This window comes from Xenopus laevis, chromosome 6L (assembly GCF_017654675.1).
Source record: "Xenopus laevis strain J_2021 chromosome 6L, Xenopus_laevis_v10.1, whole genome shotgun sequence".
NCBI classification, from domain to species: Eukaryota; Metazoa; Chordata; class Amphibia; order Anura; family Pipidae; genus Xenopus; species Xenopus laevis.
The window spans coordinates 127,563,750-127,852,107 of record NC_054381.1 but is presented as its reverse complement, the minus strand read 5'-3'; the positions used below and the strand labels follow the sequence as shown (position 1 = coordinate 127,852,107).

At 39.1% G+C, this 288,358-nt stretch overlaps 7 protein-coding genes and 3 long non-coding RNA genes across 18 annotated transcripts; 9 read left to right on the top strand and 1 right to left on the bottom strand.

Annotated features, from left to right (window-relative positions):
- The first annotated feature begins 20,819 nt into the window (after positions 1 to 20,819).
- LOC121394734 (traf2 and NCK-interacting protein kinase-like) lies at positions 20,820 to 26,505 on the top strand. Of its 2 annotated transcripts, XM_041566479.1 has the most exons (11): positions 20,820 to 21,172; positions 21,292 to 21,357; positions 21,646 to 21,702; positions 22,551 to 22,673; positions 22,920 to 23,030; positions 23,155 to 23,245; positions 23,634 to 23,749; positions 24,105 to 24,159; positions 25,074 to 25,152; positions 25,720 to 25,871; positions 26,220 to 26,505. In XM_041566479.1, the coding sequence occupies exons 5-11, from the start codon at positions 22,926 to 22,928 to the stop codon at positions 26,231 to 26,233; spliced, it is 612 nt and encodes a 203-aa protein (XP_041422413.1). In that variant the 5' UTR covers positions 20,820 to 21,172; positions 21,292 to 21,357; positions 21,646 to 21,702; positions 22,551 to 22,673; positions 22,920 to 22,925; the 3' UTR covers positions 26,234 to 26,505. The 2 variants fall into 2 exon arrangements, with proteins under 2 accessions (XP_041422413.1, XP_041422414.1); XM_041566480.1 differs by lacking the exons at positions 20,820 to 21,172; positions 21,292 to 21,357; positions 21,646 to 21,702 and having other exon boundaries at positions 22,401 to 22,673.
- A 28,623-nt stretch (positions 26,506 to 55,128) lies between these two features.
- On the top strand, positions 55,129 to 58,581 carry LOC121394735 (serine/threonine-protein kinase mig-15-like). The gene is made up of 8 exons (XM_041566481.1): positions 55,129 to 55,240; positions 55,360 to 55,425; positions 55,715 to 55,771; positions 56,620 to 56,742; positions 56,987 to 57,097; positions 57,222 to 57,312; positions 57,701 to 57,816; positions 58,172 to 58,581. Exons 5-8 carry the CDS (start codon positions 56,993 to 56,995, stop codon positions 58,232 to 58,234), a joined length of 375 nt encoding a protein of 124 aa, XP_041422415.1. The 5' UTR covers positions 55,129 to 55,240; positions 55,360 to 55,425; positions 55,715 to 55,771; positions 56,620 to 56,742; positions 56,987 to 56,992; the 3' UTR covers positions 58,235 to 58,581.
- A 21,656-nt stretch (positions 58,582 to 80,237) lies between these two features.
- On the top strand, positions 80,238 to 85,953 carry LOC121394732 (traf2 and NCK-interacting protein kinase-like). Of its 2 annotated transcripts, XM_041566475.1 has the most exons (11): positions 80,238 to 80,583; positions 80,703 to 80,768; positions 81,058 to 81,114; positions 81,964 to 82,086; positions 82,335 to 82,445; positions 82,570 to 82,660; positions 83,049 to 83,164; positions 83,520 to 83,574; positions 84,522 to 84,600; positions 85,167 to 85,318; positions 85,675 to 85,953. In XM_041566475.1, exons 5-11 carry the CDS (start codon positions 82,341 to 82,343, stop codon positions 85,686 to 85,688), a joined length of 612 nt encoding a protein of 203 aa, XP_041422409.1. In that variant the 5' UTR covers positions 80,238 to 80,583; positions 80,703 to 80,768; positions 81,058 to 81,114; positions 81,964 to 82,086; positions 82,335 to 82,340; the 3' UTR covers positions 85,689 to 85,953. The 2 variants fall into 2 exon arrangements, with proteins under 2 accessions (XP_041422409.1, XP_041422408.1); XM_041566474.1 differs by lacking the exon at positions 85,675 to 85,953 and having other exon boundaries at positions 85,167 to 85,551.
- A 13,934-nt stretch (positions 85,954 to 99,887) lies between these two features.
- Positions 99,888 to 124,678, top strand: LOC108719286 (brefeldin A-inhibited guanine nucleotide-exchange protein 1). Of its 4 annotated transcripts, XM_041566473.1 has the most exons (6): positions 99,888 to 100,329; positions 112,577 to 112,756; positions 115,275 to 115,542; positions 116,850 to 116,957; positions 122,057 to 122,159; positions 124,519 to 124,678. In XM_041566473.1, the coding sequence occupies exons 2-5, from the start codon at positions 112,718 to 112,720 to the stop codon at positions 122,086 to 122,088; spliced, it is 447 nt and encodes a 148-aa protein (XP_041422407.1). In that variant the 5' UTR covers positions 99,888 to 100,329; positions 112,577 to 112,717; the 3' UTR covers positions 122,089 to 122,159; positions 124,519 to 124,678. The 4 variants fall into 4 exon arrangements, with proteins under 4 accessions (XP_041422407.1, XP_041422405.1, XP_041422406.1 ...); XM_041566471.1 differs by lacking the exon at positions 99,888 to 100,329 and having other exon boundaries at positions 112,296 to 112,756; XM_041566472.1 differs by lacking the exons at positions 99,888 to 100,329; positions 122,057 to 122,159; positions 124,519 to 124,678 and having other exon boundaries at positions 112,296 to 112,756; positions 116,850 to 117,844.
- A 613-nt stretch (positions 124,679 to 125,291) lies between these two features.
- Positions 125,292 to 127,526, top strand: LOC121394737. The gene is made up of 3 exons (XR_005961982.1): positions 125,292 to 125,422; positions 126,470 to 126,569; positions 126,711 to 127,526. It is a non-coding gene; the product is annotated as an uncharacterized LOC121394737 (long non-coding RNA).
- LOC121394738 lies at positions 125,418 to 250,355 on the bottom strand. 2 transcript variants are annotated; one of them, XR_005961984.1, is made up of 4 exons: positions 250,259 to 250,355; positions 131,747 to 131,850; positions 127,607 to 128,033; positions 125,418 to 125,865 (listed from the first exon to the last, which is right to left on the bottom strand). It is a non-coding gene; the product is annotated as an uncharacterized LOC121394738 (long non-coding RNA). The 2 variants fall into 2 exon arrangements; XR_005961983.1 differs by lacking the exon at positions 250,259 to 250,355 and having other exon boundaries at positions 131,747 to 132,714.
- LOC121394733 (traf2 and NCK-interacting protein kinase-like) lies at positions 177,310 to 182,847 on the top strand. 3 transcript variants are annotated; one of them, XM_041566476.1, is made up of 11 exons: positions 177,310 to 177,468; positions 177,588 to 177,653; positions 177,928 to 177,984; positions 178,833 to 178,955; positions 179,196 to 179,306; positions 179,431 to 179,521; positions 179,910 to 180,025; positions 180,381 to 180,435; positions 181,401 to 181,479; positions 182,054 to 182,205; positions 182,555 to 182,847. In XM_041566476.1, the coding sequence occupies exons 5-11, from the start codon at positions 179,202 to 179,204 to the stop codon at positions 182,566 to 182,568; spliced, it is 612 nt and encodes a 203-aa protein (XP_041422410.1). In that variant the 5' UTR covers positions 177,310 to 177,468; positions 177,588 to 177,653; positions 177,928 to 177,984; positions 178,833 to 178,955; positions 179,196 to 179,201; the 3' UTR covers positions 182,569 to 182,847. The 3 variants fall into 3 exon arrangements, with proteins under 3 accessions (XP_041422410.1, XP_041422411.1, XP_041422412.1); XM_041566477.1 differs by lacking the exon at positions 177,310 to 177,468 and having other exon boundaries at positions 177,536 to 177,653; XM_041566478.1 differs by lacking the exons at positions 177,310 to 177,468; positions 177,588 to 177,653; positions 177,928 to 177,984 and having other exon boundaries at positions 178,639 to 178,955.
- Positions 202,673 to 203,502, top strand: LOC121394739. The gene is made up of 3 exons (XR_005961985.1): positions 202,673 to 202,991; positions 203,098 to 203,163; positions 203,453 to 203,502. It is a non-coding gene; the product is annotated as an uncharacterized LOC121394739 (long non-coding RNA).
- LOC121394736 (serine/threonine-protein kinase mig-15-like) lies at positions 203,937 to 205,608 on the top strand. Its single transcript, XM_041566482.1, has 4 exons — positions 203,937 to 204,504; positions 204,759 to 204,869; positions 204,982 to 205,072; positions 205,461 to 205,608. Exons 2-4 carry the CDS (start codon positions 204,765 to 204,767, stop codon positions 205,580 to 205,582), a joined length of 318 nt encoding a protein of 105 aa, XP_041422416.1. The 5' UTR covers positions 203,937 to 204,504; positions 204,759 to 204,764; the 3' UTR covers positions 205,583 to 205,608.
- Positions 218,788 to 284,772, top strand: cpa6.L (carboxypeptidase A6 L homeolog). The gene is made up of 11 exons (NM_001086742.1): positions 218,788 to 219,089; positions 250,111 to 250,186; positions 262,253 to 262,377; positions 264,533 to 264,647; positions 265,722 to 265,823; positions 268,341 to 268,445; positions 270,034 to 270,144; positions 273,773 to 273,863; positions 280,091 to 280,293; positions 283,279 to 283,363; positions 284,430 to 284,772. Exons 1-11 carry the CDS (start codon positions 218,986 to 218,988, stop codon positions 284,615 to 284,617), a joined length of 1,305 nt encoding a protein of 434 aa, NP_001080211.1. The 5' UTR covers positions 218,788 to 218,985; the 3' UTR covers positions 284,618 to 284,772.
- Positions 284,773 to 288,358: the final 3,586 nt, after the last annotated feature.

The window sequence follows — 288,358 nt, the reverse complement described above, 5'->3', positions numbered from 1 at the left end:
GAACCCAAAAGGCTTAAAACCTGCTGATTATAAGCAAACGCACATCTACACTTCAAGTTTAGGACAGAATCTGTACTACAAGATTCCAGAACAACTTCCAGCAGTCTTTTCCTGGCACAGAGCTAATATTGCAGTAACAGACCTTCGAGGTCCTCTAGTGGAAGCATTGGAATTGAAGGGGGGCGGGTGTTGGTCCCACCATTAGGTAGTGGCATGGTTCCAGTTACAAAGTCCATTAGACTACAACAGCTTAGCTATATAATAAAACTGGAGGTTGCGGTATCCTTAGTACATGGTTCCAAGTTTTAAGAATTTTTTAGCGGTGCCAAAATAAGATTCCAGTGTGAATGAGCCCCACTCATTTTACTAATGCCACCCATTATTTTATACAAACCTTTTTTATTTGAATGTTATCCAACATAACAAAACAAAGTAACATTAGAGGGAGAATATTAATATATGTATGTTATCTTGATGTAATAACACAATATCCATTTGTCCTTCACATTAAGAATGATTAATATGACCCTGCCTGATATCAGACGTGTGCGCTGTTGTAGAACATTTCTACTGTAACGCACGGCTGGATTGTGACGTTCTGCCAAGAAGAATGCCATGTGACTGCCAGCAGATTACATTTCTCCTTTTTATATTTTTCTATCTTTCACTCTATAAAGTACAGCATTTTCATATCAGCACCTTCTTTTCTTTCTCATAAAGGCAAGTGTTAACCCCCAAGACACCACACTTAACCCTTTCCCTGCCAGCCGTTTTGTCCTAGATGCGAACATCTACTGCCAAGCAGTTTTTAGATATTTTGCACTCTTTCACTTTAAGGGCCTTTCCTGGGGTGTCTTTTAGTTAACCCAGGAAAACAATATATTGTTTTTTTCAGGACAACCTGAACTTTCACAATATGTAAGAATTTTGGTGTAATTCTACTTCTGTAAAAAAATATTGGATTCTAAGTGTCAAATAAAATGATAAAAATCATGTTTCACGAAGAACAATCACATATATCAGAAACATCATTCATTTTATGTACGAGAACATGGCCGATTTAGAAAGGTCTAGGTCTCCTGAACGCGGCAATACCAAATATATATAGTTTTATGGAGATTTCTCACTTTTATAGCTCAAAATCTACAAGCAGTACACAACCAAATTTCCAAAGCAACGCTCCCCAAACGGCATACTTTTGATTTCAAGGCCAAACATTCCGCTAACAGTAGGTTTACCCTAGAAAACTACCCATTACTAGAAAGAACAGATTCTGGTGAATCAAAAATGGGTAGAAATATCTTTGTACTCTAAACTACCAAGTTGCAATTGTTTCCTAAAGTTATAATGTTTTATAGAAATTGGTGAATTTTTTGAAAAATGACCTCAAAGCTTCCACTCTACAGCAACATATCTCCCACACATCATTAGGTATCAATGTAAAACACCCCAAATATAAAATTCTGGGTCCACTGAACAGTTTGATGCCCAATATGAATAGATGTACCCAAGCATGTGGCATAGGGGGCCCCAAAAGGAAGACCCCCCGTTTGTTCTGTCATTTCAGATACTGCGAAATCAATACATTTACATAGTTTTGGGGGGCGGCAAAGGTAGAAAAAAGTATGTTCACCCAAGAAAACCATATATTTTTGGAAAGTACACATTCCCCTGAATCCAAATTGGGTATGCATGTCTTTCTACACCAAAGTACCAAGCGGCAAACCATTCCTAAATTTGGTGATTTTGGTGACATTTCCAAAAATCACTTAAAAATGTCTACCCTGCAGCATCGTATTTCCCACATACTTTTAGGTATCAAGAGAAATCACCCCAAATATGAAAGCCTAGGGTCCTCTGAACAGTTTGATGCCCAATATATATAGGTGTACCCAAGCACGTGGCATATAGGGGCCCCAAAAGGAAGACCCCCCTATGGTCTGTCATTTCCGGTACTGCAAAATCAACACATTTACATCGTTTTGAGGGGGGCAAATGTAGAAAAAAGTAAGTTCACCCCAGAAAACCATATATTTTCGGAAAGTACACATTGCCACGAATCTAAATTGGCTATGCATGTCTTTGTACTCCAAAGTACCAAGCCGCAAATCATTCCTAAATCTGGTGATTTTGGTGACATTTCCAAAAATCACTTAAAAATGTCTACCCTGCAGCATCGTATTTCCCACATACTTTTAGGTATCAAGAGAAATCACCCCAAATATGAAAGCCTAGGGTCCTCTGAACAGTTTGATGCCCAATATATATAGGTGTACCCAAGCACGTGGCATATAGGGCCCCAAAAGGAAGACCCCCATATGGTCTGTCATTTCAGGTACTGCAAAATCAACACATTTACATAGTTTTGGGGGGCGGCAAAGATAGAAAAAGTACGTTCACCCCAGAAAACCATATATTTTTGGAAAGTACACTTTCCCTGAATCCAAATTGGGTATGCATGTCTTTCTACGCCAAAGTACCAAGCCACAAACTATTCCTAAATTTGGTGATTTTGGTGACATTTCCAAAAATCACCTCAAAATATCTACCCTGCAGCATCGTATTACCCACATACTTTTAGGTATCAAGAAAAATCACCCCAAATATGAAAGCCTGGGGTCCTGTGAACAGTTTGATGCCCAATACGTATAGGTGTACCCAAGCACGTGGCATACAGGGGCCCCAAAAGGAAGACCCGCATATAGTCTGTCATTTCAGGTACTGCAAAATCAACACATTTACATAGTTTTGGGGGGGGGGCAAAAGTAGAAAACAGTAAGTTCACCCCAGAAAACCATATATTTTTGGAAAGTACACATTCCCACGAATCCAAATTGGGTATGCATGTCTTTCTACGCCAAAGTACCAAGCCGCAAACCATTCCTAAATTTGGTGATTTTGGTGACATTTCCAAAAATCACCTCAAAATATCTAACCTGCAGCATCGTATTACCCACATACTTTTAGGTATCAAGAGAAATCACCCCAAATATGAAAGCCTAGGGTCCTCTGAACAGTTTGATGCCCAATATGTATAGGTGTACCCAAGCACGTGGCATACAGGGGCCCCAAAAGGAAGACCCCCATATAGTCTGTCATTTCAGGTACTGCAAAATCAACACATTTACATCGTTTTGGGGGGGCAAAGGTAGAAAAAAGTAAGTTCACCCCAGAAAACCATATATTTTCGGAAAGTACACATTCCCACGAATCTAAATTGGGTATGCATGTCTTTCTACTACAAAGTACCAAGCCGCAAATCATTCCTAAATTTGGTGATTTTGGGGACATTTCCAAAAATGACTTCAAAATTTCTACCCTGCAGCATCGTATTACCCACATACTTTTAGGTATCAAGACAAATCACCCCAAATATGAAAGCCTGGGGTCCTCTGAATAGTTTGATGCCCAATATGTATAGGTGTACCCAAGCACGTGGCGTATAGGGGCCCCAAAACGAAGACCCCCATATGGTCTGTCATTTCAGGTACTGCAAAATCAACACATTTACATTGTTTTGAGGGGGGCAAATGTAGAAAAAAGTAAGTTCACCCCAGAAAACCATATATTTTCGGAAAGTACACATTCCCACGGATCTAAATTGGGTATGCATGTCTTTGTACTCCAAAGTACCAAGCCGCAAACCATTCCTAAATTTGGTGATTTTGTGGACATTTCCAAAAATGACTTCAAAATATCTACCCTGCAGCATCGTATTACCCACATACTTTTAGGTATCAAGAAAAATCACCCCAAATATGAAAGCCTAGGGTCCTCTGAACAGTTTGATACCCAATATGTATAGGTGTACCCAAGCACGTGGCATATAGGGGCCCCAAAAGGAAGACCCCCATATGGTCTGTCATTTCAGGTACTGCAAAATCTACACATTTACATTGTTTTTGGGGGGGCAAAGGTAGAAAAAAGTAAGTTTAACCCAGAAAACCATATATTTTCGGAAAGAACACATTCCCACGGATCTAAATTGGGTATGCATGTCTTTGTACTCCAAAGTACCAAGCCGCAAACCATTCCTAAATTTGGTGATTTTGGGGACATTTCCAAAAATGACTTCAAAATATCTACCCTGCAGCATCGTATTACCCACATACTTTTAGGTATCAAGAAAAATCACCCCAAATATGAAAGCCTAGGGTCCTCTGAACAGTTTGATGCCCAATATGTATACGTGTACCCAAGCACGTGGCATATAGGGGCCCCAAAAGGAAGACCCCCATATGGTCTGTCATTTCAGGTACTGCAAAATCAACACATATACATAGTTTTGGGGGAGCAAAGGTAGAAAAAAGTACATTCACCCCAGAAAACCATATATTTTCGGAAAGTACACATTCCCGCGAATCCAAATTGGGTATGAATGTCCTTGTACTCCAAAGTACCAAGCCGCAAGCCTTTCCTAAATTTGGCGATAAAAGCAACAGTTTTTACATTTTTGAAAATTGCCTAAAAATATTGCAATTGGCCGCATTTATCTCACCCAATTTCTTACATACAATTCTAAAACACCATAAATACTGATGCCAAGGGTCAACTGAACCGTTTGATGCCCAATATGCATTGATATACCAAGGCAGCTGGCATGTGCGGACCCCAAATGAAAATAGTGCATATGATTTTTCTCCGCTGCCGATTCGCCTTCTGTGAACATAGACCCTTGACTTCATATTATGTGCCTCAAGACCCTCCTAACAGCAAAGACCCCCCCAAAACCATATATTTTTGGAAAGTACACATTCTGACGAATCCAAAAAAGATAAAGACGTCTTTCTACACCAAACTGCAAAGGTTTTCTAAACGCAGAGGTTTTTACATTTCTGAAAATCGCCTAAAATTGTTGCAGTTTGCCGCATTTATCGCACACAATGTTTTACGTATAAAGAAAAATCACCCTAAATATGGACGTCAGAGGTCTACTAAATAGTTTGATGCCCAATATGCATAGATTTACCAGAGTATGTGGCGTGTACGGACCCCAAATGAAAAACATGCCTATGAATTTTCACGCTAGCCAACTAAGCTGCAGAAAAGAGAGCCCCAACTGTGCGTTATGTGCCATAAGACCCCAAAACTGTAAAAAGACCCCCAGAAACCCATATAATTTTGGAAAACATATATTCTAGCGAATCAAACTAAGTAAAATAAATCTTTCTATACCAAAGCACCAAACAGCAAAACTATACTAAATATACATAAGGAACAATAATGCATGGATAAAATTGCAATAAAACCACAAAAATAGCGTAAATCAATGAAATAACAAAATAATTGATCCGACAGCGTAATTAGTGGCCGAAATCAATTATCCAATAGTCACGCTGTCAAAATAACATGCTTTTAGGCAAAACAAACAGTACAATGAATAAGTAAAAAAAAAAAAAAACACCTGTTTGTGAGTTTTTTTGTATACATATTTGTGCACTAATAAAAGTTGTCTGAGTGTGCAAATACATGTAATTAAGTGTAAATAAGTGTACAAAATCGACCAAGTGTGCTAAAATAAAATAAATAAAAAATACAAACTTTTACTAAAATGTTTATGTAAGTGTATAAATGTACTGTAGGTATGTGTAAGTGCAGGTAAGTGTGTAAAAAAACATGCACTTACCGTTTTTGTAGCAGGAGGATCGCTGGAACCGAAGGAGGACTCCTGGCAGCGTGTCTGCAGAGTTACTGCGCAGCAGGAAGTGAGTGGGCGGGTGGTGCGACGAGGAGGAGGTAAGCAAGCAGCAGCAGCGCTTACATTGCGCTTCTGCTACTTTGAAGTCGGATCTGCGACAATCGCGTCGCAGATCCGACTTGACAGCCCCCCAGCCACGTTGCCCAGGGGGCTGTCTACCCTCCTGACTCTCTGCAGAGGCGGCAAAAGCCGCCGATGCAGAGAGAAGGGCTCAGCTGCAATAGAACGTACGAGGTACGTTCTTGGCAGCCTGAGCCCTGAACCGCCAGCATTTTTTTAAAAAAAAATCGTTAGTATACAACGTAAAATAAACACCAAGACAAATTAAACTTTTAAATTACAAAGTCTTTATTAAGAAATAACTTACCAAAACTCCACTTCCGCTCCTCTTTAAAAAAGGCGACAGGGCGACCATCCATCCTGCACTGCTCGATTTCTCCTCCCTGGCCTGAGGGGATCGGCAGTGAATCAGGCAAGCACCCTGACGCACTGAATGGTTCAACTTAGAGTTTGCTTTATTCCATTTACAGTGTACCTGTTTGCCAGCCATGGAATCCGCTTGTTATATTCAGTCCCACCCTCACCAATGCAACACACTGGGCGCAGATCTTTAACGGCCAACTCGCCAGCACGGAACAGCTCACCCAAGCCTGATCCTCAGCGCTCTCATAGCACGTGCGTCGGGGATCAGTAAAGAGAGTGGAATTTGTTAGGTTGCTGAGCTGTTAAATGTATCGATCTGTGTTCTGTATGGCATTACCCCATCCTAAGGAGAGTAAAATAATTCAGGGACATAAATCATTTATAGAGTAAGCTTTAGTTTTCTCCTGGATGGACTCAAGTTCCCAAGATCCTCTGCAAAAGTTATGCGCCGCGATTTTGCTGGTATTTGAAAATCTTAGGGGCCGGGTCTGGGCAGGCGGGGCCCACAGAATCCGGGGCCCACCGGGTTTTTTCCCTGTGTCCCGCTGGCCCAGTCCGACCCTGCTCCTATTCATATTCCAGTCTCTTGTTCAAATCAATAGATGGTTTCTAGGGTAATTTGGAACCGGCAACAAGATTGCTGAAATTGCAAAGTGGAGAGCTGCTGAATAAAAAGCTAAATAACCCAAAAAACACTTATAATCACTAAACCACAAATATCCAATACATTTCAAAGTGGAGAGCTGCTAAATAAAAAGCTAAATAATGCAAATAACCACAAATAAATAAAAAATCAATTGCAAATTGTCTCAGAATATCACTCTCTACATCTGTTTTGAAGGTGAACAACCCATTTAATAAGAAAAACTTAATAATAAGATTAATGCGCAAAGTGCAATTTTCGGATACAAATAATTTTTAAACCCTAATTCCGGCGTAATTGCAGGTGCTCTCCAAGCTGCATCAGCTGCAATTTCATTCAATGCATAAAAAATACTTGATTGCAAGTGTCTGTCTTTATGAATTGGGTGCAATTTATAGTCGACATTGTAGCACAACTGTATTTACACTTCTTAAATTACCCTTCTTGTCTGATGGTTTTTCAGGTGAAAACTCAGTTGATGTCTATAGGGAAATCTGGAATACAATCAGGGGATTTTTTTAATCAAATTGAAACAAAATTAGTTATTCCTTGTATTTGAATCTATATATAATGTTAAATATACAGAGAATAATTTCTAGAAAAGTAGAATATATATTTTATCTGCACGGTTTTGTGAGTAGCTGGTTGTAACAAGGAATAAAGCAAGTTTTCACTTTCTTGCACCTACTATCAGATATATACTAATTTACATTAATTGAGCCCCTGTTCATTTATAGGGGTTTTTATTGTACATTTTGCTTTTAATTTTACTTTTCATTTAAACTACATGTTACGGCTTTGCCTCTATAGTATAAAGTTAATGAAGTGTATTTATCTCAGTGCATATAAAATCACACACCGCTTTATGGAACAAAGAAGGGCTGTTTGCTTTACAGCAGCTGAAATCTATTATCTAATGCTCTTCAGGTGAATAATTCAGCAGCGCAGACAGCTAAGCCACCGGCCTATCAAGGGCTGCTAAGGGCTGAATATTTTTAGCTAAAGGTGGCCATACACGGATAGATCCGCTCGTTTGGCGATGTCGCCAAACGAGCGGATCTCCCTCCGATATGCCCACCTTGAGGTGGGCAATATCGGGCTGATCCGATCGTGGGCCCTAGGGCCCAACGATCGGATCCTAGCGTTCGCCAAACGGGCGGTCGGATCGCGGGACCGCATCAACGAACAGATGCGGCCGCGATCCGACGGGATTTTTAATCCCATCCGATCGAGATCTGGCCGACTTTCGGCCAGATCTCGATCAGGGAAGCCCGTCGGGGGCCCCCATACACGGGCCAATAAGCTGCCGACTCGGTCTGTCGGCAGCTTTTATCGGCCCGTGTATGGCCACCTTTAGTGTTAGTTTCATCTCAGAGGTAACGTCCTTAGGGGTCCCGGCTTACATTTATGCTGTAAATGTTTAAGAAAATTAGTTCTTACTGGGACATGAAAAAAATGAAATCAAAATAACTATAGTCCAGTAAACAATGGCCGCAACTGTCAGTACCTTAGAATTGCATGAGCATCCTCTGTGCCAGCTAGCCTATATCAGTGCCTGAAATCAGACTACAAGGCTTGTTTCTCAAATCTAATCTAGAATCAATTCCTGCTGATAGTAGTATAGTATAGATATTAAGCAGAATTTTGATGCAGTTGTAAATGTTTGTTTGTCCTCCATCATATTGTGCATGGCTCTCCAAATGTGGGCAACATACAGCCCACCAACTTATTTTTATGGTCTATAGTTCACCACATACTTCTTTTTAGGAGATCCCTATTTTAATACAAATTCTTCAATCATGTTGCGGACATGGAAGAAGTTGCACAGCAGACAGAGTATCTAAATCAGCCTTATCCACAAGGCTTTATATTAATCCCATTGTTACAAATTCACTCTGACTCTTCTGTTCTCTCTTTCCTTTGAATAAAAAGCTGTTGTATGTGACAGCTCTTCATTCACTCAGTGGAGGAGCAGAGGGCAATAGACCAAGGGTCGTTCCTGTGCTGTATCAGCATTTATAGCTTAGCCACTCTGTGACCCCAATAGCAGCAGTTATGGAACAGCACCAAAGGGCTGCACATGCTGTCCCATGCTAATCACAGGCCACAGAATGAAGGGCTATGGCACATGAAACCAAATAAAAATACCTGCTGTTCCATTGCCCTTAAAGGGCTATTGCATCATGAATGTCTTGGTTTTTTTAATAGTGTTTCTCTAAAGGAAAATTAACATATAAAAATAATTATTTTCTCTCTCCTGTTTTTCCTAGACTAATGGTTTGAATTTTGCCTAAGGAGTCATTAGGGGTCATTTACAATACAGAATGCGGTGTGTAATGTGCATAAAAAAGCAGCAATTGGCTAATTTGTTTGCACATTGCCCACTGCACATCACACATGTGCCACAGAGGGGCCTAGGGCATCACCAGATCTGAATACACTGTTGGGTATAGCCATCGTTTTACTTTACAATAGCTAGGGTTGCCACCCGGCCGGTATTTTACCGGCCTAGTTGGTAAAACACCTGTCAGGGCTGGGGCCAGTATTACAAATTTACCAACAATGTAGCTGCTGGTAATTTGTAATACCCTTAACAAAAGGCCTTGCCCTCCGGTGGAAACTTACCTTTTCTTCCTCATCTTGCCCTTGCACAATGTGGCCCCACCCCTTTTGTGGCACGGCTCCACCCCTATTTGATGCACGGCACGCCCCTTTAGTTCCCACCCCCCGCTGGCCGGTAATTTTTATTTACAAAGGTGACAACCCTAACAATAGCCCTCATATTATAATCCACTAACAATAAATAGCAAGTGGAAAGGCCTAGCTATCCAAGCGGTGTGTCAGATGTCACTGGGGCATGATCTACTAGAGAATACAGTCAAAATACAATGGGTTCTATACCCTTCAAATTCCACTTCAAGTAACCTAATACCTTGCTTCCATCCACAGCAATCAATCTGTAAATCCAATGTATAGGCAGGGCCACCAATAGAAATCCCCGCCCACACTAGCGCCAAAGCCACACCCCAGATCCCACCCACTCCACCCAAGCCCCACTCCATCCCGCCCAAAGAACACACAGACATCAGCGCTAAAAAAGTAACCCCCCCACACACAAGTTATAAAAAGCTATTGATGGTCAGGGCCCACTTATAAGTTAAAAAAAAAAAAACATTGGTGTCAGGGCCTCCCTTACAAGTTAAAAAAAATTGGGGCACCAAAAATGTTTTTTAAAAAAAAAACATTGGTGCCAGGGCCACCCTTACAAGTTAAAAGAAATTGGTGCCCCAAAAAATATTTTTTAAAAAAAACTTTGGAGCCAGGGCCCCCCTTACAAGTTAAAAAAAAATTGGGACCCCCAATTTAAAAAAAAAAAAAAAAAACATTGGTGGCAGGGGCCTATAGAATATTAAAATAATACATTGGTGGCCAGGGGATTAAAAAAAAACACATTGGTGTTCAGTAGAATTGAACTCGTGGCTTCAGGACTTCAACTTCGCCTCCTTTCGCGACTTTGGGTCTTTTCGCAGCTTCAGGACTTCAATTTCGGCTGTTTTCGTGAATTCGGGTCTTTTCGCCACTTCGGGACTTCGGCTGTTTTCGTGGCTTCGGGTCCTTCGGCTGTTCTCGGCACTTCCGGATTTCGGCTGTTCGGGATGGCCGCAGGCTTCGGCACTCTCAAGGGGGGCCCAGCTCTTTTCAAAACTGCAGCACTGCCGGGCCCCCTTTCATGCCCGGGACACTTGTCCCCCCCTGTCCCCCCCTGATGGCGGCCCTGTGTATAGGTCTGGGTACAAATAAGCGCAGAAGTAGATTGTCGCCGCTCTTTATCAAGTGTAAAGTAACCCAACAGTGTACGTCCTATAAATACAATAAGCCACTCCCACCATTCATTTGATTGGTCAAGACAGCCACTGCTATGAAGATTTGCGGCCTGACTGGCTCAAATATCGCAAGTCTGTGAGTGTCCCATGTGACCAAGTCCAAAGCCACACTCCATTGATCGTTTAGACCTAATGGTTCCAATGCATTAAGTGTTTTTTATCCACAAAGCTTCCATTTGTAGGAGTATTTTCTTTTTGTCACTGCATTTTCTTTGCTGGCATTAAACCAGTGTAGATTAAACATTCACTCACTCCAATATGCCCCATACGGCAGCAGCACTGGCAGACATAGCACCCGCCTATCAGTGCAAACACAGGGCAGATCTCACTGCAAAGACCTGACTCTATGTAGTTTTGTGCTGACATTAACAGATAGATGCTATGCCTGTCAGTGCTGCTGCATGATATGACAGATAAGCAGAAATCTGTAGGTATTTTCTCTGCCATAAGAGAATAATTCATGTGTGCCATTACCTTTAAGCCCTGGCAGGCAGATAACTGTACTACAAAAGAAAAAGGGTTAAATCAACACGTTACACCTTTCTCCCTGGTATTAAAGTTCATCTTATTCCTTTCAATCTCTAGAGTTTCCATTATGCTGCCGTGGATGTATTTTGCACATATGCAGCTTTTTTTTCCTCTATAACACTGTATAGAAGTACAAAAGTACAGGGCAAGTCTTTTCATTGTCACAAGCACTCATCTTTAATGTGTCCAGTTAAAACAGTCAATCCTTAAATGCTGAAACACATAAATATGTGACTTAGTAAATTGTCACGAGCAGAACATTTTTAAAAAAAAAAATGTTCTGGCCTAGTTGTAAATCCCTATGAAGCACTGCCATCTTGTGGATTGTAGCCATTCTATCATGCAAATACTCTCAGTAGAAGAGGGAAATAGATGTTAAAGTAAGAACATTTAGCTCTGGGATTCTAAAAGACATAAACATTAAAAACATTTCTGCTGGTGTTAAAATGATCATACCAAGCTATCCATGGGCAATGTCTATGTAAAAACTCTCCTTAAAGGAGTGGTTCACATTCTTCTGAAACTTTCCAGCTTTCACATGAGGGTCACTGACCCCATCTAAAAAATAAATGCTCTGTATGGCTACAAATGTATTGTTATTGCTACTTTTTATTGACTTTATATAGAGAAAATAGTAAAACCTCCTCTCTTCACCACTTAACCAATTAATAATCTATGCCAGGTGACAAAGTACTATGTGCAATCATTAAAATTTGATTAAAGTAATCTGTGATCACAGGTGTAATTGATTAGTCAGTAATTATTATCATAAAAAATACTTGCAAAATTAATTGATTAAAGTGCTTGTGCTAAATTAAATTAGTGTTAAACTTAAAATTGCTATGTGCCAATTAATTCACAAAATGTAATTGTAATTCATTGATAAATACAATGATCTAGATCTTGAATTATATACTGTTACAATTAATTCCAATTAAAGTACAAGTGCTAATGCCAATTGCAATCTCAGATTGCCAGTGATAGAATAAGTTAATAAAATTTGGTTAGATTTTTTCTAGGCAATGGGACCCCACACGGGGAGAAGGTAGAACACTGGGGACTGTTAGACGCTACCTTTCTAACTTGGAGGAGAACTAAACTTCACTATAAAACCACAAATCCACCAGTGTCATGTAGTAAAACGAGATTCAGAGAATTAAATGCAGTAAGGTAAGGCTAGGTAAACTGATGTCCACAAATAGTTTTTAAAATCAAGATTAGGAATCAATTCCGTTTTCCAAGAGCTAATGTTCTGCCAACGCGTTTTGCCTGAGCTTTATCAAGGCAAAAAAATTTAATGTGATTTTTAGGAATATGGAAATGAGAGTTCATCCTTTCATAAACATGTTAATAAAAATCAAATGCTAGTTCTAGTGCCTTAATTTTCCTACATTCCACCGCAGGACAAAACACAGCCTAGTCTTTCCTATGGGCCTGTACTAACAAAGGTGCATCCAAGCCCCAAATACAAGTGGAATGGAACACAATGCAATGCATCCACTTTATATTGGCAGTCTTTCCATCAAGTATTGGGTATATTTTTATACATATGCTCCTTGTTCTCTAAGGAGGGAAATAGTGTTCAATACCACAGTGAAATAAGGCCCAGATTTGTGGCAAGGTTACAAAGGCTCGGGCCTAGGGCGGTAAATATTCCAGGGGCGGCATACCATCCAGCCACATTCTGAGGAGCTCCAGTGACCCACCACATGTGCGCACGCCTGCGTGGTGGTGGGGTATCGGGTGCACGTAAAAGAGGGCGGGCGCTAGGACCTGGCAGCCTAGGAGCGCCGAAAAAGGAAATCTGGGCCTGAGTGAAATACCACCTTGAAGATACTGATAAAAGACACTTTTAGGAAGATGCATCTGCTGTTGAAGATCACAGAAGGACTGTAGTACCCCCTTTATACAGACATTGAAATGGTACATGTCTATAAGAAACCCATCGAAAAAGCTTTAAATGCAAATTTAATCGCTCAAACATTGAAACGGGGTCACAGGAGATTTGACGGGGTACTACAGGCGCTTTTAGTTGCTATGCTATCAATACATGGGATGCTATAGGTGGGACATGGTTTACATTCACATGCTTAAATGGGTGCTAGAGATCCCATTATTTGGGGGATTGTCACAGGCTAGAGATAACCTTGTTCAATTTATACCCAACATTTACCTACAGTATATCAAGTGTGTGACAAGATTTAACTTGTGCCAAAGCAGCGGCATTGTAATAGTTAATTATGACTGGGAAGTTTATTCCCCTTAAAGGGGTGGTCCACCTTCAAACAACTAGTTGGTTTCAGATAGATCACCAGAAATAACGACTTTTTCCAATGAGTTTCTATTTTTAATATTGAAGTGTAAATTGTCATTTCTCTCCTTCTGAAGCAGCTCTGGGAGGGGGGGTCGCCGATCCTGTAAACTGTTCTAAATGGATACATTTAGTTGATACATTTCTTATCTTTGTCCCTGCTGAGCAGAATCTCTGGGTTTCATTACAGGCAGCTGTTAGACTTGATACAATTGTTGCTAATACTCCAGAGATGCTGCTGAGAAATGGATCAACTCAATGTTGCAAAATTGTAACAGTTCAGAGTCTGCACCTGAATTACTGAGCTGCCAGACTCAAACACCACAGACACAAACATTCAACTTTACACTTAGATTTTGGAAAAAACGTAAAAGATAAATAATGGAAAGTATATGAAAAAAGTCTATTTCTGGGGAACAATCTAAAAAGATAAATAATGGAAAGTATAGGAAAAAAGTCTTTATTTCTGGGGAACAATCTAAAAACAACTGAATTGAAAAAAGTGTTTGGAAGGTGAACAACCCCTTTAATATGTGTAAATAACATAAGTACCTAAATGTTCTATGAGTGCTGCTTTACCATATTTTAAATCCTTCTGGATTCCTAGTTCAATCTCTAGTAAATCTGTCTGATAATAAAGGGCACATTCCCATTAATGATGTATTATACATACAGTAATGTCATTCCCTGTACTGATACCCATAATAATGAATGAATCCCCTCTGATGATATAGTATAGAGCACATACAGTAATGGTGCAATTATCAGTATTGATATATTTCAAATGCTGTACAAATATCTGGGCCATTCTCTATACCTGTGTGCTACTTATGTATTATACCTCCATACTTTATACCAGTATATTATACATTCATATATTTACACTGCCTACATAAAAATAAAAGGGTCAAAAAATAAACAAACAGCATTTTAACCATAATCCTCTGAAATAATTGTAGAACTATGTGCAGTTTTTATGCTCATGTTGTATCCTCTGATCAGCAGCTAGTCATGTGACATATCATTGTGATGTCATAATGGACATTATCACAGCTGTTCATAACCAGCCCAGACTGTCTCATTCTTGATCAGGAGACTGAGGTGAGTGGAGCTCATGACACGCTGGGGAAATTTTTAAAATAACAATATTAATAATACAAATATAAAGGTAGCTGCTGGATAGGCCTTATTAGTGTCTGCTAGTGGGGTAAATGCAGGGGGGGGGGGTTGCTTGGCCCAACAAACAACAATGGTGGCATTGCCTGTACTAATAGCCTATATATAATATTAGCACATTCCTTATTTTCATTTAACATTCATATAGCAATGCAATAGTTATGATAATATCATAGCGCCGCCAACAAACAACATATCTCAATACAGTCTTTCTATTAATTTATAACTGTCCTTAAAAGAGCAGATTATCTGCTAAACCTGAATTTGCTGACCATAGTTTGCAGGTGTGATGTCATAATGGGACACATGATACATTGTGATGTCACAGTGCACACAGAGTTAATGTTTGAAAACAAGCTCTAACTGCCTCATTCTGTATCAGGCAACTGAGGTGAGTGGAGCTCCTCATCATACACTGGGGAAAATGTTAGAAAAATTTATATTTATATTCATATAGCTACTGAGTAAGGCTTAGTAGCTGTTAGTGGGGTAATTGCAAACCATTTGAGTTTGAAGGGGATGAAGTGCTTGGCCCTACAGACAATAATGGTCGCATTCCCTTTACTAATGGTATACATATGTACATATATTATACATTCCCTATTTTCATCTACGTATAGCAATATAGCTGCATATAGTTGTTGTGTAGGCCTATGTATCTGCTAGTGGAGTAATTATGGGGATCTGAAAAGATATTAGTGTGCTTCAAAGTGCTGATAGTTTTTTCTAGTCATTAATTGTCACTCTAATGTTACTTTAATGTTACTGGCCATTCATTTTCAGTTCTTTTTTAAAAAATTAATCAACCAAGTGTGTAACCAATGATATTTCTCTCTCCACAGAAAGAATTTTCTACTTACAAATCACCAAAAAGAATTTTTAACAAACAAATCAACAGAAAGAATCTTTAACAAACAAATCAACAGAAAGAATTTTTGACAAACAAATCGACAGAAAGAATTTTTGACATATAAATCAACAGAAAGACTTGTCGACAAACAAAAACCATCATGTTTCGACGCATATGCAGTATTTTCAAATGTTTTAAGAAAGTAAGGGTTTTTTTATACTCATATCCTAGATTTTTAGTTTGTATGGAAAAACTGTGTAAACTGTTAATGACAAACTAAAATGCATGTGATGAAAATTAAAATTTCATCAAATATACCTTTGAAAACGAAAGTGCTATAAATGTTATTTTTCTGTTAACTCAGGGGTCCCCAACCGCGGGGCCAGTCCTGAACTGGACCGCTGAATAATTAACCCACACCCAAAGTGGATGCCGGCGCGCCGAATAGGACACTGGCGCACCCAAATTGGACGCCGACCCCTCACAACCCCTCTGACCACTCCCTGACCCCTCCATACTTGGAAAAAAACACTGGCTCTTTTTTTAGTCCCCGGGCCAAAAAAGGTTGGGGACCCCTGTGTTAACGGATTCAAATTTGAGTTCACTGGCATAACTATAGAGGAAGCAGACCCCGCAGTCTTGGCCCAAGGAACAGGGGGGCCCGGACCATGGGGTCCTCTTTCTCTATAGCTGTTTAAGGCCAAAGAAACCCCCAGCCGCTCTCCTACTTCCAACCAGGGAGCAGGGGAAGCAGATGGATGGGGGACATCAGTGGTGGCAGGAAATGTCAGCCAGGGGTTGGTGAGTGGGTGGGGGGGTATTTCTGGGTAGGTATAGCTCTGCGCTGGTCCCTCCAAAGATTTATTTGCAGGGGGGCCCGGAGCAAGAAAGTTACATCATTCTTTGATCGATTTAGTGAATTTGTTTCCCCATGTTGAAGCTATAACAGCTCCATGGTGGGATGTAGCTTTACTTTATGATAATTTTGCATATCTAATCGAAAAATAATATTACAAATAGCGATGCACTGAATCCAGGATTCGGTTGGGGATTCGGCCTTTTTCAGATTCAGCAGAGTCTTTCTGCCGGGCCAAATCGAATCCAAATTTGCATATACAGATTAGGGGCGGGGAAGGAAAATGCATCACTTTTTGTTACAAAACAAGGAAGTAGAATTTTTTTTCCATTTCCAATCCCTAATTATATATAGATGCAAGTGCAAATTAGGATTCAGATTCGGACCGGTATTTGGCCAAATCTTTCACAAACGATTCGGGGATTCGGCCGAATCCAAAATAGTGGATTTGGTGCATCTCTAATTACAAATTTCATTTATCGTTGGTTTTGGCTAGATCTAAACCAAATCCTTTCATTACTCACTGTAAGAAACAGCTTATAATAGCCTTATATTTTGTACACTTTCTGCATATCTAATATTAAATCATACCTTGTTTTCTGTATTGTTTTAAAGGAAAATGGTCTTAGAGGTTGGGAACTGCTATGTTTCCTAATTCTAACTTCTAATGGACCTATTCATTTAGTTACACCTTGATCATTGCCTCTAATATTCAAACCTATTTTCTTTTGCCAGGTTAAAAAAGTTAAAGAAGAGAAAAATGAAGTCATTTTGGTAAGTAGAGAAACTTGTCATACATAAACGTTTTGTTAAAGATGGATGATAATGTAACAATGTCGTAAAATATAATAAAACTTAAAACACTCCAAACCTTCTAGCAGATATAACTCTTCTTGAACTATGATGCATAGCCTAGCATATGTTACTCCCAAGGGGCCACATTTGTTCAGTTTGTTAATTAGATTTTGTTAAATTACAAGTCAGACTTATCTGTGGATCAGTAGCCTTAGACACCAACTCTACACAAATGTATCTAACATTTCAGTTGATTTACAGATTGGCCATTGCCACTTACATACCAACATTGACCTGATTGCTAAGAACCCATTTCATTGCTAATGTCTAATTATCCTTTTCTTTTCCAGCAAGGGGCAGTCCAGTAACCCCTTGCATTTTTATGAGAAAATAGATGCCAACCCTGCATTCATTTATACTCAAAACTATATCTCATAGTATAATGTGTCTTTTATTTATCTTGATCAATAATCTCTTACCCTCCTTTTTTTATTTAAAAAACAGGAACTACCGAAGATATACACAGAAATGCCCTGTTTGGTAAGCAAATAATAGTTTATTAGTTATATTTAAATAATATTAAATTAAATAAAGCAACATTACATATCTAATCTGCCAGGTAAATATTTTAAAGAGGCTAACACAATTAAAACAAAACAAACCCATAATATCATGGGAAGTATATTTTCGTATTTTCCAACAAATAATTGATTTCATTTTTTTTTCCTTTCAACTAGGAACCAGTAGAAACCAATGTTAATAATATCAGTGAGGTAAGTAGGAAAACATAAAACTTTGAAAATACTTTGTCACATTGCCATATGCAATACTTATTAGAATAGCAACAAATGGATTAATTGTATGTTTTTATTCTTAAACAGAAACAACCTGAGGAAATCATTGCCCATGACATTTGCCAGGAGACAAATATTGGCCATAACAGCTGCCAAGAAGAACCTGATGAAAACAATGGTCATGAAATCTGCCAGGAAGAACCTGAAGACAATATTAGCCATCACAGCTATCAGGTAAGTAGTTTTAAATGAATTTAAAAAAAAACACAACAACATGCCTCTTCCCCAACAATACATGGCTTTTTGCTTAATATATTTTAAAGCCTTCTTTATAAAGCCTTCATTCTTTGTAGAGCTCAATTAGTTATCTTACATTTGCTTAACAGAATCAATCATGTGATCTATGTGATCAATAAACTTCTATCTCTTTTCCAGGAGCAACCTGAGGAGCCTGGCACAGAGATCAGCCAGGGTAATGCCTCAGAGGAGGAAGAAAATCTAGAAGATGAAAATCTAGAAGAAGAAAGTCTAGAAGATGAAAATCTAGAAGAAGAAAGTCTAGAAGATGAAAATCTAGAAGTAGAAAGTTTAGAAGAGGAAGAAGAAAGCAGTAATGATAACCCATTTCCATTTCTTGAGGTATGGCTTTTTGCTAAATATATTTTAAAGCCTTTTTTGTAGAGCTCAATTAATTATCTCACATTTACTTAACAGAATCAATCATGTGATCAATAATCTTCTATCTCTTTTCCAGGAGCAACCTGAGGAGCCTGGCACAGAGATCAGCCAGGGTAATGCCTCAGAGGAAGAAGAAATTCTAGAAGAACAAGAGGAAGAAGAAGAAAACAATAGTGATGACATGCTTATATCTAGTGGGGAAGAAGAAAGCATTAGTGATGATCTGTTTCCATCACTTGAGGTATGATTGAGGGAAGCCATCAATGCTTATCACTACAACACCATGCTGCACACATATGATAACACATTACCAACTTTATTTTACAATACTGTGTCACATTGTCATATGTAATAGATATTAGTATAGCAACAAATGGATTAATTGTATGTTTTTATTCTTAAACAGAAACAACTTGAGGAAATCATTGCCCATGACAATTGCCAGGAAAATCCTGAGACAAATATTGGCCATTTCCAGGAGCAACCTGAGGAGCCTGGCACAGAGATCAGCCAGGGTAATGCCTCAGAGGAAGAAGAAAAGCTAGAAGAACAAGCAGAAAAAGAAAACAATAGTGATGACATGGTTATATGTAGTGATGAAGAAGAAAGCATTATTGATTATCTGTTTCCATCACTTGAGGTATGATTTTCTATCAAGGACATTAAGAAATGTTGTGCATTGAACTTATGGATTTATTGGGACATGTTTAGAATAAAGTTAATTTAGTATGGCTTTGTTTAGGCCCACTAATGTCTGGGAACCTAAAAACCAAACTGCAGTTTAAATCACCAGTCCAGCTCATGCTAAAACACTTTAAGAACTATATATTTTTGGAGTATCCACATAAACTGCAGTGCCCAGAGGGAAGCCATCAATGCTTATCACTACAACATCATGCTGCACACATTACATGGGACATTGTAGGGATGAGCAAATTTGTGAAGCCCTAGACTTTTATGCATTTTGGCAAATTTTCACTGACGGAATGGGTCAGTATAGCAACAAATGGATTAATTGTATGTTTTTATTCTTAAACAGAAACAACCTGAGGAAATCATTGCCCATGACAATTGCCAGGAAAATCCTGAGACAAATATTGGCCATTTCCAGGAGCAACCTGAGGAGCCTGGCACAGAGATCAGCCAGGGTAATGCCTCAGAGGAAGAACATAATCTACAAGAACAAGAGGAAGAAGAAAACAATAGTGATGACATGGTTATATATAGTGGGGAAGAAGAAAGCATTTGTGATGATCTGTTTCCATCACTTGAGGTATGATTTACTATCAAGGACACTAAGACATTTTGTGCATTGAATGGATTGATTTATTGGGACATGTTTAGCGTAATGTTTATTTAGTATGGCTTTGTTTAGGCCCACTAATGTCTGGGAACCTAAAAACCAAACTGCAGTTTAAATCACCAGTCCAGGTTATGCTAAACACTTTGGGGTAAATTTATCAAAGAGTGAAGTTCCGCAGCTCTCAATTCATTGCTATGGGATTTTGAAAGGCGTATTTATCAATGGGTGAAGTGAAAGTTCACCCTTTGATAAATACGCCTATAAAAATCCCATAGAAATGAATGGTGAGTGGCGGAACTTCACTATTAACTTCACTCTTTGATAAATTACCCCTTTAAGAACTATATGTTTTTGGAGTATCCACATAAACTGCAGTGCCCAGAGGGAAGCCATCAATGCTTATCACTACAACACCATGCTGCACACATTACATGACGAAACCCACAAACGGATCATTTTTTTCTTTGCAGCTCTGGAATACATTGTCCAAAGTTTAAAGGTGTTATTTACTAAACTCGATTTTTTTTTTCTGCCTGAGTTTTTTTGGGCAAAAATGTTAATGTTTAGAGGAGAAAAAAATGCTCACGATTTCAAACCTGTCACTGTTGTGTATAGGTCAATGGGAGATGTCCTTTTAGAATTTGAAGGTATCGTGGTCTGCATTGGATTTTGTCTGGTAAACCAAAAAAATTGGGGTTTTCAGGCAATAACCTGAAAAAATTAAGCAATTCAGGATTCAAATCCAAATAATTTGGGGTTTTCCCCGTTTTCGCAATTTTTCCCCCGACCTGACTATTTCAAGTTATTTTATTGATAAATAAGATAAAATTGTGGATGGGAGTTTAGTCAAGCTTAGTTTAATACAAATATGAGAAATTAGAGTTTTAGTAAATAACCCCCTAAAAGTCTCACACACATTAGTTCTATTAGGACAAACCATAACCCATATACATAAGAATAATAATCTTTGTAATAGTTATGTCCACCATTAACAACACTGTTTGGGCACAAGGCCTCTTTGCTATACTAAATATAAATCAAAAAACTGCTTAACAAGGAACACAGTGAGGAATCTTATGGGGATGCCTCTCAACCTGAACAAACTAAATGAGCAACAAACTAAAAAGAAAAGCTTGCAATATTTATTCTTTTTGTCTATTTACTGAGTTGATCTAAAATAATGTTTTCCTTTACCAGGTCTGCAATGAACATGGATTTGACAAACTATGCCCGGTATGCAAAAACATTTTTTACATTATTATCCCTGTTTTCAGCCTTCTCCCTCCATTCTCCCCCCACCACCTGGCATTATATTGTCTTATTTTCAAATTTTGCATTTTACTTTTTTTTAGGACCCAACTGGCTGGATAGACCTCGAACAATGTGTTGGATCAGGAGGATTTGGAGTAATCCATAAGGTCAGATATGAGATTTTAAGATTGTAACGGCAGGAATGACCTACCTTTTGTGGCCCTTAACATCTCAATGTAATTCTATATATTGAATGTATTTATCTATCTAGTATATAAATATTCATACATATGTCATGTATCACTAAATTGCCACATATGCCACATTTTAAGCAGGATTCATATTTCCTTTTGGAGTTTGTTTTTTGTTTCTGAGACTGCAAAGACCCATGTCGTTATACTCAGGTACTTTATCAAATTCAAGTCAAAATTCACCACAAATCTGTTTTTTTTCAGGCATGGCATTTTAAGGAAAAGAAAGAAGTGGCCATAAAAGTGATAAAAGACCTTAGGGTAATGTATATTTTTTACTATTTAATTTATTATAATGAGAATATTGCAGAAAGTGTTGTGTTACACATACAAATCAACTGCCAGTAAAAAGAGACTTTATAAACCATGATTAGCAAGTCGCCCCCTTATATAATGGATAGTCATAATGCAAAATGGAATTTGTAATGATTAGAAATGGACTTCTTTAAATGCCCCAAGCTCTGCTCAGCCCGGTGAAATATTCACTGGAGGTTTAATTATTTAATAAATGCAAAACTAACTATATCATCCGCTTGTAATATTTGCAGCTTATAAAAGGCAAATGTGTGACTTATATTCATTAATCTCTTTGTAACAATACTATAAAGTAACCACCCCTAACAGAAGGGGATTTAAATCACACCAAATCATAACAAAAAAATCATAACTCAGTTCAACACATTGCAAGTAAACACATGGAGCGGCATAGAAGAGAAAGAGGGGAAGTTAGATTCTATGATTGAGAGTGGACGCCATTACAGCACATCACAGAGAGACTTGAGAGAACTGATAACCTTTACTAGCTTTACGCATTCAGAAGCTTCTGATGAAGTGACTCCAGTCACGAAATGCGTAAAGCTAGTTCCCCTGCCCGCTTACACTTTTGTATTCTTAACATGGATTAATAAAGTTAACTGGCTCTATCCAAGTTTGGTTTCCTGGAGTTCTGATCCGGTGAGGTCATCCCTACTATCAAGTTTGTTTGGGAAGTTAGTATCTGTGGTGTTGGCACTGTGGTACACTGATGGCAAACTAATGAATTCTATGTTTTACAACAAGGATTAAATAGTTATCAAGACTAATTTAATGATCATTATTTCTGTATCTAGGATAATGAAGAGATCCTTGCTGAACTGTACGTACTTGAACGCGTTTCTGGCCACGACAACTTCCCTGCCTTTTATGGAGCCTTTTATCTACGGCCCAGCATTTCAAATGAAGAGGCGCTATGGGTAAGGATATACTTCTTAAATAAAAGCACACAATGGTCTTGCATTGCACATGCCAAGAAGGAGAAAATCTCAATCAAAGTTAATAAATATAACACTGATTATTTCAGACCCGTTACTGCTACTGATTACAAGGAATGTTACACAGACACACAGACAGACAGATAGATTTTAGGCAACATATATATATATATATACACTATAATATTTATATACACTATAAATAAAAACATTTTATTTCTATTCTAGATTGCTATGACAATGTGTGCTGGTGGCTCCGTAGACGCCTTAATTAGGAGCACGCCCAATAGATCCTTGGATGAGACCTGGATTTCATACATATGCAAGAAAGTTTTACAGGTAAAACAGATATTAATCCCTTCGTTGCTTTTCATAATCTCTGCTCACCGACTTTGCATCCTATTAATTCTAGAATATAAAAATATATACATGTTCATCATGTTTGCTTTATTCATCTTTCTAGGGCCTGGATTACTTACAGGAACTGAACGTGATACATCATGATCTCAAGGGCGCCAATATAATGTTAACTTCTACGGCCCGTGTGAAGATAAGTAAGTGACGTTTATTATCTATAGGAAGAATGGGTGCCACAAAAGCAAAGGGTACATTTATTGCTCATCTCAATGCCTAGCTTTTCTTAGGTATCATAAAACTTTAAAGGGGATCTCTACCCAAAAATTGCACCTTTGCATAATGCAAAAATATCATTGTAAGCATCGTTCCAATATACAGTCATTAAGAATCTTCAGTGTTTTATTTGTCTCTGTCTTTACACTCTCTTTGCACCTGGTTCAAATCAATAGTCAGCACCAGACAAAAGAAAATACTGCTTCAAAAATATATTTCCATTTGTAATAACTGTAGCACCTTTCTGTATTGTCATAGATGTTATTACTGCGTTGTACAAAGTAAATTCATGCTTGTTTCTTTCAATTTCAGTTGATTTTGGCCTTGCCACAATAGGGCCCATCAGTACAAGTAATGCAGGAACCCGCTGTTGGATGGCACCTGAAGTCCATGCATGTTTTACAGGAAGTGTACATTATAACTACAAGGTATAATTAATAAAATAGTTGTGATTTAGTTCAGTTTTTATTAAAGTGATTAAACAAAATGCACTCTTAAGGCAGGAATAACAAATCCATGCCAAATGTAATTTGTAGAGCTTTTTTCTCCCAGTAGAGACTCTTGAAAATGTAAAATCATAAACGTTTATAGTTGAAGTCGGCTACTGGAAATGTTTCATAGTAATACAACGTAGCTTGGCTCTAAAGTATTAGTCATTTAGCATCCCATATTGACCCTGAGACAGGATGAGAAGGGATAGTCAGTAGAAGTATCTTTATCTTCTGTAACAATGATTATAATTTGTTTGCTAAATGGGTGTTGCTTTTTGTTTTTATTTTCTAGGTGGATGTGTGGTCTTTAGGAATCACAGCCATAGAAATGGCAGAATACAATCCTCGTAAGTAATCTTAAATAACATTTTGCGTGCATTTATGTTCATTTATGGAGGAGTGTTTTTAGGAAGGTCAGGGGGTATCACCTATTCTATAACAATGAAACATGTAAATCGGCCATGAATCAGAGAATCTTTTCTGTGCTTTTATTATAATGGTGTCTTCTGTTATTTGCATTAGTTACTTTTCTTTTTAGTGATACACTGGAAAGCAAGATATAACTTCTTGTTTCAGAGACAGGAGCAATCAGATAAAAGATATAGACTGTCTTTCCTGTATCCCCTTAGGCTAATGGCAAATAATGTGTTTTCTCTGCTGCTGAGAAAATAGAGATACAGCAATATACTGCCCTATATGTCCAATATCTGTCTGTCACTGTGCACACGCTACAATAATTCCAACCAGACTGCATTTATTTATTTATTTGTTATGTATGAGGGTAAGGCCACACTGGGAATTTTGGGGAGATTTGGTTGCCTAGCGGCTAATCGCCTCGTCTTTGCGGTGACCAATCTTCCCAAACGCCTTCCCTCACTCTGCGCCGGCTAAAATAAAAAACCTGCTGGCGCTAATCACATGCGCCGATTCGTTTTTCGAAGTCGCCCGAAGTTTCCACCCTTCGGACGACTTCGGAAAATGAACCGCCGCGTGCGGTTAGCGCCGGTGGTTTTTTATTTTAGCCGGCGCAGAATGAGGGAAGGCGTTTGGGGAGATTGGTCGCTGCAAAGAAGAGGCGATTAGTTGCCAGGCGACCAAATCTCCCCAAAATGACCAGTGTGGCCTTACCCTTAAAGAAGGAAATTATTATCTCAAAAAGTTAAAATAAATCATCGATTGGTTCTGATGCTGCAAAATATGTTGGCCCCTTTTAAATTTGTAAGAATAACAATAATAATATTGTGTTCTCTTACACTTACAGCACACATTAAACTCCGTGGTGCTGAGCTTTCCGAAAGGATTATGAATGGTCCAGCTCCAGCTCTAAAAGAGGATATATGGTGAGTCATTTTTTTTACAGAAATAGGACTTAAGGTGGCCATAGACGTTACAATTACAATCTTTCCTGGAAAAGATCTTTTTGATTGATAAGCCAACCCATATCCAAGTCTTCTGCCAATATCGGTTGGCTCGTTTCCCACCATACACGCACCGAATATGGTACCAGAATTTTTTTTGTACAATATTATTGGTGCGTCTATGGCCAACTTAAGCAGTGAGGGTGGGGGAATGGGGAAAGAGACACTGAAGCATAAGGCCGGGGAAGGTGTTAAAGTGGGAAAGAGATAAGTTCAATGAGCTCAAATGTAAGTGTCACTACTGTATCCACTCTATCCATTGCTGTGATGATGGGCTGTGTTCAAGTTATTAGTATTCTTTAAGAGACATCACCCTTTTTATAAATTCAAGAGCTTACACTTTGTTGGCCCAAATTATTCAATGAAAAGAAACATCTCCCATTTTAATTCCCTATCACCCAACAGACTTCAGTGTCCTTTTTGAATAATTCTGGCTCTGTGTTTTATTACATCATCAGTAACACTTCTGCCTTGTTTCTTTCCCCCCAGGAGTAATAAATTCCACAGATTTATTAATAAATGCCTTCAGAAGGATCCAGCCAAAAGACCATTCGCAAAGGAACTCCTACTAAACCGATTCATCACATATAATCGAGATGAAGACGAGGTGCAATATAGCATAGCAGAGCATATACAGAAAGGTAATGCAAATGACTCATATTCTCTACAATCAAAAAGCAATTACTGGGAAAACTTTAATGCCTATGTGGTTATTCAAGGCTTAAGGTATTTAAGGATTCCTATTTTGATCACTATCCAAAAAATTAGGGATTTTAGGGAATTTTCATTTTCAGGTGTAATTAGTTTTTTTAATTACTAATGGTTTTAGCTCCAACCAGTTCTGCTTTAAATTGTGAAAGTTTCTATCAATTACTAACTTAGCTAGCCAGTTAAGGAATCACATTATGACCATTTTTACAGTGCCCTATCATGTGCATAGATATAAAACACAGATCTTCTTGTCTAACATTAAAAACATTTTCTCCTAGGAGCAAAGAAATAAGACATTCAAGTTAAAGATTCTCTTGCAACACCTCATTAAGAAGACTTTGTCAAGACTTAGGAAGGAAATGGAAGAACAATATATAAATCCCAAAATGGATTCTACCCTTGCAAGATCTGAAATGTGGCTCCTTCATTATGTTCCCAAAAGGGAAAGGAGGGAAAGGGTTGGGAACACAATGTAGGAGCCACAGTCCATCTACTTTGGATACTTTACCAAATGTTTATTTTTATATAATCTATTTAAATGTATATTTATTTTTATATATTAATAAAAATAATAAAAAATAAGATGTTTGACGTTTGAATAATTAATATATAGTGTAAGAAAATGGGCTGTTGAAGAGTTGCATTAATTGTAAAGGAGAGGTAAATGTTTTAGAAAATATCAACTGGGAAAAAATCAATTAGGAGAATATTATTGTGGATATAAACAACTGCTAGTACTTGTTTCATAATCTTCGGGGAAATGTTGTACTTTCAACAGCTTATGATGATAGTTATGGATTTTGTACCCCTTCTAAAAATTATATAGTAAATTAACTTTTTATCAATTGGCGCAATAAGTGCAACAATTTTTGTGCAAGCACATATCATGGTTGTGCTTGGAAATAAGCCCTAATATTTTATAATTGATGGGGTAAGAATGATAGCTCTTTGGGTGTAACTCACTGAGCCAAAAAATTCTAACATTAATGCATACACATGTAACACTAGTAGTAAATTAAGTGTCACGATTCTCTAACTATGAGCTTTACCCCAATACTTTGCTCTGGATGAGACCTCAATTCTCAGGAGTTAAGACCTCACAACAGTGTGGAGTCAGGGTGTAGTACAACTGTAAATAGGTGCAGTGCATAATAATTGGGCACCAGTGGTTTTTGCAACTTAACCAGAGAACATATTTATTGAACAGGATAGTCCACAAAGAAGTGTAAATAACCAAGCAGGAACATAGAGCAACAGTTGATAAGCATATACTCGCAACACCAATGGTCAGTATTAGTCCCTGCAGGGAAGAGAACATACACAGTAGCAATGAAGGTACACCTAGCCTTCAGACTTTTCTCTAAGTGGAACCCAGGGGAATCACTACATCCCTAAGTCTGTACACTTAGTTAGTGTTGGACTAGGGGGCAAGGGGCCCCCCACCACGCCTCTGGTCCCCCACCCCAGGTGTAAAGCACCCTCTGGCTCCCCTCCTTGAGCCGCAACCTGCCCCCTCGCGTATACCGTCTTTTTAGTATAGCCATGCTGAGAATCAAGGAAGACAGAAGCCGCTTCTGGCTTCCTCCAAGGATCGAGTCTGGACCAGCAAGGCCCACGAGAGCTGGAGCCCACTGGAGTTTTTTCTTGGTGTCCTGCCGGCCCAGTCCGGCACTGCACTCAGTACTTACACTGGGCAATTGGTACCCGGGATCTTAATCCCACTTAGACTCCTCGTCTGAGCCTCAGGCTGCTCAGCTAAATAGCCAAACTATCTGTCACTCCTAGAGTGACCTCTTAAGGTGAGTAGCCTATCCTTACTAGATCTGACCTTTCTAGGTTCCACTTCTCCTTTCCTGCCTGCTCAGGCAAGGGATTAACAAAATAGACCCTGATAAGGAGGCTGCCATGTTTGTGCTGCAGTGGTCCATTAGCATTAGAAACTCTAACTGACAGATTGAGAAGGGACAGTAAGGTTGTCAGACCTATCAGCAAAAAAACAAGCAACATGACTTTTATTTTAATTAATATTGTGAAGTGTAGTTTTTTATTGTTAGTATAATTTTTAAGAATCAGTCAGACAAATAAATGTTATGAAAGTACCCAATGAATGAATGAAAGAAACACATGTTGATGGCACTGGTATACAGGCAAAAATGTAGATGACAAAAAGGTAGATACAACACTTTTATGTGCAAAGTGGCAGCTCCTCTTAATACAATGACTGAAACCATACAGGATGGCATTATTTATCATGGAAAAATACAAATAAGATTTTATGGGGCATAATTACTTGTATATACCGGGTCTCACTTCCCACACTGGGAGGCAGCCAGCAGCATTTCAGGGGCTGAGATGCCACCACCCCCTGACCTAGCAGAGCCGAATGTCTGTGTTAAAAATCTGAAATTTGGCTCTTAAATTTACCAGAGGTGGCTTTTTGCAGCCCCTGGTATTTGGCCATTCCATGCAGCCTGAGGCAAGCTTCTCACCTTGCCTCATTGCAGGAGCGGCCCTGGAGGCAGCAAGCAAAAAACAAGTAACAAAAAACATAAACTTAATTTATGTTTTCTCATAACAGACTTAGTTGCTACACTTGAAGCTCTAAAGACCAAACTGCAGTACTGCGCAAAACATGTAAACTAGTCCCTGATCAAGAGATACCAATAGTCTCTCTGTACAAGAGGTCGCATGTGCAATGAGCCCTTACAAACATAGAGAAGTTGTTTCGGATGAAAAGAGGATAGCCCGTGTTGGCTCAATGAGTAGCACTGTTGCCTTGCAGCAATGGGGTCCTAAATTCCAACCAGGGCAATATGTGCAAGATGTCTATATGTTCTCCCAGTCCTCATGTCTCCATGGGTTTCCTCCCCATACAGGTTAATTGACTCCTGATAAACTTGTCCCTATTGTGTGTGAATGTGATAGGGGCCTTAGATTGTTGGGGCAGGGACTGACGTGAAGGGTGTACATTTGTCACCCATGTTTACACCTGACACATTTCTTTGAATGCTACTGACAATAAAGTAAGTTGCTGATGGACAAACATATGCTGCATTTCAATTTCCAAAGTAGCCCAAACTTTCCTTGCAAGTTTATTTGACTGAAACAGACACGGTACAGTCATCGGACACACTTATGTTCCTACAGTTGTGAAAAACACCAAGGGCTCTAACTTACTAATATGTCTTATAAGATCCTACCATTAGCTAGTCCTCATTCAGCGGGTTCTGATTTCCATGGCTTTCACTTAGGTCTGGTTTTACCCCAGGGTTCTATGTTCACTGTAGCCTGCCCTATACCAGGCTTGAACATATCTACCCCCTACAGTAATGAGAGCAACGAGACCCTGCCCTGTATTTAATGAGGCAGATGGACAAGGCAGGTATTAGGTGTAAGATTTCAATGAGCCGGAGCACATTGGGCCTCACTCTTTACAATACAATGTACACAGCCTAAGTACATTTTGATGAGAGCACTATTGTAATGCTGTGGACAGTGAGAGTAACTAAAAACCCATGTTTTTACCATCCCTCAATTGAGGTCAATTATCTGTAACAGTGAAACATTTGCTTTTAGGTTATCCAAAAATCAGAAAAAGATTGCTGAAGTGGATTCTTGATCCAATTTACATTATCCACATTTCCAAAGCCCTGGTTGAAGCTTTTTTTGTCCTATACAATATTTAAGCCAATGAGAACAGATGTGTCTGGAAAGGACATTTGCTCTCCACCCAAGCAATTGCATTTAGACATTTACACATTGTTTAGCTGTAAAGTCAACTCCGGCAAGAGACAGGTCACCGTGTACAGTTTTTCCTGTAGAATAAATTTTAGGTGGCAGTAAATTTTAAAAGGACCAACAAAATGGTTCTTAAGTGAAACAAGTGCACTAAAAAGAGTAATTTACAACAGTTGATCCAGGATCCTATGAACTGTAATCAGTAAAAGTCGGAGAGGCATAGCACAGTAACCCCTGAGCTACAGAAAACATAAATGAAGATATTTAAATGGAAATATTATGGTCCAAAAAGCAGGATTCTTAATTTGTCGTAAACTTTAAGGCAAAACATCAAGTAAATTTCTGTGCCATATTGGTGGCTGACAATGTAGACTCCCAAGCCTCCAATATAATGATTGGATACCAACTTCTACTCCAAGTTCATCTTCTCCATCTTGATCCTCAATCATATCATTTGCAAGTTGCAAGACTTAGGGGGAGACAAGGGTTCAATGAGTAGGTTATTTTGACTCTCTGAGCTACAAAATGAACTTCTAGAAATACATGCTACAGAATTTGGAACAAATTGGTGGAATGGTTTTCGGGAAGAAATTCATTTAAGTGAGAAACCGTAGGATTTATAGACTTTGTACAATCCGGTCTGGATGGAGGTCTTATTACAAGTGCCTTTAGAGTAGAGACTATGAATTTTTGCCAAAACAGACAAAAGTCTGTTGACCGCCGAACGTATTAAAAAATCTGGCATGACAATGGAAAAGCTAAAGCCTCCATGGGACTTGATAACAATATTTAGGTTATTACCAGAACTTCGACTATACCATTACAAGATGTTCACACTAAGTTACCAAGGGACATAACTTTCTACATCGTTATTGTGTCAGCTAGACTAATCAGATGTAAGGGCACAAGTAATAGTCAGTGCTATGTCTTCTTCTTGGGTAGTAAGGGGAGGAGGGTTCCTTTGAGGTGGTAGTAGAGCTGCAACATGGTCCTGAACAGACACATTCATCTTTCTCTCTCTATAAACAATGTTAATAATACTCTGTCCAATACTCTGTCCCTTAGTATATTCCCAAACTAAGAAAAGACATAACCACACTGACTCAACACGATCTTGTGGTTTAAGGCCGGCAGCACTTAGCATTTATCTGGGTGCAGGAAACTGTTGGCATCCCAGGCCGCACAAAATAGAGGAAGGAAAAAGGGTGACGTTCTGCACGCCAGATTATTGGTAAAAAGCTGAAATCTTTATTAATCCATATTAAGAACACGCTGCTTGGTTAGATTGACACTTTTCGCCCTTAATCATAAGCACAAAAAAGCAACGGTAAGAACATCAGTTTAAATCGTTACACCTCACAGTGACCTCCAATGGCAGAATTAGGTATTACATTACAAAATGTATCTACCTGCTCTAAAAGGAAATGTGATTGGATACAAAATCACTGTACAACCATATTATCAATAAAACAATGAAACATGATTAGTTACACACACATTAAAAATTCTCGGGAATCAAATGCAAAAAAAGTAATTCACATGAAAAGAGAATTTGTTATCATACTTACCGATAAATCTCTTTCTCGTATAGGCAGCACAGGGCACTCGTGGGTTAATACACCATTCCCTTTAGGAGGCAGGATGGAACTAAACTTTTGATCCCTCTGGGGGATCCTCCTCTTCCTTGTATTAACCCCGCCTACTTCAGTTTCGACTAGCACAGCTTATAAGTAGTATAGAACAGAGAAAAATTAGGGAGGGAAACTCCCTGTGCTGCCTATACGGGACTCCGAGAAAGAGATTTATCGGTAAGTATGATAACAAATTCTCTTTTCTCGGTCGTCCCTAGGCAGCACAGGGCACTCGTGGGTGAGTCCCAAAGCTAAGTGAAAAGGGGGGGAAAGATAAGTAAGAAAGAGGAGACTGAAAAAATTAAGGTGGAAGGCACTAACATGTGCGAAAGACCTTTACTTGTTAACTACAGTTTGTAGAACTTTTCTGCCAAAACTTGCATCCGCAGAAGCATAAACGTTGAACTTATAGAACTTCCTAAATGTGTGTAAAGACGACCAGGTAGCCGCTTTACAAATCTGATCCATGGAAGCTTGATTATAAAGAGCCCATGAAGCACTCATGCCCCTTGTTGAATGGGCTCCAACTTTTAAAGGCGTGGGTAGACCTTTGAGCTTGTAAATGTACAGAATTAAGTCTTTAATCCATCTAGCAATGGACATCTTGGAAGCCGTATTCCCTCTACCTTGTGGACCATAGAGAACAAAAAGAGCGTCTGTCTTCCTGACGCTTTCCGTCCTATGCAAATAGAATTTGAGCGCCCGAACCACATCTAGCGTGTGTAAGCGTCTTTCAAGCTCAGATGTTGGTTTTGGACAGAAGTAGGGAAGGACAATTTCCTGGTTGAGGTGGAATTCGGAAGACACCTTGGGTCGGAAAGATGGGATAGTTCGCAGTACTACTTTGTCCTCGTGGAAAATGCAGAAAGGTGGTTTACAGCTAAGAGCACCAATCTCCGAAACTCGTCTCGCCGACGAGATAGCCACCAAAATGGCAACCTTCCAAGTAAGAAACTTCATATCTACAGAAGCAAGTGGTTCGAAAGGGCGACCCTGCAGTACTTGGAGTATGAAATTCAAGTTCCATGGTGGTAAAGGATCTTTATATGGAGGCCTGATATGAGTGGCGGCTTGGATAAAAGTCCTGACATCAGGAAACGATGCTAGCTGAAGTTGAAAGAGCACCGATAATGCTGAGATCTGGACCTTAAGCGAATTGACTCCCAATCCTCTATCCATGCCATCCTGAAGGAATTCCAGGATTAGAGGAACCGTGCACGTCTGATAATCAGAGCGTTTCTGTCTACACCAGTCAATGTAGCATGACCATATGCGGTGATAGGTAGAGCTTGTTGTTGGTTTGCGTGCCCTCAACAGGGTGGTGGTGACCTTGTCTGAGAACCCCTTACCCTTCCATATGGAGCTTTCAATAGCCATGCCGTCAGGGATAATCTGTCCAACGATGGGTGCCAACAGGGGCCCTGTTGCAGCAAGTCTGGCCGTTGAGGAAGTGGCCACGGTGGAGCAATCTAAAGTCTCTTTAGATCTGAAAACCAAGCCCTCCTGGGCCAAAACGGTGCGATCACTATTGCTGTTGTTCGAAACAGACACAGACGACGGAGAACAGGGTGGATCATTGGTATGGGTGGAAAAATGTAGACCAGTTGAAAGTCCCAATCTGACGTCATTGCATCCACTGACCAAGCATTTGGGTCGTGATACCTGGAACAATAATCCGGAACTTGGTGATTGAATTTGCTGGCCATCAGGTCCACCTGTGGGATCCCCCACTTGACCGTAAGTTGCTGAAACACTTCCGTGTGCAGTGCCCATTCTCCCGGATCGAGAGTGGTCCGGCTTAAGAAGTCTGCTTCCCAATTCAACTGGCCTGGAATGTACACGGCCGCTAGTCTGCACGAATTGTCTTCCGCCCATTGTAGGATGCGGGACACTTCCTTCCATGCTGCACTGCTGTGAGTGCCTCCCTGGTGGTTTATATACGCCACCGTTGTAGCGTTGTCTGACCTGACTTTTACTGGGTATCCCCTCAGAAGATCCGACCAGTGTCTTAACGCCAGGTAAACCGCCCGTAGTTCCAGTACGTTTATGTGGAGTAAGGTTTCCTTCTGTGACCACCGACCTTGTACAGACCTGTGGTCGAATACGCCGCCCCAGCCTGTGAGACTGGCGTCTGTGGTGATGATTGCCCAGTTGGCAATGGAACATAGTTTTCCTTTCTTGATGTTTTCTATTTGAATCCACCACTGAAGAGAAATTTTGGTTGCCTCTGATAGAAAAATTGAATAGTCCAAATTGTTGTAATCTCCTCTCCATTTTTGGAGAAAATCCAGCTGGAGGTTTCTCATGTGGGCTTGAGCAAAAGGTACGACCTCTATGGCTGAGGTCATAAGTCCTAGTAGCCGCATGCAGTCCCTGGCCGAGATTGACCGTTGGGATATTGCCTGATTTGCCGCAGCTTGAAGTTTGAGTTGCTTTTGAGTCGTCACAAAAACCTTGCGCTGCCGAGAGTCGAACTGGACTCCCAAAAAGATGATGGACTGAGTTGGAATTAAAGTACTTTTTGAAAAGTGGATCTTCCAGCCGTGAGATTCTAAAACTTCTTTGCAGAGGTTTGTGTGGGCTAAGGCCGTTGTGTATGTAGGTGCCCGAATTAGCAGGTCGTCTAGGTATGGCAGCACCACAATATCTAGTTGTCTTAAGTGTGCCACCAGAGCTGCCATAAGTTTCGTGAATACTCTGGGTGCCGTTGCGAGGCCGAAAGGAAGAGCTTGAAACTGGTAGTGGATACCCTGAACTGCAAAGCGTAGAAACTGTTGAGAGTCCACGTGAATTGGGACGTGTAGATAAGCGTCCTTTAGATCTATGGTCGTGAAAAAATCTCCTTGTTCCACATTTGCGATCACGGATCTCAGAGATTCCATTTTGAATGAAGGTACATAGAGAAACTTGTTGAGAAATTTTAGATCTAGTACAGGACGTTGTGAACCATCTTTTTTGGGTATCAGAAACAGATTTGAATAAAACCCTAGCCCCCGTTGATCTGTGGGAACGGTTATTATCGACTTGGCTTTGAGCATAGTTTGGATTGCCAGTATTAAAGCTCTCTTTTTGTTTGGTAGGGATGGCAGAGTTGAACGAATGAATCGTTGGGGGGGTGACCTGTGAAATTGTAGCCCGTAGCCCCTTGAAACTATGTTGAGAACCCAGGTGTCTGAAGTTGTGGTTAGCCAGGTTTCCCTGAACTTTAAGAGGCGCCCCCCTATCGCCTCCGTAAGATCGGGGGAGGCTGCCCCTTCATGCGTCTCGTGTCTTGTCTGTTGCACCCGTGGTATTGCGCCTCTGAAAGTTCCAGGAGGGTTTCTTGGAGGGACGAAAATTACCCTTGGGTTGGTTAGAGTAGGTTTGTTGTCTGGAATGCTGCGGGGAAGGTCTCCCAAAATTCGTTGACCGAAATGGCCTTCTTGACTGTGTGTTTGGAGGTTTAGATTTTTTGTCTTGTGGTAAAAAGTTGCTTTTTCCTCCCGTGATCTTATTAATCAAAGTATCTAGTTCCGGCCCGAAGAGTGAAGCCCCTGAAAATGGCAGAGTAACTAAATTTTTCTTGGAGGCTGGATCCGCACTCCAAGATTTGAGCCAAAGTGCTCTTCTAGCACCTACTGAAAATGCAGAGGCCCTGGCTTGTAATTGAAGGGTGTCCATAGAGGCATCGCATAAAAAGTGTGCCGCATTAAGCACCTTTGAGAGATGACTATGCATGTCAAATGAATCCTCAGAACAGCCTGATAACGCTTCTTCTAGCCACAGGGTCATAGTTCGCGCAACACATGCTGCTGCGATTGACGGTTTAAATGCCGCTGTAGATGAGGCAAAACAGCTTTTTAAAAGATTTTCCGCCTTCCTGTCCATGGGATCTCTGAACGCTGTTCCGTCTTCTAAAGGTATAGTGGTACGTTTAGCCAATCTAGCTATCGGGGCGTCAACCTTGGGTATTGTTTCCCATTTATCTCTATGAGCTTGGCTGAAAGGATACAGTATATCCATTCTCTTATCTTTGACTGCCCTGCGGTCTGGAGCTTTCCATTCCTTATTAATGACCTCCTGCACTGTCTCATGTACAGGGAAAAATCTTTGTTTCCTTATAGTGGGGCTAAACAGTTTATCCAGCTTGTTGGATTCTTTGTGTTCCTCTTGAATGCCTAGAGTATGGAACATGTCTGCTAACAGTGAGTGAATAGCTTCCGATTGTGATTTGTGGGAGCTTTCTAGTTGTGGATTAGTGTGCTCCTCATCTTCCCAGTCTGAATCGTCCTCAGGAATTACCCCTTCTTCCTCTGAGGAATGCAAATCCACCTCTGCTTGAGGTGGGTTTTGAGCCACTACTTGTGGAGTTTGAGATATCTGGTTAGCTGCTATCTTTTCAATAGCAGATGACATAGTCAACAATGATGCCTGAAATGGCTGAAACCAATCTGGAATTTGTGAAACAGAAGGTGCTGCTGAATCAGCTCTCACTTCTGTGGGCTTGCGTTTTTTCTGGTATTGTTGTACTTCTTTATCCTTATGTCTCTTTTTCACAGATACTGAGGCTGTATCTGAGCCTGACTGAGTGTCTATCTTATCTTGTGTAGATAAGTTTGCTTTATTAAGGTCAGACGCCATGTTAGGCTATGCAGTGCCAATGAAAGAGAGAGAGAAAGGGGTAGCAAAGATAAAAGGAGAAAATATAAGCTGTACCAGTAGTAACCGTATAATAGCTGTTACTTGAATCGGTTCCCCTTAATCTCCGACGCGTCACCCCTGCAGTGCTGTAGCGGATAATGGCCGCGTGGCTAGGTATATCACTCCCTGCTACGATATGCGCATCCAAAATGGCGGCCGGAAGTGCGCGACGTGTGGCGCGAGATTTGACTTCAGTGTAATGCCGGCTGAAGCGGCTTCTCTATGAGGGACGGCGTTCCGGCAGCGTTAAGGCATGCCTTTCGCCTAATCCGCACTTGGCAGCGCTGAAGCTTGCCTTGACAATGTGAGTTGTAACGCAACTAGGGCAGCGCTGAAGCTTGCCTTTATGTCAAAAATTGACAAATCAACCAGGGCAGCGCTGAAGCTTACCCCTTTTTTTATCCTGATGGATAACTCCTGTGATAATTTCCAAAACAATTAAATAAAAATAACAAAATGAATGGGAGCACTGCTCCCACACATCCTACCTCCTTGCAGGATGGACAAAAACTGAAGTAGGCGGGGTTAATACAAGGAAGAGGAGGATCCCCCAGAGGGATCAAAAGTTTAGTTCCATCCTGCCTCCTAAAGGGAATGGTGTATTAACCCACGAGTGCCCTGTGCTGCCTAGGGACGACCGAGAAATGTATTTATACATGTTTTGGTGGGAACGGATCCAGGTCATTAGAGATGAAAATCCCAGTAGCGACTGTATCATTTGGTACGGTCGCTACATTGATGACCTCATATTTATATGTCGTGGATCACAGGCTAAACTGGATATGTTTTTGGAATACACTAATAATTGTGCTTATGATTAAGGGCAGCTGTGCCCGAAACACGTCAAGCTAACCATGCAGCGTGTTCTTAATATGGATTAATAAAGATTTCAGATTTTAACGAATAATCTGGCGTGTGCGGAACTTCACCCCTTTTCCAATCCCAAGCTAATTTTGGTAATTTCTATGGTGCATGCTGTTTATGCATAGCAGGAATGAGGGAAAGGAAGGCAGCCTGTTCTATCTGAAACTGTGAAGATTGAAAGTGGAGATCAGCCCATTGTGTCTGCCCTTTCTCCAGAATCCCGGAAAGAGAAATTATACTACATACAAAAAGTATGATCGAATTTTTCCTAGTTAAAGGGATACTGTCATGGGAAAGAATGGTTTTTCCCCTAAAATGGATCAGTTAATAGTGCTGCTCCAGCAGAATTCTGCACTGAAATCCGTTTCTCAAAAGAGCAAACAAATGTTTTTATATTTAATTTTGAAATCTGACATGGGGTTTAGACATATTGCCAGTTTCCCAGCTGCCCCCAGTCATGCGACTTGTGCTCTGATAAACTTCAGTCACTCTTTACAGCAAGCCCCCCCCTCAGCCTAACAGATAATGTAATAATGTTGCCGCTTAACTTCTGGTCCCCTGCTCTCGGGTGGTGGTTGCACTGTATATATTTATATACATACATGAGAAACTGGGGCATTGTTGAGTTTGCAATGATGAAAGAATTCAAAAACGTTATTGACCTACAACCTGATTATAATATGCCAGATGAGTACCGATATTGTACAGAAAGTTGTACAGAATTTTTACATAGAAAACTTTACAGGTCGGTACCATAAACATTTGTCCAGTAATTCTACATCCACTGCAATAAGGAATGCTTGTCAGCTGCAACCGTTACCTCCTTCCCGCCGGAGCACCATTCAGAGTAGCGGGATTTCCCAATCACTTTCCTTAGGCAAAACGAGGCCGATCCGTGACTTTAATGTAACACTAATATCTGTACAGAGTGAAATCTACATCTAACAAAAGAACGTAACTTTAACCCTTTCCCTGCCAGCCATTTTGTCCTAGATGCCTTTCCTGGGGTGGTCTTTTAGTTTACCCCGGAAAACAATATATTGTTTTTTTCAGGACAACCTGAACTTTCACAATATGCAAGAATTTTGGTGTAATTCTACTTCTGTAAAAAAAATATAGGCTTCTAAGTGTCTAATAAAATGAAAAAAAATCATGTTTCACGAAGAACAATCACATATATCAGAAACATCATTTATTTTATGTACGAGAACACGGCCGATTTAGAAAGGTCTAGGTCTCCTGAACGCGGCAATACCAAATATATATAGTTTTATGGAGATTTCTCACTTGTATAGCTCCAAATCTACAAGCAGTACACAACCAAATTTCCAAAGCAACGCTCCCCAAATGGCATACTTTTGTTTCAAGGCCAAACATAACAGTAGGTTTAGCCTAGAAAACTACCCATTACTAGAAAGAAAAGATTCTGGTGAACCAAAAATGGGTAAAAATATCTTTGTACTCTAAACTACCAAGTTGCAATTGTTTCCTAAAGTTATAACGTTTTATAGAAATTGGTGACTTTTTTGAAAAATGATCTCAAAGCTTCCACTCTACAGCAACATATCTCCCACACATCATTAGGTATCAATGTAAAACACCCCAAATATGAAATCCTGGGATCCACTGAACAGTTTGATGCCCAATATGTATAGGTGTACCCAAGCACGTGGCATAGGGGGCCCCAAAAGGAAGACCCCCTTGTTTGTTCTGTCATTTCAGATACTGCAAAATCAACACATTTACATAATTTTGGGGGGCGGCAAAGGTAGAAAAAAGTACGTTCACCCTAGAAAACCATATATTTTCGGAAAGTACACATTCCCCTGAATCCAAATTGAGTATGCATGTCTTACTACAGCAAAGTACCAAGCGGCAAACCATACCTAAATTTGGTGACATTTCCAAAAATCACTTAAAAATGTCTACCCTGCACCAGCCTTACATGACGAAATGGGAGGAAGACTTGAATCTCACAATCTCTGAGAAGACATGGACAGCAATCTGGGACACAGCTAAAAAAACTTCGATATCTGCAGTCTCTAGCGAAAGGGCTTATAAAATCATATTCCGCTGGTACTATACTCCAACGCGCATTAGTAAATTGAGTGGTAACCCGGATCACTCCATTTGCTTTAGAGGGTGTGGAGATAGGGGATCCTTCCTGCATACCTGGTGGACCTGTACGATAGCTCAAGCGTTCTGGAAAATGGTAGCGACACTGCTCTCTGAGGTTTTGCATTGCACTATCCATGCAACACCTCAAACATTCCTGTTAGGAATGAGGATCAGAGCAATACACTTTGCACAATCTCGCAAATTAGCCACGCACATCCTTACAGCAGCAAGATCTCTCTTAGCAGCGAATTGGAAGCAACCAAATATTCCAGGGCAACAAGCATTGATATCAAAGATAAACTGGATCAGAGCAATGGAATCCATAAGAAACAGACTGCAAGACAGAAGCTATGAAGGGGAGCTGGAGTGGCATCCGTGGGCCCAGTACTTGGAGGAACTGCAGGCTAGAGGTACCACTTGAGGTGTGCTAGATGTTGTCCTCATTCATTTAGCCAGAACCTGATAATTCTCCCCCCTTTCTTCCCCCCCCCTTTTTTTTTCTCTTTTCTTTCTTCTCTTTCCGACTCTCTTCCCCCTTTCATATAACCCCCCCCCCCCAATATAATGCAGCATGGTGAGCTAAATCAGAAATGTTGAGACAAGGGATGACTTACTTTAGCACACATGGTTAAAGATGTATGAATACTATGTTATGCTATGGATTACTGTTAAAATTGGACTACTGCTTTGTTTGTTCTCTCTAGCAATTTAATCCTTCCTTTGTTTCATGTGTTGGCAGTCTCTTTTCTCTGTCTATTTGAAAATGAATAAAATTTTGAATTACAAAAAAAAAAATGTCTACCCTGCAGCATCGTATTTCCCACATACTTTTAGGTATCAAGAGAAATAACCCCAAATATGAAAGCCTAGGGTCCTCTGAACAGTTTGATGCCCAATATATATAGGTGTACCCAAGCACGTGGCATATACGGGCCCCAAAAAGAAGACCCCCATATGGTCTGTCATTTCAGATACTGCAAAATCAACACATTTACATAGATTTGGGGCGGCAAAGGTAGAAAAAAGCACGTTCACCCCAGAAAACCATATATTTTCAGAAAGTACATATTCCCCTGAATCCAAATTGGGCATGCATGTCTTTCTACGCCAAAGTACCAAGCCGCAAACCATTCCTAAATTTGGTGATTTTGGTGACATTTCCAAAAATCACTTAAAAATGTCTACCTTGCAGCATCGTATTTCCCACATACTTTTAGGTATCAAGAGAAATCACCCAAAATATGAAAGCCGAGGGTCCTCTGAACAGTTTGATGCCCAATATGTATAGGTGTACCCAAGCACGTGGCATACAGGGGCCCCCAAAAAAAGACTCCATATGGTCTGTCATTTCAGGTACTGCAAAATCAACACATTTATATCTTTTTGGGGGGGGGCAAAAGTAGAAAAAAGTACGTTCACCCCAGAAAACAATATATTTTCGGAAAGTACACATTGTCACGAATCTAAATTGGGTATGCATGTCTTTGTACTACAAAGTACCAAGCCGCAAACCATTCCTAAATTTGGTGGTTTTAGTGACATTTCCAAAAGTCACCTCAAAATTTCTAACCTGCAGCAACGTATTACCCACATACTTTTAGGTATCAAGAGAAATCACCCCAAATATGAAAGCCTAGGGTCCTCTGAACAGTTTGATGCCCAATATGTATAGGTGTACCCAAGCACGTGGCATATACGGGCCCCAAAAATAAGACCCCCATTTGTTCTGTCATTTCAGATACTGCAAAATCAACACATTTATATAGTTTGGGGGGGCGGCAAAGGTAGAAAAAAGTACGTTCACCCCAGAAAACCATATATTTTCGGAAAGTACACATTCCCCTGAATCCAAATTGGGTACGCATGTCTTTATACTCCAAAGTACCAAGCCGCAAACCATTCCTAAATTTGGTGATTTTGGTGACATTTCTAAAAATCACCTAAAAATTTCCACCATGCAGCATCGTATTTCCCACATACTTTTAGGTATCAAGATAAAATACCCCAAATATGAAAGCCTAGGGTCCTCTGAACAGTTTTATGCCCAAAATGTATAAGTGTACCCAAGCACGTGGCATACAGGGGCCCCAAAACGAAGACCCCCATATGGTCTGTCATTTCAGATACTGCAAAATCAACACATTTACATTGTTTTGAGGGGGGCAAATGTAGAAAAAAGTACGTTCACCCCAGAAAACCAAATATTTTCGGAAAGTACACATTCCCACGAATCTAAATTGGGTGTGCATGTCTTTGTACTCCAAAGTATCAAGCCGCAAACCATTCCTAAATTTGGTGATTTTGGTTACATTTCCAAAAAATTTCTACCCTGCATCATCGTATTAGCCACATACTTTTAGGTATCAAGAGAAATCACCCCAAATATGAAAGCCTAGGGTCCTCTGAACAGTTTGATGCCCAATATGTATAGGTGTACCCAAGCACGTGGCATATACGGGCCCCAAAATTAAGACCCCCATATGGTCTGTCATTTCAGGTACTGCAAAATCAACACATTTACATAGTTTTGGGGGGGGAGCAAAGGTAGAAAAAAGTACATTCACCCCAGAAAACCATATATTTTCGGAAAGTACACATTCCCGCAAATCCAAATTGGGTATGCATGTCTTTGTACTCCTTTCCTAAATTTGGCGATAAAAGCAACAGTTTTTACATTTTTGAAATTGCCTAAAAATATTGCAATTGGCCGCAGTTATCTCACCCAATTTCTTGCATACAATTGTAAAACACCATAAATATTGATGCCAAGGGTCTACTGAACAGTTTGATGCCCAATATGCATTGATATACCAAGGCAGCTGGCATGTGTGGACCCAAAATGAAAATAGTGCATATGATTTTTCTCCACCTCATATTATGTGCCTCAAGACCCTCCTAACAGCAAAGACCCCCCCAAAACCATATATTTTTGGAAAGTACACATTCTAAAGAAACCAAAAAAGATAAAGACGTCTTTCTACACCAAACTACCAAGCTTTTCTAAACGTAGAGGTTTTTACAACATTTCTGAAAATCGCCTAAAATTTAATCTGTAAAGGTTATGTATTTGGAAACCGTTACTGGCCTTGCGAGAGTATTGGAGATCTCCCAGTGTGTCCCACCCAAGGACAATTCCCATCAGCTTTTTCTTATTCCCACCATAGGTCTATATGACCCCTACGTGCCCCAGTCTGACTGTAGTAAAGTATGACACATAAGTAACCAGACTTAACCTAGTTAAGTTATAGTGTAAATTAAGATTGGTGCTATCTACAGTATGAGGCAGCAAACCTGGGCACTAAAGCAGCACCTGTCCTGTTTGTGTCAGTAGCAGTATCATGTCACGTTACCATTTTGTGATGTGCTTATCTGTTAAGAAATACAGGTATGGGTAATATTATCCGGAATGCTTGGGAACTGACATTTTTTTTGATAATGGATCTTTCAGTAATGCTGATCACCGTACCATCACTCTACTAAAAAAATGTAAAATGAATCACAGACAGGTAAGAAGCAAATGAGAAACTTTGATTCCTCCACTAGACACAGATAATGAGACAATGTTGTGGTTTGAACAAATATCAATGGCTCCAAATGCCAAAACCAGTATTTACAATTACATTGCGCTGTCTCCAGTGACGTAACTAGATATTACTGGGCCCCACAGCAAATTATGTTTTAGGCCCCTAAAATGTCTAGAGGTTGACTTGTTTATGTATTAGGGCCTTATGGGGCCTCTATACCTCCTGGGCCCCCCTGCAGCCGTGGGATCTGCTTCCTCTGTAGTTACACCCCTGGCTGTCTCAGTAATGTCCCTGTGGTGTGTTTACTGGGATTGGTGATGACTAAAGATGTCAGTGTTTTATGCCAAAAAACTAGTAGCCATGAAATGGATGAGCCTGCTAGCCCCAGCACAACAGTAGCTTAAATATAGTAGTAAGAAGCTCCCTCTGATCAGGGCCGGATTTACATAGTGGGCGCCCCTAGGCCCACTGTCGTTTGTCGCCCCTATCCACTCCCCTTTTTTCATGCAAATTTTCATCATCTGGACCAATGTGGGGGTGGTTGGACAGCATGCCGCCCCCCTAAAATCCTGCCACCCTAGGCCCAGACCTAGGTTGCCTTTCCACAAATCCGGACCTGCCTCTGATCAACGTAACATGTAGCAAGGGGAATCCAGGCAGCTCTTATAAAAACCGGGTTGTCCAGGTCAAAACCAAGTACCAATTCTACACCTAAATATTAATGGCTGCTAGCGGCTTTATCTTGACCTTCCAAGGGGTCCCTGTTACCTACATGTCGTCATGACTACTCACTACTGTTTCTTGGATATGCCAGTTGTTACTAACTTGCACTCCCGTCCTTAATTGACCCAGAGAATTGTTGTCTCAGTTCTGTAAAAAAAAAAAGATTAATCAAGAACCTCTGATACTTCCCGAATCCAGCACATACCTCCCCACATTTGAAAAATGGAAAGAGGGACAAAAAGATCTGTGGCCACACCCCCTAAATACCATGGCCATTTTATAAAATGTGTCAGGTTATACAAAGTTTGAACAAATTTCTCTGGATTTTAGGTACATGTTTTATGTGTTATAACAGTTAATGTAGGTTAGAGTCCCCTTAAAGCTGCAAGTCACTGTTCTCCCAAAAGACCTGTTTATCTTAAATAGTTACAATTATATCTAAATGCAGGTGCTGCATATTCTGTGCTCTCTGCCAAAAGCTTCTTATTTAATTACGTTTCAGAAACATTGTAATTTTTTCTGGCTGTTCAATGCAGGAGATCAAAGGGAAATGTAGGACATTTCAGTAACAAAGCTGGACTGTGTGCTGATATGTTAAAATCAGAACAGTTGGAAGATATGCCAGCAGACCAAATCCACAGGAAGTTGTTGGCTTATGGCTTAAGAGTGAGTGCCTTCTCTTCCTTGGGCCTAAAAGACTAGTGTCCTCTCCCCCATGAAATCCCACTGTTGACATCACTGTGCCATGCCTACTCCTGTGCTCCTTCAGTGCCCCTTCTGCCAACTCCTCTACAACCTGCCAGAAGGCTCAATTAGTTCTTGTTTGCTAGCCTGCCCTGTCCTGTTTCTGTCTGAGCACAAAGGTGAAAAGTGCTTTTGTGCCTTTAAAAAACAAAAAACTTTCTTCTACCCCGGGCCACCATCAGGGGAGTACAGGAGATACTGCAGTCAGGGGTCAGTCAAACAGAGGCCCAAAGGTAAAAAGCACAATGGGAAGGGTTTGGGCGGTGCAGGGTGGAGTTTTATCATACTTCAGGGGTGACCAAAGTAGATCTAGGCATGGCCATAGATATGAGTGGCAGGGCCGGAACTAGGGGTAGGCAGAGTAGGCGCCCGCCTAGGGCGCAGTCATAGGGGGGCACAATTTTGAAAAGGAAATTTTTTTTTTAATTCTTTTAATTGTTTTTTTATTTTTCTTTAAAGTTTTAACTCCTTGCGGCTGCCCCAGGCCCCCAGCAGAGTTCCGATCTGCTTTCGAGACCCAGCCAGTCTCTACTTGTCCTGCTGGCTGGATCCGTCTTCTTTAGAGGCAGCAGGCCAGCAGCGACACGTAATGCACAATTGCGCATCCAACCAATGATGCGCCTGCATCAAGAGAGGTGCGCCGCCGCGCGTGCTGACGTCAGGAGGGACCGAGGGAGCTGTGCGCCTGTGTGGTCTGACCAGGTGACCTGGCCTGGCGCGTCGTATGGGTGCGGCCGGTGTTCTCTCCTCTCTTAGCTCTCTCCTCTGAGGCGCCTCTGACAAGTCTCCTCCTGACTGGGGTGGCTGCCTGTGCCTGGCGAGTGGTGACTGATCTGCTGCTGGTATTGGAGCTGTTTGGCACACAACAACAACAGGTACAGACTTGGGGGGGCAATGCATTTTTTTGGCACAACAGGTACAGATTTGGGGGGGCAATTAATTTTTTTGGCACAACAGGTACAGATTTGGGGGGCAATGAATTTTTTTGGCACAACAGGTACAGATTTGGGGGGGCTGGGGGGGCAATGTACAGACTTTAGGGGGGGAATATATTAGGTGCTGCTGGCTGGCACAGGTACATATTGGGGGCAATATTTTGGTTGCTGCTGGCTGGCATAGGTACATATTAGGGGAGATATTTTAGGTGCTGCTGGCTGGCACAGGTACATATTGGGGGCAATATTTTGGGTGCTGCTGGCTGGCACAGGTACATATTGGGGGAGATATTTTAGGTGCTGCTGGCTGGCACAGGTACATATTGGGGGCAATATTTTGGGTGCTGCTGGCTGGCACATGTACAGATTGGGGGCAATATTTTGGGTACTGCTGGCTGGCACATGTACAGATTGGGGGCAATATTTTGGGTGCTGCTGGCTGGTACATGTACAGATTGGGGGCAATATTTTGGGTGCTGCTGGCTGGCACATGTACAGATTGGGGGCAATATTTTGGGTGCTGCTGGCTGGCACATGTACAGATTGGGGGCAATATTTTGGGTGCTGTTGGCTGGTACATGTACAGATTGGGGGCAATATTTTGAGTGCTGCTGGCTGGCACAGGTACATATTGGGGGCCATATTTTGGGTGCTGCTGGCTGGCACATGTACAGATTGGGGGCAATATTTTGGGTGCTGCTGGCTGGCACAGGTACAGATTGGGGGCAATATTTTGGGTACTGCTGGCTGGCACAGGTACATATTGGGGGCAATATTTTAGGTGCTGCTGGCTGGCACAGGTACAGATTTTGTGTGCTGTTGGCACAGGCAGAATATCTTGGCTGCTGCTTGCATGGATAATTGATGGATTGCACTTTTCTCTTAGTAGTTGTGTTAAAAGTAAAATGTTGTGGATATTCTAGTATTTGCACTTTGTTTAACAAGATAATATTTTCCTACTGTTTTGGTTTTTATGATATTTTTTTAGTGTACTTTATTTTTGTTTGTTAACATTACATATTTATATAAAAGAAAAGTTTAATTCATTAATGTGTTGTAAGGTTTCTTAATTAAAAAAAGAACTGTAAGTGATTAGGTGGTAAATGGTCCTACAGAACGGGGGGGGCGCTGATTGAAGTCCTTGCCTAGGGTGCCAAACTACCTTGGCCTGGCTCTGATGAGGGGAATCCTATGTTTCATTGAGGCCCCATTTTGCATGTATATATTGGAAATTCAGATCATCCAGGGGGCCTAGGAGACTAGTGGGCTAATAATTGGGCCACTGTAGGGTGTGGTCCCTACTACATTATTAGTATGTGGCCCATGATTACTGATGGTGGCCCCACTTTTACCCCCTACACCCCCTGTTCTTTGCAACTTCTTCTCCTAATATTGTATCTCGCTCTCTTGTGAGCAAATTCATAATGTAAGGGAATCAAAACACATTTTTTGTATGATTTTTTTGTAAGATTAGGACCTTGCAGTAGGGGTGCAGAGGCTTTTCTGATCTAAATGTACAAGGAGTAATTTTACTGGCAAGGTGTATAAGGAGCTGAAGTAAACATTAATGAATAAATGACATAAATGCAGGTAATTGGTATACAGTCGGAGGTGAGAATTCGAAAAAAAGTTCGACTTCATTTCGTTAACTGAGATTATAAATCAAAGTCATAATTATGAGATTAAAAATCATAATTATGAGTTTTAAAAGTCATAATTCATTAGATTTTTTTTTGCTGGCCCCAGTGCTCTTCCGTAGAAATGAGAATTCATCCATTACTAAACAAATAAAAATCAAATGCTAGTGCTAGTGCCTTCATTTTCCTACATTCCACCGCAGGACAAAACACAGCCTAGTCTTTCTTATAGGCCTGTACTAATAAAGGTGCATCCAAGCCCAAAATGCAGGTGGAATGGAACACAATGCAATGCGTCCACTTTATATTGGCAGTCTTTCCATCAAGTATTGGGTATATTTTTATACATATGCTCCTTTTTCTCCAAGGAGGGAAATAGTGTTCAATACCACAGTGAAATAAGGCCCAGATTTGTGGCAAGGTTACAAAGGTTCGGGCCTAGGGAGGTAAATATTTCAGGGGCGGCATACCATCCAGCCGCATTCTGAGGAGCTCCAGTGACCCACCACATGTGCGCACGCCTGCGTGGTGGTGGGGTATCGGGTGCACGTAAAAGAGGGCAGGCGCTAGGACCTGGCAGCCTAGGAGCGCCGAAAAAGGAAATCTGGGCCTGAGTAAAATACCACTTTGAAGATACTGATAAAATACACTTTTAGGAAGATGCATCTGTTGAAGATCACAGAAGGACTGTAGTACCCCCTTTATACAGATATTGAAATGGTACATGTCTATAAGAACCCCATCGAAAAAGCTTTAAATGCAAATTTAATCGCTCAAACATTGAAACGGGGTCACAGGAGATTTAACGGGGGTACTACAGGCACTTTTAATTGCTATGCTATCAATACATGGGATGCTATAGGTGGGACATGGTTTACATTCACATGCTTAAATGGGTGCTAGAGATCCCATTATTTGGGGGATTGTCACAGGATAGAGATAACCTTGTTTAATTTATACTCAACATTTACCTATATCAAGTGTGTAACAAGATTTAACTTGTTCCAAAGGGGTTGTTCACCTTCAAACAACTAGTTGGTTTCAGATAGATCACCAGAAATAACGACTTTTTCCAATGACTTTCTATTTTCTATGTGTGTGACGGTTTTTCTAATATTGAAGTGTAAATTGTCATTTCTCTCCTTCTGAAGCAGCTCTGGGAGGGGGGGTCGCCGATACATTTAGTTGATACTTTTCTTATCTTTGTCCCTGCTGAGCAGAATCTCTGGGTTTCATTACAGGCAGCTGTTAGACTTGATACAATTGTTGCTAATACTCCAGAGATGCTGCTGAGAAATGGATCAACTCAATGTTGCAAAATTGTAACAGTTCAGAGTCTGCACCTGAATTACTGAGCTGCCAGACTCAAACACCACAGACACAAACATTCAACTTTACACTTAGATTTTGGAAAAAACTTAAAAAATAAATAATGGAAAGTATTTGAAAAAAGTCTTTATTTCTGGGGAGCAATCTAAAAACAACTGAATTGAAAAAACTGTTTGGAAGGTGAACAACCCCTTTAATATGTCTAAATAACATAAGTACCTAAATGTTCTATGAGTGCTGCTTTACCATATTTTAAATTCTTCTGGATTCCTAATTCAATCTCTAGTAAATCTGTCTGATAATAAAGGGCATATTCCCATTAATGATGTATTATACATACAGTAATGTCATTCCCTGTACTGATACCCATAATATTGAATGAATCCCCTCTGATGATATAGTATAGAGCACATACAGTAATGGTGCAATTATCAGTATTGATATATTTCAAATGCTGTACAAATATCTGGGCCATTCTCTATACCTGTGTGCTACTTATGTATTATACCTCCATACTTTATATCAATATATTATACATTCATATATTTACACTGCCTACATGAAATAAACAAACAGCATTTTAACCATAATCTCTTTGAAATAATTGTAGAACTATGTGCAGTTTTTATGCTCATTTTGTATCCTCTGATCAGCAGCTAGTCATGTGACATATCATTGTGATGTCATAATGGACATTATCACAGCTGTTCATAACCAGCCCAGACTGTCTCATTCTTGATCAGGAGACTGAGGTGAGTGGAGCTCATGACACGCTGGGGAAAATTTTAAAATAACAATATTAATATAAATATAAATGTAGCTGCTGGATAGGCCTTATTAGTGTCTGCTAGTGGGGTAAATGCAGGGGGGGTTGCTTGGCCCAACAAACAACAATGGTGGCATCGCTTGTACTAATAGCCTATATATAATATTAGCACATTCCTTATTTTCATTTAACATACATATAGCAATGCAATAGAGTTATTATAATATCATAGCGCCGCCAACAAAAGACATATTCCATTTTAAACACAATCTCAATACAGTCTTTCTATTTGCATTAATTTCTAACTGTCCTTAAAAGAGCAGATTATCTGCTAAGCCTGAATTTGCTGACCATAGTTTGCAGGTGTGATGTCATAATGGGACACATGATACATTGTGATGTCACAGTGCACACATAGTTAATGTTTGAAAACAAGCTCTAACTGCCTCATTCTGTATCAGGCAACTGAGGTGAGTGGAGCTCATCATCATACACTGGGGAAAATGTTAGAAAAATTAATATTCATATTCATTTAGCTGCTGAGTAGGGCTTAGTAAATGTTAGTGGGGTAATTGCAAACCATTTGATTTTTAAGGGGATGAAGTGCTTGGCCCTACAGACAATTATGGTCGCATTCCCTTTACTAATGGTATACATATGTACCTATATTATACATTCTCTATTTTCATCTACATATAGCAATATAGCTGGATATAGTTGTTGTGTAGGCCGATGTATCTGCTAGTGGAGTATTATGGGAATCTGAAAAGATATTAGTGTGCTTCAAAGTGCTGATAGATTTTTTTGGTCATTAATTCTCACTCTAATGTTACTTTAATGTTACTGGCCATTCATTTTCAGTTACCTGTTAAAAATTAATCAACCTTATTTATAACCAATTCATAGGATTATTACATAGTGTGTAACCAATGATTTTTCTCTCTCCACAGAAAGAATATTCTATTTACAAATCACCAAAAAGAATTTTTAACAAACAAATCAACAGAAAGAATTTTTGACATACAAATCGACAGAAAGAATTTTTGAAATACAAATCAACAGAAAGAGTATTTGACAAACAAATCAACAGAAAGACTTATCGACATACAAAAACCATCATGTTTCGACGCATATGCAGTATTTTCAAATGTTTTACGAAAGTAAGGTTTTTTTTTTTACTCATATCCTAGATTTTTAGTTTGTATGGAAAAACTGTGTAAACTGTTAATGACAAACTAAAATGCATGTGATGAAAATTAAAATTTCATCAAATATACCTTTGAAAACTAAAGTGCTATAAATGTTATTTTCCTGTTAACTCAGGGGTCCCCAACCACAGGGCCAGTCCTAAACTGGCCCCGCTGAACAATTAACCCACGCCCAAATTGGATGTCGGCGCGCCGAATAGGACACTGGCGCACCCAAATTGGACGCCGACCCCTCACAACCCCTCTGACCACTCCCTGACCCCTCCATACTTGGAAAAAAATTGGCTCTTTTTTAGTCCCCGGGCCAAAAAAGGTTGGGGACCCCTGTGTTAACGGATTCAAATTTGAGTTCACTGGCATAACTATAGAGGAAGCAGACCCCGCAGTCGTGGCCCAAGGAACAGGGGGGCCCGGACCATGGGGTCCTCTTTCTCTATAGCTGTTTAAGGCCAAAGAAATCCCCCAGCCGCTCTCCTACTTCCAACCAGGGAGCAGGGGAAGCAGATGGATGGGGGACATCAGTGGTGGGAGGAAATGTCAGCCAGGGGTGGTGAGTGGGTGGGCGGGTATTTCTGGGTAGGTATAGCTCTGCGCTGGTCCCTCCAAAGATTTATTTGCAGGGGGGCCCGGAGCCAGAAAGTTACGTCATTCTTTGATTGATTTAGTGAATTTGTTTCCCCATGTTGAAGCTATAACAGCTCCATGGTGGGATGTAGCTTTACTTTATGATAATTTTGCATATCTAATAGAAAAATAATATTACAAATAGGGATGCTCTGAATCCAGGATTCGGTTTGGGATTTGGACAGGATTCGGCCTTTTTCAGAAGGATTCAGATTCAGCAGAGTCTTTCTGCCTGGCCAAATCGAATCCAAATTTGCATATATAAATTAGGGGCGCGGAAGGATAATGCATTTTTTTCAACTTCCAACCCCTAATTATATATAGATGCAAGTGCAAATTAGGATTCGGATTCGGACCGGTATTTGGCCAAATCTTTCACAAACGATTCGGGGATTCGGCCGAATCCAAATTAGTGGATTTGGTGCATCTCTAATTACAAATTTCATTTATCGTTGGTTTTGGCTAGATCTAAACCAAATCCTTTCATTACTCACTGTAAGAAACAGCTTATAATAGCCTTATATTTTGTACACTTTCTGCATATCTAATATTAAATCATACCTTGTTTTCTGTATTGCTTTATAAGGAAAATGGTCTTAGAGGTTGGGAACTGCTATGTTTAATAATTCTAACTTCTAATGGACCTATTCATTTAGTTACATCTTGATCATTGCCTCTAATATTCAAACCTATTTTCTTTTGCCAGGTTAAAAAAGTTAAAGAAGAGAAAAATGAAGTCATTTTGGTAAGTAGAGAAACTTGTCATACATAAACATTTTGTTAAAGATGGAGGATAATGTAACAATGTCGTAAAATATAATAAAACTTAAAACACTCCAAACCTTCTAGCAGATATAACACTCTTCTTGAACTATGATGCATAGCCTAGCATATGTTACTCCCAAGGGGCCACATTTGTTCGGTTTGTTAATTAGATTTTGTTAAATTACAAGTCGGACTTATCTGTGGATCAGTAGCCTTAGACACCAACTCTACACAAATGTATCTAACATTTCAGTTGATTTACAGATTGGCCATTGCCACTTACATACCAACATTGACCTGATTGCTAAGAACCCATTTCATTGCTAATGTCTAATTATCCTTTTCTTTTCCAGCAAGGGGCAGTCCAGTAACCCCTTGCATTTTTATGAGAAAATAGATGCCAACCCTGCATTCATTTATACTCAAAACTATATCTCATAGTATAATGTGTCTTTTATTTATCTTGATCAATAATCTCTTACCCTCCTTTTTTTATTTAAAAAACAGGAACTACCGAAGATGTACATAGAAATGCCCTGTTTGGTAAGCAAATAATAGTTTATTAGTTATATTTAAATAATATTAAATTAAATAAAGCAACATTACATATCTAATCTGCCAGGTAAATATTTTAAAGAGGCTAACACAATTAAAACAAAACAAACCCATAATATCATGGGAAGTATATTTTCGCATTTTCCAACAAATAATTGATTTCATTTTTTTTTCCTTTCAACTAGGAACCAGTAGAAACCAATGTTAATAATATCAGTGAGGTAAGTAGGAAAACATAAAACTTTGAAAATACTTTGTCACATTGCCATATGCAATACTTATTAGAATAGCAACAAATGGATTAATTGTATGTTTTTATTCTTAAACAGAAACAACCTGAGGAAATCATTGCCCATGACATTTGCCAGGAGACAAATATTGGCCATAACAGCTGCCAAGAAGAACCTGATGAAAACAATGGTCATGAAATCTGCCAGGAAGAACCTGAAGACAATATTAGCCATCACAGCTATCAGGTAAGTAGTTTTAAATGAATTTAAAAAAAAACACAACAACATGCCTCTTCCCCAACAATACATGGCTTTTTGCTTAATATATTTTAAAGCCTTCTTTATAAAGCCTTCATTCTTTGTAGAGCTCAATTAATTATCTTACATTTGCTTAACAGAATCAATCATGTGATCCATGTGATCAATAAACTTCTATCTCTTTTCCAGGAGCAACCTGAGGAGCCTGGCACAGAGATCAGCCAGGGTAATGCCTCAGAGGAGGAAGAAAATCTAGAAGAAGAAAGTCTAGAAGATAAAAATCTAAAAGAAGAAAGTCTAGAAGAAGAAAGTCTAGAAGATGAAAATCTAGAAGTAGAAAGTTTAGAAAAGGAAGAAGAAAGCAGTAATGATAACCCATTTCCATTTCTTGAGGTATGGCTTTTTGCTAAATATATTTTAAAGCCTTCTTTGTAGAGCTCAATTAATTATCTCACATTTACTTAACAGAAGCAATCATGTGATCAATAATCTTCTCTCTCTTTTCCAGGAGCAACCTGAGGAGCCTGGCACAGAGATCAGCCAGGGTATTGCCTCAGAGGAAGAAGAAATTCTAGAAGAACAAGAGGAAGAAGAAGAAAACAATAGTGATGACATGGTTATATCTAGTGGGGAAGAAGAAAGCATTAGTGATGATCTGTTTCCATCACTTGAGGTATGATTGAGGGAAGCCATCAATGCTTATCACTACAACACCATGCTGCACACATATGATAACACATTACCAACTTTATTTTCCAATACTGTGTCACATTGTCATATGTAATAGATATTAGTATAGCAACAAATGGATTAATTGTATCTTTTTATTCTTAAACAGAAACAACTTGAGGAAATCATTGCCCATGACAATTGCCAGGAAAATCCTGAGACAAATATTGGCCATTTCCAGGAGCAACCTGAGGAGCCTGGCACAGAGATCAGCCAGGGTAATGCCCCAGAGGAAGAAGAAAAGCTAGAAGAACAAGCAGAAAAAGAAAACAATAGTGATGACATGGTTATATGTAGTGATGAAGAAGAAAGCATTATTGATTATCTGTTTCCATCACTTGAGGTATGATTTTCTATCAAGGACATTAAGACATTTTGTGCATTGAACTTATTGATTTATTGGGACATGTTTAGAATAAAGTTAATTTAGTATGGCTTTGTTTAGGCCCACTAATGTCTGGGAACCTAAAAACCAAACTGCAGTTTAAATCACCAGTCCAGCTCATGGTAAAACACTTTAAGAACTATATATTTTTGGAGTATCCACATAAACTGCAGTGCCCAGAGGGAAGCCATCAATGCTTATCACTACAACATCATGCTGCACACATTACATTGGACATTGTAGGGATGAGCAAATTTGTGAAGCCCTAGACTTTTATGCATTTTGGCAAATTTTCACTGACGGAATGGGTCAGTATAGCAACAAATGGATTAATTGTATGTTTTTATTCTTAAACAGAAACAACCTGAGGAAATCATTGCCCATGACAATTGCCAGGAAAATCCTGAGACAAATATTGGCCATTTCCAGGAACAACCTGAGGAGCCTGGCACAGAGATCAGCCAGGGTAATGCCTCAGAGGAAGAACATAATCTACAAGAACAAGAGGAAGAAGAAAACAATAGTGATGACATGGTTATATATAGTGGGGAAGAAGAAAGCATTTGTGATGATCTGTTTCCATCACTTGAGGTATGATTTGTTATCAAGGACACTAAGACATTTTGTGCATTGAACGGATTGATTTATTGGGACATATTTAGCATAATGTTTATTTAGTATGGCTTTGTTTAGGCCCACTAATGTCTGGGAACCTAAAAACCAAACTGCAGTTTAAATCACCAGTCCAGGTTATGCTAAAACACTTTGGGGTAAATTTATCAAAGAGTGAAGTTCCGCAGCTCTCAATTCATTTCTATGGGATTTTGAAAGGCGTATTTATCAATGGGTGAAGTGAAAGTTCACCCTTTGATAAATACGCCTATAAAAATCCAATAGAAATGAATGGAGAGTGGCGGAACTTCACTATTAACTTCACTTTTGATAAATTACCCCTTTAAGAACTATATGTTTTTGGAGTATCCACATAAACTGCAGTGCCCAGAGGGAAGCCATCAATGCTTATCACTACAACACCGTGCTGCACACATTACATGGGGAAACCCACAAACGGGTCATTTTTTTCTTTGCAGCTCTGGAATACATTGCCCAAAGTTTAAAGGTGTTATTTACTAAACTCGATTTTTTTTTTCTACCTGAGTTTTTTTGGGCAAAAATGTTAATGTTTAGAGGAGAAAAAAACACTCACGATTTCAAGCCTGTCACTGTTGTGTATAGGTCAATGGGAGATGTCCTTTTTACAATTTGAAGGTATCGTGGTCTGCATTGGATTTTGTCTGGTAAACCAAAAAAATTGGGGTTTTCAGGCAATAACCTGAAAAAATTAAGCAATTCAGGATTCAAATCCAAATAATTTGGGGTTTTCCCCGTTTTCGCAATTTTTCCCCCGACCTGACTGTTTCAAGTTATTTTATTGATAAATAAGATAAAATTGTGGATGGGAGTTTAGTCAAGCTCAGTTTAATACAAATATGAGAAATTCGAGTTTTAGTAAATAACCCCCTAAAAGTCTCACACACATTAGTTCTATTAGGACAAACCATAACCCATATACATAAGAATAATAATCTTTGTAATAGTTATGTCCACCATTAACAACACTGTTTGGGCACAAGGCCTCTTTGCTATACTAAATATAAATGAAAAAACTGCTTAACAAGGAACACAGTGAGGAATCTTATGGGGATGCCTCTCAACCTGAACAAACTAAATGAGCAACAAACTAAAAAAGAAAAGCTTGCAATATTTATTCTTTTTGTCTATTTACTGAGTTGATCTAAAATAATGTTTTCCTTTACCAGGTCTGCAATGAACATGGATTTGACAAACTATGCCCGGTATGCAAAAACATTTTGTACATTATTATCCCTGATTTCAGCCTTCTCCCTCTATTCTCCCCCCACCACCTGGCATCATATTGTCTTATTTTAAAATTTTGCATTTTACTTTTTTTTAGGACCCAACTGGCTGGATAGACCTCGAACAATGTGTTGGATCAGGAGGATTTGGAGTAATCCATAAGGTCAGATATGAGATTTTAAGATTGTAAGGGGTGGGAATGACCTACCTTTTGTGGCCCTTAACATCTCAATGTAATTCTATATATTGAATGTATTTATCTATCTAGTATATAAATATTCATACATATGTCATGTATCACTAAATTGCCACATATGCCGGATTTTAAGCAGGATTCATATTTCCTTTTGGAGTTTGTTTTTTGTTTCTGAGACTGCAAAGACCCATGTCGTTATACCCAGGTACTTTATCAAATTCAAGTCGAAATTCACCACAAATCTGTTTTCTTTCAGGCATGGCATTTTAAGGAAAAGAAAGAAGTGGCCATAAAAGTGATAAAAGACCTTAGGGTAATGTATATTTTTTACTATTTAATTTATTATAATGAGAATATTGCAGAAAGTGTTGTGTTACACATACAAATCAACTGCCAGTAAAAAGAGACTTTATAAACCATGATTAGCAAGTCGCCCCCTTATATAATGGATAGTCATAATGCAAAATGGAATTTGTAATGATTAGAAATGGACTTCTTTAAATGCCCCAAGCTCTGCTCAGCCCGGTGAAATATTCACTGGAGGTTTAATTATTTAATAAATACAAAACTAACTATATCAATCGCTTGTAATATTTGCAGCTTATAAAAGGCAATCGTGTGACTTATATTCATTAATCTCTATGTAACAATACTATAAAGTAACCACCCCTAACAGAAGGGGATTTAAATCACACCAAATCATAACAAAAAAATCATAACTCAGTTCAACACATTGCAAGTAAACACATGGAGCGGCATAGAAGAGAAAGAGGGGAAGTTAGATTCTATGATTGAGAGTGGACGCCATTACAGCACATCACAGAGAGACTTGAGAGAACTGATAACCTTTACTAGCTTTACGCATTCAGAAGCTTCTGATGAAGTGACTCCAGTCACGAAATGCGTAAAGCTAGTTCCCCTGCCCGCTTACACTTTTGTATTCTTAACATGGATTAATAAAGTTAACTGGCTCTATCCAAGTTTGGTTTCCTTGAGTTCTGATCCGGTGAGGTCATCCCTACTATCAAGTTTGTTTGGGAAGTTAGTATCTGTGGTGTTGGCACTGTGGTACACTGATGGCAAACTAATGAATTCTATGTTTTACAACAAGGATTAAATAGTTATCAAGACTAATTTAATGATCATTATTTCTGTATCTAGGATAATGAAGAGATCCTTGCTGAACTGTACGTACTTGAACGCGTTTCTGGCCACGACAACTTCCCTGCCTTTTATGGAGCCTTTTATCTACGGCCCAGCATTTCAAATGAAGAGGCGCTATGGGTAAGGATATACTTCTTAAATAAAAGCACACAATGGTCTTGCATTGCACATGCCAAGAAGGAGAAAATCTCAATCAAAGTTAATAAATATAACACTGATTATTTCAGACCCGTTACTGCTACTGATTACAAGGAATGTTACACAGACACACAGACAGATAGATAGATTTTAGGCAACATATATATATATATACACTATAATATTTATATACACTATAAATAAAAACATTTTATTTCTATTCTAGATTGCTATGACAATGTGTGCTGGTGGCTCCGTAGACGCCTTAATTAGGAGCACGCCCAATAGATCCTTGGATGAGACCTGGATTTCATACATATGCAAGAAAGTTTTACAGGTAAGACAGATATTAACCCCTTCATTGCTTTTCATAATCTCTGCTCACCGACTTTGCATCCTATTAATTCTATAATATAAAAATATATACATGTTCATCATGTTTGCTTTATTCATCTTTCTAGGGCCTGGATTACTTACAGGAACTGAACGTGATACATCATGATCTCAAGGGCGCCAATATAATGTTAACTTCTACGGCCCGTGTGAAGATAAGTAAGTGACGTTTATTATCTATAGGAAGAATGGGTGCCACAAAAGCAAAGGCTACATTTATTGCTCATCTCAATGCCTAGCTTTTCTTAGGCATCATAAAACTTTAAAGGGGATCTCTACCCAAAAATTGCACCTTTGCATAATTCAAAAATATCATTGTAAGCATCGTTCCAATATACAGTCATTAAGAATCTTCAGTGTTTTATTTGTCTCTGTCTTTACACTCTCTTTGTACCTGGTTCAAATCAATAGTCAGCACCAGACAAAAGAAAATACTGCTTCAAAAATATATTTCCATTTGTAATAACTGTAGCACCTTTCTGTATTGTCATAGATGTTATTACTGCGTTGTACAAAGTAAATTCATGCTTGTTTCTTTCAATTTCAGTTGATTTTGGCCTTGCCACAATAGGGCCCATCAGTACAAGTAATGCAGGAACCCGCTGTTGGATGGCACCTGAAGTCCATGCATGTTTTACAAGAAGTGTACATTATAACTACAAGGTATAATTAATAAAATAGTTGTCATTTAGTTCAGTTTTCATTAAAGTGATTAAACAAATTGCACTCTTAAGGCAGGAATAACAAATCCATGCCAAATGTAATTTGTAGAGCTTATTTCTCCCAGTAGAGACTCTTGAAAATGTAAAATCATAAATGTTTATAGTTGAAGTCGGCTACTGGAAATGTTTCATAGTAATACAACGTAGCTTGGCTCTAAAGTATTAGTCATTTAGCATCCCATATTGACCCTGAGACAGGATGAGGAGGGATAGTCAGTAGAAGTATCTTTATCTTCTGTAACAATGATTATAATTTGTTTGCTAAATGGGTGTTGCTTTTTGTTTTTATTTTCTAGGTGGATGTGTGGTCTTTAGGAATCACAGCCATAGAAATGGCAGAATACAATCCTCGTAAGTAATCTTAAATAACATTTTGCGTGCGTTTATGTTCATTTATGGAGGAGTGTTTTTAGGAAGGTCAGGGGGTATCACCTATACTATAACAATGAAACATGTAAATCGGCCATGAATCAGAGAATCTTTTCTGTGCTTTTATTATAATGGTGTCTTCTGTAATTTGCATTAGTTACTTTTCTTTTTAGTGATACACTGGAAAGCAAGATATAACTTCTTGTTTCAGAGACAGGAGCAATCAGATAAAAGATATAGACTGTGACTTTCCTGTATCCCCTTAGGCTAATGGCAAATAATGTGTTTTCTCTGCTGCTGAGAAAATGCAGATACAGCCATATACTGCCCTATATGTCCAATATCTGTCACTGTGCACGCGATGCAAATTCCAACCAGACTGCATTTATTTATTTGTTATGTATGAGGCTAAGGCCACACTGGGAATTTTGGGAAGATTTGGTCGCCTTGCTACTAATCGCCCCGTCTTTGCGGTGACCAATCTCCCCAAATGCCTTCCCTCACTCTGCGCCGGCTAAAATGAAAAAAATGCCGGCGCTAATTCGTTTTTCGCAGTAGCCCGAAGTTTCCAGCCTTCGGGCGACTTCGGAAAACGAAGCGCCGCGTGTGGTTAGCGCCGGCGTTTATTATTTTAGCCGGCGGAGAATGAGGGAAGGCGTTTGAGGAGATTGGTCGCTGCAAAGACGAGGCGATTAGTCGCCAGGCGACCAAATCTCCCCAAAATGACCAGTGTGGCCTTACCCTTAAAGAAGGAAATTATTATCTCAAAAAGTTAAAATAAATCATCGATTGGTTCTGATAATAGAAACTCATCAGAATATTTGATGTAGTCACCCTCTACTGTACAATGCTGCAAAATATGTTGGCCCCTTGTTAATTTGTAAGAATAACAATAATAATATTGTGTTCTCTTACACTTACAGCACACATTAGACTCCGTGGTGCTGAGCTTTCCGAAAGGATTATGAATGGTCCAGCTCCAGCTCTAAAAGAGGATATATGGTGAGTCATTTTTTTACAGAAATAGGACTTAAGGTGGCCATAGACGTTACAATTACAATCTTTCCTGGAAAAAATCTTTTTGATTGATAAGCCAACCCATATCCAAGTCTTCTGCCAATATCGGTTGGCTCGTTTCCCACCATACACGCACCGAATATGGTACCAGAATTTTTTTAGTACAATATTATTGATGCGTCTATGGCCACCTTAAGCAGTGAGGGTGGGGGAATGGGGAAAGAGACACTGAAGCATAAGGCCGGGGAAGGTGTTAAAGTGGGAAAGAGATAAGTTCAATGAGCTCAAATGTAAGTGTTACTACTGTATCCACTCTATCCATTGCTGTGATGATGGGCTGTGTTCAAGTTATTAGTATTCTTTAAGAGACATCACCTTTTTTATAAATTCAAGAACTTACACTTTGTTGGCCCAAATTATTCAATGAAAAGAAACATCTCCCATTTTAATTCCCTATCACCGAACAGACTTCAGTGTCCTTATTGAATAATTCTGGCTCTGTGTTTTATTACATCATCAGTAAAACTTCTGCCTTTTTTCTTTCCCCCCAGGAGTAATAAATTCCACAGATTTATTAATAAATGCCTTCAGAAGGATCCAGCCAAAAGACCATTTGCAAAGGAACTCCTATTAAACCGATTCATCACATATAATCGAGATGAAGACGAGGTGCAATATAGCATAGCAGAGCATATACATAAAGGTAATGCAAATGACTCATATTCTCTACAATCAAAAAGCAATTACTGGGAAATCTTTAATGTCTATGTGGTTATTCAAGGCTTTAGGTATTTAAGGATTCCTATTTTGATCACTGTCCAAAAAATTAGGGATTTTAGGGAATTTTCATTTTCAGGTGTAATTAGTTTTTTTAATTACTAATGGTTTTAGCTCCAACCAGTCCTGCTTTAAATTGTGAACGTTTCTATCAATTACTAACTTAGCTAGCCAGTTAATTATGACCATTTTTACAGTGCCCTATCATGTGCATAGATATAAAACACAGATCTTCTTGTCTAACATTAAAAACATTTTCTCCTAGGAGCAAAGAAATAAGACATTCAAGTTAAAGATTCTCTTGCAACACCTCATTAAGAAGACTTTGTCAAGACGTAGAAAGGAAATGGAAGAACAATATATAAATCCCAAAATGGATTCTACCCTTGCAAGATCTGAAATGTGGCTCCTTCATTATGTTCCCAAAAGGGAAAGGAGGGAAAGGGTTGGGAACACAATGTAGGAGCCACAGTCCATCTACTTTGGATACTTTACCAAATGTTTATTTTTATATAATCTAATTAAATGTATATTTATTTTATATATTAATAAAAATAATAAAAAACAAGCTGATGTTTGACGTTTGAATAATTAATATATAGTGTAAGAAAATGGGCTGTTGAAGAGTTGCATTAACTGTAAAGGAGAGGGAAATGTTTTAGAAAATATCAACTGGGAAAAAATCAATTAGGAGAATATTATTGTGGATATAAACAACTGCTAGTACTTGTTTCATAATCTTCGGGAAAATGTACTTTCAACAGCTTATGATGATAGTTATGGATTTTGTACACCTTCTGTATATTATATAGTAAATGAATTTTGTCAATTGGCGCAAGAAGTGCAACAATTTTTGTGCAAGCACATATCATGGTTGTGCTTGGAAATAAGCCCTAATATTTTATAATTGATGGGGTAAGAATGATAGCTCTTTGGGTGTAACTCACTGAGCCAAAAAATTCTAACATTAATGCATACACATGTAACACTAGTAGTAAATTAAGTGTCACGATTCTCTAACTATGAGCTTTACCCCAATACTTTGCTCTGGATGAGACCTCAATTCTCAGGAGTTAAGACCTCACAACAGTGTGGAGTCAGGGTGTAGTACAACTGTAAATATGTGCAGTGCACAATAATTGGGCACCAGTGGTTTTTGCAACTTAACCAGAGAACATATTTATTGAACAGGATAGTCCACAAAGAAGTGTAAATAACCAAGCAGGAACATAGAGCAACAGTTGATAAGCATATACTTGCAACACCAATGGTCAGTATTAGTCCCTGCAGGGAAGAGAACATACACAGTAGCAATGAAGGTACACCTAGCCTTCAGACTTTTCTCTAAGTGGAACCCAGGGGAATCACTACATCCCTAAGTCTGTACACTTAGTTAGTGTTGGACTAGGGGGCAAGGGGCCCCCCACCACGCCTCTGGTCCCCCACCACAGGTGTAAAGCACCCTCTGGCTCCCCTCCTTGAGCCGCAACCTGCCCCCTCGCGCATACCGTCTTTTTAGTATAGCCATGCTGAGAATCAAAGAAGACAGAAGCCGCTTCTGGCTTCCTCCAAGGATCGAGTCTGGACCAGCAAGGCCCACGAGAGCTGGAGCCCAGTGGAGTTTTTTCTTGGTGTCCTGCCGGCCCAGTCCGGCACTGCACTCAGTATTTACACTGGGCAATTGGTACCCGGGATCTTAATCCCACTTACACTCCTCGTCTGAGCCTCAGGCTGCTCAGCTAAATAGCCAAACTATCTGTCACTCCTAGAGTGACCTCTTAAGGTGAGTAGCCTATCCTTACTAGATCTGACCTTTCTAGGTTCCACTTCTCCTTTCCTGCCTGCTCAGGCAAGGGATTAACAAAATGGACCCTGATGAGGGGGCTGCCATGTTTGTGCTGCAGTGGTCCATTAGCATTAGAAACTCTAACTGACAGATTGAGAAGGGACAGTAAGGTTGTCAGACCTATCAGCAAAAAAGCAACATGACTTTTATTTCAATTAATATTGTGAAGTGTAGTTTTTTATTGTCAGTATAATTTTAAAGAATCAGTCAGACAAATAAATGTTATAAAAAGTACCCAATGAATGAATGAAAGAAACACATGTTGATGGCACTGGTATACAGGCAAAATAGGTAGATGACAAATAGGTAGATACAGTGTTGATACAACACTTTTATGTGCAAAGTGGCAGCTCCTCTTAATACAATGACTGAAACCATACAGGATGGCATAATTTATCATGGAAAAATACAAATAAGATTTTATGGGGCATAATTACTTGTATATACCAGGTCTCACTTCCCACACTGGGAGGCAGCCAGCAGCATTTCATGGGCTGAGATGCCACCACCCCTTTACCTAGCAGAGCCGAATGTTTGTGTTAAAAAACAGAAATTTGGCTCTTAAATTTACCAGAGGTGGCTTTTTGCCGCCCCTGGTATTTGGCCATTCCATGCAGCCTGAGGCAAGTTTCTCACCTTACCTCATTGCAGGAGCGGCCCTGGAGGCAGCAAGCAAAAAAACAAGTAACAAAAAACATAAACTTAATTTATGTTTTCTCATAACAGACTTAGTTACTCCATTTGAAGTTCTAAAGATCAAACTGCAGTACTGCGCAAAACATGTAAATTAGTCCCTGATCAAGAGATACCAATAGTCTCTCTGTACAAGAGGTCGCATGTGCAATGAGCCCTTACAAACATGGAGAAGTTGTTTCGGATGAAAAGAGGATAGCCCATGTTGGGTCAATGAGTAGCACTGTTGCCTTGCAGCAATGGGGTCCTAAATTCCAACCAGGGCAATATGTGCAAGATGTCTAAATGTTCTCCCAGTCCTCATGTCTCCGTGGGTTTCTTCCCCATACAGGTTAACTGACTCCTGATAAACTTGTCCCTATTGTGTGTGAATGTGATAGGGGCCTTACATTGTTGGGGCAGGGACTGACGTGAAGGGTGTACATTTGTCACCCATGTTTACACCTGACACATTTCCTTGAATGCTACTGACAATAAAGTAAGTTGCTGATGGGAAAACGTTTGCTGCATTTCAATTTCCAAAGTAGCCCAAACTTTTCTTGCAAGTTTATTTGACTGAAACAGACACGGTACAGTCATTGGACACACTTGTGTTCCTAAAGTTGTGAAAAACACCAAGGGCTCTAACTTACTAATATGTCTCATAAGATCCTACCATTAGCTAGTCCTCATTCAGCGGGTTCTGATTTCCATGGCTTTCACTTAGGTCTGGTTTTACCCCAGGGTTCTATGTTCACTGTAGCCTGCCCTATACCAGGCTTGAACATATCTACCCCCTACAGTAATGAGAGCAACGAGACCCTGCCCTGTATTTAATGAGGCAGATGGACAAGGCAGGTATTAGGTGTAAGATTTCAATGAGCCGGAGCACATTGGGCCTCGCTCTTTACAATACAATGTACACAGCCTAAGTACATTTTGATGAGAGCACTATTGTAATGCTGTGGACAGTGAGAGTAACTAAAAACCCATGTTTTTACCATCCCTCGATTGAGGTGAATTATTTGTGACAGTGAAACATTTGCTTTTAGGTTATCCAAAAATCAGAAAAAGATTGCTGAAGTGGATTCTTGAACCAATTTACATTATCCACATTTCCAAAGCCCTGGTTGAAGCTTTTTTATCCTATACAATATTTAAGCCAGGATAAAATGAGAACAGATGTGTCTGGAAAGGACATTTGCTCTCCACCCAAGCAATTGCATTTAGACATTTACACATTGTTTAGCTGTAAAGTCAACTCCGGCAAGAGACAGGTCACCGTGTACAGTTTTTCCTGTAGAATAAATTTTAGGTGGCAGTAAATTGTAAAAGGACCAACAAAATGGTTCTTAAGTGAAACAAGTGCACTAAAAAGAGTAATTGACAACAGTTGATCCAGGATCCTATGAACTGTAATCAGTAACAGTCGGAGAGGCATAGCACAGTAACCCCTGAGCTACAGAAAACATAAATGAAGATGTTTAAATGGAAATATTATGGTCCAAAAAGCAGGATTCTTAATTTGTCGTAAACTTTAAGGCAAAACATCAAGTAAATTTCTGTGCCATATTGGTGGCTGACAATGTAGACTCCCAAGCCTCCAATATAATGATTGGATACCAACTTCTACTCCAAGTTCATCTTCTCCATCTTGATCCTCAGTAGTGATGGGCGAATTTGCGCCATTTCGCTTCGCCGAAAAATTAGCGAAATTCGCGAAACGGCGAAAAATTTGCGTCTGTTTTTTCGAAAAAAACATTTTTACGCCGGCGAATTTTTTCCTCGAATTTTCGCGGGCGATTCGTGAATCTATTCGCTGACCGCGAATCACGCAAATTCGCACCTGGCGAATAAATTCGCCCATCACTAATCCTCAGTCATATCATTTGCAAGTTGCAAGACTTAGGGTGAGACAAGGGTTCAATGAGTAGGTTATTTTGACTCTCTGAGCTACAAAGTGAATTTCTAGAAATACATGCTACAGAATTTGGAACAAATTGGTGGAATGGTTTTCGGGAAGAAATTCATTTAAGTGAGAAACCGTAGGATTTATAGACTTTGTACAATCCGGTCTGGATGGAGGTCTTATTACAGGTGCCTTTAGAGTAGAGACTATGAATTTTTGCCAAAACAGACAAAAGTCTGTTGACCGCCGAACGTATTAAAAAATCTGGCATGACAATGGAAAAGCTAAAGCCTCCATGGGACTTGATAACAATATTTAGGTCATTACCAGAACTTCGACTATACCATTACAAGATGTTCACACTAAGTTACCAAGGGACATAACTTTCTACATCGTTATTGTGTCAGCTAGACTAATCAGATGTAAGGGCACAATTAATAGTCAGTGCTATGTCTACTTCTTGGGTAGTTAAAAGGGAGAGGTGTTCCTTTGAGGTGGTAGTAGAGCTGCAACATGGTCCTGAACAGACACATTCATCTCTCTCTATAAACAACGTTAATAATACTCTGTCCCTTAGTATAATCCCAAGATAAGAAAAGACATAACCACACTGACTCAACGCGATCTTGTGGTTTAAGGCCGGCAGCACTTAGCATTTATCTGGGTGCAGGAAACTGTTGCCGTCCCAGGCCGCACAAAATAGAGGAAGGAAAAAGGGTGAAGTTCTGCACGCCAGATTATTGGTAAAAAGCTGAAATCTTTATTAATCCATATTAAGAACACGCTGCATGGTTAGCTTGACACGTTTCACCCTCAATCATAAGCACAAGAAAGCAACGATAAGAACATCAGTTTAAATCGTTAGACCTCACAGTGACCTCCAATGGCAGAATTAGGTATTACATTACAAAATGTATCTACCTGCTCTAAAAGGAAATGTGATTGGATACAAAATCACTGTACAACCATATTATCAATAAAACAATGAAACATGATTAGTTACACACACATTAAAAATTCTCGGGAATCAAATGCAAAAAAGTAATTCATATGAAATGTATTTATACATGGGTTGGTGGGAACGGATCCAGGTCATTAGAGATGAAAATCCCAGTAGCGACTGTATCATTTGGTACGGTCGCTACATTGATGACCTTATATTTATATGTCGTGGATCACAGGCTAAACTGGATATGTTTTTGGAATACACTAATAATTGTGCTTATAATTAAGGGCAGCTGTGCCCGAAACACGTTAAGTTAACCATGCAGCGTGTTCTTAATATGGATTAATAAATATTTCAGATTTTAACCAATAATCTGGCGTGTGCGGAACTTCACCCCTTTTCCAATCCCAAACTAATTTTGGTAATTTCTATTGTGCATGCTGTTTATGCATAGCAGGAATGAGGGAAAGGAAGGCAGCCTGTTCTATTTGAAACTGTGAAGATTGAAAGTGGAGATCAGCCCATTGTGTCTGCCCTTTCTCCAGAATCCCGGAAAGAGAAATTACACTACATTCAAAAAGTATGATCGAATTTTCCTAGTTAAAGGCATACTGTCATGGGAAAGAATGTTTTTTTCCCCTAAAATGGATCAGTTAATAGTGCTGCTCCAGCAGAATTCTGCGATGAAATCCGTTTCTCAAAAGAGCAAACAAATGTTTTTATATTTAATTTGGAAATCTGACATGGGTTTAGACATATTGCCAGTTTCCCAGCTGCCCCTAGTCATGCGACTTGTGCTCTGATAAACTTCAGTCACTCTTTACAGCAAGCCCCCCCCTCAGCCTAACAGAGCAATGGGAAGGTAACCAGATAGCAGCTCCCTAACTCATGACAGAATTCATTTAAAGGAAAGACAAAGGGTCCCCTGCACTGCCCCCTCTCCACCAATATGGCTCTACCCCCTGTAATAATGTTGCCGCTTAACTTCTGGTCCCCTGCTCTAGGGTGGTGGTTGCACTGTATATATTTATATACATACATGAGAAACTGGGGCATTGTTGAGTTTGCAATGATGAAAGAATTCAAAAACTTTATTGACCTACAACCTGATTATAATATGCCAGATGAGAACCGATATTGTACAGAAAGTTGTACAGAATTTTTACATAGAAAACTTTACAAACTCTACATCCACTGCAATAAGGAATGCTTGTCAGCTGCAACCATTACCTCCTTCCTGCCGGAGCACCATTCAGAGTAGCGGGATTTCCCAATCACTTTCCCTTTCCTTAGGCAAAACTAGGCTGATCCGTGACTTTAAAGGAAAACTATACCCCCAAAATGAACACTTAAGCAACAGATAGCTCATATCATATTAAGTGGCATATTAAAGAATTTTACCAAACTGGAATATATATTTAAGTAAATATTGCCCTTTTACATCTCTTGCATTGAGCCACCATTTCGTGATGGTCTGTGTGCTGCCTCAGAGATCACCTGACCAGAAATACTTCAACTCTAACTGTAACAGGAAGAAGTGTGGAAGCAAAAGACACAACTCTGTCTCTTAATGGGCTCATGTGACCTTACATGTATGGTTTGTTGGTATGTTTGTGAGTACAGTGAATCCTACGATCCCAGGGGGCGGCCCTTATTTTTTAAAATGGCAATTTTCTATTTATGATTACCCAATGGCACATACTACTAGAAATGTATATTATTATGAAAATGGTTTATTTACATGAAGCAGGATTTACATATGAGCTGTTTTATGCAATATCTTTTTATAGAGACCTACATTGTTTGGGGGGTATAGTTTTCCTTTAATGTAACACTAATATCTGTACAGAGTGAAATCTACATCAAACAAAAGAACGTAACTTTAACAGCAGACGAGAGCAGGGCTTGCCCAGTGATTCCAGCCCCAGGCCACCAGAGAAGATATACTTATATTTATTTATATATTTCATTGCTCTTTGTTTACTCCAAGCCCTGCCATTATTATTTGTACAAATAATTTATTCCAATATAATGTCATCATCCTCTGCTTGGGAAAGTCAGCAGCAGTTACATTAGGGCTAAAATAGAATCACAGAAAAAAATACATCTTAAATATCAACCAAAAAAACCTAGTGCATTCCATGGACAATAAAATAATGGGATTTGCAGGAAATCAGTGAGAAATTAGGAAATAAAATATTGCGGGAAGATCTTAACGTAGTGTTTTAAGACGGTTTCCGTTATGGAGGCGGATTCCTGCCAGACGTAGAGTGCAACACAAACGACCAATCATGATTCCTTATGGATCTTCCCACAATAAAGAGTTAATTTGCTCTATTGAAAACATTAATTGGGACCACAAAACCGTTACATCTTTTCCCCCACTTCATGGTGCCAAAGCCTTTCACGGTGAAACTCAAGCTCTGTGCTGGAAGTGATCCTGTTGAAAGGCAGAGAGACAGAGAAAGAGAGACAGAAATTGAGAGAGAGAAAGATAAAGACAGAGAGACAGAGAAAGAAAGAGAGACAGAGAATAAATACCCCTTATACAGAGAGGCAGAGAACGAGAGAGAGAGAGGTAAAGACAGAGAGACAGAGAATAAATACCCCTAACACAGAGAAGCAGAGAAAGAGAGAGAGAGAGAGAGAGAGAGAGGTAAAGACAGAGAGATAGAGAATAAATACCCCTAACACAGAGAGGCAGAGAAAGAGAGACAAAAAGAGAGGAAGAGAGAGAGAAAGACAGAGAGAGAGACAGAGATTAAATACGTCTAACACATAGAGGCAGAGAAAGAAAGAGAGAGAGAGACAGAGAGAGAGACAGCTAAGGACAGAGAATAAATACCCATAACACAGAGATGCGGAGAAAGAGAGAGAGAGAGACAGAGGGGGTCATTTATCAACACTGGGCAATTTTGCCCATGGGCAGAAACCCATGGCAACCAATCAAATTGCTGCATTGATTGTTCTACTTGCAACTGGCTTCAAAAAGCTAATCACTGATTGGTTGCTATAGGTAATTGCCCATGAGCAAATTTGCCCAGTGTTGATAAATGAGCCCCAGAGAGAGAACGAGAAAGATAAAGACAGAGAGAGAGAATAAATACCACTTACACAGAGAGGCTGAGAGAGACAGAGAGAGAGATAAAGACAGAGAGACATAGATAGAGACAGAGAAAGAGACACAGAAAAAGAGAGACAGAGAAAGAGAGAATAAATACTACAAATAGCACAGCACTTATTTGGGACTTTTTCATGCTTGTTGCTCCCAAAATCTTTTTACGTTTGAATGTGGTTCCCAGGTATAAAAGGTTGGGGACTCCTGGTCTAAAGCAATCATGTCAGTGTGTTTTGTTTTATCACAACCCACATTTTGCTCAGATGATGGCTACCTACCACCCATCTCTTTCAGCTGATTTGAACTTGGAAGCTAAAAGATTTTGCTCCACACAAGCAGTTATTGGCCAGACATGATTCAAGTTGTGGACTGGTTTTTAATCAAAATGAGCAGGGATTCTGAAACTTTGGCACAGCAACCAAACATGAGTCTCCAAGATCCCTTTCTTCCTAGAAAACATGCTGCATTTATGGTTCTAACCATTGTTTAGTCCCTAAAATGATTTACAAACTTAATCTGTAAAGGTTATGTATTTGGAAACCGTTACTGGCCTTGCGAGAGTATTGGAGATCTCCCAGTGTGTCCCACCCAAGGACAATTCCCATCAGCTTTTTCTTATTCCCACCATAGGTCTATATGACCCCTACGTGCCCCAGTCTGACTGTAGTAAAGTATGACACATAAGTAACCAGACTTAACCTAGTTAAGTTATAGTGTAAATTAAGATTGGTGCTATCTACAGTATGAGGCAGCAAACCTGGGCACTAAAGCAGCACCTGTCCTGTTTGTGTCAGTAGCAGTATCATGTCACGTTACCATTTTGTGATGTGCTTATCTGTTAAGAAATACAGGTATGGGTAATATTATCCGGAATGCTTGGGAACTGACATTTTTTTTGATAATGGATCTTTCAGTAATGCTGATCACCGTACCATCACTCTACTAAAAAAATGTAAAATGAATCACAGACAGGTAAGAAGCAAATGAGAAACTTTGATTCCTCCACTAGACACAGATAATGAGACAATGTTGTGGTTTGAACTCTAGTCTGTACCACCCTTAACACTAAAAGCGATGGTGCATAAGCCAAATAGCAATGGCTCCAAATGCCACAACCAGTATTTACAATTACATTGCGTTGTCTCCAGTGACGTAACTAGATATTACTGGGCCCCACAGCAAATTATCTTTTAGGCCCCTAAAATGTCTAGAGGTTGACTTGTTTATGTATTAGGGCCTTATGGGGCCTCTATACCTCCTGGGCCCCCCTGCAGCCGTGGGATCTGCTTCCTCTGTAGTTACACCCCTGGCTGTCTCAGTAATGTCCCTGTGGTGTGTTTACTGTGATTGGTGATGACTAAAGATGTCAGTGTTTTATACCAAAAAACTAGTAGCCATGAAATGGATGAGCCTGCTAGCCCCAGCACAACAGTAGCTTAAATATAGTAGTAAGAAGCTCCCTCTGATCAGGGCCGGATTTACATAGTGGGCGCCCCTATGCCCACTGTCGTTTGTCGCCCCTATCCACTCCCCTTTTTTCATGCAAATTTTCATCATCTGGACCAATGTGGGTGTGGTTGGACAGCATGCCACCCCCCTAAAATCCTGCCACCCTAGGCCCAGACCTAGGTTGCCTTTCCACAAATCCGGGCCTGCCTCTGATCAACGTAACATGTAGCAAGCGGAATCCAGGCAGCTCTTATAAAAACCGGGTTGTCCAGGTCAAAACCAAGTACCAATTCTACACCTAAATATTAATGGCTGCTAGCGGCTTTATCTTGACCTTCCAAGGGGTCCCTGTTACCTACATGTCGTCATGACTACTCACTACTGTTTCTTGGATATGCCAGTTGTTGCTAACTTGCACTCCCATCCTTAATTGACCCAGAGAATTGCTGTCTGCTGTAAAAAAAAAAGATTAATCAAGAACCTCTGATACTTCCCGAATCCAGCACATACCTCCCCACATTTGAAAAATGGAAAGAGGGACAAAAAGATCTGTGGCCACACCCCCTAAATACCATGGCCATTTTATAAAATGTGGCAGGTTATACAAAGTTTGAACAAATTTCTCTGGATTTTAGGTACATTATGTTTTATGTGTTATAACAGTTAATGTAGGTGAGAGTCCCCTTAAAGCTGCAAGTCACTGTTCTCTCAAAAGACCTGCGTATCTTAAATAGTTACAATTGTATCTAAATACAGGTGCTGCGTATTCTGTGCTCTCTGCCAAAAGCTTCTTATTTAATTACGTTTCAGAAACATTGTAATTTTTTCTGGCTGTTCAATGCAGGAGATCAAAGGGAAATGTAGGACATTTCAGTAACAAACCTGGACTGTGTGCTGTTATGTTAAAATCAGAACAGTTGGAAGATATGCCAGCAGACCAAATCCACAGGAAGTTGTTGGCTTATGGCTTAAGAGTGAGTGCCTTCCCTTCCTTGGGCCTAAAAGACTAGTGTCCTCTCCCCATGAAATCCCACTGTTGACATCACTGTGCCATGCCTACTCCTGTGCTCCTTCAGTGCCCCTTCTGCCAACTCCTCTACAACCTGCCAGAAGGCTCAATTAGTTTCTGTTTGCTGGCCTGCCCTGTCCTGTTTATGTCTGAGCACAAAGGTGAAAAGTGCTTTTGTGCCTTTAAAAAAACAAACTTTCTTCTACCCCGGGCCACCATCAGGAGAGTACAGGAGATACTGCAGTCAGGGGTCAGTCAAACAGAGGCCCAAAGGTAAAAAGCACAATGGGAAGGGTTTGGGCGGTGCAGGGTGGAGTTTTATCATACTTTAGGGGTGAACAAAGTAGATCTAGGCATGGCCATAGATATGAGGGGAATCCTGTTTCATTGAGGCCCCATTTTGCATGTATATATTGGAAATTTTTTGTATGATTTTTTTTGTAAGATTAGGACCTTGCAGGAGGGGTGCAGAAGCTTTTCTGATCTAAATGTACAAGGAGTCATTTTACTGGCAATGTGTATAAGGAGCTAAAGTAAACATTAATGAATAAATGACATAAATGCAGGTAATTGGTATACAGTCGGAGGTGAGAATTCTAAAAAAACTTCGACTTAATTTCGTTAACTGAGATTAAAAATAAAAGTCATAATTATGAGATTAAGTCATAATTATGAGTTTTAAAAGTCATAATTCATTAGATTTTTTTTTTGCTGGAATTCATCCATTACTAGAATTCATCCATTACTAAACAAATAAAATTCAAATGCTAGTGCTAGTGCCTTAATTTTCCTGCATTCCACCGCAGGACAAAACACAGCCTAGTCTTTCTTATGGGCCTGTACTAACAAAGGTGCATCCAAGCCCCAAATACAAGTGGAATGGAACACAATGCAATGCATCCACTTTATATTGGCAGTCTTTCCATCAAGTATTGGGTATATTTTTATACATATGCTCCTTGTTCTCTAAGGAGGGAAATAGAGTTTAATACCACAGTGAAATAAGGCCCAGATTTGTGGCAAGGTTACAAAGGCTCGGGCCTAGGGCGGTAAATATTTCAGGGGCGACATACCATCCAGCCGCATTCTGAGGAGCTCCAGTGACCCACCACATGTGCGCACGCCTGCGTGGTGGTGGGGTATCGGGTGCACGTAAAAGAGGGCGGGCGCTAGGACCTGGCATCCTAGGAGCGCCGAAAAAGGAAATCTGGGCCTGAGTGAAATACCACCTTGAAGATACTGATAAAAGACACAGGTGCTTTTAGTTGCTATGCTATCAATACATGGGATGCTATAGGTGGGACATGGTTTACATTCACATGCTTAAATGGGTGCTAGAGATCCCATTATTTGGGGGATTGTCACAGGATAGCGATAACCTTGTTCAATTTATACCCAACATTTAGCTTTTAACTTGTTCCAAAGCAGCATTGTAATAGTTAATTATGATTGGGAAGTCTATTCCCCTTAAAGGGGTTGTTCACCTTCAAACAACTAGTAGGTTTCAGATAGATCACCAGAAATAACCACTTTTTCCAATGACTTTCTATTTTCTATGTGTGTGACGGTTTTTCTAATATTGAAGTGTAAATTGTCATTTCTCTCCTTCTGAAGCAGCTCTGGGAGGGGGGGTCGCCGATCCTGTAAACTGTTCTAAATGGATACATTTAGTTGATACATTTCTTATCTTTGTCCCTGCTGAGCAGAATCTATGGGTTTCATTACAGGCAGCTGTTAGACTTGATACAATTGTTGCTAATACTCCAGAGATGCTGCTGAGAAATGGATCAACTCAATGTTGCAAAATTGTAACAGTTCAGAGTCTGCGCCTGAATTACTGAGCTGCCAGACTCAAACACCACAGACACGAACATTCAACTTTACACTTAGATTTTGGAAAAAACGTAAAAAATAAATAATGGAAAGTATATGAAAAAAGTCTTTATTTCTGGGGAACAATCTAAAAACAACTGAATTGAAAAAGTGTTTGGAAGGTGAACAACCCCTTTAATATGTCTAAATAACATAAGTACCTAAATGTTCTATGAGTGCTGCTTTACCATATTTTAAATCCTTCTGGATTCCTAGTTCAATCTCTAGTAAATCTGTCTGATAATAAAGGGCACATTCCCATTAATGATGTATTATACATACAGTAATGTCATTCCCTGTACTGATACCCATAATAATGAATGAATCCCCTCTGATGATATAGTATAGAGCACATACAGTAATGGTGCAATTATCAGTATTGATATATTTCAAATGCTGTACAAATATCTGGGCCATTCTCTATACCTGTGTGCTACTTATGTATTATACCTCCATACTTTATATCAATATATTATACATTCATATATTTACACTGCCTACATACATTTTTTTATTTATTTAACCATAATCTCTTTGATATAATTGTAGAACTATGTGCAGTTTTTATGCTCATTTTGTATCCTCTGATCAGCAGCTAGTCATGTGACATATCATTGTGATGTCATAATGGACATTATCACAGCTGTTCATAACCAGCCCAGACTGTCTCATTCTTGATCAGGAGACTGAGGTGAGTGGAGCTCATGACACGCTGGGGAAAATTTTAAAATAACAATATTAATATAAATATAAATGTAGCTGCTGGATAGGCCTTATTAGTGTCTGCTAGTGGGGTAAATGCAGGGGGGGTTTCTTGGCCCAACAAACAACAATGGTGGCATTGCCTGTACTAATAGCCTATATATAATATTAGCACATTCCTTATTTTCATTTAACATACATATAGCAATGCAATAGAGTTATTATAATATCATAGTGCCGCCAACAAAAGACATATTCCATTTTAAACACAATCTCAATACAGTCTTTCTATTTGCATTAATTTCTAACTGTCCTTAAAAGAGCAGATTATCTGCTAAATCTGAATTTCCTGATCATAGTTTGCAGGTGTGATGTCATAATGTGACACATAATACATTGTGATGTCACAGTGCACACAGAGTTAATGTTTGAAAACAAGCTCTAACTGCCTCATTCTGTATCAGGTAACTGAGGTGAGTGGAGCTCATGACACGCTGGGGAAATTTTTAAAATAACAATATTAATATAAATATAAAGGTAGCTGCTGGATAGGCCTTATTAGTATCTGCTAGTGGGGTAAATGCTAGGGGAGGTTGCTTGGCCCAACAAACAACAATGGTGGCATTGCCTGTACTAATAGCCTATATATAATATTAGCACATTCCTTATTTTCATTTAACATACAAATAGCAATGCAATAGAGTTATTATAATATCATAGCGCCGCCAACAAACAACATATCTCAATACAGTTTTTCTATTAATTTGTAACTGTCCTTAAAAGAGCAGATTATCTGCTAAGGCTGAATTTGCTGACCGTAGTTTGCAGGTGTGATGTCATAATGTGGCACATACTACATTGTGATGTCACAGTGCACACAGAGTTAATGTTTGAAAACAAGCTCTAACTGCCTCATTCTGTATCAGGTAACTGAGGTGAGTGGAGCTCATCATCATACACTGGGGAAAATGTTAGAAAAATTCATATTCATATAGCTGCTGAGTAGGGCTTAGTAGCTGTTAGTGGGGTAATTGCAAACCATTTGAGTTTGAAGGGGGTGAAGTGCTTGGCCCTGCAGACAATTATGGTCCCATACATTCCCTATTTTCATCTACATATAGCAATATAGCTGGATATAGTCGTTGTGTAGGCCTAAGTATCTGCTAGTGGAGTAATTTTGGGGATCTGAAAAGATATTAGTGTGCTTCAAACTGCTGATAGTTTTTTCTAGTCATTAATTGTCACTCTAATGTTACTTTAATGTTACTGGCCATTCATTTTCAGTTACCTGTTAAAAAATTAATCAACCTTATTTATAACCAATTCATAGGATTATTACATAGTGTGTAACCAATGATTTTTCTCTCTCCACAGAAAGAATATTCTATTTACAAATCACCAAAAAGAATTTTTAACAAACAAATCAACAGAAAGAATTTTTGACATACAAATCGACAGAAAGAATTTTTGAAATACAAATCAACAGAAAGAGTATTTGACAAACAAATCAACAGAAAGACTTATCGACATACAAAAACCATCATGTTTCGACGCATATGCAGTATTTTCAAATGTTTTACGAAAGTAAGGTTTTTTTTTTTACTCATATCCTAGATTTTTAGTTTGTATGGAAAAACTGTGTAAACTGTTAATGATAAACTAAAATGCATGTGATGAAAATTAAAATTTCATCAAATATACTTTTGAAAACTAAAGTGCTATAAATGTTATTTTCCTGTTAACTCAGGGGTCCCCAACCGCAGGGCCAGTCCTGAACTGGCCCCGCTGAACAATTAACCCACACCCAAATTGGATGTCGGCGCGCCGATTAGGACACTGGCGCACCCAAATTGGACGCCGACCCCTCACAACCCCTCTGACCACTCCCTGACCCCTCCATACTTGGAAAAAAATTGGCTCTTTTTTAGTCCCCGGGCCAAAAAAGGTTGGGGACCCCTGTGTTAACGGATTCAAATTTGAGTTCACTGGCATAACTATAGAGGAAGCAGACCCCGCAGTCGTGGCCCAAGGAACAGGGGGGCCCGGACCATGGGGTCCTCTTTCTCTATAGCTGTTTAAGGCCAAAGAAATCCCCCAGCCGCTCTCCTACTTCCAACCAGGGAGCAGGGGAAGCAGATGGATGGGGGACATCAGTGGTGGCAGGAAATGTCAGCCAGGGGTGGTGAGTGGGTGGGCGGGTATTTCTGGGTAGGTATAGCTCTGCGCTGGTCTCTCCAAAGATTTATTTGCAGGGGGGCCCGGAGCCAGAAAGTTACGTCATTCTTTGATTGATTTAGTGAATTTGTTTCCCCATGTTGAAGCTATAACAGCTCCATGGTGGGATGTAGCTTTACTTTATGATAATTTTGCATATCTAATAGAAAAATAATATTACAAATAGGGATGCACTGAATCCAGGATTCGGTTGGAGATTTGGACAGGATTCGGCCTTTTTCAGAAGGATTCAGATTCAGCAGAGTCTTTCTGCCTGGCCAAATCGAATCCAAATTTGCATATATAAATTAGGGGCGCGGAAGGATAATGCATTTTTTTCAACTTCCAACCCCTAATTATATATAGATGCAAGTGCAAATTAGGATTCGGATTCGGACCGGTATTTGGCCAAATCTTTCACAAACGATTCGGGGATTCGGCCGAATCCAAAATAGTGGATTTGGTGCCTCTCTAATTACAAATTTCATATATCGTTGGTTTTGGCTAGATCTAAACCAAATCCTTTCATTACTCACTGTAAGAAACAGCTTATAATAGCCTTATATTTTGTACACTTTCTGCATATCTAATATTAAATCATACCTTGTTTTCTGTATTGTTTTAAAGGAAAATGGTCTTAGAGGTTGGGAACTGCTATGTTTCCTAATTCTAACTTCTAATGGACCTATTCATTTAGTTACACCTTGATCATTGCCTCTAATATTCAAACCTATTTTCTTTTGCCAGGTTAAAAAAGTTAAAGAAGAGAAAAATGAAGTCATTTTGGTAAGTAGAGAAACTTGTCATACATAAACATTTTGTTAAAGATGGATGATAATTTAACAATGTCGTAAAATATAATAAAACTTAAAACACTCCAAACCTTCTAGCAGATATAACACTCTTCTTGAACTATGATGCATAGCCTAGCATATGTTACTCCCAAGGGGCCACATTTGTTCGGTTTGTTAATTAGATTTTGTTAAATTACAAGTCGGACTTATCTGTGGATCAGTAGCCTTAGACACCAACTCAAAACAAATGTATCTAACATTTCAGTTGATTTACAGATTGGCCATTGCCACTTACATACCAACATTGACCTGATTGCTAAGAACCCATTTCATTGCTAATGTCTAATTATCCTTTTCTTTTCCAGCAAGGGGCAGTCCAGTAACCCCTTGCATTTTTATGAGAAAATAGATGCCAACCCTGCATTCATTTATACTCAAAACTATATCTCATAGTATAATGTGTCTTTTATTTATCTTGATCAATAATCTCTTACCCTCCTTTTTTTATTTACAAAACAGGAACTACCGAAGATGTACACAGAAAAGCCCTATTTGGTAAGCAAATAATAGTTTATTAGTTATATTTAAATAATATTAAATTAAATAAAGCAACATTACATATCTAATCTGCCAGGTAAATATTTTAAAGAGGCTAACACAATTAAAACAAAACAAACCCATAATATCATGGGAAGTATATTTTCGCATTTTCCAACAAATAATTGATTTCATTTTTTTTCCTTTCAACTAGGAACCAGTAGAAACCAATGTTAATATCAGTGAGGTAAGTAGGAAAACATAAAACTTTGAAAATACTTTGTCACATTGCCATATGCAATACTTATTAGAATAGCAACAAATGGATTAATTGTATGTTTTTATTCTTAAACAGAAACAACCTGAGGAAATCATTGCCCATGACATTTGCCAGGAGACAAATATTGGCCATAACAGCTGCCAAGAAGAACCTGATGAAAACAATGGTCATGAAATCTGCCAGGAAGAACCTGAAGACAATATTAGCCATCACAGCTATCAGGTAAGTAGTTTTAAATGAATTTAAAAAAAACACAACAACATGCCTCTTCCCCAACAATACATGGCTTTTTGCTTAATATATTTTAAAGCCTTCTTTATAAAGCCTTCATTCTTTGTAGAGCTCAATTAATTATCTTACATTTGCTTAACAAAATCAATCATGTGATCCATGTGATCAATAAACTTCTATCTCTTTTCCAGGAGCAACCTGAGGAGCCTGGCACAGAGATCAGCCAGGGTAATGCCTCAGAGGAGGAAGAAAATCTAGAAGAAGAAAGTCTAGAAGATGAAAATCTAGAAGAAGAAAGTCTAGAAGAAGAAAGTCTAGAAGATGAAAATCTAGAAGTAGAAAGTTTAGAAGAGGAAGAAGAAAGCAGTAATGATAACCCATTTCCATTTCTTGAGGTATGGCTTTTTGCTAAATATATTTTAAAGCCTTCTTTGTAGAGCTCAATTAATTATCTCACATTTACTTAACAGAATCAATCATGTGATCAATAATCTTCTATCTCTTTTCCAGGAGCAACCTGAGGAGCCTGGCACAGAGATCAGCCAGGGTAATGCCTCAGAGGAAGAAAAAAGTCTAGAAGAACAAGAGGAAGAAGAAGAAAACAATAGTGATGACATGCTTATATCTAGTGGGGAAGAAGAAAGCATTAGTGATGATCTGTTTCCATCACTTGAGGTATGATTGAGGGAAGCCATCAATTCTTATCACTACAACACCATGCTGCACACATATGATAACACATTACCAACTTTATTTTCCAATACTGTGTCACATTGTAATATATATATTAGTATAGCAACAAATGGATTAATTGTATGTTTTTATTCTTAAACAGAAACAACTTGAGGAAATCATTGCCCATGACAATTGCCAGGAAAATCCTGAGACAAATATTGGCCATTTCCAGGAGCAACCTGAGGAGCCTGGCACAGAGATCAGCCAGGGTAATGCCTCAGAGGAAGAAGAAAAGCTAGAAGAACAAGCAGAAAAAGAAAACAATAGTGATGATATGGTTATATGTAGTGATGAAGAAGAAAGCATTATTGATTATCTGTTTCCATCACTTGAGGTATGATTTTCTATCAAGGACATTAAGACATGTTGTGCATTGAACTTATTGATTTATTGGGACATGTTTAGAAAAAAATTAATTTAGTATGCCTTTGTTTAGGCCCACTAATGTCTGGGAACCTAAAAACCAAACTGCAGTTTAAATCACCAGTCCAGCTCTCATGCTAAAACACTTTAAGAACTATATATTTTTGGAGTATCCACATAAACTGCAGTGCCCAGAGGGAAGCCATCAATGCTTATCACTACAACATCATGCTGCACACATTACATGGGACATTGTAGGGATGAGCAAATTTGTGAAGCCCTAGACTTTTATGCATTTTGGCAAATTTTCACTGACGGAATGGGTCAGTATAGCAACAAATGGATTAATTGTATGTTTTTATTCTTAAACAGAAACAACCTGAGGAAATCATTGCCCATGACAATTGCCAGGAAAATCCTGAGACAAATATTGGCCATTTCCAGGAGCAACCTGAGGAGCCTGGCACAGAGATCAGCCAGGGTAATGCCTCAGAGGAAGAACATAATCTACAAGAACAAGAGGAAGAAGAAAACAATAGTGATGACATGGTTATATATAGTGGGGAAGAAGAAAGCATTTGTGATGATCTGTTTCCATCACTTGAGGTATGATTTGCTATCAAGGACACTAAGACATTTTGTGCATTGAACGGATTGATTTATTGGGACATATTTAGCATAATGTTTATTTAGTATGGCTTTGTTTAGGCCCACTAATGTCTGGGAACCTAAAAACCAAACTGCAGTTTAAATCACCAGTCCAGGTTATGCTAAAACACTTTGGGGTAAATTTATCAAAGAGTGAAGTTCCGCAGCTCTCAATTCATTTCTATGGGATTTTGAAAGGCGTATTTATCAATGGGTGAAGTGAAAGTTCACCCTTTGATAAATACGCCTATAAAAATCCCATAGAAATGAATGGAGAGTGGCGGAACTTCACTATTAACTTCACTTTTGATAAATTACCCCTTTAAGAACTATATATTTTTGGAGTATCCACATAAACTGCAGTGCCCAGAGGGAAGCCATCAATGCTTATCACTACAACACCATGCTGCACACATTACATGGGGAAACCCACAAACGGGTCATTTTTTTCTTTGCAGCTCTGGAATACATTGCCCAAAGTTTAAAGGTGTTATTTACTAAACTCGATTTTTTTTTTCTGCCTCAGTTTTTTTGGGCAAAAATGTTAATGTTTAGAGGAGAAAAAAACGCTCACCATTTCAAACCTGTCACTGTTGTGTATAGGTCAATGGGAGATGTCCTTTTTACAATTTGAAGGTATCGTGGTCTGCATTGAATTTTGTCTGGTAAACCAAAAAAATTGGGGTTTTCAGGCAATAACCTGAAAAAATTAAGCAATTCAGGATTCAAATCCAAATAATTTGGGGTTTTCCGTTTTCGCAATTTTTCCCCCGACCTGACTATTTCAAGTTATTTTATTGATAAATAAGATAAAATTGTGGATGGGAGTTTAGTCAAGCTTAGTTTAATACAAATATGAGAAATTAGAGTTTTAGTAAATAACCCCCTAAAAGTCTCACACACATTAGTTCTATTAGGACAAACCATAACCCATATACATAAGAATAATAATCTTTGTAATAGTTATGTCCACCATTAACAACACTGTTTGGGCACAAGGCCTCTTTGCTATACTAAATATAAATTAAAAAACTGCTTAACAAGGAACACAGTGAGGAATCTTATGGGGATGCCTCTCATCCTGAACAAACTAAATGAGCAACAAACTAAAAAGAAAAGCTTGCAATATTTATTCTTTTTGTCTATTTACTGAGTTGATCTAAAATAATGTTTTCCTTTACCAGGTCTGCAATGAACATGGATTTGACAAACTATGCCCGGTATGCAAAAACATATATTACATTATTATCCCTGTTTTCAGCCTTCTCCCTCTATTCTCCCCCCACCACCTGCCATTATATTGTCTTATTTTCAAATTTTGCATTTTACTTTTTTTTAGGACCCAACTGGCTGGATAGACCTCGAACAATGTGTTGGATCAGGAGGATTTGGAGTAATCCATAAGGTCAGATATGAGATTTTAAGATTGTAAGGGGCGGGAATGACCTACCTTTTGTGGCCCTTAACATCTCAATGTAATTCTATATATTGAATGTATTTATCTATCTAGTATATAAATATTCATACATATGTCATGTATCACTAAATTGCCACATATGCCGGATTTTAAGCAGGATTCAGATTTCCTTTTGGAGTTTGTTTTTTGTTTCTGAGACTGCAAAGACCCATGTCGTTATACTCAGGTACTTTATCAAATTCAAGTCAAAATTCACCACAAATCTATTTTCTTTCAGGCATGGCATTTTAAGGAAAAGAAAGAAGTGGCCATAAAAGTGATAAAAGACCTTAGGGTAATGTATATTTTTTACTATTTCATTTATTATAATGAGAATATTGCAGAAAGTGTTGTGTTACACATACAAATCAACTGCCAGTAAAAAGAGACTTTATAAACCATGATTAGCAAGTCGCCCCCTTATATAATGGATAGTCATAATGCAAAATGGAATTTGTAATGATTAGAAATGGACTTCTTTAAATGCCCCAAGCTCTGCTCAGCCCGGTAAAATATTCACTGGAGGTTTAATTATTTAATAAATGCAAAACTAACTATATCATCCGCTTGTAATATTTGCAGCTTATAAAAGGCAAATGTGTCACTTATATTCATTAATCTCTATGTAACAATACTATAAAGTAACCACCCCTAACAGAAGGGGATTTAAATCACACCAAATCATAACAAAAAAATCATAACTCAGTTCAACACATTGCAAGTAAACACATGGAGCGGCATAGAAGAGAAAGAGGGGAAGTTAGATTCTATGATTGAGAGTGGACGCCATTACAGCACATCACAGAGAGACTTGAGAGAACTGATAACCTTTACTAGCTTTACGCATTCAGAAGCTTCTGATGAAGTGACTCCAGTCACGAAATGCGTAAAACTAGTTCCCCTGCCCGCTTACACTTTTGTATTCTTAACATGGATTAATAAAGTTAACTGGCTCTATCCAAGTTTGGTTTCCTTGAGTTCTGATCCGGTGAGGTCATCCCTACTATCAAGTTTGTTTGGGAAGTTAGTATCTGTGGTGTTGGCACTGTGGTACACTGATGGCAAACTAATGAATTCTATGTTTTACAACAAGGATTAAATAGTTATCAAGACCTAATTTAATGATCATTATTTCTGTATCTAGGATAATGAAGAGATCCTTGCTGAACTGTACGTACTTGAACGCGTTTCTGGCCACGACAACTTCCCTGCCTTTTATGGAGCCTTTTATCTACGGCCCAGCATTTCAAATGAAGAGGCGCTATGGGTAAGGATATACTTCTTAAATAAAAGCACACAATGGTCTTGCATTGCACATGCCAAGAAGGAGAAAATCTCAATCAAAGTTAATAAATATAACACTGATTATTTCAGACCCGTTACTGCTACTGATTACTAGGAATGTTACACAGACACACAGACAGATAGATAGATTTTAGGCAACATATATATATATATATATACACAATAATATTTATATACACTATAAATAAAAATATTTTATTTCTATTCTAGATTGCTATGACAATGTGTGCTGGTGGCTCTGTAGACGCCTTAATTAGGAGCACGCCCAATAGATCCTTGGATGAGACCTGGATTTCATACATATGCAAGAAAGTTTTACAGGTAAGACAGATATTAACCCCTTCATTGCTTTTCATAATCTCTGCTCACCGACTTTGCATCCTATTAATTCTATAATATAAAAATATATACATGTTCATCATGTTTGCTTTATTCATCTTTCTAGGGCCTGGATTACTTACAGGAACTGAACGTGATACATCATGATCTCAAGGGCGCCAATATAATGTTAACTTCTACGGCCCGTGTGAAGATAAGTAAGTGACGTTTATTATCTATAGGAAGAATGGGTGCCACAAAAGCAAAGGGTACATTTATTGCTCATCTCAATGCCTAGCTTTTCTTAGGCATCATAAAACTTTAAAGGGGCTCTCTACCCAAAAATTGCACCTTTGCATAATGCAAAAATATCATTGTAAGCATCGTTCCAATATACAGTCATTAAGAATGTTCAGTGTTTTATTTGTCTCTGTCTTTACACTCTCTTTGCACCTGGTTCAAATCAATAGTCAGCACCAGACAAAAGAAAATACTGATTCAAAAATATATTTCCATTTGTAATAACTGTAGCACCTTTCTGTATTGTCATAGATGTTATTACTGTATTGTACAAAGTAAATTCATGCTTGTTTCTTTCAATTTCAGTTGATTTTGGCCTTGCCACAATAGGGCCCATCAGTACAAGTAATGCAGGAACCCGCTGTTGGATGGCACCTGAAGTCCATGCATGTTTTACAAGAAGTGTACATTATAACTACAAGGTATAATTAATAAAATAGTTGTCATTTAGTTCAGTTTTCATTAAAGTGATTAAACAAATTGCACTCTTAAGGCAGGAATAACAAATCCATGCCAAATGTAATTTGTAGAGCTTTTTTCTCCCAGTAGAGACTCTTGAAAATGTAAAATCATAAATGTTTATAGTTGAAGTCGGCTACTGGAAATGTTTCATAGTAATACAACGTAGCTTGGCTCTAAAGTATTAGTCATTTAGCATCCCATATTGACCCTGAGACAGGATGAGGAGGGATAGTCAGTAGAAGTATCTTTATCATCTCTAACAATGATTATAATTTGTTTGCTAAATGGGTGTTGCTTTTTGTTTTTATTTTCTAGGTGGATGTGTGGTCTTTAGGAATCACAGCCATAGAAATGGCAGAATACAATCCTCGTAAGTAATCTTAAATAACATTTTGCGTGCGTTTATGTTCATTTATGGAGGAGTGTTTTTAGGAAGGTCAGGGGGTATCACCTATTCTATAACAATGAAACATGTAAATCGGCCATGAATCAGAGAATCCTTTCTGTGCTTTTATTATAATGGTGTCTTCTGTAATTTGCATTAGTTACTTTTCTTTTTAGTGATACACTGGAAAGCAAGATATAACTTCTTGTTTCAGAGACAGGAGCAATCAGATAAAAGATATAGACTGTGTCTTTCCTGTATCCCCTTAGGCTAATGACAAATAATGTGTTTTCTCTGCTGTTGAGAAAATGCAGATACAGCCATATACTGCCCTATATGTCCAATATCTGTCTGTCACTGTGCACACGCTACAATAATTCCAACCAGACTGCATTTATTTATTTGTTATGTATGAGGGTAAGGCCACACTGGGAATTTTGGGAAGATTTGGTCGCCTTGCAACTAATCGCCCCGTCTTTGCGGTGACCAATCTCCCCAAATGCCTTCCTTCACTCTGCGCCGGCTAAAATGAAAAAAATGCTGGCGCTAATTCGTTTTTCGCAGTAGCCCGAAGTTTCCAGCCTTCGGGCGACTTCGGAAAACGAACCACCGCGTGTGGTTAGCGCCGGCGTTTATTATTTTAGCCGGCGGAGAATGAGGGAAGGCGTTTGAGGAGATTGGTCGCTGCAAAGACGAGGCGATTAGTCGCCAGGCGACCAAATCTCCCCAAAATGACCCGTGTGGCCTTACCCTTAAAGAAGGAAATTATTATCTCAAAAAGTTAAAATAAATCATCGATTGGTTCTGATAATAGAAACTCATCAGAATATTTGATGTAGTCACTCTCTACTGTACAATGCTGCAAAATATGTTGGCCCCTTGTTAATTTGTAAGAATAACAATAATAATATTGTGTTCTCTTACACTTACAGCACACATTAAACTCCGTGGTGCTGAGCTTTCCGAAAGGATTATGAATGGTCCAGCTCCAGCTCTAAAAGAGGATATATGGTGAGTCATTTTTTTACAGAAATAGGACTTAAGGTGGCCATAGACGTTACAATTACAATCTTTCCTGGAAAAAATCTTTTTGATCGATAAGCCAACCCATATCCAAGTCTTCTGCCAATATCGGTTGGCTCGTTTCCCACCATACACGCATCGAATATGGTACCAGAATTTCTTTTGTACAATATTATTGATGCGTCTATGGCCACCTTAAGCAGTGCGGGTGGGGGAATGGGGAAAGAGACACTGAAGCATAAGGCCGGGGAAGGTGTTAAAGTGGGAAAGAGATAAGTTCAATGAGCTCAAATGTAAGTGTCACTACTGTATCCACTCTATCCATTGCTGTGATGATGGGCTGTGTTCAAGTTATTAGTATTCTTTAAGAGACATCACCCTTTTTATAAATTCAAGAGCTTATACTTTGTTGGCCCAAATTATTCAATGAAAAGAAACATCTTCCATTTTAATTCCCTATCACCCAACAGACTTCAGTGTCCTTTTTGAATAATTCTGGCTCTGTGTTTTATTACATCATCAGTAACACTTCTGCCTTGTTTCTTTCCCCCCAGGAGTAATAAATTCCACAGATTCATTAATAAATGTCTTCAGAAGGATCCAGCCAAAAGACCATTCGCAAAGGAACTCCTATTAAACCGATTCATCACATATAATCGAGATGAAGACGAGGTGCAATATAGCATAGCAGAGCATATACATAAAGGTAATGCAAATGACTCATATTCTCTACAATCAAAAAGCAATTACTGGGAAATCGTTAATGTCTATGTGGTTATTCAAGGCTTTAGGTATTTAAGGATTGCTATTTTGATCACTATCCAAAAAATTAGGGATTTTAGGGAATTTTCATTTTCAGGTGTAATTAGTTTTTTTTAATTACTAATGGTTTTAGCTCCAACCAGTTCTGCTTTAAATTGTGAAAGTTTCTATCAATTACTAACTTAGCTAGCCAGTTAAGTCACATTATGTCACATTATGGCCATTTTTACAGTGCCCTATCATGTGCATAGATATAAAACACAGATCTTCTTGTCTAACATTAAAAACATTTTCTCCTAGGAGCAAAGAAATAAGACATTCAAGTTAAAGATTCTCTTGCAACACCTCATTAAGAAGACTTTGTCAAGACTTAGGAAGGAAATGGAAGAACAATATATAAATCCCAAAATGGATTCTACCCTTGCAAGATCTGAAATGTGGCTCCTTCATTATGTTCCCAAAAGGGAAAGGAGGGAAAGGGTTGGGAACACAATGTAGGAGCCACAGTCCATCTACTTTGGATACTTTACCAAATGTTTATTTTTATATAATCTATTTAAATGTATATATATTTTTATATATTAATAAAAATAATAAAAAACAAGCTGATGTTTGACGTTTGAATAATTAATATATAGTGTAAGAATATCGGCTGTTGAAGAGTTGCACTAACTGTAACTTTCAACAGCTTATGATGATAGTTATGGATTTTGTACACCTTCTGTAAATTATATAGTAAATTAACTTTTTGTCAATTGGCGCAAGAAGTACAACAATTTTTGTGCAAGCACATATCATGGTTGTGCTTGGAAATAAGCCCTAATGTTTTATAATTGATGGGGTAAGAATGATAGCTCTTTGGGTGTAACTCACTGAGCCAAAAAATTCTAACATTAATGTATACACATGTAACAATATAGTAAATTAGGTGTCACGATTCTCTAACTATGAGTTTTACCCCAATACTTTGCTCTGGATGAGACCTCAATTCTCAGGAGTTAAGACCTCACAACGGTGTGGAGTCAGGGTGTAGTACAACTGTAAATAGGTGCAATGCACAATAATTGGGCACCAGTGGTTTTTGCAACATAACCAGAGAACAAAGAAGTGTACATAACCAAGCAGGAACATAGAGCAACAGTTGATAAGCATATACTCACAAAACTAATGGTCAGTATTAGTCCCTGCAAGGAAGAGAACATACACAGTAGCAATGAAGGTACACCTAGCTTTCAGACTTTTCTCTAAGTGGAACCCAGGGGAATCACTACATCCCTAAGTCTGTACACTTAGTTAATGTTGGACTAGGGGGCAAGGGGCCCCCCACCACGCCTCTGATCCCCCACCCCAGGTGTAAAGCACCCTCTGGCTCCCCTCCCTAAGCCGCAACCTGCCCCCTCGCGCATACCGTCTTTTTAATATAGCCATGCTGAGGATCAAGGAAGACAGAAGCTGCTTCTGGCTTCCTCAAAGGATTGAGTCTGGACCAGCAGGGCCCACGAGAGCTGGAGCCCACTGGAGTTTTTTCCTGGTGTCATGCCGGCCCACTCCGGCACTGCACTCAGTACTTATACTGGGCAATTGGTACCCGGGATCTTAATCCCACTCACACTCCTCGTCTGAGCCTCAGGCTGCTCAGCTAAATAGCCTAACTATCTGTCAATCCTAGAGTGACCTCTTAAGGTGAGTAGCCTATCCTTACTAGATCTGACCTTTCTAGGTTCCACTTCTCCTTTCCTGCCTGCTCAGGCAAGGGATTAACAAAATGGACCCTGATGAGGGGGCTGCCATGTTTGTGCTGCAGGGGTCCATTAGCATTAGAAACTCTAACTGACAGATTGAGAAGGGACAGTGAGGTTGGCAGAAATATCAGCAAAAAAAAACAAGCAACATGACTTTTATTTTAATTAATATTGTGAAGTGTCGTTTTTTATTATCAGTATAATTTTAAAGTATCAGTCAGACAAATACAGGTCATGGAAGTACCAAATGAATGAATGAGATACATGTTGATGGCACTGGTATACAGGCAAAATAGGTAGATGACAAATAGTTAGATAAAGTGTTGATACAACACTTTTATGTGCAAAGTGGCAGCTCCTCTTAATACATTGACTGAAACATACAGGATGGCATCATTTATCATGGAAAAATACAAATAAGATTTTATGGGTCATAATTACTTGTTTATACCGGGTCACACTTTCCACACTGGTAGGAAGCCAGCGGCATTTCAGGGGCTGAGATATGGCCCCCACGCTGCACTAGCAGAGCCAAATTTCTGTGTTAAAAAACAGAAATTTGCCTCTTAAATTTACCAGAGGTGGCTTTTTGCCGCTCCTTGTATTTTGGCCTTTCCAAGCTGCCTTAGGCAAGTTTTTCACCTTGCCTCATTGCAGGAGCGGCCCTGGAGGCAGCAAGCAAAGAGTTGGAAAAATAAGAAAAAACAAACTCTTAATTTATGTTTTCTCATAACAGACAATTGCTACACTTGACGCTCTAAAGACCAAACTGCAATACTGCTCAAAACATGTAAATTAGTCCCTGATCAAGAGATACCAATAGTCTCTCTGTACAAGAGGTTGAATGTGCAATGAGCCATTATAAACTTGGAGAAGTTGTTTCGGATGAAAAGAGGATAGCCCGTGTTGGCTCAATGAGTAGCACTGTTGCCTTGCAGTAATGGGGTCCTAAATTCCAACCAGGGCAAGATGTCTATATGTTCTCCCAGTCCCCATATCTCCGTGGGTTTCCTCCCCATACAGGTTAATTGACTTCTGATAAACTTGTCCCTATGGTGTGTGAATGTGATAGGGGCCTTAGATTGTTGGGGTAGGGACTGACGTGAAGGGTGTTTCAACCTGACACATTTCCTTGAATGCTACTTGCAATAAAGTAAATTGCTGATGAGAAAACATATGCTGCATTAGGATTTCCAAAGTAGCCCAAACTTTCCTTGCATGTTTATTTGACTCAAACAGACAAGGCACAGTCATCGGACACACTTATGTTCCTACAGTTGGGCTCTAACTAACTGTAATATGTCTGGTGATCTTTTGCTTATTATATCCTACCATTAGTCCTCATTCAGAGGGTTCTTATTTCCATGGCTTTCACTTAGGTCTGGTTTTACCCCAGGGTTCTATGTTCACTGTAGCCTGCCCTATACCAGGCTTGAACATATCTACCCCCTACAGTAATGAGAGCAACGAGACCCTGCCCTGTATTTAGTGAGGCAGATGGACAAGGCAGGTATTAGGTGTAAGATTTTCATGAGCCGGAGCACATTGTGCCTCGCTCTTTACAATACAATGTACATTTTACAATATACAAAGTACAAAAACCCATCCCTCAATTGAGGTAAATTATCTGTGATAGTGAAACATTTTCTTTTAGGCTATCCAAAAATCATAAAAAGATTGCTGAAGTGGATTCTTAAACCAATTTATATCAGATTGAAAAGCTGCGGCATCCTTTGATGCACAACTCTCACAGTGGCCTCTTTCCCAATGGGAAGGGGAGTCTCACATTCTTTCCATACAAAGTGATTAAACTGATAATATTCTTTCCCACTAGATGCACATTTACCTGACATCTGGAAAAATAACGCACTAGCATATAAGCAAAGAAGTTATGGAGGAAAGGTTTCCTAATCTATCAGAGGTATTTTTTGGAGGTTACACAAGTGGACATTGTCCTTATAACCTGAACCTAAAGATCAGTGGTTTATGGACCACAGGAAATGCTACTAAATATTCAGGGACGACTAGTGGTTGAATTTTGAGCTAGTTCTTATTTTCTTCAATGACATTAGGGGGCCCATTGGCAGACTTCTGGCACAAAGCAAAAGGGAACCCACCACGGATTGGGGAAAAGCTCTTTCTTTGATGACATTTGATTTTGTTTCCAACATTTTAAACCGTTTATTCTTGACACTTGGAACGAATCACACTGCCCCTTACATTATCCACATTTCCAAAGCCGTGGTTGAAGATTTTTTGTCTTATACAATATTTAAGACAGTCAGAGAGGCATAGCATATTCCCTGAGCTACAGAAAACATAAATGATGTTTGAATGGAAAAATTATGGTCCAAAAAGCAGGAGCTTGGTGAATAACTAAATAAAGTTCAATAAAATGTTTATGAAGCATTAAAAATGAAATATGTATAATTACAATTACATATTAAAGGTACTCAGGCATCATACAATTGTTTCTCTTCTGATTCTTAATTTGTCTTAAACCTTATGGCAAAACATCAAGTAAATTTCTGTGCCATATTGGTGGCTGACAATATAGACTCCAAAGCCTCCAATATAAGGCTTGGATATAATCTACCCAGGCCTAGAACCAGGGAATACATTACATATATATATATATTAGTTCTTATTTTAATCGGCAATGCAGCCATGAGGGGAACACTGCGGGTAAATTATATGGGCTGTCCATCATGGCCATGGCTGTGAAAAACAATATTTACCTTTCAGTATCTCAAAAGATAACACTTTGATAATCACTGGGAAATATAAGGGCAGAGACACACGCTGCTATTTCAGGAAATCGCTTCTTCTTCACGCCGGTTAGAATATAAATCGATGGCAGGGTGGCACTCTGATTGCTTCCGCTTTCTGAGGTCGCCCAAAGTTTCCTCGTGAGGCAACTTCGGGCGACTTTGGAAAACAAATCATTCCTAGTGCCATCCCGTCAGCGATTTACATTCTAGCCGGCAGGAAGGCAGTTTGGGGAGATTAGTTGCCCAACGAAGAAGCTATTTGTCGCTGGGTGACTAATATCCTGAAATATCGGCGTGTCTCTGCCCTAAATAGTAGAGGGACTGAGACCGACTACAGAGATAAGCAAGAATAGCAATAACACAATAACAGTGAAGCCTAAATGTGGCCATACACTTTACAATTACAATCTTTCCCAAGATTGTTCGCTTTTACTACAAACGTTAGGAGCTGAACAGGTAGAAATAATAGAATTCTATCTTTATCTTATGATTCAGCAGCATCCCCTTGCCAATTTTTAGCCGCCTTTGAATCAAGAATTTTCATCTTGGTTAAACAACAAGGCGACTGATATCTTTTTCTGATATCGGTCGCCTCATCTCCCACCATATATACACACCGAATATCACAAAACGAATTTCTGTGCTTGTATGGCCACCATTCTGCTTTGATGGGTTTTCAGGGTCAGTAACGCCCATCAACCAGATAGCATTTTACTTGGATGCCAGAAAGAAGCAGTATAGGAAGGATTAAAAAACACAAATAATAAAAAAAAGAAACCCCTTTGAAATAGAACAGGTCCAACTATTACACACTGAAAATTAATTTAATGATCATGATGAACTTTCCTTTAAGATATAAACAATAGATCTAATATATTACGAAGGCATCGCTCAAAGGTGAGTAGAAGGATGATAGCAGTTCTGCTGCAAGGCAGCCAGTTTACTGATGGAAAGAAACAATGATTCATTTCCCTCAGAGCATAGTGCTTGGGGCTCAATCATAAAATAAATGCATCTTCTCTACTGGCTAGAATCCTATTGGGTTCCTAGCCTATCCTCTGCTGATAGGAGAACCATGTAGCTTCACAACATGGTACTGCATTTGACATCCAGGTGCCTTGTTGAAGCTAATAGTGACAATGCCTGAGATTTATACAAAGGTAAAATATGTAAAATAACGCCCCTACAAGGGTTACTTGGAAGCAAGAAGATTGTATAGCTCATGCTTTAAGCATTATTAAAATAAAACACTAGCGAAAACATTCTTGAAAGGAAAAACAAATTTCTTGTACTGTACAGTGCTTTCAAATATTCTTAGAATGCATAAACACACACACATATATATATATATATATATATGCATATATATGCCCCCTATATACGGTTCAGTCCTTATTAGTAAATTGATTGCAAACCCCTGCCTCATATAACAGGGTGATGATGAAGCATGATAGCACTGGCAGTACTATGCTTGACTCAAAATTAGGGATGAGCAAACTATATCAGCTGGTGCATTTAGTATGGTTTCACCAGCCACAACTAGAATCTCACCACGCAGTCTCCTTTACCAGTAAATAAAGAAATGGCTGTCACAATTAAATGTGACTGTACACGTATATCACTGCATGAGCCAGCATTCTTTTGACCAACCAATTTTAATATTTGTCAAAATATGATGCTCATGATTATTCTCCCATATGCTTACATGGCAGCAGCATGTTCCATAACACGATATGAAAGCATAAAATGACAGTAGCATAAGCCAATGTAGCCTAATCCCCTCTAGGATCTGAGCTGGCCTGGAAATCTTTTTAAAGCATTCGGCAACTCCGTTCAGAGAGGGTGGATGAAATTAGCAGGAAACATTAGGATGGATGGCTGTTTACAGATGGTAATTTACAAATGTTTGCTAGAAAGAAAAGCTACAAGCTTTGTGCTCTCCTGACATTAACACAGCATAACATCACTGTGTTATAACTCACTGTAGGTGCGAGAATAGGGTTGCCACCCGGCCAGTATTTTACCGGCCTAGCCGGTAAAACACCTGCCAAAGCCGGTATTACAAATTTACCGGCAATGTAGCTGCCGGTAAATTTGTAATACCCTTCAAAAAGACCCCTCGGCTTGCCCCCAATCCCCTGTAACTTAGCTTTTGTCCTCCGTCTTTGGGTCTCCGCGTCGTGGCCCTAACCCTTTTTTGTCACTGCTCCGCCCCTTTTGTTCCCGCCCCCCCACCAGCCTGTAGCAAATATAGGGAAAGGTGGCAACTCTACGTGAGAAGGGTCTGACGGATGGGTCACTGGGAAAAAAGCTGTGGGTCTTGACCTTCATGGACACCCGCTGGCACATATTCCACAAGGATGTTGCTCCCCAACCGTGCATAGCTGCAGTAGAAGAGAGGTACAGGGCATGCCGGGGGGGGGGGCAGAAGCCAGGAGGGTGGCCCTTTAGGTCACAATGGGGGCCCTTGATGTTGCAGCCCTGGTGGGCCCCAGACACACCAGTCCAAGGTGTGAGAGTCAGACTTAAGGTAGTCAGTAGCCAGGACTGGACTGGGATTCAAAATAGGCCCTGGCATTCCTAGTACACAGGCCCAAACTACCCCCACCAGCCCACTTAATAGTCACTTTATAAGGCATATTACAGCAGCCCCTCTGGCATTTGCCAGAACCCTCAGATTGCCAGTCCAGGCCTGTCAGTAGCAACCAAAGGCTCCAATAAGGAGAGCAGGAAGGGTTAGACTACTGGAGGAGCCAAGTGAAGCTAATGGCACACAGGCCTGGCTTTTCTCTGCTTGTGTTTTATTTGCTCTAACAGGACGTATGCCTGGGACAGAAAAATACACAGGAACAGAAAGAACAGTTGGGAGTACATCAGCTTTTCTCTGCCTATGAAGAAAATGCAGACAGAGAAAAGGCCAAGCCTCAGCCCTGTGCTCCTATAGGCAAAAGGGAGCTAAAGGCATTGTCCTCTGTACCAACCATAGTAGAACTAAATGAAGGCCCTGCATGTAGCTTCACCCTAAATTACCTTATATTGCAATAGTTGCTGAATTTCGATCATGCCAAGGGCTTTGTTGAACTGGCATAACCTCTGCCTCCCTGCATTTCCCAAATCATTGTCACTAAGAAGAGCTGCATATTTCCCGGTGACCATACTAGGTGCTGGCCTTGTCAGACGTCAGGGGTCCTAGTGTAAGAAATACATGAATGTATCTTGTACAGTAATAGGGATGGGGGAGGGAGTGATGCAATCTTTCCAGATGGAACATATTCTTTGTTCTTAAAATACTATATAAATGTAATTATTTTCTTTCCTTTATCTATATAGCAGCACTTTTCAGAGATTATTCATCATTCAAGTTGTACCGTTTGTGCTCAGCCCCAATGATAATGTATATAACTGCATTACTACTGATCCATGTTTTCAGATGTTCTGTATTTCAGTGGGAGATCCAGATGATATCATGAAAGAGAAGTTATTTAGCAGCCAGAATTGCACAGTCAGACCTCCTTTATATCTTATTTGACATGTTGTAACTGCGCATATGTGTCTGCAATGGAAAATGTCAGCTGCATATTCCACATGGGCTGCTTTAAAGGAACAATAACATCAAAAAATTATAGTGTTTTAAATTAAAATATAAAATTATGTAGTGTTGCCCTGCACTGGTAAAACTACTGTGTTTGCTTCAGAAACACTACTATTGTTTATATAAATAAGCTGCTGTGTAGCAATGGGGGCAGCCATTCAAAGGAGAAAAGTCTCAGGTTACACAGCAGATAGATAAGGGGGCTGGGCAGGTGACATCAGCGGTCTGGACTATGATATGGCGATTGGCATTTTACCACATTATTCTTTGCAGAGTCCTGTTTAATCCAGACAGCCTTTATAAAAACCAGGTTGTCCAGGTCAAAACCAAACAAGTACCAATCCTACACTCACTGCTAAATATTAATGGCTGCTAGCGGCTTCATCTTGACCTTCCTGGGGCCTCAATGAAACATAGGATTCCCCTCATCTCTATGGCAAACCAAACCAAGGGCATACATACTTGTTAGGTCACATGAGCCAATTGCTGGACAAAGCTGCTTCAACACTTCTTCCTGTTCGTGTTAGAGTTGCAATATTTCTGGTCAGGTGATCTCTGAGAGAGCACAAAGAATATCATTAAATGGTGGTTCAAGGTAAGTAATGTAAAAGGGCAATATTTACTAAAATATATATACCATTTGATAAGATTCTTGAATAGGCCACTTAATATGATATACTATCTGTTGGATAAATATTCATTTTGGGGGGTAAAGTTTTCCTTCTTGCACTTCTCAAGTTTGAAATTTCAGTAGCTGTCTGTTTGCTAGCGTCCAATTTACCCACGCAACTGGCAGAGATTTGAATGAGAAACTGGAAGATGAATTAGAGAGGGCCTGAACAGAAAGATAAGTAACAAAATATAACAATTAAATTAAAATTGTAGCCTCACAGAAACTAAGTGGACGTCAGTGACCCCCCAGTTGCTAGCTGGAAAAAGATAACAGTCTATAAACACTTTACAAAATGCTCCAACTGCACATGCGCCAATACAGCACTCCCTTACAGATGAAGACCTGGAAGATGGCACATATGACATCCGCTGCTCTTACTCTGCACCAATGCATGAGCAATGTATCAGGACACTTTCAGGGAAATGAACTATGCTGGGGGGGAGCAGGGTAGGTAGGTTGTAGGAAGGGGGTTTTCTTATTGGGGGGTTTAGTTCTCCTTTAATGTATGAAGATCCAGATTATGGAAAGATTCGTTATTCGGAAAACCCCAGGTCCCAAGCATTCTGGATAACAGGTCACTTGCCTGTAGAAGAAAATTTTGTGACATTAAAAAATAGGGATGCACCGAATCCAGGATTCGGTTCGGGATTCGGCCTTTTTAAGCAGGATTCGGACGAATCCTTCCGCCTGGCCGAACCGAATCCGAATCTGCATATGTAAATTAGGGGCGGGAAGGGAAATCACATGACTTTGTCACAAAACAAGGAAGTAAAAAATGTTTTCCCATTCCCACCACTTATTTGCATATGCAAATTAGGGTTCGGATTCGGTATTCGGCCAAATCTTTCGCAAAGGATTCGGGGGTTTGGCCGAATCCAAAAAAGTGGATTCGGTGCATCCCTATAAAAACAAAAAGGAAAAAGCACAAGTCTTCAGAATTTTTCAAATCAAACATGTCAAGAAAACTGGAACAGGAAACAATACAGCACCATTTAACAATATTAAATAAGATCTGTTTTCCCTTTGTAAACTCAATAAGCCTGCAAGGCTGTAAACCAATTTTACTTGCATGTAAATCTATATGTTTGATTGCAAAACTATTGTTACATTTACATTCATAAATCAGACCCAAATTGTATAACTAAAATATATCTGGTTTTCAGCTGTAATTTTTCTCCTTTGGAGTGCCCCGTAATAATAATTCTTCATTAAACCAAGTACATTTTTTTTCTGTGTATAGCTAAACATGAGTATACATAGGGAATCTTTGAAATCCAAAACATCCTAATCCATAATAACAGCCAATTGGTGGCAAGGCCCCCCACATTATGAGAAAATTGGTGGCCAGGGCCCCTTAAACGTCCATGCCTTCCCAAAGTCAGCAGCTCTCAGAAAGTTGGGGGCCCGATTAATCAAGTAAGTGTGGCATGGCTAGGCCCCCCTTACCCTCAGGGCTCCCTACAACTCTCCCCCCTGTCCCCTCCTGATGGCTGCCCTGGGTATGGGACCTGTTATACAGAATGCTCGGGACCTGGGTTTTCCAGAAAATGGATCTTTCTGTAATTTGGATCTTTATACCTTAAATCTACTAGAAAATAATGAAAACATTAAATAAACCCAATAGGCTGGTTTTGCTTCAAAAGGATTAATTATATCTTAGTTTGGATGAAGTACAAGGTTCTGTTTTATTATTACAAAGAAAAAGGACATCATTTTTAAAAATGTGGATTATTTGGATAAAATGCAATTTATGGTAGACAGCCTTTCGGTAATTCAGAGCTTTTTGGATAGCGGGTTTCCAGATAACGAATCCCATATGTATGTGTGTATATATGTATATATTTATTTATATATGTTGTTAAAACTAGGACAATGTAAAATCATGGAAATTCATTATGCATCATATATTTGTGGGACCTAAAAAAAAAAAAGTGTAAAATGAGGGAAAACAAAATGGGGGGGATGTAAAACTTGAGGTTTCACTGTAATTCATAACATTAAAAGTACTTTCAGTGAGATCTCCATTAGTTTCTAATAGATTTTTGTGGAATTAAATGTAGGAGGTATCCTTAAATGTAGCCATTTAGGGATCTGAGATTAAGGCACGCAGGAATATAGTAGGCTTCCAACCATTTTGAAAACTCCTCCTTTGAAAGCTTTAAAAAGCTTCAGTCACATTGACTGAAATCCCATAATTTCAACAAAATTTAACATTACATTTAACAGCAAGCAGGGCAATATCAATGTCTGAAGGGGTTATTTGTTCTCCTATAGAAAATAATAGAATGTTGCCAAGTTGGAACTGGTGGAGTAATTTTAGCGTGGACCAAGTTATATTATAAAAATACTACAAAGTGTATTACAAAAATTTACGAAATTGAAACTATTTTGTAGTAGATAAAATTGTATCAACAAGTGAATGGGGAAAAATTCTCAAATTCTGCAAAACCCAACCAATATTACTATTTCAATAAATTACAAACATGTAGGACCTTTAGTATCCCTTGTAGACTGCAGCGGGTCTGAACGGAGATTCAAAACAGGTCCTGGTATTTCGGATACACAGAGGCCTAAACACCACCACACAGGTCCAATAGTGACTCTCCATTACAGCAGCCCCTCTGGCATTTCCCAAAATATACTGGAACCCCAATATGGCTTAAATAGACAAATACCAACTAGTGTAATAGAGCATGGGCTACACACGACCCTCTTTCACCAGGATGGGCTTTCGCTAAATGGAAAGAGCACATGCTGATGTTGTTAAACCACAACTCACTACTGCCAAAGGTGTAAAATAATAGAGTTGGATGCTAGGGGTTCTTTGCAAAACAGTAGAACAGGCTTTACTCAGTTATAAAGCGACACCGGGTTATAATACTCACATGAGGCAGTCAGAATAAATGGCAGGTACAATCAAGGATGTAGCAGACACAGCATAGAAAGACACCACTAAAGGAATAGCACAAGGAGTTGAAAGTATCAACTTCCAGGTTGTCAGTACCTCATGTGGCCCAGATCCCTTACAGCAGGCGTGGAACAGGGATAGAACAATAACCTGATTCCCTTGTCAATACTGCAGTCCTTTCACTACAGGCAAAGCAGAGCCTGGGGGAGAGCTACTCCCTTCTATCCTCCTAGTTGGAGCTTGAAGCTGATCTTGTTAAGTAAAGCTCAATAACTCACTCTCTCTATAGAGTGTTATTACAGTGGCTATCCTGCACACTAGCTTCACCTCATTCTGGGGGTCCCTGTACCCCGACTTCACTTTAGGGCCTTGTTGACGCCAGGCTCAATGGACCTTCCACCCAGATCAACTGCTGCAGGCCAAAGAGGAAGGACCTCCCCCTGCAGAGCACTTTGTTACAGTGATGCAGGACATGGTCATCAACTTAGGGCCAATGAAATGAGTATGTAAATAATGTACCAATATGTTACATGGGTTTTAACCCAGCAACAGGGAAAGGAGGCACTGTTAGGGAATGAAGCCATAAGGGTCATTATACTTATGGGTCCCTACAATACAAATTGCCAGTACAAGCCTGGGCCACAGTGTTAAAGCCCAAGCCTGATGGCACATGTGATGCCTTTAAGGCAGCTGATAAAAACACCAGAATTCCACTAACTTGAATGGGAAATGCATGAAAAGTGCCTTTTGGTTGAAAAGTGCCCTTAGCAAAATAGATTTTCGGTCTATGTTACAGGTTGAATTCTCCTTTAAGGTAACTTTTAGTATGTTATAGAATTCTAAGCAACTTTTCTAATGATTTTCATTATTTATTTTTATAGTTTTATAGTTATTTGCCTTTTTCTTCTCAATCTTTCCAACTTTTAAATGGGCATTGCTGACCCCTTCTACAAAGCAAACGCTATCTAAGGCTACAAATTTATTACTATTATTGCTAATTTTTATTACTCATCCTATCTCCTATTCTTATTCCTGTCTCTTATTTAAATCAATGCATGGTTGCTAGGAAAATGTGAACCCTAGCTACCAGATTGCTTAAAATGCAAATTTAAGAGCTGCTGAATAAAAAGCTAAATAACTCAAAAACCTTAAATAATAAAAAATTAAAACCAATTACAAACTGTCTCCGAATATCACACTCATATTAAATCTCGAAGGTGAACAACCCCTTTAAGGTGGCCATAGACGCACAGATAATATCGTACAAAAAATTTTTTGTATGATATTTGTATGATGGGAGACCTATATTGGCAGAAGACTTGGATATCCGTCAGCTCACCAGAAAATTTTGATCAGGCACCTTTAAAGGCACTGGAATATCGCCCATTGTTAGTGCTGAATCGTCAGATAGAAGTAGATTTGTATTGTTTATAACTGTATATCTGATGATTCAGCTCTACACGTGTGTATTGAAATGAACAATCTTTCCTGCAAAGATCTTAATTGTAATGCCTATGGCCACCTTAGGAGCAGTAAACGATCAGACAGTCTGCATATACTTGCCTACAACAAAGGTTCTCCCAACTGCCCCGAGGTGGTTCAGACTCTGTACTAATCAATTATAGATTCTGGAAGCAGTAAAATTCTATTATTACTTTCCGACGGGGAGTAATAAAAATCCTGTGCTATGGAGATGCAGCATTACAAACAGGGAGAATGACACAATTATTATAATACCTGAAGCAATTTGATAAATATCTTTTATGTATTTATATTATTTATTGTGTTTCTGGCAGGCCAGATATTAATTGCAAGATTTTTTAATTGTTAAATAAAATTGTATACTTTCAGAATAACTTGGTCTCAAAATACACCTTTAAATTTAGGGATGCACCGAATCCACTATTTTGGATTCGGCCATATACCGAACCAACCCCTAATTTGCATATGCAAATTAAGGGTGGGGAAAAAATTAATTTTTTGTATTATCCTGAAAAGGACTTTAGGGATTTAAGGTGTGTTTGAGACCAGGGAAAGAGCTCTTTCCTTAATGCCACATTACCTCAAGTAATTATTATCATCAGCATTTATAAAGTGCCAACATATTACGCAGCTCTGATTTGTAAGTGGGTGAATACACTGAATATACAGATTTCATACCAAATAAAAACTGTCTTGCAACAAAGTTTGCAATAAAGAACTAGCCTTAAAGGAGATCCAAACCCTTAATTATAAAAACCCTACCCCCCCTACTAGGGATGCACCGAATCCAGGATTTGGCCTTTATCAGCAAGATTCGGATTCGGCTGAATCCAGGCTGGGTGAACCGAATCCTATTTTGCATATGCTAATTAGGGGGGGAGGGAAATATGTGAGCACATAGTACTGCTATTAGTACTGCTATTAGTACTGCTATTAGTACTGCTATTAGTACTGCTATTAGTACTGCTGTTACCCACCTGCCTAGCTGTCCAAACTAGAAAGACACAAGAGTAACTCACACATAGTAATGAGGGCGCAGCGTGCACTGTCCATGCGCTTGAAGGGAATAGTCCCACAAAGCAAAACTGAATATAAAATTGACGTTTGAAAGGGCTGTGCTTTTGCCTGGGATAATAAAGAGACGCGAAGCAACAGTTACAGGCTGCTCCAGTTATTGCGGAACTACAACTCTCTGCAAGTGTCACTGTGTGCAGGCGGAGGAGCGCATCGTTGCAGAGCTGGAGAGCCGCAAGTAGCAGCCAGTCCCAGCTGTATGGACCGCCCAGGCCGACTCTCCGTGCCCCACACTCCTCGATCTCTCCGCGTCCCTCCCCCTGGTGCTGCTGCAGTACCTGCTATGGGCGGGGCCTACTTATGACGTCGCTTCCTTCCAACATGGCGAGAGGAAGAAGAGTCCAGCTTCCCTAAGAAGCCTCAGCGCATCCAGACCCCACAGCGCAGCCCACTCCTCAGCAGCACCGCCCACGGAACACCCCAAGCAACTGCCGGAGGAGGCGCCCGAGGGTGACAGGTGCAGTGACTGGCTGTAATGGGGTGGCCCCCCGACTGTAACACCCTCAACCTGGAGTCCTAGAAAGCGCCTGGAATTAACCGAGGGGGAGACCCCCGCTCCCTGGACACGCACCCCTCTTTGTGAAACGGAATAGTAGGCGCCGGGAGAGACAGCGACATGTTTCTGACCAGAGCTCTGGATAAGATCCTTAGCGATAAGGAGGTGAAGCGAGCGCACCACAGTCAGCTACGGAAAGCGTGTGAGGTGGCGCTAGGTGAGACCCGGGGGCAGTGTGTGTGGGGGAGACATGTTGTTACTGAGACAGGCCACTGGCTTTGTACCTGACACAGGAAGTGCACAGTGTGTGTGGCAGAGGGTGGATACCGTGGCCTCACGTACCGGAGGTGTTTACTGAATGTGACAGGAGGGGCACGCTTTGTGTCTTATGTTACGTGCTTACTGTGTGTGTGTGACAGGGCTGCATTCTTTATGTGTAAGTGTGAGTGACAGTGGGTGTCTACTGTGTGTGAGTGAGAGTGAAATCAGGTGCATACTGTGTGTGAGACAGTAGGTACATACTGTGCATGTTTGTGTACACACACCAGAAGGTGCATTCTGTATATGACAGGAGATCCATACTGCTCCTGTGTGTGAGTGTGACAGGAAGTACGTGCTGTGCGTTCCACTGACACAATGAGTGCATGTCAGGATTAGGTGAGAAGGGAGGTGTATATTGTTGCCCCACTGATGGGAGGAGGTGCATACTTTTCTTGTGTGACAGGTGATGCACACGTGTATGGGGTAATTGCTTATTGTCCACGTGAGAGGAAGTGCATACAGTGTATTTGTGTGACAGGAAGTGCATACTGCATATTTTGCTTGTGTATTGCAGAAGGTGCATGCATGCTTGTGTCCTGTAAAGTGTATATAGTATGCAATGCATAGCAGGAGGTGCATACTGTGTGTTCCATAGACAGGAGGAATAAAGTGTCTCATTAAAAGCAGGTGCATATTGTGTACACTACTTTTAAGAGTTGCAAGGTGTTTGCATGATATACTAATAGAAGGATGTCTAAGGTCTGTATGGGTCTCCTTCTGAATTGAAGTGATAAGCGTTAGAGCGGTAGTCTGTAGCCAAGGGTTTGCTAGGGTTTTTTTTTTTTCTTTTAATAAAATACCTCTTATTTGTAGTATGTTACTTTCCAGTATCAACCAATGGCAAAATATTCTGCAGCATGGACACAGGAAGTACCATGGGTCACCCTGCTCCTACAACTTTTACCTGAACATTTACTTGACACATTGTGCTTGTAGAACCCAATGACATAAGATGTTCCATCTGTGGGGTTGGTGCAGGAGATGGGCCGTCTGTGGCATTGCTGCAGATGCACCGTCTGTGGGGTTGGTGCAGGAGATGTACTGTTTACTTACAGTTGGCAGCAGGTACACTGCAGTGTTCTCTCTAAGCCATGCTCTCATGCCCTCTCACAAATTTGAGGCAAATACACAAACAAAAAATTGTGCTGTGCACAAGAATTTAATTTTGCACTTATTATAACCAACCACTTCTCTCTGCACAGTACCACACAGTACCTTGAAAAAGGCTTACATTGCTTCCAAAAGGGCGTACAAAAGTTGTTTTTTTCTTATAAAACCAAAAAGAAATTAAAATATTAGTATGCTTGTACTCTGTGCACTGTCTGTGTATGGATGGGGTGTGTGTATGGATGCTGGGTTTTCATTTGGAGGTGTTGAACTTGATGGACTTTGTCTTTTTTCAGTCCAATTTAACTATGTAACTGTGTGCTGGTGACAGCAGGTGCACTTGGGTTTTGTGTGACAGAATTGGTGTGTGAGGTGCTTCAGTGATAAAGTTTGTAGCTTGACAGCAATGCAAACAGAACCTGAAAACTGTGGCTCTTTGGCTATCCCTATAAAATCCTGTATTTACACTTCTGTAAATGGTATTTCAGTTACCACCTTATTATTGCCCTGGGTTTTTCTTGAACTTTACGGGTTTGAGGAATGAATTGCATTTGTTGGTGGTGTTGCAATAACGTGCTTATGTTATAAGCGGGGATAGTTGTGTCTTACTTCCTAAAACTTTTATATAAGTGTCAATCTTAATGGTGTGGCAACCATATACACTGTTGATAGGATGTGTGTTGCAGCAAAACTTGCATCAAAGACTGCAATAAATCCTTATATGTACTACAAACAAATTCCAGGTATAGTAGGCAATAGTAAGCCATCCAAGTGGATCCTCGTAGTAAGCTGAAAAAGACTTCTAGGAATCAGTGTGTTTTGTTATAAACAGATGGTATGACACACACTATGTGATGTGATATCAAAATATGCAGCTGTTTAGGTTAGTCTCAAAATTAAAACACATAATATCAGTGGATCCATTAGATTGTCATACAAAACTTTTTCTTGTGCCTAGCAGTGCCTGTATAGGGTGAATTAGCCTGTAAATGTTATAGGAAGGCTCTATATACCACTGGGAGATTGTTTGATTTACAATGCTACTGGAACCCACTAAAACCCACCTAGGTGCTTACTTGGTAACCAGTCTGGAGGGAGTGAACAGAAGGTTGTTGAAATGATTAATAAGGAAAGTGAGGTTTTATTTTATTTTTCAAACAAGTGTCATTCCCGGAAACATTTGAATATTAGTAACACCTTAAATGGTGAGTGGGGAGAAGATGCCGTGCCATTTATAAAGGATTTGCAATATGAATACCTTAGCTGCACACACGTTATTAAAGGGGTGGTTCACCTTTATGGTAGTATGTTATAAGGCTGATTCTATGCAACTTTTCAATTGGTCTTAATTATTTCTTTTTTATAGTTTTTGAATTATTTGCAATTTTCTTCTGACTCTTTCTAGCTTTAAATGGGGGTGCACTGACCCCATCTAAAAACAAATGCTTTTTACATTTGTTATTGCTACTTTTTATTACTCCTTTTTCTATTCAAGCCATGTTCTATTCATATTCCAGTCTCTTAGTCAAATCAATGCATGGTTGCTAGGGTAATTTGGAACCTAGCAACCATATTGCTGAAATTACAAACTGGAGAATTGCTGAATAAAAAGCTAAATAACTAAAAAAAAAAAACACAAATAAAAAAACATGAAAACCAATTGCAAATTGTCTCAGAATATCACTCTCTACATCACACTAAAAGTTGTGGCCTTGTGTAAATCACAATCCTTTTATACACCGTGCATTCTCCTTCGTAAAATAAACTGTGCATTCTCCTTCGTAAAATAAACTGTGCAACTTTATTCCGCATTTCTCATATTCAGTGATCCAGACTTACTTATTCCGATCTAAAATAACTTCGTATAACTAGTGAGCAGTGTGGAGCAGGTAATTGTGTGACGCTCCTTCTTCTTGTCATGTCATTCCGGTGTGGATGGGACTCAGTGAGGCAGTAGCACACAGTAACAGGTCTGGGAGGGTTTAGGGTGAATAAGCAGGATTAGATCTGACTGCTCCTGATCCCATACATTGCCTCATTAACCATTCAGACCATGCATGTTACTGTCGGTTTGAATAAAATGCACAGATTTATTATGTTTAATCAAACAAATAACATTTTTAACAATTATTTTCTTTTTCTCTGTAATAATAAAGCAGTACCTTGTACTTGATCCTAACATGATTTTCTAGTAGACTTAAGGTAGGAAGATCTAAATTAAGGAAAGATCCGTTATCCGGAAAACCCCAGGACAGGAGCATTCTGGATAACAGGTCCCATACCTTTTATATACAGTCAAAAGTTTGGGAACCCCTCTTAATTCTTTGGAGTTTTGTTTATCATTGGCTGAGCTTTCAAAGTAGCAACCTCCTTTTAATATACAACATGCCTTATGGAAACCGTAGTATTTCAGCAGTGACATAAAGTTTATTGGATTAACAGAAAATATGCAATATGTATCATAACAAAATTTGGGCACCCCAACAGAAATATTACATCAATACTTAGTTGAGCCTCCTTTTACAAATGTAACAACCTCTAGACACCTCCTATAACCTTTCATAAGTGTCTGGATTCTGGATGGCAGTATTTTTGACCATTCGTCCATACAAAATCTCTCCAGTTCAGTTAAATTTGATGGCTGCCGAGCATGGACAGCCTGCTTCAAATCATCCCATAGATTTTTGATGATATTCAAGTCAGGGGGCTGTGACGGCCATTCCAGAATATTGTATTTCACCCTATGCATAGATGCCTTTGTAGATTATGAAGTGTGTTTAAGGTCATTGTCTTGTTGGAATATCCAAACCCTGCGTAACTTCAACTTTGTGACCGATGCTTGAACATTATCCTGAATAATTTGTTCATATTGGGTTGAATTCATCCGACCCTCGACTTTAACAAGGGCCCCAGTCCCTGAACTAGCCACACAGCCCCACAGCATGATGGAACCTCCACCACATTTGACAGTAGGTAGCAGGTGGTGTTCTGCCATTCAAAACACTTTTTGTTATGACCAAATAACTAAATTTTTGTCTCATCAGTCCAAAGCACTTTGTACCAAAATGACTGTGGCTTGTCTAAATGAGCTTTTGCATACAAGTGACTGTTTGTAGCACAAGTGCAAAAAGGGCTTCTTTCTCATTACCCTGCCATACAGATGTTTTTTTGTGCTGAAATGTAGAACAATGTACAGATACACCATCTGCAGCAAGATGTTCTTGCAGGTCTTTGGAGGTGATATTTGGGTTGTCTGTAGCATTCTCACAATCCTCCGCATATGCTGCTCCTGTATTTTTCTTGTCCTGCCAAACCTGGGTTTTACAGCAACTGTGCCTGTGGCCTTCCATTTCCTAATTACATTCCGTACAGTTGAAACTGACAGTTTAAACCTCTGAGATATCTTTTTGTAGCCTTCCCTTAAACCATGATATTGAACAATCTTTGTTTTCAGATCTTTTCAGAATTGCTTTCAGGATCCCATGCTGTCACTCTTCAGAGGAGAGTCAAACTGAAGCACAACTTGCAATTGGCCACCTTTAATACCTTGTCTCATGATTGGGCACACCTGCCTATGAAGTTCAAGGCTTAACAAGCTAATCCAACCAATTTGGTGTTGCCAGTAATCAGTAATGAGCAGTTACACGTATTCAATATAACAAAATTACAAGGATACCCACATTTTTGCACAGACTGTTTTTCACATTTGATTTATTTTCATACAGCTGAATACCTCTTCACTAAAAATGCAAGACATACACCACTGTTATCTTTTTTGTTAAAAGTGGAGTATATTATTATACAGGCTGAGGGGTTCCCAAACATTTTCATATGACTGTAAATGCTAAAAAAGTTTAAATTCGTGCCTTTGAATGAGTATTTCATGAAATATGAAAACCTTCATCAAGGCTGTATCGTCAGGATCCAGTTGTGGTATATATTATAACCTTTTAGTTTGTAAACTCTAATCTCTAGGTCCTTCTAACCCTATTGTATTCTGTAATCCTTGTCTGTTATCCACCATTTAGTCCCTGTTTGCTATAACTGCATTAAAGCACTGCGTATCTTGACAGCGCTATATAAATAAATGATGATGATGATGATGATGATATTAGAAATGCTGTGATCTACTCTATGAAGAAGATCGGTAAGCACTCTGGAAACTTCGCGCGTCAGGATGTAATGGTTTTAACTCGTTGAAATAAAAGCTGAATTCTACCAAAAGAGAGGTTTCCGGAGTTCTTGCCGATCTTCTTCATATTACATATAACACACCCATTGCTACGGGTTCGGGGGATGCACCCGGACCACTTGACACGTCGGGTGAGTGTTTTCCCGTCTTCAGGCGGCTTCCATATATATTGTGGCTTATGCTGAAGTGTTGGACCCGGGGTTTTTACACCCAGGTCATAGTCGTTACAGGGTGAGAAAGGATTTAAAATAAATTTTGTATAGCGCTCCTTGAGACGTTTTTATATTTAACACCCTATAAACATGCAAATTTTAAACTAATGTAGGACTGTGCAGCTTTAACTGTTTGTTAATTCTGTGATCTACTCTCTCTTTTTTTCTTACTAAGGAGTCTGTATTAGCCCCGTCTGTGGCAAAACAAAGCATGAAGTAGGTGAAAGGGAATATATATGGAATGACATAGGGGGAGGGGAGGTAAAAATAAAGTGTTGCATTACTGTACTATCATTTAAAATTCATGCCTAGTATCAAGTATTGGAGGCAGAGTTGCTGTGCTGAAGAGGAGAGAATGAGACAGGGCTTGGTAGGGCAAAGAAAGCTTTGTGAGGCCTGGATTTCAGGAAAGATCAGTGTAAACAATGCTTCTTTTATCTGCCTCTGTCATGCTCAGTGTGCAGGCAGGTTGCAATATTGCAAAGAGACTTCACTGTTCAGTCACAACGGGGCACATGAAAGATGTGTGGCCTTTCAACAGATTAACAGGGGCACATATTTTCTTTGGGTGATGACAAGCAAATCAATTTGGTTTAAGAATTTACCTAAGGGCACACATTCTGATAATAGTTGTCCCAATTTTTTTCTTTTAATACAGTTGTTTTTCTTTTTAGACCTCAGTGTAACACACGGATGATAACATGTTGTTTGTATTAAACTTAATGCTATTCTTTATCTCTTAAAATATATACATGCTTATTACACAAGTCCTGTTAAGCGACTGTGTATTGACATGAATGAGTGCAGGTCTGTTTCCTGCAAGCAATGCTTCTGCTCGGTATATGGAGGAAGAGTTGTAATGTAGCTATACACAGACTCGTGCAAAGACAACATATAATTAAGTTAATCAATATCATTAGCTCACGCAGAGCTCTCCATTCCTTTCTGGGTTGAAGCAGCATCTGTTAAGGAAAAAAGGATGATAAATGGGTGTTTCATCTGCTTCCTTTTCTCCTGTTCTTATCTAAATGTGATTTTTTTTCTTTGAGGTTTCATTGTTGATATATGAGCAGTTGCATCCAGTGGGTAAGGAAGCAAAGTGAATATGAGCTTGCTCATGAACCTTCTTATCTATTCTTTTATAACAACAATTCGGCTATTTCTCACTTTTCATTGGCAGTAGTAATTTCCCCCCCCCTTGAACTACTGCATTTTTGTGTATGAAATGATCCATATATATATATATATATATATATATATATCTCACAGTCCAGTGAGTATCCGCACTCCAAGGTGCACGGTTGGGATATATGTAACGTAATGTTCAAAAGAACCAGCACTCCCATATATAAAAAAATTTCTTTTATTTCTGTTGCATCAATGTCCAACGTTTCGGTCCTTGTTAAAGGTCCTAAGTTTTTTCCTGAAAAAATCTCCCAACAAAGATAGTTTGTTTCAAAATACACGTGTAGAGCTGAATCGTCAGATATACAGGTAGAAACAATAGAATTCTACCTGTATCTGACGATTCAGCACTAACAATGGCCGATGTTCTGGTGCCTTCAAAGGCACCTGATCAAAATTTTCCATCCAGCCCGATCAACGAGCCGACCGACATCCAAGTCTTCTGCCGATATCGGTCACATCTTTTCCCACCATACACGCACCGAATATCGTACGGAAATTTGTTTCCTACGATATTATGTGTGCCTCTATGGCCACCTTAAAGCTCTTGAAAAAGTAGCATACAGTGAGTGTAGCCAAAAACCCATAAAAACTAGCATCAAATGAATGTACTAAAGAAAGGTCACTAATGTGCCCAGATGGACAGCAGTCCTGTGATAAAATCAAAGCTGACAAACTTTCTAAGCTCCTATCAGATAATAGCTGTTTGCATAGCGATATAGTTTATGCCGCTTTCAAAACAATAGATATAAACAAAGGGATAGTTCCCAATAGCAACTAGTCAAAGTCGTTTTAGGCTTAGTCCACACCAGGCGATTCAGGGAGATTCAGCGCCTGGCGACTAATCACCACTTATTTGAGCTTCCTCTTCTCTTGCGCTGGGTGTAATGAGAGTCGCCTGCGTTATGAAACACGCGGCACTTCGTTTTCCGAATTTGCTCGAAGTTTCCACTCTGAAAAGAGAGTAGCTCATTGAGATTGATGGACTGTTCTCACACTGCTGCAGATCAGTCAGGAGAATGCACAGTTTAAAGGAGAATTGGATTTCAAATGGTGTCTGCTAGGTGTCTGTGATTGCAGAGAAAAGGATCTGAAGTGGCACAAGATAATGTGCCAACTCTATTCTTCTTTTTAGACCCAGGTACAGAAAATGGTGGTGTTTTAGGTGTACCCAGGTGAGCATAAACAGGCAGATATAAAGGAATCCGTTAGCTTTTGCACTCAGGTGCGCTCAAACCTGCATCTAATGCATAAAAACACCCATGTGTAAGAATCCTAAGCGTTGCTTACAATACTAAAAGAAAAACAACACTGGATTTTTTTTACAGGTAATTGCTGCTAGGTAGTGCTGTTAGTTTTATTGAACAATGTTTGCTTAACTCACCAGACTCCGCACTTTGTTGATCTTGTCTCTGTGCTTGGCTGAGTAATGGGCTGAGTAATGGGCTGAGTAATGGGCTGAGTAATGGGCTGAGTAATGGGCTGAGTAATGGGCTGAGTAATGGGCTGGGTAATGGGCTGGGTAATGGGCTGGGCTTTCAGCTACCCTTTGGACAGTGTTTAACTTGTCAGACCAGAGACAGTGCTGTTTGAACAGTGATCACTCGTAACATCCATTTGGTCCAACATAATGCAGAACAGAAAGGTGAAACAGCTGGGGAAAGTGCTAAGTCTGCAATGAGCAAAAACATAGGTGGCTATCACCACAATAAGTGATTAAGTTTAATCTTAACCCCCACACTGTAAATGGGTGATAGCTGGAGTTGTTTGGATAAAGCACTGGGTATTTCAGTCTTGGTCTGTGCTCTGCCTTTAAAATCCCAAGACATTTGCTTAGATCCAGGGCTGCCATCAGTAATCATGTGGCCCCATGCTTCATAGTTAGCAGAGCACTCCACCCCCTCATGGGGCCGCAATTATTAGCCCACTGCTCTCCTGTACCACCTGGAAAACAAAATGCTTCCTGCATGTATTGCAACACCCCTGGCCCACCCCAGCCACCCCCAATTATGCCATAAATGGGCCCAAGACTTTCCTTCTTTGGAGGCAGAAACCTGGAAGGATATTCTTGAGCAAATAACCAGAAACTAACATCAGTTAGGGACCGTTACATACACACCAAGTTTCTAAATACCTGACCCCACACAGGCTGGCACAAATATACCAAGGGTACCCTGACCTGTGTTTCAAATGTAATTCATGTATTTTGGGAGTTCCCTAAAATTCAACAATACTGGAGTGCAATTCCTGCATTTATCAATGCTTCTTTGGGACTCCCAGCTATACGGACACCTGCATTTTGTCTTTTGGGACATATTGAGAAACTATTATATTTAAATGGAAATCCCTGGAACCTCCTACCTTAGCATTCTGGGTAAAAATTATCAATGACATTCTTCCGAGCCACATATTGACGTATATAACACGTGGATGCCAAGACAAATTCAAAAAAAAATCTGGGATTGGTGGCTTACAGAAACACAAACCGATACTGCTGCTATTTGACTTAGTGGTAAAGAAAAGCTCCTAACCTGGTCCTCTACCGCGTGATACACCCTATAACATAAAGGGAGGCCCACCCTTCTTTCTGTCTCTCTCTTGTTCTTACTTTGTGTTATGTTTATAAAATCAATATTTTTGAAAGATAAGCTTTCAAAAAAAAAAATAGAAGACCAATTGAAAAGTTGCTTAGCATTGTTCATTCTTTAAAATATTAAAAATTAACTTTAAGGTGAACCACCCCTTTAAAACTGTGTTATTCAGAAAGTCCATGGAATGATTATAGGCCAGTTACAATAAATGTTATGGTCCTTATGTTATGTTATGTTATGGGGTATTGTAGAGAGTACAGAAGGATATTAGAAAGAGCACTAACACACCCTGTGAAACAACAAAAACATTTAAAGGGCACCTGTTGGGTAACATTTTTATCCCCAACCAAAGGTGCAGGCTAATAGAGCCTGCATTCCGGTTGGGGATAACAGTAGTTTGTTTTTTTTTAAAAAATGCCCCCTGCCAGCGCTACGCTACCCGCACCTGGAGGGAGCCCCAGGAGCAAACAGCCATGTCCGGTAACACGCCTGCACATAATCAAAATGTGCCTGAATTGCTCGTTATGCACATGCGTGTGACGTCACATGCATTATGGTAAATGGCCCTAACTCTTTACTTACCCCTCGGTGCAGATTCAGGGCATCTGAGTTCACGGACGCCATTGCTCTTAATATTATTTGTTTTGGAACTTGCCTTACATGTAGCAAAACTATTTACTGACTTTGATTCTTGCATCTTTGTGATCGTTTAGTTAAATGGGATCTATTGCCCAAATGAAAATTTAATATAAGCTTTATCTCACTGAAATAAAACACTTACTAAATACATTCAATTCAAAATTCTGTACCGTTTAAGAAATAATCAAGTTACTCTTCAGTATCTCACTCACCACAACCTGTCACTATTCATGCTGTCTTCATGCTGAGGTCAGGGTCAGATTTTGACCTGTCAATCAAAAACTGACTCCACCTACTGCGTGAAGACTGAAAAAAGAGAGACAGGTTGTTCAGAGGGGAAGAGCGACGGGTAACTTGATTATTTCATAAATGGTGCAGAAGTTTTAATTGGTTGTATTAAGAAAGTTTCTTATTTCGGCAATATGAAGCTTGTGTTAAATTTTTATTTTCGTGATAGATCTCCTTTAAGAAGTGGTTGCTTTTTTCCTGACACGGTACAGAATCTGTTAGCTCCGCTTGCTGTGATAACAAATACCATAGGGTGATCTTACACACAGTGTAGGTTGTTTTCCCCACTGTTAATTAAGCATTTTGAGGTAACTGCTTACACTACTCCTCTTTATGGCTAGAACAAACTGCACAAACTGATATTTTGTTACTTGGCACTGTCTGAAAAATGCATTGTTTTTGATTTTTGCACCTCCAACAAAATCGCACCTTTAATTTCACACTGCATGAAAATCTCATTCCCTGTGCTGCTAAACATTCTCAATTTCTCAGGTTCCGCCTGATTGATTTCATAGTAGGACTTTTAGCTACTGAAAGATGAAGCTGTTTTGTGATTAGCTGTAAAAGAGAAATAAGATGAATACGTTTCTTAGGGCTCTTGCATACGGACATTTTTACCTGCGCTCCCCTGCGTTGCGCTTTCTTCCATTCAGCCGCAGGGGAGCGCAGGAGTAGACACACTCAATTATTGTGAAGGGGGCTGTACTCACACAGACGCATGTAAGCGCCAAACGCAGGTGAAATGCAACATGCTGCATCCCAACCTGCGTTTGGCACTTACATGCGTCTGTGTGAGTACAGCCCCCTTCAAAATAATTGACTGTGTCTTCTCCGGCTCTCCCCTGCGGCTGAACGAAAGAAAGCGCAACGTAGGACAGCGCAGGTAAAAACGGCCGTGTGTAAGAGCCCTAACTGATGTTCCGCTATACAATGAACATGCGCTGTGTGCACCTGCCAATAACAGACCACTTGTAGACTTGTGGGAAACAAAGCTATTCAATTATCTGCAACATTTGCTCCTTCTAGAGGATAATAGGGTCTGGTTTCTGCAGCTAATGTGCATGTATTTTATTATTGGCTTGTCACCATAGCATACATTTATATATCAATTATTTAATGATGTCAGAGACTGTAGAACACATTGGGGCAACTGCTTGTTCTGTGGCTGCTCCTTGGTAAACAAAGGCCTTGTGAGAATAGAAATAAATTGTTAGAGAAAATGTATATTTGAAATCTTGCACTAACCTATTAACACTGTATGACTTCTAAATTTGCAATGGTGGAAAATATATATACCGCTTGCTGTCAAGGACCTTGTTGCCAGCACAGTAGGTTTTACTACTCAGCAGGCATTTTCCTGCAGTTACGTCAGTTGAGTAAAATAATTACGTGTATTTACAATGTGTTTTGAATTTCACTGTGAGCACCCTATGTACCATTGCTTTAAGCCTTAGGCTAATTTGCTTTAAACCTTCTCTGTTTTTTTCCTTCCTATAGAATCTGGAATCCTGTTATCCAGAAAGATTTCAATTATGGGAAGGCCATCTCCTATAGACTCCATATTAATCTAATAATTCAAATTTTTAAAAACGATTTCCTTTTTCTGTGTGATAATAAAAGTGTACCTTGATCTTAATCCAAACTAAAATATAAGTAATCCTTATTGAAGACAAAACTTGTGTTGTGTAGTTGTGTTTATTAGAGTGTACTTAGATACACAACATGTTTCTGGCTTTACATTCCCTTTCTCAAGTGTCACAATGCTCTTTATGCCCTCTGTTTCATCACATAAGCTCAGTTGTTGTAGCCATAACTGTTGCAGGTTATTATATCAATAGTTACATGATTCAAGCAATCAAAGAATAAAATGTGTTCATTAAACCCCTGGGATCATGAAAATCATTGAAAATAATCATTATGACCTTTCAGGCACTACTCACGTCTGTTACATCGCAGCAGATTGAAATACATGAAGGCACAGTGCTGCAAGCTGTAAGAACATGCTACAACATCTATCTAGCCAGCAAAAACCTTGTCAATCAGACAACAGCCAAGGCCACCTTAACGCAAATGCTCAACGTAATATTTGCACGAATGGAAAACCAAGCTGTAAGTATCCTTTCTTACAAAATATTTCCATTGTGAAATGTCTTATTTGTAATATTTGTATTTTACTGCACATTGGACTTTTTAAAAGGTTGGCTTAATTGGGCCCAGTCTAAAAGATTAAAGGAGAGCTTTGACTTATATTTTTTGAGAGTCCAATTACTTTTTAGAAACCTTTGTCTGTGGGTTTTCCTACTTTTGCCCTCCTCACAGACAGCTGGATGTCCACTGTGCAGGCTGAAAGTTCTCAAACTGTGATGATGGGCTCCTTAGGGAAAACTAAAGATGTATAAAGGGGACCAGCCTGATGGCCTACTAGGGTATGATTTGGGGTAAATTGGAGTAAATTCCTTTAACTACAGCATTATGAGAAGTCAATATTTCCATATATCTGTTACCTTATAGTAAGGGTAAAAAGCATCCCATACCAGCTGTTGGTCCACAAATTCACACGTGAATGGTAAAAGTCTAAACATGACTGTTTATCTCAGTGCCAAACATAGTGTTCTAATGTTGCATCCTTTACATAGAAACATAGTAAGTTAGGTTGAAAAAAGACACACATCCATCAATTTCAGCCTTTTAAGTCTATATATAACCTACCTAACTGCCAGTTGATCGAGAGGAAGGCAAAAACCCCATTTGAAGCCTCTCCTATTTGCCTCAGAGGGGGAGAAAATCCTTCCTGACTCCAAAATGGCAATGGGACTAGTCCCTGGATCAACTTGTACTATGAGCTATCTCCCATAACCCTGTATTCCCTCACTTGCTAAAAAGCCATCCAACCCATTCTTAAAGCTATCTAATATATCAGCCTGTACAACTAATTCAGAGAGAGAATTCCACATCTTCACAGCTCTCACTGTAAAAAACCCCTTCCGAATATTTAGGCAGAACCTCCTTTCTTCTAATCAGAATGTGCGACCTTGTGTCAGCTGCAAGGACCTACTGGTAAATAAAGCATTTATTGCATTATACAAACAAAAAAAAGCTGAAATAGTATAAATGTTGTTCCATTATAGTTAATGGGAAGCAGAGTATGACGCGCATTGTCTGCCATAACTACAGATTCTTTATTTTAAGCAACTTAAGTGATTTATGTGTGCCTTACTCATGCTAAATTAATTAATTATAATCCGAGAATTTTCCTGCTATTTTAGTTTTGTTCACCTTATAGTAATATATAAGTTAGACTCTGCAGAACGTTTAAGAGAATATACATTGTTCACATAAGTCCCTACCCCAGTGGAACCTATAATCTAAGGTCCATATCACATTCATAAAAACACCCACACACATTAAGGTCAGTTTTATCAAAAACCAGTCAACCTACCTGTATATTTATGAAGTTTGGGAGGATGCTGGAGTATATGGAATAAACCTGCACAAGTATGGGAAGAACAAAGAGATAGAACAAGAAATAATTTCCGAGTTGCAAGGCAGGACATAAAGTGCACAAAATGGGCATAACCTGCCATGGGTTTTTTGAGACCAGCGGCCACTCCCCACGGCTTAGGAAAAGACGTAGCCTTCTGCACAGCCTAGCTGGATATATACCTAGGATCCATAACTTTAAAGCAGCAGGGCTAACCACTGTTCCTCCACACTAGATGCTTATTGCAGTCATTCAGTTTGTAGCAAATTCACATTTGCAGTATTTGATGGTGCTTTACTAGTTTATCCAAAATCTTGTAATGTTTGCAGGCCCGGATTTGTGGAAAAGCCACCTAGGCATGGGCCCAACCACAGGGGTTGTTCAAAGACACAGGGGTTGCACTGGATATACAATCATTTTTTAAATTTCCCGTGCGCCAATCCCCATAGCTCGAGTCCAGACGATGAAAATTTGCACAAATAAAGGGGAGGGGACAGGGCGACGAACGGCAGTGGATCTAGAGGCGCCCACTATGTAAATCCGGCCCTGAATGTTAGATACAGTTTTTCACATACTTGGGCAGTTCTAATTGTAATTATATACATTGGGTTAGGTTAAGTTAGCCATTCAACAGTAAATACTTTGCATGTCAAGGGCAATACTAATATTCTACTTTATACTATGATCCATGGTTGATTGATATGTGTTAAAAGAAGGTGTGTTAAGATATACAAGTTTAAAGCCATTCTGCACCACGTCTCTTCTGACAGGGTATTGTTTAGGGATGCACCGAATCCACTTTTTTGGATTCGACCAAACCCCTGAATCCCTCGCGAAAGATTCGACCGAATACCGAACCGAATCCGAACCCTAATTTGCATATGCAAATTAGGGATGGGAAGGAGAAAACATTTTTACTTCCTTATTTTCTGACAAAAAGTCACGCAATTTCTGCAAATTAGGATTCGGATTTGGTTCGGCCTGGATTCCTGCTGAAAAAGGCCGAATCCCGAACTGAATCCGGGATTCGGTGCATCCCTAGTATTGTTCTTCCATGTAATCTGCCCATAATATTTTTCGGTGCATCTAAATAAAACTTTTTTTTTTAATATATTCAAACTATGTGATCATATTTGACCACTTCAGCTTCAGGAAGCCAAACACATGGAAAAGGAGCGGCATAAACAGCAACACCATTTTCAGCACTCTCCAGTAAGCCACCATGAGCTGGAATTGCCACCCATGAGGCACCATCTGGAGAAAACTGACCAGTTAACTCGAGAACATGAAGGGAATATTGACCAACACTTAAACTACCTTGAAAATAGCCTTCAGGAAGAAGCTGAGCCAGAAAATGGATTTGATGCTTCAATTGCAGAAAATGAGCTGCCTGAAACCGATCAGTGCACAGAAAGTAAGCAATCAACTTTGCACATATTTTGATCTTATTTTAAGGAGAAGTAGCACCAATATTGAAATTTCCTTTCAAAAATAAGAAATCATAATATATTTTTTCAAAAATACCCTGGCTTTCATGTGTTGGACTTTCTCTCTAGTCATGAATGTATGTATTAAAAAGCTTTATTGAATATAATAGACCAAAGACTGAAGTTTATTTGAAAGAGGATAAAAGATTTGTGCCTGCTAGAGCAGATAGTAATAAAAACCAAAAAAAACTTCATTTGCAATTTCTTTATAGACATATTTAGTTTGTTCAGATGAATACATGATGCACTGCATTACTGAAAAAATCCTAATATAAATAGAAGTTATAACTAAATATGATGTATAGATTATTGTGTGCAGTGCAATCTTCTAACAATCGATTAGCAGTTTCCATTATTCAGTCTGCTGCAGATTAAAGGGGTGGTTAACCTTTTAACTTTTATTATGTTATAGAATGACCAATTCTAAGCAGATTTTTAATTGGCCTTCAGTTTTGACCCTGGCCCCATCTGAAAAACAAATGCTCTGTAAGACTACAAATTTATAGTTAGTGCAGCTTTTTATTACTCATCGTTCTATTCAGGTTCTCTCCTATTTATATTCCAGTCTCTTATTCAAATCAGTGCATGGTTGCTAGGGTAATTAGTACCCTGCCAACCAGATTTCTGAAACTGCAAATTGGAGAGCTGTTGAATAAAAAGCTAAATAACTCAAAAACCACAAATAATAAAAAATGAAAACCAATTGCAAATTGTCTCAGAACAACCCATTTAATGCGAAGACATGTAGGTTACTGAGATGAATATTATTATTAAAAAAATAGCACCGAAGTGCTTTTTGGCTAGAAGTCTACCAAGTGACTATTTAAAAATAAATAGAACAATTAAAACACATTTATGATCTTGTTACCTGGACAATGGGCCTCATATAATAATGAATAGCTATAACAACCACTGAGCTTCGAGCTCCCATGTTGTATCTATAAATGGGAACACAATGGATTTGGTGACAAGCACAGGGCTGCCATTGTAGCTTGTGCCTCTGCAGCATTTTTACGCAGTTTAGAAGTATCAAAATATTTAATGGTGCAAATAGTCTGGGGGAAAAAAAAACCAAAACTTTTCATTGTAAATTAAGACATCTGTATCTTCACTTTGTACAAGCTCTTCTACTGGCTTTTTTCTTAACTATATGTACCCATAACTACAGAAATGATGTTGAATAAACTAACAAGCACAGTCTCCTTACAAGGTACTTTTTTTTTTCTCTTTTAAGATAATTCCAAACCTGATTTGGGAATCGGGGATGAAACCAGTAATGACTGTGAAGAAACCACACAGGACGTAATCCAAAGTATCATTCAAGAAATGCTGAACTCTGTAGTGAAATACTTATTTTAATAAGTAAAGCTTTACATGTAACATAATGTAACATACAAGGCTAGCATCTTTGTTTCTCACTATTTTTATTTTCTGAACCACTAGTATGGTTTGTAAATAGTCTATCTATCTATCTATCTATCTATCTATCTATCTATCTATCTATCTATCTATCTATCTATCTATCTATCTATCGTATCTATCCATCCATTCATCTATATATCATCTCTCTCTTATATCTCTGTCTATCCTGTCTATCTATCATATTCAGACCTATGACCAATTCTGTCATCTTTCTAATTAGCAAATTCTACACTGAACAAATCCAGCACCATGCTTCAAAAACCTGATTCATTTATGCCAATATCTATGACTTGGTCTCATGCAGCCTCACTTTTACCACAACTTTCGCACAACTGATTTTTGGCAAAGGCCATTCGCACATTGTTCTTTTTGAGTAGTGGCTTCTTCTGTGCCATCCTCCCATACAGGCCAGTGATTGTGGAGCAGTTCATATATTTGTCCCATACCCTACAATGAAGCTAGGGTTATTATTATTATTTATATTATTATTAACATGTATTTTTAGAGGGCCAACATATTGCACAGTGCTGTACACATACTGTAGCCTGCTATTCAACATGTGTACCCCAAAAAAGATGTAATGATCTATGTGCAGCAAAAGGTTGTTCTACATAATATTGAAACAGTTGAATACTGATAAAGACAACATATGTTTCTTTTATTTTCTAATATAACTCAATGTGTAATATAAAACAATAATGAGTTCATTTCTTACAGAGAGCAAAAATGTGGTCTGGGGTTTGTTATTGAGTATAATGAGAGAATTGGCTCAAGGTGCTACAATATATACTGTTTTATTTATACGGAGTTGCTGCTTCATGTATGTGTCTTCTATTTTGTGTAGCAAGGGGTGTAAATAGTTAAATGATTATTCAGTTCCAGGAGGCTGGAATGGGCAGCTGCATTAGCACACAGACTAATGGCAGTAATCATTGTGCTCATTTACTGGCACAGAAATAAATGATATGCAGGAAGTAAACTAGAAACTAAGCATAGCTTACATTGCAGAAAGTGCCCCCTATGTAACAAATGGTTACATCAAGTATCTGAATGGGCATCTTCCTTATTACCACCCTAGTGTTCCTAATGATAACTTTTGCTGTTTTGTGTTCTGGTGCTGGACCACTCCACCATTTTTATAAGCCAGTAGGTATAAATTAGCTTTGGCTGTTAAAACCTAGAATGCACATGGGTGTAGTCAAGGGCAGTAGGGCATTCCATATACCTAGACTGCTTTGGTGGCAGTGCAATTGTGTGAGCTCAGGGGAGAGTGCCCTCTTGAAATAACGGGGAGTATATCATTGCCTTTTAATTGCTCTTTAAAGCTGTTTCTATCCAGCATGTTTTTCCTGCTTGCTGCTCAATAGGTGATTCTACATAGTAAATAGTCAAAGAAAAATAACTGGCACTTAACTGGATGTAGCAATGAACAGATTCACTTTATTGATTAAAGGCTAGCAATCACCAGGGGAGATCCCAGACATGCACAGAGTTGTCTCCCTACAAGCCCTGGGACATCTCTCCCAGCAATATACAGGAGTGAATTGATATACATCACACGGCAAGCACAGCATGTACAGAAAATCACAAAAATAGAAGATATTACAGCAGCAGAAACAACTTTCATGTGCAAACCTTCTACTGAAGTTTTCCCCCAATAGCCAAGTATTGCCTGAAAATACAGGTCCTTTCAGGTTGTGCTTCTTCAATGTTACAATTTTACCACTATTGTATCCACAGTAACAGTGTGGGATATATATATAGAAGATATATGGGATAGATATATACATATCTACAGGGAAAAGAAGATACCGAGAGGGTTCCGCATAAACAACATACCGACCCTGGGAAGGACGAATCCGGAATTCTGCAGAAGGTGGTGTAACACTCTAGATCGATGTTCCTTTGAATTAATTCTGCTAGTGGTGGAAGAAGTCGGGAGAGAATTGAGATCGGTGAGAAGCGATCTTTCCTCCTTTGAGACTGTGAATAAAGCGACCCTACAAGCTGATAAAGAAATCGATTGGCTGGGCAGATTAGAGGAGCAAACCAGCAAACACAGAGCAGAATTACTGGCATTTAAAAACTCAAAGCGTCTAAAAGTACAGCAGGACTACAGAGAGGGATCCGTCTATCGCTGGCAGCAGGGAGGTGCATTAGGACCCAGGAGGAGGAAGGCTGACTGGCGTGCACGGAGGTCACCATCACGCAGAGCAGGAAGTGGAACATCAGACAGTGAGGGGGAGCACAGCGCGTCTGGATCATCTCAAACAAGGGCTGCTTTTTTAGGAGATCGCACAACAAACAGCGAAGAGGAATCGACACCAACCATCAACAGCTCAAAAAAGCGACCCGTCGGGGCAAGAGAGGCAGCACCTGTATTAACCCGCTCACAGGGGCAAAGCAGGAACATAGCGAAGAAGAAATGATTTTTAACCTGTCTTCACATCGGCTGACATCTGCAGAGAAAGCGGTGTTGCAGAAGGGTCTAGGATACGTCCCCTCGGTGAGTTACAGACCGTTTGACCATGTAATTGATAACTATAAATTTTCTAGACAATTACGCTTAAGAGAACATTTTGATAATACGGTGGGGACAAAGCGGCTCTCAACTAATATGGAACTTTTTCCTGATATTGTGGACACTGTAACTAATACAAATATGACTGAAATGAGTGAGGTAGATGTACCTAATGTTATACCTAAGGATACTTTTAAGAACAAGAGTATGTTTGACCCAAACAGTACCAACGCTTCGATTAAATCTTTTAATCGTATGCTCGATATTGATATGGCAGCATGGTATAAAACAGGGGACAGGCGAAGGGGCAATTTACCATCAGACCAGAGAAATGCACTCCGTGATTTAAAAAAAAATTGGAAATATTATCATTAGAAAAGCAGATAAAGGTGGAGGAGTGGTGCTTATGGATTATTATGATTATAAAAAGGAATTGTTGTCGCAATTGAGTAACACTGATAATTATGTAAAATTGACATATGATCCAACAGACACCTTCCACAATGAATTAAAAATTTTGCTTGATAACGGAGCAAAAAGTGGTATGATTTCTAAAAGCATGATGGAATATTTTTTGCCTAAATACCCTGTCAGACCTGTTATATACACTCTGCCAAAAATACATAAAAGCCTCATTAATCCACCAGGGCGTCCAATTATTTCATCTAATGGTTCATTGAATGAAAGGATCGCTGAGTTTGTAGATTACCTTTTACAACCTTGTGTACAACAAATGGGAAGTTACCTTAAGGATACTAATGATTTTTTAAAGGTTATCAGGAGCATTGATTTACCCATGGCAAATTTTATTCTAGTCACCATGGATGTGAATAGTCTTTACACGTGCATCCCACATGAGGGGGGGAATTGAAGCAGTACGCAAGATGGTCACAGATAATCAGAACTATACAGGACCCCCATGTGAATTTTTACTGTCCCTATTGCGATTCATTCTGTATAAGAATTACTTCAAATTTGAAAAACAGTATTTTTTACAACGCACCAGGACAGCAATGGGAAGTAAAGTAGCACCTGCTTATGCCAATTCCTATATGCATGTATACGAAAATGAGTGTATACTGAGCCATCCAGCATTTAGACAATATGGCGCCTTCTATAGGCGCTATATTGATGATATCTTCTATATATGGTCGGGCCCCACAATAGAATTGGAGAAAATGGTGGACCAGTTGAACACAATGGAAACGCCTATTAGATTCACTCTAAAATATAATACCAGCAGTATGGAATTTTTGGATGTTAGAATCTACAAAGGTGAGACTAAACTGGAGACTTGCATATATGTCAAGCCAACTGATAGAAATACCCTCTTACATTATCAGAGCTGTCACCCGAGACATTTATTAGAATCCTTGCCCAAATCACAAATGCTTCGAGTAATACGTATTACTAGTGAAGAATATAAACGGGTAGAGGACCTTGAATTAATGTCTAAAAGATTCCTAGAGAGGGGTTATCCTACAAAACTCATAGAGGATACAAAAAAATGGGCCTTAAGCCTTAACCAAGATGAGAGTGGGGCACTGCAAAATGTGGCCAATATCCCTTCAGGTGCTAAACAACAACAAAAAAATGCTATGTACTATGTAAGCAAATATGGAGAAGGTTCAGATCACATGCGAAAATGTGTACTTAAGCACCGGCCACTAGTAGCTAGTGATGAGAGGGTCTCCAAGAAATTGCCACCAAAACCAAGGTTTAGCTACCAGAGAGGGAAATCTTTAAAAGATATCCTCAGTCCATCTGATCCTGTTGATAAATATATAGGCTCCCCTGTGCAGCATTTTTTGTCCCAGCGTCCTGGTGTGTTTAAATGTAATGGCTGTGTGATGTGTAGCAGCCTAATATTAGGAAGTCATTTTTTACATCCCAGGACAGGCAAAAAGTATGAAATAAAGCAAAGGATGACATGCACAACTACTATGGTGGTCTATATTATCAAATGTCCGTGTGGATTGATTTATTGTGGAAAAACCATTAGAATGCTCAAAGAGAGGATTGGAATGCACCGGGCCAGCATCAGGGCTGCACTAGATCCTGATAGGGAAGAAAAGGCTAAAAATAAAAAGCAAGATATCTCCCAACAACTGGTAGCCAAACATTGGGCAGAGGCCAAACACAGTCCGGCCGCCTTCAGATGTATGCCCATTGAGAAAGTACCAGTAAGGACAAGGGGTGGAGATTCCGATAATGCATTATTGAGGAAAGAGGCTTTTTGGATACATGAGCTCGATTGTGTAAGTCCGAAAGGACTCAACGGACAGTTGGTATTGAGCTGCTTTCTAACCTGATAGGGAACTCATTGGCAATGATTAACCCAGACAGAGATGAGTGGAAAACTGATTATTTTTGAAAATAGTTTATTGTGCCTATGATAAAGGTGAACAGAAAAACATATTGATACATTAACAGTATATTTGGATAACATTGAAATGTTTTCTGTCAAGGGTTAACTAAGTATCTATTCTTGTATAAATTTGCAGGCTTATGGACACATTTGATTGATTAAATGGACACTTTTCTTGTGACATCACTGTGAGCACTTGAAGCACAACTATGACACCTAGTGGTGAATTGGAGGTACTGCATTTAAGTTTGTACAATGGATTATATTGTATTGTAAAGTTTTTTTCTGCCTATGACGTCATACTTGGCGCCAATTTTATATGCTATATAAGTATACACTTAAACACATGCACATTATCCTTGATAAAGGCCCTAATGTGGGCCGAAACGTTGGAAAAATACAACAAAAAATAAATTAACACGTTTATTCACGAAAAAGAAATTGGAGTGCGAGTCCTTTGATTATCTTGTCTGAACAATATTGACCCACGCACCCTGAATTGTTTGGAATACCTGGTAAGAGTGCATACACTGGATGGACTTATATATATATATATATATATATATACAATTAAAAGCTATTTACTACACTTAAGACCTGCGAGTGCGATCTCCACTTCTTCTATTGATTCTCCCGTATGACGACTGCACCCAGGCACAGATTACTTCCATATCGTGAGTGCCGGTTCTTCACTCTATATATATATATATATATATATATATATATATATATATATATATATATATATATATATATATATATATATATATATATATATATATATATATATATAGACTCCATTTAAGAAAATAATAAAAAAAATAATTAAAATTTTTAAAAATGATTTCCTTTTTCTCTGTAATAATGAAACAGCAGTACCTTGTACTTGACCCCAATTAAGATGTCATTAATCCTTATTGGATGCTGAACAATCCTGTTAGGTTTATTTAATATTTAGATGATTCCTTAAAGTATGAAAATCCAAATTACAGAAAGATCCCTTATCTGGACCCCAGGTCCCGAGCATTCCGATTAATGGGTCCCATACCTGTATTAAAGTTGTTAGCACAAAAAGACACATGGAATTGACAACAACAATTGACAACAATGAAAATGCTGCAGCAGTCAGTATAGATGACTTCCAATTTAGTAGAAAGGGAAGCTCTGCATGCTGGCTGGTGTTCTCTACTGGCAGCAATGAGTCAGCATGTGTATGAGTGCTTATAGTTGCTCACACACGACCCATATGACAAAATGAGAAGTGTTTTAGGTATTTATGGTTTTATGTGCACTGCATGTTTACTCAAGTTTTATTCGCTTTAATTGTATCCCATACTCCCTTTATTGACTATTTTTGCACTCCTCTGTGTGACTCAGAGAGGAATAAAAAAAGAGAGCATAGAATAAACAAAGGGCAAAGGCACATTTGGGGGGTAATTTGCCTGCCATATTTTTTTCTTTCTTTGTAGGATAGCATCAGAACACCCATCACTTAGGCCGGGGTCCCCAACCTTTTTTCACCCATGAGCCACATTCAAATGTTAAAAGAGTTTGGGAGCAACACAAGCATTAAAATATTCCTGGGGTGCCACATAGGTGCAGTGATTGGCCATTTGGTATCCCCTATGTGGACTAGCAGCCTAGCAGGCTCTGTTTGGCAGTACACTTGGTTTTTATGCAACCAAACCTTGCCTCCAAGCCAAGAATTCAAAAATAAACACCTACTTTTAGACCACTGGGAGCAACAATTGGGGATCACTGACTTAGACTGTAAGCTCTACGGTGCAGGGACCTCCTTCCCACTGTGTCTCTTGCCACAAATCACTTTGTCCTGATATGAATTATGTGTATATTTATTGTGTGACTTGTCTTCGAAGTGTATACTTTTATATATATATATTGTACTTTTATGCATTGTACAATGCTGCAGCTCCTTAACAGCCACTTACAAATAAAGTTATACATACATACATACATACATACATACACTGTCCATTGCCCCGTGAGGATCAATTAAAAATGCACTTTTACTGGCATTATAAGTGAGCTTTATAAAGGATAATGAAGGGTAAATCTGGGAATTTTGATACAATTTTTAATTAGGAAAAAACTGCCAGGCAAAACACTTTAGATTGTCCCATGTGCCACAGCCGTAATTTAGCATATGTAATCTGTATAAATTAATTTCTCCTTGATAGATAGGGCAGTTCTTTCTTTCTTTTTTTTTTTTTTTTTTTTTTTTTTAAATCTCTTTAGTTTATACATTTCAATCAAACAAACAGATACAGTCGTCATCTGAACAAGCTTAAAGAAGCAGTACATACGTTTAAGATGACCATTTGAGTTACAACTTTAATATTTAAAAATATAGAGCGGAGGGTTAGCCTAAGTAAAGAGAAGGGCAGTTCTTTCTTAATTGTTAAGATACATAGAATTGTCAAGTACCTTAAATAATGTATATTTGCCTTCCTCTGGATCAAATAGCAGTTAGACAGGTTGAACAGGGGTAATGTGCTTCTTTAGTCAACCTCATCTGCTATGTTACTGAAGGGCGGTTGGTTTTAAATGTTATTATTACTTATTTTCACGCAGAGGAGGAGACTGTCAGCACTGAAAGTACGACAAGGATATCAGAAGATACCAGTGATGGGGATAGTATACATGCAAATGGGATACCCGGAACTCCTATATCTATGGCCTACACCCCATCCTTACCCGATGATAGATTGTCTGTTTCCTCTAACGACACTCAGGCAAGAAAGGCAATTATTGTTTTATATCTGTAATTATTCATTAATTACCATTTTATCTGCATTGTTAATTTTAGTTATGCACCAAACTCAGGTTTTTGTTTGGTATTGTGCTGAATCCTTGTACATTTTCCAGGATTAAGATTCAGCCTTAGCTGCTCAGCTGAACTGAATCCAAACTCTTACAGTTATGTGACGTTAAAGGAGAACTAAATCGTAAAAAACAAATCGGGGTAAAAATGGGCATTGTGACTTATATTGTATATTGTGAGTTGGACCCTATGCTCAGGTAACTGACAGCAGTGCAGGACATGTGCTTTTAATCAGCAGAAAAGAATATGGGGGAACTACTGGGGCATCTTTGGACCTTTGCTGGTAAAGCTCTGTGGTCGCCGCATCTTTAGCCTGTAAGCTGTAGTTCTCTTTTAAGGCTCCGGACAACTGTACAAGAGACATTTTGCCGTTTAGTTTTTTTTTTTATAATGTTTAATATCGATACCTATTTCATTTGCTTTAGAATCCAACACATAACAACAGTATTTAATATAATGCTTAGTGAGAAGAAATAGTGCTGCTTCTGCATGTCATATGATGTATTTTTGTTTGTTTTAGGAATCTGGAAACACTTCAGCCCCTACTCCTGGTGCTAAGTTCTCCCATATCTTACAAAAAGATGCCTTTCTAGTCTTCAGGTCACTATGTAAATTGTCTATGAAGCCACTGTCTGATGGGCCTCCAGACCCAAAGTAAGTATTGAGGAGCCAATATAAGATTTGGCACTGCTTATTGGTCTGGAAAAGTGAACTAGATATTAGGCATTTACTGTAAGGTTCTTAAAAGAGAAGTAAATGGTATCAAATGTTAAGCAACCCCATTTATCATGGCCACTTATTGAGACGGTATTTAACCAGACTTATGTGACCTGAGTGCGCAGAATAGCTTTTCTTTTTTTTTAATAATTTTATTGCGCAACTGTATTATTACAAACATAGTAAGTTCTCTAACATTTTTGCAATAAAGCAAAAACTTTACAAACATAACCAGAGTGGTGCCGTCTTTGCATTCAAGCTATCTTTGAAGGGCAGTACAGTTTAATTTCGTATACTATATAGTTAGTTGTGACTCTCGACCATTTCGCTTTGTGAGGTGTTTGCTTGGGGGGGGTACCTTGGAATGCAATTCATGAGATCTAGAATGAAACAAAAGGTAACATTACTGGAAATATTTAAATATCATTATGACCAAAAAAAAGTGTACAAATATAGAAGAAATTCCCAACTGAAGGCCCACCCTGCCTCCTGTTAGCTCATTGGTGCCAGATAATGTTTTCAATTATATAATCTGCTTTATCACATAATCCGACCACAACAAAAATTTGGACATACTGAAATAAAAGACCTTATACCACCAGACCAGACCAGTCTAAAACACAATAATTGACATTAAAGGGGTTATATGATAAACAGTGCTAAGTATGCTACAGGTCTAGTTACCTATAGCAACCAAATCAACAGGCAGCATTTACTGGTCAACATGACATTTTTTTATTGGTTACTGCACATTTTATTGGTTATCACAGTCCCACAAAGCAATAACATTAAAAAAGATCAGGAACATAGGGACACATATTTCAACATTTCAGAGCTGTTATATATGAAAAGGGACTGTCCAGAGAAATTCAATAAGGTCTGGGCACCATGGACAGATGACGACCCAGATATAGGATGACTAACCACTGACTAACCACTTCCTGCATGGGTAACCCCATTTTTTTTTTTATTTATTATATATAGGTTTTCTTTAAGGAAATCTTCCTTTACATACTGGAAACATCTACTAGTTCTTTTGATCACAAGTGGATGGTGATTCAGACACTGACAAGAATTTGTGCAGGTATGGAAATATGAATAATAAAGGGTCGCAGGGTTAAACACTGCATTCAAATGACTCTCCGCTGCATGCTTCTGATTAACGCAGGCATCATGAAGTGCATCAGTACTAATTAACTTTGTTTCCTATATGTTATCTCTGCAGATGCGCAAGGTGTGGTTGATATTTATGTAAATTATGACTGTGATTTGAACGCAGCCAACATCTTTGAAAGGTTGGTTAATGACCTCTCCAAGATTGCTCAAGGGCGAGGAAGCCAAGAACTTGGCATGTCAAATGTTCAGCTACTTATTATTTATTTGTCATTTTCTTAATCTCACTAACTTTTTGTCTACCAGTCATAATTTATTTGTCATATATGTTTTCTATATTTGCAAATAAACATATAGTAATAGCTACAGCAGTTTGCTTATTTGCAATTAACACAGTGAAAACCAGAATTTCCATGTCTCTCTCAGGAAAGTGACACTAACTAATATTGATATTGGAATTCACATAACACATGTTGGTTTTCATATGATTATTAATCACATGTGCCTTAATACTGAAAATAAGTGATGTCAGGCTGTCTGGAAAATTCCTACTAAAGGGTTCTTGTGATCCCATCAGATTGCAGATTTGTGGGTTTGATGTGTCCAAAAAATTAGTTTACCCTTATTTAAGAGATTATTGTTGCAAAATGACAGTGTATTCCATGTTCTATCAGAAATAACGCACTGTTACTTGTCATTCAGTTTTCACTCACTTAGGTTCATAAGCAATCATTTTGTAAATAAGCAATCATATTTGATGTCAGTTTGATCTACTTTCTTTCATTTTTGTCCATTATGCCACCAAATATTACTTTTTATCTTGAACCAGCCTGATGAACATTCATACTTTATCTCTTGGTATTTATTTTTTATTTTTAAGGAGTTAAACTTAAAGGACCAGTAACATCAAATTTTTTTTTTTAGAAAATTCGTTAGTATACAAGGAAAAATAAACACCAAAACAAATGAAACTTTTAAATTGCAAAGCCTTATAAAGAAATAACTTACCAAAACTCCACTTCCTGTCCTCTTCAAAACAGGCGACACGGCGACCATCCATCCTTCAGTGCTCGATTTCTCCTCCCTGGCTACTGACGGCATGTGAAAGAGGCTGAGGCTCAGCTCACAGGCTTTGGGCAGGCATGACGGGTGAGCCAAACGTCGCTTCCCAGAGTCTTCCCATCTGAGTGTGCCCGGGGCTGACTACAGGGTGGCAGCGGCAGGAGGAGGCTACCCGGGCATGTGTACTGCCCCCATGTATGTTTATTTAATTAAAAGGGTGAAGATGCATCACGTCTCCTCCATGCACACAAACACACCACAAGGGGAACGGCGGCCTCTGGGGTCTTCGCCATGCAGACAAACCATTTGTTCTTGGCTGTATTATGTATCTTCCAACCATTGACAACCATGTTTCCACTGCTGTGAAAATCAGCTAGAAAGGTGATAAAACTCACATTACTTTGAGGAACATCATCAATGATGTATGTATGTATGTATGTATAATTTTACTTTTGACAAATCTTTTTTTAATTTTTTTAATTATGGATCAACTTTTATTTGTTGTAAGAAAGCAAATCCCTGTTTTAGCAGGTGTATAAATCTGTATAAAGTATAGCTCCAACTGTTTCGTGAAATGGGTGGGTTTGTGATGAATGGGCAGATCTGTGACATCTGGGGGTGGGATATGGGTAGATCACGGACTCTCTCTCTTATCATGCACAGTAACAGGTCTATCTCCTGCTGCCAGTAATTTGCACCTGAAACCAAACTTATCCTCTGATATCATCTGAAGCGGTGGAGCAAGTAGCATGGCAAGGGGGCAAGGGCAGTAACAGAAAGGAGTGGGGCCAGTGTCCTGACAGGTACAGCCCAGATGCCCCCCCCCATTTACTTTAAATCCAGTTGCTTTAGATTTACATCTAATAGGTATACTATGACCTGGATGAATGAAAACCTTCATAGACATATAAATCCAGTTTGGCATCTCTGGGTCTGCACTCAGTCCTACCCCACATGGCACAAACCTCTCCCAATTGGCCCACCCCCCCCTTACATGGTTTTTGCCAAGACATAGGCGACAGAGGTGCACGGCACAGCTATGCCCCAGACACAAGGGATTTCTGAATGAAGGGGTGCAATTATAGGAGGCATTATATTTGCCTCTATTAGATTGTTGCCATGAGTGCTTTCTTCCTCTAATATATATATATGTATAAATGTATGTGTGTGTGTGTGTGTATATATATATATATATATATATATATATATATATATATATATATATATATATACATACACACACTGTATGTGTCTCTCTGTGCAGAATAATCTTTTCCAATACATTACTGAGCGTAATCTCATATAACTAAGAAGGGCCACACATTTCTGTTTATAAATACACATCCATTTGTGTTTACTTTCTCTCTCTCTCTGTTCTATGGTGCAGTAGAGAATGTTGGTGCTTTACAAGTAACATACAATAATACTCTCATTCATTATTATTTTATACTTCAATAAATGTTACATTTCTATTCAGCCTCCTTCAGTAATTCTGTGCATAAACATGTGGGTAATCCTGTGCATGTTAATAAATTATTAGACAGTTAAGCATTGTATATACAAATGAGGAAATGTCAGGGTCTCAAAGTATTTAGTATTCGCTCCATCAGGAAGTGGATGACTAAATATTCCGGTTTATTGCCATTCTGTGTCTCCAAGCAGATGTGTGTTTGTATGTTTCCAGGGAGAAAAATGTACAATCCAGTCTACCCTATTGTGTAAACGCATTCCACGAGTAAAAGGCCCTGTCAGGCCATCCCAGCTACATCCTAGAACCATAATCTATACCAACGGCATGTACGTATTACAGCTATTGTACAACTGCCCATTCTAACATGATGGTATTGGAATAAGGGATTCTGGAGACCAGTATGCTCCATGCCCCTTTTGACCACTCCCACTGTAGGCACATCTATCTAAAGGAGAACTAAACCCTAAAAAATAATGTGGCTAAAAATGCCATGTTTTATATACTGAACGTATTGCACCAGCCTAAAGTTTCAGCTTGTCAATAGCAGCAATGATCCAGGACTTCAAACTTGTCACAGGGGGTCACCATCTTGGAAAGTGTCTGTGACACTCACATGCTCAGTGGGCTCTGAGCAGCTGTTGAGAAGCTAAGCTTAGGGGCCGTCACAAATTAACAAGTAGAAAATGAGGTTGGTCTGTAATACAGGTCTGATTATTCAATTCTGATGCTTGGTGCACTGGTTTCTGTGCTGTCAGGTTGTAATTATCTGTATTGATTATAAATCAGCCTTATATTTATATTCTGTGTACTGTATATTGTGCGTGGATCCCTAAGCTCAGTAAGTGACAGCAGCACAGAGCATGTGCAGTTAATCAGCAGAAAAGAAGATGGGGAGCTACTGGGGCATCTTTGGAGACACAGATCTTTACTGCTAAAGGGCTGTGGTTTCCTTGGGCTGTTACAGAAGCACAAAACATAATGTACAACATTCCTTGCCTACTTGTTTTAAGTTTTAGTCCTCCTTTAAATAGCCTTCCCCATAACAATTCTTTGATTAAATGCTTTCACCTCCTTCACCCTTAATATTGTTGGTCACCAGGCCAACAATATATATCCCCAGTGAGGCTGTAATTGAATGTACTTTTGTACATATTACCCCAGATAAAACAGTAACACGATACATTCGAGCTGCAAGGCCTATTTCATGTTAACTGTACCTGCTGGAGCTCTTGGTAGACCAAATGCATTGCCACTACATTTAGGGGCACATTTACTTAGGGTAGAATATCGAGGGTTAATTAACCCTCGATATTCAACTGTCAGTGTTAAATCATTCGAATATCGAAGTCGAAGGATTTAGCGCTATTCATTCAATCGAACGATCGAAGGATTTTAATCCATCGATCGAACGATTTTCCTTCGATTACAAATTGGCTACAAAGCCTATGGGGACCTTCCCCATAGGCTAACATTGAGGTTCGGTAGGCTTTAGGTGGAGAAGTAGGTGGTCGAAGTTTTTTTAAAGAGACAGTATTTTGACTATCGAACAGACGAACGGTTTTTAGTTCGATTTGAAGGTGGACATAGCCAATTCGATGGTCAAAGTAGCCAAAAAAATACTTCGAAATACTAAGTATTTTTTATTCTATTCCTTCACTCGAGCGAAGTAAATGTGCCCCTAAATGTGCCAAGAACACATACCAGTATTAACACAATGCCAGCTTCACATGAAATGATCTCAAAATAGATATCAGCATACATATGGTGCCATCTTCATGTTTAATTACTCAAAACACATAGCAGTATACTGTAGATGCAGTTACAAAACTGATTTGTATTCAGAAATATATATCTATACAGTAAGTGGGTGCTCCAGTATCAGTATGGGGGAATGTAATGCAACGAGTGTCACAACAATACAGCTTTGTCTCGTTCACTGTATAGAAATAGTTGCTATGAACTTAAAGGCTTTGTTTTTAAAAGTTATGACATTCTATTTCTGAGAGATGCTGTTTATTTAGTTTAAGTCTGAAAAAATAGAATGTTAAATTCTGCTGCATGGAAACATAGCACCCCAAGAACAGTTTTATCAATAGGCAATTGCTCTACCACAGCTGGTGAATGAAATACTACCCTTAGGGGTGTGTATTCTACACTTTCATTTCCAATGCCCATTTCTTTAAGGCACTACACAGGGATTAACATTTTCACTTGAACTGGCCAGGAACCAAGTAAATGCTGAGCTTCTTTTAAGGATAATTATGTAGTTTTCTTCAGGATAGCTCTAAACACCAACTACTGTAGAATTCAAAATGAGATAGCACTCTCAAGCTCATAGCGAACTTCTGCTGCTCCTTCATTAGCTGCTACACAACCCTCAAATTGGAGTTCCATGAAGACAGTATTTCATACTCCAAGCAGAGAGAACGGCAGAAGAGAAAGGCAAATAATTCAAAAACTTTAAGCACAACAGAAAATTTACTATGGACAGGACAGTCTGTAGGAAAAGCTCATTTAGACTGAACCATCCGTATGACCTTTCTTGTTTGCACAGAAGGCGAGCTGTTTCTCTCATTACTCTTATAAATAACTGTTTTGTTTAATAACACAATTACCTGTTCCATCATCAACATTCTCCACCTCCATCACTTCTGTGTTGATTCGACCTCGGAAAATATAGCGGTGACCATCTGTAGATGCTTTGTTATTCTTCAAACGCCTTAAAATAAAAAAGAGGAAAGATACCTTCACCTTGATATAGTAGCTATTATGCACTGTGTGCTTTGTCTCTCCCGCAGAAAATTGTTCCCATGGGCTTCATTCATGGTCATTAGAAGTGTAAAGTTATACGTCACATTCTTGACACTGACTCTATACAAAAAGGTAATGTGAAAATACTATTATACTTGAATAGTCTGATTTTTAAAGCTTGGCAGACACATGGCTTACAAAATATTAAAGACATAGTCACCCCTACCTTCGCGTTGCAACCCACCTCAACCTTGCTTCAAAACTACCCATTTTTGCAACTCCATCAATTCTCACTGCTTCAGCTCTTACATTTTGTTGCACAACGACTGACCAAACTAACGGATAAGGACAAAAATAACCTACTTGATTCACTATGGCCAAAACACGATACTATTAAATCTACTGCACACATTTACAAACAGATTAGGACCACTCTTGATGCAGATAATGCCACTACGGCTTTCACGAAATGGAAATCAATCATTCCACAAGCTGATAATGTGGACATCCTTCGATATCACACTCGCATGATGAAAATTTTGCCTGCTAGCATATACCAGGAAATGTCCATACAACTGCTACACCATACTTATCTGACACCTTTAAAGAGATTTCACATAGGTACGGCACACTCGGATCACTGCCTAAGATGTGAAACACCCACAGCTGACTTGATACATTGCTTATGGTCATGCCCACTTATACAGCAGTTCTGGAAGGAGGTCGCCAGCTATTGGGAAAACCTGTCTGGTAAAACGCTACCCATTACTGCCACTTGGGCTATATTTAGCAAATTGCACTCTACCCTACCCATCTCCAAACCGGAGCGGGCACTGGCAGAAAGACTGGTGGCGGCAGCCAGGAAATCCATCCTACACACTTGGCTATCCCGAATCCCTCCGCCTTTTTCTCTGGTTCGGCAAAAATTACAGTATATTTTCCACCTAGATTGGATAGAAACCCTAACACATAAGGTAAAAAACACAGAACTGTTTTTTGACACTTGGATGTCTTACATAAACACCCTTCTGCCACTCACGAAATCACTTACTATCCAAACCTTTCAAAACACCACGTGGTATGAAAGGGAGCTGCTGCTGGGAACCGATCTTGTCTGTGAGGCGGACCACCTGTTCAGATCTGCGGATAACTTACAACATTCGACCACAAGGGGACCCCCCAGGAGTCATCATCTGAACTAATTATTTACTACCACTCTACCATAATTATGGGTCTCTACTGCTTTACCTTGCCGTCTTCGGATTATCTAACCGTGAGTAGCTTTCGATATCTGCAATTTGGGGAATGCTTACCCAATTCTCTCTTTTGCAATCACTTGGCATAACCTTAGATCATTATAGTTGTCTCTGCTTTTTATTATTGGAATCTGTACTTGACACTGACTGTTTATATTATTTTTCTTCTGTTTGTTATAATTCTGTTACGAACTATTTTACATGCTTTTTGAAAACAAATAAAAACATTTGTGAAAATACTATTATAGACTATAAGATCAGATAAGGGCTGAGGATTTTGTGCTCTTCCAGTTGTGGGGGTCACAAAAAATGTTGAAGTTTAAAATGAGTGTCTCAGGTGTGTCAGTCTGGCAGCTCAGTGATCCAGGTGCAGATTCTGAGCTGTTACAAATTTTTACATTAGTTGATGTAATAAAAAGTAATTGGAAAAAAGTCTTTATTTCGGGTGAACAGTTTGAAACCAACTGAACTGAAAAAAATTGTTTGAAGGTGAACAACCCCTTTAAGGCAGCATGGTTACTATATATACTTCTTATATAGGAAGTGGTTACAGGCATTTGCCAGTCACTGTTTTCTGTACAGTGTTGGTCAGAAATTCCTCAAGTGATGTTTGCCTAAAGCTATATTGGTACAGTGTTTACAAGGCCACTTTGAGCACATGACTGGTGGGAAGTCCATCTTTATATGGGGGGAAGGTTCAGGCTGGGTAAATGTGGTGGGGTACCTAACACACATGGCTCTTATAAGGTTTTAAAAAGAATTATGCATAGATATTTGTTGTTTAATGGAGAACTAAAGCTCCGCAAAAACTATTCTAGACACAGCATATCTTAGATACACTTCTGTACCAGTTCAAGGACATCACACCCTACAGCAGTAATGATCTGTGTCTCACAAGATGCATGCAGTAGCTCATGCTCTAAACTACTGTCAGTTACCTGAGCTAGGGACATTATATATATAAATATATATATGGGGACATTTTGGAAGGCATACAGTGGCATAACATGGCAGAACCACTTAAAAATCTAGGAGGGAGCCTAGCACAGTTCTAGGAGGGGACCTAACAGTTCTCTTCCCCTAGCCCCCCCTCCGGACCCTCTTGCCCAGCACCTCCCGGGCTGGTACTGCAACGCTATTTTAAAGGTGAAAGATGGGTCAGGGGACTATGATGCAGCAGACCCTGAGGTTCGGGCCCCTCTGCAGGGTCTGCTATATAGGTAGTTACACCAGTGAAGCCATGAATTATTACTGTTATAGGGCCGCTGAACCTCTGAACTGGCACAGTAAGCTGTGTTTGATCCACAATCTTTTGTTAGCCTTTAGTTCTCCTTTAGTTCAGATTTCAGAATTAGTGTGATGAACCCTTAAGGCAGTGGTCCCCAACCAGTAGCTCGTGAGCAACATGTTGCTCTCCAACCCCTTGGATGTTGCTCCCAGTGGCCTCAAAGCAGGGTGCCCACATAGTCCCTCTCAGTCTTTAGCAGCTCGTTCAGAACACAGACCCTCAGACGCAGATGCCTCTCCAGCTCCTTCCCATGTTCTCCTCCTTTACTCTCCTCTGTCATTTCTGAGTGTTCTGGGCACTGGGGCAGCGCAATCTGGGTGCAAAACTTATCCAATTGCGTTACTCCAAAACCTACAGGATCCTTGCCTGCTCCTTGTAAACCATGCCTAGGTTTAAAAAACAATCTCCAAAGAATACAAGTTTTCCTTTTTTTTAAGTTTTCTTATTTAAAAGAAAAAAGTAGAAGTTGTCCTACAGCAAAGCCTGTGTATTTCCAGGGGTCTGAGAGCTCAGGAAATTTGGGCATTAATCAAAAGAGTGTATCCATGTGACTCCAGCCCCTGCATCCTTAAACCAGCCTCTTTCCCCCATCACCCACCCCCAACAGTGCTATCCCCTCCTTCATCCCCTCCAGTGAATGTCAGGAAAAAGGAAAGAAAGCCTGTGTTAGGGACACATTGCGTGCCAGGGCTGCTGCCACAATCACACAATTACAGCTGCTGCTGCTGCTCTTGCTCAAGACTAACAGGGGGACAGGGGTGTCTGGACAAAGACAGAAACTTTCACAGACTGTAAACAAACCTGTTGCTGAACTTTATTTGCTTTTCACTAGCTCTTATCAAACTACCACTCCCAGGATCCTCATTTAGCAGCCAACCCCCATGACAATCAGTGCATCCCTGCAAATCTAATTTAACCAAACACAGGAAGGGAAAGTCATTCCAATGATATTTAGCAGGGCAACGCTGCTCATGTCTTTTAAATCATAGAACTTGCCAAAATACTAGCAGATGTCAGGAGGAAAGCATCACCCTCTGAGATTCCAACATAGTGGGGTGTTTCCCTGCTTCACATTTAGCAGAAAATATTCTATGAGAAACCACATTGGCTTTCATTTTATTCTCTGTCACTCTGCACCACATCTCCTTAGAATGGAGGGCATTGTGTTGGTGTGGCCTATTTGCACCTACAGATACGGGATCCGTTATCAGGAAACCCGTTATCCTGAAAGCTCAGAATTACAGAAAGGCCGCCGCCCTAAGACTATGTATTTTCCGTTATCCAGAAAACCACAGGTCCCGAGCATTCTGAATAACATTTCAGATTCCTGTATTAGAACCTTTGTCCTGCTTTGGGACTGCTGATTTTGGCTTATGCCACAACCAGACCGTGCTGGTAAAAATCAGCGGCTCACTATATATTTGAGTTCAGATTAACTAAGCAAACGACACCAAGATTTAAAAAAAAAAAAAAAAAACGCTGCCTCTTGCAAGGGTGGGGTTGCCACCTTTTCTTCAAATAAATACCGGCCTTCCTATATTTTTATGCATTTCCCCTATCAATAACATTGGGATCAAGCTTCATTTTTACCGGCCAGGTAAAATACCAGACAGGTGGCAACCCTATGCAAGGGGCTTCTGGGAATAGTAGTTTAAAAACAGTTGGACAACAACATGTTGGAAATAGCTAGATTTTATTTTGCCAGAAACATAATGGTGAAGTCTTATAAGTATAGCCCATGGCCCACCCCTACAGTGGCAGATATACCACCTTCCCTGCCTGCAGTCACTTCATGTCCCATTTCTTCAGATTGCAAACATGCTGCCTGCGGTATGTACATAGATGGCAGCCGAGGATCATTCAAGAACATTTAGGGTAGAACTACACAAGCGATTTTACCTGCGTAAGCATCCGTTCCGACACACTGAGATGAATCGAAGTCGGATCTAACGTAATAGAAATGCCGGACATTGTCGCTGTGTGCATCCGACACGACTGTCAGATTTGAACGATGCATGTTGCGTCTTCATCCGACAGTCGTGTCATGTCTGATGCATGCAGCGACAATGTTGCATCCGACATGACACTGGCGATTCATCTCCGTGCATCAGAACGGATGCTATCGCAGGTAAAAGCACTCGTGTAGTTCTACCTTTACTTCTCCATTTGAAAGCACCAGAGTCTGCCATAGCTTCCATGCTTCTAAATCAAGTGACAGCTGAAGGTGGGGTAGGTGTTTTTGACCTGAGAGTATTACAACAGCCAAAATGGCAGTTGTAACAAAAATATTTTCTCCTATGCTAGACACCTGGAATGTTTTTTCAGTACCTTTTAGGTGGACCCTTTCAAAATATGAATAACAGACCCATTAGGGCAAATTCACTAAAGGGCGAATTTTCACCAGCGAACACTCCGACTTCACTGCACTTTAGGCCAATGGTAAATTCACTAAAATGTGAAGTTGTGTCTCAGCAGCCGGACGCTGGCGCAGTCTCGCTAGCGTGAATTTGTCAGTGCAAGCATTTCATAGCGATCTTTCACTAGCGTTCAATTCTGGCGAGTGAAACTTCGTTAGTGCTCTTACGCTAAGGTCAATTTGAATAGAGCGGGTACATATAGGTCGTATAGACTTCTTTATTAGAGACGGTGCAAATGCTTGAAGTGGCCGCTTATTATTACACATGTCCAAGGAAGCAAAATAAAGATTAAAGAGATCCTCTAATGCCCTAGACATGAGCCCAACCTAAAACAAACGTGGCATGCAACCCAAAAATCTTTAATAACTACGACTTTTGAAGGCCATCCCGCTTTAAAAAATGAAAAGACATCAGCGTTTTTTACAACTTTTATGATTTTCCGGCATCCAGGATATGATATCAGTTCACCTGGTCTAAGGAAGGAAACTGGCAAAAGAGGTAGCGTCCTGTAAAATTCGCACTTTAGTGAATTTGCAGAGTAATAACCGTTCGCCTGAGCGAAAATTCGTCTGGTGATAGGGCGCAAAACTGCACAGTCAGTCTCTTTCGCTGGCGAATTGTCGTCTACCCGTTAGTAAATTGGCGATGTCCCTACGGATGAGATTTCTGGCGAATTGACGCTAGCGATGGCCACTTCGCCCTTTAATAAATCTGCCCCATAGGGTGTTTGACAACTACTATGTACTGCTTGAGCAGAGCAGCTTTAAGGACAGATGGAGAATTTTATCACCCTTGCCATTGCCCGCATTGTAAATCGCCATGGGTATATTATTCAAAAGATTTGTGTCCACCTACAGAAATTTGTAGCATCTGGAGTGTCCTTTCTCATGACCCCCACAAGGACTCGCCTGTTGAGACTGCTGTTTATCCCCTGTGACAGTTATAAGGTCTGGGTAGCCTTTCATGCCAGGTCATATTGTTTCCTTTGAAGAGAGTTTTTCAGGATAAACAGAAAAACAGATGCCCTTAAGTATTGGATGCACCAAAGGATTCCTTTGGTATGGGATTGACTCTCTATAGCTCAATGTATGATGGAACATGATCTCAATAAATAATGCACTGACTAGTGCTGGTCTTCTGCTGGCCGGCCAGTGTATTGATTCCTCAGAAATGCCCTGGTAACTGATACTGAAATGGTTAACTAAGGAACTACTAGCAATGAATAGCTCTTGATACAACTGCCATTCTCTTCTTTGATCTAAAGCTTTTATGAGGCTAAATCATTTTTACTTTCTTTGTACTGAGTGAAAAGGGATCATATTTAAAGGAGAACTAAACCCTATGTTACAAAAACAGGCTCCCACACAGGCCAACCTCTCCAAATGCTGCATCCAATATATAAAAAAGACCCCTGTTTCACTTACTTTTGCAATGGCCATTTTTTGTAAAATTGATTTTAGTTCTCCTTTAAATGCAATTCGTTCTGTGCAGCCCTATAAGCTCTATTTTTTGGAAGGGTCCCTGATTTTTCATGTGATTTAGTAAGTTTCTCATTCACAGGAAGATACTGGCTACGCAAGAATGGCGTAACTACCATAGAGCAGACCACCAAGGCCACGGGGGGGGGACTTGAGGAAAGGAGGTCTGGACCGGACCAGTCTGCTGTACAGTTCCACTGTAATTCTTCTTACTTTTTCCTTAATCTTGCTCTGGTATAGAGTGAGCATCCATGCACATGTTGGGGGAGAAACATCAAGCAGGAATGTGGGGGTGCAAACCACAAAATGTTTTTGGCAGGGGGGCCTGGCAAAGGCATTTCACACACAGGGGGGATTCTCAGCCCACTGCTGCCCTTAGGCGGTTTCCATGCTACCACGGCACTAATGCAGAGAGCTCAATTGTGCTTTGTCAACCGTGGTTAAATATGTTCTACTGTCACCAACATATCAACCGAAATGGTCTTCCCACCGATCAAGTAAATTGCCAGTGTGAAAACATATGCTACGCTTCGTTTTCTGAAGTTGCCCAAGTTACCTCGGAAAACAAAGTACAGGTAAGGGATCCGGTATCCGGAAACCCATTATCCAGAGAGCTCTGAATTACGGAAAGGCCATCTCTCATAGACTCCCTTTTACCCAAATAATCCAGATTTTTAATAATGATTTCCTTTTTCTCTGTAATAATAAAACAGTACCCTGTAATTGATCCCAACTAAAATAAAATTAATCCTTAATGGAAGCAAATCCAGCATATTGGGTTTAATGTTTACATGATTTTCTAGTAAACTTTAGGTATGAAGATCCAAATTATGAAAGGATTCGTTATCCAGAAACCCCCAAGTCCCATACCTGTACATATGTTATATTATTATTATATTATAAAGTAAATCATTGGTGGGAAAGCATTTTTGGGAGCTTTGTCAGCTGCCAAAGTGCACATTTACCCACGGACAACAAATTTGCCCTTCTGAAGTAAATAATTGCCCTAGCCCTACAGCTGGCAGGATTAGAGTGTGCCTCCCAAAAGCAATAAGCCTTCAATACTTTTGGGCAAATTTACTAAAGAGCTAAGTGCATTTTTTTTGCGAAAATTTGCCAAAATGACAAGTTGCAGGGACATCTCCAATTTACTAAAAGACAAACAAGACGATTTGCTAGCAAAAAAGATCAGCGCTAGGGTCCCGTGGGTATTGGGTCAGCCTTCCCATCACTATAATTCAGCGTTCATTTGGCGGGACAAAATTTTGCATTTTGATAAATACACATATGCGCTACAAAATAACTTCTGACATAGTTGCATAAAGTATGGCGGAAGCTTCCAAGGCAAAAATTCGCACTTAAGCAGATTTGCTCCTTTGTGTCTAAAAGAGGCATTTAGTAAATGGCATATATATATATGGAGACAGCCAACTGTACTTCACAGTCCCCCCAACTGATTGGATCAGAGTGATACAACGTGTCTTGCTGATGATTATCATAACTAGGCCAAATGTGCAAACTTTGACATGTACAATCAAAACAAATGCCAATGTAGAGAGAGGTCACGTCTCATTTATTAACAGCCCCCTGGGAGCCTAATAGAAATCTTTCATCTCTGATCATGATACACTTAATAAACCAAATATTGACACAAATCGCTGCTGAACATTGCAGAAAGGTCACTTTTTCAGGATGAGGTGAGATTTGCAGTCTGTGTGTTAAATTCTATATGGGAGTAGAATGACTATTTATTTACCCTCGGTCTCTGGGGGAATTGTTATTTTAACCTCTGCAGCCTCTTTTTCTATTTCCCTTTTAGGTTTTCAGGCCTTTGTTATCACACCTCAGCATTCCTTTCTGTGGCTGTTTCTTGATCCAGTGTCCTCTGTACATGTGTAGCTATAAACGTTGGGGAATGTGAATTACAGCCTTGTGTGTCTGCACTCTCAAGAACTCTTTGCTATTTTCATATAGTTATTTATACACTGTCATTGTCTCCTTCAGTGGCATCTGACTGTCAGTTCACACATAGACAAAAGTTGGGTGCGGGCGCAGATAGGGTTGCCACCTTTTCTGTAAAAAAAATACCGGCCTTCCTATATATTTATCTTTTTTCCCTATTAAATGCAATTTTTGTCTATGTGTGAACTGACAGACAGATGCCTCTGGCAGATGTCAGGCCCTAGCATTAAAGTGTACTAAATATGAAGCTGAAGGAAGTAGATAGTAGGGATGCACCGAATCCAGGAATCCTTCTGCCTGGCCGAACCGAATCCGAATCCTAATATGCATATGCAAATTAGGGGTGGTGAGGGAAATCGCTTGACTTTTTGTCACAAAACAAGGAAGTAAACATTTTTTCCCCTTCCCACCCCTAATTTGCGTATTCGGCTGAATCTTTCGCAAAGGATTCGGGGGTTCGGCCGAATCCAAAATAGTGGATTCGTGCATCCCTAGTAGAGACATTATCTCAGCCGACATAAGATAACTCAGTGTGTGTGACACTAGCTTTATACAGGAACATCTCTCAGGGGCATTTTTGTGATGTGTTGCATGTACATGCTTGTTGATAGAGTAAACCAAGTAATGAAGCTAAATCCTGATCATTGCTGCCTCTTGTTTTGGTTTTATTAAGATGTGTATTAATGGGTGAGCTCTCATACAGATCCCATAGTAATCTGATACTGATACATGTAACATGATCTTTGTCTGTTAATGCAGAAGTGTTAATAAAGTTATGTCTTCTTGAAGCAAGAGAAGCATGGTGTCTGTGTGCAGTTTCTCCTCTGTATAAAAGAAAGCCGCAGGCTCACGTGAGATTCAGCTACCGGTTATCCCATCTCTTAAGCAGAATGGCAACAGGTTTCAAATATACAGATCCGTTTATCAGAAGAGTAATCAGCCCTGAGAGCTGCCTCCAACATTCTCTCACAGCTTGTAGATAAGGTATCTGAGGGGATTCTGGGAAATGTATTATAGAAACAGCTGGAGAACTACAGGTTGGAAGACACTGATCTAATGAACAGTGTTGCCTATGTGAGATACTAATATTATTAGTTCGTTATTATTATTATTATCCTTTATTAGCCATTTTACCTACTTTATTTACATACGGGAAATGGACCTCCACGAGTGATTCGCGTTTTCGCAAATTTTTCGGCCATCACTAACCTCATCCTCTTGAATCATTGACACGTAGCCGTTAATCTTTATTGTAACTGTACTTTGCTTTGTATTTACTGTTGTAATGACCCCCTGCTTCTTCTATTCATTTATTGCTCTGCTGTACAGTGCTGCATAGTAGTGCTATTTAAATAAATATATACATACATAATGTACATAAAAAATATACATACAAATGTCCATAGAACCAACAAATTATTTATAGCACACACTGACAAAACTGACAAACTAGGATGAATTCCATCAAACCAATTAACCTGTGTAGGGGAGAAGAGAAATCCTTCCCCTGCTTTTCTGTCTGTGACATCATTCAGCCCAGTAACAGGCTGGAGAGCGACCTGATTGGCTGGAGACCGCAGTGCATCCTGGGAGGAGAGGGTGTGCCCGACTGTGAAGCTGTGTGTGTAGGCCCTGCTGGATCTGTGAGGTGTGTAGGAGTGCAGAAAGAGGCTGTCTGACTCTGCCACGCTGCTAAAGCTTCAGAGGAGGAAAGTGCCATTGGTGAGAGTGATTCTGGAGAAGAGTTATTTGTGATTCCAATGTGATCTGCCTCTGAGAGAAAGCGCTGAGTAAATCCCTTGAAGAGAGGATTTGCCACAGGAAGACAGGCCTTGTGTAATTTTGCCTGCTACGTGGGAAGCTGCTATTTTCCAAGGGAAAAGGTACTCTGTGGAAAGGTAGCGCTACCAGGGGAATAAGAGCTCTGGGGAAAGGGACATTGCAATTTGAACTGTGTGCTTTTAACCCTTCCAGACAAGTGGGACTGTGATACTATAAGAACTGTGTTGAACAGATAGTTAAAACCTAATAAGGATTTAGGTGGTGTCCCTTATATTCCCATACAGGCGTGACTTGTGTATTAGTTACTACTTTACAGTTTATATAAAGTTAAATATTGTTATCCGCAAAGTGTGTGTTTATTATTTCCTAGGGGATTCCTCTGAGGTAAGTTCCTCAGTGCTCCCTAGGTGGAGGCACTGCGCTGTGATTCCTAGTTCCCAGTACTTTTCGACTTGCAAAAGGGACTCAGGGCCCCTGAATTGCCAAGGAAGCTATTATTTAAAGGGACAGTAACCAAAATAGCGTTACATTGGAGGCACTGCTGAGATGTCGACTGGGAAGCTGGGGATGTTTGATGAAAATATGTCTGCCTTTGAAACTCCACAAAGTGTTCGCCAATGGTGTACTGCATTGGGACTTAACCCCCGAAAGGTTGCCGCTGTTGGGCCCATGGTGCCCAGAGTGAAGGAAGAATTTATTTATCAAGTTCTGGATGGGGAACAGATTTTTTACCGCCCAAGGGTGGCTGCGTCACGGCGGGATTCTGCCGGGGTCCTGTTGAATGTTCTTATAGACAGCCCCAGAGAGATAGATCGTGACCGTGTTCCCCCTGATATTGATGCTGAAAGTGAAGGGCCCTGGAAGATTGTTCTGCCTGATATGTCTGATGACGCAGATGAGTTAACTTCCCAGGGTGATGCCCTTACTACCCAGTATGCAGTGAAGGCACCGGAGAGTGTGCAACTGAACAAGACGTTGTTTGATTCGCCAGCTGAAAAGAGTCACATAAAGAGATGTCCATCTTGTGAGAGCGTGGTCTCCAAGGGGAGTCGCCATAGTTCTGGTGGCCGGCTGGATACCCCAGAGATTGTGAGCGCGCTGGGACAACTGACTGACCAACTGACACAGCTGGCCTGGAATGGTAATTTTAAGAGACTTAAAGTGTTTTCCGGGACAGATCCTGTACCTACTGGTGAAGAGTCCTTTGAGAGCTGGAGAGACTCCACTGTTGTGTCCGTGAGAGATTGGACAGGCCCCGAGATGACTATGAGAAGGAAAATCCTTGAGAGTCTCCGTAGTCCTGCCGTGGATGTTGTTAAATCCTATATGGTTGGCCACCCTGATGCTACTTCAGGTGATCTGATTGAAGTTCTGGAGGTGACGTTCGGCCCTGTAGAGAGTGCTACAGAGATGCTTCATCGCTTCCACTCTACCTTTCAGAAAGAGAAGGAAGATTTGTCTGTTTATCTTGTGCGGCTAGAACAAGGCCTGAGACTGCTAGTGAGCCGTGGTGCAATTACAGACAGTGAAATGGATCCTCTGAGAATTCGCCAATTGAAGAGAGGGACCCTGAATAGTGACCCTGTTGCCATGACAATTAGAGCACACTACCAGGATAAGCTACCCCCTGGGTACATTGCTCTGATGGAGAGAGTGCGGCGAGAAGAGGCGGATGCCTATGTGAGGGTCAGACGAAGTCCCACTTCAGGGCATACAGAGAAATCCACTGCTGATGCTAAACTGTTGGAGGAAAACAAGAAGCTTCGCAAAGAGTTGGAGGAGTTAAAAGCTCAACTGTCTGAGAGAGCCAGACCACCCCCAGCTGAGGCTAAGAAAGTTCCTAAGTGTTACCGGTGTGGCAAGCTTGGCCACATCCAGCCAAACTGTCCAGTTCCTGATGAAGGTGAAACCCAATCTGCACTGTGTAAAGTACGCCGTAGGCGTAGAAGATTCCATGGGAGATGTTACAAGTGCCAGGTGATGGGTCATCAGGCCCGAAGTTGTAAGACTTACAAAAATCCCAACATACAGAAGTCTTATTATGAGCCTTCTGTCTGTGAGAGTGACTCCCCTGAAGAGGATAGGGTGTTGAGTCGAGAGAAGACTACTATGGAGAACCCTATTGGCATGAAGTTGGCCCCTGAAACCTTTGATACCCCCGATAGATCTAAAGTACTGGGTCTGGGTAAGCGCAGGTCTCCAGGTAAGGCCAATGTTAGGGTCCCAGGTAACAATAGTGATAAAGACATTTTTGACTGTTTTGCTGTCCAGGCATGCCAGGGCATACGGCAAGCGAGGACGTTGCCGATTTGTCCAAGGGGAGAATGTAGGGGAGAAGAGAAATCCTTCCCCTGCTTTTCTGTCTGTGACATCATTCAGCCCAGTAACAGGCTGGAGAGCGACCTGATTGGCTGGAGACCGCAGTGCATCCTGGGAGGAGAGGGTGTGCCCGACTGTGAAGCTGTGTGTGTAGGCCCTGCTGGATCTGTGAGGTGTGTAGGAGTGCAGAAAGAGGCTGTCTGACCCTGCCACGCTGCTAAAGCTTCAGAGGAGGAAAGTGCCATTGGTGAGAGTGATTCTGGAGAAGAGTTATTTGTGATTCCAATGTGATCTGCCTCTGAGAGAAAGCGCTGAGTAAATCCCTTGAAGAGAGGATTTGCCACAGGAAGACAGGCCTTGTGTAATTTTGCCTGCTACGTGGGAAGCTGCTATTTTCCAAGGGAAAAGGTACTCTGTGGAAAGGTAGCGCTACCAGGGGAATAAGAGCTCTGGGGAAAGGGACATTGCAATTTGAACTGTGTGCTTTTAACCCTTCCAGACAAGTGGGACTGTGATACTATAAGAACTGTGTTGAACAGATAGTTAAAACCTAATAAGGATTTAGGTGGTGTCCCTTATATTCCCATACAGGCGTGACTTGTGTATTAGTTACTACTTTACAGTTTATATAAAGTTAAATATTGTTATCCGCAAAGTGTGTGTTTATTATTTCCTAGGGGATTCCTCTGAGGTAAGTTCCTCAGTGCTCCCTAGGTGGAGGCACTGCGCTGTGATTCCTAGTTCCCAGTACTTTTCGACTTGCAAAAGGGACTCAGGGCCCCTGAATTGCCAAGGAAGCTATTATTTAAAGGGACAGTAACCAAAATAGCGTTACACCTGATTGCATGGTTTTGTAACCAGAGTACCTAGAAGAAACCCATAAATACAATCAATAGTGTGACTTAGTAGGGTGAGGCACCCAGTCCCTCCACCTTGGTTTTTACCCTCCAGTTCGCACTTGGCCCCTGCAAACAAGCAGTAGAATTAAAGCAGCAGAAGGGGCCAGGGAGGGGGGCTATTATATAGCAGACACCACAGACCAGGCAACCCATCTTGGAGTATGTGATATGGTAGAGATGCCACTTGGTGGGCACAACACACAATTTGAACAAGAGAAAAATATATGCAGTTTATTTCACATATATATCTTAATGCGATGATACTTTCCCAGACAATTGCTGCTCAGTTTAAACACTATATAGTCCATCAGTAGGGCCACTCCATCTTTAGGTAATATTTGTTCAATCTAATTAAATGTTGCTTTGGGATATCCTACTTGAAAGAAGATAGGAGCCTCCTAGACAGGGACCTAGGCGTGTGTGTGGGGGGAGGGAATCAGTACTGGCTCATTTGAATGTCTGATTGATCCCCAACTGTGTAATTTCCCCCCACCTCCTCCCACACTGATAACAGGATTACTTACCCCCTAATGGTCTTATAAACACCTTTATTTCCCCTTCTCAGCAGTAATTTGGTGAAAGAAAAGGAGGAGAGTTGTTGTGGACTGTTTGTGCGTATGTAGATATGTTTGTATACTCACATAGAGTTGTACACACAAAGGGAAGACAAATAAAAAAAAAAGTATAAATATACACATATTAAGTGCCACAAGGTAAGACACACAGTAGCAAGAAAGGCCCTGTTCCATAGAGCTTACAATCTAAGGGGTGTATAACATACATGTACAAATAGGAAGTACACAAAGATTTGTGCATTGACTGGGCAGGTTCTAATGTTCCATAAGGTAGTATCTGAGTTAAAGGAGAACTAAACTCTAAAAATGAATATGGCTAAAAATGCCATATTTTATATAATGACCTTATTGCATAAGCCTAATGCTTCAGCTTCTCAATAGCAGCAATGATACAGGATTTCAAACTTGTCACAGGGGGTCACCATCTAGGAAAGTGTCTGTGACACTCACATGCTCAGTGGGCTCTGAGCAGCTGTTGAGAAGCCAAGCTTAGGGGTCGTCACAAATTATCAAGCAGAAAAAAATTTGGTCTGTAATATAAGCTGATGCTACAGGGCTGATCATTAAATTCTGATGCTAACTGCACTGGTTTCCGTGCTGCCATGTTGTAATTATCTGTATTAATTACTAATCAGCCTTATATTGTGACATTTCTATTCTATGTGTACTGTATATAGTGAGTGGGTCCCTAAGCTCAGTAAGTGACAGCAGCACAGAACATATGCAGTGAATCAACAGAAAAGAAGATGGGGAGCTACTGGGGCATCTTTAGAGACACAGATCTTTACTGCTGAAGGGCTGTGGTTGCCTTGGGCTGGTACAAAAGCTCAAAACATAATGTTCGACATTTCAAGCCTACATCTTTATTTAAGCTTTAGTTCTCCTTTTAAAGAGGTTGAAAGCATGTTCCCTACAAAGGATTCAGGGATAGAATTCCAGAGGTAAGAAGCAGCCATAATCAAGATGTTACCAGAAGATGAACATGAGGATTTTAGCGGCAGAGTTTAAAATCAGTTACAGGAGAAAGAGGTGGGAGTCTGGGAGACCGGTTACTAAGGGGTTACAGTAGTTAAAGTAGGATATAATAAAGGCATGGATAAGTGTTTAGCTGTTACATGTAAAAGAAAGAGGAATATCTTGCAGGACCAGATTTTTGAGAAGCCCACGAAGTCCCAGAACCAGCTGAGTAGAAATACAAATCCAGCCCTGGTATCTTGGCAATTTTATGGAGGAAAAAAGTGTCAGGTTTTGGTAGTGGCATTAAAGGACCTGTAACATTAAAATATTTTATTTAAAAATTAATAAGTATACATCAAAAAAAAACACCAAGACAAATTAAACTTTAAAATTGCAAAGTTTTTATTAAGAAATTATATAAATTTCTTCTCCACTTCCACTCCTCTTCAGAAAAGGCGACAGGCCGACCATCCATTGTGCGGCGCTGGATTGCTTCTCCCTGGCTATCGCCCATATTCTACTGACACCTTGTGAAGCGAGTGGCAGGAATACAGCAGGTCCTGTACATTCTGGATAACAGGTCCCATACCTGTACAAGAAAACAAATGTAATAAATTGCAGATATTATAGGCAAGAAATGTGAGTAAAAAGAAGATCTTGGTACAGAAAGCAAGTGATGGGCAGCAGGGTGCCTGTTGGGTGACAGTGAGTCAGATAGTGGTTATGGCAATCAAAGAACAGTCTTGCACAACTGGCGTCTGCAGGGCAGGAGGTTGCACAGTGGGTAAATTGATGAAAGTAAAATTCCTATGTAACAGGCACCACTGCCACCTGGCTTTAGTTAAAGAATGTACCTTGTATGTATCAACATCTGACTTAAGCTGCCTTTAATTGGAGGGCTATTGTCAGAGGAGGGACAGATGCCTTTAGAGTCCAATTATTCTTGATGGGGGCCCTATGGAAGGGGGTTTAATATATCATGCCTGTGGATCAAAGTTAGTTCATTTAGTCAGTAAAGTTGGTCTGCCAGTCATTCTCAAGCTTGGATTTGAGTAGCCCCTGGCTGACCTGAAAGTGTTCTGTTAAAGGGCTGGTTCACCTTTAAGTTCATTTTTAGTATGTTCTAGAATGGTCTTATTCTAAGCAACATTTCAATTGGCCTTAATTTTTTTTTATATATAGTTTTGAAATAATTGGCCTTCCGCCCGCCATCCTATTTTGTTGTGCCGGCGTCCAATTCGGTGCGCCTTGTTTTTGCGCACTGGGCTCGGCAGCCCAGTCCGGGAGTGTCCGTGGCCTACTTCTGGGCCGCGGCCCGGCGGTTGGGGACCCCTGGTCTAGTCGACCCCTCTCCTATTCATATTCCAGTTTCTTATTCAAATCAATGTATGGTTACTAGGGTCATTTGGAAAGTTTATGTTTGGATATTCTTCAGTTCTTTATCTGCCAATTCCCATGCATTAGCCAACATGTAAATTCAAAGCTGCCCAATTCCCAAACAACCAATGCCTACAGTATATTGAACATGGGACATTCTGACAGCTGCTATCGCCCAGCGGAAAACATTGGCAGTCAAGAATACCCCTGTCTTTTGTCATAATAAAGTTACTGAGACAAGTATAAGGCTGAATTACTAACACCGATAGTAAATGATTCAAATGCAGTTACTATAACAACTAATTAGCAATTAGTTTTGGTCAGTGCCACTGTCACATGATTTCACTTTGTCCCTGTGTTTCAAGGACCAGTAATGTCAAATTTTTTTTTAAAAAAAATTTGTTTGTATAGAACGAAAAAAAAACCCACCAAGACATATGTAACTTTAAAATCGCAGTCTTTATTAAAAAATAAACTCCTCTTCAGAAAAGGCGACAGGGCGAGGATCCATCATGCGGCGCTCGATTTCTCCTCCCTGGCTATCTCCTATAGAAGACAGGGAGGAGAAATCAAGCGCGTACAATGGACCGTCGCCTTTTCTGAAGACGAGCGCAAGCGGAGTTTCAGTAAGCTATTTTTTAATAAAGACTTTGCAATTTTTAAGTTAAATATGTCTTGGTGGGTTTTTTTTTCGTTCTTTACAAACAAATTTTATATTAAAATTTTTTTACATTACTGGTCCTTTAAGCCTTTTGCTAAAAGACAACAAAATCAAGGCTTTCATGTGCCACATAGTACACGTAAAGAATTGCTGGGAAACCTAATATCAAAGGTTTTAACCCAAACACAAGGAACTTTGAGCAGTTATGCAAATACACAGCGAGAATCATTACTTTCATTGCACAGATACAGGAATATATTCAGAACCTTTAATGCAAACTTGCAGATGACTTTTGGGATTGTTAGATCCCACCAGTGGAAGATATTGGAACATTATAGCATCTGAGGGTGCTAGAGTAGAGGAGGACTCATTTACTTTAAGAGATGTGGCAGAAGCCAAAAAACCCTCCACTGCACAAGGAATAAATGAACCCCATTAACCATCCTCCCACCCCCTCAGGCAGTAATTTCCCCTGTCACTCTTTGGTGTATGACAAATGCACAGAAGGGAAGGGGAGTCCAATGTAATCTGAGACTCTAAAATCTGTGCACGGAGCTTTTCACTAGTGAAGCCTCCAGCGATTGTGACTTAATTCCACTAAACCTTGAGTAACATAGACAACACCAGTAAATACATCTGAACGGAGCCTGAGAGGCTGAGAAGTAGATGGAAACTAATTTCGACCAATGGCTCCATCTGGTGTGTTCATCTGCCTATAGCCCTGGGGTCCAAGAGTGCAGGGAACCCTTCAAGATAGATTTGTCTTTCTGCTCTAGGCTTAGTTTTTATGTCCTTCTCTCTGGCTTATAATGATTTGTATTGCAAGTGTGTGTGGCACTTTCCTCATATTTAAGGGGTAATTAATCTTTATGGGGTTGTTCACTGTTGAGTTAACTTTTAGTTTGATGCAGAGCAGGCGTCCCCAACTGACGGGCGTTGTCTTAAGCTGATATACAACATCAGCACCGCGGGCGTCATATTGCCAGTTCTAACGTCACAAAGATGGCCGCCTCGTGTTTATAGTTCATGAGGGAACCCCCCTGCTCACTTACTTTGAGGATTCATTTTTAAATATACTTATAACTGCTGCGCGATGAATCACAAGGGGTAGGAAGGTATGGAACAGGCACAGATCTTAATGCTGAATAATACAAACTGCACGGTGCTTGCAGATTGTGTTTTTCTTACTTTGTAGAGCCTGGATAACTATAGCAACAACTCACTACCATGACTATTGATGCGAGTCATACAAGGGGCGAGCACTGGAGACTCACTGATGATGCATCACATTACATTACTGAAATACTCGCTCCTGATACTGTTCAATGTGCAAGCTCAAGTTTCTGCTTAAGTGAACAGCGCAGAATCACAGTCTTGGTCTTCCTGCAGGAGTGATGCATCATGGGAATTTTTTACTAGCTACTCACAGGTAATTCTAAAAGCACTGCGGCAGTACAGCTAGACTTGTGCAAATAGCGGATTATCATGAGCACTGCAGGACTTAACAAAGGTAGGCTTGTGAAATAAGTTACATTTTCTCTTGGCATTTCCTTGTCCTTTAAAGAAGAGCAGCAGGGAGGTTTTTTTTAACGCTATAAAGCGGAGGTCCCCAACCTTTTTTACCCATGAGCAACAGTCGGATGTAAAATGAGTTGGGGAGCAACACAATTTTAAAAATGTACCTGGGTGGTGCAAAATAAGTGCTGTAATTGGCCATTTAGCAGCCTTTGTGTAGACTAGCAGCTACAACAGGCTCCATTTGGCAGTGCGCCTGGTTTTTATGCAAACCAGAAATTCAAAAATAAGCACTTGCATCAAAGGGGTTGGTGAGCAACAAGCCAGTGGATGGGGATCACTGCTATAGAGGTATCTGACCCTGCGATCAGGGTCGGACTGGGGGCCTGGGGCCCACCGGGGCTGCTATCCAGGGCCCACCTCCGGATCCCCCGCCCTACCAGCTGCGTTGTTGCGTCACCACGTGCGTGCGAGAGTGCAGGAGCACTACTGGGTTTTTTGGGCTGGAACAGCAGAAAGGATCTGGGTGTGGATCTGGGCCAGCGGGGCCCACAAGAGTCAGGGCCCAGTCCGACCCTGCCCGCAAATCAGGCCCCCTGTTCCCCGTCGCCGCTGGCAACTGTGAGTTCTGCTTCCTCCATAGTTACACCACTGTTTGAGTGTAATTACTGTTTCTCTTGTACCTATAATATCTATGCCACACACACTTCTACTGTGAACTTCTGTCAATTTGTAACATTGTTATAAGCTAAAGGTTGTCTGACCAAATGTTGGAGAACAGTGGGCAGGAACCCAAAAGGCTTAAAACCTGCGGATTATAAGCAAACACACATCTACACTTCAAGTTTAGGACAGAATCTGTACTACAAGATTCCAGAACAACTTCCAGCAGTCTTTTCCTGGCACAGAGCTAATATTGCAGTAACAGACCTTCGAGGTCCTCTAGTGGAAGCATTGGAATTGAAGGGGGGCGGGTGTTGGTCCCACCATTAGGTAGTGGCATAGTTCCAGTTACAAAGTCCATTTAGACTACAACAGCTTAGCTATATAATAAAACTGGAGGTTGCGGTATCCTTAGTACATGGTTCCAAGTTTTAAGAATTTTTTAGCGGTGCCAAAATAAGATTCCAGTGTGAATGAGCCCCACTCATTTTACTAATGCCACCCATTATTTTATACAAACCTTTTTTATTTGAATGTTATCCAACAACAACAACAAACAAAGTAACATTAGAGGGAGAATATTAATATATGTATGTTATCTTGATGTAATAACACAATATCCATTGGTCCTTCCCATTAAGAATGATTAATATGACCCTGCCTGATATCAGACGTGTGCGCTGTTGTAGAACATTTCTACTGTAACGCACGGCTGGATTGTGACGTTCTGCCAAGAAGAATGCCATGTGACTGCCAGCAGATTACATTTCTCCTTTTTATATTTTTCTATCTTTCACTCTATAAAGTACAGCATTTTCATATCAGCACCTTCTTTTCTTTCTCATAAAGGCAAGTGTTAACCCCCAAGACACCGCACTTAACCCTTTCCCTGCCAGCCGTTTTGTCCTAGATGCGAACATCTACTGCCAAGCAGTTTTTAGATATTTTGCACTCTTTTACTTTAAGGGCCTTTCCTGGGGTGTCTTTTAGTTAACCCAGGAAAACAATATATTGTTTTTTTCAGGACAACCTGAACTTTCACAATATGTAAGAATTTTGGTGTAATTCTACTTCTGTAAAAAATATTGGATTCTAAGTGTCAAATAAAATGAAAAAAATCATGTTTCACGAAGAACAATCACATATATCAGAAACATCATTCATTTTATGTACGAGAACATGGCCGATTTAGAAAGGTCTAGGTCTCCTGAACGCGGCAATACCAAATATATATAGTTTTATGGAGATTTCTCACTTGTATAGCTCAAAATCTACAAGCAGTACACAACCAAATTTCCAAAGCAACGCTCCCCAAACGGCATACTTTTGATTTCAAGGCCAAACATTCCGCTAACAGTAGGTTTACCCTAGAAAACTACCCATTACTAGAAAGAACAGATTCTGGTGAATCAAAAATGGGTAGAAATATCTTTGTACTCCAAACTACCAAGTTGCAATTGTTTCCTAAAGTTATAATGTTTTATAGAAATTGGTGAATTTTTTGAAAAATGACCTCAAAGCTTCCACTCTACAGCAACATATCTCCCACACATCATTAGGTATCAATGTAAAACACCCAAAATATAAAATTCTGGGTCCACTGAACAGTTTGATGCCCAATATGAATAGATGTACCCAAGCATGTGGCATAGGGGGCCCCAAAAGGAAGACCCCCCGTTTGTTCTGTCATTTCAGATACTGCGAAATCAATACATTTACATAGTTTTGGGGGGCGGCAAAGGTAGAAAAAAGTATGTTCACCCAAGAAAACCATATATTTTTGGAAAGTACACATTCCCCTGAATCCAAATTGGGCATGCATGTCTTTCTACACCAAAGTACCAAGCGGCAAACCATTCCTAAATTTGGTAATTTTGGTGACATTTCCAAAAATCACTTAAAAATGTCTACCCTGCAGCATCGTATTTCCCACATACTTTTAGGTATCAAGAGAAATCACCCCAAATATGAAAGCCTAGGGTCCTCTGAACAGTTTGATGCCCAATATATATAGGTGTACCCAAGCACGTGGCATATAGGGGCCCCAAAAGGAAGACCCCCCTATGGTCTGTCATTTCCGGTACTGCAAAATCAACACATTTACATCGTTTTGGGGGGCGGCAAAGATAGAAAAAGTACGTTCACCCCAGAAAACCATATATTTTTGGAAAGTACACATTCCCCTGAATCCAAATTGGGTATGCATGTCTTTCTACGCCAAAGTACCAAGCCACAAACTATTCCTAAATTTGGTGATTTTGGTGACATTTCCAAAAATCACCTCAAAATATCTACCCTGCAGCATCGTATTACCCACATACTTTTAGGTATCAAGAAAAATCACCCCAAATATGAAAGCCTGGGGTCCTGTGAACAGTTTGATGCCCAATACGTATAGGTGTACCCAAGCACGTGGCATACAGGGGCCCCAAAAGGAAGACCCGCATATAGTCTGTCATTTCAGGTACTGCAAAATCAACACATTTACATAGTTTTGGGGGGGGGGGCAAAAGTAGAAAACAGTAAGTTCACCCCAGAAAACCATATATTTTTGGAAAGTACACATTCCCACGAATCCAAATTGGGTATGCATGTCTTTCTACGCCAAAGTACCAAGCCGCAAACCATTCCTAAATTTGGTGATTTTGGTGACATTTCCAAAAATCACCTCAAAATATCTAACCTGCAGCATCGTATTACCCACATACTTTTAGGTATCTAGAGAAATCACCCCAAATATGAAAGCCTAGGGTCCTCTGAACAGATTGATGCCCAATATGTATAGGTGTACCCAAGCACGTGGCATACAGGGGCCCCTAAAGGAAGACCCCCATATAGTCTGTTATTTCAGGTACTGCAAAATCAACACATTTACATCGTTTTGGGGGGGCAAAGGTAGAAAAAAGTAAGTTCACCCCAGAAAACCATATATTTTCGGAAAGTACACATTCCCACGAATCTAAATTGGGTATGCATGTCTTTCTACTACAAAGTACCAAGCCGCAAATCATTCCTAAATTTGGTGATTTTGGGGACATTTCCAAAAATGACTTCAAAATTTCTACCCTGCAGCATCGTATTACCCACATACTTTTAGGTATCAAGACAAATCACCCCAAATATGAAAGCCTGGGGTCCTCTGAATAGTTTGATGCCCAATATGTATAGGTGTACCCAAGCACGTGGCGTATAGGGGCCCCAAAACAAAGACCCCCATATGGTCTGTCATTTCAGGTACTGCAAAATCAACACATTTACATTGTTTTGAGGGGGGCAAATGTAGAAAAAAGTAAGTTCACCCCAGAAAACCATATATTTTCGGAAAGTACACATTCCCACGGATCTAAATTGGGTATGCATGTCTTTGTACTCCAAAGTACCAAGCCGCAAACCATTCCTAAATTTGGTGATTTTGGGGACATTTCCAAAAATGACTTCAAAATATCTACCCTGCAGCATCGTATTACCCACATACTTTTAGGTATCAAGAAAAATCACCCCAAATATGAAAGCCTAGGGTCCTCTGAACAGTTTGATACCCAATATGTATACGTGTACCCAAGCACGTGGCATATAGGGGCCCCAAAAGGAAGACCCCCATATGGTCTGTCATTTCAGGTACTGCAAAATCAACACATTTACATTGTTTTTGGGGGGGCAAAGGTAGAAAAAAGTAAGTTCAACCCAGAAAACCATATATTTTCGGAAAGTACACATTCCCACGGATCTAAATTGGGTATGCATGTCTTTGTACTCCAAAGTACCAAGCCGCAAACCATTCCTAAATTTGGTGATTTTGGGGACATTTCCAAAAATGACTTCAAAATATCTACCCTGCAGCATCGTATTACCCACATACTTTTAGGTATCAAGAAAAATCACCCCAAATATGAAAGCCTAGGGTCCTCTGAACAGTTTGATGCCCAATATGTATAGGTGTACCCAAGCACGTGGCATATAGGGGCCCCAAAAGGAAGACCCCCATATGGTCTGTCATTTCAGGTACTGCAAAATCAACACATATACATAGTTTTGGGGGGAGCAAAGGTAGAAAACAGTAAGTTCACCCCAGAAAACCATATATTTTTGGAAAGTACACATTCCCACGAATCCAAATTGGGTATGCATGTCTTTCTACGCCAAAGTACCAAGCCGCAAACCATTCCTAAATTTGGTGATTTTGGTGACATTTCCAAAAATCACCTCAAAATATCTAACCTGCAGCATCGTATTACCCACATACTTTTAGGTATCAAGAGAAATCACCCCAAATATGAAAGCCTAGGGTCCTCTGAACAGATTGATGCCCAATATGTATAGGTGTACCCAAGCACGTGGCATACAGGGGCCCCAAAAGGAAGACCCCCATATAGTCTGTCATTTCAGGTACTGCAAAATCAACACATTTACATAGTTTTGGGGGGGGGGCAAAAGTAGAAAACAGTAAGTTCACCCCAGAAAACCATATATTTTTGGAAAGTACACATTCCCACGAATCCAAATTGGGTATGCATGTCTTTCTACGCCAAAGTACCAAGCCGCAAACCATTCCTAAATTTGGTGATTTTGGTGACATTTCCAAAAATCACCTCAAAATATCTAACCTGCAGCATCGTATTACCCACATACTTTTAGGTATCAAGAGAAATCACCCCAAATATGAAAGCCTAGGGTCCTCTGAACAGATTGATGCCCAATATGTATAGGTGTACCCAAGCACGTGGCATACAGGGGCCCCAAAAGGAAGACCCCCATATAGTCTGTTATTTCAGGTACTGCAAAATCAACACATTTACATCGTTTTGGGGGGGCAAAGGTAGAAAAAAGTAAGTTCACCCCAGAAAACCATATATTTTCGGAAAGTACACATTCCCACGAATCTAAATTGGGTATGCATGTCTTTCTACTACAAAGTACCAAGCCGCAAATCATTCCTAAATTTGGTGATTTTGGGGACATTTCCAAAAATGACTTCAAAATTTCTACCCTGCAGCATCGTATTACCCACATACTTTTAGGTATCAAGACAAATCACCCCAAATATGAAAGCCTGGGGTCCTCTGAATAGTTTGATGCCCAATATGTATAGGTGTACCCAAGCACGTGGCGTATAGGGGCCCCAAAACGAAGACCCCCATATGGTCTGTCATTTCAGGTACTGCAAAATCAACACATTTACATTGTTTTGAGGGGGGCAAATGTAGAAAAAAGTAAGTTCACCCCAGAAAACCATATATTTTCGGAAAGTACACATTCCCACGGATCTAAATTGGGTATGCATGTCTTTGTACTCCAAAGTACCAAGCCGCAAACCATTCCTAAATTTGGTGATTTTGGGGACATTTCCAAAAATGACTTCAAAATATCTACCCTGCAGCATCGTATTACCCACATACTTTTAGGTATCAAGAAAAATCACCCCAAATATGAAAGCCTAGGGTCCTCTGAACAGTTTGATACCCAATATGTATACGTGTACCCAAGCACGTGGCATATAGGGGCCCCAAAAGGAAGACCCCCATATGGTCTGTCATTTCAGGTACTGCAAAATCAACACATTTACATTGTTTTTGGGGGGGCAAAGGTAGAAAAAAGTAAGTTCAACCCAGAAAACCATATATTTTCGGAAAGTACACATTCCCACGGATCTAAATTGGGTATGCATGTCTTTGTACTCCAAAGTACCAAGCCGCAAACCATTCCTAAATTTGGTGATTTTGGGGACATTTCCAAAAATGACTTCAAAATATCTACCCTGCAGCATCGTATTACCCACATACTTTTAGGTATCAAGAAAAATCACCCCAAATATGAAAGCCTAGGGTCCTCTGAACAGTTTGATGCCCAATATGTATAGGTGTACCCAAGCACGTGGCATATAGGGGCCCCAAAAGGAAGACCCCCATATGGTCTGTCATTTCAGGTACTGCAAAATCAACACATATACATAGTTTTGGGGGGAGCAAAGGTAGAAAACAGTAAGTTCACCCCAGAAAACCATATATTTTTGGAAAGTACACATTCCCACGAATCCAAATTGGGTATGCATGTCTTTCTACGCCAAAGTACCAAGCCGCAAACCATTCCTAAATTTGGTGATTTTGGTGACATTTCCAAAAATCACCTCAAAATATCTAACCTGCAGCATCGTATTACCCACATACTTTTAGGTATCAAGAGAAATCACCCCAAATATGAAAGCCTAGGGTCCTCTGAACAGATTGATGCCCAATATGTATAGGTGTACCCAAGCACGTGGCATACAGGGGCCCCAAAAGGAAGACCCCCATATAGTCTGTCATTTCAGGTACTGCAAAATCAACACATTTACATCGTTTTGGGGGGGCAAAGGTAGAAAAAAGTAAGTTCACCCCAGAAAACCATATATTTTCGGAAAGTACACATTCCCACGAATCTAAATTGGGTATGCATGTCTTTCTACTACAAAGTACCAAGCCGCAAATCATTCCTAAATTTGGTGATTTTGGGGACATTTCCAAAAATGACTTCAAAATTTCTACCCTGCAGCATCGTATTACCCACATACTTTTAGGTATCAAGACAAATCACCCCAAATATGAAAGCCTGGGGTCCTCTGAATAGTTTGATGCCCAATATGTATAGGTGTACCCAAGCACGTGGCGTATAGGGGCCCCAAAACGAAGACCCCCATATGGTCTGTCATTTCAGGTACTGCAAAATCAACACATTTACATTGTTTTGAGGGGGGCAAATGTAGAAAAAAGTAAGTTCACCCCAGAAAACCATATATTTTCGGAAAGTACACATTCCCACGGATCTAAATTGGGTATGCATGTCTTTGTACTCCAAAGTACCAAGCCGCAAACCATTCCTAAATTTGGTGATTTTGGGGACATTTCCAAAAATGACTTCAAAATATCTACCCTGCAGCATCGTATTACCCACATACTTTTAGGTATCAAGAAAAATCACCCCAAATATGAAAGCCTAGGGTCCTCTGAACAGTTTGATACCCAATATGTATACGTGTACCCAAGCACGTGGCATATAGGGGCCCCAAAAGGAAGACCCCCATATGGTCTGTCATTTCAGGTACTGCAAAATCAACACATTTACATTGTTTTTGGGGGGGCAAAGGTAGAAAAAAGTAAGTTCAACCCAGAAAACCATATATTTTCGGAAAGTACACATTCCCACGGATCTAAATTGGGTATGCATGTCTTTGTACTCCAAAGTACCAAGCCGCAAACCATTCCTAAATTTGGTGATTTTGGGGACATTTCCAAAAATGACTTCAAAATATCTACCCTGCAGCATCGTATTACCCACATACTTTTAGGTATCAAGAAAAATCACCCCAAATATGAAAGCCTAGGGTCCTCTGAACAGTTTGATGCCCAATATGTATAGGTGTACCCAAGCACGTGGCATATAGGGGCCCCAAAAGGAAGACCCCCATATGGTCTGTCATTTCAGGTACTGCAAAATCAACACATATACATAGTTTTGGGGGGAGCAAAGGTAGAAAACAGTAAGTTCACCCCAGAAAACCATATATTTTTGGAAAGTACACATTCCCACGAATCCAAATTGGGTATGCATGTCTTTCTACGCCAAAGTACCAAGCCGCAAACCATTCCTAAATTTGGTGATTTTGGTGACATTTCCAAAAATCACCTCAAAATATCTAACCTGCAGCATCGTATTACCCACATACTTTTAGGTATCAAGAGAAATCACCCCAAATATGAAAGCCTAGGGTCCTCTGAACAGATTGATGCCCAATATGTATAGGTGTACCCAAGCACGTGGCATACAGGGGCCCCAAAAGGAAGACCCCCATATAGTCTGTCATTTCAGGTACTGCAAAATCAACACATTTACATCGTTTTGGGGGGGCAAAGGTAGAAAAAAGTAAGTTCACCCCAGAAAACCATATATTTTCGGAAAGTACACATTCCCACGAATCTAAATTGGGTATGCATGTCTTTCTACTACAAAGTACCAAGCCGCAAATCATTCCTAAATTTGGTGATTTTGGGGACATTTCCAAAAATGACTTCAAAATTTCTACCCTGCAGCATCGTATTACCCACATACTTTTAGGTATCAAGACAAATCACCCCAAATATGAAAGCCTGGGGTCCTCTGAATAGTTTGATGCCCAATATGTATAGGTGTACCCAAGCACGTGGCGTATAGGGGCCCCAAAACGAAGACCCCCATATGGTCTGTCATTTCAGGTACTGCAAAATCAACACATTTACATTGTTTTGAGGGGGGCAAATGTAGAAAAAAGTAAGTTCAACCCAGAAAACCATATATTTTCGGAAAGAACACATTCCCACGGATCTAAATTGGGTATGCATGTCTTTGTACTCCAAAGTACCAAGCCGCAAACCATTCCTAAATTTGGTGATTTTGGGGACATTTCCAAAAATGACTTCAAAATATCTACCCTGCAGCATCGTATTACCCACATACTTTTAGGTATCAAGAAAAATCACCCCAAATATGAAAGCCTAGGGTCCTCTGAACAGTTTGATACCCAATATGTATACGTGTACCCAAGCACGTGGCATATAGGGGCCCCAAAAGGAAGACCCCCATATGGTCTGTCATTTCAGGTACTGCAAAATCAACACATTTACATTGTTTTTGGGGGGGCAAAGGTAGAAAAAAGTAAGTTCAACCCAGAAAACCATATATTTTCGGAAAGTACACATTCCCACGGATCTAAATTGGGTATGCTTGTCTTTGTACTCCAAAGTACCAAGCCGCAAACCATTCCTAAATTTGGTGATTTTGGGGACATTTCCAAAAATGACTTCAAAATATCTACCCTGCAGCATCGTATTACCCACATACTTTTAGGTATCAAGAAAAATCACCCCAAATATGAAAGCCTAGGGTCCTCTGAACAGTTTGATGCCCAATATGTATAGGTGTACCCAAGCACGTGGCATATAGGGGCCCCAAAAGGAAGACCCCCATATGGTCTGTCATTTCAGGTACTGCAAAATCAACACATATACATAGTTTTGGGGGGAGCAAAGGTAGAAAAAAGTACATTCACCCCAGAAAACCATATATTTTCGGAAAGTACACATTCCCGCGAATCCAAATTGGGTATGAATGTCCTTGTACTCCAAAGTACCAAGCCGCAAGCCTTTCCTAAATTTGGCGATAAAAGCAACAGTTTTTACATTTTTGAAAATTGCCTAAAAATATTGCAATTGGCCGCATTTATCTCACCCAATTTCTTACATACAATTCTAAAACACCATAAATACTGATGCCAAGGGTCAACTGAACCGTTTGATGCCCAATATGCATTGATATACCAAGGCAGCTGGCATGTGCGGACCCCAAATGAAAATAGTGCATATGATTTTTCTCCGCTGCCGATTCGCCTTCTGTGAACATAGACCCTTGACTTCATATTATGTGCCTCAAGACCCTCCTAACAGCAAAGACCCCCCCAAAACCATATATTTTTGGAAAGTACACATTCTGACGAATCCAAAAAAGATAAAGACGTCTTTCTACACCAAACTGCAAAGGTTTTCTAAACGCAGAGGTTTTTACATTTCTGAAAATCGCCTAAAATTGTTGCAGTTTGCCGCATTTATCGCACACAATGTTTTACGTATAAAGAAAAATCACCCTAAATATGGACGTCAGAGGTCTACTAAATAGTTTGATGCCCAATATGCATAGATTTACCAGAGTATGTGGCGTGTACGGACCCCAAATGAAAAACATGCCTATGAATTTTCACGCTAGCCAACTAAGCTGCAGAAAATAGAACCCCAACTGTGCGTTATGTGCCATAAGACCCCAAAACTGTAAAAAGACCCCCAGAAACCCATATATTTTTGGAAAGCATATATTCTAGCGAATCAAACTAAGTAAAATAAATCTTTCTATACCAAAGCACCAAACAGCAAAACTATACTAAATATACATAAGGAACAATAATGCATGGATAAAATTGCAATAAAACCACAAAAATAGCGTAAATCAATGAAATAACAAAATAATTGATCCGACAGCGTAATTAGTGGCCGAAATCGATTATCCAATAGTCACGCTGTCAAAATAACATGCTTTTAGGCAAAACAAACAGTACAATGAATAAGTAAAAAAAAAAAAAAACACCTGTTTGTGAGTTTTTTTGTATACATATTTGTGCACTAATAAAAGTTGTCTGAGTGTGCAAATACATGTAATTAAGTGTAAATAAGTGTACAAAATCGACCAAGTGTGCTAAAATAAAAAAAATAAAAAATACAAACTTTTACTAAAATGTTTATGTAAGTGTATAAATGTACTGTAGGTATGTGTAAGTGCAGGTAAGTGTGTAAAAAAACATGCACTTACCGTTTTTGTAGCAGGAGGATCGCTGGAACCGAAGGAGGACTCCTGGCAGCGTGTCTGCAGAGTTACTGCGCTGCAGGAAGTGAGTGGGCGGGTGGTGCGACGAGGAGGAGGTAAGCAAGCAGCAGCAGCGCTTACATTGCGCTTCTGCTACTTTGAAGTCGGATCTGCGACAATCGCGTCGCAGATCCGACTTGACAGCCCCCCAGCCACGTTGCCCAGGGGGCTGTCTACCCTCCTGACTCTCTGCAGAGGCGGCAAAAGCCGCCGATGCAGAGAGAAGGGCTCAGCTGCAATAGAACGTACGAGGTACGTTCTTGGCAGCCTGAGCCCTGAACCGCCAGCATTTTTTTAAAAAAAATCATTAGTATACAACGTAAAATAAACACCAAGACAAATTAAACTTTTAAATTACAAAGTCTTTATTAAGAAATAACTTACCAAAACTCCACTTCCGCTCCTCTTTAAAAAAGGCAACAGGGCGACCATCCATCCTGCACTGCTCGATTTCTCCTCCCTGGCCTGAGGGGATCGGCAGTGAATCAGGCATGCACCCTGACGCACTGAATGGTTCAACTTAGAGTTTGCTTTATTCCATTTACGGTGTACCTGTTTGCCAGCCATGGAATCCGCTTGTTATATTCAGTCCCACCCTCACCAATGCAACACACTGGGCGCAGATCTTTAACGGCCAACTAGCCAGCACGGAACAGCTCACCCAAGCCTAAACCTCAGCGCTCTCATTGCACGTGCGTCGGGGATCAGTAAAGAGAGTGGAATTTGTTAGGTTGCTGAGCTGTTAAATGTATCGATCTGTGTTCTGTATGGCATTACCCCATCCTAAGGAGAGTAAAATAATTCAGGGACATAAATCATTTATAGAGTAAGCTTTAGTTTTCTCCTGGATGGACTCAAGTTCCCAAGATCCTCTGCAAAAGTTTCCATACAGAGCTGCAGCCGGTACGGCTACTTGCATCCTCCTCAAAGCTGAACTCCTTTTGCATCTGCTGGAATAAACAAAATTGCCGTATCCAAGCGCACAAAGAGGAAGCGCGTTGCAGAGGGAGCTGCCTCGCTGCATGGCTCGGAACAGAACAGAATTTGGGTTCCTGGCTTTAACAGCCGGTATGACATTTCGCTTAAGGGGCACGTGAAGGCCGTGGATTGTGTCGGCTCTGCCTGCAACACGCTTCCTCTTTGTCAGTGCGTTTGGATACGGGGCTTCGGCTCCATTCAGGAGATCGCGCCATGCTTTTCTATTGCACACATCCCCTGTCCACAGATATAAATAGCTGTCTGTTGGGAGTGTATGGGGGAATTCTGGCCCATGTATTTACTTAATATTCCCCTTTGAAAAGAATGTGCTGAGCTGAAGAAGAATTAGTGTATGAGAAAAGCAGCGGCTGCTGGCGAACATTTCGGGCAAGCCGTGATTTCAGGGGGTTCAGGGAAATGCGTTCTGTTCTGTAGCTCTAGAACAGCCGGTTCCAAACACTGCAGCTCCCCTCTGCTCACCATGCGGGAGGATAACGGCAAGATCAGTATTGGGGCCAAGATCGACCCGGAACAGCTGTGCCAGAAGCACTCCAACTGCTCCATAGAGTTTGATGTGATCACCCTTCCGACGCAGCACCTACATCCAGGTGCAGCTGCTTCACAAGCTGTCAGTACAACATGATAGCCAGGGAGGAGAAATCCAGCGCTGCACAATGGATGGTCACCCTGTCACCTTTTCTGAACAGGAAGTGGAGTTTCGGTAAGTTATTTCTTAATAAAGGCTTTGCAATTTTAAAGTTTTATTTGTCTTGGTGTTTATTTTTTGATGTATAGTAACGAATTTTTTTTTTTTTTAAAAAATGTTGATGTTACTGGTCCTTTAATATTTCATTGGAAACCCTTTATAATTCCACTTGAGTGAGTTGATGTCTAACATTAGCTTGGGGCCAGCCTGTCCTGCTTCTCAGTAATGGAGGAACTCCACAGTGCGTCTCAAGCCGACACGTCGCCAAGTGACAAAACGCATGACAAAACGCATGAAGATACAGGAAGATAGAATTCAAGTGAGTTCCACCAATTAGCATTGGTGTCAGAAAGCAGGTAGTAAAGACACAAGGAGGCGGTGCTGCCATTGCAAAATAAGACTGGTTTAATAGCCCATAGCAACCAGTTAGCAGGTAGCATGTTTCTTCTGACTCTTTCCAGCTTTCAAATGGGGGTCACTGACCCCATCTAAAAACAAATGATCTGTAAGGCTCCAAATATATAATTATTATTGCTACTTTTTATTACTCCCATTTCTATTTAGGCCCTCTCCTGCTCAGGATCGGACTGGGGGGATCAGGGCTGCCATCTCTGGGCCCCCCTCAGGGCCCCTTGCCTCGTTGAAGTGCGCATCGTTGCGGTTATGCGCCGCGATTTTGCTGGTATTTGAAAATCTTAGGGGCCGGGTCTGGGCAGGCGGGGCCCACAGAATCCGGGGCCCACCGGGTTTTTTCCCTGTGTCCCGCTGGCCCAGTCCGACCCTGCTCCTATTCATATTCCAGTCTCTTGTTCAAATCAATAGATGGTTTCTAGGGTAATTTGGAACCGGCAACAAGATTGCTGAAATTGCAAAGTGGAGAGCTGCTGAATAAAAAGCTAAATAACCCAAAAAACACTTATAATCACTAAACCACAAATATCCAATACATTTCAAAGTGGAGAGCTGCTAAATAAAAAGCTAAATAATGCAAATAACCACAAATAAATAAAAAATCAATTGCAAATTGTCTCAGAATATCACTCTCTACATCTGTTTTGAAGGTGAACAACCCATTTAATAAGAAAAACTTAATAATAAGATTAATGTGCAAAGTGCAATTTTCGGATACAAATAATTTTTAAACCCTAATTCCGGCGTAATTGCAGGTGCTCTCCAAGCTGCATCAGCTGCAATTTCATTCAATGCATAAAAAATACTTGATTGCAGGTGTCTGTCTTTATGAATTGGGTGCAATTTATAGTCGACATTGTAGCACAACTGTATTTACACTTCTTAAATTACCCTTCTTGTCTGATGGTTTTTCAGGTGAAAACTCAGTTGATGTCTATAGGGAAATCTGGAATACAATCAGGGGATTTTTTTAATCAAATTGAAACAAAATTAGTTATTCCTTGTATTTGAATCTATATATAATGTTAAATATACAGAGAATAATTTCTAGAAAAGTAGAATATATATTTTATCTGCACGGTTTTGTGAGTAGCTGGTTGTAACAAGGAATAAAGCAAGTTTTTACTTTCTTGCACCTACTATCAGATATATACTAATTTACATTAATTGAGCCCCTGTTCATTTATAGGGGTTTTTATTGTACATTTTGCTTTTAATTTTACTTTTCATTTAAACTACATGTTACGGCTTTGCCTCTATAGTATAAAGTTAATGAAGTGTATTTATCTCAGTGCATATAAAATCACACACCGCTTTATGGAACAAAGAAGGGCTGTTTGCTTTACAGCAGCTGAAATCTATTATCTAATGCTCTTCAGGTGAATAATTCAGCAGCGCAGACAACTAAGCCACCGGCCTATCAAGGGCTGCTAAGGGATGTATATTTTTAGCTTAGTGTTAGTTTCATCTCAGAGGTCACGTCCTTAGGGGTCCCGGCTTACATTTATGCTGTAAATGTTTAAGAAAATTAGTTCTTACTGGGACATGAAAAAAATGAAATCAAAATAACTATAGTCCAGTAAACAACGGCCGCAACTGTCAGTACCTTAGAATTGCATGAGCATCCTCTGTGCCAGCTAGCCTATATCAGTGCCTGAAATCAGACTACAAGGCTTGTTTCTCAAATCTAATCTAGAATCAATTCCTGCTGATAGTAGTATAGTATAGATATTAAGCAGAATTTTGATGCAGTTGTAAATGTTTGTTTGTCCTCCATCATATTGTGCATGGCTCTCCAAATGTGGGCAACATGCAGCCCACCAACTTATTTTTATGGTCTATAGTTCACCACATACTTCTTTTTAGGAGATCCCTATTTTAATACAAATTCTTCAATCATGTTGCGGACATGGAAGAAGTTGCACAGCAGACAGAGTATCTAAATCAGCCTTATCCACAAGGCTTTATATTAATCCCATTGTTACAAATTCACTCTGACTCTTCTGTTCTCTCTTTCCTTTGAATAAAAAGCTGTTGTATGTGACAGCTCTTCATTCACTCAGTGGAGGAGCCGAGGGAAATAGACCAAGGGTCGTTCCTGTGCTGTATCAGCATATATAGCTCAGCCACTCTGTGACCCCAATAGCAGCAGTTATGGAACAGCACCAAAGGGCTGCACATGCTGTCCCATGCTAATCACAGGCCACAGAATGAAGGGCTATGCACATGAAACCAAATAAAAATACCTGCTGTTCCATTGCCCTTAAAGGGCTATTGCATCATGAATGTCTTGGTTTTTTTAATAGTGTTTCTCTAAAGGAAAATTAACATATAAAAATAATTATTTTCTCTCTCCTGTTTTTCCTAGACTAATGGTTTGAATTTTGCCTAAGGAGTCATTAGGGGTCATTTACAATACAGAATGCGGTGTGTAATGTGCATAAAAAAGCAGCAATTGGCTAATTTGTTTGCACATTGCCCACTGCACATCACACATGTACCACAGAGGGGCCTAGGGCATCACCGGATCTGAATACACTGTTGGGTATAGCCATCGTTTTACTTTACAATAGCTAGGGTTGCCACCCGGCCGGTATTTTACCGGCCTAGTTGGTAAAACACCTGTCAGGGCTGGGGCCAGTATTACAAATTTACCAACAATGTAGCTGCCGGTAATTTGTAATACCCTTAACAAAAGGCCTTGCCCTCCGGTGGAAACTTACCTTTTCTTCCTCATCTTGCCCTTGCACAATGTGGCCCCACCCCTTTTGTGGCACGGCTCCACCCCTATTTGATGCACGGCATGCCCCTTTAGTTCCCACCCCCCGCTGGCCGGTAATTTTTATTTACAAAGGTGACAACCCTAACAATAGCCCTCATATTATAATCCACTAACAATAAATAGCAAGTGGAAAGGCCTAGCTATCCAGGCGGTGTGTCAGATGTCACTGGGGCATGATCTACTAGAGAATACAGTCAAAATACAATGGGTTCTATACCCTTCAAATTCCACTTCAAGTAACCTAATACCTTGCTTCCATCCACAGCAATCAATCTGTAAATCCAATGTATAGGCAGGGCCACCAATAGAAAACCCCGCCCACACTAGCGCCAAAGCCACACCCCAGATCCCACCCACTCCACCCAAGCCCCACTCCATCCCGCCCAAAGAACACACAGACATCAGCGCTAAAAAAGTAACCCCCCCACACACAAGTTATAAAAAGCTATTGATGGTCAGGGCCCACTTATAAGTTAAAAAAAAAAAACATTGGTGTCAGGGCCTCCCTTACAAGTTAAAAAAAATTGGGGCACCAAAAATGTTTTTAAAAAAAAAACATTGGTGCCAGGGCCACCCTTACAAGTTAAAAGAAATTGGTGCCCCAAAAAATATTTTTTTAAAAAAAACTTTGGAGCCAGGGCCCCCCTTACAAGTTAAAAAAAATTGGGGCCCCAAAAAATATTTTTTAAAAAAACTTTTGTGCCAGGGCCCCCCTTACAAGTTAAAAAAAAATTGGGACCCCCAATTTAAAAAAAACAAAAAAACATTGGTGGCAGGGGCCTATAGAATATTAAAATAATACATTGGTGGCCAGGGGATTAAAAAAAACCACATTGGTGTTCAGTAGAATTGAACTCGTGGCTTCAGGACTTCAACTTCGCCTCCTTTCGCGACTTTGGGTCTTTTCGCAGCTTCAGGACTTCAATTTCGGCTGTTTTCGTGAATTTGGGTCTTTTCGCCACTTCGGGACTTCGGCTGTTTTCGTGGCTTCGGGTCCTTCGGCTGCATGATATGACAGATAAGCAGAAATCTGTAGGTATTTTCTCTGCCATAAGAGAATAATTCATGTGTGCCATTACCTTTAAACCCTGGCAGGCAGATAACTGTACTACAAAAGAAAAAGGGTTAAATCAACACGTTACACCTTTCTCCCTGGTATTAAAGTTCATCTTATTCCTTTCAATCTCTAGAGTTTCCATTATGCTGCCGTGGATGTATTTTGCACATATGCAGCTTTTTTTTCCTCTATAACACTGTATAGAAATACAAAAGTACAGGGCAAGTCTTTTCATTGTCACAAGCACTCATCTTTAATGTGTCCAGTTAAAACAGTCAATCCTTAAATGCTGAAACACATAAATATGTGACTAAGTAAATTGTCCCGAGCAGAACATTTTTAAAAAAAAAAATGTTCTGGCCTAGTTGTAAATCCCTATGAAGCACTGCCATCTTGTGGATTGTAGCCATTCTATCATGCAAATACTCTCAGTAGAAGAGGGAAATAGATGTTAAAGTAAGAACATTTAGCTCTGGGATTCTAAAAGACATAAACATTAAAAACATTTCTGCTGGTGTTAAAATGATCATACCAAGCTATCCATGGGCAATGTCTATGTAAAAACTCTCCTTAAAGGAGTGGTTCACATTCTTCTGAAACTTTCCAGCTTTCACATGAGGGTCACTGACCCCATCTAAAAAATAAATGCTCTGTATGGCTACAAATGTATTGTTATTGCTACTTTTTATTGACTTTATATAGAGAAAATAGTAAAAGCTCCTCTCTTCACCACTTAACCAATTAATAATCTATGCCAGCTGACAAAGTACTATGTGCAATCATTAAAATTTATTAAAGTAATCTGTGATCACAGGTGTAATTGATTAGTCAGTAATTATTATCATAAAAAATACTTGCAAAATTAATTGATTAAAGTGCTTGTGCTAAATTAAATTAGTGTTAAACTTAAAAGTGCTATGTGCCAATTAATTCACAAAATGTAATTGTAATTCATTGATAAATACAATGATCTAGATCTTGAATTATATACTGTTACAATTAATTCCAATTAAAGTACAAGTGCTAATGCCAATTGCAATCTCAGATTGCCAGTGATAGAATAAATTAATAAAATTTGGTTAGATTTTTTCTAGGCAATGGGACCCCACACAGGGAGAAGGTAGAACACTGGGGACTGTTAGACGCTACCTTTCTAACTTGGAGGAGAACTAAACTTCACTATAAAACCACAAATCCACCAGTGTCATGTAGTAAAACGAGATTCAGAGAATTAAATGCAGTAAGGTAAGGCTAGGTAAACTGATGTCCACAAATAGTTTTTAAAATCAAGATTAGGAATCAATTCCGTTTTCCAAGAGCTAATGTTCTGCCAACGCGTTTCGCCTGAGCTTTATCAAGGCAAAAAAATTTAATGTGATTTTTAGGAATATGGAAATGAGAGTTCATCCTTTCATAAACATGTTCATAAAAATCAAATGCTAGTTCTAGTGCCTTCATTTTCCTACATTCCACCGCAGGACAAAACACAGCCTAGTCTTTCTTATGGGCCTGTACTAACAAAGGTGCATCCAAGCCCAAAATGCAGGTGGAATGGAACACAATGCAATGCGCCCACTTTATATTGGCAGTCTTTCCATCAAGTATTGGGTATATTTTTATACATATACTCCTTGTTCTCTAAGGAGGGAAATAGTGTTCAATACCACAGTGAAATAAGGCCCAGATTTGTGGCAAGGTTACAAAGGCTCGGGCCTAGGGCGGTAAATATTTCAGGGGCGGCATACCATCCAGCCGCATTCTGAGGAGCTCCAGTGACCCACCACATGTGCGCACGCCTGCGCGGTGGTGGGGTATCGGGTGCACGTAAAAGAGGGCGGGCGCTAGGACCTGGCAGCCTAGGAGCGCCGAAAAAGGAAATCTGGGCCTGAGTGAAATACCACCTTGAAGATACTGATAAAAGACACTTTTAGGAAGATGCATCTGTTGTTGAAGATCACAGAAGGACTGTAGTACCCCCTTTATACAGACATTGAAATGGTACATGTCTATAAGAACCCCATCGAAAAAGCTTTAAATGCAAATTTAATCGCTCAAACATTGAAACGGGGTCACAGGAGATTTGACGGGGTACTACAGGCGCTTTTAGTTGCTATGCTATCAATACATGGGATGCTATAGGTGGGACATAGTTTACATTCACATGCTTAAATGGGTGCTAGAGATCCCATTATTTGGGGGATTGTCACAGGCTAGAGATAACCTTGTTCAATTTATACCCAACATTTACCTACAGTATATCAAGTGTGTGACAAGATTTAACTTGTGCCAAAGCAGCGGCAGTGTAATAGTTAATTATGATTGGGAAGTTTATTCCCCTTAAAGGGGTGGTCCACCTTCAAACAACTAGTTGGTTTCAGATAGATCACCAGAAATAACGACTTTTTCCAATGAGTTTCTATTTTTAATATTGAAGTGTAGATTGTCATTTCTCTCCTTCTGAAGCAGCTCTGGGAGGGGGGGTCGCCGATCCTGTAAACTGTTCTAAATGGATACATTTAGTTGATACATTTCTTATCTTTGTCCCTGCTGAGCAGAATCTCTGGGTTTCATTACAGGCAGCTGTTAGACTTGATACAATTGTTGCTAATACTCCAGAGATGCTGCTGAGAAATGGATCAACTCAATGTTGCAAAATTGTAACAGTTCAGAGTCTGCGCCTGAATTACTGAGCTGCCAGACTCAAACACCACAGACACAAACATTCAACTTTACACTTAGATTTTGGAAAAAACGTAAAAGATAAATAATGGAAAGTATATGAAAAAAGTCTTTATTTCTGGGGAACAATCTAAAAAGATAAATAATGGAAAGTATAGGAAAAAAGTCTTTATTTCTGGGGAACAATCTAAAAACAACTGAATTGAAAAAAGTGTTTGGAAGGTGAACAACCCCTTTAATATGTGTAAATAACATAAGTACCTAAATGTTCTATGAGTGCTGCTTTACCATATTTTAAATCCTTCTGGATTCCTAGTTCAATCTCTAGTAAATCTGTCTGATAATAAAGGGCACATTCCCATTAATGATGTATTATACATACAGTAATGTCATTCCCTGTACTGATACCCATAATAATGAATGAATCCCCTCTGATGATATAGTATAGAGCACATACAGTAATGGTGCAATTATCAGTATTGATATATTTAAAATGCTGTACAAATATCTGGGCCATTCTCTATACCTGTGTGCTACTTATGTATTATACCTCCATACTTTATATCAATATATTATACATTCATATATTTACACTGCCTACATAAAAATAAAAGGGTCAAAAAATAAACAAACAGCATTTTAACCATAATCCTCTGAAATAATTGTAGAACTATGTGCAGTTTTTATGCTCATGTTGTATCCTCTGATCAGCAGCTAGTCATGTGACATATCATTGTGATGTCATAATGGACATTATCACAGCTGTTCATAACCAGCCCAGACTGTCTCATTCTTGATCAGGAGACTGAGGTGAGTGGAGCTCATGACACGCTGGGGAAATTTTTAAAATAACAATATTAATAATACAAATATAAAGGTAGCTGCTGGATAGGCCTTATTAGTGTCTGCTAGTGGGGTAAATGCAGGGGGGGGATTGCTTGGCCCAACAAACAACAATGGTGGCATTGCCTGTACTAATAGCCTATATATAATATTAGCACATTCCTTATTTTCATTTAACATTCATATAGCAATGCAATAGTTATGATAATATCATAGTGCCGCCAACAAACAACATATCTCAATACAGTCTTTCTATTAATTTATAACTGTCCTTAAAAGAGCAGATTATCTGCTAAACCTGAATTTGCTGACCATAGTTTGCAGGTGTGATGTCATAATGGGACACATGATACATTGTGATGTCACAGTGCACACAGAGTTAATGTTTGAAAACAAGCTCTAACTGCCTCATTCTGTATCAGGCAACTGAGGTGAGTGGAGCTCATCATCATACACTGGGGAAAATGTTAGAAAAATTCATATTCATATTCATATAGCTGCTGAGTAGGGCTTAGTAGCTGTTAGTGGGGTAATTGCAAACCATTTGAGTTTGAAGGGGATGAAGTGCTTGGCCCTACAGACAATTATGGTCGCATTCCCTTTACTAATGGTATACATATGTACATATATTATACATTCCCTATTTTCATCTACATATAGCAATATAGCTGCATATAGTTGTTGTGTAGGCCTATGTATCTGCTAGTGGAGTAATTATGGGGATCTGAAAAGATATTAGTGTGCTTCAAAGTGCTGATAGTTTTTTCTAGTCATTAATTGTCACTCTAATGTTACTTTAATGTTACTGGCCATTCATTTTCAGTTCTTTTTTAAAAAATTAATCAACCAAGTGTGTAACCAATGATATTTCTCTCTCCACAGAAAGAATTTTCTACTTACAAATCACCAAAAAGAATTTTTAACAAACAAATCAACAGAAAGAATTTTTGACATACAAATCGACAGAAAGAATTTTTAACAAACAAATCAACAGAAAGAATTTTTGACAAACAAATCGACAGAAAGAATTTTTGACATATAAATCAACAGAAAGACTTGTCGACAAACAAAAACCATCATGTTTCGACGCATATGCAGTATTTTCAAATGTTTTAAGAAAGTAAGGGTTTTTTTTTACTCATATCCTAGATTTTTAGTTTGTATGGAAAAACTGTGTAAACTGTTAATGACAAACTAAAATGCATGTGATGAAAATTAAAATTTCATCAAATATACCTTTGAAAACGAAAGTGCTATAAATGTTATTTTTCTGTTAACTCAGGGGTCCCCAACCGCGGGGCCAGTCCTGAACTGGACCGCTGAATAATTAACCCACACCCAAATTGGATGCCGGCGCGCCGAATAGGACACTGGCGCACCCAAATTGAACACCGACCGCTCACAACCCCTCTGACCACTCCCTGACCCCTCCATACTTGGAAAAAAACATTGGCTCTTTTTTTAGTTCCCGGGCCAAAAAAGGTTGGGGACCCCTGTGTTAACGGATTCAAATTTGAATTCACTGGCATAACTATAGAGGAAGCAGACCCCGCAGTCTTGGCCCAAGGAACAGGGGGGCCCGGACCATGGGGTCCTCTTTCTCTATAGCTGTTTAAGGCCAAAGAAACCCCCAGCCGCTCTCCTACTTCCAACCAGGGAGCAGGGGAAGCAGATGGATGGGGGACATCAGTGGTGGCAGGAAATGTCAGCCAGGGGTTGGTGAGTGGGTGGGCGGGTATTTCTGGGTAGGTATAGCTCTGCGCTGGTTCCTCCAAAGATTTATTTGCAGGGGGGCCTGGAGCCAGAAAGTTACGTCATTCTTTGATTGATTTAGTGAATTTGTTTCCCCATGTTGAAGCTATAACAGCTCCATGGTGGGATGTAGCTTTACTTTATGATAATTTTGCATATCTAATAGAAAAATAATATTACAAATAGCGATGCACTGAATCCAGGATTCGGTTGGGGATTCGGCCTTTTTCAGATTCAGCAGAGTCTTTCTGCCGGGCCAAATCGAATCCAAATTTGCATATACAGATTAGGGGCGGGTAAGGAAAATGCATCACTTTTTGTTACAAAACAAGGAAGTAGAATTTTTTTTCCATTTCCAATCCCTAATTATATATAGATGCAAGTGCAAATTAGGATTCAGATTCGGACCGGTATTTGGCCAAATCTTTCACAAACGATTCGGGGATTCGGCCGAATCCAAAATAGTGGATTTGGTGCATCTCTAATTACAAATTTCATATATCGTTGGTTTTGGCTAGATCTAAACCAAATCCTTTCATTACTCACTGTAAGAAACAGCTTATAATAGCCTTATATTTTGTACACTTTCTGCATATCTAATATTAAATCATACCTTGTTTTCTGTATTGTTTTAAAGGAAAATGGTCTTAGAGGTTGGGAACTGCTATGTTTCCTAATTCTAACTTCTAATGGACCTATTCATTTAGTTACACCTTGATCATTGCCTCTAATATTCAAACCTATTTTCTTTTGCCAGGTTAAAAAAGTTAAAGAAGAGAAAAATGAAGTCATTTTGGTAAGTAGAGAAACTTGTCATACATAAACATTTTGTTAAAGATGGAGGATAATGTAACAATGTCGTAAAATATAATAAAACTTAAAACACTCCAAACCTTCTAGCAGATATAACACTCTTCTTGAACTATGATGCATAGCCTAGCATATGTTACTCCCAAGGGGCCACATTTGTTCGGTTTGTTAATTAGATTTTGTTAAATTACAAGTCGGACTTATCTGTGGATCAGTAGCCTTACACCAACTCTACACAAATGTATCTAACATTTCAGTTGATTTACAGATTGGCCATTGCCACTTACATACCAACATTGACCTGATTGCTAAGAACCCATTTCATTGCTAATGTCTAATTATCCTTTTCTTTTCCAGCAAGGGGCAGTCCAGTAAGCCCTTGCATTTTTATGAGAAAATAGATGCCAACCCTGCATTCATTTATACTCAAAACTATATCTCATAGTATAATGTGTCTTTTATTTATCTTGATCAATAATCTCTTACCCTCCTTTTTTTATTTAAAAAACAGGAACTACCGAAGATGTACACAGAAATGCCCTGTTTGGTAAGCAAATAATAGTTTATTAGTTATATTTAAATAATATTAAATTAAATAAAGCAACATTACATATCTAATCTGCCAGGTAAATATTTTAAAGAGGCTAACACAATTAAAACAAAAGAAACCCATAATATCATGGGAAGCATATTTTCGCATTTTCCAACAAATAATGGATTTCATTTTTTTTCCCTTTCAACTAGGAACCAGTAGAAACCAATGTTAATAATATCAGTGAGGTAAGTAGGAAAACATAAAACTTTGAAAATACTTTGTCACATTGCCATATGCAATACTTATTAGAATAGCAACAAATGGATTAATTGTATGTTTTTATTCTTAAACAGAAACAACTTGAGGAAACCATTGCCCATGACATTTGCCAGGAGACAAATATTGGCCATAACAGCTGCCAAGAAGAACCTGATGAAAACAATGGTCATGAAATCTGCCAGGAAGAACCTGAAGACAATATTAGCCATCACAGCTATCAGGTAAGTAGTTTTAAATGAATTAAAAAAAAAACACAACAACATGCCTCTTCCCCAACAATACATGGCTTTTTGCTTAATATATTTTAAAGCCTTCTTTATAAAGCCTTCATTCTTTGTAGAGCTCAATTAATTATCTTACATTTGCTTAACAGAATCAATCATGTGATCCATGTGATCAATAAACTTCTATCTCTTTTCCAGGAGCAACCTGAGGAGCCTGGCACAGAGATCAGCCAGGGTAATGCCTCAGAGGAGGAAGAAAATCTAGAAGAAGAAAGTCTAGAAGATGAAAATCTAGAAGAAGAAATTCTAGAAGATGAAAATCTAGAAGTAGAAAGTTTAGAAGAGGAAGAAGAAAGCAGTAATGATAACCCATTTCCATTTCTTGAGGTATGGCTTTTTGCTAAATATATTTTAAAGCCTTTTTTGTAGAGCTCAATTAATTATCTCACATTTACTTAACAGAATCAATCATGTGATCAATAATCTTCTATCTCTTTTCCAGGAGCAACCTGAGGAGCCTGGCACAGAGATCAGCCAGGGTAATGCCTCAGAGGAAGAAGAAATTCTAGAAGAACAAGAGGAAGAAGAAGAAAACAATAGTGATGACATGCTTATATCTAGTGGGGAAGAAGAAAGCATTAGTGATGATCTGTTTCCATCACTTGAGGTATGATTGAGGGAAGCCATCAATGCTTATCACTACAACACCATGCTGCACACATATGATAACACATTACCAACTTTATTTTACAATACTGTGTCACATTGTCATATGTAATAGATATTAGTATAGCAACAAATGGATTAATTGTATGTTTTTATTCTTAAACAGAAACAACTTGAGGAAATCATTGCCCATGACAATTGCCAGGAAAATCCTGAGACAAATATTGGCCATTTCCAGGAGCAACCTGAGGAGCCTGGCACAGAGATCAGCCAGGGTAATGCCTCAGAGGAGGAAGAAAGTCTAGAAGAACAAGCAGAAAAAGAAAACAATAGTGATGACATGGTTATATGTAGTGATGAAGAAGAAAGCATTATTGATTATCTGTTTCCATCACTTGAGGTATGATTTTCTATCAAGGACATTAAGACATGTTGTGCATTGAACTTATTGATTTATTGGGACATGTTTAGAATAAAGTTTATTTAGTATGGCTTTGTTTAGGCCCACTAATGTCTGGGAACCTAAAAACCAAACTGCAGTTTAAATCACCAGTCCAGCTCATGCTAAAACACTTTAAGAACTATATATTTTTGGAGTATCCACATAAACTGCAGTGCCCAGAGGGAAGCCATCAATGCTTATCACTACAACATCATGCTGCACACATTACATGGGACATTGTAGGGATGAGCAAATTTGTGAAGCCCTAGACTTTTATGCATTTTGGCAAATTTTCACTGACGGAATGGGTCAGTATAGCAACAAATGGATTAATTGTATGTTTTTATTCTTAAACAGAAACAACCTGAGGAAATCATTGCCCATGACAATTGCCAGGAAAATCCTGAGACAAATATTGGCCATTTCCAGGAGCAACCTGAGGAGCCTGGCACAGAGATCAGCCAGGGTAATGCCTCAGAGGAAGAACATAATCTACAAGAACAAGAGGAAGAAGAAAACAATAGTGATGACATGGTTATATATAGTGGGGAAGAAGAAAGCATTTGTGATGATCTGTTTCCATCACTTGAGGTATGATTTTCTATCAAGGACACTAAGACATTTTGTGCATTGAACGGATTGATTTATTGGGACATATTTAGCATAAAGTTTATTTAGTATGGCTTTGTTTAGGCCCATTAATGTCTGGGAACCTAAAAACCAAACTGCAGTTTAAATCACCAGTCCAGGTTATGCTAAACACTTTGGGGTAAATTTATCAAAGAGTGAAGTTCCGCAGCTCTCAATTCATTGCTATGGGATTTTGAAAGGCGTATTTATCAATGGGTGAAGTGAAAGTTCACCCTTTGATAAATACGCCTATAAAAATCCCATAGAAATGAATGGAGAGTGGCGGAACTTCACTATTAACTTCACTCTTTGATAAATTACCCCTTTAAGAACTATATGTTTTTGGAGTATCCACATAAACTGCAGTGCCCAGAGGGAAGCCATCAATGCTTATCACTACAACACCGTGCTGCACACATTACATGGGGAAACCCACAAACGGGTCATTTTTTTCTTTGCAGCTCTGGAATACATTGCCCAAAGTTTAAAGGTGTTATTTACTAAACTCGATTTTTTTTTTCTGCCTGAGTTTTTTGGGCAAAAATGTTAATGTTTAGAGGAGAAAAAAACGCTCACGATTTCAAACCTGTCACTGTTGTGTATAGGTCAATGGGAGATGTGCTTTTTACAATTTGAAGGTATCGTGGTCTGCATTGGATTTTGTCTGGTAAACCAAAAAAATTGGGGTTTTCAGGCAATAACCTGAAAAAATTAAGCAATTCAGGATTCAAATCCAAATAATTTGGGGTTTTCCCCGTTTTCGCAATTTTTTCCCCGACCTGACTATTTCAAGTTATTTTATTGATAAATAAGATAAAATTGTGGATGGGAGTTTAGTCAAGCTTAGTTTAATACAAATATGAGAAATTAGAGTTTTAGTAAATAACCCCCTAAAAGTCTCACACACATTAGTTCTATTAGGACAAACCATAACCCATATACAAAAGAATAATAATCTTTGTAATAGTTATGTCCACCATTAACAACACTGTTTGGGCACAAGGCCTCTTTGCTATACTAAATATAAATTAAAAAACTGCTTAACAAGGAACACAGTAAGGAATCTTATGGGGATGCCTCTCAACCTGAACAAACTAAATGAGCAACAAACTAAAAAGAAAAGCTTGCAATATTTATTCTTTTTGTCTATTTACTGAGTTGATCTAAAATAATGTTTTCCTTTACCAGGTCTGCAATGAACATGGATTTGACAAACTATGCCCGGTATGCAAAAACATTTTTTACATTATTATTCCTGTTTTCAGCCTTCTCCCTCTATTCTCCCCCCACCACCTGCCATTATATTGTCTTATTTTCAAATTTTGCATTTTACTTTTTTTTAGGACCCAACTGGCTGGATAGACCTCGAACAATGTGTTGGATCAGGAGGATTTGGAGTAATCCATAAGGTCAGATATGAGATTTTAAGATTGTAAGGGGTGGGAATGACCTACCTTTTGTGGCCCTTAACATCTCAATGTAATTCTATATATTGTATATATTTATCTATCTAGTATATAAATATTCATACATATGTCATGTATTTTGCCACATTTTAAGCAGGATTCATATTTCCTTTTGGAGTTTGTTTTTTGTTTCTGAGACTGCAAAGACCCATGTCGTTATACCCAGGTACTTTATCAAATTCAAGTCAAAATTCACCACAAATTTGTTTTCTTTCAGGCATGGCATTTTAAGGAAAAGAAAGAAGTGGCCATAAAAGTGATAAAAGACCTTAGGGTAATGTATATTTTTTACTATTTAATTTATTATAATGAGAATATTGCAGAAAGTGTTGTGTTACACATACAAATCAACTGCCAGTAAAAAGAGACTTTATAAACCATGATTAGCAAGTCGCCCCCTTATATAATGGATAGTCATAATGCAAAATGGAATTTGTAATGATTAGAAATGGACTTCTTTAAATGCCCCAAGCTCTGCTCAGCCCGGTGAAATATTCACTGGAGGTTTAATTATTTAATAAATGCAAAACTAACTATATCATCCGCTTGTAATATTTGCAGCTTATAAAAGGCAAATGTGTCACTTATATTCATTAATCTCTATGTAACAATACTATAAAGTAACCACCCCTAACAGAAGGGGATTTAAATCACACCAAATCATAACAAAAAAATCATAACTCAGTTCAACACATTGCAAGTAAACACATGGAGCGGCATAGAAAAGAAAGAGGGGAAGTTAGATTCTATGATTGAGAGTGGACGCCATTACAGCACATCACAGAGAGACTTGAGAGAACTGATAACCTTTACTAGCTTTACGCATTCAGAAGCTTCTGATGAAGTGACTCCAGTCACGAAATGCGTAAAGCTAGTTCCCCTGCCCGCTTACACTTTTGTATTCTTAACATGTATTAATAAAGTTAACTGGCTCTATCCAAGTTTGGTTTCCTCGAGTTCTGATCCGGTGAGGTCATCCCTACTATCAAGTTTGTTTGGGAAGTTAGTATCTGTGGTGTTGGCACTGTGGTACACTGATGGCAAACTAATGAATTCTATGTTTTACAACAAGGATTAAATAGTTATCAAGACTAATTTAATGATCATTATTTCTGTATCTAGGATAATGAAGAGATCCTTGCTGAACTGTACGTACTTGAACGCGTTTCTGGCCACGACAACTTCCCTGCCTTTTATGGAGCCTTTTATCTACGGCCCAGCATTTCAAATGAAGAGGCGCTATGGGTAAGGATATACTTCTTAAATAAAAGCACACAATGGTCTTGCATTGCACATGCCAAGAAGGAGAAAATCTCAATCAAAGTTAATAAATATAACACTGATTATTTCAGACCCGTTACTGCTACTGATTACTAGGAATGTTACACAGACACACAGACAGATAGATAGATTTTAGGCAACATATATATATACACTATAATATTTATATACACTATAAATAAAAACATTTTATTTCTATTCTAGATTGCTATGACAATGTGTGCTGGTGGCTCCGTAGACGCCTTAATTAGGAGCACGCCCAATAGATCCTTGGATGAGACCTGGATTTCATACATATGCAAGAAAGTTTTACAGGTAAGACAGATATTAACCCCTTCGTTGCTTTTCATAATCTCTGCTCACCGACTTTGTATCCTATTAATTCTATAATATAAAAATATATACATGTTCATCATGTTTGCTTTATTCATCTTTCTAGGGCCTGGATTACTTACAGGAACTGAACGTGATACATCATGATCTCAAGGGCGCCAATATAATGTTAACTTCTACGGCCCGTGTGAAGATAAGTAAGTGACGTTTATCATCTATAGGAAGAATGGGTGCCACAAAGGGAAAGGGTACATTTATTGCTCATCTCAATGCCTAGCTTTTCTTAGGCATCAGAAAACTTTAAAGGGGATCTCTACCCAAAAATTGCACCTTTGCATAATTCAAAAATATCATTGTAAGCATCGTTCCAATATACAGTCATTAAGAATGTTCAGTGTTTTATTTGTCTCTGTCTTTACACTCTCTTTGCACCTGGTTCAAATCAATAGTCAGCACCAGACAAAAGAAAATACTGATTCAAAAATATATTTCCATTTGTAATAACTGTAGCACCTTTCTGTATTGTCATAGATGTTATTACTGCGTTGTACAAAGTAAACTTATGCTTGTTTCTTTCAATTTCAGTTGATTTTGGCCTTGCCACAATAGGGCCCATCAGTACAAGTAATGCAGGAACCCGCTGTTGGATGGCACCTGAAGTCCATGCATGTTTTACAGGAAGTGTACATTATAACTACAAGGTATAATAAATAAAATAGTTGTCATTTAGTTCAATTTTCATTAAAGTGATTAAACAAATTGCACTCTTAAGGCAGGAATAACAAATCCGTGCCAAATGTAATTTGTAGAGCTTTTTTCTCCCAGTAGAGACTCTTGAAAATGTAAAATCATAAACGTTTATAGTTGAAGTCGGCTACTGGAAATGTTTCATAGTAATACAACGTAGCTTGGTTCTAAAGTATTAGTCATTTAGCATCCCATATTGACCCTGAGACAGGATGAGGAGGGATAGTCAGTAGAAGTATCTTTATCATCTCTAACAATGATTATAATTTGTTTGCTAAATGGGTGTTGCTTTTTATTTTTATTTTCTAGGTGGATGTGTGGTCTTTAGGAATCACAGCCATAGAAATGGCAGAATACAATCCTCGTAAGTAATCTTAAATAACATTTTGCGTGCGTTTATGTTCATTTATGGAGGAGTGTTTTTAGGAAGGTCAGGGGGTATCACCTATTCTATAACACTGAAACATGTAAATCGGCCATGAATCAGAGAATCTTTTCTGTGCTTTTATTATAATGGTGTCTTCTGTAATTTGCATTAGTTACTTTTCTTTTTAGTGATACACTGGAAAGCAAGATATAACTTCTTGTTTCAGAGACAGGAGCAATCAGATAAAAGATATAGACTGTGTCTTTCCTGTATCCCCTTAGGCTAATGGCAAATAATGTGTTTTCTCTGCTGCTGAGAAAATGCAGATACAGCCATATACTGCCCTATATGTCCAATATCTGTCTGTCACTGTGCACACGCTACAATAATTCCAACCAGACTGCATTTATTTATTTGTTTGTTATGTATGAGGGTAAGGCCACACTGGGAATTTTGGGGAGATTTGGTTGCCTAGCGGCTAATCGCCTCGTCTTTGCGGTGACCAATCTTCCCAAATGCCTTCCCTCACCCTGCGCTGGCTAAAATAAAAAACCTGCTGGCGCTAATCACATGCGCCGATTCGTTTTTCGAAGTCGCCCGAAGTTTCCACCCTTCCGGCGACTTCGGAAAATGAACCGCCGCGTGCGGTTAGCGCCGGTGGTTTTTTATTTTAGCCGGTGCAGAATGAGGGAAGGCGTTTGGGGAGATTGGTCGCAGCAAAGAAGAGGCGATTAGTTGTCAGGCGACCAAATCTCCCCAAAATGACCAGTGTGGCCTTACCCTTAAAGAAGGAAATTATTATCTCAAAAAGTTAAAATAAATCATCGATTGGTTCTGATAATAGAAACTTATCAGAATATTTGATGTAGTCACCCTCTACTGTACAATGCTGCAAAATATGTTGGCCCCTTGTAAATTTGTAAGAATAACAATAATAATATTGTGTTCTCTTACACTTACAGCACACATTAAACTCCGTGGTGCTGAGCTTTCCGAAAGGATTATGAATGGTCCAGCTCCAGCTCTAAAAGAGGATATATGGTGAGTCATTTTTTTTTTTTTTTACAGAAATAGGACTTAAGGTGGCCATAGACGTTACAATTACAATCTTTCCTGGAAAAGATCTTTTTGATCGATAAGCCAACCCATATCCAAGTCTTCTGCCAATATCGGTTGGCTCGTTTCCCACCATACACGCACCGAATATGGTACCAGAATTTTTTTTGTACAATATTATTGATGCGTCTATGGCCAACTTAAGCAGTGAGGGTGGGGGAATGGGGAAAGAGACACTGAAGCATAAGGCCGGGGAAGGTGTTAAAGTGGGAAAGAGATAAGTTCAATGAGCTCAAATGTAAGTGTCACTACTGTATCCACTCTATCCATTGCTGTGATGATGGGCTGTGTTCAAGTTATTAGTATTCTTTAAGAGACATCTCCTTTTTTATAAATTCAAGAGGTTACACTTTGTTGGCCCAAATTATTCAATAAAAAGAAACATCTCCCATTTTAATTCCCTATCACCCAACAGACTTCAGTGTCCTTTTTGAATAATTCTGGCTCTGTGTTTTATTACATCATCAGTAACACTTCTGCCTTGTTTCTTTCCCCCCAGGAGTAATAAATTCCACAGATTTATAAATAAATGCCTTCAGAAGGATCCAGCCAAAAGACCATTCGCAAAGGAACTCCTATTAAACCGATTCATCACATATAATCGAGATGAAGACGAGGTGCAATATAGCATAGCAGAGCATATACAGAAAGGTAATGCAAATGACTCATATTCTCTACAATCAAAAAGCAATTACTGGGAAAACTTTAATGCCTATGTGGTTATTCAAGGCTTTAGGTATTTAAGGATTCCTATTTTGATCACTATCCAAAAAATTAGGGATTTTAGGGAATTTTCATTTTCAGGTGTAATTAGTTTTTTTTAATTACTAATGGTTTTAGCTCCAACCAGTTCTGCTTTAAATTGTGAAAGTTTCTATCAATTACTAACTTAGCTAGCCAGTTAAGGAATCACATTATGACCATTTTTACAGTGCTCTATCATGTGCATAGATATAAAACACAGATCTTCTTGTCTAACATTAAAAACATTTTTTCCTAGGAGCAAAGAAATAAGACATTCAAGTTAAAGATTCTCTTGCAACACCTCATTAAGAAGACTTTGTCAAGACTTAGGAAGGAAATGGAAGAACAATATATAAATCCCAAAATGGATTCTACCCTTGCAAGATCTGAAATGTGGCTCCTTCATTATGTTCCCAAAAGGGAAAGGAGGGAAAGGGTTGGGAACACAATGTAGGAGCCACAGTCCATCTACTTTGGATACTTTACCAAATGTTTATTTTTATATAATCTATTTAAATGTATATTTATTTTTATATATTAATAAAAATAATAAAAAATAAGCTGATGTTTGACGTTTGAATAATTAATATATAGTGTAAGAAATGGGCTGTTGAAGAGTTGCATTAACTGTAAAGGAGAGGGAAATGTTTTAGAAAATATCAACTGGGAAAAAATCAATTAGGAGAATATTATTGTGGACATAAACAACTGCTAGTACTTGTTTCATAATCTTCGGGAAAATGTTGTACTTTCAACAGCTTATGATGATAGTTATGGATTTTGAACACCTGTAAATTATATAGTAAATTATTTGACTTTTTGTCAATTGGCGCAAGAAGTGCAACAATTTTTGTGCAAGCACATATCATGGTTGTGCTTGGAAATAAGCCCTAATGTTTTATAATTGATGGGGTAAGAATGATAGCTCTTTGGGTGTAACTTACTGAGCCAAAAAATTCTAACATTAATGCATACACATGTAACACTAGTAGTAAATTAAGTGTCACGATTCTCTAACTATGAGCTTTACCCCAATACTTTGCTCTGGATGAGACCTCAATTCTCAGGAGTTAAGACCTCACAACAGTGTGGAGTCAGGGTGTAGTACAACTGTAAATAGGTGCAGTGCATAATAGTTGGGCACCAGTGGTTTTTGCAACTTAACCAGAGAACATATTTATTGAACAGGATAGTCCACAAAGAAGTGTACATAACCAAGCAGGAACATAGAGCAACAGTTGATAAGCATATACTCGCAACACCAATGGTCAGTATTAGTCCCTGCAGGGAAGAGAACATACACAGTAGCAATGAAGGTACACCTAGCTTTCAGACTTTTCTCTAAGTGGAACCCAGGGGAATCACTACATCCCTAAGTCTGTACACTTAGTTAGTGTTGGACTAGGGGGCAAGGGGCCCCCCACCACGCCTCTGGTCCCCCACCCCAGGTGTAAAGCACCCTCTGGCTCCCCTCCTTGAGCCGCAACCTGCCCCCTCGCGCATACCGTCTTTTTAGTATAGCCATGCTGAGAATCAAGGAAGACAGAAGCCGCTTCTGGCTTCCTCCAAGGATCGAGTCTGGACCAGCAAGGCCCACAAGAGCTGGAGCCCACTGGAGTTTTTTCTTGGTGTCCTGCTGGCCCAGTCCGGCACTGCACTCAGTACTTACACTGGGCAATTGGTACCCGGGATCTCAATCCCACTTACACTCCTTGTCTGAGCCTCAGGCTGCTCAGCTAAATAGCCTAACTATCTGTCACTCATAGAGTGACCTCTTAAGGTGAGTAGCCTATCCTTACTAGATCTGACCTTTCTAGGTTCCACTTCTCCTTTCCTGCCTGCTCAGGCAAGGGATTAACAAAATGGACCCTGATGAGGGGGCTGCCATGTTTGTTCTGCAGTGGTCCATTAGCATTAGAAACTCTAACTGACAGATTGAGAAGGGACAGTAAGGTTGTCAGACCTATCAGCAAAAAAACAAGCAACATGACTTTTATTTTAATTAATATTGTGAAGTGTAGTTTTTTATTGTCAGTATAATTTTAAAGAATCAGTCAGACAAATAAATGTTATGAAAGTACCCAATGAATGAATGAAAGAAACACATGTTGATGGCACTGGTATACAGGCAAAATAGGTAGATGACAAATAGGTAGATAAAGTGTTGATACAACACTTTTATGTGCAAAGTGGCAGCTCCTCTTAATACAATGACTGAAACCATACAGGATGGCATCATTTATCATGGAAAAATACAAATAAGATTTTATGGGGCATAATTACTTGTATATACCGGGTCTCACTTCCCACACTGGGAGGCAGCCAGCAGCATTTCATGGGCTGAGATGCCACCACCCCTTTACCTAGCAGAACCGAATGTCTGTGTTAAAAACAGAAATTTGGCTCTTAAATTTACCAGAGGTGGCTTTTTGCCGCCCCTGGTATTTGGCCATTCCATGCAGCCTGAGGCAAGTTTCTCACCTTGCCTCATTGCAGGAGCGGCCCTGGAGGCAGCAAGCAAAAAACAAGTAACAAAAAACATAAACTTAATTTATGTTTTCTCATAACAGACTTAGTTGCTACACTTGAAGCTCTAAAGACCAAACTGCAGTAATGCGCAAAACATGTAAATTAGTCCCTGATCAAGAGATACCAATAGTCTCTCTGTACAAGAGGTCGCATGTGCAATGAGCCCTTACAAACATGGAGAAGTTGTTTCGGATGAAAAGAGGATAGCCCGTGTTGGCTCAATGAGTAGCACTGTTGCCTTGCAGCAATGGGGTCTTAAATTCCAACCAGGGCAATATGTGCAAGATGTCTAAATGTTCTCCCAGTCCTCATGTCTCCGTGGCTTTCCTCCCCATACAGGTTAATTGACTCCTGATAAACTTGTCCCTATTGTGTGTGAATGTGATAGGGGCCTTAGATTGTTGGGGCAGGGACTAACGTGAAGGGTGTACATTTGTCACCCATGTTTACAGCTGACACATTTCCTTGAATGCTACTGACAATAAAGTAAGTTGCTGATGGGAAAACGTTTGCTGCATTTCAATTTCCAAAGTAGCCCAAACTTTACTTGCAAGTTTATTTGACTGAAACAGACACGGTACAGTCATTGGACACACTTATGTTCCTACAGTTGTGAAAAACACCAAGGGCTCTAACTTACTAATATGTCTTATAAGATCCTAACATTAGCTAGTCCTCATTCAGCGGGTTGTGATTTCCATGGCTTTCACTTAGGTCTGGTTTTACCCCAGGGTTCTATGTTCACTGTAGCCTGCCCTATACCAGGCTTGAACATATCTACCCCCTACAGTAATGAGAGCAACGAGACCCTGCCCTGTATTTAATGAGGCAGATGGACAAGGCAGGTATTAGGTGTAAGATTTCAATGAGCCGGAGCACATTGTGCCTCGCTCTTTACAATACAATGTACACAGCCTAAGTACATTTTGATGAGAGCACTATTGTAATGCTGTGGACAGTGAGAGTAACTAAAAACCCATGTTTTTACCACCTTGATTGAGGTGAATTATCTGTGACAGTGAAACATTTGCTTTTAGGTTATCCAAAAATCAGAAAAAGATTGCTGAAGTGGATTCTTGAACCAATTTACATTATCCACATTTCCAAAGCCCTGGTTGAAGCTTTTTTATCCTATACAATATTTAAGCCAGGATAAAATGAGAACAGATGTGTCTGGAAAGGACATTTGCTCTCCACCCAAGCAATTGCATTTAGACATTTACACATTGTTTAGCTGTAAAGTCAACTCCGGCAAGAGACAGGTCACCGTGTACAGTTTTTCCTGTAGAATAAATTTTAGGTGGCAGTAAATTTTAAAAGGACCAACAAAATGGTTCTTAAGTGAAACAAGTGCACTAAAAAGAGTAATTTAAAACAGTTGATCCAGGATCCTATGAACTGTAATCAGTAACAGTCGGAGAGGCATAGCACAGTAAACCCTGAGCTACAGAAAACATAAATGAAGATGTTTAAATGGAAATATTATGGTCCAAAAAGCAGGATTCTTAATTTGTCGTAAACTTTAAGGCAAAACATCAAGTAAATTTCTGTGCCATATTGGTGGCTGACAATGTAGACTCCCAAGCCTCCAATATAATGATTGGATACCAACTTCTACTCCAAGTTCATCTTCTCCATCTTGATCCTCAATCATATCATTTGCAAGTTGCAAGACTTAGGGTGAGACAAGGGTTCAATGAGTAGGTTATTTTGACTCTCTGAGCTACAAAGTGAAGTTCTAGAAATACATGCTACAGAATTTGGAACAAATTGGTGGAATGGTTTTCGGGAAGAAATTCATTTAAGTGAGAAACCGTAGGATTTATAGACTTTGTACAATCCGGTCTGGATGGAGGTCTTATTACAGGTGCCTTTAGAGTAGAGACTATGAATTTTTGCCAAAACAGACAAAAGTCTGTTGACTGCCGAACGTATTAAAAAATCTGGCATGAAAATGGAAAAGCTAAAGCCTCCATGGGACTTGATAACAATATTTAGGTTATTACCAGAACTTCGACTATACCATTACAAGATGTTCACACTAAGTTACCAAGGGACATAACTTTCTACATCGTTATTGTGTCAGCTAGACTAATCAGATGTAAGGGCACAATTAATAGTCAGTGCTATGTCTACTTCTTGGGTAGTTAAAAGGGAGAGGTGTTCCTTTGAGGTGGTAGTAGAGCTGCAACATGGTCCTGAACAGACACATTCATCTCTCTCTATAAACAACGTTAATAATACTCTGTCCAATACTCTGTCCCTTAGTATAATCCCAAACTAAGAAAAGACATAACCACACTGACTCAATGCGATCTTGTGGTTTAAGGCCGGCAGCACTTAGCATTTATCTGGGTGCAGGAAACTGTTGGCGTCCCAGGCCGCACAAAATAGAGGAAGGAAAAAGGGAGAAGTTCTGCACGCCAGATTATTGGTAAAAAGCTGAAATCTTTATTAATCCATATTAAGAACACGCTGCATGGTTAGCTTGACACGTTTCGCCCTCAATCATAAGCACAAGAAAGCAACGATAAGAACATCAGTTTAAATCGTTAGACCTCACAGTGACCTCCAATGGCAGAATTAGGTATTACATTACAAAATGTATCTACCTGCTCTAAAAGGAAATGTGATTGGATACAAAATCACTGTACAACCATATTATCAATAAAACAATGAAACATGATTAGTTACACACACATTAAAAATTCTCGGGAATCAAATGCAAAAAAGTAATTCATATGAAATGTATTTATACATGGGTTGGTGGGAACGGATCCAGGTCATTAGAGATGAAAATCCCAGTAGCGACTGTATCATTTGGTACGGTCGCTACATTGATGACCTCATATTTATATGTCGTGGATCACAGGCTAAACTGGATATGTTTTTGGAATACACTAATAATTGTGCTTATGATTAAGGGCAGCTGTGCCCGAAACACGTCAAGCTAACCATGCAGCGTGTTCTTAATATGGATTAATAAAGATTTCAGATTTTAACCAATAATCTGGCGTGTGCGGAACTTCACCCCTTTTCCAATCCCAAGATAATTTTGGTAATTTCTATTGTGCATGCCGTTTATTTATAGCAGGAATGAGGGAAAGGAAGGCAGCCTGTTCTATTTGAAACTGTGAAGATTGAAAGTGGAGATCAGCCCATTGTGTCTGCCCTTTCTCCAGAATCCCGGAAAGAGAAATTACACTACATACAAAAAGTATGATCGAATTTTCCTAGTTAAATGGATACTGTCATGGGAAAGAATGTTTTTTTCCTCTAAAATGGATCAGTTAATAGTGCTGCTCCAGCAGAATTCTGCGCTGAAATCCATTTCTCAAAAGAGCAAACAAATGTTTTTATATTTAATTTTGAAATCTGACATGGGTTTAGACATATTGCCAGTTTCCCAGCTGCCCCCAGTCATGCGACTTGTGCTCTGATAAACTTCAGTCACTCTTTACAGCAAGCCCCCCCCTCAGCCTAACAATGGGAAGGTAACCAGATAGCAGCTCCCTAACTCATGACAGAATTAATTTAAAGGAAAGACAAAGGGTCCGATGCACTGCCCCCTCTCCACCAATATGGCTCTACCCCCTGTAATAATATTGCCGCTTAGCTTCTGGTTCCCCACTCTCAGGTGGTGGTTGCACTGTATATATTTACATACATACATGAGAAACTGGGGCATTGTTGAGTTTGCAATGATGAAAGAATTCAAAAACTTTATTGACCTACAACCTGATTATAATATGCCAGATGAGTACCGATATTGTACAGAAAGTTGTACATAATTTTTACATAGAAAACTTTACAGGTTGGTACCATAAACATTTGTCCAGTAATTCTACATCCACTGCAATAAGGAATGCTTGTCAGCTGCAACCGTTACCTCCTTCCCGCCGGAGCACCATTCAGAGTAGCGGGATTTTCCAATCACTTTCCCTTTCCTTAGGCAAAACGAGGCCGATCCGTGACTTTAAAGGAAAACTATACCCCCAAAATATACACTTAAGCAACAGATAGTTCATATCATATTAAGTGGCATATTAAAGAATTTTATCAAACTGGAATATATATTTAAGTAAATATTGCCCTTTTACATCTCTTGCCTTGAGCCACCATTTCGTGATGGTCTGTGTGCTGCCTCAGAGATCACCTGACCAGAAATACTTCAACTCTAACTGTAACAGGAAGAAGTGTGGAAGCAAAAGACACAACTCTGTCTGTTAATTGGCTCATGTGACCTAACATGTATGGCATGTATGGTTTGTTGGTATGTTACGAGTACAGTGAATCCTACGATCCCAGGGGGCGGCCTGTGATACAAATGTGACATGGCAGGCCATGTATGAATGTGTGTGTGATCAAGTGCATTCAATATGGCTCCTTAGTTGTAAAATGGATGTACTGATATTAGCAGGAGAACAGGGAATAGTAGGAGTTAAGGTAATAGACTCATAAACATATAGGTATGTTTATTAAGGAGGAAGCTCATATCTTATTCACATAGTTATAATCAAAATACACAGCAATTATATACAGCAATTATTTTCATTCACATGGTTATTTCCATTTTCATGGTCATTCTCATGGCCATGTCCTGGGCATGTAGCCATTATTATTATTTTATATGTCTATGTGTAATGATCTATTACTTTGTTATTGTACCAATATAAAAAGGAGCTCAGCTGGGGGGGCTTCGGGACTTCATCTACAAGCAGACGTGTTGTGTAGAATAATTGGTCTTGTAAGGACCATTGGCCGATTGATGTGCTCTGGGAGTCGCTGTATTTGATTTGGGCCCGGGGTCCCCCAGCTGATGTTCCTCTCAGAAGTCTGCCAAGGGAAGCTCGGCTAGACGTTGCGTTGTCTTCAATCGGTATTGTATTACTTTTCTTACAATATATTATTCTGGTTTAATGATGATCAATGTGTGTGTGTTTTATTTCCAACCCTATATTTGATAAGTCTGCTGGGGGAAGTGCTCAGTTAGACATTTAGTTTGTGATAAGTCTGCCAAGGGAACTTGTAGCAAGACACGGCCCTTATTTTTTTAAAATGGCAATTTTCTATTTATGATTACCCAATGGCACATACTACTAGAAAAATATATTATTATGAAAATGGTTTATTTACATGAAGCAGGATTTTACATATGAGCTGTTTTATGCAATATCTTTTTATAGAGACCTACATTGTTTGGGGGGTATAGTTTTCCTTTAATGTAACACTAATATCTGTACAGAGTGAAATCTACATCAAACAAAAGAACGTAACTTTAACAGCAGACGAGAGCAGGGCTTGCCCAGTGATTCCAGCCCCAGGCCACCAGAGAAGATATACTTATATTTATTTATATATTTCATTGCTCTTTGTTTATTCCAAGCCCTGCCATTATTATTTGTACAAATAATTTATTCCAATATAATGTCATCATCCTCTGCTTGGGAAAGTCAGCAGCAGTTTCATTAGGGCTAAAATAGAATCACATAAAAAAACCTAAAAAAATACATCTTAAATATCAACCAAAAAAACCTAGTGCATTCCATGGACAATAAAATATTTGAAGGGCAACCCACTAAAGCAAAACTCCTGTCGCATACGTATAAACATTTGATCTCTAATAGATATGACCCCAGGCCCAGAGTGAAATATAAGTGGGAAAGTAGTGGAGTCAGTGTAGATCCAGATGATTGGGATGAAATTATAGACAACCTTTACCCCCCGTTAGTAAGTGTTAGAGACAAACTTATCCAATTTAGGATCATACACAAAACATACCTCACCCCACAGAAACTATTTGTAATGGGTAGGGCAGCTTCGCCTGCCTGTCCTAGATGTGGTGCTTCTGTCGCCAATTTTATGCATTTAATGTGGAACTGCCCAGTGATACTCCGATTTTGGAGAGCAATTGTGCACTTTATGGCTGTTGAACTGGAACTTCCCCAAATACTTAACCCTGCTACCTGTCTTCTGGGCCTTCTTGACTCGGTGATACCTAGAGTATATACTAGATGTCTGATGAGATTGCTTCTATTCTATGCGAAAAAAGTGGTTGCCCTTCACTGGATGGGCCCTTCGCCTCCGACGCTGAGTAGATGGATTGGACTAATTAACTCGCAATTGGAACTATATAAACTCACGTACCTTGCCCGAGGATGCCCAAAGAAATTTGAGAATATATGGAATCCTTGGATCGAATCGCCTGCCACCTCCATTAACAATTGATTGACAATCTTCAGCCACACTTTCCTCCCCCCTCCCCCTTTTTTCTTTTCTTTCCTCTCTTAACTTGCTTTCTTCTCTCTACTCTTTATGTTGTAAAGTTCAATAAAAATTACTCTTTAAAAAAAAAAAATATTTGAAGGAAATCAGTGAGAAATTAGGAAATAAAATATTCGGAAAGATCTTAACGTAGTGTTTTAAGACGGTTTCCGTTATGGAGGCGGACTCCTGCCAGACGTAGAGTGCAACACAAATGACCAATCATGATTCCTTATGGATCTTCCCACAATAAAGAGTTAATTTGCTCTATTGAAAACATTAATTGGGACCACAAAACCTTTACATCTTTTCCCCCACACAAATAAGCCTTATTATATACTGCTCCCCCCCCCCACCACTTCATGGTGCCAAAGCCTTTCACGGTGAAACCCAAGCTCTGTGCTGGAAGTGATCCTGTTGAAAGGCAGAGAGACAGAGAAAGAGAGAGAGAGACAGAAATTGAGAGAGAGAAAGATAAAGACAGAGAAAGAAAGAAAGAGAGACAGAGAATAAATACCCCTAACACAGAGAGGCAGAGAAAGAGAGAGAGAGGTAAAGACAGAGAGACAGAGTATAAACACCCCTAACACAGAGAGGCAGAGAAAGAGAGACAAAAAGAGAGGAAGAGAGAGGGAGACAGAGAATAAATACGTCTAACACAGAGAGGCAGAGAAAGAGAGACAGAGAGAGAGACAGCTAAAGACAGAGAATAAATACTCATAACACAGAGATGCGGAGAAAGAGAGAGACAGAGGGGGTCATTTATCAACACTGGGCAATTTTTCCCATGGGCAGTAACCCATGGCAACCAATCAAATTGCTGCATTGATTGTTCTACTTGCAGTTCTACTTCAAAAAGCTAATCACTGATTGGTTGCTATAGGTAACTGCCCATGAGCAAATTTGCCCAGTGTTGATAAATGAGCCCCAGAGAGAGAAAGATAAAGACAGAGAGAGAGAGAATAAATACCACTTACACAGAGAGGCTGAGAAAGAGAGAGACAGAGAGAGAGATAAAGACAGAGAGACATAGATAGAGACAGAGAAAGAGACAGAGAAATAGAGAGACGGAGAAAGAGAGAATAAATACTACAAATAGCCAATCACAGCACTTATTTGGGACTTTTTCATGCTTGTTGCTCCCAAAATCTTTTTACATTTGAATGTGGTTCCCAGGTATAAAAGGTTGGGGACTCCTGGTCTAAAGCAATCATGTCAGTGTGTCTGTGTGTGTTTTGTTTTATCACAACCCACATTTTGCTCAGATGATGGCTACCTACCACCCATCTCTTTCAGCTGATTTGAACTTGGAAGCTAAAAGATTTTGCTCCACACAAGCAGTTATTGGCCAGACATGATTCAAGTTGTGAACTGGTTTTTAATCAAAATGAGCAGGGATTCTGAAACTTTGGCACAGCAAACAAACATGAGTCTCCAAGATCCCTTTCTTCCTATAAAACATGCTGCATTTATGGTTCTAACCATTTTTGGTCCCTAAAATGATTTACAAACTTAATCTGTAAAGGTTATGTATTTGGATACCGTTACTGGCCTTGAGAGAGTATTGGAGATCTCCCAGTGTGTCCCACCCAAGGACAATTCCCATCAGCTTTTTCTTATTCCCACCATAGGTCTATATGGCCCCTACGTGCCCCAGTCTGACTGTAGTAAAGTATGACACATAAGTAACCAGACTTAACCTAGTTAAGTTATAGTGTAAATTAAGATTGGTGCTATCTACAGTATGAGGCAGCAAACCTGGGCACTAAAGCAGCACCTGTCCTGTTTGTGTCAGTAGCAGTAACATGTCACGTTACCATTTTGTGATGTGCTTATCTGTTAAGAAATACAGGTATGGGTAATATTATCCGGAATGCTTGGGAACTGACATTTTTTTTGATAATGGATCTTTCAGTAATGCTGATCACCGTACCATCACTCTACTAAAAAAATGTAAAATGAATCACAGACAGGTAAGAAGCAAATGAGAAACTTTGATTCCTCCACTAGACACAGATAATGAGACAATGTTGTGGTTTGAACTCTAGTCTGTACCACCCTTAACACTAAAAGCGATGGTGCATAAGCCAAATAGCAATGGCTCCAAATGCCACAACCAGTATTTACAATTACATTGCGCTGTCTCCAGTAATGTAACTAGATATTACTGGGCCCCACAGCAAATTATGTTTTAGGCCCCTAAAATGTCTAGAGGTTGACTTGTTTATGTTTTAGGGCCTTATGGGGGTCTCTATACCTCCTGGGCCCCCCTGCAGCCGTGGGATCTGCTTCCTCTGTAGTTACACCCCTGGCTGTCTCAGTAATGTCCCTGTGGTGTGTTTACTGGGATTGGTGATGACTAAAGATGTCAGTGTTTTATGCCAAAAAACTAGTAGCCATGAAATGGATGAGCCTGCTAGCCCCAGCACAACAGTAGCTTAAATATAGTAGTAAGAAGCTCCCTCTGATCAGGGCCGGATTTACATAGTGGGCGCCCCTATGCCCACTGTCGTTTGTCACCCCTATCCACTCCCCTTTTTTCGTGCAAATTTTCATCATCTGGACCAATGTGGGTGTGGTTGGACAGCATGCCGCCCCCCTAAAATCCTGCCACCCTAGGCCCAGACCTAGGTTGCCTTTCCACAAATCCGGGCCTGCCTCTGATCAACGTAACATGTAGCAAGGGGAATCCAGGCAGCTTTTATAAAAACCGGGTTGTCCAGGTCAAAACCAAGTACCAATTCTACACCTAAATATTAATGGCTGCTAGCGGCTTCATCTTAACCTTCCAAGGGGTCCCTGTTACCTACATGTCGTCATGACTACTCACTACTGTTTCTTGGATATGCCAGTTGTTGCTAACTTGCACTCCCGTCCTTAATTGACCCAGAGAATTGTTGTCTCTGTTCTGTAAAAAAAAAAAGAATAATCAAGAACCTCTGATACTTCCCGAATCCAGCACATACCTCCCCACATTTGAAAAATGGAAAGAGGGACAAAAAGATCTGTGGCTACACCCCCTAAATACCATGGCCATTTTATAAAATGTGTCAGGTTATACAAAGTTTGAACAAATTTCTCTGGATTTTAGGTACATGTTTTATGTGTTATAACAGTTAATGTAGGTGAGAGTCCCCTTAAAGCTGCAAGTCACTGTTCTCTCATAAGACCTGCGTATCTTAAATAGTTACAATTGTATCTAAATGCAGGTGCTGCGTATTCTGTGCTCTCTGCCAAAAGCTTCATATTTAATTACGTTTCAGAAACATTGTAATTTTTTCTAGCTGTTCAATGCAGGAGATCAAAGGGAAATGTAGGACATTTCAGTAACAAACCTGGACTGTGTGCTGATATGTTAAAATCAGAACAGTTGGAAGATATGCCAGCAGACCAAATCCACAGGAAGTTGTTGGTTTATGGCTTAAGAGTGAGTGCCTTCCCTTCCTTGGGCCTAAAAGACTAGTGTCCTCTCCCCCATGAAATCCCACTGTTGACATCACTGTGCCATGCCTACTCCTGTGCTCCTTCAGTGCCCCTTCTGCCAACTCCTCTACAACCTGCCAGAAGGCTCAATTAGTTCTTGTTTGCTGGCCTGCCCTGTCCTGTTTCTGTCTGAGCACAAAGGTGAAAAGTGCTTTTGTGCCTTTAAAAAAACAAACTTTCTTCTCCCCCGGGCCACCATCAGGGGAGTACAGGCGATACTGCAGTCAGGGGTCAGTCAAACAGAGGCCCAAAGGTAAAAAGCACAATGGGAAGGGTTTGGGCGGTGCAGGGTGGAGTTTTATCATACTTTAGGGGTGAACAAAGTAGATCTAGGCATGGCCATAGATATGAGGGGAATCCTGTTTCATTGAGGCCCCATTTTGCATGTATATATTGGAAATTTTTTGTATGATTTTTTTTGGAAGATTAGGACCTTGCAGGAGGGGTGCAGAAGCTTTTCTGATCTAAATGTACAAGGAGTCATTTTACTGGCAAGGTGTATAAGGAGCTAAAGTAAACATTAATGAATAAATGACATAAATGCAGGTAATTGGTATACAGTCGGAGGTGAGAATTCTAAAAAAACTTCGACTTAATTTCATTAACTGAGATTAAAAATAAAAGTCATAATTATGAGATTAAAAGTCCTAATTATGAGTTTTAAAAGTCATAATTCATTAGATTTTTTTTTTGCTGGCCCCAGTGCTCTTCCGTAGAATTCATCCATTACTAAACAAATAAAAATCAAATGCTTGTGCTAGTGCCTTCATTTTCCTGCATTCCACCGCAGGACAAAACACAGCCTAGTCTTTCTTATGGGCCTGTACTAACAAAGGTGCATCCAAGCCCCAAATACAAGTGGAATGGAACACAATGCAATGCATCCACTTTATATTGGCAGTCTTTCCATCAAGTATTGGGTATATTTTTATACATATGCTCCTTGTTCTCCAAGGAGGGAAATAGTGTTCAATACCACAGTGAAATAAGGCCCAGATTTATGGCAAGGTTACAAAGGCTCGGGCCTAGGGCGGTAAATATTTCAGGGGCGGCATACCATCCAGCTGCATTCTGAGGAGCTCCAGTGACCCACCACATGTGCGCACGCCTGCGTGGTGGTGGGGTATCGGGTGCACGTAAAAGAGGGCAGGCGCTAGGACCTGGCAACCTAGGAGCGCCGAAAAAGGAAATCTGAGCCTGAGTGAAATACCACCTTGAAGATACTGATAAAAGACACAGGCGCTTTTAGTTGCTATGCTATCAATACATGGGATGCTATAGGTGGGACATGGTTTACATTCACATGCTTAAATGGGTGCTAGAGATCCCATTATTTGGGGGATTGTCACAGGATAGAGATAACCTTGTTCAATTTATACCCAACGTTTACCTATATCAAGTGTGTAACAAGATTTAACTTGTTCCAAAGCAGCGGCATTATAATAGTTAATTATGATTGGGAAGTCTATTCCCCTTAAAGGGGTTGTTCACCTTCAAACAACTAGTTGGTTTCAGATAGATCACCAGAAATAACCACTTTTTCCAATGACTTTCTATTTTCTATGTGTGTGACGGTTTTTCTAATATTGAAGTGTAAATTGTCATTTCTCTCCTTCTGAAGCAGCTCTGGGAGGGGGGGTCGCCGATCCTGTAAACTGTTCTAAATGGATACATTTACTTGATACATTTCTTATCTTTGTCCCTGCTGAGCAGAATCTCTGGGTTTCATTACAGGCAGCTGTTAGACTTGATACAATTGTTGCTAATACTCCAGAGATGCTGCTGAGAAATGGATCAACTCAATGTTGCAAAATTGTAACAGTTCAGAGTCTGCACCTGAATTACTGAGCTGCCAGACTCAAACACCACAGACACAAACATTCACCTTTACACTTAGATTTTGTAAAAAACGTAAAAAATAAATAATGGAAAGTATTTGAAAAAAGTCTTTATTTCTGGGGAACAATCTAAAAACAACTGAATTGAAAAAAGTGTTTGGAAGGTGAACAACCCCTTTAATATGTCTAAATAACATAAGTACCTAAATGTTCTGAGTGCTGCTTTACCATATTTTAAATCCTTCTGGATTCCTAGTTCAATCTCTAGTAAATCTGTCTGATAATAAAGGGCACATTCCCATTAATGATGTATTATACATACAGTAATGTCATTCCCTGTACTGATACCCATAATAATGAATGAATCCCCTCTGATGATATAGTATAGAGCACATACAGTAATGGTGCAATTATCAGTATTGATATATTTCAAATGCTGTACAAATATCTGGGCCATTCTCTATACCTGTGTGCTACTTATGTATTATACCTCCATACTTTATATCAATATATTATACATTCATATATTTACACTGCCTACATAAAAATAAAAGGGTCAAAAAATAAGCAAACAGCATTTTAACCATAATCTCTTTGAAATAATTGTAGAACTATGTGCAGTTTTTATGCTCATTTTGTATCCTCTGATCAGCAGCTAGTCATGTGACATATCATTGTGATGTCATAATGGACATTATCACAGCTGTTCATAACCAGCCCAGACTGTCTCATTCTTGATCAGGAGACTGAGGTGAGTGGAGCTCATGACACGCTGGGGAAAATTTTAAAATAACAATATTAATATAAATATAAAGGTAGCTGCTGGATAGGCCTTATTAGTGTCTGCTAGTGGGGTAAATGCAGGGGGGGTTGCTTGGCCCAACAAACAACAATGGTGGCATTGCCTGTACTAATAGCCTATATATAATATTAGCACATTCCTTATTTTCATTTAACATACAAATAGCAATGCAATAGAGTTATTATAATATCATAGCGCCGCCAACAAACAACATATCTCAATACAGTTTTTCTATTAATTTATAACTGTCCTTAAAAGAGCAGATTATCTGCTAAGGCTGAATTTGCTGACCGTAGTTTGCAGGTGTGATGTCATAATGTGGCACATAATACATTGTGATGTCACAGTGCACACAGAGTTAATGTTTGAAAACAAGCTCTAACTGCCTCATTCTGTATCAGGTAACTGAGGTGAGTGGAGCTCATCATAATACACTGGGGAAAATGTTAGAAAAATTCATATTCATATTCATATAGCTGCTGAGTAGGGCTTAGTAGCTGTTAGTGGGGTAATTGCAAACCATTTGAGTTTGAAGGGGATGAAGTGCTTGGCCCTACAGACAATTATGGTCCCATACATTCCCTATTTTCATCTACATATAGCAATATAGCTGGATATAGTCGTTGTGTAGGCCTAAGTATCTGCTAGTGGAGTAATTTTGGGGATCTGAAAAGATATTAGTGTGCTTCAAACTGCTGATAGTTTTTTCTAGTCATTAATTGTCACTCTAATGTTACTTTAATGTTACTGGCCATTCATTTTCAGTTACCTGTTAAAAAATTAATCAACCTTATTTATAACCAATTCATAGGATTATTACATAGTGTGTAACCAATGATTTTTCTCTCTCCACAGAAAGAATATTCTATTTACAAATCACCAAAAAGAATTTTTAACAAACAAATCAACAGAAAGAATTTTTGACATACAAATCGACAGAAAGAATTTTTGAAATACAAATCAACAGAAAGAGTATTTGACAAACAAATCAACAGAAAGACTTATCGACATACAAAAACCATCATGTTTCGACGCATATGCAGTATTTTCAAATGTTTTACGAAAGTAAGTTTTTTTTTATACTCATATCCTAGATTTTTAGTTTGTATGGAAAAACTGTGTAAACTGTTAATGACAAACTAAAATGCATGTGATGAAATTTAAAATTTCATCAAATATACCTTTGAAAACTAAAGTGCTATAAATGTTATTTTCCTGTTAACTCAGGGGTCCCCAACCGCAGGGCCAGTCCTGAACTGGCCCCGGTAAACAATTAACCCACGTCCAAATTGGATGTCGGCACGCCGAATAGGACACTGGCGCACCCAAATTGGACGCCGACCCCTCACAACCCCTCTGACCACTCCCTGACCCCTCCATACTTGGAAAAAAATTGGCTCTTTTTAAGTCCCCAGGCCAAAAAAGGTTGGGGACCCCTGTGTTAACGGATTCAAATTTGAGTTCACTGGCATAACTATAGAGGAAGCAGACCTTGTTTTCTGTATTGTTTTAAAGGAAAATGGTCTTAGAGGTTGGGAACTGCTATGTTTCCTAATTCTAGCTTCTAATGGACCTATTCATTTAGTTACACCTTGATCATTGCCTCTAATATTCAAACCTATCTTCTTTTGCCAGGTTAAAAAAGTTAAAGAAGAGAAAAATGAAGTCATTTTGGTAAGTAGAGAAACTTGTCATACATAAACATTTTGTTAAAGATGGAGGATAATGTAACAATGTCGTAAAATATAATAAAACTTAAAACACTCCAAACCTTCTAGCAGATATAACACTCTTCTTGAACTATGATGCATAGCCTAGCATATGTTACTCCCAAGGGGCCACATTTGTTCGGTTTGTTAATTAGATTTTGTTAAATTACAAGTCGGACTTATCTGTGGATCAGTAGCCTTAGACACCAACTCTACACAAATGTATCTAACATTTCAGTTGATTTACAGATTGGCCATTGCCACTTATATACCAACATTGACCTGATTGCTAAGAACCCATTTCATTGCTAATGTCTAATTATCCTTTTCTTTTCCAGCAAGGGGCAGTCCAGTAACCCCTTGCATTTTTATGAGAAAATAGATGCCAACCCTGCATTCATTTATACTCAAAACTATATCTCATAGTATAATGTGTCTTTTATTTATCTTGATCAATAATCTCTTACCCTCCTTTTTTTATTTAAAAAACAGGAACTACCGAAGATGTACACAGAAATGCCCTATTTGGTAAGCAAATAATAGTTTATTAGTTATATTTAAATAATATTAAATTAAATAAAGCAACATTACATATCTAATCTGCCAGGTAAATATTTTAAAGAGGCTAACACAATTAAAACAAAACAAACCCATAATATCATGGGAAGTATATTTTCGCATTTTCCAACAAATAATTGATTTCATTTTTTTTTTCTTTCAACTAGGAACCAGTAGAAACCAATGTTAATAATATCAGTGAGGTAAGTAGGAAAACATAAAACTTTGAAAATACTTTGTCACATTGCCATATGCAATACTTATTAGAATAGCAACAAATGGATTAATTGTATGTTTTTATTCTTAAACAGAAACAACCTGAGGAAATCATTGCCCATGACATTTGCCAGGAGACAAATATTGGCCATAACAGCTGCCAAGAAGAACCTGATGAAAACAATGGTCATGAAATCTGCCAGGAAGAACCTGAAGACAATATTAGCCATCACAGCTATCAGGTAAGTAGTTTTAAATGAATTTTAAAAAAAACACAACAACATGCCTCTTCCCCAACAATACATGGCTTTTTGCTTAATATATTTTAAAGCCTTCTTTATAAAGCCTTCATTCTTTGTAGAGCTCAATTAATTATCTTACATTTGCTTAACAGAATCAATCATGTGATCCATGTGATCAATAAACTTCTATCTCTTTTCCAGGAGCAACCTGAGGAGCGTGGCACAGAGATCAGCCAGGGTAATGCCTCAGAGGAGGCAGAAAATCTAGAAGAAGAAAGTCTAGAAGAAGAAAGTCTAGAAGATGAAAATCTAGAAGTAGAAAGTTTAGAAGAGGAAGAAGAAAGCAGTAATGATAACCCATTTCCATTTCTTGAGGTATGGCTTTTTGCTAAATATATTTTAAAGCATTCTTTGTAGAGCTCAATTAATTATCTCACATTTACTTAACAGAATCAATCATGTGATCAATAATCTTCTCTCTCTTTTCCAGGAGCAACCTGAGGAGCCTGGCACAGAGATCAGCCAGGGTAATGCCTCAGAGGAAGAAGAAATTCTAGAAGAACAAGAGGAAGAAAACAATAGTGATGACATGCTTATATCTAGTGGGGAAGAAGAAAGCATTAGTGATGATCTGTTTCCATCACTTGAGGTATGATTGAGGGAAGCCATCAATGCTTATCACTACAACACCATGCTGCACACATATGATAACACATTACCAACTTTATTTTCCAATACTGTGTCACATTGTCATATGTAATAGATATTAGTATAGCAACAAATGGATTAATTGTATGTTTTTATTCTTAAACAGAAACAACTTGAGGAAATCATTGCCCATGACAATTGCCAGGAAAATCCTGAGACAAATATTGGCCATTTCCAGGAGCAACCTGAGGAGCCTGGCACAGAGATCAGCCAGGGTAATGCCTCAGAGGAAGAAGAAAAGCTAGAAGAACAAGCAGAAAAAGAAAACAATAGTGATGACATGGTTATATGTAGTGATGAAGAAGAAAGCATTATTGATTATCTGTTTCCATCACTTGAGGTATGATTTTCTATCAAGGACATTAAGACATGTTGTGCATTGAACTTATTGATTTATTGGGACATGTTTAGAATAAAGTTAATTTAGTATGGCTTTGTTTAGGCCCACTAATGTCTGGGAACCTAAAAACCAAACTGCAGTTTAAATCACCAGTCCAGCTCATGGTAAAACACTTTAAGAACTATATATTTTTGGAGTATCCACATAAACTGCAGTGCCCAGAGGGAAGCCATCAATGCTTATCACTACAACATCATGCTGCACACATTACATGGGACATTGTAGGGATGAGCACATTTTTGAAGCCCTAGACTTGTATGTATTTTGGCAAATTTTCACTGACGGTGAATTTTTGGCTAACGAAATGGGTCAAATTTGCCCACCCCTACAAACAAGATATTCACATAACAGATGACTAACTTTATTTTCCAATACTGTGTCACATTGCCATATGTAATATATATATTAGTATAGCAACAAATGGATTAATTGTATGTTTTTATTCTTAAACAGAAACAACCTGAGGAAATCATTGCCCATGACATCTGCCAGGAAAATCCTGAGACAAATATTGGCCATTTCCAGGAGCAACCTGAGGAGCCTGGCACAGAGATCAGCCAGGGTAATGCCTCAGAGGAAGAACATAATCTACAAGAACAAGAGGAAGAAGAAAACAATAGTGATGACATGCTTATATATAGTGGGGAAGAAGAAAGCATTTGTGATGATCTGTTTCCATCACTTGAGGTATGATTTACTATCAAGGACACTAAGACATTTTGTGCATTGAACGGATTGATTTATTGGGACATGTTTAGAATAAAGTTAATTTAGTATGGCTTCATTTAGGCCCACTAATGTCTGGGAACCTAATAACCAAACTGCAGTTTAAATCACCAGTCCAGCTCATGCTAAAACACTTTGGGGTAAATTTATCAAAGAGTGAAGTTCCGCAGCTCTCAATTCATTGCTATGGGATTTTGAAAGGCGTATTTATCAATGGGTGAAGTGAAAGTTCACCCTTTGATAAATACGCCTATAAAAATCCCATAGAAATGAATGGAGAGTGGCGGAACTTCTCTCTAGTGGCAGAACTACACTATTAACTTCATTTTTGATAAATTACCCCTTTAAGAACTATATGTTTTTGGAGTATCCACATAAACTGCAGTGCCCAGAGGGAAGCCATCAATGCTTATCACTACAACACCGTGCTGCACACATTACATGGGGAAACCCACAAATGGGTAATTTTTTCTTTGCAGCTCTGGAATACATTGCCCAAAGTTTAAAGGTGTTATTTACTAAACTCAATTTTTTTTTCTGCCCAAGTTTTTTTGGGCAAAAATGTTAATGTTTAGAGGAGAAAAAAACGCTCACGATTTCAAACCTGTAACTGTTGTGTATAGGTCAATGGGAGATGTCCTTTTTACAATTTGAAGGTATCGTGGTCTGCTCTGGATTTTGTCTGGTAAACCAAAAAAATTGGGGTTTTCAGGCAATAACCTAAAAAAATAAAGCAATTCAGGATTCAAATCCAAATAATTTGGGGATTTCCCCGTTTTCGCAATTTTTCCCCCGACCTGACTGTTTCAAGTTATTTTATTGATAAATAAGATAAAATTGTGGATGGGAGTTTAGTCAAGCTTAGTTTAATACAAATATGAGAAATTCAAGTTTTAGTAAATAACCCCCTAAAAGTCTCACACACATTAGTTCTATTAGGACAAACCATAACCCATATACATAAGAATAATAATCTTTGTAATAGTTATGTCCACCATTAACAACACTGTACTAAATATAAATTAAAAAACTGCTTAACAAGGAACACAGTGAGGAATCTTATGGGGATGCCTCTCAACCTGAACAAACTAAATGAGCAACAAACTAAAAAGAAAAGCTTGCAATATTTATTCTTTTTGTCTATTTACTGAGTTGATCTAAAATAATGTTTTCCTTTACCAGGTCTGCAATGAACATGGATTTGACAAACTATGCCCGGTATGCAAAAACATTTTTTACATTATTATCCCTGTTTTCAGCCTTCTCCCTCTATTCTCCCCCCACCACCTGCCATTATATTGTCTTATTTTCAAATTTTTTTTAGGACCCAACTGGCTGGATAGACCTCGAACAATGTGTTGGATCAGGAGGATTTGGAGTAATCCATAAGGTCAGATATGAGATTCTAAGATTGTAAGGGGTGGGAATGACCTACCTTTTGTGGCCCTTAACATCTCAATATAATTCTATATATTGTATATATTTATCTATCTAGTATATAAATATTCATACATATGTCATGTATCACTAAATTGCCACATATGCCACATTTTAAGCAGGATTCATATTTCCTTTTGGAGTTTGTTTTTTGTTTCTGAGACTGCAAAGACCCATGTCGTTATACTCAGGTACTTTATCAAATTCAAGTCAAAATTCACCACAAATCTGTTTTCTTTCAGGCATGGCATTTTAAGGAAAAGAAAGAAGTGGCCATAAAAGTGATAAAAGATCTTAGGGTAATGTATATTTTTTACTATTTAATTTATTATAATGAGAATATTGCAGAAAGTGTTGTGTTACACATACAAATCAACTGCCAGTAAAAAGAGACTTTATAAACCATGATTAGCAAGTCGCCCCCTTATATAATGGATAGTCATAATGCAAAATGGAATTTGTAATGATTAGAAATGGACTTCTTTAAATGCCCCAAGCTCTGCTCAGCCCGGTGAAATAAGCTCTGCTCAGCCCGGTGAAATATTCACTGTAGGTTTAATTATTTAATAAATGCAAAACTAACTATATCATCCGCTTGTAATATTTGCAGCTTATAAAAGGCAAACGTGTGACTTATATTCATTAATCTCTATGTAACAATACTATAAAGTAACCACCCCTAACAGAAGGGGATGTAAATCACACCAAATCATAAAAAAAAAATCATAACTCAGTTCAACACATTGCAAGTAAACACATGGAGCGGCATAGAAGAGAAAGAGGGGAAGTTAGATTCTATGATTGAGAGTGGACGCCATTACAGCACATCACAGAGAGACTTGAGAGAACTGATAACCTTTACTAGCTTTACGCATTCAGAAGCTTCTGATGAAGTGACTCCAGTCACGAAATGCGTAAAGCTAGTTCCCCTGCCCGCTTACACTTTTGTATTCTTAACATGGATTAATAAAGTTAACTGGCTCTATCCAAGTTTGGTTTCCTCGAGTTCTGATCCGGTGAGGTCATCCCTACTATCAAGTTTGTTTGGGAAGTTAGTATCTGTGGTGTTGGCACTGTGGTACACTGATGGCAAACTAATGAATTCTATGTTTTACAACAAGGATTAAATAGTTATCAAGACTAATTTAATGATCATTATTTCTGTATCTAGGATAATGAAGAGATCCTTGCTGAACTGTACGTACTTGAACGTGTTTCTGGCCACGACAACTTCCCTGCCTTTTATGGAGCCTTTTATCTACGGCCCAGCATTTCAAATGAAGAGGCGCTATGGGTAAGGATATACTTCTTAAATAAAAGCACACAATGGTCTTGCATTGCACATGCCAAGAAGGAGAAAATCTCAATCAAAGTTAATAAATATAACACTGATTATTTCAGACCCGTTACTGCTACTGATTACTAGGAATGTTACACAGACACACAGACAGATAGATAGATTTTAGGCAACATATATATATATATATATATATATACACTATAATATTTATATACACTATAAATAAAAACATTTTATTTCTATTCTAGATTGCTATGACAATGTGTGCTGGTGGCTCCGTAGATGCCTTAATTAGGAGCACGCCCAATAGATCCTTGGATGAGACCTGGATTTCATACATATGCAAGAAAGTTTTACAGGTAAGACAGATATTAACCCCTTCATTGCTTTTCATAATCTCTGCTCATCCTATTAATTCTATAATATAAAAAATATACATGTTCATCATGTTTGCTTTATTCATCTTTCTAGGGCCTGGATTACTTACAGGAACTGAACGTGATACATCATGATCTCAAGGGCGCCAATATAATGTTAACTTCTACGGCCCGTGTGAAGATAAGTAAGTGACGTTTATTATCTATAGGAAGAATGGGTGCCATATAAGCAAAGGGTACATTTATTGCTCATCTCAATGCCTAGCTTTTCTTAGGCATCATAAAACTTTAAAGGGGATCTCTACCCAAAAATTGCACCTTTGCATAATTCAAAAATATCATTGTAAGCATCGTTCCAATATACAGTCATTAAGAATGTTCAGTGTTTTATTTGTCTCTGTCTTTACACTCTCTTTGCGCCTGGTTCAAATCAATAGTCAGCGCCAGACAAAAGAAAATACTGCTTCAATAATATATTTCCATTTGTAATAACTGAAGCACCTTTCTGTATTGTCATAGATGTTATTACTGCGTTGTACAAAGTAAATTCATGCTTGTTTCTTTCAATTTCAGTTGATTTTGGCCTTGCCACAATAGGGCCCATCAGTACAAGTAATGCAGGAACCCGCTGTTGGATGGCACCTGAAGTCCATGCATGTTTTACACGAAGTGTACATTATAACTACAAGGTATAATTAATAAAATAGTTGTCATTTAGTTCAGTTTTCATTAAAGTGATTAAACAAAATGCTCTCTTAAGGCAGGAATAACAAATCCATGCCAAATGTAATTTGTAGAGCTTTTTTCTCCCAGTAGAGACTCTTGAAAATGTAAAATCATAAATGTTTATAGTTGAAGTCGGCTACTGGAAATGTTTCATAGTAATACAACGTAGCTTGGCTCTAAAGTATTAGTCATTTAGCATCCCATATTGACCCTGAGACAGGATGAGGAGGGAGAGTCAGTAGAAGTATCTTTATCTTCTGTAACAATGATTATAATTTGTTTGCTAAATGGGTGTTGCTTTTTGTTTTTATTTTCTAGGTGGATGTGTGGTCTTTAGGAATCACAGCCATAGAAATGGCAGAATACAATCCTCGTAAGTAATCTTAAATAACATTTTGCGTGCATTTATGTTCATTTATGGAGGAGTGTTTTTAGGAAGGTCAGAGGGTATCACCTATACTATAACAATGAAACATGTAAATCGGCCATGAATCAGAGAATCTTTTCTGTGCTTTTATTATAATGGTGTCTTCTGTAATTTGCATTAGTTACTTTTCTTTTTAGTGATACACTGGAAAGCAAGATATAACTTCTTGTTTCAGAGACAGGAGCAATCAGATAAAAGATATAGACTGTGTCTTTCCTGTATCCCCTTAGGCTAATGGCAAATAATGTTTTCTCTGCTGCTGAGAAAATGCAGATACAGCCATATACTGCCCTATATGTCCAATATCTGTCTGTCACTGTGCACACGCTACAATAATTCCAACCAGACTGCATTTATTTATTTATTTGTTATGTATATGAGGGTATATGAGGGTAAGGCCACACTGGGAATTTTGGGGAGATTTGGTCGCCTAGCCCAAATGCCTTCCCTCACTCTGCGCCGGCTAAAATAAAAAACTTGCTGGCGCTAATCACATGCGCCGATTGGTTTTTCGAAGTCGCCCGAAGTTTCCACCCTTCGGGCGACTTCGGAAAATGAACCGCCGCGTGCGGTTAGCACCGGCGGTTTTTTATTTTAGCCGGCGCAGAATGAGGGAAGGCGTTTGGGGAGATTGGTCGCTGCAAAGAAGAGGCGATTAGTCGCCAGGTGACCAAATCTCCCCAAAATGACCAGTGTGGCCTTACCCTTAAAGAAGGAAATTATTATCTCAAAAAGTTTAAATAAATCATCGATTGGTTCTGATAATAGAAACTCATCAGAATATTTGATGTAGTCACCCTCTACTGTACAATGCTGCAAAATATGTTGGCCCCTTTAAATTTGTAAGAATAATAATATTGTGTTCTCTTACACTTACAGCACACATTAAACTCCGTGGTGCGGAGCTTTCCGAAAGGATTATGAATGGTCCAGCTCCAGCTCTAAAAGAGGATATATGGTGAGTCATTTTTTTTTTACAGAAATAGGACTTAAGGTGGCCATAGACGTTACAATTACAATCTTTCCTGGAAAAGATCTTTTTGATCGATAAGCCAACCCATATCCAAGTCTTCTGCCAATATCGGTTGGCTCGTTTCCCACCATACACGCACCGAATATGGTACCAGAATTTTTTTTGTACAATATTATTGATGCGTCTATGGCCACCTTAAGCAGTGAGGGTGGGGGAATGGGGAAAGAGACACTGAAGCATAAGGCCGGGGAAGGTGTTAAAGTGGGAAAGAGATAAGTTCAATGAGCTCAAATGTAAGTGTCACTACTGTATCCACTCTATCCATTGCTGTGATGATGGGCTGTGTTCAAGTTATTAGTATTCTTTAAGAGACATCACCCTTTTTATAAATTCAAGAGCTTACACTTTGTTGGCCCAAATTATTATATGAAAAGAAACATCTCCCATTTTAATTCCCTATCACCCAACAGACTTCAGTGTCCTTTTTGAATAATTCTGGCTCTGTGTTTTATTACATCATCAGTAACACTTCTGCCTTGTTTCTTTCCCCCCAGGAGTAATAAATTCCACAGATTTATTAATAAATGCCTTCAGAAGGATCCAGCCAAAAGACCATTCGCAAAGGAACTCCTATTAAACCGATTCATCACATATAATCGAGATGAAGACGAGGTGCAATATAGCATAGCAGAGCATATACATAAAGGTAATGCAAATGACTCATATTCTCTACAATCAAAAAGCAATTACTGGGAAATCTTTAATGCCTTTGTGGTTATTCAAGGCTTTAGGTATTTAAGGATTCCTATTTTGATCACTATCCAAAAAATTAGGGATTTTAGGGAATTTTCATTTTCAGGTGTAATTAGTTTTTTTTAATTACTAATGGTTTTAGCTCCAACCAGTTCTGCTTTAAATTGTGAAAGTTTCTATCAATTACTAACTTAGCTAGCCAGTTAAGTCACATTATGTCACATTATGGCCATTTTTACAGTGCCCTTTCATGTGCATAGATATAAAACACAGATCTTCTTGTCTAACATTAAAAACATTTTCTCCTAGGAGCAAAGAAATAAGACATTCAAGTTGAAGATTCTCTTGCAACACCTCATTAAGAAGACTTTGTCAAGACTTAGGAAGGAAATGGAAGAACAATATATAAATCAAAAAATGGATTCTACCCTTGCAAGATCTGAAATGTGGCTCCTTCATTATGTTCCCAAAAGGGAAAGGAGGGAAAGGGTTGGGAACACAATGTAGGAGCCACAGTCCATCTACTTTGGATACTTTACCAAATGTTTATTTTTATATAATCTAATTAAATGTATATTTATTTTATATATTAATAAAAATAATAAAAATAAGCTGATGTTTGACGTTTGAATAATTAATATATAGTGTAAGAAAATGGGCTGTTGAAGAGTTGCATCAACTGTAAAGGAGAGGGAAATGTTTTAGAAAATATCAACTGGGAAAAAATCAATTAGGATAATATTATTGTGGATATAAACAACTGCTAGTACTTGTTTCATAATCTTCGGGAAAATGTTGTACTTTCAACAGCTTATGAAAGGGATTTTAAACACCTTCTGTAAATTATATAGTAAATTAACTTTTTGTCAATTGGCGCAAGAAGTGCAACAATTTTTGTGCAAGCACATATCATGGTTGTGCTTGGAAATAAGCCCTAATGTTTTATAATTGATGGGGTAAGAATGATAGCTCTTTGGGTGTAACTCACTGAGCCAAAAAATTCTAACATTAATGTATACACATGTAACAATATAGTAAATTAGGTGTCACGATTCTCTAACTATGAGCTTTACCCCAATACTTTGCTCTGGATGAGACCTCAATTCTCAGGAGTTAAGACCTCACAACAGTGTGGAGTCAGGGTGTAGTAAAACTGTAAATAGGTGCAGTGCACAATAATTGGGCACCAGTGGTTTTTGCAACTTAACCAGAGAACATATTTATTGAACAGGATAGTCCACAAAGAAGTGTACATAACCAAGCAGGAACATAGAGCAACAGTTGGTAAGCATATACTCACAACACCAATGGTCAGTATTAGTCTCTGCAGGGAAGAGAACATACACAGTAGCAATGAAGGTACACCTAGCTTTCAGACTTTTCTCTAAGTGGAACCCAGGGGAATCACTACATCCCTAAGTCTGTACACTTAGTTAGTGTTGGACTAGGGGGCAAGGGGCACCCCACCACGCCTCTGGTCCCCCACCCCAGGTGTAAAGCACCCTCTGGCTCCCCTCCTTGAGCCGCAACCTGCCCCCTCGCGCATACCGTCTTTTTAGTATAGCCATGCTGAGAATCAAGGAAGACAGAAGCCGCTTCTGCCTTCCTCCAAGGATCGAGTCTGGACCAGCAGGGCCCACGAGAGCTAGAGCCCACTGGAGTTTTTTCCTGGTGTCCTGCCGGCCCAGTCCGGCACTGCACTCAGTACTTACACTGGGCAATTGGTACCCGGGATCTTAATCCCACTTACACTCCTCGTCTGAGCCTCAGGCTGCTCAGCTAAATAGCCTAACTATCTGTCACTCATAGAGTGACCTCTTAAGGTGAGTAGCCTTTCCTTACTAGATCTGACCTTTCTAGGTTCCACTTCTCCTTTCCTGCCTGCTCAGGCAAGGGATTAACAAAATGGACCCTGATGAGGGGGCTGCCATGTTTGTGCTGCAGTGGTCCATTAGCATTAGAAACTCTAACTGACAGATTGAGAAGGGACAGTAAGGTTGTCAGACCCATCAGCAAAAAAAACAAGCAACATGACTTTTATTTTAATTAATATTGTGAAATGTATTTTTTTTATTGTCAGTATAATTTTAAAGAATCAGTCAGACAAATAAATGTTATAAAAGTACCCAATGAATGAATGAAAGAAACACATGTTGATGGCACTGGTATACAGGCAAAATAGGTAGATGACAAATAGGTAGATAAAGTGTTGATACAACACTTTTATGTGCAAAGTGGCAGCTCCTCTTAATACAATGACTGAAACCATACAGGATGGCATAATTTATCATGGAAAAATAAAAATAAGATTTTATTGGCATAATTACTTGTATATACCGGGTCTCACTTCCCACACTGGGAGGCAGCCAGCAGCATTTCAGGGGCTGAGATGCCACCACCCCCTGAACTAGCAGAGCCAAATGTCTGTGTTAAAAAAAAGAAATTTGGCTCTTAAATTTACCAGAGGTGGCTTTTTGCCGCCCCTGGTATTTGGCCATTCCATGCAGCCTCAGGCAAGTTTCTCACCTTGCCTCATTGCAGGAGCGGCTCTGGAGGCAGCAAGCAAAAAACAAGTAAAAAACATAAACTTAATTTATGTTTTCTCATAACAGACTTAGTTGCTACACTTGAAGCTCTAAAGACCAAACTGCAGTAATGCGCAAAACATGTAAATTAGTCCCCCCATACAGGTTAATTGACTCCTGATAAACTTGTCCCTATTGTGTGTGAATGTGAAGGGGCCTTAGATTATTGGGGAAGGGACTGACGTGAAGGGTGTTTCAACCTGAAACATTTCCTTGAATGCTACTTGAAATAAAGTAAATTGCTGATGAGAAAACATATGCTGTATTAGGATTTCCAAAGTAGCCCAAACTTTCCTTGCAAGTTTATTTGACTAAAACAGACATGGTACAGTCATTGGACACACTTAAGCCGCTATAGTTGGGCTCTAACTTGTAACTAATATGTCTGGTGATCTTTTGCTTATTATATCCTACCATGAGCTAGTCCTCATTCAGCGGGTTCTGATTTCCATGGCTTTCACTTAGGTCTGGTTTTACCCCAGGGTTCTATGTTCACTGTAGCCTGCCCTATACCAGGCTTGAACATATCTACCCCCCTACAGTAATGAGAGCAACGAGACCCTGCCCTGTATTTAATGAGGCAGATGGACAAGGCAGGTATTAGGTGTAAGATTTTCATGAGCCGGAGCACATTGTGCCTCGCTCTTTACAATACAATGTACATTTTACAATATACAAAGTACAAAAACCTATCCCTCAATTGAGGTGAATTATCTGTGACAGTGAAACATTTTCTTTTAGGCTATCCAAAAATCAGAAAAAGATTGCTGAAGTGGATTATTGAACCAATTTATATTAGATTGAAAAGCTGCGGCATCCTTTGATGCACAACTCTCACAGTGGCCTCTTTCCCAATGGGAAGGGGAGTCTCACATTCTTTCCATACAAAGTGATTAAACTGATAATATTCTTTCCCACTAGATGCACATTTACCTGACATCTGGAAAAATAACGCACTAGCATATTAGGCTAAGGCCACACTAGGCGATAGCGCCGCGATTTGACTCGCGGCGACTTTTAAGCCGCAATCGCTGGGGAAACTTTTGCGCTGGCGTCTATGGGGAATCGCGAAAAATCGCCAGCGTAAAAACACACGCGGCGATCTTTTCTCTACTGTCGCTCGAAATTGCCTCACTAGCGATTTTTCGCGATTCCCCATAGACGCCAGCGCAAAAGTTTCCCCAGCGATTGCGGCTTAAAAGTCGCGGCGAAAAGTCGCCGCGAGTCAAATCGCGGCGCTATCGCCTAGTGTGGCCTTAGCCTAAGCAAAGAAGTTATGGAGGAAAGGTTTCCTAATCTATCTAAGTGGACATTGTCCTTATAACCTGAACCTAAAGATCAGTGGTTTATGGACCACAGGAAATGCTACTAAATATTCAGGGACGACTAGTGGTTGAATTTTGAGCTAGTTCTTATTTTCTTCAATGACATTAGGGGGTCCATTGGCAGACTTCTGACACAAAGCAAAAGGGAACCCACCGCGGATTGGGGAAAAGCTCCTTCTTTGATGACATTTGATTTTGTTTCCAACAGTTGCATTTTTAACCGTTTATTTTTTGAACGAATCACACTGCCCCTTACATTATCCACATTTCCAAAGCCGTGGTTGAAGCTTTTTTGTCTTATACAATATTTAAGCCAGTCAGAGAGGCATAGCATAATCCCTGAGCTACAGAAAACATAAATGATGTTTGAATGGAAAAATTATGGTCCAGAAAGCAGGAGCTTGGCGAATAACTAAATAAAGTTCAATAAAATGTTTATGAAGCATTAAAAATGAAATATGTATAATTACAATTACATATTAAAGGTACTCAGGCATCATACAATTGTTTCTCTTCTGATTCTTAATTTGTCTTAAACTTTAAGGTAAAATATCAAGTAAATTTCTGTGCCATATTGGTGGCTGACAATATAGACTCCCAAGCCTCCAATATAAGGCTTGGCTATAATCTACCCAGGCCTAGAACCAGGGAATACAATATATATATATATATATATATATATATATATATATATATATATATATATATATATATATATATATATATATATATATATATATATATATATAAATATAGTAGTTCTTATTTTAATCGGCAATGCAGCCATGAGGGGAACACTGGGGGTAAATTATATGGGCTGTCCATCATGGCCATGGCTGTGAAAACCAATATTTACTTTTCAGTATCTCAAAAGATAACACTTTGATAATCACTGGGAAATATAAGGGCAGAGACACATCGCTTCTTCTTCACGCCGGTTAGAATATAAATCGATGGCAGGGTGGCACTCTGATTGCTTCCGCTTTCTGAGGTCGCCCAAAGTTTCCTCGTGAGGCAATTTCGGGTGACTTCGGAAAACAAATCATTCCTAGTGCCATCCCGTCAGCGATTTACATTCTAGCCGGCAGGAAGGCAGTTTGGGGAGATTAGTTGCCCGACGAAGAAGCAATTTGTCGCTGGGTGACTAATATCCCGAAATATTGGCGTGTCTCTGCCCTAAATAGTAGAGGGACTGAGATCGACTACAGAGATAAGCAAGAATAGCAATAACACAATAACAGTAAAGCCTAAATGTGGCCATACACTTTACAATTACAATCTTTCCCAAGATTGTTCGCTTTTACTACAAACGTTAGGAGCTGAACAGGTAGAAATAATAGAATTCTATCTTTATCTTATGATTCAGCAGCATCCCCTTGCCAATTTTTAGCCGGCTTTGAAGGGTGCTTTTGAATCAAGAATTTTCATCTTGGTTAAACAACAAGGCGACTGATATCTTTTTCTGATATCGGTTGCCTCATCTCCCCCCATATACACACCGAATATCACAAAACGAATTTCTGTGCTTGTATGGCCACCATTCTGCTTTGATGGGTTTTCAGGGTCAGTAACTCCCATCAACCAGATAGCATTTTACTTGGATGCCAGAAAGAAGCAGTATAGGAAGGATTAAAAAACACAAATAATAAAAAAAGAAACCCCCTTGAAATAGAACAGGTCCAACTATTACACACTGAAAATTAATTTAATGATCATGATGAACTTTCCTTTAAGATATAAACAATAGATCTAATATATTAAGAAGGCATCGCTCAAAGGTGAGTAGAAGGATGATAGCAGTTCTGCTGCAAGGCAGCCAGTTTACTGATGGAAAGAAACGATGAATCATTTCCCTCAGAGCATAGTGCTTGGGGCTCAATCATAAAATAAATGCATCTTCTCTACTGGCTAGAATCCTATTGGGTTCCTAGCCTATCCTCTGCTGATAGGAGAACCATGTAGCTTCACAACATGGTACTGCATTTGACATCCAGGTGCCTTGTTGAAGCTAATAGTGACAATGCCTGAGATTTATACAAAGGTAAAATAAGTAAAATAACGCCCCTACAAGGGTTACTTGGAAGCAAGAAGATTGTATAGCTCATTATTTAAGCATTATTAAAATAAAACACTGGCGAAAACATTCTTGAAAGGAAAAACATATACATTTCTTGTACTGTACAGTGCTTTCAAATATTCTTAGAATGCATAAACACACACACACACACACATATATATATATGCCCCCTATATACTGTTCAGTCCTTATTAGTAAATTGATTGCAAACCCCTGCCTCATATAACAGGGTGATGATGAAGCATGATAGCACTGGCAGTACTATGCTTGACTCAAAATGAGGGATGAGCAAACTATATCAGCTGGTGCATTTAGTATGGTTTCACCAGCCACAACTAGAATCTCACCACGCAGTCTCCTTTACCAGTAAATAAAGAAATGGCTGTCACAGTTAAATGTGACTGTACACGTATATCACTGCATGAGCTAGCATTCTTTTGACCAACCAATTTTAATATTTGTCAAAATATGATGCTCATGATTATTCTCCCATATGCTTACATGGCAGCAGCATGTTCCATAACACGATATGAAAGCATAAAATGACAGTAGCATAAGCCAATGTAGCCTAATCCCCTCTAGGATCTGAGCTGGCCTGGAAATCTTTTTAAAGCATTCGGCAACTCCGTTCAGAGAGGGTGGATGAAATTAGCAGGAAACATTAGGATGGATGGCTGTTTACAGATGGTAATTTACAAATGTTTGCTAGAAAGAAAAGCTACAAGCTTTGTGCTCTCCTGACATTAACACAGCATAACATCACTGTGTTATAACTCACTGTAGGTGTGAGAATAGGGTTGCCACCCGGCCAGTATTTTACCTGCCTAGCCGGTAAAACACCTGCCATAGCCGGGGCCGGTATTACAAATTTACCGGCAATGTAACTGCCGGTAAATTTGTAATACCCTTCAAAAAGACCCCTCGGCCTGCCCCCAATCCTCTGTAACTTCGCGTTGTGGCCCTGCCCCTTTTTTGTCACGGCTCCACCTCTTTTGTTCCCGCCCCCCACCAGCCGGTAACAAATATAGGGAAAGGTGTCAACTCTACGTGAGAAGGGTCTGACTGATGGGTCACTGGGAAAAAAAACCTGTGGGTCTCGACCTTCATTGACCCCCGCTGGCACATATTCCACAAGGATGTTGCTCCCCCAACCGTGCATAGCTGCAGTAGAAGAGAGGTACAGGGCATGCCGGGGGGGCAGAAGCCAGGAGGGGGGCCCTTTAGGTCACAATGGGGGCCCTTGATGTTGCAGCCCTGGTGGGCCCCAGACACACCAGTCCAAGATGGGAGAGTCAGACTTAAGGTAGTCAGTAGCCAGGACTGGACTGGGATTCAAAATAGGCCCTGGCATTCCTAGTACACAGGCCCAAACTACCCCCACCAGCCCACTTAATAGTCACTTTATAAGGCATATTACAGCAGCCCCTCTGGCATTTGCCAGAACCCTCAGATTGCCAGTCCAGGCCTGTCAGTAGCAACCAAAGGCTCCAATAAGGAGAGCAGGAAGGGTTAGACTACTGGAGGAGCCAAGTGAAGCTAATGGCACACAGGCCTGGCTTTTCTCTGCTTGTGTTTTATTTGCTCTAACAGGACGTATGCCTGGGACAGAAAAATACACAGGAACAGAAGGAGCAGTTGGGAGTACATCAGCTTTTCTCTGCCTATGAAGAAAATGCAGACAGAGAAAAAGCCAAGCCTCAGCCCTGTGCTCCTATAGGCAAAAGGGAGCTAAAGGCATTGTCCTCTGTACCAACCATAGTAGAACTAAATGAAGGCCCTGCATGTAGCTTCACCCTAAATTACCTTATATTGCAATAGTTGCTGAATTTTGATCATGCCAAGGGCTTTGTTGAACTGGCATAACCTCTGCCTCCCTGCCTTTCCCAAATCATTGTCACTAAGAAGAGCTGCATATTTCCCGGTGACCATACTAGGTGCTGGCCTTGTCAGACGTCAGGGGTCCTAGTGTAAGAAATACATGAATGTATCTTGTACAGTAATAGGGATGGGGGAGGGAGTGATGCAATCTTTCCAGATGGAACATATTCTTTGTTCTTAAAATACTATATAAATTTAATTATTTTCTTTCCTTTATCTATATAGCAGCACTTTTCAGAGATTATTCATCATTCAAGACAAGTTGTACCGTTTATGCTCAGCCCCAATGATAATGTATATAACTGCATTACTACTGATCCATGTTTTCAGATGTTCTGTATTTCAGTGGGAGATCCAGATGATATCATGAAAGAGAAGTTATTTAGCAGCCAGAATTGCACAGTCAGACCTCCTTTATATCTTATTTGAGATGTTGTAACTGCGCATATGTGTCTGCAATGGAAAATGTCAGCTGCATATTCCACATGGGCTGCTTTAAAGGAACAATAACATCAAAAAATTATAGTGTTTTAAATTAAAATATAAAATTATGTAGTGTTGCCCTGCACTGGTAAAACTGCCGTGTTTGCTTCAGAAACACTACTATTGTTTATATAAATAAGCTGCTGTGTAGCAATGGGGGCAGCCATTCAAAGGAGAAAAGTCTCAGGTTACACAGCAGATAGATAAGGGGGCTGGGCAGGTGACATCAGCGATTGGCATTTTACCACATTATTCTTTGCAGAGTCCTGTTTAATCCAGACAGCCTTGATAAAAACCAGATTGTCCAGGTCAAAACCAAACAAGTACCAATCCTACACTCACTGCTTAATATTAATGGCTGCTAGCGGCTTCATCTTGACCTTCTAAGGGGTCCCTCTTACCTACATGTCGTCATGACTACTCACTACCGTTTCTTGGATATGCCAGTTGTTGCTAACTTGTACTCCCGTCCTTAAAGGGGACCCTTCACCCAAAAAAATTATTCAAAATCCTATTTTATCACATTAGTCAAGCAAAATGAACTTTAATTACACTATATAAATTATTTGAATCTTGTTTCCTTCAGTCTGGGATTTATAGCAAGCAGGCAGCAGCAATTTTGTGGACACTGTTATTAAGACAAGTCTTGTATCATCTCAGAATCTTGTTTGTGCACCAGAATGGGGGAGCTGATGTCCATCCCCATGCCCTACACAATTAAACGGTGAAGAGAACGGGGGAATGTGGCAAGAGCAGTGACATCTAGGAAGTGCTGAATGGAAATTGAAAGCAATTGTCTGCCCCGCCTCTATGCCTAAGGCATAGAAGAGTGGCAGACAATATTTGATTGACAGCTTAGATGTTTAAATGAGCTTACAACAGCTATGAATGCTTTAATAAAAAATAGAAATTGGATTTCATGTTTAATTTGAAAAGGACTTTTATAATATAGATTTTTGTGTCTGGGTGACAGGTCGACTTTAACCCAGAGCATTGTTGTCTCAGTTCTGTAAAAAATAATGAATAATACTTTCCAAATCCAGCACATACCTCCCAACATTTGAAAAATGGAAAGAGGGACAAAAAGATCTGTGGCCACACCCCCTAAATACCATGGCCATTTTATAAAATGTGTCAGGTTATACAAAGTTTGAACAAATTTCCCTGGATTTTAGGTACATGTTTTATGTGTTATAACAGTTAATGAAAGTGAGAGTCCCCTTAAAGGCTGCAAGTCACTGTTCTCCCAAAAGACTTGCTTATCTTAAATAGTTACAATTGTATCTAAATGCAGGTGCTGCTTATTCTGGGCTCTCTACCAAAAGCTTCTTATTTAATTATGTTTCAGACAGTGTAAATATTTCTGGCTGTTCAATGCAGGAGCTTAAACGGAAATGTAGGACATTTCAGTAACAAGCCAGCAGACCAAATCCACAGGAAGTTTTTGGCTTATGGCTTAAGAGTGAATGCCTTTCCTTCCTTGGGCCTAAAAGACTAGTGTCCTCTCCCCCATGAAATCCCACTGTTGACATCACTGTACCATGCCTACTCCTGTGCTCCTTCAGTGCCCCTTCTGCCAACTCCCCTACAACTTGCCAGAAGGCTCAATTAGTTCTTGTTTGCTGGCCTGTCCTGTCCTGTTTATGTCTGAGCACAAAGGTGAAAAGTGCTTTTGTGCCTTTAAAAAAACAAACTTTCTTCTACCCCGGGCCACCATCAGGGGAGTACAGGAGATACTGCAGTCAGGGGTCAGTCAAACAGAGGCTCAAAGGTAAAAAGCACATTGGGAAGGGTTTGGGTGGTGCAGGGTGGAGTTTTATCATACTTCAGGGGTGACCAAAGTAGATCTAGGCATGGCCATAGATATGAGGGGAATCCTATGTTTCATTGAGGCAGAATTTTGCATTTATATATTGGAAATTCCAATCATCCAGGGGGCCTAGGAGACTAGTGGGCTAATAATTGGGGCACTGTAGGGTGTGGTCCCTACTACATTATTAGTATGTGGCCCTATGATAACTGATGGTGGCCCTACTTTTATCCCCTACACCCCGTTCTTTGCAACTTCCTCTCCTAATATTGTATCTCTCTCTCTTGTGAGCAAATTCATAATGTAAGGGAATCAAAACACATTTTTTGTATGATTTTTTTTTGTAAGATTAGGACCTTGCAGGAGGGGTGCAGAAGCGTTTCTGATCTATAGGTACAAGGAGTAATTTTACTGGCAAGGTGTATAAGGAGCTGAACGTAAACATTAATGAAAAGTTTGACATAAATGACATAAATTCAGGTAATCGTCATACAGTCGGAGGTGAGAATTCCTGATGAAACTAACAACACACATAGCAGACTGTACTGTTTTTTAAAGGTTTTCTTTATTCGGCTTGTTTCATAGTGTCCAACTTTCTCCCTTGCCAAAGAACATTTGTAACGACTAATGAAAGCAAGATCAGAGAATGTACAGTACAGTATGTGGTGGGGCGGAAGAAATGAACCACATTCCAAATTCCAAGGCAAAGTAAGTCACTAGGTGATTAACCAACATACAGAGGTCTTCTGTGGAGTTAATATATGTGCCTCCCCACTGCAGTCACGTGTCTCCTACCCCCTCCGTCTCATCTGAACTAATCCTGGCTGAGTGTCAGGAACACCAAAATCCTCAAATGAGTGCAAGGTCTTCCCACTGTCACACATCCGTCCATAGGAGCAAGTCACAGCTTCACTTCCACAGAGTTTCTGCTGCTGAATTTCTCCCAGCAGAGAGCCCACTCCCTCCACTTCTCCCCAGAGAACTGAACTTATGGATGCTTAGCTGTGGTGGTCTCATTCATATCTGGGAACTCTTAGGTGCTGCTGTGTGAGTGTGAGATCATGTTCTGCACATGGGGGGCTCAGCACCTCGTCCTGCTCTTCCTCCTCCTCTCCTGTGCTTTGTCGGCAGGACAGTGCCACTTGTACAATAACCGCTATTCCTGGTAAGATGTTGTATTGCTCCCTACAGTCACCTTTGTCTTCCTTTGCTTTTGTCTCCAACAGTCTCTTACAGTCTCTTCTGCACTAAGATGTCTTTTGTCTCTCCAGTCTTTGTAATAAAATACATTGTGCAGAATTCTGCTCAAACATGATAATTTTATCATTATCTGTTATTTCTGTACTTATGGATATATGCAGCTTTATTCAGTGTTAGCTGCCTAAAAACTGGTTTAATTTTTATAGGGGGCAAGTATAGTAATGGATTTTCATAGGATTTAACTAAAACTACTTCTAACCAGTTCCATGTAGCATTTACACCGTATGTGACACTAGACATATTCTGACATCTGCGCTCAGCATTTCATCTGGAGTTGATCAGTACATGTATGTGGGTTGTGGGGTGGGGAATGGGGTCCTAAGATTTTAAACAAACAATGGTTACTTGGTCTGGTGTCAATAGCATGCAGCTAATTTGGGTTTGGCACAAGTAACCCAGCTGTTTCACAACTACAGTTTATAGGGGATCCTAGTTGTTGTATAGTTCAGAAAAAAGAAGCCAAAGGGCAATTGGTTCTGTGGAAGTATAGGAAAGGAACCTTTTTTTTTACATTTTAGAATAGCGGAAACATACAACGTATTGGAGTTCCTGTCCCCGTTTTTCAATATATCTTCTTCAAACTTGACTTAAAACAGGAGCCCTAAAATTCTGTGTTAAATTCTGGCTTCTTCCCTAGCACGCGTTGGTCTGTGATTTTCTCCTTCTGAATTGATGTGAATTCAAAAGCTCACAAGCACACCTGTTCCAGTTTGGGGAAGGCCAATTTATGACTCAGCACCATGCAGTAATACAAATGTTTAAAAAGCCTTTTTTGAAGAAACTAAAACAAGTGGAGCAATGTTGCCTGTCTGTGGTCTGTTATTTTGCCAACACTGACTGCTGACTTGCCACTCCTAAACAAGTTGGCAGCTTTATTGGTCCATGTATGGGGCTAAAACTACAGCCTCCAGGATGAAATCTCAGGTATAAATTAGAAAGGATAAACATTCCATCCTACTTTGCATATTCAAGTTTGAAGAAACAAAATAAAACTGAAAAAAAAGTGCCTTCAGTTTTGAAGAGCTTTAAATCCATGGAGGTGCCCTAACATTTGGAATTGTAATCACTTACCTAATACCCTGGGCTGCAAGCAATCCTCTTCCTCCCTTCTTTCTTCAGATCCTGTGGGCCACTGCATGCTCAGTAGAGCAAAAAAAGACAGGTTTATGTCTGGATTTAAAGGAGAAACAAATCCCTTATTAAAAAAAACCCTACCCAACATAGACCCCCCCTCTCCCCTAGCCTAGCTGCTACCCCGGGCAAATGCCACTTATTACTCATCCCTCGGTGCAGATTCAGGGATCGGAGTTCACAGCAGCCATCTTGTTCTCTTCGGTAATCTGAGAATGAGACTGGCAAAGCGGTGCATGGCAGTTGGAACAATTTCCCGATTTGCGACAACTGCACATGCGCCGAAATTGACAGAAATTGCTGAAGTGCCGGAAGAAGACACCAGGAAGATGGCTGCCGTGAACTCCAATCCCTGAATCTGCACCAAGGGGTAAATAAAAAGTTAGTGGCATTTGACTGGGGTAGCAGGCTGGGGGGGGAGGAGAGGGTATCTATAGGGGGTAAGGGTTGTTTTTAATAAGGGGTTTGTTTCTCCTTTAAGTTGTACTGCAAATGTGCACCCACACAAAGAAAGAAGAGGATTGCTTTCTCACATGTGCACAGACCGTTGCAGTTTCTGCTAAGATGTACACTGGCCCACTGTATCAGGTTAGTGATAAAAATCCTTCAGAGAGCCCTAACATTTGGGACCCAGTATCAACTGGACCTTTTCTTCTCCTTTAATTTGAAAAGGAATGTTGTAAAGTAGCTTTTAATGTCTGGGTGACAGGTCCCCTTTATTTATTGATTATGCTGAAGTAATCAGGGATCAGGAAGTAGAATGTGACTTTACTTTTCAGTTTCAGTAGTTGTCCTGTTAAAAGGGGTTAGAAGTTAACTTTTAGTATGTTATAGAATGGCCAATTCTAAGCAACTTTCAATTGGTTCTCATTTGCTTTCTTCTTCTGACTCTTTCCAGCTTTCAAATGGGGGTACCGACAACTTATCTAAAAACAAATGCTCTGTAAGGCTACAAATTTATTGGTATTTCTAGTTTGTATTAATCATATTTTATTTAGGCCCTCTCCTATTCATAGTCCAGTCTCTTATTCAAAGCAATGCATGGTTGCTAGGATCATTTGGACCCTAGCAACCAGACTGCTGAAAATGCAAACTAGAATGCTGCTGGATAAAAAACGAAAATAACTCAAACTACAAATAATAAAAAATGAAAACCAATTGCAATTGTCAGAATATCACTCTCTGCATCACACTAAAAGTTAATAATTTAAAGGTGAACAACCCCTTTAATGCAAAATAATACAAACATTTCCTAAATAAAACAACAGACAAAGGGTGTATTCAGCAGAGGCCCAATTCATTGAACTAATGTTGAAAGGGGGAATATATTGATCCTAGGTATAAACAACGCTTGCCTTCACATTATTATCCAGTAATGCAAATAATGATAATCTGAGATTATTTAACATTATTTGCTTTGATCAGGGAACATATTTCATCCACAAACTAAATAGTGCAATTTGCATTACTCAGAATCCATTAATGGCCAGTAAAATGTCCCAAAATACCAAGTAAAATGTGATATGAGAACCACACTACAGGATGTCAACAGAGGGCTTGTTACCCCCCCCCCCACTCACAATTGTTCAGATTTATAATGTTGATTGGATGGGGCAAATGCTTGTCCTTAGGATAGTAAATCATTGTTTTTCATTATATTTTGTGCTGCTGCATTAGATCTTTTACATTCGAGTGTTTCCCCTGGCAATGACTTTAGCCTACTCAGACTAAAGTAAGCAAATTAGGCAACGCTAGCGCAACTTCGCTTTGCTTGGCGCAGTAACGCTAGTGCAACTTCGCCAGCGTTTGGCGTCCTGGACGTAACTTCGGATTTTAGTGAATTAAGAGTTGATCTGGTGAATCTAAGCCTGGCGAAGTTTTGCACTGTGACTGAAGCCGTCGCTGGCGAGTTTTCAGAGGTTAGTAAATTTGCCCCAATAGCTCTTTCACTGTTCTGTTAGGTGGGGGGTGACACCTTTTCTGCCAAATTAATAATAAATTCTCAGTGACAGCCCTTATTCCTTATAGTAGTGCATTATGCACCGAACTGAATGCTGTGCCATTCCAATAGGTTAGATCCACTGTGAAATAAACATAGTGCCATTGATTAATTGATATTATTATTGCAGTGAACTGAACACCATGAAATTTAAAGGCGACTTCTGTAATGAACTGAACAGTGTAACATTTGCAGAGGGTAGATCTGCAGTGCATTAGGGTATTGTGGGATTCCTACAAGTTGAATTCCATTTTTATTTTGTATATGCGCTCAAGTTATCTCTCGCTTATGTGAAAAGTTACATGCATGGCTGAAAAGTGAATAAAGGCTACAAGAAACTAATTGAGGGGGATTTTTAGCTGTTGTCATTCATTCTAAAAGCAGATTGAATCAATGAAATTCCGTTATTCATTTGTGTAGAGGTTTATTTGATATTCGTGGATATATACATAATTTAACCGAGCACCCCATTTACACACTTTGGCCTTGGAGTGCGGATACTCACTGGACTGAGATATATATATATATATATAGATAGATATATATATATATATATATATATAGATAGATATATAGATAGATATATATATATATATATATAGATAGATAGATATATATATATATATAGATAGATATATATATATATAGATATAGATATATAGATATATAGATATAGATATATATATATATGTATATATATATTTACTAGTGCAGTTATTTACCTTGAGGCATACTTTACATTTCCAGTGCAGACACAATTTTCATTCCTGGCTATTCAGGCTGAAAGAGGAGGTTGTTATTCCAGTAAATAAGGATCTAAGTTGCCTGGGAATTACAGGGGAATCTTTTTTGGAAGAGGACAGCTGGGTTAGGTAAATATGCCTGAAACATGTTAGGAGTTCATGGTGTCACAGGCTTTTCAGCTCGAGATACAGTGACCGTTCTTTCAGTATAGTGAGTGACTGGTTGTTTTGATCTTCTAAACTGGGAGTTGTAGCCGTTTGGTTTGTAGGGGACAAAGACATAATAGGGTTCAGCTGTGATGATTTCTGGTGGGTCTAGATTAACCAGTGCATTAAAGTATGATGTCTCTCTAAGTATATTTAGTATTCGAGGGCTGTCTCTGGCCCCCAGCTGTTTTTGATGCACCTTGTCATGGGATACTGAGCAGCTGGAGGGCCACATGTCAGTCATCTCTGCTGTATTTAAAGGGATCCTGTCATCGGAAAACATGTTTATTTCAAAACGCACCAGTTAATAGTGCTACTCCGGCAGAATTCTGCACTGAAATCCATTTCTCAAAAGAGCAAACAGATTTTTTTATATTCAATTTTCAAATCTGACATGGGGCTAGACATTTTGTCAATTTCCCATCTGCCCCTGGTCATGTGACTTGTGCCTGCACTTTAGGAGAGAAATGCTTTCTGGCAGGCTGCTGTTTTTCCTTCTCAATGTAACTAAATGTGTCTCAGTGGGACATGGGTTTTACTATTGAGTGTTGTTCTTAGATCTACCAGGCAGCTGTTATCTTGTGTTAGGGAGCTGTCATCTGGTTACCTTCCCATTGTTCTTTTGTTTGGCTGCTGGGGGAAAAAGGGAGGGGGTGATATCACTCCAACTTGCAGTACAGCAGTAAAGAGTGATTGAAGTTTATCAAAGCACAAGTCACATGACTTGGGCAGCTGGGAAATTGACAATATGTCTAGCCCCATGTCAGATTTCAAAATTGAATAATTTAAAAAATCAGTTTGCTCTTTTGAGAAATGGATTTCAGTGCAGAATTCTGCTGGAGCAGCACTATTAACCGATTCATTTTGAATTTTTTTTTTCCCATGACAGTATTCCTTTAATAGCAGCATAACAGGACTGTACCTCCAGGAAAATATATATACCAACATTTTGGCAAATTCAAACAGACTACAGCAACTGAAATATAATATGAAAAAAGAAAGATTAATTAACTATAATTAAAGGGCTCATCCTCAGATGTATGTCTGCAATGAATTTCTATTATTGCTTTTAGCCTTTGGAGGTTTCACTGGGATATGAAGCATATGGAATTAGGTAAGGAAGGAATGCTGTATAATTTCATTAAATACATTTGTAAACAACTCTCTTGGAAATTGTGTTTTTTGGCCAAAACAAGGGAAAACAAACATCTCAAGAGTCAAGAGAAAAGAGAGATGAAAAATGATTGACTAAGGCCTGATCCAAACACCCATTCCAGGCTGCAGTCACTTTTTATTTAAATGAATTGCTAATGATTCTTTATTGGCAGGCACTGGGTTCTTAACATGGGATTTCCCAAGAACACTCAGGCTTGGATCCTCAAATGAGGGAGAAAAATTACATAAATTATTAATTTTCAAACTGGCACCCTCTCTGTCTCATCTCTTTGCAATTCTGAGCAGCGCCAACACATCCGTTGAGATTTTACTTAAACAACAGCTAGAGCAAAGCACATTAATATGTACCCAGATGTAAAGATCTAGCCAAAGAATGATTCACCCATGTGAGTGACCAAATCTGGCTGACATTGGCATCCACCCCTAGAGCCATTGATCAGATAAGTCCGGTCATCTGTGCTCTGTGGTTGGTCAGAAACACCTACATTTGTTGGTTGTCAACCATAGTTAAGACCGGTTAATATCAATATCTGAAGAGATTTCTCATTCAGACATTGATTAGAAAATTGAAACTTTTAGGATTCATATATGCACTGATAGGACATCAATTATGTCAGGATATTAGGACTGTCAATATATGCCCTTGTGTGAGCAACTTTAGACACTCCTGACCTCCATGGCATAGAGTAAATATCTGAAATTGTATTATATCTAATGAATATTATATAGTGGATTCATGATTAATATACATTTTGGGCTTCACTTGAGATTGGAGTACCCAGAGTAATAGCTTTAACTGTGCTCATTAAAGGATGGCAGGTCACAAGGCATATTTCACACTTATATCGCATATGTAATAAAAGCAGGACTGGAACTGTGGGTGCAGTTGGGGGGATGGAATAAGAGGGGAACCAATCAGCGAGGAAAGGTCAAACAGAGAGCAGCATGGGAGGAGTGAGCAGTGGGGGGGGGGGTCTGTGCGGATAGTGCCACTATTACAAAAGGAGCAGCTAGATATATTTACAATAATATTTTGGTCATTCAAAGATTGACACAAATTCCTATCATAGATAATGGGGACGCCACTAGTTTGGCACCAGTCTAGTGGGCAGAAATCAAATATTCGTGGCATAGTTCTTGGAATAAATGTTACCTTTGATTTATTGTAGGCCATATGCCTTGTGCAACATAGATGTGGAAGAGTTCTATATTATGTGTTCATACAATATTTTCTACACAACTATTCATATTTAACTTATGTGTTTAGTGCATATATAAGTATATTTGTATGGCCCCTTAAAATCTGTCAGTAGCTTCAGCCAAGCTTATTTTCCAAAGTTTCAATTTGTATATAATCAGCCATAGGAAAAAAATAATTCTATTGGCTCTGAACACAAAGACATTGCTGTGCAATAATTAAAATGTATTTTAAGGATTGAAGATGCACATTGTCAGCCTTCCCCACCAAATAAATATGTGAGTCTGTATTAGAAATGCTAACTTGCTACGCATAGTTTCCATGGCAGGAATTCAAGATGTAATGCCATTAGAGCAACTAGTGCCCACTGGAAGAGATGTTAGAGAAGGCTTGCTGCAGGAGAAGCAGTTTGGAGCTGGATGGGAAAGTATGGAGCCAAGGACAGATGAGATAATCTGGTAGGAACGTAGTCGTCATGTACAAAACAAGGTGAAAAGGAATGGTACTTTAACCCATCTTAGTAACACAATACATTTGTCTAACAGGCTATCTGTCTTGTTAAATGTATCCTTCACCATCACAATGATGATTTATGATTTGAATGGGAATGAGTAGTAGGGTCCAACAGTCCACACAGTATATTGAGGCCTAGGAGACCACAGTCATTAACTTTCACTTTCCATAGTTTAGTGTAAGGCAGTGTGGTCCAAATTATCCAATGTACCACATGGACATGAGCCAGATGGTAACAAAGTGGTGATAAGGCCTCACCTGGAGTATGCAGTGTAGTTTTGGACTCCAGTCCTTAAGAGGGATATAAATGAGCTGGAGAGAGTGCAGAGACTAAGTGCAACTAAACTGGTTAGAGGGATGGAAGACTTAAATTATGAGAATAGATCGTCAAGGTTGGGGTTGTTTTCTCTGCAAAAAAGGCGCTTGCGAGGGGACATGATTACACTTTACAAGTACATTAGAGGACATTATAGACAAATAGCAGGGGACCCATAATAAGAATCACCGTACCAGAGGCCACCCCTTTAGAGGAAAAGAACTTTCATTTGAAGCAACGTAGGTGGTTCTTCACAGTCAGGACAGTGAGGTTGTGGAATGCACTGCTGGGTGATGATGTGATGGCTGATTCAGTTCATGCCTTTAAGAGTAGCTTGGATGATTTGTTGGACAGACAAAATATCAAAGGCTATTGTGATACTAAACTCTATAGTTAGTATATGTATGGATATATATTATTTATGTGAGGGTATGGAGGGGTGTGTGTATGGATGCTGGGTTTCATTTGGAAGGGTTACACTTGATGTACTTTGTCTTTTTTCAACCCGATTATGTAACTATAAGGGTAAAAGAATCCCAATGCTCTTTTACAAATAAGGAACCATTAAAATCCTAAATGGACCTCCAGCTGCCCAGCCCCAATGAATGAAGTCATTAAAATATACTGAAAGGAAAGGTCAATTGATAATATAAACTCCAACTAACATCAACATGGAATAATAAGTGTAGGATCCATAAGCGCATGAGTAGGGCATCATATAGGGCCATACAAAAAAAAGTGTTGAAATACACACCACTATGCCATTTAAAGCCATTGCGTGCAATGTAAAATTACAGGTAGCAATATAGATATTTAGTGAATTTTGGAGTATGTGTGTAAAATTCTGGAGTAAAAAGAAGTCTTATCTTTTTACCCCATAAATTCTGAACTTGCTCCGTTGACTTCAAATGGTGACTGAGGCAATGGTGCAATTTTCTGCATTGATATGAGCTCTGTGCAATGGATTATTTCTGCAATCAAGGTGCATTGGCAGGGTTATTATAATTGCACATAAACCTCAGCAGAGCTTTATAAATACCACTTATTCTGCACCATGTTTTTAGTTGAAAAACATTTCCCCCAGCTTTATAAATCTGCCCATTATTGTATTCAACCCAAACCTGTAACCATTCAAACAAAGGGTGGATTCACAACAGTGGGGCCACAGATTTATTTATTATGCACAGGACATTTTATTAATACCTGAAAATAGCTTTGATGGTTTTATCTCACCAAATAGAAGTGTTTTGGGAATAGGCATTTCCTGAAGTCTGTATAGCAGCTGGGTCACTGAAACTATTTTCTTATGCATGTGTAGTGTTTAGCCAAAATACTTTTTCTACAATTACTGTGCATTTATACAACTTTACTAAACTAATGCTAGCTTCTACACAACATCTAAATATGATTTCAAAGTGACCTTATGGTTTTAAGACTTTGCTGGCCTTTATACAAAGAGGTGCTGTGTAAAAAAAGGCTGCATTAATTGTATTTATGCCCTAACAGTTATAACATAAGGCCCATAATGGGGAGGCAGGTATTTTTATAGGTTTTTTTTAATTCACTTGTGAAAAAATTGGAAATAAACTCGACCAAGCTTTTATCATTAATTTTTTTGTCTCAACTGCTTTCATATTTATAAAAAAAACCTGAAACGGGAAAAATTAGATTGATACTTTGATAGATTGATAGATAAATAGATACTTTGAAGAAAAAAACTCAGTTGCAATGGAAATCATATTCTTCCATTTACTTTTAAAAATGTATCTTTAAAAATTATAATGTTTAAAATCAATGTGATAAATCTTTTCATAGAACTCAAAATAGACAAAAATCTCTTAAATTGTCACTAAAAACACAATGATCTTTAATATAGAGGCCACTTATTATGTGCAAATAAACATGCTGTAAGCTTGTCTTGTTGCTTGTCTAGACTGAGCCAGTCTCCATAGATAATGTGGGTCAGGACCTCCTATTCATAGAACTGAGTACTTTGTTGAATCCTGTAGACAGCGACAGCTGTAGACAGGGAATACCTGCGTTATGGCCTCTTTAATTACACAAGTGGGATAATAAGTGATTGCCTAATGTATAGTAGCCCAAGAGGAGAAACACTAGTTCAGCCAAAGATAAATTACAGATGTTCCAAGACCTCCAGGCTCTGTTTAGTGTCTAATCTGTGTCCTAAGAATGCTTCTGAACTTGTTACCCTGTATTACAGCTGCTGTGTTGTGATCACGTGCTGAACTGCTTTCCATTATTAGACTTATCACTTGTCTGCACTGATCTGCAGAGCTCCCTTGTACTTGTGCAGTGGCAAGTGGAACAGACAGCCAACTGATTAATCCCTTTAATAAGGGACATGAAGAATTCAGCGTGTCCCTGTACCCAAATGAATTCTAGTAATAACTATTAAATACTTGTAGCTGAATTCCTCAGGCACGCATGAATTTAGCCAGCAGATGTATATGGTAAGGAGGCACCCAGTCATGGTTTATTTTTTAATAAATTATATATTTTATTTAACAAGCACCACTTGAATGAAATCTGTTGGGCTTATTTCATAAGGATCATATTTATTCAGGTATCCTATTAGTACATATTATATCACAGATCATATTACTACTAGAAAATCATGTAAAAATTAAGGGGGTTATTTATCAAAGGCTGAGTTGTGTTTTCCACAAAAATCTGAGTTTTCAAGGGTATATTTTCAGTCAAAAATCTATTTTTATTTTAAAAAAAACACTTGAACTTTTGGAGATTTATTATACCCAAACCCTGGAAATAGCGTGAATCCAAAAATTCAATAAAACACTAATCTAAGTTGAGGTCATGTAAAAGTCCGTGTCAGAGGTCCCATGAAACTTTCGAACATGTTAATAGCCTTCACGGTGTTTGAGTTTTCTCCAGTGGGTTTCGATCAAAAAACTAAATCAATTCAAGTCTTTTTTCACCAAAAAACCCGATCAATTTGAGTTTTTGGGTTGTTAACCCCGAACTCCCTGATTAGAGTTTTTTTCCATTCTAGTTTTTTCTTAAACTGGAAACCATTCGAGTTGTGAGTTCATTCGAGGTCTAAAAAAATTCACATTGTTTTGAAATCCAACCTTTGTTAAATAACCCCCCTAAATAAACTCAATATGCTGGTTTTACCTCTAATAAGGATTCATTTTATATTAGTTTCGAAGTACAAGGTAATGTTTTATTGAGAAAAAAAAAATTGGATTATTTGGATAAAATGGAGTCTATGGGAGATACCGTATATACCCGAGTATAAGCCGAGTTTTTCAGCTTCAAAAATGTGCTTAAAAAGCCTACCTCGGGTCAGCGGTACCCGACCCGAGTAGCTGATATTGCAGTCACTTTTAATCATTCCTTTACCAACAGTTCACTTGGAGAGAGACTGCAATATCCCACAATGCCCTTTGTTGGTTATATGAAAGAATAACAGTGCGCCCTCTGTTGGTTATATGAAAGAATAACATTGACTGCAATATCACACAGCGCCATCTGTTGGTTATATGAAAGAATAACAGTGGCTGCAAAATCACACAGCACCCTCTGTTGGTTATATGAAAGAATAACAGTGACTGCAATATCACACAGTGCCCTCTATTGGTTATATGAAAGATTAACAGTGACTGCAATATCACACAGCGCCCTCTGTTGGTTATATGAAAGAATAACAGTGACTGCAATATCACACAGCGCCCTCTGTTGGTTATACGAAAGATTAACAGTGACTGCAATATCACACAGCGCCCTCTGTTGGTTATATTAAAGAATAACAGTGACTGCAATATCACACAGCACCCTCTGTTGGTTATATGAAAGAATAACAGTGACTGCAATATCACACAGTGCCCTCTATTGGTTATATGAAAGATTAACAGTGACTGCAATATCACACAGCGCCCTCTGTTGGTTATATGAAAGAATAACAGTGACTGCAATATCACACAGCGCCCTCTGTTGGTTATACGAAAGATTAACAGTGATGGCAATATCAAACAGCACCCTCTGCACATGGTAGTGGGACAGTGGGACAATGCACACAGTAATCCGTTTGGCAATCCTCTGTCACCATCAACTTTGCAAAGAAGTCCGGTTGATCGCTGGGGGGGTCGCTTTGGCAGAATGTGCGCTGCTGGGAGACAGGGCTGTAGTTGTGTCTAGGCTTATACTAGAGTCAATAAGTTTTCCCAGTTTTCATAGGTAAAATTAGGTACCTCGGCTTATACTCGGGTCGGCTTATACTCGAGTATATACGGTAACCTCTTCGCAATTCAGAGTTTTCTGAATAACAGGTTTCCAGCTCCCATACCTGTAATTGAAACCAAAATCTGCAGTTTGATTGGCTTTGAGACTGGTGGGCAGGCAGGCAGGCACTGATTTGTGGCGAGGTCACAAAGGCCCGGGCCTAGGGTGGCAAAATTTTAGGGGCGGAATGCTGCCCAGTCACATCCTAAGGAGCACTGGGGACTCAAAGCTCCCCAGTGCTCCGCTGCTTAGGGCTGCCACCTTTTCTTGAAAAAATACCGGCCTTCCTATATCTTTATTCATTTCCCCTATTAATAACATTGGGATCAAGCTTAATTTTTACCGGTCAGGCCGGTAAAAAACCAGGCAGGTGGTAACCCTACAGCTGCTCGAAAGCAGGGGTGTAATGCATGAAATCTGTTGGGCTTATTTCATAAGGATCATATTTATTCAGGTATCCTATTAGTACATTTTATATCACATATCCTATTAAAACAGGTTAATTAGAGTGCAAGAGTATTGCAAAATGCCTCCAGTAAGAAAGAATAAAAAATCTTCCTCTGCTAAAACATAGGTTATGTTACACCTTAATAAGTATCTGCCATTTTGTTTGAATGCATTGCTCATCTTAAAAATACAGGCATAGGCCCTGTTAACCAGAATGCTCAGGACCTGGGGTTTTCTTTATAACGAATGTAATTTGGATCTTAATGCCTTAAAGAGGAACCATCACCCAAAAAAATTATTCAAAATCCTATTTTATCACGTTAGTCAAGCAAAATAAACTTTAATTTCACTATATAAATTATTTGAATCTTGTTTCCTTCAGTATGGGAATTCATAATTTTAGCAAGCAGGCAGGAGCCATTTTGTGGACATTGTTATTAAGGCAAATCTTGCATCATCTCAGAATCTTGTTTGTGCACCAGAGAGCAGTGACATCTAGGAAGTGCTGAATGGAAGTAAAAGTAATTGTCTGCCAGGTCTCTATGCCTAAGGCATAAAGGAGGGGCAGACAATAATTGATTGACAACTGAGATTTTTAAATGCGCTTACAACAGCTATGAATGCTTTAATAAAAAATAGAAATTGGATTTCATGTTTAATTTGGAAATTACTTTTATTAAACAACTTTGTGTCTGAATGACAGGTCCAGTTTAAGTCTACTAAAAAATTGTTTAAACATTAAATAAACCCAATAGGTTCAGCATCAGTAACAGCAGTATTCTTGTATCTCCCTCTGAATCCAATCTATGTAGCCCAACAGTTTTTATAGATGAAGTTGCAGCTTTGTGAAAAAGCCCTGTGAGACAGTTGCAGCATCAGTGTTAAACTGAACAGATTGTATCAAGAAGGTGCTATATAGCCACTCTCATTCCAAAAGAAAATTCTCTTTTTGTGATGAAAAATGCTTTTAATTTCTTAAAGGGGAGCTTTTATCGTGAAAATTAGCTTCAGCATTTTTTCCAGCAATATTAGCTTCAGCATAAAGAAATAAGAAGTTTTCTAAATGTAATCAATTAAAAATTCTGTACCATTTCTGAAATAATCAAGTTTATCTTCAATATCCCTCTCTTAGCATCTGTTTCTCTTCATTCTGTCTTCATGCAGGAGTTGGGTGTCAGATAATCATTCACAGTTAGATCCAATATATCTTATAGGGGCGCTCCTTTTGCCTATAAGATGTATTAGAGCTCACTCTATTAACATCACCAGAAATCCTGTCTCTCTACATGCAGGATTTGTGCAAAAGCCAGTGATTTTGTTTGTACTGGAATCAGTTATTTGAGTGAGCTCTAATTCATCTGCTAGGAAAGGAAGCCCCCCCCATAAGACTGTCTAAGAATATCTGACTCCCAACTCCTGCATGAAGATAGAAAGAGAAACAGATGCAGAGAGAAGGACAGTGAAGATAAACTTGATTATTTCAGAAATGATGCAGAAATTTTATTTTGATTGTATTTAGAAAGTTCCTTTTTTTAGTGTGCTGAAGCTCATAAAAAATACATTTTCACAATAGTTCCCCTTTAATATCTTATGTTAAATCATTCCAGCTATGAATGCTTACAATTCATTACAGAAAGTTTCGAAATCACCATGCTTAGAAAAATTACAAGATATGACAAGCTACAAAAAGGCCAGTAAAGGAGAATGAATGTTATCACAATAAGATCTTAGGAGCAGAAGCTGAAGAGTGTCTGCCAGTACTTATTCCACCATGAAGTGAGGTCTGGCAGGTTTTGGAGTTCACAGGTATTGCCAGATAGGGAATGATTAAACTTTAATGTCTTTAACGTTAACCTTTAGAATAAAAACACAATTTGATCAACCAGTAAAGCTCCTCAGCACCAACTGGTGAGGATCATTAACAGGAGCAAGATGGCTTGAGACAGTCAGCATATGGACCAAGGGAAGAGTCTCATGGCAGTTGGTGGTTATCTATATGTTATCTATTGGCACAGAACAGCTGTAACTGCAGGAAGTCATAAGGGGTCATTTACAGATCCCCAGGGCTTAAATGCTGGAGCACTAAGGGGGTACAAAAGCATGCCTCTTCCCCTCCCCCTGCAGCTCCATGCACCTGCTGATATAGTACACTGACAGATGAAATGTTTAAAGGAAAACTATATCCCTGAACAATGTAGGTCTCTATAAAAATACAATACAGGTTTGGGACCTATTATACAGAATGCTTGGGACCTGGGGCTTTCCAGATAACGGATATTTTTGTAATTTGGATCTTCATACCTTAAGACCACTAGAAAATCATGTAAACATTAAATAAACCCAATAGGCTGCTTTTACTTCAAATAAGGATCATTTATATCTTAGTTGGGATCAAGTACAAGCTACTGTTTTATAAATACAGAGAAAAAGGAAATCGTTTTTAAAAACGATTTTTTCCATCTTTGTGCAAAAAGATGGAAAGGTGGCACTCCGGTAGAAAGAAGAAGGTGGTTTATTGAAACAGGTCACAAACCAACATCACCTGACGCGTTTCAGGAGCAACTCCCTTAATCTTAAAGCTTTTAGCTCTAGAGGGACCAGTACCTATATTGAGTCAGGGAGCAGGGACCCTGTGGACGAGGCCAGCTAGAGACAGGATAATCTTTGTTATAGACTCTCTAGAAGAGTAAGATAGAGCGTACAGATAGCAAGAGCAGCTTTGTGCTCCATCAAGGATCTGTAGCAGGGAGTAGCTTCCCAAGGCACCTAGATTGCCTTCAGTGAAGGGACCACATTGGATAGGGAGTCAGGCTTAGATTCTTCTCCCTGACTACTCTGCTGGGTGGGATCCGGACCACTTCAAGGTACATCTGCCTGGAGGTCTGCTTACAACTTGACTACAATCCTCAGGGGAGGCACATTCCTCAGCTGTTTCATCCACCTGTCCTAGTCTGCTGGTTATATTTTGCCTGTGCCTCATATTATTGTAAACAACCCTGGGCTCATTTGTCTTGAACAAATAAACTGTTTCACCTGTTTTCACTGCAAGAACATCCTGGCATCCATTCTTTCTATTTGTATTGCACAATAGCCTGTGGGAGTTGTAGTTACACTACACCACACCTTTGAATCTTCCACTTAGCGAAGGCCCTTCCTTAAGTGTTAGAGTCACATGTAACCCATGCTCTAAGCACTAGCTGGACATTAACCCAGTTTGGCCTGTATAGCCCAAGTTAGCGTTACACTAATTTGAATTAAAAAAAAAGACAAGATTAAAACACAGAGATGACTGCTTTAAGTCAAGTCTGGAGTTCGCAGTAATACAGTTTTCTAATTAATTATTTTAGCAGTGCTTTTCTGTGCTGAGAAAAAAAACAACAGATATTGCTTTAAGTTGATATTCAGTCCCAGTCTCAGTTTTAAGGGGAGCCCAGATTTCATTGCACAAAAATATGTTCTTCGGGAAGAACTTAAAACATTTTAAAAATGAAATAGCATTGGATTTGGGTTCCTGTCAACTTCAAGGAAAATTTTCTGCATATTTGAACGTGTTTGTAAGAACTTTGGCCAGAGTGCAGGGAGCAACTGCTTTCCAAGAATTCGCACAATTGCTGTCGGTGAAGACAATCGATAACAGATTTTGAAGTTAGGAATTGTTTAAGGGAAATTATAGCTAAAAATCTCTGGTAACAACAGCACACACACATATATGGGGATAAACAAAATAAATTCTGCTCTCCTGCATAAGACCAAACAGTCTGCATCTCCCCTAACTTAAAGAGGTAGTTGGCCTTCAGGTTAACTATAATCGGTTATAGAATTTCTAATTCTAAGCCTCTTTTCAATTGGCCTTCATGTTTTCTTTTTTATAGTGTTTGAATTATTTGCCCTTTTCTTCTGACACTTTCCAGCTTTCAAATGGGGGGGGGTCACTGATCCCACCTAAAAAACAAATGCTCTGTAAGGCCAAAAAGGCATTTACTGCAAATGTTGCATTGTGGGACATTCACTTTGCATTACCCACACCCCCCACAAATATCAGTGTCGCCCCTAATCACACAGTTGGCAAATCAGGCTCACTCATTAAATAAAGCAAAAATGCCACATGCCAAAAGTAGAAGGGTCGGACTAAACGGACGTTTTCGGCGCGATCTGACGTGCTGCGACAAAAATAAGGTAAAAGATAGAAATGTCGGATGAAGTCGCAGCGTTGATCCGACGTGACACGACTGTCGGATGCAGATGCTGCACACTGCGTCTGCATCCGACAGTTACAGCGTTGATCCGATGCGGCATGACTGTTGGATGCAGATGCTGCGTCTGCATCCGACAGTCGTGTCGCGTCGGATCAATGCTGCGACTTCATTCGACATTTCTATCTTTTACCTTATTTTCGTTGCATGCATTTTGTCACAGCACAACGGATCGTGCCGAAAACGCCTGTGTCGTCCTACCCTTAAACAGAGGTAATATGCCTTTATGTATGTATCATTCATTCATGAAAATGATATGGACAAAATGATGATATCATGATGAATGTTGTCTGTAGCACAGTGTGGGTTATTGGCAGTTGATTTTTTTCTCCCTATTTGTTTGCTCTATATTCAGCCATCTTTATCTATTTATTGCCTCCCCCTTTTTATGAAAGTCTTTTGTCAAGTCTGGGGCAAGATGAAAGAGCAGGTGCAAACATGTAGCACCCTAAAATGTAGTTGCCCCTCCTTAGAAGTGGAGTGTTGCATGCATCCCCTAAATAAAAGGTTTTTTTAAGAAAAGATACCCCTTAATAATCAATTTCTCCAATGTGTGAGCTGGACTGAATAATTATGTTCCAATGAATAAATAATTAATATTTTTCCACCAGTGATGGTGATATGAATTAAATACAGAATTAATAATTCCTTAAAAAAGTTTAATAAATTACCAATTCTAAACCATAAATAAATGAATCCATATAATTGCTTCAAATCGATTAAAGTGCGGATTGAAAATGACTCCACTAATTTCATTGGATTGAAGTTCCAATGACTAAAGTGACTTGATGATTTCTAGTAAAATGTGTTAATTATTACTGATTATTCACAACTGATTGCTATAGCTGTAAATAAAGTGCTTATCAGATTAAGTAAAAATCAATGCACAATAATAAAGTGACTAAGTGCAATGAATAAATGAGTATCAATTCATCCATATTGGTTAATGCTTGAGCTCAGGTTCCGTATGTAAAGGTAATAAATGGAAATAAGAGAGGGTGGAGAAGTTCCGTAGAAACTATCTTATCTTTGGCTACCTTCAGGACCCCACAAAGGTGGAGAAGTCAGAGCATCTGGGACTGTGGTCTCGGTATTTACCTTCCCTGACTAATGAGAGGAGCTATCTTCCCACAAATCCCAGAGCAAAAATATGAAAAGAAGCAAGATAGAGAACTGGAGTTTCTGAGCGTATTAGAAAATCACCACTTAGCATTAAATCCCTTCAGTACCACAGTTAAAAAGATTCTAGATAAAAAGTGGTATAAACCATTAGCTTTAAAGTAAAGTACCATGTTAATTTTACAAAACCTTGCAGGTTATGGAAAGTTTGAACACATTTCTGTGTTTTTTAGGTACATGTTTTATATGCTATAACAGTTTTGATACTGCCCAAGTCACCGTTCTCCCAAGAGACCTGCTTATATTAATTAGTTACTATGGTATCTAAGTGCAGGCGATAGGTATTCTGGGCTCTCTGGGCCAAAAGCTTCTTATTTAATTATGTTTTACAAATATTTTTTCTGGCGTCAGTGCAGGGGCTCCAATACAAACTTGGGACATTTCAGTGAGAAACAGGGACTGCGGGCTGAGCTGTCAAAATCAGGACTTTCCCACTAAAAATGGGACAGTTAGGAGGTATGCAAATGGTTGGCAGTTAGGCTTCCCTTAGCTTGCTCCTCAGTTATATGTACCTGCTAGGGAGTGCAGGGGACACATGCCACTGAGGAAATCTTGGACTCACCACCTGCCTACGAGATCCAGTAGAGGGATCCCTAATGACCCGTAGCAATGCTTTTGATATTTTTTTCACCCCTTTACACCAAAGGACTTAGCTTGCAGTGCTGGGGTCCAAGATTCGATTCCAACCAGTGACTTTGTTCTATTGATTCTTGTGTAGGCTCTCTCCCATACATCAAAATATACAGACAGGGTAACTGGCTCCTTATGAAATTGACCATAATGTATGTGAATACAGTAGGAACCACCAGGAGAGGAATGGTATATCATTCCTGTATTTACATCTAAATTGGTCAAAAATCACTGTTGTAATATATTCTACCACCAGATGGCATTTTTGTTCTGACAATTTTGCTTTGAAAACTGCAGTTTCTATAGCTGTTGCTGTGCAAGTGTGTTAGTATTCAGTGTATAGCACGAGGAATCTATGCTTGGTCCCTGATTCATAGATACATGACACATACATTCATGATCTGGGACTTGCACATTTATTTCTGGGGGTTAATAGTCCCCAGAAAGAAAGGGTGAAATAAGGATAGAGGCAGCAATTCATTTAGGGCTGTGAGATCCAGCAGCAGCAGCAGCAGGGGAGACTATGCACCAGGTACACTCTATTCCTTTCTGTATCTAACAGCTGCCTCAGTGCTGAATCCAAACCTCAGCAGCAAACTGGATGAATGCAGTGTAAATCCAATAAAGGAAAAACAAATCTCAGTATACTGTGTGCTTACTGTTACTGGCACAAAAACCTGCTGATCGTCAGCATTGGCACCGCATCTGGGACGCCCAGCTCATTACTCTGCATTTATTCTTATGCCAAGTAACGGCCGGAGCAACAGTTGTACAGATTATTCTATTGATCAACTGGAAAGAATCTGAGGCCCTTATGTATTAGCAACAGAATCTATGCGTAACTAAAAATAATTGTAATAAAATTCTAAAATGGTTTTTTTGAACAAAATATTTTTCGTGGAATTATTTTACTGCTAGAGGTCCAAGGTGCTACCTCTGGATAGAATATGCAATACTTGGGCTAATACTGGCACATTACTTACTACATTGCATTGTTACTGACATTGGAGTGAAGGTGTTTTATTATTGGAGTGTTGTCTGGTCACATGTCAACTGGGCATATAGTACCATACCAATCATACATAGTGGGAAAAATGGGTTTTATTGTTACAGTACATGCATGGGACCCCTTATCCAGAAACCCATTATCCAGGAAGCTTGAAAGGCCCTTTCCCAGACTCAATTTTATCCAGATAATCAAATTTCCTTTTTCTCTGTAATAATTAAACAGTAGCTTGTACTTGATTCCAACTAAGATATAATTAATCTTTATTGGAAGCAAAATCATCAGCCCATTGGGTTTATTTTAGGGATGCACGGAATCCTGGATTCGGTTCGGGATTTGGCCAGGATTCAGCCTTTTTCAGCAGGATTCGGATTCGGCCGAATCCTTCTGCCCGGCCGAACCAAATCCAAATCCTAATATGCATATATAAATTAGAGGCAGGGAGGAAAATCATGTGACTATTTGTCTCAAAACAAGGAAGTAAAAAATGTTTTCCCCTTCCCACCCCTAATTTGCATATGCAAATTAGGGTTCGGATTCTGTTCGGTATTTGGCCGAATCTCTCTCAAAGGATTCGGGGGTTTGGCCGAATCCAAAATAGTGGATTCGGTGCATCCCTAGTTTATTTAATGTTTACATGATTTTCTAGTAGACTTAAGGTATGAAGAACCAAATAACGGAAATATCCGTCATCTGGAAAACCCCGGGACCCGAGCATTCTGGATAACAGGTCCCATATCTGTATTAGAATATCTTAAGCATACCTTTCATTGGCTTACATCCTGAGAGCAGACTCAGGAGATACGTTTAGAGTTATTATAACACAAAAATAGAGGTATGGGATCCATTACCTGGAAACCCGTAATCCAGAAAGCTCTGAAATACAGAAAGGCCATCTTGCATAGACTCCATTTTAATACCAATACCTTGTACTTTATCCAAACTAAGATATAGTTACTCCTTATTGGAAGCAAAACCAGTCTATTGGGTTAAATTCATGTTTAAAAGTTATTTTAATAGACCTTAAATATGGATATCCAAATTATGGAAGATCTCTTATCCGGAAAACGCTTATCCTGAGCATTCTTGATAACAGATCCCATACCTATACTACAGTATGTGCTATTGGATCAAACAGGGATTTTGCCACTGACTGATATTGTTCCTGGAACCAAGGCTGATGGAATTTGAGTAGTCAAGAGGAACTCAGAGGGACAAATGGGGTTAATGTAATGCAGGATTCTGTTTCTTAGCAACACAGAATCCTTTATAAAGGAATGATTGTATTCATAACACTCTAATTGTTATACTAGATGATAACTGGAAAGTGCCTTATATTTTACTATTATTCTGGCAGCATGTCAGAGTGTGTATTACTTAAAGGTGAAATACAATTTTGCCTAATGTTGCAAAAAATAATTCATTTTAAACAATCCAACAATCTATATTAAAGGGGTTTTGCACCTTTGAGCTAACTTTTAGCATGATGTAGAGTGATATTCTGGGACAATTTGCAATAGGTTTTCATTTTTTATTATTTGTGTTTTTTGATTTAACTTTTTATTCAGCAGCTCTTCAGGTTGCAATTTCAGCAAATCTGATTGCTAGGGTCCAAATTACCTTAGCAACCATGCATTGAATGGAATAATATAAATAGGAGAGGCCTGAATAGAAAGAGGAGTAATAAAAATTAGCAATAACAATACATTTGTAGGTTTACAGAGCATTTTAGATGGGGTCAGCGACCACCATTTGAAAGCTGGAAAGAGTCAGAAGAAGAAGGCAAATAAAAAAAAAACTATATGAAAACGAGTTGAAAAGTTGCTTAGAATTGACCATTCTAGAACATACTAAAGCTGGCCACAGACGCAATAATCCGATTGTATGAATCGAGGATTCGTATGATATTCGGACCGTGTGTGGAGAGTCCCGATATTTTTCGTCCGGCGGAGATCAGTCGGTTGGTCGATCGGACAAGTTAGAAAATTTCTGTCTGCTGCGGCTAATATCTCTGCGTGTATTGCCGATCGTACAATATTCAGCGGGAGACTGTCACTAGCTTTGTCAGACATAACTATCGTACGATTGCTGTCAGGGGCAGAACATTGGCTGATCTGTTCTTGCTACTTCTGAATGGTAAGACTTTGATCTTTAAGGTTAGTGTCGGGAGATGGGAAAGTCCGATCGTACGTTGATTTGTACGATTGGATCTTTGCGTCTGTGGCCATCTTAAGGGCAGAGACACACACTCAGATTCGGGGAGATTAGTCGCCCGGCCACAAATCCCCTCTTCTTCTGGGCGACCATTCTCCCCGAACTGTGTTCCCCTGCCTTCCTGCCGGCTAGAATGTAAATTGCTGGTGGGATGGCACTTGGAGTGCTTCGAAGTCGCCCGAAGTGACGGGCGGGAAGGCAGTTCAGGAAGATTTGTAGCCCCGATAAAGAGATTTGTCACCTGGCGACTAATTGCCTCTTCTGCGTAGCGACAATCTGCCCGAACTGCCTTCCATCTGCTTGAATGAAGAATCGCCCGGGGCTGCACTAATGCGCTCGCTTCAATTTCCGAAGTCGCCCGAAGTTGCCTCACGATGAAGGCAGTTCGGGGAGATTGTCACCATGCAGAAGAGTCGATTAGTCGCCAGGCGACTAAATCTCCCCGAAGTCTGCCCCAACCCTTAAAGTTAACGTAAAGGTGAACTATCCTTTTAATACTGAATTTTCAGTGTTTACATTTGTAATTGCAACTAAAGGCTGCATTTTTGTGTGCCTCTCTGTGCTGCCAGTTCTGACAATTAAAACAACAAAACAGGTGTCAGCTCTTCTCTAGCCAAGACTCCATTTCCCACAGTGCTTTGCGTGCATCTTCATAGATCTGTTAGTCGGCGGCTTCTGCAACATTGCTTCAAGAAGCAGTGTAGCACAAACAGATTCTGCTTTTAGTAGCAATTGTATTGTTAATTCATTTACACCCATTGAACATATGTTTGAATTTATAATGGCATATTTTGCAGAATTCTATTTTCTTTAATTAGGCAAAAGTTTATTTTGGAGTTTATAGCCCTTTACATTTCACTTTTACTTTCCACACTAAGTCCCAATGTGGACACACTATAAGGAGAGGAAAAAAATGAAACATGCAAATGGGAGGTTCACTTGCAACTTTGATGAAGTCAGCATTGCTTATGCATGTGTGAGGAGTTAGAGACATTTTGTATATTGGATTATACTTCGGGCAGTGGAGTCACAGTTTAAAAGGCTATTTGTCCTGCGTGAGTGCTTTAATGAAATGTTAGATATTAGGCTACGAACCTTAAAGTAGATGAAGTAAGTGGCAAAGCCATTAAGCTAGCAGTACACATTTGTCTTGCCCATAACACTGCAGATAACTACACTATGCCTTTCCAACTCATATAGTAATGGCCAAATAACTACATAGAGCTTAGCACAGGAAAATAATTCTTAACAGTAACACCAAATATTAATGAAAATATCAGGTATTGTTAATTTTGTTTTGCTAAAGTAACAAATAGGGGCATGTGAGATCATTATTATTGTTATTATTTTTTAATACAATTGTGTCACAGATGGGAGGGGCCCATCCTTTTAAAGGAGTCAGGGTTTTTAAAGTGGTGGTTTACCTTTAAGGTAACTTTATTATGTTATAGAACGGCCAATTCTAAACAACTTTTCAATTGGTTTTCATTATTTATTTTTTTATAGTTTTATAGTTATTTGGCTTTTTTAGTCTGACTCAGCTTGCAGCTTTCAAACGGGCATCGCTAAAAAAAACAAATGCTCTGTAAGGCTACAAATATATTGTTATTGTTACTTTTTATTACTGATCCTTCTATTCAGGCCTCTCCTATTCATGTTCCAGTCTCTTATTCAAATCAATGCATGGTTGCTAGGGTAATTTGGACTATAGTTACCAGATTGGTTAAGATGCAAATTGAAGAGCTGCTGAATAAAAAGATAAATAACTCAAAAACTTTCAAATTGCAAATTGTCTCAGAATATTACTCTCTACATCATACTAAAAGTTATCTCAAAGGTGAACAACCCCTTTAATGTGTTTTAATTGCATTTGTTGTCATGGTTGATCAATAAATATTGCTATTTAACAATATTCATTATCGATTAAGTACAGTATGATATGGCTTTTTGGGGATTAAGTCCTATTGAGTTTTTTAGGTTTACGTTACGTTAATTTTTTGATGTTACTGTTCCTTTAAGCTGGTTTAATGTCACCCTTTGGTGACCTAATCTCGATACCTAACTAGTAGACCAAGTCAGCCCTTGAACCAATAATGGATAATATGATAGGAGGGGGTCAGCAGAATGTCACTTATAGCTGGCCATACATGTCTCTAGACAAATACAAGACCTCTGCACCCATTATCAATATATATAGGACATTAACGGGGTAATGTAATTAAAGGCACTAAGTTTGCCCAGGAGCAGTAACCCTTAGCAACCAATCAGCAAGTAGGATTTCCTGGTCACCTGTTTAAAAGCAAACTTTGTATTGGTTGCTATGGGTTACTGCTCCTAGGCAAACTTAGTGCCTTTTATGACATATGGGGGCTTGAGTATTAAGGTACTAAAAAAATCCAGCATTTTTAAACAAACAGGGATTGTTTGTCCATATATTGCAATATATTTAAGATGGCCAACTACATCAAAATCATCACCAGATGGCCAGTCTTACACTCAACTTTCATCTGATTTATTAAGAATTCTATTGATTCATTATACATTTTACACAGGGACTACGTTTTACCTTAAACTTACTTGCTGCTTTCAAGGTTAAAAAACCCAAACATGGTTGCCCTTTTATTGGCCACCACTAGGATCACTTGACTATAGCTGGAAAGGGTGGGAGCTACAACATGGAAGTGGCCACCACTCCTGTATAAACTATAATAAACAAGGGAACATTGTTCTCACCAGTGTCGGACTGGCCCACCGGGATACCAGGAAAACTCCCGGTGGGCCCAGGTGTCAGTGGGCCCTCATGCTGCTAAACTTTTGGCCTATTTCATGGCCATTCCCTATTTCTATGAGAACAAAGAGGCTAAATAGATGGAATAATTGATTATAGTATAAAGAGAGCAGACTAGGAGAATAGAGGTTGATTGAGGAGATTAAAAATATTAGTACTGAGAGTGGGCTCCTTTTCTAAGGTTTTATGGTGGGCCCCTGGTCTAAGGTTTTTGGGTGGGCCCCTGGAGTCCCAGTCCGACATTGGTTCTCACTTCTAAATTGACCACACAATTCATACATACAAATGCAATCTATTATCAATATTTTTAGAACATTAAAACATTTTGTGCTACTAAAAATGCCCACCCCTTTAATAAGGATATATATATATGTCTAGATCAGGGGTAGGCAACCCGCGGCTCCGGAGCCTCATGCGGCTCTTCATCCTGCTTGCTGTGGCTCGGTTTTACGGCTTTGCCTGTCCTGTCGTCTATACAGCGATTGCACACTCAGGAAGCCGCCAGCAGTTGTGAGGGCTGTATAGATGTCTCAGGAGTGACAGGCAAGACCAAGCAGCAGCAAGATGATTCATCATGGTCCTTATTGTGGTCACACACTCAAGACAAGAGAAGGAAGATCAGCATGGAGCTTCAGAAACACTAGCATTTAATAGGACTATTCAGTGTTTAATTTATTTCAAAGTAGGCCTACACACACACACACACACTGCACTTCTGTTTGTTGTATTCTGTTGTTGTAACAGTTAAAATTAAAAAAAGGTTAAAACTTTTAAAAGTTTACAAGCTGGGTTATGGTTTGCGGCTCCAAACTAATTTTCTTTAGTGGAAGATGGGGCAAAATGTCTCTTTTGATTGTAAAGGTTGCTGACCCCTGGTCTAGATCCATGCATTTGACTACCAAATTAGTTGGCCAGACTGGGCTTATACAAGCCCTTGAGCCAACAAATGGATCATGTGGGGGGCCTATACAACAAATGAACTAAAGAGGTACCACTTATCACGCAGCCTTAAAGAGGTGGTTCCTTCCCCTATAAGTAACCTTTTATTATGTTATATAATGGTCTATTTCTTGCAACTTTTACATTGGTCTTCATTTTTTATTCTTTTATAGTTTTTTTCATTATTATTAATCTAATTCCTGTTCTCCATTTTACCAGCTTTCAAAAAGGGGGCCCTAACACCTATTGCTCTGTGAGGCTACAAATATATTGTTATTGTTACTTTTTATTACTTACAACAATAAAAAAAATGAAGACCAATTGTCTCAAAATATAGCTGTTTGCATCATACTAAAAGGTAATTTAAAATTGATCTATCCCTTTAAATAACTATGTGCCGTTAAAGGGGAAGGAAACCTAGTTGGCGCAAAAACCCTCCCCCCCTCCCGTGTGTTGCCCACCCTCCCTCCTCCCCCCTGGCCTACCCGTCCCGCTGGGTAAATGCCCCTAACTTGTTACTTACCCTTCTGCGCAGGTCCAGTCCAGGGAGTTCACAGACGACATCTTCTTCCACACGATCTTCTTCCTGCTTTGACCGGCGCATGCGCAGTAGGAGCATTTCGCCAGTACGATCTACTGCGCATGCGCCAAAAGTACATTGTGACTTTTGTCGCATGCGCAGTAGATCCGTACCGGCGAAATGCTCCTACTGCGCATGCGCCAAAACGCCGTTCAAAGCAGGAAGAAGATCGCGTGGAAGAAGATGTCGTCTGTGAACTCCCTGGACTGGACCTGCGCAGAAGGGTAACAAGTTAGGGGCATTTGCCCAGCGGGACGGGTAGGCCAGAGGGGAGGAGGGAGGGTGGGCAACACACGGGAGGGGGGGAGGGTTTTCAATTCTGCATGTTTTGTCACTCAAATATTTGCTGTCTCGGAATGAGCAACCCTGATATTACACATCGTTTTTAGTTCATACACAACTTTGAATCCAGAGAAGCATGAGGGGTGGATGTGGCCTTTAATGCAAAGCTGCACTGCAGTATCTCTAACTCAGTAAAATATGCTTTTCATTTCCTTCAGTTAAATATTCTATTTTAATTGTCATCTCTTGCAGCATTCTTGTCATATTACTGCTTGCTTTGAGATAATTTATAACCTTCAGATTCCCTGGTATAGGTTTTTTCGGCTCTGGCTGGTACAGATAATGTAAGTTTTCTTTCTAAATCGCCTGACCTTACTCAGGGTCACTGATTAGGGAGGCAGTACACAGGCTTTAAAGAAGTGGGACAAGTTTTCACTTCTCATATTGAAGATGGCAGCAACGTCAACGCTCGGGCAGAGATAATATGTAGGGAGAGAGAATTCATTTAGAGTCTCTGATAAAAAAAATCACGTTAGATAATCCATTCCTCACTCCTGACACGCTCTTTGTTTGAATACTTAAACATATTCTGACTTGCCAACTTGCACTCAATGTGATATTATTATACAGTACTGGACCATTTACAAAATTACATTGACATATTAAACAATTTTATTGTAGCTTCTTATTAAATTACAGGTATAGGATGCGTAATACGGAATCCCGTCATCCAGAAAGCTCCAAATTTACAGAAAAGCTGTCTCCCATAGATATTTTATCGAAATAATCCAAATTTTTAAAAAATATTTCCTTCTTCTCTGTAATATAATATAAATATAATAAAACAGCACCTTTGTACTTGATCCCAACTAAGATATAATTAATCCTTATTGGAAGCAAAACCAGGTTAATGGGTTTATTTAATGTTTAAATTATTTTCTAGTAGAATTTTCATATCAAGTTACGGATCTGTTATCCAGAAAACCCTAGGACCCAAGCATTCTGGATAACAGGTCCAATACTTGTACTACCAATCCAGACTGAAGTATGTACAGTAACCTGTACTGGAATATACTGATTCAATTAAGCACTAGAGGAATGAGACCTGTTATCCAGAATGCTAAGGGCCAGGCGGTTTACAGATAAGAAAATAATTTGTATCTCCATATTTGTCTACTAAAAAATCATGTAAATATTAAATAAACCCAATAGGCTGGTTTTGCCTTCAATAAGGATCAAGATATATCTTAGCTGGAATGAAGAACAAGGTACTGTTTTATTATTACAGGGAAAAAGTAAAACATTTTTCAAAATTATTCAGCCTCTAGTATTCCCCAGTAAGAAAAATATCAACAAACTTACATAAAGTTGGGTCGACAATAGCTTATTTGCAATAATGCAATACAGGTATGGGGCCTGTTATCCAGAATGCTCGGAACCTGGGTTTTTCTGGATAATGGATCTTTCCGAAATTTGGCTCTTCATACCTTAAGTCTACTAGAAAATTATGTAAATATTAAATAAACCCAATAGGCTTGTTTTGTCTTCAATAAGGATCAGTTATATCTTAGCTGGAATAAAGAACAAGGTACTGTTTCATAGTTACAGGTGGAAACAGTTTTCAAAGTTGGAATTATTTGATTGAAATGAAGTCTATGGGATACGCATTCCAGAGATTTGGAGATTTCTGGATAACAGATCCCATACCTGTACAAGGTTGGCATCATTAGATATCGGCGAAGTAAAACATCCCACCACAGATAAATATTAACAAAATACACTATAATTCCTAATGGGCCGCAGAACTGTACTTTACATTTCTATATATATATATATATATATATATATATATATATATATATATATATATATATATATATATATATATATATATATATATATATATATATATATATATATAAGAATGCTGAGCTATTTTACAAGTTTTGTTACATTATTAAACAACTATATTAGATTATTTAAAAACCAAACTTGCAAAACCATTTTGAATACAAATTTATAGCAACTATAAATTGCACACAAATCAAAATCTGCCATTAATGAATATCTACACGTAATGTGCCCAACCTTTTCTTATATACTGGTATTGGCCTTAACTTTCCATGACTGCACAAACCCGTCTTAATTTTTATTAAAGCCATTTACAGGCTTCCAGCTAACTATATACAGAAATACTTTACTTAATTAATTGCTAATTAAGCTCTAATGAGCAGGACCTTCTTTGTCTCCTGTCTCTGTCAGAATTGGCATGCATTCTGTATACATGCATGCTCTATAAATATTACTCCTACTACTAATAATTGTAATAAAGAAGCAGCTGGCCAGCATTAAGAGATTAGTAGTTGCTACGTGCAGTTTACTAGAAATAGGTTTAGTGCTTTCTGTGAGTTAAGTAGAGTATTATGCTCCCCTAGGAAGCAACAATATGCAACATATTCTGGGACAGCTGCGAGGTGGCCATACACGTACCAATAAACGTATACAATATTTGATGGGCAATAGCTTATTTGCATTAATGTGCTTGACAAATCACACAAAGCAATGTCCATTGCTTCTCATTTTTAAACTTACCATCAAAAATTGATTTTAGTACTCTGTACCTATACAAAGGTTTGTGTGCCAGATGAGAGAATTCTTTAAGTTAACTTTTGGGGGCACATTTACTATTGGTCGAATATCGAGGGTTAATTAACCCTCGATATTCTACCCTAGAAGTAAAATCCTTTGACTTCGAAGTCGAAGGATTTACCGCAAATGCTTCGATCGAACGATTAAATTCTTCTGATCAAACGATTCGAAGGATTTTCCTTTGATCAAAAAAAACATAGAAAGCTTATGGGGACCTTCCCCATAGGCTAAAATTGGTGCTCGGTAGGTTTTAAGTGGCAAAGTAGGTAGTCAAAGTTTTTTTTAAAGAGACAGTACTTCGACTATCGAATGGTCGAATAGTCGAACGATTTTTAGTTCAAATCGTTCGTTTCGAAGTTGAAGTAGCCAATTCGATGATCGAAGTAGCCAAAAAAATACTTCGAAATTCAAAGTATTTTTTATTCTAATCATTCACTTGAGCTTAGTAAATGTGCCCCTTAGTATATTATAAAATGGCTAATTTTAAGCAACTTTTCAATTGGCCTTCTTTTATTCTAATAATTTAATTATTTGCCTTCTTCTTCTTCTTCTGACTCTTTCCAGCTTTCAAATGGGGGTCAGAGGAATTTCTCTGTAAGGCTACACATTTATTGTTATTTCTACATTTTATTACGTCTCTTTCTGTTTAGGGCCTCTGCTTCATATTCATGTGTTTTATTTAAATCGGTGCATGGTTGCTATGGTAATTTGGAACCTAGCAACCAGATTGCTGCAATTGTAATTTGCAAGCTGGAGAGCTGCTGCATAAAAAGCTAAATAACTCAAAAGCCACAAATAAAACAAAATGAAAACCAACGCGCTGCTCCGACGCACTGTTCCGATGGGCGTCTCCTCCTCCACACTCCCTCTCTAGACTGCGGCAGGAGGTGCTTTCTCTCCGCCTATTTATATATTTTTCTCTGGCCTCTTCCATTTCACTGGGTGGGGGAATTGCAAATTCAGATGGGGGAGGGAGCCAGCCCAGACACACCAGCAGCACAAGGTATATAAAAAAAAAAGGCAAATAAAAAATTGTAAAAAGAAAAATTGTAAAAAAAAAAAAAAAAAATTCTGCAGTATATATACTGCGAAATTGCCCCTGGAGTTCCTCCCTAAACCTTAGCTATGTAACACGCAAATCAATCTGCACCTATTTTGAGATGATCTGATCACAATCAATCATGTTTTTAGCTTCCTATCAACTAATATCATATTAGAATTTCAGTTCATCTGAAACAATTTGAGGCTAATTGTGGCAACACAATCATAAATTCAATCACTGATGTACGTCAGAATTTCTGATCTGTAAGCTGATTTCCCAAAACAAATTAATGTAGATAAAAATAAACTCTGGAAACCAATTATTTTTCCCAGTAAGAAAAACATCAAAAACTTACATAAAGTTGGGTCGACAATAGCTTATTTGCAATAATGCAATACAGTTATGGGACCTGTTATCCAGAATGCTTGGAAACCAGGGGTTTTCAGGATAATGGATCTTTCTGTAATTTGGCTCTTCATACCTTAAGTCTACTAGAAAATCATGTAAGTAAAAAAAAAAAACCAATAGGCTGGTTTTGCTTTCAATAAGGATGAATTATATCTTAGTTTGGATCAAGTACAAGCTACTGTTTTATTATCACAGAGAAAAAATAAAACATTTTTTTAAAAAATTGGATTATTTGGATAAAATGGAGTCTATGGGAGTAATTTGGAGTTTTCTGTATAATAGGTTTTCCAGGTAACGGATCCCTTACCTGCACCAGTGTTCTTTACAACCACACAAAGGCCATGTCTTATTTTTAAACTTACAGACAAGTAAAGAATAGATTTTAGTAACCAGTACAAAGGTTCTGTTTGCTGGTTGCTATTTTTTTATAGCTTTACTAAAAGCAGTTTCTTTAAAGGACCAGTAACATCACATTTTTTTTTAAAACAAAATTTGTTTGTATATAATGAAAAAAAACCAGACATTTTTAATTTTAAAATAGCTTTATTAATAAATAACTTACCGAAACTCCATTTGCACTCCTCTTAAGAAAAGGCCGCGATCCATCATGCGGTGCTCGATTAATTCTCCCTGGCTAACTCCAGTAGAAGGCAGGGAGGAGAAATCGAGCACCACACGATGGATCGTCGCCCTGTCTCCTTTCCTGAAGAGGAGCACAAGCGGAGTATCGGTAAGTTATTTCTTAATAAAGACTTTGCGGTTTTAAAGTTAAATATGTCTTGGTGTCTTTTTTTTCGTTATATACAAACAATTTTTTTTTTATGTTACTGGTCCTTTAATATATGGGGATATCTAATATGCACTGTTGAATGTATTGTCCTAATGTACAAGACTGAAAAAATGGGAAATGGATCTATTGATGGTTAATGAAGTTTATTATTGTGTCCCCAATCTTTTAAACAGGGATAAAGTAATACGAGTTTTTCCAAAGAATGAAAGAGAAGCTAACGAGTTAAAAGATATGTATCAGCAGCTACAGGTAAGATATAGCATACATTTTCATAATGCATCAAACCATGTAAAATAGAAGAAATAGTTTTTATATAAATACCTTTTGGGTCAAAAACATCAGAAACGCCCTCCTCCCCCTTTTCAACTTCCTGCTCAGCAGTCTCTCTCCAGTTTTAGACTCTTGAGTGTTTTATTCTTTTCTGGGGGCAATGAGTTTCAGGAGTTAGTGTAAATACCATAGTCATTTTCTACACAGTATTATGTTGTATGCAAAAAGCTATCAACATCTTTTGGGTTTTCCTTTGCAACTCCCTGCACCTGATCATAAATTGTTCCAGAACCGCTGTATTTATTCCCATGCAACTCCCTGCACCTAAACATAAATTCTCCCATAACAGCTGCATTTCTCCCTTGCAAAACTCCCTGCACCTGATCATAAATTGTTCCAGAACAGCTGCATGTATTCCCTTGCAACTCCCTGTGACTGACCATAAACTGTTCCACAACAACAGCTGAATTTATTCCCTTGCAACTTCCTGTACCTGATCATAAATGGTTTCAGAAGTGCTGCATTTATTCCATTGCAACTCCCTGCACCTGATCATATATCAATATTCAGGAAAACAAACCTGCTGTTCTGAAATATCATAACAGTAAATACTAATGTCCACTGTATAACTTTTATAATGTAATAGAGACAGAGAGTTGCACAGTGTATAACAATGCATTATGAACACAGACAAGGCTGGATTTGCGTCCCCGGCGCCCCGTGGTCCTAGCGCCCGCCATGCGATGACCTCTGGGTCCTAGCGCCACGGTCCGCACACACCCCCTCCCGCGAGCGCACATAAGTACATGCGCTATTGCGCTGGGGAGCGATGGGGAACGCTGTGTTCCCAATGAGGCTGGGCGGCCTGTCGCCCCTAAACTTTCTCCGCCCTAGGCCCGGGTAGGGTTGCCACCTGGCTGGTATTTTACCGGCCCGGTATGATCCCAATGTTATTAATAGGGAAAATAGATAAATATATAGGAAGGCCGGTATTTTTTTCCAGAAAAAGTGGCAACCCTAGGCCCGGGCCTATGTAGCCTCGCCACAAATCCGGGAATGAACACAGGAGCATACTGTTGTACTTTAAATAAAAGTAATAAATATTACTATTGCATTACTATTACAGTTTGTATTAAACTTCACATCTATTATGTTGAACATTTAAGGTATATTGTTATAAGTGAATGATCAAGCAGCAGCATAAGACAGTTAATGTGCAGGCTGTGAACACACACAAAGGGTGGGAGGGGTTTCCCTGCAGAGTTCAGCCTGTCAGTCAATGCTGTGACCACTTCCTGTGGGAGATTGAACAGACACTCCCACTTTTCAGCCTAGCTTCTGACCTCTCACAGCAGCTCTGAGAGGTAAAATGCTTTCAAAACGTTTTCCTTTCTGCATCATGTTTTGAGGAAGGAAGTTCAAAAATTGAAAGCTTCTGGTGGTATTTATTTCATCTGGGACTTGTATCTTACTGGGCTGAACACTAAGGGGGTTAAATACTCAAATTTATCACATCTTTTTATGAAACCAAGCTCAACCAAACTCCCATCCACAATTTTACCTTATTTATCAATAAAATAACTCGAAGAAGTTGGGGAAAAAAACTCGATAAAATTGAGCAAAAACCTGAATCATACAAATTTTCCAGATTTGATGCCAGAATCAGCCGAAAACCCAGAATTTTTCAGATTATCGGACGAAACACAGAGCAAACCACAAAATCTTCAAAATGTAAATGGGACATATCCAATTGAATTCTACATGACCTCGGCAGGTTTGAGGTGGTGGATTTTCAGATTCAGACTTTTTGCAGCTTTGGGGTATATAATAAAGCTGGCCATAGATGCAAAGATCTGATCGTTCAAGGACTTCCCCCAACTCCAGACCTGCCACTAACCATTCCGACCAAATAAAAGTAGTAAAAGAACAGATCAGTCGATGTTCTGCCCGACAGCAATCGTACGAAAGATATGTCTGACAAAAGCTAGTGACAGTCTTCCACTGAAAATCGTACGATCGGAAATACATGCAGCAATATTATCGGTAGCTGACAGAAATCTTTTAACCTGTCCGATCGACCAAATGACCGATCTTTGTGGGACGAAAAATGACGGGACTCTCGAGGATTCATACGATTTTCGGACAGGGTGTGGATAGTCCCGACTTTTTTTCGGATCTTTGCGTCTATGGCCAGCTTAAATCTCGAAAAAATTCTAGTTTTTGCCCAAAAAACCCCACAGAAACCATGGGGTTTCTTCAGAATAAGGCATCTGGTTATTAACACTATCTTCCACATCACCTCCTACATTGCCATTTCCAAGGAAACCTGAATTAAAATAGCATGGAAAGCATCAGGCAGATAACAAAAAGTGCACTGCAGCCTAATGTATGACTGTGTTCCCTGTTTAAAGGTTACACTGCACTAATGAATGATGGTATTGCTCGAGGGGACACTCTGCCCAGCCTGTTCACAGATTGATAATGAGTCCTAACGAGATGAGCCTTGGATGACCGATGTAGCAGTTGTTTTTTTAAATGGTGTTGTGACAGAAAGTGACTAAACAGCTCAACAATTATGGTTAAACATTTTACTGTTGAATCACAACTTACTCGTCATTTATACAGAAGCAGATTGTAACAGCCTTGGTGAGGATTATCTCTATCTTTCTTCATTCTGCAGAGTTACAACCTGGAGCAAGTCTAAAGGGGGCAATGATAACAGTTGCCAGAAATATCTCAGTACGTATGATAATACTCCGAATAGTTTAGAAATATATATATTTTTTAAAGAGGTGGTTCACCTTTAGATTAACTTTTAGAAAGCAACTTTTCAATCGGCCTTCATTTGTTCCTTTTTATTGTTTTTTAATTAATTGCCTACTTATGACTCTTTCCAGCTTTCAAATGGGGGTCACTGACTACAAATGTATTGTTATTGCCACTTTTGATTACTCATCTTTCTGGTTAGGCCCTCACCTATTCATATACCAGTCTCTTATTCAAATCAATGCATGGGTGCTAGGGTAACTTGGACCATTGATCCATACTGCTGAAATTGGAAACCAGAGAGCAGCTGAATAAAAAGCGAAATAACTCTTTGTCATTTGCATTGTGTGTCATCTTCTTTTATTTTTGGCTTTGCAGTAAAGAGGAAAGGTGAAGGACTTATAACTACAGTATGCCCTACAACAGGGAAGTCACCAATCTTATCACGTAGGACTTTTATCTGTATGCTATGACTGGTTACTACTTCATTGTTTTATAATATGTTAATCTCACAGAAAGTACTTTCTCTGAGCAGCTGGGACCATACTTGCCATATACCTTCTCAACCTTCTGTCTTTGGGGCATCAGTGCGGAGTATAGAGTTTACATAAATATTAGAATATCGGCTGTTGGGGATTTATATTATTACAAGAGGCATTAGCAGGGACACTTTATAGCCTGACTAGCACAGTCACGAAACGCGTTGAGCCATGGACTCCCCTGCCCCATCTACTACTTTTGAAGTGTTGCAAGCTTTTAACCTTATCTAATAAACGTGGATTTTAACCATATATCCTTGTGAAACATACCCTGCGACTGTACCGGTGACTTTCAAGTGTCTTTCATTTTGCTGCCAATAAGGATTAATTATATATTAGTTCGGATACTGTTTTATTAATACAAACAACTCCAAAAGAAAAGCATTTTTATAATTTTTAACATTTAGATAAATTGGATAAAATGGAGTCTATGGGAGACAGTCTTTCTGTAATTTGGAGCTTTCTGGATAATGGATTTCTGGATAATGGATCCCACACCTGTAATGATAATTGCAGTAGTTTAAAAACAGTCAACTATAGACTATATTTACTTACACAAAAGTGTCTGAATAAAGCAAGGTAGAATCTAGTATATGCAGGAGTTTGTATACGCTATACATACTGTATTCTCTGAACAGTCCCTACTGTATATAGCTTTAAAAGAAAACTTAATAAATCTGCCCCTAAGTGTGTATAACACAAAAAGCATAAGGCTAATATTAACATAATAAAATAATTTTACTCAACTTTACTGCCTGGGAGAAGATTGCCTTTATCCGAGTGCCTGCTCTACATTCTCTAAATTCCTGGTTGTGACTGCTCCCCTTGCTGAAGGCTCAGGGCAGTGTACCTGGGCCTCTTCCATCACTTGGTGAGTTACTTCATGTTGATGGATTCTCTCTTCTATTCTGGTTATGTATTTAAATACTGCACTGATAAAAACTGAGTTTGCTTCAAAGCATTACTGCTGTTTATATAAATAAGTGGTTGTGTAGCCATGGGGCAGCCATTTAGGTTAAATAGGGCAAAAAAGATACGTGAGGCGACTAGTCACCCCTCCCCCCAACTCATCTCCTCTAGCGCCGGTGACAAGACTCCAACAATTGCTTCCCCAGCAGCTAACATATCAATAACAGACAGGCTCTGTAGAATACAATTCTTACAAAAGAAGAAAAACAGGAGTCAGATGTCATTCACGGTTTTCCAGAGAACTTTAAAAGGAAACCTTTCTCAAATAAAATTAAATTTTTATTTGTTAGTGCTGGATAAATAAAACCAAATTTAAAGGGGTACTGTCACGGTTTTTCAAAACACATTAGTTAATAGTGCTGCAGAATTCTGCACTGAAATAGGTTTTTAAAAAGAGAAAACATATTTGTTTTGTATTTAATTTTGAAATCTGACATGGGGCTAGACATATTGTCAGTTTCCCAGCTGCCCCCAGTCATGTGACTTGTGCTCTGATAAACTTCAGTCACTCTTTACTGCTGTACTGCAAGTTGGAGTGATATCACCCCCTCCCCCAGCAGCCTAACAACAGAAAAATGGGAAGGTATCCAGATAACAGCTCCCTGGTAGATATAAGAACCCTCAATAGTAAAAACCCCATTCAGTTACACTGAATAGGAGAAATAACAGCCTGCCAGAAAGTAGTTCCATAGTGCAGCACTGGCTCTTTCTGAAAGCACATTATCAGGCAAAATGACCAGAAATGTTCTGCCTGCACACCAATATTACTAAAAAAATATATACTTGTTTGTTCAGGAATTATATTTTACATATTAGAGTGAATTGTTTGCAGTGTAATTTGGAAATAAATTAAATTACACCATAAAAATCATGACAAATCATGACAAGATCCCTTTAAATGTAAAAAAATATTTCCAAACTATTATTATCTCATGTTTATAAAGTGCCAACATACTCTGCAGCGCTGGTATGATATTACTCCTTTTTTACTAAAGCTTAGCAAATGGTCTATCAGGTTTCCATGACAACAGGGTCTCTGGAAAGTACAGTTTACTTTAAAGCTTTGAGTGGATTTTCATATATAGACACTGGAGCAACCAGTATGACAGCCTCATTCATATGAATAAACCCACATTTGCTGAAAGCTATTTTATTAAAGAAAATAGGCTGCTTTGTTAGTTCAACTTTGCCTCGTGTGAGTACATTATCCCAGGTAATTGTAAATGTCTCTTATAAACAGTGTGTTAGTTGTGCATTTTCCCCCTGTTTTGTATAGTATTGAATATTAAGTGCCTGCAGTTTTTCTGGCTTTTGATGCTGTAGCTGTAATGGAAATGACATTTATAGTGGGCCATTTGATCTTTGTTTATTATGAAATATAAGAGGTTTATGTATTAATTCCTAATTTTGTTTTTATTTATTTGCTGTATGTTCCTCCCTGTAGCAATCTGTGCAATTTAAATAAGTAGTACATGATACTGCCTTCAGCCTAGACTCTCTCCATTTATACCTTCTGTGATTTAATAGAAGCCCATAATTCAAATAGCAGCTTGCTGAACCGAAAGCAACACCTTGCACCATTCTTATTGAAATTGTATTGTCAGTAGAGTCTGATAGCCCCTGCTGAGATTACAGGGGTCTAGCAGTAGGCAAAAAAATGCCATTATCAGATTTTTTTTTTCCCCCCGCACTTTTCACACTGCATTCTGCTCTTGCTAAATCTTTGTAGGCCCCTGTGCTTTGTTTTGAAACACAGAGAACTAAGCCTAGTCCTGTGAATAGAGCTCTGCCTGCATTAGCACTCTATCTCAGAGGTGGGTGGGGTGAAAGCTCTTGCACCCCTTAGTACCCTAGCACTTGGGACCCTTATATTTCCATTAGATTTTCCCCAATGAAGGACTGTGCCTCCCTAGTTACACAGTAGGCCTTGCAGCACCCTCTATATCAGTGATCCCCCAATCAATGGTTCCTGAACAACGTGTTGCTCACAAACCACTCGGATGTTGCTCTCGGTTGGGGGAATATATATAATATAAGTCACAAAGAGCAAAACAATTAGCACAAATAAGAATAAAAAGTCTAATTTTGCAAGTAATATTTTTCCTTAAACAGTTATTACATTGCGAATGTTAATTGTGCATTGCCCAAAAGTGCTTGAAAGTGTCGTAATCGTAATAACAACTTTTTCAGTAAGAAGTTTTATTACATTCACTGCGCACTGGTACTAACAATAAAATTTGCAAACATTCTTCCACTGTCGGAAGTGGTCGCTAAACAGTTTCCGGGTTCGCAAAAGCTATATTAAATTCGCACAAAAGCAAATTTGTTCGCACAGAGGCATTACGTTTTGCATTGCGAATATTTTTTCCATTACCGACTTTTATTACATTCCCCCAAGTGTCCTCAAAGCAGGTGCTTATTTTTGAATTTGGACGCAACATTTGAGTGTGGAATTCAGAGCCTCCTGTAAGCTGGCCATTCACACAGAGGCTACCAAATAGCCAATCAGAGCCTTTATTTGACATCCCCAGGGGCCTTTAATGCTTGTGTTGTTCCCACATTCTTTTTACATTTCAATGTGGCTCATGGCCCTGTACTCTAGGTACCACATTCCTTTGCAGGTAACTTACCAAAAGCTTAGCTTATGTAAGACACTTGGCTACTTACCTTCGAAAACACATTCAGCACTGCAAGTGTTGTGTCAGACTGGGATGCCAGGGGCTCACAGGAAAGCCTTAGACCACTCAGTACTACTATCATCCATCATTCCTTCCATTTTTCCTCTTTGTTCTGATACAGCAATGGGCTATCTCCATGTTATTTAGTGAATAAAGTACCCCCTCTTGTAAAATATAAGGATATTATAAGTTACCGAGGAGTTTCACGACCATATAAAAGCACGAGGCCGAATATCCTCATATTTTGCAACTGGGGGTACTTTATTTATTATAATACACGCGTTTCAGTGAGTCATATGACAGAAATGACATCAGAACTCACCGTTTATAAGGATATCATTTACAGGATATTCATGGCTTTTGTGTATTATATAGTGAATAAAGTACCCCCTCTTGTAAAATATAAGGATATTATAAGTTACCGAGGAGTTTCATGACCATATAATATATATTATATATTATATATATATTATACAGGTCATGGAACTCCGAGGTAACTTCTAATATCCTCTTATTTTGCAACTGGGGGTACTTTATTTATTATAATACACAAGTTTTAGGGAGTCATGTGACAGAAATGACATCAAAACTCACTGTTTATAACTGATGACATCAGAACTCACCGTTTATAAGGATATAATTTACAAGATATTCATGGCTTTTGTGTATTATAGGCATATAAAGCCAAATGATTGGTCCCACTGGGAGTTTATTTGGGTATTCTGGTGGGCCAGTCAGACCATGCAAGGGGTAAACATTTAATGATATTAACCAGCCAGTACTTGTTGGATTTGGTTATACCCGGTGTTGTTTCTGTACTGCCTTTGGTTAAACTGCCTGGTAATTCTATGCACCATGCTGGTATATTTGTTTTATTGGGTGCTTTGTGCTCAATTCAGAAATTACTATTTCCTTTGATGTACAGGTACATTTATATTATATAATAATTGTATTTGCTCTGTTTAGGTTTCCAGTTTTGACCCTCATTAGGTTTTAAACTGATACTTTTTGATGCAAAAATTGGACCTGTTATTCTAGAGATGTGAGCTAGTTTATCTGAGTAGTTTTCAACAGGCAGCATAGGTTTCCTCCTCGTGCTCTGTCAAAGTGTTTTCTGCAGCCCAGCATCTGGCGTTGGAAGTGGTAAGAGCTTGGTTGGGTCTGCCAATAGCATCAACTTAATTTCATACTTTATGTGTTAGTAAAGTAAGTAAAATAAACATCATATAAACCAGTATTTTGCACATAAATTGAAATACTGAGTCCCTACTGAAGTTAATTATTACGGTGAATTGTTAAGATTCATTATGGTGTCAATTATTCATTATGAGAATAAAGACATGTCAATGAAACCAACAAAGATTTAATAATACAGAGGTGTAATGAATACTTTGGAAAGAGATGTTTCCACAAAAGCTTTTCTTCTGAGATCATTTAATGCTACAAGTTTCTGGCAAGAAAAGTCTACTCCAAATGTTTCACCTCAGTATCACAGCATGGTTTCTCAGTTTTTACATCATTACCAAAGTATAAATTTACATTTTTATCTTTGTGCCCCTTGGCCAAGTCCTTCTCAGTAGGATGCCTTCATAGGAACAGAACCATCACACGCTTTGTTGGGAAGTTGTTTTTAAGCTGCTTCTGTTGGTGGAAAGCACCATTATAGCTGATCAATAACCTCCTTGAAGAGAGGCAACTTCTCTCTGATCATAAGAAAGAAGACTCACTTGCCTTTTATTTAAAATCTGCAACAATACCCTATAGCCACTTTTGGTTATTAAGAGCTATCCTCAATATTACAGACCTTACCTTCTTGAATTTTTTAACAAAAATTACAAGAATTAATTTCATTCTCATGGTGGAGATCTTGCTCAGATCTTTTAAAAAATAAGAATGTTATTACTGAAAAAGACAAACAATGTGTATTTAAAATGTGTGTGTTCCTAGTAAAATCAAACTCAAATAAATAAGGTTTTTGTTTAATCATAATAAAGTTAAAAGGAAGAATTAGCCCTTAAGCCAGCCCCCAAAAGGGATCACCACTCAAGCATAATGAAAGAAAATGTAATTCTAAGCAACTTTCCAATCTGCATTAATTATGCATTTTCAGTGGTTGTAAAGTTATTTGTAATTGCACTTGAAAGCAGTTGTGTTTGTATACTGCTGTTCTCTGGTACTGACTCTTAATTATTTCTATTTTGTTTGCTTTGGCTTTATTGTTTCAACAGTCTGGGCTAGTAGCACAGAGAATTTCGGAAAGCTGCTTAAAATTACATATGTTTAGAACTGCATTCCCATCTGTCTCAGCCCAAGGTCTCTATCACATTGGGGTTAGATTTATTAGGAGCCAATGAACCTGTCAGTATAGTTTTGGAGTGTGGGAGGAAACCAAGGGAACCTGGTGAAAACTCATGCACACTCAGGAGATAGGGTTGCCACCTTTTCCCAAAAAAAATTTCCGGGTTGGTGGGGGCGGGTACAAAAAGGGGACATGGCGAGACGTCAAAGGGGGCGGGGTTATGCAGCAAAGGGGCGGGGCCATGGCACAGCCAGGACAAGAACCGAAGGACAAGGTAAATTTACAGGGGATTGGGGGGCTGGCCGATGGGGTCTTTTTAAGGGTATTACAAATTTACCGACAGCTACTTTGCCGGTAAATTTGTAATACCGGCCCTGGCCTTGGCAGGTGTTTTACCGGCTAGGCCGGTAAAATACCGGCCGGGTGGCAACCCTATCAGGAGAACATACACATTGATTGGAGATAGTGCCCAAGCTGAAATTGAGCTCAGGACCCCAGCACTGCAAGGAATTATGAAATTACTAGTAAAAAGCATAATCAAGAAAAATTATGTAACCAAGACCATATGTCTGGTTGAAGGCCAGACACAGTGGTAGATATCATCCTTTCTGCTGGGTCAAGTAGAAAAGTGATTTACTGTTGATGGTTATGGCTTAACATATGTGGAAGTGTGTGTAGATGCCAACCTCTAATTCTTTCAACAATATAAAATTTGCATTGGTTGGTTGATGTTATTTTTATGGAGTTCTTATGTAAGCCAACCTCTACTTACTTCCACAATCTGGACTTTGCATTGGTTAGATGATTTTCATTTTCATGGTGTTCTCAAATCCCTCAGTTGAGCAATACAGAAGGCAGGCCTGGACTGGCAATCTGTGGGTTCTGGCAAATGCCAGAGGGCCTGCTGTAAGGTCCTATAAACAGTCACTCTTTAGTGGGCTGGTGGAGGACTATTTGGGCCTCTGAGTACTTGGAATGCCAGGGTCTATTTTGACTCCCAGTCCAGACCTGACAGAAGGGGTACTTCTGTAGGATTTTAAGAGAATTCTACCGGAACAAGTGTTTTTGCCCAATTTTTGTCTCTCCACAGGAAACAAAATCAAACACATACCCTTGTCTCATTACTGCCACAATGTATTTCATGTCAGGTTTCCACAACTCAAATCCCCATACTTTCAGCTGGTACTTATGTTTAGTGCAAAGATCATAATTTTATTCCCTTGTTCAGTAACTGCTTCCTGTTGATAAAATCTGTCTTCTTTGGGCTTCTAATTAATTCTACTCTCAATACAAAATGTTTCTCCTGTCCATCACTCACATGTAGTGAGCTACCTATTGGCCTTAATTACCCCCTGCCTCTATCCTAGATCTCTACGCTCTGCTGAGGTCTTCTCAACACATCATTAAGTTGAAAGAAGAGGATTTTGCGATATTCATCTTTGAAGCACCAGTGACAAGCAATTTCCCTTCTAGCTTAGCAGCAATGAAGTCTAAAATACAATACTCCAACAGTTTCTGGCAATTAAGAAAATAGATAAAGTCTATGGCCACACTGGGGGGTTGTAAGCCTGCTTGAGCTAAGGTGCAGCACATAAATGTAGGAGTGCAACTATATGGTGACAGTCTGCAGAGGCAGCACAATATCAGGACCTGCATTATATATAACATCCAAAGAAATTATATATATGCATTATATATTATATATTATATATAAATCATACAAAACGAAGCTACGGTCAAACCTTGATTTTACATTTTCTGTATGTATGTTTTCCCACATTTTTCCGATTTTCCTTAAGTACACCTGTTTTCTCCTGTGAATTTGACTTTAGAGGTGGTTTACCTTTAAGTTAACCTTTAGCATGTTATAGAATGCCCTATTCCTTATTTAACCTTTCTTCAAGATTCTGATATGTCTGAGTAATAGAAATTGCTGGTTTGTAAAGAAAGAGCCAATTGCTGAATAACCCACTTGCAATAAAGTGAGGTTCAAGGACAAGATTTAATATAGACACTGAAAAGACAAACCACTGCATCAGGTATATGGAGCAGACAACAATACAAGTTCAGGCTTAGGTCTGGGCACGCAGCAGTCAAAACACAGTCCTTGAGACAGGCTAATGGTCAGGGCAGACAGAAAATGTGCAGAGTCAAATAAAGGGCAAAGGCTCAAAATTCTTTAAAATCCCTGTGTCGACACGTGTCTCAGCGAAAAATCCAGCTTGGCTTTTCACTCTGCTGCTCACCGGAGCAAAGAAAGAAGAAGCAGGAAGAGGATCACTTTATGGTGCTCACTATAAGAACCCCAGTCAGGGGCAGTTTTCTGGTGCATGCATAACTTTTGGCACCCACCAGTCATTGTTGCCTTTCCTTCTCTTTTAACTTAATATAAATATGTTTTTAATATGGTCTACACATAATCTTTCCAATATACTAAACCTTTTTATAATTTAAACAATGGCTGCAGTTATATAATTAGGTCATTAGAAATGCCACCAAATGATCTTCAAGCTGTATTCATAGTTAACCAAACATTGAGCTACTAATCATAAAAATTGGTTACCAGGCGTAGATATAATGCTCCTCTGTACAACATTGCAGGATATTCGTTGTCCTACAATTAGTTAACGCTACCTTTGCAATATACAAAGATATTTGGATGCCATCCTTTGGACCCAACCTAAATGAACACATCTCAATGGTATTTTAGAGATGTGTGTGAACACATCCCCTACTGCAAAATGTGCATCTTCTACTGTCTCTAGAGAATGTATTATTATGTCTGATTCTACAGGTGGACCTCTGGCAGCCCAGCAGCATCAGCCACATAGGAAAAGACACAGTAACTGATGTGCACACTTCAGGAAACAGCTCAGAAGTCCTTCTAACCTACTTAACAAAAGCGAAAATCCAGCACAAGTAAGATAGCAAGATATAACATTTTGGGAGACAAAGGTTATATATGAGCTCTATTATACTGTTCATTCCTTCTACTGCTTTGGATTCACACCAGTATTCTGCCTGTTGCCTCTTTAGAAGTGACCGATGAAATTCTCCCATCCACTCCATATATATATATATATATATATATATATATATATATATATATATATATATATATATATATATATAATATATATATATATAATATATATATATATAAATATAAATTAATTAACTATATAACTGTAAAGGTATACAAAAACAAATGGCATGCCTTAGAAAAAAAAAAAAAATATATATATATATATATATATATATTTTTTTTTTCTAAGGCATGCCATTTGTTTTTGTATACCTTTACAGTTATATAGTTAATTTGGGTTGAAAAAAGACCAAAATCCATCAAGTTCAACCCCTCCAAATGAATTCCAGTGCACATACCTACACATACCCACTGAGACTATATACACCAAAATCCATATTAATTGTAGATTTTAGTATCACTATAGCCTTGGATATTATGTTTGTCCAAGAAATCATCCAAGCCTCTCTTAAAGGTGTTAACAGAATCAACCTTCACAACATCACCCGGCTCTGCATTCCCCAACCTCACTATGAAGAACCACCTACGTTGCTTCAAATGAAAGTTATTTTCCTCTAGTCTGAAGAGCTGGCCTCTGGCCCGATGATCCATTTTATAGAAAAATAGATTTCCCGCTAGTGGTCTATAATGTCCTCTAATGTACATATAAAGAGTTATCATGTCGCCTTGCAAGCAGCTTTTATCCAGAGAAAACAAGCTCTTCGGTCGGCTCCCCCAAAAATGCCTTCCTGCTGGTTAGAATGTGAATCGCCGGCAGGATGGCACTCAGATCGCTTTGTTTTCCGAAGTCGCCTCATGATTTGCAATTAAGTCAACCATTTTATCCCTTAATACCCCTTCGAAAAGCTTTCCTATCACTGATGTCAGACTAACCGGCCTATAGTTTTGAGGCTGAGAACGGGATCCTTTTTGAATAGTGTCACTACATTTGCAATTCTCCCGTCTATCTGCACCATACAATGAATCCTGAAAAATTAAGAAAAGAGGTTTGGCAATCACAGAGTTAAGCTTATTTAGTACCCTGGGATGAATACCATCTGGTCCTGGACCTTTATCTTTACGTGTTCTAGTCTCTTTTGAATTTCCCCTTGTGTGAACTATGCAGCATTTGTTGAATTAACAGAATTTGGGACTCTTTAGAAGGAAACCCTCATAACTTTGTTGGATTAATTTGTGTAGACAGATGAAAAACAACAGTTCAGAATCTCTGCTTTATCTTGAGCAACAAAAGCACAAAGCCAAATTCCTTTAGTTGAAAACACTCATAAAACATGGAATAATGATGTCTGGTATGAATTAAAATTCAGATGCAGTTGATTTGTGGGTTGTTTTAATTAGCAATTCTAAATCTTAAAGGAGTCATATGTGAATTTCTGTACTCCATCTCTTTCACTAAACAATCCCTGAATTCCCCTCCTTGGCATTCACATTGCATTGATTCTTCTGGATTACCAGCTCAGCTTTACTGAAAGTCACAGAAGGAGATTTTCTAGTTATTTGTAAACACAACTTTTCAGAATTCAAATAGTAGACAAATTGCTGACAGTTAGGAAGTATACTGCACATGTTTAATTTTAGCAATAACATTTTGTCTTTCCATACATTTGCCGATCCCAGTTTCCTGCCCTCTGTCATTTTGATTACACATACAGAGATTTCTAGCAAATTTGAGCAAATCCATGTGTAATGAACAATCAGAGATATCCACGCAAAGCTTGCTTAAGGCACAGAGTATTTTATCCACAGGTGTGTTACAGCCAGAAACTGCCCCTGCCACCTTCCATTAAAGGGGCAATTCACCTTTAAATTAACTTTAAGTATGGCCAAATTTTCAATTGGTCTTCATTATTTATTTTTTATAGTTTGTGCTCTCCAGTTCAGTAACAGCAAAGTTTCTCTCCAACTCCAATAAAATTGTTGGAGATAAACTTTGCTGTTACTGAACTGGAGAGCACAATCGGTTTGGGACTTAAATACTTTTCCTTTTTGTTATTTGTAGCTCATGGTAATCTGATTTTTATTCTTTAGGATCCTAGTAAATAATGTGCAATCGATGCTTGAGGCACAACAGGCATTCAGACCAAGAAGAAAACGTAGGTCATTGTCCAGATATAATTACAATGAATATCATCCTTTGCATGAGGTAAGAAGTGCCAGGCACAACAGATTATTAGAATGATTATACAAAACCAATTTACTATGCATGTATTGTTTTGTTACAAAGTGCTGTAATATATATACACAACATATTAGGTTGCACTCGGGTCGGACTGGGGGGCTGCTTCCTCAGGGCCCCCCTCCGCCCCTGCCACGCGAGTGCAGGAGCGTGCATATGCACAGTGTTTTAGGCGCCCCCCCCTGCCGTGCGTGTGCACATGCGCGAGATGTAGTTGTTTGCGTCAGGAAGAGAAAAGTGGTGCGGATCTGGGCCACAAGAGACGGGGGGGCCCCCTGGGTTTTTTCCTGGTGTCCCACCGGCCCAGTCCAACCCTGAAAGCACTGAATCCAGGATTTGGTTCAGGATTCGGCCTTTTTCAGCTGGATTCGACTGAATACTCGTGCCTGGCTGAACAGAATTCAAATCCTAATTTGCATATGCAAATTAAGGACAGGAAGGGAAATTACAACTTTTTGACACAAAACAAAGTAAAAATAAATGTTCCCACTTTTTCCCTTCTCTAATTTGCATATGCAAATTAGGATTTGGATTCAGTTCGGTATTCGGCAGAATGTTTCACTAAGGATTAGTGGGATTTGGCCAAATCTCAAATAATGGATTCGGTGCATCTCTACAACATATACAGTATATATTTATGTATTAAAATGAAATCGGACCAGCACCCTGATTTGGGTGAAAAAAATTCTGAAAATGTATTTTAATATATCTTGCAAAAGACTAGTTGAGGACCTTTCTCATGGATAGAAAAAAATCGTAAAGTGTTATAGTGTTTATAAAAAGAGGGGTTATTTCCCCAATATATAGATATATAGATATAGATATATATATATATATATAGATATAGATAGATATAGATATATATAGAAATATATAGATATAGATAGATATAGATATATATATATATATATATATATATATATATATATATATAGATATATACACACACACATACATACACACACACACAATCTGCTGTTTTTTAATATATAATTAATGTATAGTAACTACTACCACTAATCAACTTTTTCTGTCTCTTAGATTGAGTCATGGATGTTTTATATGAACAAAACCCATCATGATCTTGTTTCCCTATTTACCATTGGAAAGTCTTATGAAGGCAGATCATTATATGTGCTTAAGGTAATTGAATCATCCCGAGTAGATATGGAATCATAACTAACAAAGTTGCCGGTGCTGTGATTTTTCAAAACTGTAAAAACTTGCCTTCACCTCCTGTTACTCCTCAGTTGTAGGTGGTAAGGAAATATATTAAGAAATCTTACAATATCGACATTAATAGTACAAGACACCGCAAGCTGAGAAAGTTAAATAATTTAAAGTTTATCAGTTCCAGGCATAGCTTAGGAACATGCCATGAGAAATCCTAGATCTTCAACAATTAATACCTCCAATAGTTCCCCCAAAACTACAAATTCACATTGTTATTAACTATCTGACAGTACACAGTGGACTCCATAGTTGATTAAATAAGAATGACACAAGCAATAGTGACCATAAATACTTTATGCAAGATTCAATTCTATGAGAAAGATGGTTCTAAATGTTCCCATAGACTTTAAGGGAAGTTTTCAAGTAATACACCATAAAGTCCCTTTATCTGAAATATATTACCTTCTTTTTGTTTGAATATTTTGAAATGCTCAGTAGCACATTTGATCATCTTATTAAGGAATTTCCATGTGCAATTTAGATCAACTACAGCTTTTTTTCCAGTTATGAAACATGGACTTTCAAGTTGGCATTGGTGAAAGATAAAATGTGTTATTGCTCTTTTCGGAAAGAAGAAATAAATATTTTCAAAGTTAAGATGTCTCTCCTTTTTAGATGCCTTAATAGATTTCAACCAGGAAATTATCGACCCGCAAGTCTAACATCCATAGTGGGAAGCTGTTTGAAAGGTTGCTCCGAGATAGTGTTAACCAATTATTGCTAATAACTGAAGGACAACTAAAGGACTAGGAAAACAATTTCGGTTTTACACGTTTTGGATTTTGTTATACAAAAACTTGCAAACAAATAATCCATCTTGATGGGAAAAATACTACAGGCAAATTTGCAATGGCCTAAAAGTATAATTTATTATTTCAAGCAGGGGTCATTCCAAGTAACCAGACAAATATGTGCCCTATTTCCAAATGCCAGAATTCTATTGTTCAGTATGTTTCTTTAGCAAATGAATAATTAATATGTAAGTCAGTGACTAATTTAATAAGCATAATTGGTCTGTTCTCTAAATGTGCACTGAATGTATTTAGCAGCTATGTTTTCATTGTGGCTGGATAGGATTTTGTGATTGCACCAAACGGATGGCTGGTCTAAATTAATAAGATTTGTATATAACATACCTTCCTATAACCTATATACCTCATTGCATAGAAGTATAATCAGCACCTTCACAATGTTTTTTTCTACTGTGCTGACAAATCCACTGCTATTTTGCAGGGGGGACAACTTCATGGACAAAATCTGGTTCCAGTCAGGGTCAGACTGGGCCGGCAGGACACCGGGAAAAAACCCAGTGGTCCCCGGCTCTTTTGGGCCCCGCAGGCTAAGACTCCCTGTGCTCCATCTCCTTATTTCCCTCCGTGACCCCAGTCCCGCTGGCATGGGGGGGGGGGGCGCTTGGTGGCAGAGAAGACTTTGTGGCTGGGCCCCCAGTCCGACACTGTTTCCAGTGGCAACTCCTACAGCTATGTCCATGTATCCATGATAATCATGTCAATGCAGGCCACACTGTGTTATCAGTAGGATGTGAATTTTTTTATTTTTTTTTTACAAATTGCAACATTTTCTTAGGCTAGGGCAAAATCAGCCTGTTGAAATCCGCATACAGATTTTAGCTCCATACCACGGGCAGTAGCTTCCTTCTTCTTTCACATTAGGAACCATTGTTTTGGCTTGAGCACAAACACACTCTGCGGATTTTGGCAAAGAAACGCAGAGCTGACTTTTGCACCATGTGGAATTAGTTTTAAAGTGATACTGACACTAAAAATCTTCTTTTCAAAATATGAAAACTTTCACAACATCTTTACTATGGTTCCTTGAGAAGTGTAAAATCAGGGTTCCACAACATTGTTTAATGCAATGTTAGCTAAAGGTGATTTACAGGAAAACATACCGCAGTAAATACCGCTCAAGCCTTGATAAAGGGTAAGAGTAAGCTCAAAACGTCACCTGGTTGGTTGTTTGACCTAATAAATTTAAGTTTTTGCTTTTTGCAACAAAGAGGTGCTGCAGCGGTATTTTATTTCTTATGTCTATGCAAACCCCTGGCAAGGGTTTCCTGACTGCTTTGCACCCAACCTACAAGGTTAAATAAGGTGGTTGAAGCAACTACTTGGAATGAAGGTGAATTTTCCCTTTAAAGCATTTGTGCCCCTTAGCTATACACAGTGTTATCTGCAATCTCAAAAGAACGGCTGTGGATTCTCCCTTATTATCCACAATTATTTTGTAGAAGGTGAACTGATCTATCCTGACATATGAATATTAGATTTTGTCTTCCCCAGAGCTTTAGGCTTGTTATCCATTCTGCAGAATAATGAATTGGATTTTTTAGGATTTTGCTGTTGCATATAAACTAGCTGAGCCAGAGTGTTGGGATTTATTTTATTTGTACTTTTTATTTTGCAGTTGGGAAAAGATACAAAATCATATAAGAAAGCTATCTGGATAGACTGTGGTATGCACGCACGAGAATGGATTGGGCCAGCATTTTGTCAGTGGTTTGTTAAAGAGGTATTGTGTTAAAGTATTTTGTTTTATAATAGAATTGTGTGAAAGTTATTCCATTCTGCATATTCCCTTCCCCCAGCATAATCTCCAAACTTGGACATCCTTCTTCAATGTCTCTTTCTCAATGTTACCCAATTACCTACAAATTCCTTGTGATATTTTAATATTTATATCCCTGTATTTCCACATAGACCATATCTTACTCCATATATGTGTGGTGGGGGGTCTGAAAATATACTAGCACCAAGGCCTACCATCAGCTGCATCCTTTTCTATTGCAACTCCCTAGATCTCCCTTGACCAATGTATTTTTATACTTCAATGAGCAAATGAAAATGTAAGCAACAATCATGCTTATTTTGTACTAATAGTTATTTTTATCCAAAGTATTTACCAATAATTAAAGTTTGATTGTGTTTTTACCCTCCAGTTTGTCACTTGAAAGCTCGACCCAAATAGGGCAGGTATTTCTTTTCTCTTTTTTCTTGAGCCTCTGACTTCAGCCTTGCCGATTACTACAGGTCAGAGACTGGGAGGAAATCAATACTAGCATCAAGTGCAAGGTTTGAATTGACTGGCCTTTAGATTAAGTTTCTCCTTGGGAGTTGGAAGTGAAAAGTAGAGCATAACTACTGCAGAAATCAGTGTTTAAAAAACAGTGTATTGCCAGATGTTAATGCACAGATACACTTTTTTTTACAAACTTTAAAACATAGGTGCAAAGAAAATAGTAATTGTGGCATATGCAAAAGTTTGGACACTGCAATAACTAGCTATACAGCAGAACACACAGTTGTGGTGGGACCTGTGCTGCTCCCGAGCTACTTTCCAACCTTTAATATAGCAGTGCGGCCCAGTAGGTGCGGCACAAGCAGGTCAGGAGGGGAATCAGGGGGTGAGGGACATTCTGCGTCGGGCCCCCTTATTCGATTTTTTTTATGCTGTTACTTGTAAATTATTAGAAAAATCCCCTCTGGCACAAATCACATAAAATCCTTTTGCATTCAGTTATTTCAGTTCTTGTTGTTTGGATTATTGCCCACTCCTACTTGCAGATCACTTCTAACTCAAGATCTTCTTAGGCCATCTTGCACATTTAAGATCAGCCCATAGACTATCAATAAAGTCAGGGGACTCTGAGGGTTGTTTCAAAAGCCTGCTTATCTCAAGGAGCTCATGGTGGCTTTGGAGGTATGCTTAGGATCATCATCTTTGAGTAGGAGCAGCTTTCCCTTTTTAGCTTCAGCTTCTTGACTGACTGTTCAATATTGGCAACCATAATTTACTGATATTTAGTGGAAATCAGTTTTCCCTCTACACATACAATGTTTAAATGTAAAATAAATAAAACACTTATACATACATTCTAACACTGGTTGTCATCTTTCACATTTTGCCTATAACTTAGCACTTGGATAGGGACTGTATATGTTTATGTAGATTACATTATGGGAAACAAACCGAAGGTTCATATATAAGTCTATCTATCTATCTATCTAATCTATAGATCTATTTATTATCTATCTATCATCTATGTATAGTCTAGGCTGAAAAGCAGATTGTTTATCTTATAATTGTCTTTATTTTGCAGGCAATTAATTCATACAACACTGACCCAGCTATGAAAAAAATCCTCAATCTCCTTTACATTTATGTGATGCCTGTGTTCAACGTGGATGGATACCATTACAGTTGGCATAGTGTAAGCAATTTGCTTTATTTATATTTATTTAAATCAATTACAAATTACTTTGTAATTGATGGTCTACATATAGATTATTATCAACCCACGGGCCAGGAGTTTTGGGGTCCAACACATGACATCCAGGCAGGATATGTGGGCCAAAAAATCAGTACAAAGTTTTAGACACAGTAGATCCCTATCAATGCTCCACTTGCCACATTAAAGGAAAACTATACCCCCCAAACAATGTAGGTCTCTATAAAAAGATATTGCATAAAACAGCTCATATTTAAAACCCTGCTTCATGTAAATAAACCATTTTCATAATAATATACTTTTCTAGTAGTATGTGCCATTGGATAATCATAAATAGAAAATTGCCATTTTAAAAAATAAGGGCCGCCCCATGGGATCGTAGGATTCACTGTACTCACAAACATACCAATAAACCATACATGTTAGGTCACATGAGCCAATTAACAGACAGAGTTGTGTCTTTTGCTTCCACACTTTTTCCTGTTACAGTTAGAGTTGAAGTATTTCTGGTCAGGTGATCTCTGAGACAGCACATAGACCATCACGAAATGGTGGCTCAAGGCAAGAGATGTAAAAGGGCAATATTTACTTAAATATATATTCCAGTTTGGTAAGATTCTTTAACATGCCACTTAATATGATATGAACTATCTGCTGCTTAAGTGTTCATTTTGGGGGTATAGTTTTCCTTTAATAGGGAGTTGCATCAGGAACTGCACCAGCTTTCAAATTTCCTGTTCCCAGTGTGGCTTCGGCTAGGGACGAACGCACAGGTTGAGGGGAGGAGGAGGTGGATACAGCTCCCAAGTGTTTTTTGTGTGCAGGGGATGGGTTAGAATGCATTGTAGGCCAGCCTAGGGTACATCAGTTTGAAATATGACTCAGATGATATCCCACATACTACCTATCCTGAGCATCTACTGTATGTCTAAAGTATGTGGGAAGGGAATACTTCACTGCCACATTTGGCACAGGGAAGAAGACTGATTCTCATAGCACTTTATTGTTTTGGGTCCTATAAAATCAAATTCCTTCTTAAACCTGCTTTGCACAGGACACAACCTTTACCAGCTAAGCTGCAGTAAAGAGGATTTTGGATCCATACCGAATTTTTAAATGACTCATCTGAAATTAATTGCTAAGCAGGCAATTCTTAGTCTTTAAGTAGCAGTACTAGTGTGTTTTACCTTTGCTTTAAAGAGAAAATATACCACCCTTTTTTTACATGAACTCATTCAGTTGGGCTTATATAGAAAAAGTATATAAAACGCTATCAAAACTTTAAGAAATAAACATAAATGTATTCAGTACACAGGCATACCATACAAATTCCACAGATTAAAAGGAAATCACAATAGCCTTGTCTGTCCCCATCCCCCTTAGGCTCACAGGGAGATCAAACACCTTCCCTTTACCGTGTTCCATTGAGAAGTGATGGATTCTGGGATGTGAAATCCTTCTGTTTTCCAAAAAATCTGTGAACCACCCACTATGGAAATCAGAGGGATTTCCAGTTCCAGAATCCACAATGGAACAAGGGAAGGGAACGGTTGCTTTACATCTGTGAAATCAGTTATGTTTGTGAAAAAAATATATTTATATTTTTATTTATTTATATTTTAGACGGTCAGATAGTAGAGATCATTCATGACTCTTGGGTGCATGATTGTGAGCGTGCCCCTTAGTACTCATTTTCATAAGCACTTGCTCCACAGGGCTAGTTGGAAGAATTTTTAATCCATGTAAAGAGCTGAACCAGGAGATGCAACTCAGCCCTTACCACTTGCCTGTGTCTCCTGCCGCTCTTTACTATGGACTGCTCATTACTATGCACATCTGAATTACTGGGGTGGGAGGGGGATGCTTGCATTCTCCACCGGCTCATTTGAAATAAGTACTGCCTAATGCAGGCAGCGCTCAATTTTGAGCTCAGTACACAGGTCTCTACACTGCAAAATGAACACCTCTGATGTCATAAAATATCTTAAATTGGTGTCCTCCCTTTGATACCTGTGATCCCTGAGGTGCTCCCAAGCCTGTCAACCATATATTTCATAATCATATCCCACCGCAGGTTTATCTTTTAATCTATATTTGTAAAAAATTTCTTAATTATTTCCCCAGACCACAATATATACTTTTTTTAAAAGTGCTCTCTCAACAAATTTCTGTTTACCTCAAACTTAATTGACAGCGAACGGTGCTGTCTGCCTTTAATCACCCCATGCTGCTACTGAGAATATACACGGCGTGTTTATAGCCAGGGAAGCCATTTGTATTAATTAATGGCTGCAATGTTGCATATGTATTGTGTGCAACTAAATAATCTCCTATTAATTTAATTGGCATTGACAATCGCAAGTACATACACCTGGAACCACTGCCTCCATGCCTCATTCATTTTAAAACCTGCTAAACTGACAGATTTGCAAATTTGATATAACTCTATTGTTTGAAAAATTACACATTTTTATAAAGTTGTCACATTAAGATGCTGTAAATGTAAAGTAACAATGTTTACCAGATATTGAATATACAAGATAACTGTCAATTACAGACTGCTAAGAGGCAGCTGGGCAACACCCACGAGTGAAGACTACACTGCAGTACTTAATAGGTATAACCTGTTGGGCTTAGCCCTTTTACAGTGTCACATCATATATATCATATATATATTATATTACATCATAGTGGCTTAACTGCTGATATGCCCCTCTATCTGTCTCCGACATGATGCATACGATATGTGGGGAGAAGCTATTTCTTATCAGTGCAGGATTGCCCTTTGGCCCAGGTTCAAGTCTATTTCCTCGAACTACAATGAACTAAAGTTTTCAAGGTGTGCCACTCAGAGCAGAGGAAAGGGTGCACTAGGAACATACAGGTATGGGATCCATTATCCAGAAACCCATTATCCAAAAAGCAGTCTTCCATAGACACCCTTTTATCCAAATAATTCCTTGCAGCACCTTGTACTTCATCCAAAATAAGATATAATCCATTCATATTGGAAGCAAGATCAGCCTATAGAGTTTATTTAATGTTTAAATTATTTTATTAGCAGACTTAATATATGGAATTATAAATTACAGAAAGATCCCTTATCCAGAAAACCCCAGGTCCAAGCCATTCTGGATAAAAGCATACTAATCACTAATAAAGAATGTATGCCTTTGTTTTCTTGCACCTAGTGCCATGGAACCCCATACTTTGCACATGCAATTGCACCACACTTGGGCACAACTGAGGGTCATGAAACCTGCATGTAACTGAGAGTCATGTATGCATATGCCAATGGCCCTTCTAGCATGAAACCTACAATGATGGGCTTTGTAACCTTTTCAAATAAGTACAGTTTTTGTGCATGTTTAGCTTGACAACCAAAATATAAATATACTGATTTGTGGTGGGACAGTAGTTCAATAAGTACCTTGATTTAATTAAATTGTCATTTCCTGTGTGCTTCATGTGGTATGTTATATATTACAGAATAGATATAAAATATAATAGAATATATAGAGTAGTTATAGAATATAATGCTAAAGTGACTGACCACATTGTGTCTGTTGTTCTATAGATGTATTGTTGTACATTTTTCTTTTGTAACCAGGACCGCTTTTGGAGGAAAACTAGGTCTAAAAACACAAGATATCAATGCTATGGGGTTGATGCTAATCGTAACTGGAAGGTACACTGGAGTGGTAAGTGCAAGACATACCTCTGTTAGACTTAAGGGAGCACTACAAATTGTCTCTGTAGAACCCCCTTTAATCTATCAAGACACAGCTTGGTGGCTTTTAACCTCACACCACCTACAGTAACTCAGAGAGACTAATAGCTACAGGTATGGTATGGGGCTGGTTATCCAAAATGGTTGGGACCTGGGATAAGGGGTCCATAATTTGGATTTCCATGCCTTAAGTCTACTAAAAAATCATTTAAACATTAAATAACCCCAATAGGACTATGTTCCCACCAATAAGGATTCATTATATCATAATTGGGATCATGTACAATGTACTGTTTTGTTATTACAGAGAAAAAGGAAATCATTTTAAAAAAAAGTAATTATTTGATTAAAATGGAGTCTATTGGAGATGACCTTCCCATAATTGAGAGTTTTCCGGATAATGGGTTTCCAGATAACTGCTCCTATACCTGTATCAGCTTCGAGTAACGAGAGCTGTGAAAGGGGAGTATGTGATCTGGTAGACCCCTTCCCGTTTCCCCATAGCCACTGGTATAGTATGAAATAACTGAGGGTACCAATTTGCACCCCAAATAAAGGAATGTAGGGACCCATGTATTACAAAATAACTGCACCCAGGCTCTACTAATATCCTCATTGTTTCATGCAGCAGGTATTTGCTGAGAGAGGCAATTAATTTGCTTTCTCCATTGGTTATGCCTCAACTACTGTACTGGCCAGAAATTCGAAGAGGTTACATCTGTAACTTGCCCAGGAATATGTCCACTTACAACCAAGCCCATACTGTAATGCAATAAACTGGAGCATTCTGTTGCACAAAACAATAGTTATTGCAAGCCTGTGGCCAAACTCAAAATCTGCTAAATTTTACATAGTTACATCGGGTTGAAAAAAGACCAAAGTCCATCAAGTTTAACCCCTCCAAATGAATCCCAGAATTCATACACACACTGACCCCTCCATAGCTTCACATAAATTATATACTGTATACCCATATATACACTAACTATAGAGTTTAGTATCACAAAAGCCTTTGATGTCATGTTTGTCCAAGAAATCATCCAAGCCACTCATAGGGCAGAGACACGTGGAGATTCGGGGAGATTTAGTTGCCCGGCGACAAATTTCCTCTTCTTCGGGCGACTTATCTCCCTGAACTGCCTTCCCGCTGGCTAGAATCTGAATCACCGGCGGGATGGCACTCGGAGCGCTTCGTTTTCCGCTTGCCTCACAAGGAAGCTTCAGGTGACTTCGGAAAACGAAGCGCTCTGAGTGCCACCCGCCGGTGATTTCGATTCTAGCCAGCGGGAAGGCAGTTAGGGAGATAAGTCGTCTGAAGAAGAGGCGATTTGTCACCGGGCGACTAATCTCCCCAAATCTCAACGTGTCCTTTAACGTACTTAAAGGGATACTGTCATGGGGGGAAAATGAATCAGTTAATAGTGCTGCTCCAGCAGAATTCTGCACTGAAATCCATTTCTCAAAAGAGAAAACAGATTTTTTTATATTCAATTTTGAAATCTGACACGGGGCTAGACATATTGTCAATTTCCCAGCTACCCCAAGTCATGTGACTTGTGCTCTGATAAACTTCAATCACTCTTTACTGCTGTACTGCAAGTTGGAGTGATATCACCCCCTCCCTTCCCCACCACCCCCAGCAGCCAAACAAAAGAACAATGGGAAGGTAACCAGATAGCAGCTCCCTAACACAAGATAACAGTTGCCTGGTAGATCTAAGAACAACACTCAATAGTAAAAACCCATGTCCCACTGAGACTCCTTCAGTTACATTGAGAAGGAAAAAGAGCAGCCTGCCAGAAAGCAGGCACAAGTCACATGACCAGAATTGACAAAATCTGTTTGCTCTTTTGAGAAATGGATTTCAGTGCAGAAGTCTGCTGGAGTAGCACTATTAACTGATGCGTTAGGAAATTAGGAAATCGTCTTTGTCTCTGTAAAATTGGAAGCAGCATGTACCATTTTTAGTATGGGGGTAGAACATTTCTGTTCATTCAAAGGACTGCAAGAGGCAAAATGAGCACACCCAACCTAGACTTCAGGGCAAAGCAGTTAAGCCAAGACAGTGAAGTGATAGTATTTTCAGGAAATATCATAAATTCTTAATGGCAGCTTTTTTATTGCCCTCTTCCTGTAATATTATTCAACCTTGGGAATCCCTGGTATCTCTTACTCTGTGGCAGTTAAAGGTATGCAAAGCATACAGAATAAATTGCAGGGATTTCAGCAGGGGTCTTGAAGGTTTGACTTTATGAAAGGCAGTCAGTAACTACACAGGTATCCAGAGTACTTAAAAACTAATACAATTAGAATCTCTCCTACCCATGACAGCTATCTGATCTTATGAATAGATGTACTATTGTGGCTTGAGACTCTTTCTGCTAATGCGTACAAATGAATTACATACAGTTAAAAAGGCAATTACATTAGGAGCTCATACTCCATAGAAAGTATCTAGAAACAGTTTGAGCTGTTATTTTCTGCATTGTAAACTGCAAAATATACAGTGTTTGGTACACTGTGTTTAATATTAACAGTAGGGATGCACCGAATCCAGGATTCGGTTCGGGATTCGGCCAGGATTCTGCCTTTTTCAGCAGGATTCGGATTCGGCCACAAAACAAGGAAGTAAAAAAAATTTCCCATTCCCCTTATTAGCATATGCAAATTAGAATTCGGTTCGGTATTCAGCCGAATCTTTCACAAAGGATTCTGGGGTTCGGCCGAATCCAAAATAGTGGATTCGGTGCATCCCTAATTAACAGCAGGCAAACTTGCCCTAGAGCAGTAACCTATAGCAACCAGTTAGCCTTTATCACTCTATATTAGGTAGAATAATAAAATTAAATTTCTGATTGGTCACAATGTGTCACTGCACTGAGGCAAATTTGCCAGATGTTTGTAAATGACTATCACTGGGCAAATGATTTCTGCAACAACTTGTGGTGATCAAAATGCTGCAGAATGGCACAGGTTATTCCCATTAACTTGGGAGTTAAATGTAAACCACCTAAAATGCCCTAGCAAGTTGTTTCCTGCCAACCCACAGGGGGTATTACCAATTTAACTGCATCCACAAATCATGGCAATAAAACTGTGTGTGTGCCAAAGGAAAACTAGATTTGACCTACATGCTTCTTTGTATGTGAAATAATATTTTGTAGGATTTATGAATCAATATTCAGTTAACAGGGTTCATTATTTATGAATTATATAGATGTGTGTATACAATATATAGTGAATAAAGTACCCCCTCTTGTAAAATATAAGGATATTATAAGTTACCGAGGAGTTTCATGACCATATTAAAACACGAGGCCGAAGGTAACTTCTAATATCCTCATATTTTACAACTGGGGGTACTTTATTAATTATAATACACAAATTTTAGTGAGTCATGTGACAGAAATTACATCACTGATGACATCACTACTCACCGTTTATAAGGATATAATTTACAAGATATTCATGGCTTTTGTGTATTATATAGATATTATATACAGTTAGGTCCATAAATCTTTGGACAAGTTTTTGTCTAATTTCGGTTCGGTACATTACCACAATGAATTTTAAATGACAACTTATATGCAGTTGAACTGCAGACTTTCAGCTTTAATTCAGAGGGTTGAACAAAAAGATTGCATAGAAATGTGAAGAACTAAAGCCTTTTATAACACAATCACCTTTACTGCAACGCCTTTCAGTTGCTGTTTGTTTGTGGGTCTGTCTGAAGTTTAGTCTTCAACAAGTGAAATGCAGCTCAATTGGGTTCAGATCAGGTGACTGACTTGGCCATTCAAGAATATTCCACTTCTTTGCTTTAATAAACTCTTGGGTTGCTTTGGCTGTATGTTTCGGTCATTGTCCATCTGTATTACGAAACTCCTCCCAATAATTTTGACTGCATTTAGCTGGCTTTGAGCAGGCAGTGTCTCTGAACACCTCAGAATTCATTCAGCTGCTTCTGTCCTGTGTCACATCATGGATAAACACTAGTGTCTCAGTGCCACTGGCAGCCATGCACAACCAAGCCATCACACTGCCTCCTCTTTGTTTTATAGAGATGTGGTATGCTTTGGATTATGAGCTGTTCCGCGCCTTCTCCATACTTTTTTCTTGCCATCATTCTGGTAGAGGTTGATCTTGGTTTCATCTGTCCAAAGAATGTTTTTCCAGAACTGTGCTGGCTTTTTTAGATGTTTTTTTTAGCAAAGCTCAATCTAGCCTTTCTATATTTCTTGATGCTTATGAGTGGCTTGCACGTTGCAGTGCACCCTCTGTATTTACTTTCATGCAGTCTTCTCTTTATGGTAGACTTGGATATTGATATGCCTACCTCCTGGAGAGTGTTGTTCACTTGTTTGGTTGTTGTGAAAATAATTCTGCCATCATCCACCACTGTTGTCTTCAGTGGACGTCCAGGTCTTTTTGCGTTGCTGAGTTCACCAGTGCTTTCTTTCTTTCTCCGGATGTACCAAACTGTAGATTTTGCCACTCCTAATATTGTAACAATTTCTCAGATGGGTTTTTTCTGTTTTTGCAGCTTAAGTGTGGCTTGTTTCACCTGCATGGAGAGCTCCTTTGACAGCATGTTGTCTGTTCACAGCAAAATCTTCCACATACAAGAACCCCCTCAAATTAACTCCAGGGCTTTTATCTGCTTCATTGATAATGACATAACGAAGGAATTGCCCACGCCTGCCCATGAAATAGCATTTGAGTCAATGGTTCCATTACTTTTGAGCACCTGAAATGAAGTGATTGTGTAAAAAAAAAGGCTTTCGTTTCTCACATTTGTATGCAATCTTTTTGTTCAACCCACTGAATTAAAGCTGAAAGTCTGCAGTTCAACTGCATCTGAGTTGTTTCATTTAAAATTCATTGTGGTAATGTACAGAACCAAAATTAGAAAAAAGTTGTCTCTGTCCAAAGATTTATGGACCTAACTGTATAAACAAAAACCTGTGAAAGATACAGCATATACTGTAGTAGTAGAAAAGTATATACACAGTGCCTATAAAAAGTATTCAATACTTATTAAGAATATTTAATACTTTTGATGGTACTGTGTGTCTGCAAACACATGATCAAATGCAGTGATCCCAAACCAGTTGCTCGTGAGTTACATGTTGCTCACCAACCCCTTGCTCCCAGTGGCTTCAAAGCAGGTGCTAAGTTTTGATTTCTTGGCTTGGAGGCAAATTTTGGTTACATAAAAAACAATTATACTGCCAAACAGAATCTCCTGTAGGCTGCTAGTCCATATAGGGGTTACCAAATAGCCAATCACAGCCCTTGTTTAGAAACCCCCCCCCAGTAACTTTTTTCATGCTTGTGTTGCTCCCCAACTCGTTTACAATAGAATGTGGCTTATGGGTAAAAAAAGTTGGGGACCCCTGATCTAATGTATCCTCTGTCTTATAAGGATATGCCAAATGGAACAGTCAGTGTACCCTAAATTGATTTTCACTGCTGTCAGATACTACTCTCAACCATCCTACCTATGTATATAAAGGATTTCATTCATCCAGGTCATGATAAACAGTATCTAGTAGAGGTAAGTCTAAAGCAACCGGACTTTGTGAGTAGTCTTTAAAATGTTTTACCACTAAGACACTTCGATTTGAAGAATGCTCAGAAAGTTCAGTTGCTTTAGACTAACCTTGACTAGATACTGTATATCATGACCTGGATGAATGAAAGCCTTTATAGACATAGATAGGATAGATATGTGGACTGGCAGCCTACAGGAGATTCTGTTTCTCAGTATAAAGTTTTTTATGCAACTGTGTCAACACACCTACTTTTTATTCTGTAACCCCTGCTTGTATAAATTATTTCCAGAAGTAAAACTAAATGAATAAAAGATATTGATATTGTCTGACAAGATGCTGCAGAGGAAATTACTATCCTGATAATAAAGGCTAGCCTCAGAATAGGTGATATTGCCATTTTTTGATATTTACAAACACAGGCCTCTGCACTCCATTTTTTTCAATCCAGAGCGAGAAGTAGAGCACAGCTTTCTCCCATAGTGAAAGTGCTTGTTAGATGAATACTAAGGGGTACGCTCTTGTGCACCCTTTAGCACTCTGACCTCTTCAGTGTTCACTTCAGCTTGCACACATCCCTGGTTAGTGCCATTTACATCATGCTAATAAATTGATTTAAGATTGTATCTCTTTCCTGACTTTACAGATGAAGGGGCTTCCTTAAACCCATGTGACAACACCTACTGTGGCCCCTATGCTGAGTCTGAGCCAGAAGTTAAGGCGGTCGCTCAGTTCCTTTACAAACAAAGAAAACATGTTCGGGCCTACATGTCCTTCCATGCTTACGCCCAGATGCTGCTTTATCCTTACTCCTATCAGTATGGTGCTATTCCAAATTTTGGCTGTGTGGTAAGTAACAGTCCTGTGGTATTTTATTGTAGCAAGCCTGTATTTGTAATAAATAAAGAATACAGCAAGCTGACTGACTACTTTAGGTTATAGTTTTGTGCATTATTACAAATATGTCCCTTGATTCCTTGATTTAGTTAGTGAGGTCTGTGCTTATAAAATTTCCATTGCAGTGCCACACTAACAGGCATAATTAATGACAGGCTGCCTGTGGAAACTGTATTATTAATCACACATATTCATGCTTTACAGAATATAAGAGAACTGCTTCTTATACTTGGCTTTTAAAACTGAAAAAACTAACAGCCCATTTATTATTATTGTCACTAGGTATTGCTTTCTGGGAAAATGATTGCTTGTTCTATTTTGTTTCTCGGATTGCTATTGAAAACTAAGAATATCAGACAATTAAGACAGCTAACAAAGCCACACAGGCACAAGAAGCAGATGAACTCACAATTATACCAATATATTCCAGTCCAGGTCAAAGGAAAATTATCACTGGAACAAAAAACCACTTGCTTCCTAAGGGTGCCCTGAAACATCACTGCATTATCTCACACCTCCCAATTCTCCTGATTTCAGTGGGACAGTCCCAATTACTGGAGGGTGCAGTTTACCAGAAATTGTGTGGGTGTTTGGTTGGATTATAGGCATCTGTGAGCCCAACATTAGCATGAGTTTTCCCTCAATTCAATCAATTCAACTTGTTTCTGAGCAGTTTCAGCTTGGCAACTCCAATATATATATATATATATATATATATATATATATATATATATATATATATATATATATATATATATATATATATATATATATATATATCTCCAATATTTCGGAGATTTTTGGATAACGGATCCCATACCTGTACAAGGTTGGCACCATAAGATATAGAAGTAAAACATCCCACCACAGAGAAACACAGGCTGAAAATGATGAAAAGGTAATTCCTCAAAATTTTTACGGAGTCTATGAGAAATGGCTTTCCTGTAATTCAGAGTTTTTTTGGAGAACATATCCCATACCTGTAATATATCCATATATGTATATAGGTAGTGCCTTTTCACAAGCTTTGCTATGGAAAATGTTGACAAGTGATTTGTGGCCATAACTCAGAAAAGTAGGGATGCCCCGAGTCCAGGATCCAGTTCGAATTTGAGACTTTTTAAGCAGGTTTTGGCCTAATTCAAGTGCCTGGAAGAACTGAATCCAATTATAAACAATCACGTGACACTTCGTCACATAAGGAAGTCAAACGTTTTTTAGATGTGAATCTTTAACAAAGGATTAAGGATTTAGCTGAATCCTAAAATGGTGGATTTGGTGCATCCCTACAGAAAAGTGTATTAGTTGTACAGGTATGGGATCCATTATCCGGAAAAACATTATCCAGAAAGCTCTGAATTAAGGAAAGGTATGTCTCCCATAGACTCTGTTTTATCCAAATAATCCATATTTTTAAAAATGATTTCCGTTTTCTCTGTAATCAGTACCTTGTACTTGATTCTAAGATATAATTAATCCTTATTGGAAGCAAAACCAGACTATGTGGTTTATTTAATGTTTACAAGATTTTCTAGTGAACTTAAGGTATGAAGATCTACATTACAGAAAGATCCGTGTAAAGAGTGACTGAGGTTTATCAGAACACAAGTCACATGACTGAGGGCACCTGGGAAACTGACAATATGTCTAGCCCCATGTCAGATTTCCAAATTAAAAAAATCTGTTTGCACTTTTTAAAAATCATAAGTCTGCTGTAGTAGTAGTAGTTGTTTTCCTGTGACCGAATCCCTTTAAAGTGATCAATTGATACAGACACTAAAAAAAATTGAATGTACATTTTAAAGGAAAACTATACCCCCCAAACAATGTAGGTCTCTATTAAAAGATACTGAGTAAAACAGCTCATGTGTAAAACCCTGCTTCATGTAAATAAACCATTATCATAATAATATACTTTTTTAGTAGTATGTGCCATTGGGTAATCATAAATAGAAAATTGCCATTTTAAAAAAATAAGGGCTGCCCCCTGAGATCGTAAGATTCAATGTGCACAAATACAAACTACATGTTAGGTCACATGAGCCAATTAACAGACAGAGTTCTGCCTTTTGCTTCCTCACTTCTTCCTGTTACAGTTAGTGTTGTAGTATTTCTGGTCAGGTGATCTCTGAGGCAGCACAGATAGAGTCACGAAATGGTGGCTCAAGGCAAGAGATGTAAAAGGGCAATATTTATGTAAATATATATTCCAGTTTGGCAAGATTCTTTAATATGTCATTCAATTTGATATAAACTATCTGTTGCTTAAGTATTCATTTTGGGGGTATAGTTTTCCTTTAAGTTACTTATAGGTCATTGTCATCATTTTTTGCTAATAGGTCTGATTTTGTAAGTAACTTTAAACCTGACTGTTTTGCCAACCTGACCATCCCTTCACAATCTGTCAGGGTTTCTAACAGTGTCGGACTGGGACACCAGGGGCCAACCCAAAAACCTTAGACCAGGGGCCCACCATCAAACCTTAGACCAGGGGCCCACTCTCAGAACTAATATTCTTTATCTCCTCAATCAACCTCATTCTCCTAGTCTTTTTTCTTTACATACTATAATCTATTATTCCATCTATTTAGCCTCTTTGTTCTCATAGAAATAGGGAATGGCCATGAAATAGGCCAAAAGTTTAGCAGCATGAGGGCCCACTGACACCTGGGCACAACAGGAGTTTTCCTGGTATCCCTGTGGGCCAGTCCGACACTGGTTTCTAATGCTAACGGACTCCTGCTGCACCAATATGGCAGCCCCCTCATACAGGAACATGGGGAACCAAACAGGCAATGTAAATGCATCAGGCAAATACTTTTATTACAAAATTATAAACAGCAGGCAAAGACAATGTCATGCTAGATGTAAAAAAGTAATTCATTTCTGATGCCAGTATCTCTTAAATTGTTGCTATAATAATTTATTTTGACACAGGAATCAGCTGCACATAATGCTGTTCTGGCAATACGCTCGGCTTACGGCATAAGGTATAGGCATGGCCCAGCGTCCTCCACATTATGTAAGTTATTTTGAAATGTTTGCTTTAAATGTATCACTTTAAAATATACAATAGTATACACAATGGTATCTAAGTGATGGTATTTGTTTATCATTGTGCACAATGATATTAACTTGGTATTCCAAAATGGGTGCTGTGAAATAATCTCTGCACAACACAGTGTGAATGTAATGCTGGCCATAGACAAAAATATACCGTTGTACGAAACAAAGGTTTTTATGATTTTCGGACCGTTTGTGGAGTGTCCCAACATTTTTCGTACCATGGCAATCGGTCGTTCAGTCGATCGGACAGGTTAAAAGATTTTTATTGGCTGCGATATGATCTCTGCATGTATTGCCTATCTGATATCAATGGGAGATTGCACTGATATTTGTTGGACATAACTTCTGCATGATTGCTGCCAGAACATCATCTGATTTGTTCTTTTTCCTACTAATTTTAATGTTTAATGGTAGATCGTTAGACTGAAACGAAGTAGCATTCGTCGCACAAAGAATAAAATCTGCATATCTAGGACCAGCTTTACATGTGCTTGCTATAAAATGTCTGGTTCAAACTTGGTGGCTTGTATTACATTAAAATATAATACTTTCTTGCTTTCACTGTGGTGTTCACCACCATTCCCAAAAGCCTCTCTAAGAAGAAAGTCAATTACAGCATAAGAAAGGAAGTAGTCACACAGTTTCTTCTTGGTGGAGCATTCAAAGCCCTGCATGTTTTATTAACTAATTGCAAGGAAAACCACCAGGCCCGGATTTGTAGTAAGGCCACGGCCTAGGGCGGCAGGATTTTATGGGCGGCATGCTGCCCAACCATACCCACATTGGTTCAGAAACACTGGGGATGTGCAGGAGATGAAATCCTTTTTTTTTTTTTTATTTCCCTTGTGCCAATCCCAATTGCTCTGGTCTTGATGATGAAAATTTGTGCAAATAAACGGGAGGGGACAGGGGCGACAAACATCAGCGGGCCTAGGGGTGCCTGCTATGTAAATCCGGCCCTGAAAACCACGCAAGTTTTATTATTACATTACCCAATAAATGTTTTGCATTTTGCTTTTCAGATCTGACCTCAGGCAGTTCCATGGACTGGGCCTACAATAATGGCATTCCATATTCATATGCCTTTGAGCTTCGCGACACTGGATATTATGGATTTCTGTTACCGGAGGGTCTCATTAAACCAACCTGTGTTGAAACCATGTTAGCAGTTAAAAATATCACAATGCATGCGCTCAAGAAGTGTCGCTAAGGGATCATGGGAATACAGCTCACAATACTGATTCCATTCATTTGTCTGTGATTTAAACAATTCCTATGCACAGATGTACCAAGCATCACTGTAGATTCTGTATAGTTTAAATGTGGTCAAATGCATAAGTAATAAACAGTGACTTGTGATAACAACAAATTGCTTCAATGTTTTATGCATCTGGGAAAACACCTTAACCCACATATATGTGAACAATGTGACCACATGTCATGCCTTATGAAAGGATGTTGATACACTGGTCCTCATACTTTATGGTTTCTTCTGTGTTCAGACATATACAGAGCTGTTGGATAGGTGGGAATTATTAAATGACTGTATCTAAATAGGGGTAGATACAAGGAACCTCTTGGGCCAACAAATAAAATATTCTGAAAAATAATATATATTTTTAACAATACAAATCATCTTTAAAAAAGCCTGATGCATTTCGTGCATACTGCATTTAGTCATAAGCTATATATAGTCGCTCCATAGCTTTATTTCTGTTTAGATATGGAATACGGAATTTTCAGAATGTTACTTTTCCCAGAATCCCCATATAAGAGTGCCTCTTGTGGTCCTCTGCGTCGCTACTGAAGTGCCGCTTCTGGGTTTGCGCATCGTTCGGCTAAACTCAACTTTCTTCGGCACGCTGTGTGATGTCATCGCGGGTGGCGTGAACTGCAAATATTTAAAGGCGCAAATGTTCGATTCTCATCTATTCGTGTTCCTGACCCTAGTCTGTTCCTGACTCTAGTCTGTTCCTGACTTTGCCATTCTGTTGCCTGTACTGACCTCAGCCTGTATTTGACTATTCTCTGGTTCCAGGCAGCTGTTTGGTTTGACCTTGGCCCGTGACCTCAACTAGTCTCTGTTATATGATTTGGTACTGCATTTCCCGTCTGGTATTGACCCTGCCTGCTTCACATCTCGCTGACTGCTTCCACATTCTTTCCGCATACGTTCGGTTCCCCAGCCTTTTCAGAACTCTCACCTTGGTCCTCTCATATTAATTCTTGGTGGCATCTGAGTAGCAGAGGGCTCCTCCAAAAGCCAAAGTCGGCTGCTATAGGCAGAAAAGTGAGCCGTGACCAGGTCCTTGGAGTAATTTCTGAGTTTGGGATACCTTACATTACACCCCATCTACGAAGCACCTCCAGGCACGTACTTGAGTCATTACACAGAACAATTAAGGCATGATGTAAATACAACACCTTGCTAGAATTTTGCTGCCATACTGGAAATGCAGCAAGTTTTTCTGCCACAATGCATATCATATTATATTCTATGGATTTGGAATTTTACTGGTGTATTGTTACTCCAGGCAGAAAACGCAAAGAATAGCAGTTATTTGCCAATGCCAGCTTATTTGCTCCCCATGGGTTTACTGAAACACATTCCATTTTAGCCTTTGAGACTGTTCTTTCAGTAGCTAGTTAATACAGATACGGACCAATTACCCAGAATTCTCGGGGTCTGGGGTTTTTTCGAATAAGGGGTCTTTCTGTAATAGAGTTTAACCTTTTTATTAGAACAAAACCAACCAAACTACCAGCCACAATTTTAACGGAAAAAAACGATCGAAAATTGGATTTGAATCATTCATACTGAATTTTTTGGATGAAACCCAGTGCAGATCTCGAAATCTTCAAATTGTAAAATGGACATATGCCGTTGATTTCTACATGACCGACAGGTTTGAGATGGCGGATTTTCTGATTCAGACTTTTAGCAGCTTTGGTGAATGTAGTTTTTGTTTGGGGGCATATAGTTTTTTTCCCCACGAAAAATTCGAGTTTTTCCTCGAAAAATCTCTAATGCATGTTGTATTTGTGTGTACACGTGTGCAAGTATGAGTGAGTGGTGTGAATATGTGAAAGCCCCCACAAAAATGTATGTGAGTGTGTGCAAGTGTAAATATATGCATGTATTGGTGTAAAAAGTATGATTGTGTTTTTTGTGTGTGTTACACTAACCTGGGTTGTGCAGGTAGCAGATAATCTTCAGGCATGCAAAAGGAGTGGAAGCCCTGGAAAAAGGCATCATCTCTGAGATCCGAGTCAGGGGCATTGGTGAAAGAGCAGGAACTGGAGGCAGCATAGGTCTTCTGCACCTATGGGGCCTGAGGGCGATCACGCCCCAGGGGCCACTATTCCCCCCCCTGCTCGTTGCCTAGGGGCTTATGAGCAGTGGGAAGAGAGAGCAAGCGTCTTTAAAAGCCACTCTTGTGCCAGGAAGTGCTGCAGAATCTACGTTCTGTAGCTACTTTAACTTAATTTAACCTAACTATATCTTGGGATCAAGTACAAGGTACTGTTTTATTATTACTACAGGGAAAAAGGAAATTGCGTTTAATCTGAATTATTTGATTAAAATGAGGTCTATATAATTCGGAGCTTTGTGGATAACAGCAAAAAATATTAGTGTAAAGTTCACCATTAATACAATTTTAGTTTTTTTCTTTTAACCTCTCGTTAATTTTGTTCGTTTATACATTGCATTACCTGCAGTGGGAAGCGACATAGGCCAGTAAGAAGGTTAGGAATGGGAGGAGGGTGTGAAATTAAATTCTAATAAATCCAATATGGCCCAGTTAACCTTGGAAATGAGTAAAGCCCACATATTTGGGACAATTGATCAGCATAGTGAAAAGCACGTTTTAACAATCTAGTCTTTTCACTAAAATTACGTAATGTCATCATAAAAGCAAATCATATTCCATTCAATGATATCTTTAAGAGTCATATTGCCTTTCATGTTTGAGCAACAAATTCCTTGCCTACGGCGGGAGCTGGCATGTACACATTACAGGGTATTAGAAATATTTGCTTTATCTACTGTGGAAAGACATGTGACTGCTAGTGCACACCTTTGTGAAGCATGTGATATTGTGTGATATAAGGACTATGGGTAACCTAATCAGTTTAGTACATGAATGTAAATAAACACATCCAAGGACTTTATTATGGTTCTCTATTTCAAAACTTCAAGGGCTCCATAGAGTTGCTTGTAGGATATTATTTTAATTTAATGTAGCCCACAAAATTTAAGTCACATATTCACCCAACTAGTTGTAAATAGTTGGCTAGCACTGATATAAAGGATGCGTTGGTAACTGAATCCTGCATCCTCCTTATAGTGGAATCATAAGATTGCCTGGGTGTGCATGAATTGTTAATATTGGCAGCATTCTTTGGCCGCTGGGGTTGTAGAACATCGTTAAGTATAAAAATGGTTTAAAGATAATTCGAGAAAAGCATAGCAGATGGTTGCTAAATCAAAAGTAGACATATCGCTCCCCAGTAAATAAAACATTGGGCCAGACTTAAAGTGATACTGACACGTTCCTAGAAGAATCATAGGAACATGTCCATATCAAGGAGGTGAATTGTTTCCACTGAAACAACGGATCTTCTGCGTTGTTTCAGTGACGCTGGGCTAGGGGTGGGGCAATCCTTCCATAGGCTGAAGTCCTGTTTTCATTCGTAATTAGCCGTCACTGAAACAACGCAGAAGATCCATTAGCAGTGTCGGAGGGTCGGCTTAATGAAGGTTCACAGGGCTGGGGGCGATTTTGGGGGGCTTTTAGATATTCGGCATGCAGCACCTCCTTGATTTTGACACGTTCCTATGATTTTTATATGGGTTACCGTATATACTCGAGTATAAGCCGAGGTACCTAATTTTACCTCCAAAAATTGGGAAAGCTTATTGACTCGAGTATAAGCCTAGGGTGAGAAA

Excerpts from the sequence above, each read along its gene's own strand:
- LOC121394734 (XM_041566479.1), top strand. The coding sequence starts at position 22,926 with ATGACAATGTGTGCTGGTGGCTCCGTAGACGCCTTAATTAGGAGCACG. Across the intron at positions 23,246-23,633 it reads TACGGCCCGTGTGAAGATAA|TTGATTTTGGCCTTGCCACA; the intron begins GTAAGTGACGTT and ends TTTCAATTTCAG. Across the intron at positions 23,750-24,104 it reads GTGTACATTATAACTACAAG|GTGGATGTGTGGTCTTTAGG; the intron begins GTATAATTAATA and ends TTTATTTTCTAG.
- LOC121394735 (XM_041566481.1), top strand. The coding sequence starts at position 56,993 with ATGACAATGTGTGCTGGTGGCTCCGTAGACGCCTTAATTAGGAGCACG. Across the intron at positions 57,313-57,700 it reads TACGGCCCGTGTGAAGATAA|TTGATTTTGGCCTTGCCACA; the intron begins GTAAGTGACGTT and ends TTTCAATTTCAG. Across the intron at positions 57,817-58,171 it reads GTGTACATTATAACTACAAG|GTGGATGTGTGGTCTTTAGG; the intron begins GTATAATTAATA and ends TTTATTTTCTAG.
- LOC121394732 (XM_041566474.1), top strand. The coding sequence starts at position 82,341 with ATGACAATGTGTGCTGGTGGCTCTGTAGACGCCTTAATTAGGAGCACG. Across the intron at positions 82,446-82,569 it reads TATGCAAGAAAGTTTTACAG|GGCCTGGATTACTTACAGGA; the intron begins GTAAGACAGATA and ends TCATCTTTCTAG. Across the intron at positions 83,165-83,519 it reads GTGTACATTATAACTACAAG|GTGGATGTGTGGTCTTTAGG; the intron begins GTATAATTAATA and ends TTTATTTTCTAG.
- LOC108719286 (XM_041566470.1), top strand. The coding sequence starts at position 120,413 with ATGAGGGGGGGAATTGAAGCAGTACGCAAGATGGTCACAGATAATCAG.
- LOC121394733 (XM_041566476.1), top strand. The coding sequence starts at position 179,202 with ATGACAATGTGTGCTGGTGGCTCCGTAGACGCCTTAATTAGGAGCACG. Across the intron at positions 179,522-179,909 it reads TACGGCCCGTGTGAAGATAA|TTGATTTTGGCCTTGCCACA; the intron begins GTAAGTGACGTT and ends TTTCAATTTCAG. Across the intron at positions 180,436-181,400 it reads AATGGCAGAATACAATCCTC|CACACATTAAACTCCGTGGT; the intron begins GTAAGTAATCTT and ends TTACACTTACAG.
- LOC121394736 (XM_041566482.1), top strand. The coding sequence starts at position 204,765 with ATGACAATGTGTGCTGGTGGCTCCGTAGATGCCTTAATTAGGAGCACG. Across the intron at positions 204,870-204,981 it reads TATGCAAGAAAGTTTTACAG|GGCCTGGATTACTTACAGGA; the intron begins GTAAGACAGATA and ends TCATCTTTCTAG. Across the intron at positions 205,073-205,460 it reads TACGGCCCGTGTGAAGATAA|TTGATTTTGGCCTTGCCACA; the intron begins GTAAGTGACGTT and ends TTTCAATTTCAG.
- cpa6.L (NM_001086742.1), top strand. The coding sequence starts at position 218,986 with ATGTTCTGCACATGGGGGGCTCAGCACCTCGTCCTGCTCTTCCTCCTC. Across the intron at positions 265,824-268,340 it reads GATCATTATATGTGCTTAAG|TTGGGAAAAGATACAAAATC; the intron begins GTAATTGAATCA and ends TTTATTTTGCAG. Across the intron at positions 280,294-283,278 it reads TTCCAAATTTTGGCTGTGTG|GAATCAGCTGCACATAATGC; the intron begins GTAAGTAACAGT and ends ATTTTGACACAG.